Here is a 274,722-nt window from a genome sequence, read left to right as displayed (position 1 = left end):
GGTACCCGATGGTCAATGTGGGCAGGTAAGCCAAGAGGCCTGTTCTAAGACTGCAAGATAGTGGATGTGTTGGTTGTTATTGACCAAGATTCCTTTGACTCTGGAGAGATCCCAGAGGTTTGGAAAACCATTTTGGAAGTAAGAATGAAAAATCAGACTTAAGTGGAATGATACTGCAAAGTGTTGCAGTGCAAAGGGATCTGGGGGCCCTAGCACGTGAAATACAATGATAGCACATAGGCCTTTATTGCAAGAAGTATGGAGTAGGGAAACTTCAGTGCAACCTTACATGACACTGGTGAGTCTGCAGCTGCTGTAACTGTACTGGAACAGCTTGACCCAAGGCATCACTAGTTCTGGGACACAGGTCTTCAGTGCTGGAGATGGGATGTTGTCTAGTCCCGTTGACTTTGCTGCAGGATTACGCAGTAATGCAGCAGTTAGTGCTGCTGCCACACAGCTTGAGAGACCTGGGTTCAATCCTGACCCGTGTGTGTGTGTGTGTAGTTTGCACACAGAGACTTTCTTCGCGAACATGATCAGGAATGTGATCACTTACACCAAGATGCTGAACACAGGATCTCTGCCTTGCATGTGGTGTTAGGGCTGAATCACCAGCATCTCATTCAGGGTTTGGCAACTGAGCTATTAGAAACAAGAACAGAAAATGCCAGTAAAACTCCACATTGGTGCTCTACCAGAGCAACTCACTTGTTCAACCCCAAACCCCTCCCCTGGTTCCTCCTCTGTAGCCCGGCAAATTTCATCCCCCCCATTGTTTGATCCAATTCCCTCTAGAGGCCACAAAGGAATCTGCCTCTTCCACATCTTCAGGCAGTACCCTCTAGATTCCAACCACACATTATTTTCCTCACATCACTTATAATCCTCTTCCCTTTTTATTTTAAATATACCTGTGACTTACCAATCCTCGACCCCTGCACTGACAGGAACAGCTCCCCACTATTCTTGTCCTGACCCCTCATCATTTTATATACTTCTTTCAAATCTCCCCTTATCCTTCTCTTAACAGTCCCAGCCTGATTTATCCTTGTAACTGTGGTCCCTCGTCCCAGGAACCAGTGTTGTAATTTTTTTCTGGACCCTCACCAATGCCTTCACATCCTTCCTATAATGCAGTGACTAAAACTGAACACAATATTCCAGTTGAGCCAGGCCAGTGTTTCTTAAAGGTTCAGCAGGACTTCCCTGCTCTTATTCTCTATGCCTCTACTGATAAAGTCCAGAATGGTGAATGCCTCACTAATCGCTTACTTAACCTGCCCTGCCAAACTCTGAGACTTGTGCACCCAGGTTCTTCAGCTCCTGCACCCCTTTTAGAATGGTGTCCTTTCTTCTATATTGCTTACCAAATATTTCCTACCAAATTACATTACTTCACGTTTCTCTGCATTAAACTTCATCTGCCAGGCATCATGCCCACACACTGACCCGTTTATATTTTGCTGCAATCTATCGCCTTCCTCTTCAGAGTTTACAATGCTGCCAGGTCTTGTGGCATCTACAAACTTAGAAATTGTGGCTTGCGCCAAGCAGAGGTCATTAATATAGATTTAAAAAAAACAATGGCTCTAACTTCAGTCCCTGGGGAACACCATTATTCACCTTCCTCCAGTCTGAAAACATCCATTCACTATGACCCTGTTATCTATTAGCCAAATTTGTATCCCTAACCCTTTCAAATCACATGCTTTTGATAAGTCAAAAGCCTTCTGCAAGTCCAAATACACTCCATCATTTGCATTTCATTTATCAATTCTACGCATTAGTGTCATAGAGTTATACAGCATGGAAACAGGCCCTTTGGCCCAACACTGCATGCTGACCAAGTTGCATATCTGAGTTAATCTCATTTGCCTACATTTGGCCCATATCCCTCTAAACCTTTTCTATCCATGTACCTGTCCACATGTACCACTTCCTCTGGCAGCTTGTTCCACAATCCCCTCTGTGAAAAAGTTACCCCTCAGGCCCCCTTTAAATTTTTTCCCTTTCACCTTAAATCTATGCCCTCTAGTTTTAGACTCCCCTACCCTCGGAAAAAGACTGTGATCATTCACCTTATCTACATCTCTCATGATTTAGATGCCTCAATAAGGTCATCATCTCAGTCTCCTACGCTGCAAGGAAAAAAAGCCTATCCAGCCTCTCATAATTGAAACGCTCCAGTCCCAGTAACATCCTTGTGAATCTTTTCTGCACCCTTTTCAGCTTAATGACATCCTTCCTATGGCTAGGTGACCTGAACTACCCATAACACTTCAAGGGTGGTCTCATCAATGTCCTGTACATTTGTAACATGATGTCCCAACTGTTGTACTCAATGCCTTGACCAACGAAGGCAAGTGTGCCAAAGGCCTTCTCCATCACCTGTCTACTGTGTCACCACTTTCAGAAACTATATACTTATCAAGTCTCTCATGTCTCAACTATGTACTTGTACTCCTTGGTCTCTGTTCCACAACACTCTCCAGGGCCCTGCCATTTACTGTGCAAGTCCTGCCCTGGTTTAACTTACCAAAATGCAAAACATTGCAATTGTCCACATTACCTCATCAAAATACTCTATTAATTTGATTAAACATAATTTGCCCTTTACAAAACCATGCTGGCTTCACCAATTAATCAACTTTCCTCCGGGTGACTCTTAATCCTATCCCAGATCAATGTTTCCAAAAGCTTTTCCACCACTGAGGTTAAACTGACTGACGTATAGTTGCTGGGCTTACCCTTACTCCCTCTTGTTGAACAAAGAGTAACATTCACCGCTCTCCAGTCTTCAGGCATCACTTCAGCATCCAAAGAACATTGGAAGGTTATGGTCAGTGCCCCATAACATCCTGGCATAATTCTCTCTGAATCCTGGGATGCATTCCATCTAGTCCTGCAAGACTAAGTGCAGCCAACCTCTTTAATACTTCCATGCCACCAATTTTTAAAACATATTTAGTGTCTCAACTACCTTCTTCACTATTATTTAGGAAGCCCCAACTTTCCTGGTAAAAACAAATGCAAAGTACTCATTGAGTTCCTTAACAGTGCCCTCAACATCCATATGCAAGTTCTTATTTTTGTTCTTAATACGCCCTGCTACCCCTTTACGATTTATATGTTAATGGAAATCCAGAGGTGTTCTGTTTACCTTGGCAGTGAATCTTTTCACAGGCACTCTCTTTGCTTCTCTTATTTCAGGTTTTCATTTCCCCTCTGATTCATTTTGGAATCAGCCTGGTTCTCTGTGGTATTTACAACCCAACATTTGTCATAATCAGGCTTTTATTGCCTTCTCTCCTTTTGAGATCACGGGAGTTCTGCATTTACTTGTTCTTCCTTTGTCCCTCAAGGGAATGTGCCTCAACTGTTCCCTAAACCATCTCTTCCTTAAAGGCAGTCCATTGTTATGCTAGTTTTGCCTGTCAGTTTTTCATTCTGGTTTACTTGGGCCATTTCCACTCTCATCCCATTGAATGTCATTGAGTTACATCTTGTAAATGCCTCACCTGTTTTTTATTATTCATAGTAATCTTTTTGTGTCAGTCATAGCAGTCAGAAATGAATGGCATTTGAAGGGCAAGTGCTTCTATACTAGAGGAAAGAAGGGAAAACAAAATTGGCAGGAAAAAAATTCTCCTGCTGTATTAAACTAAATTAGAAAGAGTTTTGTAAATTGATGAACGATTTCTGCCATGAAATTTTAACGCTATTTCTCTCTCCACAAGGTGAGGAGTTTGCTCCATGCTTTGATCACTATAGCGGTAGTATGGGGAGGGGCAAGGGGTGTTTAAGACATAAGGCAGATATGGCCCATGGGCAAAATGGTAGTGCATATATTTAAAGCTGTGTTGTCCAACTTTTTATTAAATAAACCTCTAATGTGAGATTTATAAATTAAAAGAATGATGTGTCACATTGCATCACGTTCAAGGTGATTAATTGACAACCTTAAAAAATTATCACTTTCTATATCAATATTTGAAATCAAAATTAATATATAAAACAAGACTATCCACTTTGCATTGTGTCGCAATTGAAATCAATTTTGCAAATACAGACAAACGATCAACAGTATTGGTACTCTATTATTGCTTAAGTGTGATCAACTTGATTACAGTACATATTAATAGTGCAATAAATTATGATTTCTTTTGATGTTGCTTGTTAATTTCTACTTATTGGAAAATGTTTCCAACTTTGTCCAAGCTCAGCCAAACAACCCTGCATTTGTTAGTCTAGCCTCTATCCAAGGTATTGGGGCAATGTAAGGGAGGATGGAGATCTTTTATTTTAGTAAGTCAAAACGACAAGCACAGATTTCCTGTGTAGCAAGATACCGGAATGCCTTCCCATGCAAATACATTTTAGGTTGGAGGCATTAGCAGTCACAAAGATTCAGTGAAGAACATATCTCAGCCTTGCTCAGATAACTGACATAGCACAATATGAAATTGTTAATGTGAATCAGGAGGACTGAGAAAACCATTAATCAAAACAAAACTAACTTTATGAAACAACTATATTAGATTTCTACTTCAATCTCTCTGATAGCTGCCAGAGGGTTATGGAAATTGGATTTTCAAAATTTAGTGCTGGATTCCTTTGAGTAAACGAAGAAAGTGGTACTTATGGGGGTAGGGGAATTGATTGGATTATCCACAAGATGGATACAACTAATGGGAGAGCCTATTATTTTTTTAATATTTTGTTCACCAACTTTCTGTCCACAAACAGACAAATGCTCTCCTTCTGTGCCAATTTATGGCAGTATTTTCCTGGTACCATTGGACAAATGACCCACCTCCTGACTCTCAGAAATCTTCCCATTTACAAGGCTCAAGTTTTGAATGCGACAGGCTGCCTGGATGAGTGCAGCTCCAGCAACAGTCAAAGTTCAACACCAGCAGCTCGATTGGCACTGCACTGAACACCACTCACTCCTGTCGACATAGCCCATCATGGCTGCAGTGTACACCATCTGCAAGACAGACTGCAGTAACTCATCAAGGCTTGTTCGACAGCTCTGATCAAACTCATGATGATCTCTACCACAACCAACAAAATCAGAACCACAGAAAATTTATGACAGAGAAGGTCATTCCACCCATTATGTCTGTGCTAGTTGAAAAAGAGCTACCTAACCTAATTCTGTCTCCAGCAGTAGGTTCTCAGCCCCGCAGATTTCTGCTCTTTCCAGTACACAACCAAATATTTTTGAAATGCAGTGAGCTTTTCTGGCACGACTAACCTTTCTGGCAGCGAGCTCCCGACCCCTGCTATCCTCTGGATGAAAAGATAGTTTCCTCTTCTCCCCTCTCACCCTTGCACCAATTACTTTAAATCTATGCCATGTGGTTTTTGACCTCACTGCCGAGGGAAATAGGTTTGTTCTATTTTATAAGATTATGAGAGGCATAGACAGACAGCTGGTGTTTTATTCCCAGGGTCAAAATGTCTAATACTAGAGGCATGCATTTAAGGTGAGAGGGGGCAAGTTCAAAGGAGATGTGCAGGGCAAGTTTTTCCCCTGCTTCCTCCTCCACCTCCCCCCCCAACACACACACGCACTGCCAGGGGTGGTAGTGGAGGCTAATATGATAGAGGCCTTTAAGATAGGCACATAAATGTGCAGAGAACACAGGGTTTTGGACATAATTTAGTTAGGCATTTAATTACTGGTTTAATTAGTTCAGCACAACATTATGGGCCAAAGGGATTGTTCCTATGCTCTACTGTTCTAGGTTCCATTTTCTCTAGGCCCCTTAGAATTTTATCTCCCTCAATTGAGTCTCCACTCAGTGAACTCTGTTCCACAGAAACAAACTAGCTTATTTAATCTTTCTTTATTAAATTTCTTCCTCCCTGTTCTGATATCCTACATCCCAGCTAATAAAGGAAATCATCCCTTCTACCTTTTGAACTACCTTACTGGCACTTACTGACCTGGTTTGCTAACTTTTAAGGATCTGTGTGCATACCAAGATCTTTCTGTTCCTTCAAACATTCCAATATCCTCTTGAATATTGTGTATTCCTTTCCCTTGTTACAATTCCCAAAATCAATATCTCACAATACTCTGGATTAAAACTCCTTTTGTCACTTTTCTGTCCAAGTGACCAAAAACACTTTTCTTCCTGATTGCCTTATCTTGACAAAAAATTAGCCATGTGGTTGACAAGTTAATGGCAGGATTCTTGGTAGTGTGGGAGGAGCAGAGGGATCTGGGGGTCTATATCCACAGATCCCTGAAAGTTGCCTCACAGGTGGATAGGGTAGTTAAGAAAGCTTATGGGGTGTTAGCTTTCATAAATTGAGGGATCGAGTTAGGTAATGGTGCAGTTCTATAAAACTCTGGTTAGACCACACTTAGAGTACTGTGTCCAGTTCTGGTCACTTCATTATAGGAAGGATGTGGAAGCATTGGAAAGGGTGCAGAGGAGATTTACTAGGATGCTGCCTGGTTTAGAGAGTATGCATTATGAGGAGAGACTAAGGGATCTAGGGCTTTACTCTTTGGAGAGGAGGATGAGAGGAGACATGATAGAGGTGTACAAAATATTAAGAGGAATAGATAGAGTGGACAGCCAGCGCCTCTTTCCCAGGGCACCAATGCTTAATACAAGGGGGCATGGCTTTAAAGTAATGGCCGGGAAGTTCAAGGCAGATATCAAAGGAAGGTTTTTTACCCAGAGAGTGGTTGGGGCATGGAATGCACTGCCTGGGGCAGTGGTGGAGACAGGTACATTGGTAAAATTCAAGAGATTACTAGATAGGCCTATGGAGAATTTTAAAATAGAGGGATATGTGGGACGAAAGGGTCAGATAGTCTTAGGTGAGGTTTAAAGGTCGGCACAACATTGTGGGCCGAAGGGCCTGTATTGTGCTGTCCTATTCTATGTAGGTGCAAATGAAAAAAAAATCACAAAAATCACCCAATACCAAATGAATTGTCATCAATAAATTTTCAATCCATAAACCTGAAAGAACAGCAATGTCAATGCAGTCACTGTTAGTGATCCCTCAGGATTGAAGTTAATCTCTTTCACGGGTCTTATTTTTAAATTGAGTTCTTGGTTGACTGACAAGTCTAACCCTCTGTGCACTTTTGGCATTGCTACTATGGTAGCATTAAATAGTTTCATATAATTTACTCTTTATCAGAATGAAAGATAATCCCAACATAAATTAAACATCACGCCAAAAGTTGATAGTTTCAATCTTCAAAATTTACACTGAAAGTTTAATTTACAGTTGAATAATACAGTATCCATCCCAATAGTAAGTTGAAACACTAATTAAATATCACAAAGCTCCCTATACGTAGAATGGAAGATACAGTATAGATCCCTATAGTGTACAAAGATATAAAATTCATGTTTCATATCAGCTGAATGATACAATATAACAATCTCCATAATGTACATTGTGGTACCACTCAAATATTGACACAACCTGCACACTTTGAGGTGGAAGTATATCCCATGATCTCCATAATATGCACTGAAATTCAATTAAACAATCCAAATCTTACATTCCACATCAGTTTAAGAGATTATAGTATTAACTGCAATAATGATTATAGCAAGACAAAATTGACAGAGTTCAATTTTAAAGCTTTAATACATCTTAGTGTTCCTAATGATGGAAATTAATTACAGTCTTATAGGGCACATACACTAAACCATTAATCCAAAACCTTTGAACAGTGACATTAAAAAGTCAATCTCATTTTGTGCCTATAGATTGTGGAAAATATAGACAGGTTAACAAATTCAAAAATACTAGTTCAAATTGCATACACAGAGTATCAAGTTGAGAGGGTTAATAATTGAAAACAGCATGAGAACATATACCAGTATTATTCTCAGCTGCAGTTTCAGATACACAAACCAAATGGAAGTCATATATACTACACTGAAATCTATAGCCCAATTGGGTCTACTGCAGGGTTTACGCTCCACAACCTCCTCACATTATATTTCCTCACATCCATCTAAAACATGCACACATTATTAGTTGAAAGATACAATCTAACTTCACAGCACTGGCATGGCTTTGAGAAGATGCTGGGGTTCGGGCTGAACCTGCTTCACCACACTCTGCAGATGATTTTTCAAGTCATTGCCCATTCTAACAAGCAACACAGCTAGGAGATCCACACTGCTGCGTACGCACTGATACCTGGGGGATTGGCCCAGCATACTGCATCGCAAGGGAGAAAGGCAGTAACCAAATACAACGGCTTCAGATAAAATTCCACAAAGTATTGGTAGAACATCCAAAATACCATGATATATACTTTTTTTTAAAAAAAACACACATCCTTAACCACATTGAATGCTGCACGGACACCTATTTCACTGAATATGTCTTGCTGCCTTATTATATGGGAAGAACAATCTTCACTAAGTCATGTTTAGTGCTAGCACTGAAATAATAATAACTTCATTTGTCACCTTTGGGAAGTCGTGAAACAATGTTTTCGGGGGAATCTGTTGTGAATAAATTGCAATAGTTTGACATTACATGAATTAGTGTGCTTAAATATCTTTAAAATGCATTGTTGATAATTTCCTACTCTCTAATAATTATCCTGTTGTGCTCACTTACCGTGCAAGCTACAGAATCCAACCTAGAGACAGGAAATATCATTTCCCACTCTCTTTGAAGTAATGCTACCCTGAAACTTCAGTGCTATCTTATAGGAGAAAGCCGTCTCTTGACATGGACGTGGTTCTTACTGCTCGAGTCTTCAAAACCTTCAGGACCGTTCTAAGTGCTGTTCTGAAGAAAGTGGAGTGAGCGTGGTCAATCCATTCCATTTAGAGAAAGAGGGGCAGCAGGGTAGACAGGGAGTCAAAGTAGGAGAAATTGACAGGGTTGTCGGATCCGGTTATTTTCGAATCCGCAGGTTCTTTCAGGAGTCCAAGAATGAGTTGAGAACAACTTGGTGCTTCACAAAGTTTTATTGGAAAAGTTTAAAACAAGAAACAGTCAGAGAGCACATGGCATTAGCTTTACTACTAGGAGATGAGCTGAGACAAAGGAACTAAAAATGAGCTAGGGCCGGTGGCGGGGCGGGGGGGGGGGGGGGCGCGTTGGGGGAAGAGAGCAAAAGCTGATTAACAAAAAATGACACCTTTTATACCTGTGATAAGAGGTACGCCTTAGCTAACAATAGTCCAATCAGAAAACCTATTAGATACTTGTGGCAAAAACCAACCAATGAGAAAACACATATTCACCTGATGGACGAACCAATAACCTAGTTAGCCACCATTCCTTGTACAGCCACTTGAGGTGTATTAAACACTATACAAGTTAAAAAAAACTATTTAAGACAGTTCAATGCAACAGGGTCATCTAGTCATCTCACCTCTAGCTCCTGCATGACAGTGGTTTAAGGTTGTGGGGGGGCAGGTGGAGAGAGAGATTCATACCTTGTCAACAAGGTCTGTAAACCCAGAGTCAGTGACTTTCAGCTTATTATGGAACATATCGTTAGGTTTAGTGGTGTTTCTGAAATTGTCAGAGTTCTGTAACACCCTTCAGTAGTCCCACAGCACACTCAAGCACTTAGGCATTCATTGCCTCCACCATTGAGTAACACAGCCCTCATTTTATACATTATCTGCGCTTTCTAAACTACTACATTAACAGTATTGTTCCGTGTGCCTAATGTGTCTGGTAAGATTTGATATAATTATTTCTCTTGGAGTGGGGTGACAGAATGCACCCAGGGCATCTGAACAGGAAGCATTTCTCACTCTGCTCATCAGAACCATTACCTCAAGAGTGTCTTGGAAAATTTACTGTAAACTATATTGATATACCAGTCTTCCATCCAAGGTCCCTTCCCTCATCAAGTCTTCAGTGAATAGTAAGAGAGAGACTGGATATTTCAGAATCAGGTCTATTTTCTTACCTCCTGAACCCACGTTTTTTCTAGCAAGAGAAAAAACGGTCATCAGCTGAATGTGCTTCCAATCAGAGGCAAAGTGAATATCAATTCTATTCAGAAATAAATGTTTTTAGGACAAAAGATCTGACCGTAGTTTATCAAAGATATCAAGAATTGTATCAGATCAAATGAAGCATTGTTCAACGTTGACAAACAAGTAACCTTGAAATTTCCGAGAGTTATATAAAAGTAATTAGTAAAGGAGATCTAAAAAGTTAATTTATCTTCTTCCTTTAAAGTATCAGCATGAAATATAGAATGAGACTGTAAAAACACATATGTAAAAAGATTAATCCTAGTGAACCCAGATCCTATTGTAGCAGAGGCAGGGAAAATATAATAATTAGGACTTCCTGATATATTAATCTAGTGTTTTTTTTACAATCCTACAAAGGACTCAGATTCACCAAAATTTGAAAGAATGAAAGGGCGATTTCATGGAACTTAATATTTTGAGAGGGATTGACAGCATAGGTGCTGAGAAGCTGAGGTTTCAATGAGTCGAAAATTAGGTGGGACATTAGCCCGAGGAGAGAAGCTTGAGACCAGAGAGTGAGATCGAGGTCAGAGATGCAAGGCAATTTTTTTTTACTCTGAAGATTGCGAATCATTGAGTACACTCAGGGTAATTTGATCGGGCAGGGAAGTGGATAAGATACAGAATCATCGATGATCTTACCAAACAAGCTTGAGGGACCATGTAGCCTACTTCTGCTTCTATTTCTTAAATTCTTACAATTAAGACTACTGGAATGCTGAGGTAATGTTTCAGAGCAGGAGGGGAGAGGGAGAGGAGAGGGGGGGGGGGTGGGTGACAGAGGGAGGGGAGGAGCAAGAGCAAGGCCGATATAGCACTCCTACAGTGTGGTGCTCAGAACTACTCAAAATACTTCAGGGGTAGTACAATCAATACTTTATAGCATAATTTCCAAATATCTAATGCAATGATCCTCTTTATTTTTTACTTTAAACCTGTCCATGACATTAAAGTAAGCCACCTACACTGCCTGCTAAGTCTCTTTGTGGGTACCCACACTCAATGACTCAGAAATAGCTTCTTCCCCTCCGCCATCTGATTTCTGAATGGTCTATGAATCCATGAATACTACCTCATTATTCTTTTTTTTGCAGTATTGCACTATTTATTTATTTTTGTAATTTATAATAATGTCTTGCACTGTACTGCTGCTTCAAAACAACAAATTTACATCATATTTCAGTGATAATAAATTTGATTCTGATTCTTTGAATTATCATGGATCTTCTACCTGTATAGTGAATGACCTACATTAAACAAATGGGCAGAACTGTGAAAAGGTATTTAAATCATTAAAATATTTATAATTTTGTACACTTCTACTGCTTGTAAAACCACCCATCTTCCATCACCTAATGAAGGAGACACCAATGAATTGAAAAAAAAGTAGAGATGGAACAGCAACCAAACTATCCTCAGTGTCAGATACTCCTGAAAAACTAATAAAACAGCTCTTCACCCAAAGTGTTTCATCTTCCCCACAGCCCTGCCAAATTCCTAGCAAAGGATTTAAACCTTTTGATATAGAATGCTTAATGCCTGATCTTAGGAAGGCGAAGAAAAACTCCCGTTTAGGACCACATTAACCCAGGAATCACAGAGTCATATAGGACGGAGACATTCTGTTCGGGACACTAAGTCCACACTGACCATCGAGCACATCCATTCCTGTATCATAACATGGATAAAAGGAATGGAACTGAAACCCTACATTAACCAGGTTTGGAAAGAATGGAAAGTTGGTTTAAGGATTGAAATGCAAGTGTAGAATAACTTATATACATACAATGCAATCAAAGCAAAATTACAAATTGGCTATTGAGAAGTAGATTTAGACTTGACCAAAATCAGAGAACATATTGGTAAAGGATAATGTGATGAAGGTCAAAAAGTGAATATACTCCTCGAAGCCTGTGAAAGACCATGTCATTTCAAAGAGATGCTAACAACTAGAGATAAATGTCAAAGTTAAGGTGGCTATGTGTGGGACCATGGGAACTGAGAGTAGAAGTGGATCATTTACGTTCAACTACCCAACAGTAAAGTTCAGAAAGAAGTTCCTAGAAATTTCTCGGAATCACAATGCTCACCTGTACAAAGAGACAGAGGAGCCTGATTTTCAAAAACAAAGGGACCTGATTGCCCTTTTGTTCTCTAGTTGTCCTTGCCAGGTTAGGGTGTTACATAAATGGTGACAGATTGGGAAATTGTTGATGTACAAAGACATCAAAGCAAACATGCAATTAAGGCAGCAAATGGTACATTAACTTTCATTGTAAGAGTTTTGAATACAAAAGTTAGGATGAATTACTACAATTAACCAGGGCATTAGTGATGCCAACCTGGAGCACTGGGTGGAGTTGTGGTTTCCTTACCCAAAGGAAATACTCGTCATAGAATGAGTGCAACAAAGTCTCACTAGACTGATTCATAGGGTGGCAGTACTGTCTTAAAGAGGATGGGTCAACCACTCCACTACTAATAGATTTCAGAAAAATGAGAGAAGATTTCATTGAAACTTACAAAATTCTGACAGGGCTCAACAGACCAGATGCAGGATGGTGGGTGGGGGTGGGTGGGGGATGTTGGTGGTTGGTGCGGTGGTCTAGAACCAGAGGTCACAGTTCAGGACATGGGCCAAACCATTCAGGACTGAGATGAGGAGAAAGTTTTCACTATGGAACCCGCTAACACTGGAGACTGTGGAAGCCAAGTCATTGAAGATACTTAAAGTGCGATCTACAGATTTCTAGACACTAAAGCATCAAGGAGGCGTGGGACAGAGCAAGAATATGATGTTGAATGGTGGAACAGGCTCAAAGGACAAAATGACCTATCCCTTCACCTATTTTTCTTTGCGACAACTTCTGATAAAACTGTTACCTGAATGTCAAACAGATTATTAGAGGAAAACAAACTACAGTGTACCATGTTTCCTGGCCTTTCATACCTGAATTATGAACTACTACACTCCTGCGCATTACAGCATGTTCAATCATCCAATAATACTTCCAACCGCTCGCCAACACAGATGTCCCTGACACCTGAGATTGTAGTCACCTTGGTTACAAACCAGCCGACCAAGAACGTTAGACCTGCGAACACGGTAATATTTTATTGCTTATGCAATAGCAGCAGTCACCCAGATGCCACCTCCTATTACCTTTATCAAGTCATCTTTTGCTATTCTAGTTGCTCCATTGAGACTCCCTTGTGGCTTCACTCCAGAGAACTGACAGTTACTGCAGCTCAGTCAGGGCATGAAAGAAGCTCAAGGGCGCCGGTCCCCGAAGAGCTCGAGCTCGAGGGGATCTGACCGCTGACTGCAGATTCAGTGGTGCTGCTGGAGCAGATGGGGCTTCAGAAGATGGCAAGGGATCAGACGTGCTGTTACCCTGAGAGAGACCAGCAAGAGCCACCCAGCAGGTCCTCTCTCATGGGGCTGTGACTCAATACCCCCATTGACCTGTGGCAGAGCAGACTGTAGGAGGTCTGAGACGTGACCGAAACCCCCGATCGATACGTCCACCCAGCCTTTCCAAACTAGTGGAAATGGTGCAAGCCAGAGCCTGAATAGCACCAGTTTGAGCCTCAATCAATGATGCCAATGTAGGTGCCACAGGCTCCTGGACAGAGGGCTTCACTGCTGCATCCATAGAGTTGGCAACACGGTCCATGGTGGACTGGAGAGTGGTGATACCTTGTGCCACAACCCCACAAAATATGGAAGCAGACTCTTCTACACTCTCAGACAGGGTGAGGCAGCTCTTAGGCAGATTGTCCAAAGCTTGGAGCAACTGATGATGCTCATGGAAAATCTTTCTTTTAAAGGCAGGGCCTGTGAGATCTGCGTCTTTGTCCTCTTCGATGTAGCTGGGACCAGAGGATGCCCTTGGGTCATCTGTCTCCTGGACAGTCCTTTCCACTATGGCCAGCTCCTGTTCATTACTGCCAAATAATTCATTGTGTGCAGATCCATTTAGCTGACCATCCATCCCGCTGGAGATGTTCATGTCAGTGCTGATGTACTGGAAAGATGGCGCTGGTGACTGTGCATCTTCTGTAAAGTGCCCCCCCCTCCATCTCCTGCCCAATAAAGCCTAGGTAATGAGTCAGATCTGAAAAAAGAGAGAAGGACAAGAGTTGGTGAGTCCTGAGATGGTTAAGTAATAACAGCACATGAACATCTCTAGGGTGATTATTCTGCCTGTGTGATGACTTAAAAGAGCAGATAAGAGAAATAGGAAAGCACCCTGTGGTACTTGGCCTCCAGCCTTGCCATTCTCGAGGTGTCTCCTGCTGTTTGGCCCAATGATGTCCAGGGCTTCCTGCTCCATCTGGGTGAGATCTAGAATGGAGGTTGGCCGTTCCCCGCAACTGGTTCTTTTCCGTGTTTTGTGTGCCAACTTCTCCTGCAGAAATAGTGGGAGTGAGTTAGTGTTTCATTGTTGTAATGCATTATCGAGATGTGCGAACCAGCTGCATGCAGGGGGTTGTAGCCAGTTTACAGCCACGTCCATTGGGTTTCACATCAGATAAAGGGCCTCCATTTATTTGCTGTGGACAGGACAAACTTTGCAGCCAATTAACTATTTCTGAAGTGGAGTCACTGCTGTAATGTAGGAAATGTGGTGGCCAATTTGCAAACAACATACTCTGTAACAACAATAGATAATGACTAGATTTCTTTTGTTCTAAGTGACATTGACCATAACAGTAAAGTGAAAAAGCTTTCCAGGTTTTACTCACTGCTCATGTCTGTTCAGAGGGCTTCACCCAGGCCTCATCACCTTTAGGCTCAACTGTATAAACAGATACCTAGCCAACAGCCATTTTTTTTAAACTTCATAAATTTGAGATCATCCAAACTCCCTTGGTTTCTCTCTTTCCCAGTTCTCATGATGGATCTTGATCTGAAACATTAAATCGGTTTCTCGTTCCACAAATGCTCCCTGACTTGCTGAGTGTTTCTGGCATTTTCCATATTTTCCTTACAACACTGAAGCCATTTGGTCCATTGAGCCTCTGCTAGCTCTCAGTGCAATCCCATTCCCCCAAATTCCCTTGTAACCTATACTCTCTCACATGACCATCAACTCCCACCCCCGATTTTCACACCTCCTATCTACATCAGGGTACTTTACAGTGGCCAATTCAACTACCGATCCACAGGCTTGGGATGTGGGAGGAAACCAGAGCACCCAGGAGAAACTGATCACAAGGAGAACATGAAAGCTCAACACAGAGAGCACTGGAGATCACGACTGAACCCATTTTGCAGCAGGTAATCAGTCAACAGCATTACCTGTACACTCTTGTGCCACCCTTTCCGCACACACTGCTTCTTAACCCATGCTGCATCAAATCCAGTTCACACATTTTGATCAGTGATTCACAGTGACTGCTGGCTTTGCAAAATCTCAATTTTAAAATTCTCATCTTTATTTCATACCTTTCCTTGGCCTCACCCCACCTCCCGTCCTACAACCCCTAAAATAACTTGCATTCACCTAATTCCGTCCTCTTAGAGTCATACAGCCTGGAAACAGGTCCTTCGGCCCTATTCATCCATACTAACCAAGATTCCCATCACTTCAGAATTATTTAATTTAATCATTCCACCTATTTCAGATACCATTGTGACTTCTGTTCCAAACATCTCCAGCTTTTTACTTCTCTTTCCTCCTTTAAGAAGCTCTTTAAACCCTACCTATTGGTCAACTGATGTAATTGAAAAACGCAATGATGCTGGAGGAACTCAGCAGGCCAGACAGCATCCGTGGAGAAAAGCAGGCGGTCAACATTTTGGGTCAGGACCCTTCTTCAGGACTGAAGAAAGGAAAGGACCCTTCTAGTTGCTCTGTCAGTGGCTCAAAGTCACATTTTGTTTGATATCGTTCCTGTGAGTCACTCTGAGATGTTTTACTACATCAAAGCTGTTCAAGGATAGATTTGAGAAGCTGGAACATTTTTCTTTAGAGAAGGAAGACCTGACAGAGGTGTATAAAACGATGAGGAGTTTGGACAGAGTGGATAGTGAGTGACTGCTAATACTGGGGAGTGATGAGGACTAGAGGTAAAGCATTAAGGGAAAGAGAATTAAGAGTGACACAAAGACACTTCTTCTACTCAGCACATGGTTGCAATTTGGAATGCACTGTCTGCAGATGTGGTGGAGATGGGTTCTATCGTGACCTTCAAGAGGGACTTAGATAAATATGGTGATGAAAAATTTGCAAGGCTACAGAGAAAGGAAGGGAATGGGGTAGGTTGGAATTAGTGAGCTGCTCTGGTGGAAAACTAGTGCGGAGATGCTCACCTGAATCACCTCCTAAGGTGCTGTAATTGTTCTGATTCCATACAAATGCAGGCTACTATATAGCATTTCAAAAGGCATTTAATGTGGTGCCCCAGAACAGACTTATGAGCAAAGCAAAGCCAATGCAACAGTGATGGTGTGAATGCAAAAAATTAGCCAAAGAATCAGAAGTGTTGATTAACATGAATAGTTCCTTTCCATATTGGAGAGAAGTACTTTTCCCCAGATGAAAGACACAAGAAACTGCAGATGCTGGAATCTGGAGCAACAAACAATCTGCTGGAGGAACTCAGCAGGACTGGATGCAGGGTTTCAACCAAAAACATCAACAATTCCTTTCCTCCCACAGATTCTGCTCGACCCGCTGAGTTTGTCCTGCAGGTTGGAGGCACATGAAGCCACAGATGCCAAAATCAGAACTGGCCCCGAAGCAGGGTTTCAACCCGAAATGTGGACAATTCTTCCCCCACCGCCCCCCCAACAGATGCTGCTCGACCCACTGAGTTACTCCGGCAGATTATTTGTTGGTCCTCCAGCAGGTCGTTTGTCCTCCCCCAGACGAGAACGGCAGGAAGAAATAAGTTCGATAGGGCGAGAGAAGGCTGAAACGATGGGTCTTTTGATGGGGGGACATGTGGCCCGCAGCCGTTTCTGATGTGGGTGTGTGACTCTGTTAGGGATATGGGGGGGGGGGGGGGGGAGGGGGGGGAAGTGGAAATCAGTTTTGAAACCTGCCAACACAAGGACTTGTGAGGAGCAGAGTGGCGACTCATTGCAAGCTGCTCTCTGCAGATCCACTCATTACTTTTATTATACTTGTTCTACCTCAATGCAACTTGTAATGAATTGATACTGTATGATTGGTATGCAAGACAAATTTTTCACTGCACCTTGGTACAAGTGACAATAATAAACCAATTCCAACACAATCATAGATACGTCCATGGTAGTGCAAGAGATAAAAGTCAAAGTCAAATTTATTATTACATAACAACACACCACACAAAATGCTTGGAGGGAACTCAGCAGGTCAGGGCAGCATCTATGGAGGGAATAAAACAGTCGACGTTCAGGTCAGACCCCTTCATCAGGACTGGAAAGGAGGAGGGCAGAAGCCAGAATAGAAGGAAATTGTCATAAAATTCTTCTACCTTGTACTACCCTCTGTATGATCTGCCTGAACCAGTTGTTCACTGTAGATTTTTTTGGAAATTTTTCCAGATTTCCAGCATCTGAAGTCACAAGATCGCAAAACAAAGGAGCAGAAGTAGGCCATTCGGCCCATCGAGTCTGCTCCGCTACCATGAGGTGAACTATTCCCATCTAGCCCCAATTCCCGGCCTTTCCCCCATATCCCTTGACTTATTAGATACTTAATCAATCTCCTCCTTAAACACCCCCAATGATCAGGTCTTCCACAGCTGTATGTGGCAACGAATTCCATAAAATCCACGGACCCTCTGGCTAAAGAAATTTCTTGCACCCACCAAGGGAAACAGCTTGGCCACATCTACCCTGTCCAGTCCTTTCAACATCGAAATGTTTCTATGAGGTCCCCTCTCATTCTTCTGAACTCCAGTGTGTACAGTCCAAGAGCCGACAGTCACTCATCGTATGTAAGCCCATTTCGTTCCGGGGATCATCCTCGTAAATCTTCTCCGAACCCTCTCCAACAAAATCTTCTCTGAGTCCCTCTTGGGTCTCAAAGTTCTTCCACTGTACCTCGGTGCATATGACAATAATAAACCACAGAACACTACAGCACAGAAAACAGGCCATTCGCCCTTCTAGTCTGTGCTGAAACGTTATTCCACTGGTCCCATTGACCTGCACCCAGTCCACCACCCTCCAAGACTGCTCCCAATTCCAATTCCAGGGTGGCTGGGGTGGGCAGCTGCTGTCACCACGCTTACCTTGGCAGTCCAGGTCAGCCCATTGAACTTCTTGCGGCACTGCAGCCAAGTCTTGGGCACCTCACTCTTGGCATTGACATTGTGTGCCACCTCCATCCAGGCCTGGTGCCACCTTCTCCCTGGGCACACTCCTGCCCTCCGAGGGGAAAAAGATCTCCCTCCGAGCCCTCACCTGCTCCAGCAGGACCTGCACTGCTCTGTCACTGAAGCGCGGCGTCCGAGGCTCGGACATCGCCGGGCGGAAAGCTGAAGCCGAAGCCCGGGCGCCGGTTGAAGGGGTGGGGGGGGGGGGGGGGGGAGGGCGGCCGCCGGAAACTCCCTTCTCCCTCCCTCCGGCCCGGCCAGTCCGTCACCGGGCCCCGCCGGCCAATGGCTATCCAGAGCGGCCGGTCTGTCAGGGCGACCGCAGCCAATGGGAGAGGAGAGGGCGACCGTCGCCCCGCCCACGCCGGCCCGATGTGCGCCCGCAGTAAAATTGGCCTCGCAAGATGGCGGAGCGTCTGACAGGCGGGACTGAGGGCTTTCCTCTCGGGGGGGAGGGGGGGAAAGGCAGGTGGGAGGTCCGCCTGGCTGTGGCCGTCCTCGAAGGAAACAGGGAGAGGAGGAAGAGAAGGGGGGAGAGGGGGTAGGAGGGGAAGGGGAGAGGGCCGAAGGAGGGACAGTGGGTAGGGGAGGGACTGTTGTGAGGAGGGACAGTGGGGGGAGGGAGGAGGGGGAGTGGGGGGAGGGAAGGGAGGGAGTGTGAGTGAGGGGAGGGGAGAGTAAGGGGGGTGAGGGAGAATGGGGCAGTGGGAGGGGAAGGTGGAGCGGGGGAGGGTGGAGGGGGGAGGGAGCGGGGCTTGGGAGAGGAGGTGTGGGACAGCAGAGGGTGTAGGGGAGGGTAAGAGAGTTGCAGGGTAGAGGAAGGTAGGAGGTTGGAGAGGGGGTTGGAAGGGTGGGGAGGAGGGCAGGTTAGGGTGGAGGGGAAGGTGGGCTGGAAAGGGTAGGCAGGTGGGGATAGGGTGGTGAGGGGAAGAATGGATAAGGGGAGGGTGAAGTTGAGTAGGGGAGGAAGGGGGAGGGGTGTGGAGTAGGGGAGGGATGGAGAGTACGAGGTGGGGAGTAAAGGAGGAAGGGGGAATTGGATAGAATAACAGGGTAAAGAAAGGTCCTGCTGGTCGTATAAAACATTATATGAAGTGTTGAATAAAGACTGGAACAAACACAAATAATTAAGGTAGAAGCTGAAATATTTTAACAAGTACTTTTAACAACTATCTTCATCACTAACAGCAACTTTTAAATTTCATTTTTAAACTGCATGCAAAAAAAATCACTAAATGTACAATGTGTAATATCAGTGAACTGTTGTTACTCCCTGAAAATCTGGGTGCATAATTTGCATTTATTTGTCAACTTTTAATATGATTGCCTATTCCAAAGCAATTAACTGACCATTATAGGAATAAGTCCCCCTAGAAATAATTCTGTGGGATCTGGAAGGATAGACTGGCCCTAGGTTTAACATTGCATCTTGAAGATGATAACTTGAAGCAGTTGCTCAGCAGAGCAATGCAGTGTCAACTGATAATTTTGTTTTAAGGTTTCTGGAGTAGAATATAGCATCACTACCTTCTCAGCTACAGTTCATACACAGATAATCTGTGGCTGTTTACTGTTGGATACATGACCCACTCTCAGACCACTCATTGACCAGCTGCCCCAGTTCCTCAGCTTAATGTACACTCCATGCGCTATAAATATAAACGGCTAATTATCATTAGCTCTTCTTCCACAACATTATTCATTAGACCTGAGGTTGGGTGATATTGATGTGTTTATTATGTTCCAGTCAAAATGCCCAGATAAGTATAAGCCCCCTACTAGCTGCACGTACAGAACTATTTCATTGCCTATGGTCTTTCAAACAGGCAAGGATTGTAGAAAAGCCTTGGCTCCAACAATATGTAAAGCCCTGAAGGAGTTAGTCTTAGGCCCACATAACACCAGCAACAACCAGCCCCTCCACTGTCCTCGCAAGATGGCGGAGTGTCTCACGGGGGGAACTGAGGGCTTTCCTCTCAGGTTAGAAACGCAGGTTGGCCGCCGATGGAATATCCGCCTGGCTGTGGCCGTCCTCGAAGGAAACAGAGGAGAGGAGAGCGGAGGGAGGGAAGAGAGAATGGAGGGGAGGGAAGAAGGGAGGTGAAGGGGGATTAGTGGCTCAGCATTGGTGGATCCTGGTCAGTGGTATCAGGCCAACTAAGGACATGGATTGCCAGGTCTCCAGTATGCTAAACCCCACCAGCACAAGTGCCACTTCAGCAGGACAATCTGACATCATTGGGTCCTGATCAATGGTATCAGGCACTGCTGACAACCTGGAGTGCTGGCTCAATAACATTCCAAACCACAGAAACACAGATGCAATCTCATTGGGATACTAGAACATTGGAATCATTCTCCATCCAATAAAAGACACATAGAGAAGGTAGAAATTCCCATTAATGCCAACTAACGACTCACCACTGAGTTCTCTGGGTTGGAATGGAATGGAAGTGAGTTATCTCATTTTTATACAGCATTAATACCATAATACAAATAAAGCTCAAGATGTCTCCTGACCAGGGTTTCATCAGGGTGAGGGCCCTTTAACTGGACGTTTGGAACTGACATAGCAGAAAAACCTGACCCTCACAGTGTGTATCAGGGAAAGATCAGATATATTTGTAAACTGGGTCTGTTTAAGGCAGGCAATTGTACAGTGTGAAATAAAAACAGAAAATGCTGGAAATGATCACTGGGTCAGGCTGCATCTGCAGGAAGAGAAATGGGGCTAACATTTCGGGACAAAGATCCTTCATCAGTTCTGACCTGAGTATTTTCAGCATTTTCTGTTTTTATTTCAGATTTACAGCATCTGCAGTTTTTTATCTGGACAGTACAGTGTGCACTGCTTGTGGGAAATGGTTAGTAATGGAAGTCATCAGTGGTGGGAGGAGACTGGTGGTGGGGAATGGATTGCTAGTTGGAGTGGATTGGTGTTAAGGTAGATTGGTGTTGTGAACTGGACCAGAAGTGGGATGTGGAGTGGTCTGGTGATGTGGAGGCAGTCCACTTCAGTGTGCACCATGACTGAGACAACATTCAGAAGTGGGCTGATAAGTGACAAGTAATATTTTTGGCACAAAAATAGCAGACAGTGCCCACCACCAACAGGAGAGACTCTAACCATCTACTCCTTACATTCAATGGCTTACCTTGGCTGAGTCATCCAACATTAATGTTCTGAAGGTCATCATTGACCAGCAACTCCAACTCAACTGGACCAGCCACACAAATCCTGTGGCTGCGAGCGCAGGTCAGCAGCTGGGTATCCTATGTGAAGTGACTCACCTTCTGACACCCTAAAACTTTCCCGTCATCTGCAAGGCACAAGTCGGAAGTATGATGGAATACTCTCTATCTGCCTGGATGAGTGCAGCTTTGACAACTCTCAAGAAACTTGGTATCATCCAGGACAAAGCAAACTGCTTGTCAGCACCACATCCTCCATGTAAACATTCGCTCCCTATGCCACCAAGTGTGCAGTGGCAAAATGCACAACAGTTACTTGCCTTGGCTACTCCAAACTCATGACTTTTATCGCCAAAATTAAGGTCAGCAAGTGCATGGGAACACTACCCAGATGTCTCTCCAAGTCACACACCAACTTTACTTGCAATATATTGCCAGACCTACATTATTGCTGGGTCTCAGTAGAACTACCTGCCCAATAGCAGTACTTTCACCAGAGACTCCAGAAGCAGCTCACCACAACCTTCTCAAGGACATAGGGGATGGGCCTTGCCAGTGACATCCACTGTCCAAAAAAAATGAATAAATTAAAGAGAAACAGTTCACTCTGCATCACCAGTCCACTCCCCACCAGCAATCAATTTCCCACCCCCAATCCATTCCCGATCACCAATACACTCACATCACCAATCCTCTCCCCACCACCAACAATCTAATTTGTACCACCAATCCATTCACAGCTGCTCTGCCCAGGACCACAAGAAATTGCAGAGAGTTGTGGACACAGCTTAGTCCATCACGTAAACCAGTCTCCACTCCATGGACTCTGTCTACACTTCTCACTGCCTTGGAAAAGCAGCCAGCATAATCAAAGACACTTCCCACCTGGACATTCTCTCTTCTCCCCCCTTCCACTGGGCAGAAGATACAGAAGCTTGAAAACACACACCACCAGGCTCAAGGACAGCTTCTATCCCATTGTTATAAGACTCTTGAACGGACCCCTGGTACGATAAAGATGAACTCATGACCTCACAATCTACTTCATTATAGCCCTTCCACCTTATTGTCCACCCGCGCTGCACATTCTCTGTAATTGTAGCCATAACACTATATGCTGCATTCTGTTATTGCTTTTCCCTTTTATTACCTCAAAGTACTTAGGTTTTGAAATGATCTATACAGATGTCTTGCAAGTTTTTCACAGTATCTTAGTACATGTGCCAATAATAAATCTATGCCAATACCAAAAACCACCAATCCACTCTTCGCCAAGCTGCATCCTCTCTCCCTGCCCATCGTCAGTCCCACTCCCCATCTGCAATCCACTTGCCAGCACCAATTCACCCTGCCCCCAATTCACTCCTCACCACCAATCTTCTCCCCTCCACCAGTCCACTGCCTTCACCACCTCTCGATCATCTACTGATACACTAGTTCTTCCCAGTGAAACAAATAAGACAATGAAGTCCTATCATCTCCTAACTTCTGTCCATTCTCCGCCAACTGCCTATCACCCCTCCTCATCTGGATCCACCTATCGCCTGCCAGCTTTTGCCCTACCCATTCCTTCCATTTTTTTATACCGGCTATCTCCCCTCTGTCTCAGTCCAGGTGAAGGGTCTTGATCTGAAACATTGACTGTCCATTTCCCTCCGTAGATGCTGCCTGACCTGTTGAGTTCCTCCAATGTTTTGTGTGTTGCTTCAGATTCCAACATCTGCACTCTCTTGTGTCTCCAAAACAATTAGGTTGTACATTGGGGTGATATCGAGTCCATCTCTCAACATTCAAGTTTTCTAGTTTCTATTTTAGCCTGTATCAGGAATGTCACGTTCCTGAAAAAGATATAGAAATGGCCGGTGGTTCATTATTATAATGCTTCATTAAACAAACCAAGATTTCAATGAACCAAATTTCAGTTTGTTCTGGTGATTTCTAGTGGTTTCTCTTTCTATCACAATTGCCCAATTTTTAAAGTGGAACAAACATTTCATTCTATAAAATAACTTGAAAAATATATAAATTTGTTCCTTTTATCTTCAATTCCTTTGAAAACGCAGTTTAAAAAACTGAATGAATGTTTTTGGATTGTGGTTGAAGAGCTTGGAAATGAGATGCGGCATTACGGTGAGAAAAATGTTGGGGTTGATGACATGGCCTTTGCTTGACACCAGTCTGCATTGTGATTGGCTGTGCTGGAGATCCATTAGTTAGGGTCATGGCTTATGCGCCTTCATGAAACAAGAGTAAGATGAAGATAAATTTCTACAGCCAAATTTAAGGAGGAAGCTCCACAGTCTCTCTTGATCTAATGAAGTCTAATGTTGATGTTTTGTGGTTGATGCTACTTCCCATTTTTCTCTTGGAGTTGTCAAGCAGAGAAGATCGTGTCCCTCGTACCCCGAGATGGATGGAATCCTTCATGTGACGTCACCCCAGCTTCATGGCCACTGGAAGGAAGCCCTTGAGGAGGAAGCAAAATATGTTTTTGTGAGACAATTAGTGTGAAGGCCCTCTCTGCAAAAATATTTCAGTGAAGTACAGATGTATGCTATCTTTTCTGCACTTCCTGTCAGCTCACTAAAGCAGGAAATTGTGCAGGTTATCAGAGGCCCCCAGCTGCACGGGGATTGAAAATACACTGATCTCAGCACAAATCCATGATATTATAAATGCATTGGTTAGATAAATTGCAGCTAATTAACTTCAAAGTTTGGTAATGTTAAAAAGAAAAAGACTATTTCTATGGCACACCTTCAAGCACTTTCAGAATATTCCATTGCCCTTTTTACTAATGAAGTGTGGCTGTTAGGCTATAGGAAACACAGTAGGCAAGTTGTGCTCAAGCTCCAACAGACAGCAATGTCATAATGACTAGATGTTCTGCCTTGGTGATGTTCATTGAAGGATAGTGACCAGGCAGGGATAACTCCCTGGCACTTCCTTGAAATAGTGTCCACAGAGTCATCTATGTCCATCTGAAAGATCAGATGTTGCCTCAAATTTAATTCCTCCTATTAAGAAAAATGTACTTTTGACATCACTGAAAAGCCAATTGTCAAATTTCTGGCATGGCGGTTAAACCCGGATCCTAATGTTGCTCATATGGAGCAGGAGAAAAGGATCAACTAAAGTTACTCCTGATTGCAACACACAAAGTGCTGAAGGAACTCAGCGGGTCAGGCAGCATCCATGGAGGGAAATGGACAGTAGACATTTCGGGTAGAGACCATCAGCATCTGCAACTCTTGTGTCTTCACTTTACTCCTGATTGCTGCAATTTTGACTTTCCAACATAGAAAAGAACTCTATAGCGTTTGTCTCCTCTGTGTGTTCTGGCTTCACTGGAATCAAGTTCCAGATTTCCCTCCAGTAAATGCTGATCCTCATTGTCACTCTCAGTTAATCCACTGGTAGGAGAAGCTGATGCAGATCACATCACAGGAAGGTTAATATGTTAACAAATGATGAAGATCATTCAAAAAGGGAGTGGTCTATCTGATGAAAAACTAACAAGTTCAGTACTTTGTATATTTCTATTTTGATTTAGGATTTAAAAGTTACTGATGTGTGATAGCACGTGATTAGACTGGAAACTGAAGGAATGTTTCTGCTGGGGTCATAAAAGAAACAAATACAAGTTTATGAACCCAACATTTGATGGTGATTGTTCAAGAATCCAATATTTTTTCTCCCTTTTATGACGTCTATTGGATTTTCATAAATATAGTCTTTGATCCAATTACAGAATGATTCTCTGTAGATGATCAAACTAATCACAATTTGGTTTTTTTGTTTCCCTCTCTGAGACAATTATAAACAAATCCAGGACTGCCATTTTGGAGACTCATGTACAAAGCTCAATGTACGGTTGAAACTGGATAAAGAGGGAAATTGTTTGGAACATCTTCATCACTTTCATTACAAATATTAGGCTTTGGAAATAGAAGAATATATTAGAAAAGCAGCGGAGGCTGCATTCCTAAGATGCTCAGTACCTTATGCAGATATGCAATGACGTTTGGGAGAGTGTGAGAGGATGGGCTCACATGACAAAGGTCTTTCACCAATCTGCCCTCCAGCAATTAAGATTCAAGACTCTGGAAGATGTGAACTACTTCCCATATCTTGGGACCTGCCTCTGTTCTAATCAGCTGTTCCTGAGTCGTTGAGTTTGGGTCTTCAGGCTCCTGTACCTTCTCCCTGATGGTAGTACCGAGAAGAGGGCATGTCCCAGACGGTGAGGGTCGTTAACGATAGATGCCACCTTCTTGAAGCACCACGTCTTGAAGATGGGGAGGGTTGTGCCCATGATGGAGCTGGCTGAGTCTACAACCCTCTGCAGCCTCTTGTGATCTTGTGCATTGCAGGGTCCATACCAGGCGGAGATGCAACCAGTCAGGATGCTCTCCACTGTACCTCTATAGAAATTTGTAAGAGCCTTTGGTGACACACCATATCACCTCAAACTCCTAACAAAGTAGAGTCGCTGCATTGCCTCCTTCGTAATTGCACAATCCTGAGCGCTCTCGTGGGAAGAAATTACCAGGCAGATGGAGGAGAAGATTCAAGGATGTACTCAAAGCCTCCTTGAAAAAATGCAACATATCCTGGGAATCTCTGGCCAGAGAACCACTTGAAGTGGAGAAGGAGTATTTGGATTAGAATTGAGAACCTCAAGGCCATGTATTGGGAACACACAGAACCCCTCATAAGCAAGCAGACCCCCTCACAATCTAAACCCCCCCCCCCACCTTCCCCCAGTCCCCCCATCAGGTTCCTCCTCCCCATCTGTGGAAGAGTCTTCAGGCCCCATATTGGCCTCAGCAGCCACCTCAGAACCCACAGAACCAGAGAGCAAGTAAGTTACCCTCGATTCCCAGGGGACTTCAGAAAAAGGTGCCTGAGAGCAGGAAAATCCTTATAGAAAGCGGCACCAAAGATTAATTAATTAATTCTTTGGTGTATCATTCACTGTTATTACACTCCAGATAGAGCGATCATGTGAGGTGTCCAACGTATGAGAGACAAAGAGCAGGAAGTGGTAATAGAGTGTGGACACAAACAGAAGGATACGGGGAGGAGATCAAAGGAAGATAAGCAGACAGCTGTAAGCACAAAACACTGAGAAAGAGAGGGGACACGGCAGACACATGGGAACCGACACCCGAGAGAGAGACGGATAGAGGATTACAGAGAGGGAAAAGCAGAGAAATCAGGGTAGTGAAACAGTAAAACAGAGACTGAGGCCGAGACAGTTAAACAGGCAGGAGACAAAGGGTTTGGGAAATGTGATTAAGGGATACAGAGGGAAAAGGGAATGGCAGATGCAGAGAGACTGGGGGACAGACGGAAATAAAAGCAGTGTGTTCCAGAGAGACAGAAAAGAGAGACTGTGGTAGAAAATAAGATTAATCTTACAAGGTTAATCTTCTCCCACAGCAGAGAGCGATCTTTAATTGAGATGCCCCTCAATGAGAAAAGTTCGTTTACTGATAGTTATTAGGCGTATTCTATATTTCTTCTTTGTATGTTTTTGTGTATAAATTATTAATGTTCTGGAACGGATGTGATACTAAAACACAGTACTTGTTTCATTGAAGGTTAGCTGCACGTTATGGTTCAGAGGAAAACGCACTTTTATATACAATGTGCTGATCGAAATCAAATTACAGACAACAGGGACATTTCATTAAAGTGTGTCATTAAAGGAGTCGGAAAAAGCGAACGACAAAGTGCTTTATTGAGTCACATTTCCAGTTTGGGAGTTTCGCCTGTTTTAATTCTCATGAAATAAGGAAAGGCTTTTTTGTGTGTGTTCCATACTAATTTTCGGGTGATGTTTGAGGCAAACATATATTTAAACCGGACTCAAATATCACGGCAGTTTTAGTTTGTTCCCCCACCCGCCGGTTATTGAACGGAGCAATCTCGATCTGAAATTCTAAAATAAAAATAGAAGGTGCTGGAGATATTCAGCGGGTCGGGCGGCATCTGCGGAGAGAGAAACACAGTTAACCTTTTAGATCGATTACCCTTCATCAGATTCTGACTGTCTGGAGCTCGGTCATTGTCAGAACAGATTGTAAATGTGCGGATTAAGTCGTGTGGGACCGGTCAAAGTTACACCCGCTGTCTTTTGATCCCACAAATATTGCCATTCGTGACATTTTCTAGTGTTAACTGACCGCGTGTGATGGAACTCTGAACTAACAAGGTTTTAAATAGTTTGCCCACTTTTAGATTGTTGGACTGGGAGTAAGAACAGCGTATAGCTCCGTTTCAAGTATATTTACTTCACTGTTTATGATGATTAATTAATCCTTGGTCTGCCCTGTATCTGCAGTTATGATGAAAAGTCTTCAATATGAAATATTAACTCTGTTTCTCTCACCGCAGAAGCTGCCTGACCTGCTAAAAATTTCCAATATTTTCTGTTTTTTCATCTTCTTGGTATAATGATTATGAAGCACGCGTTTCAAAATCTGATGCCACCGAATCTTCCGCTTCTCCAAGGGAATTTAATGTGTATGCAACTGTTAGCGTAAACTGTTTCTCTTTCCACAAATGCTGCTTGACTTGCTGCGTTTTTCCCCCAGCATTTTGAGTTTTTATTTCAGATTTCCAGCTTCTGTGGTTTTTATTCGATTTTCAGAATTTGCATTTTTATATGATGTGACGATCTTCAAAACGTTATACTAAATTAAACTCTCAGTTTCCAGATTTATCCCCTTTCACAGGCTACAGACCTTTGTTTCTTCACGCTACATATTTTCAGCCGGTGCCCTGTTCAGTGCGATATCGGATGCTCGCTGGTCGCTTTATCTGACAAATCCTAAATTATTTATCAAATATACTACACTATTCTCGGAATTGTGGTAGAGAGAGACCAGTGTAGGGTCGCGACAAATAACGACCAGGTGATTCTTTTCCCAAGTCTTCAAGATATTTGTCTCCCGTTTAGTCAGTTTCCAACTGTAGTTACATCTATTAAAGCTGAGGTTCGGGAGACATTTCATAAAAATCATAGAAATATTATGACACAGAAAGGAGCCATTCGCCTTATCGTTTTCTTGCCGGCTGTGAAAGTGATACCGGCCTAATCCCACTTCAGGCTTTGGATCCTCAGGTCACCGCATCGGAACACTGCTCGACTGCAAAGCGGCTTTCTACCTCTCCCGCTCTTCAGGCTGTAGTTCCAGAACCCCGTCATCCTCTGACTGAGCCCCTCATCCCCCATCTCACCACCCCCCCCCCCCCCACAATCCTTCCACCAGTTACTTTAAATTAATGCCCCTGGACTTTGACTCTCTGCTAAGGGAATTGGGTCGTTCTTATTTACTCTTATGTGCCTCATAGTTTTACAGACCCCGAGGTCGCCTTTGTTCCAAATTAAACAAGCCCAGCCCATACGTTATTTCCTTACAGCTAGAATGTCCCTACCCTGGCAATCTCCTCCCCTGCACCTTGCAATGCAATCCCATTTTCCTGTAATGGTTGACCAGAATGGTACTGAGTACTCAAAACTGTGGCCTAACTTTGTCTTTTGAAACACCTGCCCTGTTACTGTTCCGGAGCTGCGGGCATTCACTCCAAAACACCTCCCTCTTGTTTATTGTGTATTTCCAAACCTTGCTGCGCTGCCCCAGATGCAGACCTCACACTTCTCTGGATTAAATTCCATTTGTCCGTTTTCTACACCATCCGCATCATCTGCAGTCCTCGCTATCATCGGAATTTCACTGGAAATTATATTTCGCTCAATTTAAATTGTCGGATGCGATTTCCTTTGCTTCGTGTTTTTGAGTCTTATTCAGGCCTAACCCGAACAAGGGCTATAGCGTGTGATATAGAAAGAGATATCGGGACCTGTGGACCACTACATTAACAGGGGATTGGGAACAGATAAATACTCTGCCTTCATTTTAAAAGCAACAACGCTTAACCAGAAAGATTTACCAGGATGTTGGGTGGACCTTGGGGGTCTAAATTACAAGGAGAGGTCGCTTAGACTAGGACTTTATTCCCTGGATCGGAGGAGATCATGAGGGGCAGAGACAGGGTGAAAGCACATAGTCCTTTTTTTTTGCCAGGGAGTGGGTGCTAAAAACAAGGCATAGGTTTAAGATCAGAGGCGAGGGATTTAAAAGGGACATCAGGGGCAGCTTCTTCACACAAAGGGTTGTGCGTATTTGGAATGAGCTGCCAGAAATAGTGGTTGAGACTGGCACATCAGCAACATTTAAAAGCCATCTAGGTAAGTACATGGACAGGAGAGGTTTAGAGGGCTATGGGCCAAACACGGGCAGGTGGGACTAGCTCGCTGGGCAACACAGCCGGCGTGGACGAGTTGGGCCGAAGGGCCTGTTTCCCTGCTGTATGACTCTATGATTATGACTAGTCATTAAGACGACTATTCACCGAGTAGCACTGACCTGAACAATGGTGGGATAACTGGCAGAGAGCAGCTGGTGAGAGTCCGGAGTGGGAAATCAGTTCGAGGTTGGGACGTGTTATCCAGTCTTACAAACGGGCTCATTTTGGCGGGAAGATTTTTGAATATAATTAGTGTAAATAACTGTTAGAATTTTGTCGAACCTTTTGCTATTCCACGGGGAAGACAAGTTTAAACTAAAAACTATCAAAACTTCCGACACGATAAGAAAAGTTTTTAATTTCACTTTCCGTTCCAAGTACATTGAATGGGTCTTGCTGTGCTCTCACTGTGAGACGGACACTGACACTACAGCGGTTGAAGGATTAGGCTCACCTCTGCCTCTATCAGGGTACCAACGCACGGACAGTAAGTGGTCTGAAGGTCATTATTACAAGGGACTGCGCCCACTCTCGACCCCTTCTCAGAACCCCTACACAGGCGCGATAAATGGCCCGAAGATTATTATCCCAAAGAGCAAACCCGTCTCCAAAATGTTTGTTCCCAGGGAATCTAGGCATGGGTCTGAGTGGGGTCGCCACAGGTGACGATACCTTTGGGGAAATGGCAAGGGAATGGAACTGTTTTCTTCAGGGGCTGACGCCGGCCAGATGGGGGTGATTGGGTCATTGCTTGTGCAGTATCTTTCTGTGATTCTACAAGGAACAGATTCATCCCCACAGCCTTCTCACAGCGCCAGCACACCGGTAATAATAGGACCAACGTCACCAAAATCGGGTGTCCGGCAATGGTCAGTGCATCGGAGTGATTCTTGCTACCCTTTAAAGTACATTGTAAATGTTAGCTAGCTGTAGAGACAGTGAAGACCATGAGAAATGAGAACAGAAGAGATTATAGTCACCAGAAATGTTGTTCCAAGTAGGTGACAATCCCTATTTAAGTCTGCTGCCTTTGTGACTTCCTCGTATTATGTTTCTGCCCCAAGTTAACTCTAATTGGGCGGCACGGTAGTGTAGCGGTTAGTTTGATGCTATTGCAGTGCCTGAGACCCGGGTTCAATTCAATAAGGAGTTTGTACGTTCTCCCCATGTCTGCGTGGGTTTCCTCCGGATGCTCCGGTTGCCTCCCACATTCCAAAGACGTACGGGTTAGGAGTTGTAGACATGCTATGTTGGCGCCGGAAAAGTGGCAACACTTGCAGGCTGCCCCCAGCACATTCTCAGTAACGCAAAAAAAACGCATTTCACTGCGTGTTTCGATGCACATGTGACTAATAAATAAACATCTTAATTCCATGTCATTCATTGTAGGCAGACCTGGGAACTGTCAGGCTGATAAATCAGGTAATCACCACATTATATTTACATTCTCTGCTGTAAACTACCCTCTTCAATATTAATGCAAAAACCAAAACAAAAATAGCTTGCACATGTGGAAATCTGAAATGAAAACTCAAACTGCTGGAGATACTCAACAGGACAGGCAGAACCAGTGGAATGAAACACAGAGCTGTTGCAGGAATACCACCATCCTTTGTTTCAAAATGCAATTCCAAATCCTCTATGTTACTTGCTTCTATTGTGTTTGTTTAAATCTGCCCTAAAAGTGCTGGTTAATCTGTGAGCAGCAACAAACGATCTGCTGGATGAATCACACACAAAAAAAAGACACACAAAAACATTTGCATATGCTGGAATCTGGAGCAACACACAAGAAGTGCTGCCTGTCCTGCTGAGTTCTTCCAGGACAGCGGACGAACAGCATCTGTGGGGTTGGGGGGAGGAATTGTCGATACTTTGGGTCCAAACCCTGCGCCAGGAACTCCCATCTGCTGAGTTCCTCCAGCAGATTGCGCATTACTGCAGGTTCCAGCATCTGCCGTCTCCTGTGAGGAGTTTCACCTTAAATGCATGCCCTCTGGTATTGGATCACTCAATAATGGGAAAAAGATATTGCTTGTCCATCCTATCTATGCCCCTCATTATTTTATACACTTCCAACAGATCACCCCTCAGCCTCCACCGCTCCAGAGAAAAGAGCCCGAGTTTGTCCAGCCTCTCCCGATAGCACATGCCCTCTAATCCAGGCAGCATCCTCGTAAATCCTCCTCTGCACCCTCGCTAAAGCCTTGATATCCTTCCTGTAGTGAGGTGACCAGAATTGCATGCAATACTCTAAATGCAGCCTAACCAATGTTCTATAGAATGCATCATAACTTCTTGACTCCTATACTCAATACCTCGATTAATGAAAGCAAGCATTCCATAAGCCTTCTTAACCACCCTAACTACTTGTGCAGCAACTTTCAAAGAGCCATGGACCTGCACCCCAAGGTCCTTCTGCTCTTCAACACTGATAAGGGTCTTGCCTTTAAGAGTGTGCTGCCTCTTGACATTGGTCCCACCAAGGTGCAACACCTCACATTTATCAGGGTTAAACCCCATCTGCCATTTCTCTGCCCACATCTGCAACTGATCTACATCACGCTGTATCCGTCACCAGTCTTTTACACTATTCACAGCTCCACCAATCTTGGTATCATCTGCAAACTTACTAACCCACCCATCAACATACTCATCCAGGTCATTTATGTACATCACAAACAACAGAGGTCCCAGTACATTCCTTTCATCCATCATGTCCTGATGTAGGCGACAAGTCGTCCCTCTGGGAATGTCGCTCGGCACCGTGGGGAGAACACGACTGCGGGTATAAGGAAGATGTGGGCGTGACATGCTCAGGTGAGGCAGCTCTCAGTCTGTTTCCTACCCACTGACTTGGTAACAGAGGTCCAATACGTTCACACAGACACACAGCTTTTCTTTAGTGTTTTATTACAACTGAATGATTTGCTAGGTCATTTCAGAGTGCAGGTAAGTGCATGGCTGTGGATCTAGAGAGACGTGGACCAGGTGTAGGTAATTTATCACCTCCCAGCCCCTGTCACTGCTTCCACCCTCCCCACCCCCCTCCCCCCTCCCCTTCTCCTCCTCCTCCTCCTCCCTCCCCCGGATCCACCTATGGCTTGCTACTTCTTGCTTCTCCCATTCTCTCACCGTTTTGTTACACTGGCTTTTCACCTCTGCCTTTCTACCCGAGACACTCTATTAACGCACAAAGCACTGGAGGAACTCAGTGGGTCAGGCAGCATCTATGAAGGGAGATGAACGTCCAACGGGACATGTCAGGTCGAGACCCTTCTTCAACTGGGCTTTTCATTCCCAAAACGTCCACTGTCCATTTCCCTCCACAGACGCTGCCTGACCCACTGAGTTCCTCCAGCAGTTTGTTTCTTCCTCCAGATTCCAGCATCTGCAGTCTCCTGTGTCTCCATTGTACTCAGCATGTTCCTCTTTTGAACAGAAGCCAACATGACGGAGAGATCCCACCGTCTGAAGGACTGTGTTCCAGAAATCTATTTGGGACATGAACAGAACAGGTACTTTTTTTCTGCATTACTTTGATGAACACGGTAGGCCTGTTTCTGTGCTGTACGAGTCTATGGGTATTCAAGGCGGACTAAACAAGTGATTCTCTCTTTCCTAGAAGCAGGACCATCGTTGCGGCTGGTTGGCGGTGGCACCAACTGCTCAGGGAGGGTGGAGATACTGCCCAACAACAGCTGGGGCACAGTGTGCGATGACTCCCGGGACCTGGCCGATACTAACGTTGTCTGCAGGCAACTGGGCTGTGGCTCCGCTTTATTGGCTGCGGGAGCGGCGGCCTTTGCTCAGCGCGCCGGTGTGATCTGGCTGGACGAGGTGAGATGCACGGGAAGTGAATCCTTTCTCTCTGACTGTGGTCCCTCGCCACCAGTCATCACGACTGTGATCATAAGGAAGATGCGGCTGTGATTTGTTCTGCTAAATGATGCAGGGGGAGCTCTGTCCTACTAACTCACTGAAGTCACTAACTCATCAAGATTTATATCTTTATAATATTCATGAAATGTTTTTACCATAATTTCCATGGATATTGCTTTGCCTTTTTTGGTTTCTCTGAACACACCAGACAGTAAGTATTAATATTGGGGTTCTTGTTTGTGTAATTTCTCTTGTTAATTTCCGAAGGCCGATTTCAAACTAACCAGCCCAAGTAGATTCACCACCTATTACAAAGCCAATTCGACCAAAGCAGTCCCCGGGGATAGAGGATGAGTTAAGTTTTGTGGGTTCGCAGGTGACCGGTGGGATCCATTGGCTCTGCCACAGATGGGAAATGGGTGCCCGATGGGGTGGGTAGGTTGTGAGGGGCACAGGGCTGCCATGTTATTCCTGCCCCGTGACTTCCACATTTTCAATCCCAGCCCGAATGCTCCTCCCCAGTTATGGGGCAGAGTTTCCCAGGAGCTGGTGAATTTCTACAAGGAAGCTTCCAGTGCATTGTAGAATCTTTTTTCTCTGCCCACCTAGTCATCCTATAACAGAGCTTGGAATAGAGTGTCTGTTTTGGGTGTCTGGTATTGGGCATGTGAATGAAGTGGCCTGCCCAATGTAGTGTAACTATGGCCTCAGTGCTGGGGATGTTGGCCTGGGAAAGCTTGATGTTGTTTTGCTCATCCTTCCAAGATCTTAACAGCGACAGGACTGGTGGGATTCTTCCAGTGTCTTCAGATGCCTGCTGTAGGTAGTGCAAGTAGCAGAGACATACAGGAGAGACTGCAGATGTTGGAATCTGGAGCAATACACAAAGTGCTGGAGGAACTCAGCAGGTCAGGCAGCATCTATGGAGGGAAATGGACAGTCAACGGTTCGGGTCAAGACCCTTCATCTGGACTGCAGAGGCATATAGGTGGGCAGGGATCACTGCTGCTCAGTAGATCAGAATTTTTGTGCTTGGTTTGAAGTCTTGATCTTCAAACACTCCTTTTCTCAATCGGCTAAAGGCTGTGCTGGGACACTGAAGGTGATAGTGAATTTCTTCACTGATGTCTGCTTTCGGCAAGAGGTGGCTCCCAGCTACAGGAAATGGTCTGCATTTTCCCAAGGTTTTGCCGTGAACCTTTGTCATTGGAGGGCAGTGTGGTACAGCAGGGGCAGGTTGGTGGAGGACCTGCTGTTGAGTATATGCCCGTCCCTTCGTATGCTTCAGTGAAAGGGTCGACAGTGGCTTGGAGCTCCACCTCTGAACACGTGCAAACGCGAGCAGTCTGCATACTACAACTCAGCCATGGAGGTTTGAGTGACGGATCCAGACTGTAATCACCATAGGTTGAACATCTTCACAACAGTTCTGAAGATTAGCTCCACTTCTGCAGGGAGTTTGTTGGGGGTAAGAATCAGATTTATCATCACTGACTTGGATGACATGAAAGTTGTTGCTTTGTGGCAACAGTACAGTGCAAAGACAAAATTACCATAAATTACAAAAATAGTGCAAAAAATAACAAGGTAGTGTTCATGGGTTCATAGGAAGGTTTAGAGGTAAATGGGCCAAATGCAGGCAAATGGCACTAGCTTGTATGGACATCTTGGTCAGCATGGACAAGTTGGGCTGAAGGGCCTGTTTCCGTGTTCTATGACTATGGGGAGGTGGCTGGTGCCTGTGTTAAATCTTTGTAATTCTTGATTAAGAATAGTTGGATGAATCTACCTCTCCCTTTGTTTACATCAACATCATCCTTGGGGTCCTTCTGACTGGTCTTTTCACAATGCTGATGGTAATACAGAAAATCAACAAGAGGTGGGGCACAAATCTTTAAACTGAACTAATGTTGGGTCTCGGATGTAGTCTCACTAGCTACACTCCTGTTCGTTCCTCTTTCCTATTGAGTGTCATGTAATCTTGTAGGAAATAGATGTTTATTTGGCATTTCCCATTCAGTTGTGCTTTCAAATTGATCATCTAAAGTGTCCCGGTTAATGGTCCAATATGTCAGCCAGTACATACAATTGTAGCAGTTTAATTTTAGCAATAATGAAGCAGAATTTGATTGAACCACATGCAGCATGTGTCTCTGACATTCTGCCCTTACCTGTTGGGGATCTCTTCCTTCAGTTTCAGAATCCAGGTCACCGGTGTTTCATTCGCAAAGCTGACATTTTTCTCACTTCAGTATTTATTATTCCACATTCCAACATGCAAATAGCATCTATTTTTCAGCCTTCTAACGGGCCACACCAAAGAACTATAGCCCTTCACTGGTACTTCCAAACTGACAGTGTGTAGGTATCACTGGAGCTGCAGCTCTGTAACTGAACAGTCACAATTAGTTTCTCGTGAAATCCCCAATATCAATGTTTCCCTAGCCTTTGAGAGGTGAACATGTGTCTGTGCGCACAAGGAAAGGTGTAACAAACCACCTCCACATTTCACTCTCTGTTCTTGGCTGTCACCATCTCCATGACCTGATTCGTATGATTCACTGTTCTCTCCCCACCCTCCCTCCAACAGCCATTTTTCATTGGTCACAAGTATTGACATGCTGATTTCGACACAGCAATATATGAAGAGATTCAAACTACTTCACCTGACAAAGATCCCCCTCCAGCCTAGGGCTCAGGTCTGTATTTTCCATTTGAAATCATAATTGGGTAAGCACCAACTTTACCCAAATACAACTATTAGTTACAGACTGAACACAATCAGCCAGGACAGTGGAACTGTGAGAATATCACAATATTGGTGTCTAGCACAGTGAGCAGAAGATTCCCACTGATCAGACCTGCCAACAAGAACGGGTTTACTACAGATTGTTTAACAGTATCTGTGTCAGTACTCCCAAAATCAAAGGATTCATTGTACTATCTGCATGTATGATTGAGGGGAAAGTTTCCCATTTTATTCCAGAACTAATGAGAAAAAAAAATGCCTATTTTAAAATAAAGATCCTCCAGATCAATCCTATTTCAGATGAGCCATAATCTTGCGGAATGGCAGAACAGTTTCAGGGGGCTAAATGGTCCCTTCCCCCTGTATTCCCATTCCATTGTGAGAGTGTTTAGTGCAGTTAGTCAGGAGGATTGAGACAAAATAGCCGGTGTATTTATTCTGTAGTGGGGAAATGTTTAATTTAATTCTAAATTGATTTTAATCAGCTTTTAGAAAAGGATGGACTAATAAATGAAATTCAACACCCTTAAAGGGAAAATATAGTTGACTAATTTGATTGAGCTCTTTAATAAAATAGTAAGGGTTGGTGCATTGTGGTGTACAAGACTTTCAACAGGCACTTACCACATAATAGATTAGTTAGCTAAATTAAGGCCTGTATCATTAACTTTGGAGTAAGGAAACAAAGGTTGAATAAGGGATCAAACCAGTGGGGGAAGAAAATGATAGCATCTTCAAGATTCAGTTCTGAGATTTAAAACTTCAAAAAAAAATCTTTTTTTCTCAATTCTGAAAGGGTCAATACCCTGCAAAGTTAACTCTGTTTCTCTCTCTCCACAGATGCTATCTGATCCCAAGAATTTCTGGCATTTTCTGTTAATGTAATACCATCAAGTCTTTACCTTTCCCACATGTTGAAGCCCAACTGTTAATACAGGTTTTTTCTGCTTAATTTGATTGTGAAATCTGATTTAAAAGATTGAAGAGGGAAGTAGTTGCTTAAGTGATGCAATTCCAAGTTACAGTCATCATTCTTTGCATTTCTATGTCCATATTATGAACAGAAATAACAATAGTTCAACGTTATGTGCGTTAGAAGCCCTACGCAGATAATGAGTATAAAAAATTCAATCCTCTTACTCCGGTTCCCTTGTCACTTTAATTCAAAAATGGCACAACAGAAGAAAATGACAATCTCTCTAACAACTGAATTTTTAAATCATCATTATCCACTTTGTGCCAAGCGTACTTCACGTTGTTAATATCTGGAGGGAACTGGCCGAATGTAGTTTCCATCTGGGCGACAGTAACTAGCACATTGAAACAAACACCATCTGTCTTCCCAGTGATTCCACTGCTGTGCTGCAACCCCAAGATACCATGAGTTTTCACCTTGACCTGCGAATCCCTCAAGCACTCCTTGATCAGTCTGTAGATGGCCACTTCTACGCTGCAAGATAGGTCAGCCGAGGAGGAGCCACAAACTGTCACGGGGAAATGAGGGTAGCCCTGATTGTTGCTCAGCAGCCACAGTTCATTGTTCTTGTTGAGAAAGGCTGATACTACTCGGTGACACACAACTGAGCAGGGCAACTCAACAGGCATAGTCACTGGATGAGAAGCTTTCTCTTTGTGTTTGACAGCAAATGAGATCAAATTTAAGATGTCTCTGGCTCTCAGTGGAAGTGGCGACACTCTGTCCCACCATCTCGCCTGCAAGGATTCTGCATCGCTCTCTGATGTAGTCTTCAAGTTCCCTCCTAGAAATAAACATCATCATTTAATGTCAGCATTGGACACGCCAACTAAACAACCATCCGATACACAGTTTTTAAGTCACTAGAAGAGTAAATTGACAATCTGTGATTATGAAAACTCTGTAAATAATAAAATTCCAGGTAAAAATTACCTCTGTGAAGCTTAATGTTAATGCTTCTTTAGCTCCATGAACACAACACTTACAAAAATGGTGCATAAAATTATTTCCATGAGTTACAGGAAACATTTACAGAAGTTGTCCACTCAATTTACCATTTGCCATTAATTCATCATTTTTACTTACGGAAATCCATTGCACAAAGATCTCAAAAGCTAAGTCCATCATACTTAGGTTTTTGAAAGAATAATTCAGCTTCCTATATCAGACAGCCCATCAACACTAGGCATGATGTAAAGAAAAAAAGATAGTCATGCAACAACACGTGCCTTAAGGTTCAGTAGTCTTACGACAGCAGGATAGAAGCTGTCCTTGAGCCTGGTGGTGTGCGCTTTCAAGCTTTTGTATCTTCTGCCCAATGGAAGGGGGGAGATAAGACAATGTACGGGGTGGGAAGGGGTCATTGATTACATTGGCTGCTTCCCTGAGGCAGCCTGAAATGTAGACAGTATTGAGTCCAGAAGGGAAGAAACTGCCCAACCGGTTTAAGGAGAGAGGGAGGAGGTTTAAAGGGGATCTGAAGGGTAAATTCCTCACACAGAAGGTAGTTGGTATCTGGAAAGAGCTGCCAGAGGTGATGGTGGAGGCAGGAACAGTTACAACATTTAAGGGGCATTTGGACAGGTACTTGAATGACCAGGGCATAGAGGGATATGTAGGCATGTAGGATTAGTAATAGATAGCATGATGGTCAGCATAGATGCAGTGGGCCAAAGGGCCTGTTTTCATGCTGTACAAGTCTAATGACTTCAAGACTCTATTTGTGTCCTAAAATGTCACTAAATACCAATCTCATCTCCCTAAAAATTTTCACATCAAAGCATCATACCCAATGTATACATTCCAAAAGAAACAATTTAGGACTGTAGTCACTACTTTTCCTACAGTGTAGCAACCACTTTAATTACCACCACTCCCACCGCAAAGGGAAATGCAAACCTGTAACTCTTGCCAGGAAAACGAAACGGATCCACCGTGGACCTCTTTCCTCCACGCTCAGCAGGGTGTAGGGCTCGCACTCCAAACCGGTTTCTTCTTGAACTTCTCTCTTCACAGCCTCGACAATGGTTTCATTTTGTTCCATCCTCCCGGCTGGCAGGTACCACTTGCCGTAACATTCCTGCTTTGCCTCCTGCATCATCACCACTTCTTTCTGCACGTTTAGATAAAGTAAAAGTTGCGAGGATTGTAAACTTAGCCTTTGGGAGAAAAAGTGGTCCATGTCATCTTCAACAAAAACTACAACTTTGCCGTCATTAGCGTACAAGTGGACTTTCCCAAATCCAACATACAACCCGGCAGGGCAGAGTCGTCATTAGAATAACCACCATCAAATCTGGGTCTTGAATCCCAGCAACAACACCAGTCAGCAAGCTAACCATGAAAATGGAACAAATGCATGCATGCCCATACACTTAACAGCACTGTTAAATACCAGTACACCAACTGTATTAAGGAGACAAGATTTCTGCAACTGAAACCCCATTAAGGTTCAAACAGACCACCATCATTGCTATCCAAAGTGCAGATATGTTCACGTCAGTGGAGTAGCAGCGCCCTTATAACTGCATCATATCATTAATTAAGCACCCTGGTAATGTTCTTCGAATTAAAAATTAGCAAAACTACAACCAAGCCAGTTTGTCACATTCCTTGGATTCTCAGTACTTTGGGCTGGCCCCTCTATCCAAACGTTTGCCTCACTTTACTCTTTTAAACTGATTGTTTACGATGTCTTTTTGCCTCTGTCATAGCACTTATTTTAAATCGTGTGGTATTGTACGTGACTAACCAAAGGTCAAGGTTATTGATCTGAAACATTAACTATTTCTCTCTCTGCACACTCTGCTTGACCTGCTGAGTTTTCCCCTAGCATTTATTTTTTCAGATTTCCAGCATCTGCAATTTTTAGTTGTTTCTTAACCAGCTTTAGGAAAGCTGTTGGCATACAGGGTACAGGTAAGAGGCAAAAACACTATTTCCCACTTACAGTTCCCAATTTATAATTGTAAAATTTTCCCAAAGCTGACAGGAATTGCATTGTTTTGTTTTTAAAATGCCTTTTTATAATATTGCAAAATCACTTTCAGTCTTGCTACATTTTTATTTCTTGTTTCTTAAATTTCTCTGGGATATGGGGAGAGAACAGGAAAGTAATTTTGAGGTCAAGAGGTTGAGATCAGTTATGATCTCATCGAATGGCAGAATAGGGTTGAAATCCAATTGGCTTACTCCTGCTCACATTACTTATGTACCTTTTTAAAAGACCGTCTCTTTCTGACACAAGTCCAAACACCTGTTCTTATCTCATCTACATTTATGTTATGACATTTAGTTGACGCACATCAGCAAAACATTGTCTAATATTACAATGTACAATCCAAATCCTTTATTGTGACAACATAATGAATGTGAAGGTGACAGTGTGAACACATGAGGAGCCAACTCCAGGACCAATGCACTGAAAACTAAAGTAAATGAGCGCCAGTTGCACACTTAATGCAGAAAGAATGTCCAAACCTTTAACTCTGCTTCTCTGTGGGCAGTGTCTCTGATATATGGGTCACAATACTGGCATCAAGAATTGTTTACAAATTGATCAGTGAACCTTCACCCCTATTCTTTCTTGCTGTTGTAGTCATTTCTAGTCTCTTTATCTTAAAAATATCAGTGTCAGTGATTCCCTTCAGTCTTCACTTTTCTTACAACTGCGAAACTTACCAAATGTTCTTCCAACTTTGGAAATCGAGCTTCTGGATAGTTTTCTAGTCCAAGATTTGGTCAGGACTTCAGATAAGAAACACCTTGCCTTCTGCTGTCTTTCTTTTGCCAACAAGCAGTTCTGGGAAATCAAGAGTTCTATCACCTATTCACTAATTCATAATACACCTCATCTATAACCTGTTCTCAAAATATAACAAAAGGCAGTCAGAGAAACAAATATTCCTGTACAAAACGGTCAGGACCATGCACTGGACAATTTCACAGAAAAAACAAAATAGCAACAATGCCACCTGCGCTCTTCTCTATACAGTTATGCTAGACTTCACAAATGTGAAAATCTGAAAGGAGATCCCAGCCTACTTACTGAGCTACAGGTCAGGTCACGGGTCCAACAAGGTTGGATGGAAGGAAGCGCAAAACCAATGTTTTTAAAATCATCTTTGTGGTTCTTCCATTGCCCACCCCTTTACACAATTTGTATCTTGAATTCAAAAACAAAATCTCTCAATAAGCTAAAGGAAGACTGAAGCAGAGTTAAGAAGGAAGTTAACTGAAAGGATGAGCTAAGTATAGGCCTAACGATTAGGTTTGAGGAAGTTTTTAGAAAGATAATAGTGGCAGAAGATCTGCTAGCAGGAAAAGCAAAGCGGCACAAAGCTCCTTACATCTTCTAACTGCACAGCAACAGTACATAGTTCTGGACCTAGCCAAATTCCAACACATTTGGCTCCCAGGGAGTAGATGAGACAACAGCCTTACCTGCTCATTTAGTATTATCGCAGCCACGATGTAACAAACGGTCTTCCGCACAATTACTGGTACCACTTCATCCAGGGGGGAGTCGTAGTTCTGTACCTCCATGCCTCCTCCTTTCAAAAGGAGCTCCAGTTGATTTTCAATCAAATCCATATCTCTTAATAAAAAAAATTACCTATGTCAAAGTAAAAATACTAACTTGAAAGAACCAAAAAGTAGGGAAATTAAATATATACAGTATAGCATTTATGCACTAAGAAACAACCCTGGTTCTTGAAATCAATTGGTAATTGAAGGAACTTTCTTGCATTATACAAAATCCTACAGAACGAGGTTAGGTAACAGTTGTCAGTCATATAGCACAGAAACGGGCCGATTGTCCCGACTTGTCCATGCCAACCAAGATTCCCATCTAAGCAAGTCCTATTTGCCCGTGTTTAGCCCATATCACTCTAAACCTTTCCTATCCATGTACCTGTTCAAGTATCTTTTAAATATTGTTAATGTACCTGCCTCAACCATTTCCTCTGGCAGCTCATTGCATATACTGACCACCCTCTGGGTGAAAAAGTTGCCCCTCAGTTTCCTATTAAATCTCTCCCCTCTCACTTTAAACCTATTCCCTCTAGTTTTTGATTCCCCAACCCTGGGAAAAAAAACTGTGTGCATTCACCCTATCTGGTTTTCCCCGCCCCCCCCCCAATGATATTATACACCTCTAAATTCACCCCTCATTCTCCTACGCGCCAATGAAAAAAGTCCCAACCAGCTCAACCTCTCTCCATAACTCAGTCCCTCGAGTCCTGGCAACATCCTCCAATCTCCTCTGCACTCTTTCCAGCTTAATGGCATCTTTCCTATAGCAGGGTGACCAAAATTGAACACAACATTCCAAATGCAACCTCACCAACATCTTGTACAACTTCAACATTACATCCCAACTTCTGTACTTAATGCCCTGACTGATGAAGGCCAGCATGCCAAAAGCCTTCTTCACCACCCTGTCTACCTGCAACACCACTTTCAGGGAACCATGTACTTGTACTCCTAGGTTCCTTTTCTCTACCACTCTCCCCAGGGACCTACCCTTCACTGTGAAAGTCCTACCCTCATTTGTTTTCCCAAAATGCAACATCTCACACTTATCCAAATTAAACTCCATTTGCCACCCCTCGGCCCACTTACCCAGCTGATCATGATCCCTCTGTAAATCCTGATAACCATCTTCACTATCAATGACACCACCTTTTTATTTTAGTGTCATTTGCAAACTTACTAACCATGCCTTGTACATTCTCATCCATATCATTGATATAGACGACAAATAGCAATGGGCCCAGCACCGAGCCCTGGGGATCACCACTAGTCACAGGCCTCCAGTCTGAAAAACAACCTTCCCCCATCACCCTCTGCTTCCTGCCATCAAGCCAATTCTGTATCCAATCAGCCAGCTCTCCCTGGATCCCATGAAATCCAACTTTCCATAGTAGCCTACTATGCAGAACTTCATCAAAGGCCTTATTGAAGTCCATATAGACCATGTCTACTGCCCCGTCCCCATCGACCTTCTTGGTTGCTTCTTCAAAAAACTCACTCAAATTTGAGAGAGAGACGATCTCCCATGCACAAAACCGTACTGATCGTAATCAACCCCTGACTTTCCAAATGCTTGTACATCTTATCCCTCAGAATCCCCTCTAATAACTTACCTACCATAGATGTTAGGGTTACTAGTCTAAAATTTCCAGGATTTTCTTTGTAGCCCTTCTTAAATAAAGGCACAGCATTAGCCACCTTCCAGTACTTCACCTGTCAGCTAGGACTCCTGCAATTTCTTCTCTAGCTTCCCACAGTGTTCTTGCTTATACTTAATCAGGCCCTGGAGATTTATCTACTTTCATACGTTTTAAGACATCTAATACCTCCTCTGCTGTAATGCAGACGATCCCAGGACCTTCCCATTAACTATCCCAAGGTCCGAAGTCTTCATGTCTTTCTCCATGGTAAAGACAGAGGAGAAATACTCATTGAGGACCTCACCCATCTCCTGTGGCTCCTCACAAAGATGTCCCCTTTGGTCTTTGGGGGGTCCTATTTTCTCCCTAGTTACTCTTTTTCCCTTAACATACTTACAAAATCTCTTTGGATTCTCCTTAATCTTCTCTGCCAGAGGTATCTCATGTCCCCCTTTTGCCCTTCTGATTTCCTTCTTGAGAATACTCCTGCAACCCCCATACTCCTCCCGGATTCACAAGATCCCAGCTGCCTGTACCTGACCCATGCCTCCTCTTCCTCCTTCCTGAAAAGAGCCTCAATATCCTTTGTTATCCAGGGTTCCCTGCTCCTGCCAGTCTTGCCCTTCACGCTAACAGGAACATGCGGATCTTGAACTCTCAATATCTCACTTTTAAAAGCCTCTCACTTGTCAGATGTCTCTTTGCCCGCAAACAAGATCCTGTCTAATACCGTCAAAATTTGCCTTCCCCTAATTTAGAACTTTAACTTGCAGACCAGATCTGTCTCTTTCCATAACTATGAACTATGGTCGCTGGTCCCAAAGTGCTCCCCCATTGACAACCTCAGTCACTTGTCCTGCCTCACTTCCTAAGAGTAGGTCAAACTTTGCCCTCTCCCTGGTAGGGCCTTCAATATATTGCATGAGGAAATTTTCCAGAACACACTTAACAAATTCCACCCCATCTAAGCCCTTAACACCACATCCCAGTTTATATTAGGTCTGTTAAAATCCCCTATGACAACCCTATTATTCTTGCAACTTTCTGCAATCTCCTCTAATTCCCGTTGACTATTGGGAGGCCTGCAGTACAATCCCAACAAGGTAATCATCCTCTTATTTCTCAGCTCCACCCATAAAGCCTGATGATCCCTCAGTAATTTCATCTCAGACTACTGCCATGATGTTCCCCTTAATTAGAAATGCAACTCTCCCTCCTCCATTTCCTCCACCGTGCAACAGACAGCTGCCAGTCCTGTCCCTCCCTTAGCCATGATACTGTAATGGCTATAAATATCCCAGTCCAACGTAGCTATCCATGCCCCGAGTTCATCCGCCTTGCCTGTCAGGCCTCTTGCATTGAAATAAATGCAATTTAATCCAACAGCCTTTCCTTGCTCCCTGCCCGTCTTGTCTACTGACTTTACTGTCTTTGAATTCTCTCTCAAAATCCAGCCTTCCATCTGCATCACTTTTGCCTTGGATCCCACCCCCCCACCAATCTAGTTTAAACCCTCCCTAGTAGTACTAGCAAATCTGCCCACTAGGATATTGGTTCCCCCTCCAGTTCAGCTGCAACCTGTCCTTCTTGTACAGGTCACCCCTGTCCCAGAAGAGATTCCAATGGTCCACAAATCTGAATCCCTGCCCCCTGCATCAACTCTTCAGTCATGCATCCATCTGCAATATCCTCCTATTCTTACCCTCACTAAGCTCATGGTGCAGGGAGTAATCCACAGATTACTACCCTTCAGGTCTTGCTTTTTAACTGCTTTCCTAACTCCCTGTATTCATCTCTTTTCCTACCCATGTCATGTTGTCCACATTGGTACAAGTCTTCTGGCTGTTCACCCTCACCTGTGAGAATGTTCTGCAACCGCTCAAAGACATCTTTGACCCTGGCACCAGGGAAGCTACACACCATCTTGGAGTCCCTTTTGCAGTCACAGAATCTCCTGACTGCCTCCCTAACTATCAAGTTTCTTATCATTACAGTACTTTCTGCCTTCTCTGCTGAGCCTCAGAGCCAGTCCTGATGTCACATACCTGCCTGCTGCTTTTTCCTGAAGGGTCGTCCTCTCCAACAGTATCCAAAATAGTATACTTGTTTTCAAGGGGAATCCTGCACTCTGTCTACCCCTTCCACCTTTCCAACTACCTGCAGCCTGCACCCTAGGTGTGACCACCTCACTGAAACTCTTACTTATGATGCTCTTAGCATTCCTAGATGATCTCAAGTGTGTCCAGCTCCTTAACACGGTCAGCTAGGAGCTGCAGCTGGACACTTCCCACTGGTGTAGTCCTCAGGGATGCTGGAAGTCTCCCTGTTCTCCCACATCCACATTATACCGCTGCTCTAACCGCCATTCTGACTCACCAAGTGTGAACATTAAAGTTGAGACACCTTGCCTGTGCTTACCTTGAATTTTTCCTCTGCTCAGCATCCTCGCCGAAGCCTCACAGCCAAAACCTTAGCAATCCGACCTCAAACACTGCACTTAGAACTCAAACATGGCCACTCTGCTAGAGCCTGACTTCCTTTTATACCTGCAAAACAAGTTTTAAACTCTGCAGCCTCCTCTCTTCTGCTGCTAAGGCTGCTGGGTCTCAAATCACAGCAAGCCGTTACCTGCAAAACAAGTTTTAAGCAAGTTGTGAATTACCTGATCTCAGTTGGCATCAGTTTGGCCCTATAACTGGACTCGGTGCCTTTACTGCTAGGAGGGAAATTTCCACAGGATTCCAGCTCCAGACCATTAGCCAGCATGAATCAGCGTCTTTAGGAGAGAAAAAAAAACTGGATTAAAATAAAAGCAATCTCACTACTGCCAATACAAAGAGACTCACAACAGCATAGAAAGCATCCTATCCAGATGCATCATGGCTTGGTACGGCAACTGCTCTGCCCAAGACCGCATGAAACTGCAGAGTTGTGGACATAGTTCAGCACATCATGGAAACCAGCCTTCCCTCCATGGACTCGGTCTACATTTCTCCCTGCCTTGGTAAAGTAGACAACGTAATCAAAGACCCCACCCATCCTGGACATTCTCTCTTCTTCCCCTCCTCCCATTGGGCAGGAGATACAACAGCCTGAAAGCACATATCATCAGGTTCAAGGACAACTTCTATCCCACTGTTATTAGACAATTCAACAATCCCCTAGTATAAGAAGGTTGGCTCTTGACCCACAATCTACCTCATTATTGCTGTCTGCCTGCACTCTCTGTAACTGTATCACTTTATTCTGGATTCAATTATTGTTTTTCCTTGTACTACCTCAATGCACTTTTGGAATGAAGTGATCTCTACGGATGGCATGCAAAACAAAGTTTTTCACTATACCTCAGTACATTTAACAATAATAAACCAATTTAGACCAGCCCTTTGAGGTATTGTAATCCCAATGCAGTGTGACGGCTCTTTCACAGATGGTTCACCTTCTGACTCCTCAAAAACTCCCACTTATTCACCAAGACAGGTGTGTGATGGAAGAGAACAATCAACAGATTCAACACCATTCAGAACCGTTTGATTGGTGACCCATCATTGTACTCAAATACAGAGGTGATAGGGAAGGATGTCTAAGAACCAGAAAGAGGTTACATTGCAGGAACTAGCTGAGTTTACCACTACCTACCTACAGCGGAAGCCTCAAAGCATGGTTGAGATACCACCAATGATGTCTCTGCAAAATCCACCAAATTCTCCCAAAGGATAAGCAAACCAAGTGTTATCTCTCAGGCCAACATGCCCATTCTATTCCAAGCTCTATCAGGGCAAGTGATTAACAGGAGGGCAGAGGAAAAGATTCAAGAACTGAAGAAATGGAACATTCTCACTGATCCATAGAAATCTCTAGCCCATGATTACTCAAGGTGGTGAAGGAGCATTCAGGATGGTATGGAGAACCACAGCTAGAAGTACACTGAAGTCCTCCAGATATGTTGGAAGGTGCAGACTACCTCACTAACCTTACACCTGGCAGCCAGCCCCCTCCACTCCCCTCAGGCACCACCTGCCACAACTGGGAAAAGAATCTGTGAATCCTGCACTGACCTCATCAGCCAGCTCAGACCTGGGGTGGGAGGAAGTCGCACTCCATCCTGACTCCAAATTCAACAGTGACCACTCTTCAGAGGCACTTCTTCAATTGTGAAGTGTTTTGAAGAGATTGGAGCAGAATTATATACAGAACATTTTATTTAATTTACCTCAATAGTCTGAGACTTCTCCTCTCCCACCCCCATCCTCCAACCTTAAAAACCCTCCTCTTCCACCCACACCTCTTCTCCTCCTCCACCCCTCCCTCCTCCTCCTCCACCCCTCCCCCCCAGCCCTCCCCTCTTCCTCCACCCCTCCCTCCTCCTGTTCCTCCATTTCTCCCCTCCCTCCTCCACCGTCATCCCTCCCCCTCCACTGTCATCCCTCCCCCTCCTCCTCCATCCCATCCCTCCCTCCTCCTCTTCCTCCATCATTTCTCCCCTTCACCACCACCATCCCTCCCTCCTCTCTCCTCCTCCTCCCCCCCCCCACCACCACCACCTCCTCCATCCTATCCCCTCCTCCTCCACCATCCCTCCCTCCTCTCTCCTCCTCCCCACCACCGCCTCCTCCACCATCCCTCCCTCCTCTCTCCTCCTCCCCACCACTGCCTCCTCCTCCTCCTCCATCCTATCCCCTCCTCCACCACCATCCCTCCCTCCTCTCTCCTCCTCCATCCTATCCCCTCCTCCCTCCCCCACCACCTCCTCCTCCTCCATCCTATCCCCTCCTTCACCACCATCCCTCCCTCCTCTCTCCTCCTCCTCCCCCCCACCACCACCTCCTCCTCCTCCATCCTATCCCCTCCTCCCTCCCCCACCACCTCCTCCTCCTCCTCCTCCTCCTCCATCCTATCCCCTCCTTCACCACCACCACCCCTCCCTCCCTCCCTCCTCTCTCCTCTCTCCTCCTCCTCCTCCCCCCCACCACCACCACCACCTCCTCCTCCTCCTCCTCCATCCTATCCCGTCCTCCACCACCACCAGCAGCATCCCTCCCCCTCCTCTCCCCTACCACCCTCACCCTATCCCCTTCTCCCCCACCCTACCTCCCCTCCCTCTGCCCCCTCACCATTTCCCAGCAAGGCTCCGGCGCAGCCCAGGCCGTGTTGTCAAGGGACACAGGGAAAGAAAAAGCCGCCCTCCGCTTCCCGGCGCCGTCATAGCGTTTTCCGCGTCTGTGACCTAGACTGAGCGCAGGTTGTCATTGGCTAATTCAAATGTCAATCAAAACCTGGTTACCGCCTCATTTCAAACCCTTCTCAGCAGGTGAGTGGGCTGTGTGCTGGAATTATTTTTGTGTTTGTCTTGTCCAGAAGCAGATGTTGCAAACATGTGGCTGTGGAGTCGGCCAGTTAGGAACCGAGAAGCATTTCTGAGGAAATAACAACGGAAAATGTTGCAAATGCTCTGCAGGTCAGGCAGCATCTGTGGAGAAGGAAACAGAGTTAGTGTCTCTGGAAAAGCTGCTGTTGCAAATTGTGCAGAGCAGCCGTTCCCAGTGCTGGGTAATGATCCAGTTTGGGAGCTGGAGTGGAGAGTCAGGAAGGAGGGAGACAAAGCTGCAAGTGGCAAGGAGAGTTATATAGTCTGCAAAACAGGGGCAGCAAAGGCAAGTAGCAGAATATGAAAACAAAATGTTTAAAAGACAAATTTAAAAACATGGTATCAAAATGTATGCTGAAGTCACAACAAGGTGAGCAAATTAAAGCACAAATTGTCATAAATGTGTTTGATCTCATTGTCCTTATAGAAATATGATCAAAGTTGAGGACTTTATAAGATTTCTTTATTAGTCACATGTACATCGAAACACACAGTGAAATGCATCTTTTGCGTAGGGTGTTCTGGGGTCAGCCCGCAAGTGTTGCCATGTTTCCAGTGCCAACATAGCACGCTCACAACTTCCTAACCCATACATCTTTGGAATGTGGGAGGAAACTGGAGCACCCGGAGGAAGCCCACACAGACAAGGGGAGAACGTACAGTTAACAAAAGCCAAAAAGGGAAAAGAAGTCTGGTAGTGCACTTAATTGGGCATTGTGAGGAGCCAAGAAGCAGCAGGGGACAGAAAAAATGTTGGTAGTTGGAGATACAAGAGACTGCAGGTGCTGGAATCTGGAGTGACAAACAAAATGCAGGTGGAACTCGGCAGGTCAGGCAGCATCCGTGGAGGGAAATGGACAAACAGAGTTTTGGGTTGAGATGCTGGAAGTTGTTTATAGGCCTCTGAAAAGTAGAAGTGATGTAGGGAAAGGTGTAAATAGGAAATTAGAGCTGCATTTCATGGATAATAAAGTAATCATGGGGGACTTTAAATGACCTGTCGACACAGCAGATCAAAGTAGTACCAGCAAAGTAGTACATGCCAGGATAAATTCCGGGAATGTATGTGAGATCATTTCTAGACCAGTGTGTCAAAAAACTGACTATAGAACAGGCTGTTGTTGATCTAGTACTCGGCAAAGAAAAAGGATTAATTAATAATCTTGTTGTAAAGAGGCAATTTGGAAGGAGTAGCTACAATATAGGCTGTCCCTGGGTTACAAAGGTCCAACTTATGGACACCCATACATATGATTTCAAATAGTCTGATGTATGTACATATGTTTGTTCCTATGAATGGCGGAATTAGTTTCCTCTCTCTCCACATTTAGTAATTGTTCTTATCAGTCTTGTGTGTTTTTGATGCCATTCATTAGAATATTGTGGAGGTATGGTTACCATATTGAGTAATTTTGTGTGCTTTCTAATTTGTGGACAAAATCATCTTATGTCTGTTTTTAAAAAAAAAGAACCCGCTCTTAACCTGCAGATAGTATGTAGAATGGAATTTTTCATTGTTCAAAATGATGTAGTTCAAAAGGAAAGGACAAATTGGCAATGGTACTTTGGGAAACAGCATGAAAGGAGGTGTCAGCGTATAGGCAGTGATGAACATTTAAATGAACACACGATTTGCAACAAATATTCATTCCTTTAGACACAAAACAAAAAGAAAAAGTGGTCTAATAATGGATTACTGGAGAAATTAGAAACTATTAAATCTAAGGAGAAGAGAAGGTTTTCTTTAAATACTCACCATTAGCTGTCTAAGGCTTATAATGTTGCTAGTAAAAGCAGTAAGCCTTAAGATTGGGAATGTTTTAGAAATCAGCAAATGATGATAAAGAGGTTGATAAAGGGACACAGAATGTGAGAATTACAGGAAACATGAAAAACAGACTAAGAACTGCTTTGGGTATGTAAAAGGAAAATCTTTATGGAGAAGGGAGAATTTATAATGGGGAATAAAGAAACAGAAAAGCAATTAAACAAATATTTTGCCTCTGTTTCAAAAAATGAGATGTGACCTCATTGAAATGTACAACATTCTTAGGGGGCTGGAAAGGGTAGATGTTTCCCCTAGCTGTGGGGGCTAGAACCAAGGATCAAAGTCTTGGAATAAGGGGTGGGGCATTTTGGGCTGAAAATGAGGAGAGAATTCTTCATTCAGAGGATAGTGAACCTTTGAAATTCCCTATGCTGGGTTATAGTGGAGGCTCAGACACTGGTTGAATTAAAACAGAGATTGTTGGATTTCTGGATATTAAAAGATAAGAGGATAGTGCAGGAAAATGGTATTGAAATATAAGATCAGCTATAATCATGTTGAATGGTGGAGTGGCTCAAGAGGATAATTGGGTGACTCCTGCTTTTATTTCTTACTTTCCCATGTTGAAGTTAAAAACAAAAAAATGGTGTTGGAGAAAAGCAGGTGGTCAACGTTTCGGGTCAGGACCCTTCCTCAGGACTGAAGATAGGAAAAGGGGAGGCCCAATGTATCAGAGGGAAAAGCAGAGCAGTGATAGGTGGACAAAAGAGGAGATACCTCTATCAGATCTCCTCACAACCCCTGTTCCCAGTTTCTCCAGTCTATCTACAGAGCTAAAGTTCTCACCCTGGAATAATTTTAGCAGGTTTCTTTGCCCCCTTTCCAAAGATTTTAAATCTTCCCTAAAATGTGGTACCCAGAACTGCATGTAATAGTTGTGACTGAACCATTGTTTTTTAAAAAATTTCATCATGACTTCCTTGCTTTGGAACTCTGACTCCATTTATAAAACACAGGATCCTATACACTTTCAAACTAGTTTTTTTTCAATCCGGCCTGCAACTTTCAATGAATTAGGGTGCATATAAACTTCCAGATCTCCCTGTTCTACCTCTTTCAGAATCGTGATCTCTAGTTTATATTGCAGCCCATGTTTCCACGTCCTCTGGCGATCAGCCACTGGGTTTTCCTGAAGTGAATAGATGCTGGGTGCAAGATCAATTTATAGCTGGGTGGATAAGGAAAATGATCAGAATAAGGATCCATCAGAGGTTTACAAACATTGATTTCCAGCATAATTGAATTATAGAGTAATACGGCATGGAAACAGGCCCTTTGGCCCAACTTGTCCATGCTGACCAAGGTAACTTCCTGAGCTAGTCCCATTTGCCTGCTTTTGGGCCATAACCTTTACTATCCATGAACCTGTCCAAATGTCTTTTAAATGTTTTTGTTACAATATTAGTGTATCAACATCAATTACATATCAATAAAAATGAATCTGTGTAACTAGTAAGACCAAACAGGACTTGTATGCCTCAAATTTTACTGCTTTTCTTGATAGAGTTGAATATTTTACAAAAAATACAGATGCTGGAAATATTTAAAAAAACACAAGATGCTGCAAATACTCAGAACAGGGAGGATCCGCGGAAGGAAATGAAGGGTCTTCGACCTGAAACGTTGACTGTACTTCTCTTTCTGGTGTTGCGTGTTCCCAGCATTTTAGAAACATAGAACCATACAGCACAGGAACAGGCTCTTTGGCCCACCATGTATGTGCCAATGATGGTGTTAAATTAAACATATCCCTCCATTCCCTGCATGTCCATGTATTGGTCTAAATGCCTCTCAAACACCACTGCATCCACCACCCCTGGCAGTGTGTTCCAGGGACCTACTACCCTCTGTGTTCTTTTTTTTAAAAAAACTTACCCTGCACATCTCCTTTAAGCTTTCCCCCTTTCACCATAAGGCTATATCTTCCAGTATTTGACTTTTCTACCCTAGGGAAAAAGATCTATTTTCTGTTTTTAACTTAACAAACAAGGCTCAATTTCCCGTCGTACCGAGCAGCAATGAATCGATTAATTGTGAGCAATCTCCGCCAATCATTCTACAGACAGACGCAGACATGACAAGGAACACCGCAATGATGGAGGGGATTGGGAACTGATTCACCATGTCTCCAGTTATTCCTAATATTTTCTGAAATAAATACATTTAATTTGCATTTTAGGCAACCCCTACTACCGCCATTGAATCCAATGTCTATCACAATGGGAGTAGTTTTCAAATACAATACATACTCCACTTTAAGAAACCAGCCCCTCCTGATCTCTGACGCCACTAGGCTTCGCTGTGCGCACACAGCTACACTGAAGTGTTGATTTCTCTTGGGTACCAGCTGAGAATTAGTTTCTGCAATAGGGTTTTTTTTAAAGAGGAGAAATAATTCAGAAACGGATGGTACGAAGGTCAAAAGCTCAGTAATGTTCTTGTTTTCAACCCTGCTGAATCGCAGACATTGAGCCTTGAGATCCCGGTTTAAATGTTAGCGTTAATTCTGAACGGTGCAGTTCCGCACATAGCGTTAAGTAACCGTGCTCATTATCTATTCTGTGCGCTGCTGCGGCGAGAGACGGAAATTTCGGGCCCTCTCATTTAATGAGGTAAGGATGTGTAGTGTTTGGATATCAACATATGCAACTCTCTGTATTAACACAGGAGCTCAGCGAGCCAGGCAGCATCTGTGGAGGGAAATGGGCAGTCGACGTTTGGACGTTTCATCCCGAAGCATCGACTGTCCATTTCCCTCTGCAGATGCTGCCTGACTCTCTGAGTCCCTCCTGCGTTTCGTGTTTTGCTCCAGATTTCCAACATCTGCAGTATCTCTTGTGTCTCCGACTGTCTGCATTATGATTTCCTATGGGCATAATTTTTGAACTAACGGGTCTAATTTATCAGCCAAACAGCTTTCCATTGTTGCAATATTATAGGTCCCAGCAGAGACTTCATCATTAGTACATAGTATCAGGTTATTGGTACTGTTTGAACTTGAACCCCCCAATCCAACATTCTCAATTCTGAATCATCAAGACCACGTAAGTCCCCATTCCCCACGCACTGAGGCCACCCACGTCATGATCATCCAGAGATACAGCATGGAAACAGGACCTCCTGCCCAGAGTCCGCGCTGACCATAAACCAATGATTACATCAATCCCACGCTAATGCCATTTATTCTCCTGCCCACATTCCCATCAACTCCCCCTAGATTCTACCACTCACCTGATACACTAGGGGCAATTTACAGCGACCAATTAACCTACCAACCCACACATCTTTGGGATGTGGGAGGAAACTAGAACACCCAGAGGAAACCCATGTGGTCACACGGAGATTGTGGAAACTCCACACAGGCTGCACCTGTGTGAAGGCATGGTAGTGTAGCGGTTAGCGTAATGCTATTACAGTGCCAGCAACCCGGGTTCATTTCCGGCCGCTGTCTGTAAGGAGTTTGTATGTTCTCCCCGTGTCTATGTGGGTTTCCTCCGGGTGCTCGGGTTTCCTCCCACATTCCAAAGACGTACGGGTTAGGAAGTTGTGGGCATGCTATGTTGGCGCCGGAAGCGTGGCGACACTTGCGGGCTGCCCCCAGAACACTCTACACAAAATATGCACAAAATATGAGGTCAGGATTGAATCCGAGTCACTGGAGCTGTGAGGCAGCAGCTCTCCTTGTTGCACCACTGTGCCACTCATCCTCTGTCATCGAGACCCCCCCCACCTTCCGTCCCACGTCACCGAGACCCTCCCCCCTACCTTCCGTCCCACGTCACCGAGACTCCCGTACCTTCCGTCCCACGTCACTGAAACCCCTCACCTTCCATCCCGCGTCACTGAAACCCCTCACCTTCTATCCTCTCACCAAGACCCCCCATCCTCCCTTCTCTCACTGAGACCCCTGGGCCTTCCATTCTCCATCGCCAGTATTTGTGAGAGTGCTGTGTTCAAATGGCCTGCTGGATTTTCTACGGAACAACTGACCACACTTCAGAAATACATCACCTGACCTGTACAATCGGTCTGCAAGACAAGTTTTTCACTGTATCTCGGTACAAGTGACAATAATAAACCAATACCAATACTGGCTGCAAAATGATTTGGAGCTTCCTGAGTTTGTAAAAATCATGATATAAATTACCACTTTCCTTTTATTCCCTTTCCCAGCCTATATCCAATTTTAGTGAAGGAGGATTTGCAGATATTAGAACAATTGAGGCTGCAGTGTTGTCCTGAATAAGGACGGATGACCCCCAGAGAGTCTTACTGCCTGATAATAATAAATTGGAAACTTGTGAAATAAACAAAAACCTGCAGATGCTGGAAGTCTGAAATAAAAGCAAAAGATGTTGGAAGCGCTGAGTAGGTCAGGTAGCATCTATGGAAAAAAATATTTCAGGTCTGAGCCTCTTCAAAGGGTTTCTGACCTGAAATGTTAACTTTGTTCCTCTTTCTGCAGATGCTGCACGACCTGCTGAGTGTTTCCAGCATCTTTTGTTTTGATTGGGAATGGTATCCTCAATTATACCATTGTTAACCAGATATCCTTAAGTAGTCGTTAAGTGGTAAAACATGATCCTTGCATTTTACAGATCCTATGAGCAGAAGCCAAAGGACGCACTGGAAGAATGTTGGCAGCCAGCACTCAATCTCTGAAAATCTAAATGTACCAGGAGATTAAAGTCATCACAGATCAATTAAAGCATCAAATGGATGGTGTGGAGGTTCATCCCAGTCAGCTGTATTCTTCAGAGCTGTACCATCAACAATATGGTAGTAGTGCTTCTTCCCTTCAGCAATATTTGGTTGAACCTTGCATAGTTTTCAAAGCAGGTCATGGTATTATACAAGGTCCTGTTAAACATTGCCTCTTAATCACAGGAATTTATCTCTTTAATCCTTATACAAGTCCTCTTGTGTAACTCAACAAAAAAAAAGGAATGTTTTTGAGGGGAGGTAATTGGTCAATCCTCAATATGTATGTTGTAAAAACAAACAGCTGCTGGAGGAACTCAGCGGGTCAGGCAACATCTGTGGAGGCAAAGGGATAGTCAGCGTTTCAGGTCGAGACCCTGCATTAGGGCCGAGTGTAAAAGGGAGATAGCTAGTATAAAGGGGTGAGGGGAAGGGGTGAGGCAGGAGCTGGCAAGTGATAGGTGGATACAGGGGAGGAGGGATTGATGGGTGGGTGGGGGAGGGTCTCCATATATGTTCACAGACCCAAGAAAGTGAACACTATCAGAACAAAAGGAGACAGGAGAGGTTTTATAAAAATTTTGATGTACTCAACTAACTCCATAGCTCATGATTTATGTTCCACATTTTTAAAGTGCTAGACATTTTGAAATGAAACAGAAGAAGTCAAGCCTGCTAATTTTACATAGTCACTTTAGACAGTTTCTCCTGTAGAATACTGTTGCACCGGGAACAGATTGGCTCTCCCGTTGCTGAACAGAGGGAACAGCAGAGACTTCGTCAACTTAGGGAAGATGGTGGCAGTTGTTGGAGGTCAATTATCTCAGCCCAGGACTTCTCAGCCGGATTTCGTCAGGGCAATGTCATCAGCCTCACCGTCTTCAGCAGCTGCATCAATGAGGAGACGGCAGAAAGTTTGTTAAAAATTCTGATAATCTCAAACAAGTCCATAGCACATGATTGTGTTCAATGTTTCTGAATTGCATGACATTTCCTGTGTTCAGATATCGTAACTGCAGAAACTTTCTATTTCAATGTGTGTTATCTTGAGTGTAATTCAATGGAAGATGTCTAAGAGAAAATTACAGCATATGGTCAATATATGCAGCATCACAAAATCAGAGTCCTGGCATTGTGGATTACACTGGAACGCCAAATAAAAAAAAAGGCAAATTAATTACTTTGAAAGGGATAGAGTTGAAAAGCAGGAGTTTTTAAAAAATATTTATTCATTGTTGAGATCTGGGTGTCACCAGCAAGGCCAGCAGTAATTGAGGGTTCCTAATTGCCCTTGAGAAAGTGGCGGAGAACTGTCTTGAATTGCTGCAGTTCTTCTGGTGAAGGTACTCTGCGGTTCAGCTAGACAAGGAGTTCCAGGAGCAAAAATGGGCTCAGCGGGTCAGGCAGCACCTGTGGAGGGAAATGGACAGTCGATGTTTCAGGTTAAGACCCTTCATCTGGACTCTATATTGCTCTAGCTAACTTGACTGCCAGTTGAGATCTTGTCTTTGCATGACATCGAGTATAGCAGTAGGATTTTTAGAAATGATAATTGTGGGAAATTGAATCAAACACAAATACAATGAACAACGTTTCTCAGCATCTAAAAACGACAGATAAATATCACTCTCCACAGTATTATTTGAAGTGTCACCATGTACTGCATTCTGCTTAGCAATCTAAGGACCCACACTACATGCCCTCTTCTTGTTACTACCATTGGATCCTGAAGACCCACACTAAATGGTTCAGAAACAGCTTCTTTCGCTCCGCTGTCAGACCTCTGAATGGTCCATGAACACCACCATGTTATTCCTTTTTTTTGCACTATTTATTTATTATAATTTATAGTAATTTTATGTCTTTACACTGTACTGCTGCTGCAACATTTCATGTCACATGTCAGTGATAATAAATCTGATTCTGATTACAGACTGCTGCCTCTGCTACCCTGCTCCTGTTCATTAACAATCTGCTTCAGCAACATGTTCACAGGATGAATCTACTCCTGGTTCTTTGTATCAGTTTTAGCCAAGGCTTAAAGCCCATCTGAAAGAGAAAGAAAATGTCCTGGTACACAGTGGATGTATAACAGAGGTCACATGAAGTTGGTGGAAGCATTTCCAGCATAACTGGCTTAAGAGAGCTAGACTTTGTTGTGGTGGGACATCCAATAGGATCTGGCATTGGATAGATTCACCTTTGCAGACTTGTGTTTGAAAAATTTTCATGTGGCTACTTGAGTGTGTGAAGTGATACTGACACAGCGAGAGAAACAACAGGACATTGGGTCCTGAGTGAGAAGGGCAAGTGTGCTGAATAACTCCATAACTGATCAAAACAAAGGATGGTGAAATTTAGGAATGTGAGGGGTAAGTTAGAGTGGGTGAATTCAATATATTCAATCAGATGCTGGATGAAATATAAAGGAAAGAAAGATCAGAATAAGAAAGAGAAGAAAGGTGCAGAAAGGAAAATGTTTAAAAAAACATTTAATATTTTAAAAATATCCAACAATTGATACCTACTGGAAAGATAGACTACAGTAGAGTAACTAAGTTTCAGTATGAGAATGGTTGTTTAGCAATAAGACTTCATAAGGATAACTAGACTGGAACAAACATAATTTTCTGAGGCAAGCTTTGTTTGTATCCACCACACAAATAGGACAACTTTACTCCATCAATTATATTTAATCGATGAGCTAGAAGACAAGATGTTTTCACAAAGATAGTGAAAGAGCCAGGCAATTCAGACAGCAGTTTTAATTACCTGAGGTTAATTGCACATCTGTTGCTTGCCTGGTGTCACTGTGCATCAAGCACCAATAGCCGTACTATTATTTCTATCCAGATATACGGACTGTTCTATTCAGTTCATGAGGTGGATAGGGAGTTTGGGAGCAAGCAATCAAAGGGTCAGTCACCAACATTCGATGATTTGAGCAGCTTCGACTTTAAGACAGAAAGGAAAATTCATGATCACAATTAAGAAAACCAAGAAACCTGCAGCATTTACTGGGTGTGTATGTACATATTCAGAACGTCCATTATCATTGGAGGTGTAAGACTGATCATCTGGACTTAGATATACCTCATGATGATCATGCTTTGAAGTCCAGTTGTTGCTACATTTAGAAGTCAAACCCAGTATTTCACTGGTTGTGCTCTTCCATTTCAGGGGCAGAATTTTCACCATGATAAAATTCACTTGATATCAACTTTGCAGGGGGGAAAAAAGCTCCACGCTGTCTTTGAAATCATTTTGGTTTTATTTTTCAGAGGATCAGCCACCAAATTTTCCAAATGAATTCAACTGGTCAATTCCCACACCTCCGAGCTTTGATGTCAATACTACTTACCTTGATGGCAACTGGGCAACAAGTACCTCTGCACTTTACTATCCCAAAGCTCTTCCAAATCCAGTCTGCCTATGGAACGGTACAATGCCTCCTTTGAATTCAAGACCATCTACGATCTCTCACCAAGGACAGCATCAGAACTGTAGTTTTCGGCCAATTCACCAGATCTACTTACCACAGCCAGACAGTAAGTGTTTGATCATCTTAAATTTTAGGTGATGTTTATTAGCGCAATCGAAAGCTTAGTCTTTGAGGGATCTGCAGAACAAGATGAAGGCAACTTTAAATTAGGCCATTTAAGTAAATGTTTATGAAGATCTGCAGGCGTAATGCAGGCATCAAGACCCTTTAAGCCTATTGTATGTGCAAAAATAACAATTTAGTTTTTTAAGTTACAGATTGTGTTATCTTCAATCTAGCTCTCAACATTACCATCAGAATTTTCCTCAATGTTTTTAGAGGTTTGTGTAAAGTAAGAGTAGGGAATCCTGGGTCAATTCTTTCAGCGTTTAAACATACAATAAATTGCCAAACTTGAGCAGAAATGGCCATCGATTTTGTATCTTTGATTAGACACTGTAGAAAGATGTTCAAGCCAAGCATTTCAGGATCACAGGACATGACTTTCAAAATGTGGAGGTCACAGTTGCTGGGAAACTGGTGCTAATTGCAGAGCCCTTACTGAAATGCCACCAGAACAAGACTAGGAAGATCACATCAAGTTTCTGCAATCCTTTCTACATGGGGGTTACTTGTCCATCAATCTAACCAGTCAATCACTTCAATGTGGAAAGCAGATAGTTTACCTGTAGTCACCCTTGTTCAAGCTTACACTGAAAAGATTCACGAGGATATTACCAGGACAGGAGGGCTTGAGTTAGAAGGAGAAACTAGATGGGCTGGACCTTTTTACCCAGGAGCATAGGAGGCTGAGGGGTGACCTTACAGCAATGCTGCATGAGCTGGTATCATCAAAGCTGGCTAAACAACTTCATGTGGCAGTATTTAAATTCTTTCTGAAGATGGTGAATAAATAGACTTTGCTTTGTTTTTCTTTTGTTCTAATTGTGTTCTTTCTTGTAAAAAAAATGTGCATAATTTCTATTTATGTTTTTCTTGTGAATGCTGCTTATATGTTGCTATGTGCCTGTGATGCTGCTGCAAGTAAGTTTTTCCTTGCACTTGTGTATCCATGTACCTGTACATATGACAATAAACTCGACTTCAAAATAAAGCCCCAACACAGGTTGTTGCAGGACACCACTGTTACATCCTGCCAATTTGTGTACCTGCACATTATTCCTATGCTCGAGTCCACTATCCAGCCAATTTCCTACTCGAGACAATCATTTGGCTGCAATTCCTTAAACTTCAACATTAGCTGACAGAGTTATGAGGGAATTGTTAAATGCCTTCAGGAAGTCTACATAAATAATATGCATTGTGCTGTTCACTAGGTCAGTCATTAGTTCAAAATATTAGATCAGTTTTGTCAGGCATGAGCTATCTTTTACAAATCATCTTGACTTTCTGATCAGTTGCTAGTGTTCAAGGTGTTCAGTTGCTCCATCCTTAATAAATAGCTCTTGTAGTTTCCCAACAACAGATGTTGAGCTAACTGATCTATAGTTCCCTGCTTTCTGCCTCATCTTTCTTCACTAGTAATATGTGAAGTTTTCAAGTGTAAAGGAATGGTTGCAAATATGGAGAAATTTGTAAGATTATAGTTATGACAACGGCAATATTTTTGCCTGTTCGATTTAAAACTCTGGGATGGAAACTGTCCAGTCCTGAGAATGTATTACTCTTTAGCATCTCACTGTTACTTTACTTGCTTACATTAATTTTGGTGATTCTCATGCCCAACTCATTTGGGATGTTGACATAACCCTCTTTCCTTACTGTAAACACTGATGCAAAGTAATTATTCAATTTGTCTACTAATATCTTATCAATAATATCACCATTATCAGTTTTCAAAGGTCACTATTGTCTTCTAATATAACGGTAAAATAAATTATGCGGATTTTGATACCTCTCAAGTATTTTTTAATGCTCCCTTTCTCTAACTAACAGTTTTGTTAGTATTTGCTGCCTTTAGTACCTCTACCAGTTGCCCATATCTGCGCTGCTTTACATGTCTGTATACTTTCGGTAGCGGCACGGTAGCGTAGCGGTTAGCATGATGCTATTACAGTGCCAGTGATCGGGGTTCGATTCCTGTCACTGTCTGTAAGGGGTTTGTACGTTCTCCCATGTCTGTGTGAGTTTCCTCCGGGTGCTCCGGTTTCCTCCCACATTGCAAAGAAGTACGGGTAGGTTAATTGGGTTCAAAATGGGCGGTGTGGGCTCGTTGGGCCGGAAGGGCCTGTTACCATGCTGTAGATAAAAAAAATTAAAAAAAACTTTCTCTGTTGGTTTTCATGGAGAAGGTAAATTATAGCAGGTTACATGAAATATTAGAGTAAGACAGCATGGAAATAGGCCCTTCAGCCCAACTAGTCCATGCTGACCATGGTGCCCACCAAGCTAGTCCCATTTGCCTGTGTTTGGCCCATAAACCCTTCCTATCCATGTACTTGGATGAGTGGATGGCACTTCAGGCCAAAAACCACTTCCTACCAAAAGCTTGTCCTAAATGAATCTTTACTCCCTACTATCTTTTTCCAGGTGACTGCCAGGACAATGGAGATTCAGTTTAGGGAAATATTACATGGGCGATATTGGTTACATTCCTGTCACGAGTCACCTAAAATGTATGTAAACTTAGCGATAATAGTGAACAGTCCTGAAATTACAGAGATTCTGACAGGTTTCAACTGGTAAGATCACCTGAAACCTGAAATACAAACTCTGTCATCCACTGCCTCAGAAAATGGAATTGGGTTAGTTCCAGGGGAACGACATCTAGAACAGTAACACCAGTCTTGGTCTGCAGGGGGTGAGATGTTCTGAGACTACCAGCATCTTTGAGCACCTTCGATCCGTCTGCCATAACAGCCAGGATCTCCCGGTGGCCAGCCATTTTAATTCCATTTCCCATTCCCACACTGACATGTCTGTCCACGGCCTCCTCTACTGCCAAATTGAGGCTAGACGCAGATTAGAGGAACAAGACCTCATATTTCCACTTTGGTAGTCTCCAAACTGACAGCATGCACATTGATTTCTCTAACTTCTGGTAACCACTCCCCTCTGTCTTGCCTTTTGTCCCCATTATCCCATTGGCCCCATCACCCCTTTTCTTTCCCCTCCCCCACCCTCTCGATCTGCCCGTCGCCCACACGTTCCTCCCTCCAGTTCCCCTCCTCATCTACCCTTTATTCCATTGTCCACTGTCCTGTTTTATCAGATTCCATCTTCTTCAGCGTTTTGTCACTTCCACCTATCACCTCCCAGCTTCTTATTATCATTCCCACTCACCGCCCCCCCCCCCCGGATTCACCTATTAACCACCAGCTCTTGCTCCATGCCCCCCCCTCCCCATATTGGTTATCTCCCCTTTTTCTTTCCAGTCCTGATGAAGGGTCTCGACCTGAAACATTCACTGTCCATTTCCCTTCGTAGATGCTGCCTGACCCGTTGAGTTCCTCCAGCGTTTTGTGTGTTGCTCAGACTATCAGTTGAGTTGGGGACAAGCATAGAAGCCAATGCAATATATAAGGAGATTTGTCAATGTGTATTGAAGAATACACCTCGTCATTTAATCTGAGATTAGGAATGTGAAAGTAACATAAACTCCCAAGTCTCCAAGGGACAGTTAACATACAGTCTACAAAAAGTTCTGAACTAATTTCAAACAGATTGGTGATTTAACCACTTTTTTTGTTTTCTTTTATGTAAGAAGTTTGACTGGTTTGAGATGCTTCCCTGGGTATTTTTTTCTGTGATGTGTTGTGGGGATGTTGTGTTAATCTATGGAGCTTTACTAACATGGAGTGAGAAGGTTTATAGACTGAGGGGAAATGTGCTTTAAGGTGAGATCAGGTCCTCATTTGTTGTGATGTTTTATGGAACTTTACAAATATGAAATCATATATTACTTTGAGGAGTTTCATGCCACTGAGGTATTTTGAGAAACTTTATATGTCAGATGCATTGTCTTGTAGGGGCGGCATAGTGGTGCAGCTAGTAGAGCTGCTGCCTGGTGGCTTCAGAGACCCAGGCTCGATCCTGACCTCTAGTGTTGTCTGTGTAGTGTTTGCACATTCTCTCTGTGAGTTTCCCCTGGGTGCTTTGGTTTCCTCCCACATTCCAATGCTGTGCGGGGTGGTAGATGAGTAGGTGAGTGGTAGAATCTAGGATCAGTTGATGGGAATGTGGGGAAAATAAAATGGTATGAATGTAAATGGGTGGTGATGGTCACCGCAGACCCTGTTTCTTTGCTGTATGAATCTAATACCTTGGAACATCATTAAAGCCAGGTGCCGGGTTGTTCAATAGGATATTCTGTGGAAGTTTTGATCTGCCAAGTGGGATGAAGCAGTTTGTGGATTCACTACTGTTATACTATTCTGATTTTCAATGTCTTCCTTTTCTCAGGTTCTCAAACCCCATGTCAGAAACCATATGGCGCCTTCCACCCTGGAGTAGGACAGGATGCTGGTCATTCTGAACCTGGAGCTGTAGCTGTACCAGTAAGTAAACCCATTGTGTCCTGATGGAGATGAACCATTGGGTCTACTCTACTTAGCTGCTCACCCTGACCATGTTACTTCTATGCTATCAGTTATGTTAAGAGTAACTTCTAAAACCATTTGGGCTGAGGATGAAGTAGTTGGCAGCTCTTGGTGTGAAAATTAACCTAATGGCAAAAATTGGTAAATTGGTTTATTACTGGGTTACAGTAAAAAGCTTTGTTTTACATGCCATCCATACGGGTCATTTAGTTTAAACAGTGCATTCAGGTAGTACAAGGGAAAACAATAACAGAACGCAGAATAAAGTGTTGTAGTTACATAAGAGAAGGTGCAGTGCAGGCAGACAATAAGGTGCAAGGCCATAATGAGGTAGATCGTGAGGTCAAGAGTCCATCTTATTGTACAAGGGGACCGTTCAATAGTCTTACAACAGCGGGATAGAACCTGTTCTTGAGCCTGTGCTTTCAGGCTCAAGAACCTGTTCTTGAGCCTGTGCTTTCAGGCTCTTGTGTATTCTGCCCAACGGGAGGGGGGAAGAAGACAGAATGTCCAGGATGGGTGGGGGTCTTTGATTCCGTTGTCTGCTTTACCAAGGCCATAGCCTGAAGTGTAGACAGAAAGGGTATTTTGAATTAGGATGCAGGGGACAGAGGATCTCATTGAATGGCAGAACATCCTCAAAGGCAGAAGCCTGCTCTTGTTCTTATATTTCAGTGTTCCTATAATCTGATTGCAGAATAGAAACTGTGAAAATCTGGTATCTCTAATGCAAAACAACATACATCATGGCAATAGGGTCCGACAACCCATATATCTTGACTATTCTTCAGAAATATGCAAAGCTGTTTTAAAACCTCACATGAAAGGTCATTGACCTGAAACATTAACTCTGTTTCTCTCTCCATTGGTGCTAACTGATCTGATGAATGTTCCCTGTACTTACTGTTTTTGCTTTAAAGCTTATCCTCCACATAGGTTTGTAATACTTTGCCCAGCTGAGAATGCACACAGTCACTGTTTAACTGCACAATGTTTCTGTGAATTGCGGGAGGAAGCCTCTGTGAGTGTTTCCATTTCCCCTCGAATTGCCCTGTCTGTGCTTGCCTTTCCTCGCCAAATTTGGTCAATATTACAAATCACCAGAAAGGAGCAGAAATGGGAGGTGAGATGCCCTGCATCTGATGGTCAAATGTTCCTTGTGCTTAAATTGGACACAAACTAATGAAAACTATAGGTATTGAAATAATTAACAAAGCTTTGGATCAACCCCTCCTCACCTGCACCCACCAATCACTTGTCACCTCCTGCCTCCCCCTCCCTTCTCCTCTTTATACCAGCTATCTCCCCTCTACACTCTCAGTCCTGATGCAGGGTCTCAACCCGAAGTGTTGACCATCCCTTTGCCTCCACAGATGCTGCTTGAGCCACTTACGTTCCTCCAGCAGTTTGTTTTTGCTCCAGAACCCAGCATCTGCAGTCTCATGTCTTCATAAAATCATAGAGTTATAGAGAGGCGGGACTGAGACAGGCTCTTCAGCCCACCCAGTCTGTGAACATCTACCACCCACTTTTGTGTTAATCCTAGGCTAACCCATTTTATTCTCTCCACATTCCCATCAACCCAGATTCTACCTCTTACCTTCAACCTAGGGCTAATTAACCTGCCCACCTGCACATCTTTGGGATGTGGGAGGAAACCAGAGTCCATGGAGGAAACCCACACTGTCACAGGGAGGACATGAAAACTCCATCACCATAGGTCAGGATTGAGCCCTGGTCGCTAAAGGTATGAGGCAGCAGCTGTATTAGCCACACCACAGTGTTGTGACGTTTAAATCTTTAGAAAATTGTTGCTGGGAGATGCTGTGCAGATATGAAATATGAAATAGCATTGGTAAGGTACTCGAAAGCAGTTGAAAAGCTGCCCAAAATGCAGCACAGATTGAGCATCATCCCCCTCTGATAATGAATTTTTCCAGCAGCCCACTTAAAGGAACTTCTAATGTGGCAGCTCGCGCATCTTGTGGAAAACCACCTCATGGTTCTGTTGGATAACCACAGCGTCCTATATCGTTGGACATAGAAACATGGAAAACCTACAGCAAAATACAGACTCTTCGGCCCACAAAGTTGTGCTGAACATGTCCCTACCTTAGATATTACTAGGCTTACCCATAACCCTCTATTTTTCTAAGCTTCATGTACCTATCCAAAAGTCTCTTAAAAGACCCTATCGTATCCGCCTCCACCACTGTTGCCGGCAGCCCGTTCCATGCACTCACCACTCTCTGAGTAAAAAACTTACCACTGACATCTCCTCTGTACCTATTCCCCAGCATCTTAAACCTGTGTCCTCTTGTGGAAACCATTTCAGCCCTGGGAAAAAGCCTCTGGCTATCCACATGATCAATGCTTCTCATCATCTTCTATACCTCTGTCAGGTCACTTCTCGTCCTCCGTCGCTCCAAGGAGAAAAGGCCGAGTTCACTCAACCTGTTTGCATAAGGCATGCTCCCCAATCCAGCTAACATCCTTGTAAATCTCTTCTGCAACTATTTCTGCTCTTTTCATAAAACATCAGGCAGGTTACAATAAAACCAATCTAAAGACACAACTGGGTAGTATTCTAGTTTTAAAAGTATCAGTATTGTTTCTGGTTTTGTAATATATCAGCCACAACTGTCTGAGTAAATTACCACATGAGAGGTTGAAGAAGTTGATTTCAGAATTTTCCCAGTATAAGTTTTGACAGAATTCCTCAAAGAGGGTGATGTTTTAACTTAGTGTTGGCTCAGTGCTATCAGATCTCATGGTCAGAAAGTCATAGCGCAATGATTGTAATTGAATGTTTTGTGCTTAATTGCAAAGGGCTGTAAACCTGGATCACTTGAGGAGCCAGGAAATGGGATCAATCTGGATCTAATTCCCAATCCAGTAAGTAGTCCTTCGTCAACCAGTAGAATGGAAATATTATTGCTGTTATAAATGCTTCTGTGTCAAAAGTACGTAGAGCCGCTTCCAGCTTCAACAGTTCCCCTCATTGCTAGGTTGAAGAGATAAAGTTTACAATCAGGCACTGGGTGGCAAGAAATGACCTCGGGCAGTGAAGAAGGAATCTTAGGAATTATTACAAACTTTCCCATTTTCCTATATGGTCAACTTAAGTGTCATATAATTTAGAAAAGGATGATGGGAAAATAGGCCAGTAGTGGAGATGGCTTAAAGGTCATTTAAAAGATACAGGCTACTACTAAGAGCAGGGAAATGTTTAGATTACAGGACATAACTGGTTGGAGTAGATATAAACAAATGGAGACACAAGGAATTGTGCAGATGCTGGAATCTGGAGCAATACACAGAAAGTGCTGGAGGAACTCAGCAGGACAGGCATCATCCATGGAGGGAAATGAGGTTGGAATACAGTTTAAATGCAGGACGACTGATCCTGACAGAAGGACTAGTCCATGAATCAGAGCACCCAACTGCAGTGGGAATGGAGTAAAAAAAGCGAAGTCCCATTTGTCAGGCAGTTAGAGGCAACCCCTCCAGAGATAAAACAAAGATCAAATACTACAAAGAGGTGGGTTATTGATGAAATTGTGAAATCTGCATGTAACCATTGTAATGTGAATACCATAAATTGCTGGGTCTTTTGGATCAGTGGAGTATCTTTGAGCTCTCACTTGAAGTGCATCGAAGTACGCTGAATAAACCGACTTGTTTGAGAAACTCACCACTGTCGTACAAAAGATTTTCTTAGTGTGCTGTCCTGTTCTGAGCTGTAATTAAGAGGGCAACTGGGCCCCACGTAAAAGCCAGATTCAGGGTGTAGGTTAAATGCATAAATTCCTCCAACAAGCAGAAATATTTAGAAGTGATCTTCAAGAGCCTAGAATGGCTGTTGATGCCATTTTGTGTCTTACAGATCAAAAGATACCAGAAACTGTGCTACTTGGTTTCCTCATGTATGAATGTGGCATTGAAAATGCTTGTGTCCAATTCCTATGCGTTGGGTTTATGTTGCAGTTGTAAGAGTCATTGGTGAGGCCGCACTTGGAGTACTGTGTACAGTTTTGGTCACCCTGTTATAGGAAAGACGTGATTAAATTGGAAAGAGCGCAGAAAAGATTTACGAGGATGTTGCCAGGACTAGAGGGCCTGAGTTCTAGGGAGAGGTTGGCCAAGCTAGGTCTTCATTCCTTGGAGTGTATGAGAATGAGGGGTGATCTTATAGAAGTTTATAAAATTATGAGGGGCATCGATAAGATGTATGTTTTCCCCAGGGGAGGGGAGTCCGAAATGAGGGAACTTAACACAGTCCAGGATAAAGCAGCCTGCTTGATTAACACTACATCCACCATCCTAAGCATCCACTTCCTCCCACCATACGAGTACTAGCATTGATGGTAGGTAGCTGTTGGGATAGAGTCGTAGAGTCATACAGCATGGACGCGGGTCTTTCGGTACAACCAGTCCATGCAGACCAAGATTCCCATCTAAGCTTGTCCCATTTGCTTGCTTTTGGCCCCTGTCCCTCTAAGCCTTTCCTATCCTTGTACCCGTCCAAGTACCTTTTAAATGTTGTTAATGTACCCGCCTCAACCATTTCCTCTGGCAGCTCATTCCATATACTGACTACTCTCTGGATGAAAAAGTTGCCCCTCCGATTCCTATCAAATCTTTGCCCTCTCACCTTAAACCTTTGCCCTCTAGTTCTTGATTCCCCAACTCTGGGGAAAAAGACTGTGTACATTCACCCTAGCTATGCCCCTCATAATTTTATACACCTCTATAAGATCACCCCTTATTCTGCTACGCTCCAGTGAAAAAAGTCCCAACCTGCTCAACCACTCTCCATAACTCAGTCCCTCGAGTCCCAGCAACATCCTCGTAAATCTCCTCCACACTCTTTCCAGCTTAATGGCATCTTTCTGACAGCAGGGTGACCAAAACCGAACACAATATTCCAAATGCGGCCTCACCAACTTCTTGTACAACTGCAACATAACATGCCAACTTCTGTACTCTATGCCCTGACTGCTGAAGGCCAGTGTGCCAAAAGCCACCTTCACTACCCTGTACGGGTACGGTGAACTGAGCATCGGATTAAACTGTAGATGCAGCTTGTAGAATTTGCCACCTGAAGATGATCTCATAACACGTGAGATCATTAAACTACTTCCATCGCATCCATGTTCAGGCTTAATGCCCCGGAACTAATCTCCATCACTGCCTCCAAAGCATGTATCTGGAGGGCTTCTTCCACTGAAGATACAGGATAACTTTCCTCTTTTAACTTTCTCCATCAAGACCAGTGCAGTGTCTGCAACCTTGGAGCACACCTCCTGTGATTAGCCTTCCCTCACAGTATCAGAGGGCAGAATGAGCATTGAGATGAATCACCACATTTTGCAATCACGATGTTCCCCTCCCTTAAGGGGTGAAGTGTTCTTTGGGAGCATTAGCCACTCAGGATATCAGATCTCCTGCAAAAGGAGTTGCCTTGGCTGGATGATGCAGTCATGTAAAGCAGTGGAGCTTGAAGCCTGCAGCACAGTGAGTGGGTGGGAGTTAATCACCCAGCAACATCTCCACCTCCCTCTTTGGTCTAATCCAATCGTAACCTGCTTTTTATTTCAGAAATGAATCAAAATACAAGTATATATTTCTGCAGAGAAATGAAACTACTTTGCAGTTAAACAGTTTTTCATGCGTAGTAGTTTTATTTCCGAAATATTAGTCAAAATGGAAAATTCATCCGTTACTTATTAGCAATCCGAAAACACGCCATTAGATTTGTGTAGGAGGTAGTGGTTTCCCCTCCAGTACATTTGACTGGTTGTAAGTTGCTGGAATCCAACCTTCCTAAATGAAGGGTCTGGATCCAAAACATCGACTATCCATTTCCACAGATGACTACTTTGCACTACAATGGACTTCTTTTTGTTCTAATTGTGTTCTTTCTTGTATAATTTTTATATAATTTATGTTTAAGTTATGTTTTTCTTGTGAATGTTGTGTATCTGATGCTATGTGCCTGTGATGCTGCAAGTAAGTTTTTCATTGCACCTGTGCACACATGTACTTGTGCATATGACAATAAACTCGACTTTGACTTTGAGGTGCTGCCTGGACTGCTGCCTCCAGCATCTTGTCTGTTGTTCCCAATTCTCTCTCTCTTAATTTCCATTATCTTCATCTAGCAGTAGTTTTATCCCTGCGCGTGTGATCAAGATTTGACAGTGAAGATTACCGCCTAGGAACCACAGGGAACTGACCGTAGTATTTTCACAGACATCTGGCTAATGTTATCTGTGCAGCTGTTAACTGTCTGCATTAGGTGCTAATGGCATTCTTATCACCAGGATGTTATTTTCATTTGCCCAGGTTTCCGTGAGCTTGTCTAGGTGGAAAATTAACTTATCAACACAGCCTGTCTGCGGTTAAACTCCAGTCCACTGACTCGGAGGACACTATTGTGGATGTATTATCCATTGTGTCACCCAAACACCTTTCGAGGGTGCAACCTCCAATTGCCATGTCTGCACACTCAGATATCGGGTGCAGCCTGTGTCCCACAGCCTGAAGGGCCTGAGTTTACGTAGAAGCAGCTTTTCAGACAGGCCAGTTGGAGGTTGGACCCTCAAAGGTGCCATGGTGGTACGTTGAATAACACATTCACACCAGTGTCCTCTGAATCAGCAGGTGACTCAGACTTTGCTACAAGGTGCCTATGGACCTGGTGGTGTTCATAACTTACCTGAGGTACTACGTTCAGGCCACGAGTTCCCCGTCAAAATAGATTTAGCAGTTAGATAAACTTCATGGGAACATCAGGAGAATAAAATGGAATTAATATACAATTGGCGTGAATGGGTGCTTGATAGTCAGTACAGACTCAGTGGGCCGAAGGGCCTGTTTCCCTGCTGTACAACTGAGAATGGGGTTGAGGGTGGAACAAGTGTTGATCAGTCCATATTTAGTTTTCCCTATGGGAGAAAGATAGAATTCCTTAAAGGATTAATAGGGTAAGAGAGGAATTCCACCACAGGAAGGATTCGGCTTGATGGGCTATTCTGTTACATCTTGTTCTCTCTGTGTACAATGGACCATCTTACTAAACAGGATGGAAACGCAATTCTTGTGCACAAGAACTGAATATTATTGTTGCTTTATAGGTTCAGGTGTCAGAGAATGATAAAGAGTTATGGGAATCCCAAGTATTTTGTACTGACACAAGAGGGCAAATACCTCCACTGAGCACAACACACTTCAGAGTGGAAGACCAAGGTAAGTAATACACCAGCCAGTCGACTTCCACTGCAGAATGTTCAGTGAAGATTAAGAGTGACGTAACCAAGTAAATGGAAAGCAAGCTGCAAATGTTTTAAAGGGAGAACATTGGAGGTGCCCATGCATAAATCTTTGAAGTTGGAAGGACAGTTTAACAAAGCAATTAATAAAGTAAATGAGATCCTAGATATTATAAACAGAGCCATGGAATTATGGCTGAACCAATGGAGAAGCCTAATTTAGCCTCAGCTAAAGTATTGGAGTCTTGTCTTTTGTCACTGGTGACGAGCTTATGGCAAATATTAGCCCTTGGTTCAACCGACCTTTGAACGTTCAGCTCGACTGAGGAACCGTTCTGAATATATTGGCTGCTGTGTTTCCCTGCAGACTACCAGTGAGCGCAGGTCTAAAGTACATTGTTATTTTAAGCCTCATGTCTTGAGGCTGTGAAAGGTGCCTTATAATGTTTATTCTCTGATCTAATGCTGAGTTTTCAGAGCTCAACCACCAACGGCATCAACTAGAATGGGGAAGGGTATTGAGCAATTTTCCAGCCGGTCAGCATCATTGTCTGAGCTGTGGGCAGGCTCTCTGGGGGTACTTGCTCTTTGGGCTTGTACATACGTGAAGTACAACGTGACTTGATTACTGCTGAGTGGCTGCTACACGTAGAGGTCTACAGTAACGTGGAGCAGTGCTTGAAGTAGAATACAGGGGAGGGAGCAGGAATTCAGGAAGAAACTACAGCAGCTGGTTAATGAAGTAACACACTTGAACTACTTGAACAAACTTCATGCCCAAACTGTACCCTCATGTGCAGAACATCACCATACCCCTGGGGCTAGGGTGCCAGTGAGAACTTCTGTGTCCATACACTGCGGTAATTTTGTAAACTATGTTTTCTCCATTTTCTAGGTTTTGCAAGCCCCAGGTTTGTCCGATGTACGACTTATACTTTCCCTTGCACTCCAGAGATGGCCAAACTCTCCCACCTTCCTCTTGCTGCAGTTGTTAAACCACTCGCTAGGCTGCCAGAAGGAGAGGTGAGGATTCTTTGTCTTCATGCTCCCTGGGACAGGCCATGCAACATCACTTCTCATGCATTTCAATATCACCATTGGCACGCTAATCATTTAAAGGGTGGATAGGTTATTCTGATTGGTCAACAGATGTTTTGTTGGGAGGATCTATCGTTTGGTCACTGACCAATATGGGCAATAGGACTTGATGAAAGCTTGAAGAAATTTGATCTGGGGATGTGGATGTCATTGGTGATTCTGAAGTTCAATAGAACCAAGTTACACCAGCACCAATAAAGGTCAATCATATTGATGTGGGACATCCAAGCCATGTTGGGTAGACAGAGCAGGTCTCCTTTCTTAAAGGGCCAGTTTGATTTCTGTACTGATCCAATATCTTCTACTTGCGTTAGGTTTTAGCTAAAAAAAAATCTTAATAGAAGTTTGTAAAATTGCCGTGGTGAAATTTGCCAGTGTTCACTGAAAAAATAGCTCCAGCCTCTTCATTAATATTATGGTAAAATAATATGACTCTCTCATGCTTGGATAAGTGTTAGTGAGAAAGATGATATTCACTGGCCAGGAGGAATGATCTCTGGAGCAGGGTACAGGAGAGTATCTGGCACATAAGGATTCATTTCATGGGATGGAGCCAGTATCCTCAGGAGAGGAGGGGGAGAAATTTCCTGGGAAGAGACTATAAGTAGGAAGGGGAGTACAACTTTTTTAACTTTCAATGTGCTGAGTAGTCATGTGTCCCAACAGGAAGGGTGTGGACGGATGCTACTTGGAGTACTTGGGACACACACACACACACACACACACACACACACACACACACAGTCACTGAGTCAGGCAGACTGGATGCAGGTACAGGTGGTAGCTTCAGAGCACCATCAATGCAAATAGTAACAGCTACGATGTACTTCACCAGTAAATATTCCTAAGGAACAGACTGTCCATTCTTTGATAAATGCTGAAAGAAGGGGTGAACTTCTGCTGTTTCTCTGGGGTTTCAGGTATGCTACCTCCCAAGCTGCAGTGAGTGAGTGGGAGATTCCCACAGATCCTGATGTTTTCAGTGCTGGGAAAATACTCCACCCATCCAAACCCTTGCAACCTTCCAACTCAAACGAAACTGTCTCCTTCCTCATTTCTCACACCTGCATCTTTGGATTGTCCTCTCTGATCACGGGCTCTTTCACATACTGACTACCTCTGATTTCCAAAAGCCCGATTATCTCTCCTTTACTTTGGAGATGGGATATTAAATATCCTTGCCGTAATTTTACAGTCATGCTTGGTACTTGGTTATTTTAGGCTCCTGTGCCTTTGGTGGACTGCAGTGAAACTCTCCCTGTCCAGTGTGAGAAATGTGCAGCCTACATATGCCCAATGATGGAATTCCTGGATAACGGACATAGTTTCCGGTGCCTATTCTGTGACAGCATCTCACGGGGTGAGTACAGGCACTATTCATCTTAATTTAAGAAAAAGGATACTGTTGAGAGGAAAGATAGTATCTGTAAAAGAACTGTGAATTAGCAACTGCAGCTGATGGTTGAGATTACATCACAAACTGTCTTCCATATTGGACGTTTCGTCACTGCTACTGTACAAATTAATTTCGATGCCAATTTGGTGGTGAGTTGAACAGGTGCCTTTGTCCCTTTTTAAACTGATATCAATAGAGAAAACACTGCTTGGTGCTTAGAAGCAGACTTAAAGAAGGAGGCATGTGCACACTTCCTCAGCTTGCTCCCGCTCTGCTCCTGTCGTCAGCTGAGGGAGTAGTGTCTTGACCCCCCTTGCCTCATTCATTCCTTCCAGCGTCCATGCACAGTGGCTGCAGTGTGCACCATCCTCAGATGCATTGCTTCTACCCACCCAAGAAACTGCAGAGAGTTGTGGACACAGCTCAGCACATCACGGAAACCAGCCTCCCCTCCACGGACTCTGTCTACACTTCTCACTGCCTCGGTAAAGCCGCCAAAGTAATCAAAGACCCCACCCACCCCAGACGTTCTTTCTTCTCCCCTCTCCTATTGGGTAGGAGATACAACAGCCTGAAAGCATGTACCACCAGGCTCAAGGACAGCTTCTATCCTGTTGTTATAAGACTATTGAACGGTTTCCCAGTACGATAAGATGGACTCTTGACCTCACAATCTACCTCGTTATGACCTTGCACCTTATTGTCTACCTGCACTGCACTTTCTCTGTAGCTGTGACACTTTATTCTCCAAATTCTGTGACCTCAAGAAGAGCAAGGGGAAGCAGGTCTCCCTTCCAAGTCTCATGCCGTCCTGTATATCGCCATTCCTTTGTTGTTGCTGGGTCTAAATCCTGGAGCGTCTTCCCCAACAGAACTTGAGGAGCACCTTCACCACCCAGACTGCTGCAGTTCAAAAAGGTGGCTCACGCCTACCATTTCCAGCGCATTGGGGATGGGTAATGCATGTTATACTCACATCCTGTAAATGAATAATGGGGGGAAAAATATATCTATACAGCTTCTAACCAAGGATTTTGGAGGGAATATGAAAGGTAGTTTGCCATACATCAGAAGCGTTGCTGTATCAGTTCCATGCTTGCACTGGATGTTTTCTGGTGCTCTGGGTTATAAATAGCTGCTTGATGCTGCTGGCTCTCTTTTGTTTTAACTAGTGCCAGACCACTACTTTCACCCCATTGACTACACTGGGAAGCGGGCCGATCGCCTTAGTAGGCCAGAGCTATCTCTGGGATCCTATGAGTTTCTGTTGCCAGAACAGCAAAACAAGGTAAGATATAGCAGGGCAGCAGCAATGTGGGGTCCACGGCAATCCACTGCATTCCTGATCAGTTCATGGGGCTGTTGTTACAGTCAAACCTGCCTGGCCCACAAAGGCTGCAGTTTGTTCACTGTAAACTTCCCAATCTAAAACTGCACAGGGTAGGTTTAGGATGACGAGTAAGGTATTTAAGATAAGATTTCTTTATTAGTCACATGTACATCGAAACACACACAATGAAGTGCATCTTTTGCGTACGGTGTTCTGAGGGCAGCGCGCAAGTGTCACCACGCTTCCGGTGCCAACATAGCATGCCCACAACTTCCTAACCCGCACGTCTTTGGAACGTGGGAGGAAACCGGAGCACCCGGAGGAAACCCACGCAGACACGGGGAGAACATACAAACTCCTTACAGACAGCGGCTGGAATTGAACCTGGATCGCTAGCGCAGTAATAGCATTATGCTAACCACTACACTACTGTGCCTGCCCCTACACTACCGTGCCTGTGGGGATTTGAGGGAGAACTTTTTATCTGAGGGAGAACTTTTCCTTCCTGAGGGTGGTTGGAATCTGGAATTCACTGCCTGAGGGGGTGGTGGAGGCAGATACTCATGCAACAATTAAAGAAGTGTCTAGATGAGCACTTGAATTGCCAAGGCCTAGAGGGCTATGGATCAAGTGCTGGTAAATGGGATTAGTATGGATGGTTAATGTGGACATGGAATCAGAATCAGATTTATTATCACTGACATATGAAATTTGTTGTTTTGCGGCAGCAGTACAGTGCAAAGACAAAAACCTATAAATTACAAAAAATAAATAGTGCAAAAAAAAGAATGATGAGGTAGTGTTCATGGGTTCATGGACCATTCAGAAATCTGATGGCAGAGAGGAAAAGCTGTTTCTGAATTGTTGAGTGTGGGTCTTCAGGCTCCTGTACCTCCTCCCTGTTGGTAGTAACGAGAAGGGGGCATGTCCCGGATAATGAGGGTCCTTAGTGCTAGATGCGGCCGCCTTGAGGTGCTGCCTCTTGAGGATGTCCTCAATGGTGGGGAGATTTGTGTCCATGATGGAGCTGGCTGAGTCTATAACCCTCTGTAGCCCCTTGCGATTCTGCGCATTGGGGGCTCCATATGTGATGCAACCAGTCAAAATCTGAAGAGCCTGCTTCTGCACTGTATGACTTGATAAATATTTCAGCACAGCAAAGCTATTCCCTGTAGATTAGTGAAACTATGTCACATACAGGGAAGGTCCAAAAGATAGTTCAGTCTCAAAACAGCTGGAAGAGAGAATCCAGCAATTAACCAGTACAGGAACATGGGAACCAGAGTAGAACACCAGACCCCTCAGGCCTGCCCCACCATTCAATATGATCATGGTTAATCCATCCTGGTGTCAATCCTCTTGTGTGTTAGTTCTGTATAACCCTCGATTCCATGATCTTTCAAACATTAAACAGGTAGTCAGGTGTCTGAGATTGGTATAGATGGGTAAGGCTGATGTTTGGAGTCCAATTCTCTGCCAATAGCCAGCAGCTCTAATGACAGACACACAACACACACCGTTTTAAATATGTACGCGTGCCATCGAGAACCCATTTAAGAGGCCAAAAAGCTTTTCTGGGAAACGTAAGAATTCAGACCTGATTAAACCTTTTCAATAAGAAAGTTAGGAAATTTCTACCAGCACATTTTTATTCAGTGAGGTCCTCTCCATGATCTTCTCTGGAAGCTGTATTGAAGGTATGGTCTGAAAACTGAAAATCTGTGCAGTCAAGGTTAGTTGTCAGCTAGTGAAAGGAGAGACTTTGTTACTTCTACATAATGTGACATGATGTGACACAGCAAGAGATGAGGTATAGAGGACAACAGCTGGTAAACCAGGGAGAGTCTTCCGACGAGAGTTGTGAGATTTAGAAATAATATTATGATCAAGCCATAAAGTTTAATTAGATCCAGCAGATTGTAGTTTAGATGTGATATTTTCAGGAGTTTGAATGCTGCATTGTTGGACCCAATGTTCCACTGACAATTCTATGTCTAGGCAGCACTGCCACGGAGGTAGCCAACAAAACCTGCGGGGGAAATGATTGATGTCTCAGTGCTGCCTAGTTGTTTGTATTTCTAACCACAGTTGACTGGGTTTGCTATTGACTTTTTTTTCATTAAAGCGTGGATACCCGTGGACAGAAGCTTGAGTAACTCTGGTTGTGTTTGACTGGGAGACATTGTTTAGAAAATAACCAATGCAGTATATCCGCTTTATTTTCCTACCCAGAGCGATCGAGGACCGAGTTCAGTGGGATTCATTTTCATGATTGATGTATCGTACAATGCGGTGAGGAGTGGCTTGCTCCACTTAATCTGTGGCGAGTTGAAGAAGGTGGTGCAGTGTTTGCCAAGGTAGGGAGCTGTTGGTGCCTAACCTTGTCCATCTGTACTGACTGAACACAGCTTGAGGTGCAGACTCCACCTGGGCTTCCAGACGCATGGACTGAACAGTGCACAAGGAATGTGTCAAAAGAATCTCATCATCAGCAGAAACCTTAGAAATTAATATCTGTTACTCGTATCAAAATAAATTGAGATTTAAAAAAAAACTTAAAATTCAATTGCATAATTTTATTCCAGTTTTATGCAGTTCAAAGAGAAATAAAGGACTGCAGATTCTGAAATCTAGACGAAAAACACAGTGATGCTGGAGGAACTCAGTGGGCCAGGCAGCATCCGTGGAGGAAAAGCAGGTGGTCAGTGTTTCTGGTCAGGACTGAAGATAGGAAAAGGTGAAGCCCAATATATAGGAGGGAAAAGCAGAGCAGTGATGGGTGGACAACCCCCCCCCTTTCCTAGCCTCTTTTTTTCTTTCTCTCTTCTTAACTTTGACCCATCCCCCAGTGGATCTGCTCTCCCCCGCACCTGCCTGTCACTATCTCTTACCTGCATCTACCTATCACCACCTTGTGCCCACCCCACCTCCCCTCTTTTGTCCACCTATCACTGCTCTGCTCTTCCCCCCTATATATTGGGCTTCCCTTTTTCCTATCTTCAGTCCTGAAGAAGGGTCCTGACCCAAAATGTTGACCGCCTGCTTTTCTCCACAGATGCTGCCTGGCCTGCTGAGTTCCTCCAGCATCATTGTGTTTTTTATGCAGTTGAAAAGCTGATTTTTATTTGTTCCTGAGTGAAACATGGTGACACCCCGTTCCATGTTGTTCTGCATCAGGAAATTCATCTGGGTTGCAGATGAAGGGTCTCGACCCGAAGCATTGACTGTCCATTTCCCTTCACAGATGCTGCTCGACCCGCTGAGTTCCTCCAGCAGATTGTTTGTTGCTCCAGATTACAGCACCTGCAGTCTTTTGTGTCTCTCATCTGGGGAGCTTCTGGTTATGAGTTATTCTCCCCATGGGAGAGTGTCATCCCATGCTCTGGTCCTTTAGGAGCCTTACATTGGGACTTGGATCATGTTACCCTGGGGATGCCCCTTGTTGGGCACTCTTGTGACAACCTGTGGTTTCTAGCCAAGTGGTGGTCTTGGATATCTGTCAAGTATACCAATTACTTGCCTTTGATTATCCTTCTCCCAATGCATTGTACCAGACCCCTCCATCAACCCCCTGTATTTATGCCACTGCCACAATCCCTCAATCCCCAGAGACCCAGAGCCCCCAATCCTTAATCTATCCACAATCATCCATCACTTCTGGACTTCATTGTCCTCACCAACACCATCTATCTCACTGAGACAATTGCACGTAAAGTCTTGAATGCAACTGAAGTTGGGTTGCACAAAGATTTCTACCCCAGAGTTTACAACGTATGTCTGAGCCTTGAACTATATATGTTGTTACCCTTTGCACTCCTAAATCCTTCAAACAGGTTTTTGTAATACCGCACAATTAACCTATTGTCTTCAGAGCCACAGTCAACATGGTAGAAACAAATTATCTCCCTCCTCCTGTTTGACTGTACTTTTCAGACCCCCCATTCTTGGTTTAATTTTGTTCCCTAGCCCTGTGCAAACTCTTACCTTTATTTGAATTAGAACTGCACAGTTTGCAAGCTTGGTTGTCCTCTCTGAATTCCTGGTGTCAGCTAAATTGTGGAGAAATGCTCCTCACCGAGGGGAGGATCAACTTTTATTGAGAAGAGCCATTCCCTTCACTGTGCCATCGTTCAACTTCAGAATGATAGGATGCAAGCACATTCAGCCTAGGCCACTGGAGATGGACAACCTTTGCAAAGACGTGCCAAACTCTCCTTGTAGAGATGTAATGCTGACAACCGAGACTTAAAGATGTGTTCCAGATCTGTTATGTTTAAGAGTACATTGGGTCTAGCTTTTAGGGATTTGATGTGGATGTCTTAAGGTTTAGCACATGGTATTCCTCTAGCACCTTGTCCAGTTGAAGCTCGGGGCTCTTGATACTTGGTGTAGTTCTGCTGGACAATACTTCCCATTGCTTCCCATCTGGGATATAATTGGTTCCATGGCTTTTGCTTGGCTTCGTAGGGAGCCTGGGACTATGGAGTCAGCTGTGAGAGTGGGATTCCTAACGTACAATAAGTTTCTACATTTCTACAACGTGAAAGGCTCGCTGGCTCAGCCGCAGATGGTGGTAGTGACTGATGTCTCTGATGTGACAACGCCAATGTTTGACGGGTTCCTGGTCAATGTGAAGGAATCCACTGCACTTATCAACAGGTAAGAACTGGGAATTTACACACTGCATCCATGAAATAGCTGAACATAGCAAAAGAACACTGTTAAAGCATTGCCTTGAATCTCCCCTATTCTGTGGGATGAGGAGAACTGTTTTACAAAGCAAGTTGTTAGGATCTAGAATTTATTGCCTGAAAGAGTGGCGGAAGCAAATTTAATGATAACTTTTGAAACAGAATAGGATAAATACTTAATATTTGTAGGGCAGAAAGGCTAAAAGATTGAGACTTATTGAGATGCTGTTTAGAAGTGTTGTCCATTATCATTGTAACAGGAATAGCTACCTTCTGTTACAACCAGCAACCTCTTGGCTTAATATTCATCACTGCCACTGTGTTGGAAGTTGAGTAGAACCTGGACAGGTCATAGAATGATTGCAAGGTAATGCATGGAAACAGGCCCTTTGGCCCAGAGTCCATACTGACCATCAAGCACCCACCTTCATACTGATCCTACCCTAACCCATTTTATTCTCCCCGTAATCGTCTCGACATGCCCCAGATTTGACCCTTCACCTACACACTAGGGGCAATTTACAGTGGCCAGTTAACCTGCCAACCAGCACATTTTTGGGTTGTGGGATGAAACCGGAGCACCCAGGGAAACCCATCTCGTCAAGTTGTATAGTACAGAAACAAGCCCTTCAGCCCATCATGTCCATGCTGACCTTTTTGCCCATCCTCATTAATCCCATTTACCTGCATTAGGACCGTATCCTTCTATACCTTGCCTGGTTAAGGGTCTATCTAAATGCTTCTTAAACGTAGCAATTGTATTTGATTTCACTACCTTCTCTGGAAGCACCTTCCAGATATCAACCACTCTCTATGTAAAAAATAAAAATAAAACTCAATTCCCCTTTGAATCTCCTACCTCTCACCTTGAGTCTATTCTCTCTTGTTGGGCATTTAGAGGATTTCTTCACCTGGCGTGACATTACACAGAAAAATGATCTTCTTCACCTTTAAACTGTGTGATTGAACTGGTTTTAATCTTCTGAGTGGTTAACAGGTGCTTTCTTTTATCCCCCTGTTCCAGTTTGCTGGATAGGATCCCACTGCTGTTTGCGGACAGTCCTGAAGTGGATGTTCTCTTTGGCCCAGTCGTCCAGGCAGGCCTAGAAGCTCTGAAGGTAACAAGGTGGCAGGTTTGAATATGAACTTTGAACTTTCAGGCAAGTCTGCATGCTAATTAGTTTTCACCTATCTGTTTCATGACAACCTGGTATGTTGCGGACAACGGTCCGCTCCACAAACTTCCCGCCGTTCCGAACGTCATGGATCCCAGTCAGACCTTGCACAAGTGGCATTTACGCTTGGGTCCTCTTACATCATTTGACATTATAGGCCTCCCAGTGACCTGGCCAACTTTCCTTTCTTTCTCCACTCCCCCAAACCAAACTTTTTTTCTTAACCAACAACATCAAAAACTGTCAATTCCTTTGCTCTCTGTGGAAATCTTAGTTGTATGTAAGTTGTCTAGAATGATTTTCTTCAAAAGAACAGTAGCTCTACTTTGGCTCACTATGAGGTGGTTTCAGTCAACCTGTCACTAAATGTCACTGAGGAAAGTTTTCTTCTTCTCATTAAGTACAGTTAAAGTGCCCCATCTCAACATGCCCACTGCAGAGCCTCTGTAACATGCTAATTTAAATCTGAATTGAACTGTTTGGATCTTGTAATCAAATCAGAAAACGCTAGAAACATTCAGAACAAATGATGGGTCTTTGACCTGAAACATTAGCTGCTTCTCTCTCCACAGACGCTGCCTGACCTGCTGAGTGTTTCCAGCATTTTCTGTTTTTATTTCAAATTTCCAGCATCTGCATTTTTTTTGCATTTTGAGTTACCTTTTGGATTCAGTGTTGGAATCCAACCAAGAACAATTCAGTGACAGTGTCACAAGAAATTCTGCAGATGCTGGAATCTGGAGCAATACGCAAAAAGTGCTGGAGGAACTCAGCAGGTCAGGCAGCATCTATGGAGGGAAATAAACAGTCGATGTTTCAAGCTGAGACCCTTCATCAGATGATTTCCCTCCATAGATGCTGCCTGACCTGCTGAGTTCCTCCAGCACTTTTTGTGTCAGTGACAGTGTCTCTGTGAGGTCGTTAACAGGGATGTGGCAGCTTGAACGCACTGCCTAATATTATAAATGAGTGCCACGGCCCTCGATGAAACTCTGTAGAAACAATCTTGTGAGGCAACTCCTTGTGTATCCAGTGCAGTAGGCTGTCGAACTCCTTCAGGAATGACCCAAAACACCCTAACCTGGGCATCATTTGAATCATTTAGCTCATTCACTGTGCTAACAAAATGGATGTGGGTAGGCTGTGGAAACTTCCTCAGCCAGGGGAAGACTTTCTCCAGCCATGATCACTAAGGGTTGGCCATCAACAGAACAGAAGCTGTCTTCTGCTTTGGGGCTGGAATGCTTCCAGGCATGACCCAGGTGTGATGCAGGGCACCAACTTGACCCTCTACTAGAGTTCACAGTGGTTTAAGTGGAGCAAGGTTCAGGAGATGGAAGTAGTAGAACCCAAGCAAAGGAACCCCCACTCAAGTTCAGAGACTCTCTCTCATTGAGAAGCCAAAGTGGGGGACAAAACTGTGCAGTGTGCCCTACCAAGAAGACTTAAAAGGATGTCAGGAGGTAGATAACAAGTAGAATTTTAAGGCTTGTAAGAAGATTGAAAGACCGTAGGGAGTCTGTGGGAAGAATGGAGTCAGGGAGATGATGGCTGGACTCACACTGAGAGTGCCGACACACTGGATGCTGCGGGGTCTGGTTTTGTAAGAATGCACTAACTATTTATGCTGTCTCTCTTTTCATTCCACCAGGCTGCTCAATGCTTTGGCAAACTCTTCATTTTCCACACATCGCTGCCCACGGTGGCTGCCCAGGGTACTCTGAGAAACCACAACACCAAGAAGCAGCAGGTATTGGGGTGGAGCAGCTCCTCTGCACCCGCACTCGTGGCTCAGCACCTCGACTGTCACTAACTGTAAGCCAAGGTTAAAGATCGGGCCAATCCTGGCTCCATGCTCGGAGTCTGGGGGAGTATTGCCCTGTGGACTTCAGAGGGTAGAATTTTCTCCCAACCTAATTCTTATTAAATGTGTTACTGCTTTTCAACATGGAGGGCTGTAAATCTTACTTAGCGGCACAGCAAACGTTAAAGTTGTCACCGTCCTCATCTGTGTAATCTTCTCCAGCCCTACAGCCTTCAAGGCTTTAAATTCTAGGATTATCCCCTTCCTCATTCTCAAACCCCTCTAACCTCCTCTGCTCCTGATGAGCCTTTGGAGTCACTTTGGCTACCCGTCCATTTTCTCCGAGGTGACCCGGAGTCAGTTAGATTTGATGATACTCCTGTGAAGTGTCTTGGGATACGTTGCTTGGCTGAAGATGCAATGTTACTGCAAGTTATTGTTGAAAACCTTCCTTTGATCAGTCAAGTCGAATTTATTGTCATGTGCACAAGTACGGTGAGGTACAGGTACAGTGAAAACGTTGCTTGCAGCAGCATCACAGGCACATAGGTGCAGACAACACACAGAACCTAAATATACATAAATTATACCAGTGAAGGAAAGAAAGACTGTGCAAGACAAAACATCAGTGCAAAAAACAGAGGATGGGAGACATTTCTGAATGCTGCTTATACGATGCTATGTGCCTGTGATGCTGCAGCAAGGAAGTTTTTCATTGCACCTGTGCACACATGTAGTCGTGCACATGACAATAAATTTGACTTTGACAAGTCCATGGTAGTGCAAGATGTGGTCTGTCATGTTCTGTTGCTGAGGTGGATTAGGGTCGTGCAGGTCAATTCAAGAACCTGATGGCTATAGGAAAGTAGCTGTTCCTGAACCTGGTGGTGTGGGACTTCAGGCTTCTGTGCCTCCTGGTAGTAATGAGAAGAGGGCATGACCTGGATGGTGGGGATCCTTGATGATAGGTGTCGCCTGTAGATGCTGTCAATTGTGGGGATGGCTGTGACTGTGATGAACTGGGCTGTGTCTACTACTTTCTGCAGCCTCTTGCATTCCTGTGCATTGGAATTGCTGTACAAGGCTACAATGCAACCAGTCAGGATACTTTCAATGGTGCATCTGTAGAAGTTTGGTGACATGCCAAATCTCTCTAAGCTTCTAAGAAAGTCGAGGTGCTGACGTGCCTTCTCTGTGATTAGGTCATCTGAGATGTTAACACTGTTGGGCTTTGAAGCTGCTAACGCTCTCCACCTCTGATTAACCAATGAGCACATGGTCTCATGACAGTCTGTGCTGCATCCATTACCCCACAAGGAATCACAGAGTGCTTATCCTTATAAAGCTTGGAAGACAGTTTATCGTGACATAGTGAGATAGATTTTAAGGTTTAGACATTCCTATGTGACATACATTAATAGAGTCATTGACCTGGTTAAACATGCTTACAATATCACGCACAATACTGTATCCCTTAGCCCTTAAATGCCAGTGGAATGTCAGTATTTGTGGGAGTGGTGTGGGGTGGGGGTAAGTGCCAAGAAACTTGCCCCAAACTTTGTTTTATTTTGAACACTAGAATTTTTTTCATCTTCTGCATTTTGCAAAGGAAAACATAGCGTAACGGGGAATCCATTGCATATTAACCTTTCTTAAGCAGTTTCTAACTAAGCAGCAGATAATGCGCATTTAATTTATTTCCTTGCACAGTCTCCCAACGTCCTCCATCCCCTCGAGCCACAAGCGAGCAATGCAGGCTGTCGTTTCAGAAGTGCCACTTCACAACAGGAGAACAGAGGCTGTGCTGAACTGGTGGGACAGTGTTGGGCAGGGCAAGGGCAGCAATTCACACCGCAGTTTCTACCTGCTGGCTTGGCTGGGACGGGACAGAAGTGTTTTGTTGTGCAGTAAAGTGTTTAAAAAGAATTGGTGCAGGGACTAAACATATCTGTTGTGTCAGTTGTTGTTCCAGCCTCGGAGCAGCTACTACCAGACACTGGCCAAGCAGTGTGTGCAGCAGGGCTGCTGTGTGGACCTCTTCCTCTTCTCCGACCAGTACGTGGACATGGCCTCCCTGGTTCTGGTGACCTTCAAGACTGGAGGAAACCTCTACAACTACAGCAACTTCAAGGTTACTTCATTCTTAATCAGACAACTTTAGCTCAGTGTAGGTGTATTCTCAGTTTGCTCAATAGTTAGGACTCTGTCGACTGACTGGGGAGCTCATGGACTCGAGTCCAACTCCAGAAAGGTGTAAAACCGTAGACCCCACTGCTGTCTCGGGTGAATATAAAGGATGCAACAGCACTGTTTATTAAGAAGCATAGTGATAATTTCCAGTGTTCTTGGCAGTTTTTCTATTTCAACATGATTCCAAAACAGATTATTTGTTCTTTATTTCACTGCATAGTAATTGGTTGACATTATTTCCCATGTTAAGTCGGTAATCACAATTCAAGAGACGTGGAAGCAACTTCAAAGGGGTTTAGAAAGAAAGGATTTCCATTTCTATAATATTTTACATGACTTCAAGATGTCATAAAGTAGAAGTATCATTCTGGTGTATTGCTGTTGACATGTGTCACTGCTGACTTGAAGTGTTATCATTTTATACTTTATTGTAATCAGGGAGGTGCAGTCGTTGCTGAAGTGTAGTCAGGCATAAAAAGCAGGAAGAGAATCTGATCCCTGGTGCCTGTTCTGACATTCTTTAATGTCTTTTACCCCAGCACCAATAACTGTAAAGATAAAAATATAAATATTAAGTGAAAATCCCAAACAGTGTTGAAGTGGAGGCAATGTTGACGTGAAGTCACTATTAATGTGCAGTTATCATTCAAGAGTGGTCACATATGAGGTATAATTACTGTTGAGATGAATTCACAGTGGTGCAATCACCACTGTAGAAGGTGCAGTCACATTTAAAGTGTAGCCACTGTTAAACTGGAGCCACTACTGAAGCATGAAATTGAGGTGGAGACTTTGAAAAGAAATTATTGAATTGTTGTCTTTGTTAAAATATTGTCACTGTGAAATATACTCCCTCCAGCAGCAAAGTTATGTTTGAATAGTGGTGTCTGTGGTGGGGCAGTGCCTGTGATGCTGCAGTGACTGTTGACTTGTCATTGTTAAGTGGGCTTATGTTAAGGTGTGTCCATTCCTGCAGTATAGTCACTGTGAGCTGTAGTCACTGCTGAATGATAGTCACCCAAATTAATCGCGTAAAGAGGTTTGGAATTGTGAGAATGTGATTCCAGATTGAATCAAAATAACCTGGTGGGTCTGACGTTCCCTGACAGTCTCTCCGACATCTCTCTATCCCATCCGTTTTATCTGATTGGCAGGCTGAGAGAGACGCAGAGCAGTTCCAGGGGGACCTTCAAAGGAATGTGGAGAAGGTGCTGGGATTCAATGCTGTGATGAATGTTCACGCTAGGAAAGGTACCTTTCCCAATCTTGTGAGTATTTATTTTGCAGAGTATTTAAATGCATTCCAATCTACCAGAATATCTTAACTCCTTGCATAAAACTCAAGGCAGTGGAACCCATTTTCTTGAGCAAGACTGAGCTGCTGGAGGAACTCAGTGGGTCAGGCAGCACCTGTTGAAGGAAATGGATGGTTGGCATTTTGGGTTGAGACCCTTCATCCAGATGTCCAAATGAAGGGTCTCGACCTGAAACGTCAACTGTCCATTTCCCTCAGCAGATGCTTCCTGACCCACAGAGTTTCTCCATTATCTTGTTTTTTTGCTCCAGATTCCAGCATCTACAGTCTCTTGTGTCTCCTGTGAACCCAATTTCTTCTTTGCTATTCATTCTTTAACCAGTTATCAGGCATGGCCAGAAACTGCCATAGCTTGCTCACCCTGTACTTATAACCACTGTTAATGACTCTCTCTGATGAGTAACCATTCCTCTTCTTTAAACAGATGAGTGTCCATTATTCCGCTGACTGCTCTCCTTATCCCTCCCCTTCAGTGCAGAGACCCTCCCCACTCTATGCCAGGCCCTGGCAAGTAACACCTTGTTCTAATCTCCATCCTATCACAGGACCACAGCTCCTCTGCATCACTGCAGCCACAGTACGTTACCCACCCGTCAGTAGTTCAGGATCTTCCCTCAGATACAACATTCTGAGAATTTTACATTTGCCACACTAGCGAAACAAGGGCGTAACGCTGCTGAACTGATGTTTTAGTCATATTATTCACCTCAATCTGCAAGTTGGCAGAAGCAGGCCACTCTTATCATTTGGTCAACTGCTATTCAGCTGTTTTACTTCAAAGCACCAGCAGTGATTATAATCAGTCGGCCTTATTTAATTAAATGCAGTTTGGTTTCAGATAATAATACGAGTGGCACAGTTGTGCAGCTGGAGCCACTGCCTCATAGTGCCGAAGGCCCTGGTTCGATCCTGGCCTTGGGTGATGTCTGTGTGGAGTTTGCGTGTTCTCCCCGTGTGTGGATTTCCTCCAGGTGCTTTGGTTTCTTCCCACATCCCAAAGGTGTGCAGATTGGTCGGTTAATTGGCCGCTGTAAATTGCCCCTAGTGTGTAGGTGAGTGGTAGAATCTGGAGGAAGAGGGGATATTTGATGAGAATATGGGGAGAATAAAATAATGGGATTAAGGAAGGATAATGGGATACAGGCAAATGGGATCAGTATAACTGGGCCTCATGATCGGCATGGACAGTGTGGACTGAGAGGCTCATCTCTCTGCTGTACGATACTATGTTTCCCTTTTGAAGGGAGCTTTGCATGAGCTGCAAAGATGTTTCCCAGCCCAAGGTGCTGCAGATATTTGCTGAGCGTCCCTATGATGAGACAGCAGCAGTGGGTAAAAGCATCAGTGATTGGCTTTCCTGCTTAATGTGGTTTCCAAGATTCTGTCCAAGGGCAATGGCATTCAAGTCTAGTCAGCTCTGGGGCTGGTGATTTGCTCTGATCATTCTCGCACTGGGCCCAGCCGGAAGACCTCCCTCAGCCTTGCGTGGCTGAGGGATACAATTGCTTGTGTGCTAGACTGGGGTGGACACTTGTCAAGTCACCAGTGACAGAATATTTTACTCAAGGTCTCAGTCCCGAGAGACAGTTAAACTCAAGGGAGTCAAGGGGTCTGGTGAGAGAGTTGGAAGTTGTGTTGAGATTGGATGAGCCTTGATCGTACTGAATGGTGGGGCAGGTTCAGGGGGTACTTCTGCTTCTGTCTTTCCATTTCTTGTACGCCTGATGGACATTCTCTGCAAAATATGGACTGGGGAGGGAATCCAATCTGCAATGGGATATGACTGCTCTACACGGACATCATTTGCACAGTCCAAATTAAGGGGTCAGAACCAGAAAGCTTCCTGAAGTGGGGTCCTCCCAGCACCATGCCCAGCTCCAGACCTCTGTCCACCTTCCAGTCTTGGCCTGAAACTTGTCCTTCCTAGTTTCCCCATCTCCACCCACTAACCACCCAATTGCAGGAAGGGGCTGACCGTGCACCTGGGATCCCATTCCCCGATCAATCAGGATGGAGGGTTAAAAAAAACCAGACAAACTGCTGGAGGAACTTGGCGGGTCAACAAAGGGATGGTCAATGGTTCGGGTCGAGACCCTGCCAAGGCAGGTAATCCTACTTTAGATGAGAGAGCATTACAAGGGACAGAGATGATTTGAACATTGCTTTGTTCTGGGCTCAGGTATCAGAGCGACCAACTACTATGGTTCCTTCCATGTGAACACAACTGAGGTGCAACTGGCCGCAATTGACAGTGACAAAGCACTGCTGGTGGAGTTCAAACACAGTGGGAAGCTGCAGGAGAAGGATGGTGTGCTCATCCAGGTAAATCCTTGTCATACTTCCTCAGTATAAACATAAACCTCCACTCTAACCATCCATTTCTTATGTTCTTCTGAGTTAAAAGACGTGCATTTTTGAAGTGCCTATCACACTCTCAGGAGAGCTTAATACCAAATGAGGTGATTTTTAAATTTTCTGTAGGAAACTCGACCACCACTTTACTCTCAGCAAGCTCCCATGGATAGCAGTTACTAATGACTGCAAAATATTATTTTGTGATGTTGACTGAGAGTTGTATATTGGCCAGCTCACTGGAATAACTCACCTGCTCTTCCAAATCAGCTCTGAAATCTTTTGCAAGCACCTCTAAAGGAAGATGGGGCAGTGGTTTGACTTCTCATCTAATGACCCAAAACGTAAGCACAGGTGGATCAGTCAACCTCTGTGCTCAAGCCTCTGAACCCACGGCCTTTTAACAGTAGCCAAGTGGGCAATTTACTAAACCATGGGTGACAATAGCTGACCCAGGACATCTTTATGCTGCAGTTACCATGCTGATCAGGTTCATGAAAACAGAGCGAGAAATGGGCAATTTGGTGAGAGGGAGGGAGCTCCTCATTTTAGTTAATTCATTTAAAGTAAACCATGCAAATTAATTACATAACATCTTTAATTAAGTTTATAAAACAAGGTCAGAAAGAGATGGTAGCATCTGGGTGATTGTGAAAAGCAGCTTGATCTCAGGTAGCCACCTCTGCAATGAGTGACAACCACTTGAACTTCAGATGTGAGCCGGACTGTAAGATGCTAAACAGGAGTGGATTGGAGGGGAGAGTCACCTGGGTATCTGGCCCAGAAAGCAGCCGCATCACTTGCATGGAGTAGTGGGTTTAGTTAGTGGTTGGGCACAATAACAGTACAAAGTAAAGCGTCACAGCTACAGAGAAAGTGCAGTGCAATAAGGTGCAAGGATCACAACCAGGTAGATCGTGAGGACAGAGTCCATCTCATCGTATAAGGGAACCGTTCAATAGTCTTATCACAGTGGGGTAGAAGCTGTCCTTAAGCCTGGTAGTACGTGCCCTCAGGTTCCTGTATCTTCTACCTGATGGAAGAGGAGAGAAGGGAGATTGACCTGGGTGGGTGGGGTCTTTGATTGTGCTGGCTGCTTCACCAAGGTAGCAAGAGGTAAAGACAGAGTCCAAGGAGGGGAGGCTGGTTTCCGTGACGCGCTGGGCTGTGTCCACAACTCTCTGCAGTTTCTTGCGGTCCTGGGCAGAGCAGTTGCCGTACCAAGCATCGATAAAAGTTGGTGAGTGTCAAAGGGGACAGACCGAATTTCTTTAGCCTCCTGAGGAAGTAGAGGCTTTCTTGGCTGTGGCATCTAAGTAATTTGACCAGGACAGGCTATTGGTGATGTTCACTCCCAGGAACTTGAAGCTGTCAACCCTCTCGACCTCAGCACTTTGATGTAGACAGGTGCATGTACACCACCCCCTTTCCTGAAGTCAATGACCAGCTCTTTTGTTGACATTGAGGGACAGGTTGTTGTCATGACACCACACCACTAAGTTCTCTATCTCCTTTCTATACCCCGACTCATCGCTGTTTGAGATATGGCCTACAACAGTGGTATCATCTGCAGACTTGTAGATGGAGTTAGAGCAGAATCTGGCCATACAGTCACGCGTATATAGGGAGTAGAGTAGAGGGCTGAGGATACAGCCTGTGGGGCATAACATACCAATACCAAAAGATGCAGGGGCATTTCTTCCGAGGGTCTTGGATTCAACCTGAGAGCACAGACTGGAGGATAACAAGGCTGTAAGTCACGGGAACAAGAGTGGGCCTTTCAGCAAGAACATGGCTGATCCAACCTTCCTCTTTGGCACACGCTGTACACTCAGCTGTTAGATGGGCAAGTATACCCTCAGCATGGTCAGGCCTTGGTCAGAGTCAGGCTATGTTGCAATTTTGGTGTACCACCAGCTGTGTGTTTTGCTGCTGATTCACTGAGTTGCAGTCTTTACAATCTAATGGTAGATGTGGCTCTGTGAATGGCATGGTTGCCTCTGGGTCAGAGGGTTGTAGATTCACCTCCTCTTGAGGCTCACTCACAGGTATCAAACTTGAAGATCCAATGGCCACTGAGGGACCACTGCACTGTGGGAGGAGCAGTTCCAAGGAAGGGGCAAGTTGTAGGAAGGGCAGTGCTGAGGGAGAGTTTCTTGGCAGAGGGAGGAGATATTAAACCGATTCCTTGTTTGTGCTCTTGCTGCATTGTAAAAGATCTTGCAGTTACATTTTAAAGAAAACGTTGGGGAGTTGTGTCCTGTGTCCTGAATAATATTTATCCTTCAGCCAGCTTCTCAAAAAACCAGATTGTCTGACTGTCTTCGTGTTGTTGTTTGTGGGAAGTCACTGAGCACAGAGTGGCCGCTATGTTCTCTGTATCACACGAGTGAATCTGTCTGAAGGTAGTTGATTGGCTGTAAAGCACGGAGTGATCCAAAAGTCAGTAAATCTTCTTTTTGATCCCTTCCCTGTGTGATGAAAATTAATGATCTGGTATTTTAGAACCAACCCTTTTGGATCCCAGTTTAGTTCTTTACCCATTTCTGTTTAAAAGGTGAACCCAGCACAAAGGATGAACTGGAGGTGTGGACATGGATAAGAAAGGTTTGGACGGATAAGGGCCCACCTTGCCCACTTACCCCTTTGTGAGTCATGGAGAAATACAATATGGAAACAGGCCCTTCAGCCCAACTCATTAATGCTGACCATAGTGCCCATCCAAGCTAGTCCCATTTGCCCATGTTTGGCATTGGTTTATTATTGTCACCTCTACCAAGGTACAGTGAAAAATTTGTCTTGTATACCATTCGTACAGGTCAATTCATTACACAGTGCATTGAGGTAGTACAGGGTAAAAACAATACCAGAATATGAAGTGCTGTGACACTTTACTCTGTATTCTGTTTTTTTTTGCCCTGTCTACCTCAATCACTGTGCAATGAATTGATCTGTACAAACGGTATGCTGGACAAGTTTTTCACTGTACAAGTGACAATAATAAACCAATACCAATACCAAACATGGGCAAATGGGACTAGCTTAGATGGGCATTATGGTCAGCATGAATGAGTTGGCCTGAAGGGCCTGTTTCCATGTATTTCTCCATGACTCACAAAGGGGTAAGTGGGCAAAATGATGAACAGACCTTCAACAGTCTCAGAGCAAAGACTACTCATTAGTCACAGCATGAATCGATTCTTAAACGGACCTCTTGTACAATAATGATGATTGACCTCACAATATAATTCGTCATGGCCCTTGCACCTTATTGTCTACCTGCACTGCACTTTCTCTGTAACTGTAACACTATATTCTGCATTCTGTTATTGCTTTTCCCTTGTACTACCTCAATGTGCTTGTTTTGAAATGATCTCTGTGGATGACGCGCAAAACAGTTTTTCACTGTACCTTTCTACATGTGACAATAATAAACCAATTATCAATTGATTTTATAAATTGATGCTTTGTTATTAAATCTACCCATATCAGTTACCCAAAGGTGTGTTTTGTGCATGATTGTGTTCCCAGGCTAGTCGTCTTGCTCCACACTCTGAGCTGACCGTTCTTGTTCCTTGCACCCCCAGTTTGTGCTCCTCTACACAACCCTCAGTGGGCAGCGCAGAATCCGAATCCATAATGTTGGTCTCAACTGCTCCACCCAGCTGACTGACACCTTCAGGACATCCCAGGCTGAAACCCTGTTGAACTACTTTGCTAAGACCGGTGAGTACAGCATCTGACTGAGGTGAGCAGGACGGGGAACGTTGCCCAGGGTTCCTGAGGCCAAACGTGATTTAGGGCACGGTACTAGACTTCATGTCCAACTGTCATATTGCAGAACGTCCCAAGAAGGATGAGGTAGCGCTGGAGAGGGTGCAGAGGAGACTCACCAGGATGTTGCCTGGGATGCGTTTCAGTTATGAGGGGAGACTGGAGAGGTTATATAGATAACCAGTCATATAGCAGAGAAACAGGCCCTTCAGCCCATTGGGTCCATGCAGACCATCAAGCATGCACTCACACTAATCCTATGTTAATCCCATGTTAGATGGGCTGAAAGTCATAACTTTGCTACTGAGTAGTCTCTATGCTGCCCGACTCAAGGACAGCTTCTATTATCAGACTCTTGAACGGACCTCACTTACGGTAAAGATGAACTCTTGATCTCCCAGTCTTCCTCATCGTAGCCCTTTGTCTACCTGTACTGCACTTTCTCTAACTGTGACATTCTGCATTCTGTTTTCCTCTATACCACCTTGACGTATGGCATGACCTGTCTGGATGGCACACAGACAAAAGTTAATTGTGTCTTTGTACATGTGACGATCATAGACCAAGACCAATACCAAAAGTTCACAGAAGGCAAGAGATTAAGGGCAAACTGAAAGACAAAACTATTTTTCTACAAATGTCTCCAACAAAATACATGAGACACATGGAGATCCAGTCAAGAAGAGTTAGTCTGTTTTCCCTGGAGCAGAGGAGGTTACGACAGGACTTGCTTGAGGTGTATCAGATTGAAAGGTATAGATAGGGTAAACTGCAAGAAACTAGCAGACATAGATCTAGGGTAAGGGGTAAGAGATTTAGAAGGGGATCTGAGGGGGTTATTTTCACCCAGAGAGTGGTGAGCACCTGGAGTACACTGCCTGAGAGAGTGGTGGAAGCAGAGTCACTGACAGCATTTAAGAAGTGCCTCGACGAGCACTTGAATCGACAAAGCATAAGAGGGCTGCAGGCCAAGTGCTGGGAGATGGGATTAATACAGATAGGTGCCCCCTGGTCGGTATGGACGTTGTGGGCCAAATGGCCTGTTTCCATGCTGTTGTGACTCTGTCTCACTGTGAAGGCTGGTGGCCTGCTGTTGGCCTGAGCCGCAGTCATCAGGACAGATCCAAGAACCAGCCTTGCGCTGATTGCATTGCAGAGTGGGATTGATCAGGTAGCCTGCAGCTGGATGTCAGCCAGTGACCCCTGCGGGACAGGAAGACGCGAGGTGAAAGAATTCTGTGAGGGGAGGGCGGGCCAGTGACTGGTTGTATCGTGGAGGGTGAATGGAGAGTCAACATCGTGGGAGGGGTGGGAGAAATGGGTGCAGGTGAAGGGGAGGGGGGTGGTAGATGGTGGACCGGCAATAAAATTCGGGGGGATATGCCAGTCACTCTTTATGGATCTAACGAGGGGTAAATGAAATTAGTGTGGGAAGGTACAAGGACGTGGTGGGCTGAAGGGCCTATTTCTTTGCTGCATGGCTCTGAATCTGTGACACCCCACGCTCGTTTCCCTCTCAACATGTTTGGGTGTCTGACATCCACCAGGACCTTCTGCCTGGTTAGTCTAGGGAGCGTCCAACTTGCCCAGGCTGGGAGCTCAGCCCACCAGCCTCTCCACAGTGTCAGCAGTCATGGCAGTAAACAGGTCAAAACATCTGGCCTCCAGCTACTTCAGGGCAGACGAACTAACCCTAGTGGGATTTCACCTCCCCACCCTTAACCCAGGGAAATCCGGCACAAGCAGGCAGTTCTCCAAACTCTACCACAACCCTGGGACGGTCATGTCTTTGCACACCCTTCCAATAAAGTTCAAGTTTATTGTTGTTGTAGGCTTACATACTCAGGGTATAAAAGCCACGAGAATTAGCTCTCGATTCCAGCATTAGTGCCAGCTAATTCCCAGAGATGGGTGGCTTCTTTCTCGGAGTGAAAGCTATTTAAGATGTATATTTGTTTATTAGTCACATGTACATAGAAACACACAGTGAAATGCATCTTTTTGCGTTACTGAGAATGTGCTGGAGGCAGCCCGCAAGTGTCACCACTCTTCCGGCGCCAGCATAGCATGCCCACATCTCCTAACCTGTATGTCTTTGTTAATGTGGGAGGAAACCGGAGCACCTGGAGGAAACCCACATAGACACGGGGATAACGTACAAACTCGTTACAGACAGCGGCAGGAATTGAACCTGGGTCACTGGCGCTGTAATGGCGTTACGCTAACCGCTACACTACTGTGCGGTGGGAGAATTCAGGAGAACTCCCAACACTGCACTCAGTCCCTTCTGGCTGTTGGAACGCAGGGAAATGGAGACCATGGGCTAACAGATGGAACATAAGAAATGGGAGAGAGCTACCCACCCCTTGAGCCTGCTCCACCATTTGGTTAGATTAGGGCTGATCATATTCTCCTGCCTAGTCCTGAAGGCCTTTGAATCTCCTCAGAAATTTATGAGTCACTGAATATTGATAACAAGGGAGTCAATGGGACAGAGGATTCCAGAGCTTCACAACGCACCGAGTGAAGAAATGGCTCTTCATCTCATTCTTAACTGTGTTCCAAAACTTCCAGCAGTGTCCTGGAGTGTCTGGAACTGAAGGTTAATCAATCTAAGAGAGATCAGTGAGTTACAAACAAAACTGTGTGCATTTTCTTTATTACTTATCAAAGATGTGGTATAAGGAACTGCTTGACTGCTAACCCAAGAGGAATACTTCCCCCACATGGCTGGCAGTTCCACCATTAGCTGTGATGCTTATTCAGTGTGTTATCTCTTTATTGGCAGCGTACCACAGTGTGCTTGGTCGTTCCACGAAGGCGGTGCGAGATGAGCTGGTGAGACACGTTACTCGGATGTTGGCCTGTTACCGAAAGCACTGTGCCCAAACTTCAGCCCATGGAGGTCAGGTGAGACCCAGAGCCCCAACATTTGATACTTGCACTTGGCGTGGCTGTATTGCAGATTATCTGGGTTTCCTTCCTCTGCCATTGGTGCTGGACGGCGCAGTGGTTGGGGTCTGAGTGTACTGCTCATTGAGGCTGAACTGGAGTTACTGGCTTGGGTTCGTCACATCATGACTCCATAATCTCCTGTGTACATGGCATGGCACAGCACTGCAGCTACTAGAGCTGCTGCCTCACGGGTTCCATCCTGACCCCTGATTGCAATCTGGGTTGAGTTTGCGTGGTCGCTCTGTGACCACACGGGTTTCCTCCTGCATCCCAGAGACACGAGGGTTGGCAAGTTAATTGGCTACTGTAAATTGTCCCTGGTGTGTAGGTGAAGAGTTGACTCTGGGGGGAATTGAGAGGATTATGGGGAGAATAAAATGAGCAAGGGTGGGATTAGTGTAAAAATGGGTGGTTGATGTTTGGATGGACTCAGTGGGTTGAAGGACCCTGTTTCTATGTTGTATCTCTCTCTGATTCTATTAGTGGTCTACCATGTTGGGGAATTGCCTGCTAGTTCGCAGAGCTGGAATGTGAAATGCTGCATAAGGCTGTTGCCTGTCTGTTGTTCGGAGATTATACCAGAGTTTGGAAATCGAGGTGTGAATGCTGAGCAGTCCAGTCAGTTAAACGATCACCTCGCCCCTACCATGAATGAAGCCTGTCTGGGTAATTGCTTCTCTGCTGAGAGTCTGATGGGATTGACTACGTCTGAAAGGATGATTGTTGGGGGGGGGAAGAATACAAGTTGTAGACAGGAGACGGAGAGTCTGAAGCAGCCAGTCTCAGCCCAGGTCTACCTGGGATTTAACCCTGTGATGCCTGGCGTGAGTGCCTGATATTGACTCCGACTCTCTGAAGTGGAAAAGTTTAACCATCTAAGAGTTGAAAAAGCAACATGGGTATCTCAGCCTTGAGGCCAGGGTAACTGACATCACCTTGCATTGGAACTAATTCTAATACCTTACTCCCAATAGATGGTCATGCCACAATTTCTAAAAGTCTTTCCTCTGTACTTGAACTGTCTGCGGAAGAGTAAAGTGCTCCTCACAGGGCCAGATTCCTCCATCGAGGAGAGGGTCTACCTCAGGCACCTGGTCATGTCAATGGATATTGCGGAAACCAATGTCTTCTTCTACCCTCGCCTTTTGCCAATAGTAAGTATTCTAGTTGTGCTGCTGTCAACCCTGGCTGCTTTGAACAGAGTCAGTCGGCGTGAGGCTAGTAGTGTTAGTTGGTCTTTCTTTCAGCAGAGAATGAGGTTTGTAATGAGATAGATGCAAGCTTACAGACAAGCCATGTTGCACCCTGTCACTGAAGGTGATGCAAGTTTCAAGGTTCTGTGTTACGCCCAACACCACCTTTTATCTTTATCCCAGCCCCCATTTATTAGGAACATTAGAACTGGTGGGAGAACTCCACTCAGCCCGTTAAACCCGGTCTGCCTTTCAAAAGGATCATGGCCTCATCTTCCCTCTCCTGCCTGATCCCCATAATGCACGGCTCCCCTACAGACCAAGGAAGAGGGAATCAAAAGGTAGAGGGCATAGGTTTAAAGTGAGGGGAAAGCTTTAAAAAGGACCTGAGGGGCAAATTCTTCACGCAGAAGGTGGTGCGTATATGAAAGCTGCCAGAGGAAGTGGAAGATCTAAAAGACACTTGGACAGGTACATGGATAGGATCCCAGTTTAGCTCCCTACACATTTCCGGTTAAAAACTGAACCCAGCACAAGGGCTGAGCTGGAGGTGTGGATGTGGATAGGAAAGATTTGGATGGATAAGGGCCAAATGCAGGCAAATGGAACTAGATTAGATAGGCACCTTGGTTGGCATTGGGACAAAGGGCCTGTTTCTGTGCTGTATTACTCTATAATATATTCAATAATTCTGCCTCTACAGTTCTGAGGTAGAGAACTTCTACCCTTATCTGTCTTAAATGGCCCACAGCTTATTCTGAGCCTCCCCACCTGCTCCTTCCTCCAGTTCTGTGCATCTCCACTGAAGAATCCTTCTCTTAGCATCAACTCTGGCAAGCCCCAGCCTGCTTCAGTGATAGCTCGTGCAAAGGCTGTGGTTAACCTGGTCATAACTGTTGTGCCCACTGACTCAAAGCCTTCCGCACAATAGAGCCGTGAAGGTTAATTGCGTCCGTGAATGTTGGTGATACTGTGAGGGAGACTCTCTAGCCGGTTTGCAGTTTGATAGTGAGGGGAGGGGGGGAAACGGTGGGAGAGGAGATTGATCTTTACAGCAGGGGCTTGTACTAAGTTGGTGGGTGGTCCCTGACTCACTCACTCACTCACTCTCTCTATCTCTCTCTCTATCTCTCACTCTCTCTCTCTCTCGCTCTCGCTCTCTCTGCTTGAACTGCAGCATGAGCTGAACGGGAGCTAGGCAATCTTGCCACGGGCTGTGCGATGCTCCAACAGGTGGCTGTCAGCCAAGGGCTTCTACCTGCTGGAGGACGGGCTGAGCCTGCTCCTGTGGATTGGGATGTACGTGCCCACAGCGTGGATCCAGAACGTCTTCGGGGTGCCCTCCTTCAACACAGTGGACTGCGGAGTGGTCAGTACTGCCTCTTAGACCAAGTCAGCACAGAGCTTTCCCCTCCTCACTGGCCCTTGTCCCTGTGGCTGCCCCACACTGTACATAAAAATACGGGAGTTAGCCGATCAGCCCTTCATGCCCACTCTGCTGTTTAATAAGATTATGACTGATCCAATTCTGCCCTCAACCTCCCCTTCCTTCTCTCTCCCCATACCCCTTGACTGTGTCTGTATGCTGTCGGTCTCCACCTTGAATGTATTCAATGACTCCACCTCCATAGTTCCCTGGGTAGAGAATTCCAGAGGCACAATCCTCAAGGAAAAAATTCCTCTTCTTAAATGGACAATCCTTTATTCTGAAAACGTGTCTCCTTGCTTTAGACACTCCCACTCGGGAATTCACTCTGTCGTTTCCCCCCTCAATATCTGTCTCAATAAAATCACCTCTTGTTCTTCTATACTTCATACCACTCTTCATTGGTTAACCCCTTGATCACAATAATCAACATGATATATTCTTCTTAAATACTGAGACCAAAACTGTACACTGCACTCTGGTGCAGTCTCACCAATTCCCTGTAAAGTTACAGCAGAACTTCCCCACATTTATACTCCATACACCTTGCAATAAAGGCCAACATTCCACTAACGTTCCTAATTACTTGCTGTACCTGCAATGCCAACCCTTTGAGCTTCATCCCTCTGTACCCCAATATCATGTGGTCAACTCAGTGAGCTGATCTATCTCCCTTTGCAGGCTCCTTGTGCCCTCCACACAAGTCAATAACCCAGGTAAAACAAACAGAACTGCAGGTACTGGAAGAACTCAGCCAGTCAAGCAACATCTGTGGAAAGAGGAACCTGTCGATGTATTGGGTCAGTGACTCTTCAGGAGTGGAGGGTTTAGGGTTTTCGAAGTAGAGCTGGGAGGAGGAGTGACCATTAGTGAGGCATTTCAAAGAAACAGGGTTTCAGAGAGAATATTTAACTTTCCAACTTCAGATAGACTGCTCATTCATCATTTCTTGTTATCATGTTTATGTCCCTCTCTTGTTCTTTAAAATGACTTGCAAATGGTCAATACTCGTGCACCTTATCACCTGATCTGTCTTAACCTATTTCCATAGAGTCTTCTGTCTTGCACCTCACTCCTTGCCACCGCTCTGCTTTGAAAGCTGTAAACCCAACACTCTTCCCCCAGTTCAGAGGAAGGGCCCACAACCCAAAATGTTAACTAGTTTCTCTTCTCACAGATGTTGCTTGACTGGCTGAGTTCTTCCAGCATTTCTGTTAATAATAACCCACGTAACTTGGCATCATCCACAAATTTGGCCACAGTACACTTGGTACCTCATTAGTATCAATTACGAAGAGTCGACGACTCAGAACTGATCCCTGTGGCACCCCACTTACTACAGTACATTCATTCCCATCACTCAAGTCATCAATATAAATAGTTGAAGCAGCAGTGATATCTGTGACACCCACATTAGTAACTATCTGAAAATGACCCATTTATCCTACCATCGTTTTCTGTTAGTTAGCCACTCCTCTACCCTCTCAGCCTATGCACTCTCATCCTGTGCATCTGTCCTTTTGTGTGGCACCTTATCAAATGCCTGAAATTCCAAATACACTCCATCTACTGGTTCCCCTTTATCCACCCTGCTTGTTACATCCACAAAGTCCAGCAAATGTGTCAAACGGGAATTCCTGTATTGACACTGCTTAACAGTCTTATGATTTTCTAAATGTCCTATTACCACCTTCACCCTGGATTCCAGCATTATCCCAATGACAGATGCCGGTGTTCCTCTCCCTCCCTGAATAGTGGCATTACATTTTCAGCTTTCCACTCCTCTGGGAACTTTCGTCAATCCAGAACAGTTTGGTAGATTCCAGCCAAGGCATCCATTATCTCTGTGACCTGTCCCATTAAGGCCGAGGATGCGGGCCATGAGGTTTGATTCATTTATCAGGTGATGCCCTCAGGCATCAAGAGATGCATCACCTGCACTTTTACCTCCTGTCTTCCCAAGACAGTGCTTTCTAGTGCAACAGCAAATCATATTTACTTCTTTACATTTATCCACTGTATCTGGAGGATACAGTGTATTGCTTCAGATTCTAGCATCTGCAGAATTTTTTTTGTGTATCTGCTGCTCAATAACATGGTCTCCACTGTACTGGGGAGAAAAACACAGGTGAACGCATTGAGGAAACTCCATTTAAATTTGTGCCAGAGAACATTAACCACGGAAGGGGACTCTTCAGTCCACTGAGGTCATCAAGTACCCACTTACACTAACCCTACACTAATCCTAATTCATTCTTCCCACAAGTTGGGTGCAAGCTCAAGCCTTCAGTCACTTTTAACTTCGGTCCGCAGAATCACTCCCTCTCTGACCTCCCCAATTTGGCATTGAGATCCCTGGCCCTTTTGAATTTAAACAAACTGCCCAATCGAACATGATCTGCCTCCTAATGTTTTTGCCTCTTCAAGATGCAGAGTCCTGAGCCCTTTGTGGACATGTGTTGGGGTTTCAATGCAGGCATTGTCCCGCAGGAGGGGTGGGGAGGGGTTGGGCGGAGAAGAATGGAAGGCACTGCATCTCCAGGGAAACGTTTGGTTCAATGATGCCCCTCGGTCTGTTTCAGGGCTCCCTCCCTGCACTGGATAACCCCGTCTCCCGGCAGATCCGAAGTGTCATCGACAGGATCCGCAAAGAGAGGTCGAGATTCCTGAAGGCAAGTTTTGCATCCTGCTCTTGGAAATGGGACCGTCAGCACGGAGGGGTTACTGGGGCTGTAGTTGGCACACCAGAGGTAGGGGGTGGGATAGGAGATGGGTTGGACAGAGCAGGGCAAGTCACAGGTTGGGCTTATTTGTGGGCCCTCCGAGCATGAGGATATAGGAGTAGAATGAGGCCATTTAGCCCATCGGGTCTGCTCCACCATTCAATAACAGCTGATTTTTTTCCCCCATGATGGTCTAACCATTCAGGAACCTATCGATCTCTACCCCTACCCCTCCCCCTCTCCCCTCTCCCTCCCTTCCCTTTCCCTCCTCTCCCTCACTTCCCTCTCCCTCCCCCCTCTCCCAACTCCCCCTTCCCCTCCCCCCTTTTCCTTCCCTCTCCCTCCCTCCCCTTTTCCTTCACTCTCCCCCCCTCCATGTCCCCTCTCCCTCCCCCACCACCCTTCCCCCACCCCCTTCCCCCTCCTCCACTCCATCCCCTTCCACTCCTTCCTCCCCCCTCTCTCCCTTCCCCCCTCCCCTCTCCTACCCTTCCCCTCCCCCCTCCACTCCCTCCCCCTCCACTCCTTCCCCCTTCCTCCCCCCTCGCCTCCCCTACCCTCCCTCCCCTTCCCTCTCCCCCTTTCCCCCCTTCCCCACCCTCCCTCCCCCTCCCTCCTCCCCTCCCCTCCCCCTCCCCTTCTCCCTTCCCTCCATACATACCCCAAGGCTCAAAGTCTGACACACAATGTAACTTGCCTTTCCAGTTCCTCATCGTGAAACAAGCAGATGATTCAGAGAGCCAATTCCAGCATTTCCTGGTTGAAGACAAGAATCCCAGCGGGGGAGCCTCCTACGCAGACTTCCTTTATCATATCCATGTCACAATCCAGCACTCACTGCAGTAGCCTCTGTCGCCTCAGCTCAATTCACAACAAGTCTTGCTCATCCTTTCTTGCTTCCTCTTTATTCTCGACTAGCAACCACATAAATATTGAGGCAATATCCACCACTTGCTTAGCTGAGTACATCCTCAGTAACACACACAAGCTCAGCAACTTCCACTCTGTACTTCATTCCCTTCACCACCCGTACACCACTGCTCTTTGCCTAGGCTATTCCAACAGCACCTCCCAAACCAATGAACCGTACCACCGAGGAGGGCAGCTAGAATATGGGAACACAAACCTCGCAGGGATCCGGCCCAGTTGCACATCATCCTCACTCGGAAATACATCGCTGTTCCGTCACTATCGCTGGGCCCCGTGGCACTGTGGATATTGTCCTTCCCAGTGCCACCTATGTCCTGGGAGGACATATATGTATGTTGGAGGATTTGGGTAAAAATCCTCAAATATCGTGTCAAATTTCTTACCAAGACACTGCTTTCTTCCTCCTCCCAGCAACTTCTCATCCTTGACGTTCACCTTCATCTCTGATCACCTTGCCCTCCTTCCCCGCCAAGTTTTCTGGCCTGTTCCTTCCTTAATCCTCCACTTGATACACACCCAACAAAGTCACTCCGTGGCCTCCCTGGCTCTGAATAGAAGTTGGGAAGATCAACTGGAGAACAGCAACAAGAAGAAACATTTAGAACAGTGTTCAGAGTGAAAAAGATAAATATTCCACTTAAAGACCAAACAGTCATGGGCCTCCATGCATCAATAAAGACAGATGGGAAGAATTAAGGTTAAGGAAAGGGGCAGACCTCAGCCATGCAGACAGCGGAGAAGTCTGTGATAAGAGAGAACATGACAGCAAAAAAAAAAGTAAAACAGGCAGCAACGATGAACATAAAAAGGAACATAAAATAGCAGTCTTGCAATCACATCCTTTGGAAGAAGAGTTGGGATGGGAAAAGGTCCAAAGGACAGTGAGAACAATACCATAGTTGTCATGGAGATGGCAAAAATATCAAATCATTATTTTGCTTTGCTATTTTTCAGGGAGATGGAACACATCAACACGATGTTGGATGATTAGATAGATAAGTGCATTTAAAATAGAAAAGGGGAAAATATTAAATAAGCAAATCAAACTCACGAGGACAGGTTGAGCAAGCTAGGGCTTTTCTCTTTGGAGAGGAGGAGGATGAGATGTGACTTGATAGAGGTGTACAAGATGATAAGAGGCATAGATCGAGTGGACCATCAGAGACTTTTTCCCAGGGTGACAATGGCTAACATGAGGGGACATAAGGTATAGGTGGGTGTGTGGAACGCACTGCCTGCATAAGTTGTGGGGGCAGGTACATTAGGGACATTTCAGAGACTCTTAGACACGTGAATGATAGAAAAATAGGGGGCTATGTGGGAGGGAAGGGTTAGAGAGATCTTAGAGCAGGATATAATGTCGGCACAACATTGTGGGCCGAAAGGCCTGTACTGTGCTGTAGTGTTCTGTGTTCTAAACTCCCAAGAGGACGAAAAGTCCAGATGGATTGCATCCATATTTGTAATGGAATCCAGGAGATAAAATAACCATTGTCATGCATTTAATAATTCACTAGAAAACTAGAAGCTAGTTAATGTGATACCTATATTTAAGAAGAGTGTTAGAACATGTCTGGAAAATTATTGGCTAATTAGCTTCATGTCAGTTGTAGGATAGTAATGGAATTCCTACAAAAGGAGAGAATAGAAGAACATCCAGAAACAAGAAGGGTAGAAGTGAATTGTCGGCATGGAGTTGAAAAGGAAAAATTCTGTTCGAACAAACTTAAGTGAACTTTTTGAAGCAGATACAGGGTAGGCAATAGTACAGCACTGATGTAATTTATCTAGGTTTTGTTTAGAAGGCTTTTGATCACATACACCATAACATCTAATGAATGTGGTCAGTGGACAGGTAACAGAATGGATTGCTTGGAGACGCAAGAGACTGCGGATGCTGGAATCTGGAGAAACACACAATCTGCTGGAGGAACTCAGCGGTCGAGCAGCATCTGTGCGGGTGGGGTGGAGGAGGGGGAGGAGGGGGAGGTGGTGGGTGGAAGGAATCGTTGACCTTTTGGGTCGAAACGCTGCACCGGGACTCATGGAGAATGGATTACTTGCTGGCTTCAGGACAGAGTGTAGAGATTGGGAGTAAAGGGAAGCTATTCATAGTGGAAGGTGTGGTGATGTTCCACAAGGATCCACACTGGGACTGCAAGCTCTTTACAATTTGCAATAATGGTTTAGCCTTTGGAATCAAAATCACTATTTCTAAATTTGAGTATGACAACAAATTGAGAGGGGGATGGGTTTAGGGTGGGGGGGGGGGTGTTGTAGGGAAATGACTAATATTGAGGAAGACGTTAGTGAACTTCCAAAATAGATAAAATAGTCAGCAGATGAGGTTCCACACGGATAAAGGCAAGATGATACATTTTGGTGAGAAGAATTTGGAGAGGTAAACAGACTGACTCACTTTTGAGAAAAGGCAGCCAAGATCTTTAAAATGATGAAAGGTTTTGATATAATGGATGCAGAGAGAATGTTCCCAGGGACAGGGAAGAACATAACCTAAGGCTGTCAATGTAAGAGAGTCACTGAAGAATCCAAGAGGGAATCCAGCAGAAATTCCTTACCCAGTGAGCGGTGAGGACGTGGAACTTGTGACCATAGGGAGTGTTGAGTGGCATAGTATTGATGCATTTAAGGGGAGGTTGTCAATCATGAGGGAGAAGGGAATGCTGATAGATCTAGATGAGAGGTGGGCTAAATGGCCATTTCTGTGGTGTCTACGCATATCCCAATAGTTGAAAGGAGTAGGCCACTTGGCCCCTCAAGCATGTTCTACCACTCAATATGTTCATGGCAGATGTGCCTGTAAGCAGCTCTTTGCAATCCTCTTTGGTAACCTTTCACCACCCCACCCCCCCCCACCCCCAGCTCATCAACAATATACCTAGCTCTGCCTTAATGGTATTCAAAGACATTGCTCCTGCAGCCTGCGGTGTGAGTGAGTTCCAATGATTCACAACCCCCACAGAAAAAAATTCTTCTCTTTTGACCCCCTAAAGTAGTGGTTAGCATAATGTTATTACGGCGCCAGTGACCTGGATTCAATTCCGGCCGCTGTCTGTAAGGAGTTTGTACGTTCTCCCCGCGTCTGCGTGGGTTTCCTCCGGGTGCTCCGGTTTCCTCCCACATTCCAAAGACGTACAGGTTAGGAAGTTGTGGGCATGCTATGTTGGCTCTGGAAGCGTGGCGACACTTGTGGGCTGCCCCACACACTCTATGCAAAAGATGCATTTCACTGCGTGTTTCGATGTACATGTGACTAATAAAGATACCTTAAATTTTAAACACTGAATCCCAAACTCTAGATTATCCCACAGGAGGAAACATTGTTTCCTCAATCTATGGGATCCTTCAGGTATGTTTCAATCAAGTCCCCTCTCACTCCACGATACTTCAGCAGATCCAAGCCTAACCCTTCCAATCGTTCCTTATTAGGAAACTCATGCATTCCAGTCATTAGTTCAGCAAACCCCCTCTGAACTGCTTCCAATGCATTAGATCTTGCCTTAAAATAAGGACATTAGTATTGTACACAATATTCCAGATGTGGTCTCACCAATGCCATATATAACCGAAGCATAATTTCCCTACATTTGTACTCAATTCTAGCAATAAAGTAAAGCATTCTGCTCAACGGTCATGCACCTGGACACCCAGATCCCCAGCATCTCAGAGCTCTGTAATCTGTCACCATTTAGCCAATAAGCTTTCATTTCTGCCAAAATGGGACACTCTCATTATTCTCCATTTGTCAGATCTTTGGCCACTGATTTAGTCTTTCTACATCCCTTTGTAGCCTCATGTCCTGTCATCTGCAAATTTATTGACCATACCTCTTCATCCCAGTGATTTATCTAAATTGTAAAAGTTGAGGCCCCAGCACTGATCCTTATAGCACTCTCTCATTACACCTCGCCCACTGGGGAACGAACCATTTATACCCAGTGTGTGTTTCTCGCTAACCAGCCAATCTTTTATCCACATCAATATTTTACCTGCACCGTGAGCTTTTCAAAGCCATGTAATCTCCTTATTTCAGTTAGAGCCGAGGGTATTTCTTGCCCCTACCTTGCACTCCCTACCACTCACATCCCTGCCCCTGCCTCCAGCGATCTCTCTTTTCTAACCATTTCTGAAACAAACCTCTCCAAAGCATTTAGTATAGCACTTTCAAACTGCCTTCCTGTTGCTCTTGTGGCACTAACCTGCTTCAGAACAGATTCAGCTCCATCTTTGATGCCTTTGAACCTCCAGCAGTGACTTTTCTTCTTGCTTCTGCACCATCACCTCTGGAGTTCCTTGGAGGAGGTCCTTCTTTCACCACCTCTGGTTTTATACAGATGTGGGTTAGCTCCCACATGCAAGGCAGATGTGTGAAGACAAATAGTTTCAGCTCTCCACCACTTCTTGATGAGTGACAATTTCCCCAGCAGACCATTGAAAAAAAATCAGAGATATGACCACTACCTTGTGCCTCGAGCTCCGTCCTTCAGGCTGAAACAGTGGCACAGCTGTGAGGTGCTGCCTCACGGCTCCAGAGACCCAGGTTCGATCCTGACCTCGGGTGCTGTCTGTGTGGAGTTTGCATGTTCTCTTCGTGACCATGGAGATTTCCCCCGGATACTCTGGTTTCCTCTTCCGTCGGGTAGAAGATACAGGAGCCTGAGGGCACGTACCACCAGACTTAAAGACAGCTTCTACCCCACTGTGATAAGACTATTGAGATGGAATGTATATGCAATGAGATGGACTATGACCTCACGATCTACCTTGTGACCTTGCACCTTACTGCACTGCACTTTCTCTGTAGCTGTGACACCTTACTCTGTACTGTTATTGTTTTTACCTGTACGACATCAATGCACTCTGTACTAACTCAATGTAACTGCACTGTGTAATGAATTGACCTGTACGATCGGTTTGTAAGACGAGCTTTTCACTGTACCTCGGTACAAGTGACAATAATAAACCAATACTGACGTGTTTGTTGATAGGTTAATTACTCCTAGTGTGGGTGGGTGGCAGGAAAATCTGGGTGTTGATTGTGCACGAGAGGGAATAGTTTTCAGGGAAATAAGTGGGGGAATGGGAAAGGTAGTGTTGCTCTGAGAGTCAGCATAGACTCAATGAGCTGAATGGCCTCCAATGTTTTAAGAAACTATGAAGTAACAAATTTTCCACTTGTACATCTGCTACATCACAATGGAGAAACAAAGGACCGCAGATGCTGGAATCTAGATGAAAATACACGATGATGCTGGAGGAACTCAGCAGGCCAGGCAGCATCCGTGGAGAAGAGCAGGCGGTCAACGTTTCAGGTCAGGACCCTTCTTCGGGACTGACGATAGGAAAAGGGGAAGCCCGATATATAGGAGGGAAAAGCAGAGCAGTGATAGGTGGACAAAAGAGGGGAGGTGGGGTGGGCACAAGGTGGTGATAGGTAGATGCAGGTAAGAGATAGTGATGGGCAGGTGCGGGGGAGGAGGGGAGAGCAGATCCACTGGCGGATGGGTCAAAGGTTAGGAAAGTAATCTCCACCCCCTTCCCCACCATGCTTCTCTTCCCTTTCCTAACCATTTCCTTTCCTTCCCTTTGACCCATCCCCCGGTGGATCTGCTTTCCCCTCCTCCCCCACACCTGCCCATCACCATCTCTTACCTGCATCTACCTATCACCACCCTGTGCCCACCCCACCTCCCCTCTTTTGTCCACCTATCACTGCTCTGCTTTTCCCTCTTATATATCGGGCTTCCCCTTTTCCTATCTTCAGTCCTGAAGAAGGGTCCTGACCCGAAACGTTGACCGCCTGCTTTTCTCCACGGATGCTGCCTGGCCTGCTGAGTTCCTCCAGCATCGTAATGCTACATCACAATGACTGTTCCTCCCCACACCCACCCTCACCCCTTACGCTTCAACCTCAGCCTTCACCTAATCTCAGCTGCAGTAGGTGAATACAGCCCTGCCTGTGGCAAGGGTTCGCTCCCGTCACCTGCCTGATACCAATGCCACACCTCGACCCACTCCTCTGCTCATCCTTTCTGACCTGCACTGGCTCTTAATCTACCAATCCCTCAAGTTTTAAATTCTAATCAGAGGGCATCAACCCAAAACAGTATGTTTACTAATCAACTTCCCAACAAGACGATGTTTTTTGCGTTAATATTCTCATTCTCAACTCCCTCCACAGCCACCCCCGTCTACCTCTGTAATCTCCTCCAGCCCAACCAATCCCCCTTGTTCAAACTAAAATCCTCCCACTCTGACCCTTCTACCTTTGGTGGCCACCAGCCACTCCCCCCCACCCCCACCATCTCAGAATCCAGAATCCATAGAACAGTACAGCACAGGAACAGGCCCTTCCGCCCACGATGTAGTGCCGAACTAATTAAACACCTTACTAATCCCCTTCACCTACACAATGTCCATATCCTTCCATTCTCTGCACATTCATGCCCCTTTAAGAGTCTCTTAAGCACCTCTATCATAATTGCCTCCCCTGGCAGTGCACTCCAAGCACCCACCACTCTCTGTGTAAAAAAACTTGCCCCGCACATTTCCCTTGAATTTTCCCCCTCTCACCTTAAATGCATTCCCTCTAGTATTAGGCATTTCAACCCTGGGGAAAAGAAACCAGTGTCTATCCATGCCTCTCAGAATCTTACAGACTTCAGTCAGGTCTCCCCTCAGCCTCTGCTGCTCCAGGAAAACAACTCAAGTTTGTCCAACCTCTCCTCACAGCACATGCCCTCTAATCCAGGCAGCATCCTGGTAAACCTCTTCTGCAGCCTCTCCGAAGCCTCCACATCCTTCCTATAAATGGGCGACCAGAACTGAATGCAATATTCCAGATGCAGCCTAACCGCAGTTTTATAAGGCTGCAACATAACTTCCTGACTCTTGAACTCAGTGCCTCGACTAATAAAGGCAAGCATGCCGTACACCTTCTTTGCCGCCCTATCAACCGGTGCAGCCACTTTCAGGGAGCTCTGACCAGGACCCCAAGATCCCTCTGTACATCAATGCTGTTAAGGGTCCTGCCATTAACTATGTACTTCCCCATTACATTTGACCTCCCAAAGTGCAGCACCTCACACTCGGTTAGATTAAACATCCACTTAAAACCTCTCTTCTTCAACCAAGCTTTAAATTTACCTCTCCACCTTTTGACAGAGTCTACCCATCACCCACGTGCATCTCTCTCAGCACCCGGAGACAGTTCTCCTTCTCCCTTATTAAATGCACACGTCTAGCCAAACCAAAGACAATACTTAACAAGCCAGCCATCCCGGGACTAGCAGCAGGATGACTGGGTGAGCGATGTATTGCTGTCTCCAGAGACTTGTGAGAGAGGAAGTCTAGATCCGTATAAACCATGTGTTCATCCACAAGAGTTCCCTGCTGTGCAATGCACTGTCTGGTGGGTTGGTGAGTACACTGGCCCAACTTGACTTTTGAGGCTTTTAATAGTTGCAACATTATAGGATCCCAATGAAATGGGCACCTGTGAATATTCCACAAAGAGAACGGCATTCATCGATACAACGTATGTACAGTCACTATATTGTACAAGATCAAACTTGCACTGAATGCAATATTAAAAAGAACACATTCCTCTGATACATTCTCTAGACACTTTAAAAGAGGCCATATTATAGCCTTTACAGTGAGACTGTAATACCCCATCACAACTCAGTTTTATTCAATTCTTTTAGATAACATGGTTTCAGTACCATTGCTCTTACTGGTGGACTTGATGTTACGTGATATAGATCGGGAACGGAGGCGAGACTGTGTGGTTAGCAACTGGACACATTTTGGCCATTCCAATGACATTGGTCTTGCAAATCTCATAGGAAGGATTGGAAAGTGGGAAGGGTGCAGGTACACTGAGTAAGAAAACTGGACTTCGCCATTTTACAATACACAGGTCAGCAAATAAAATAAAAACTCCAAATCATTGCACCATGAACCAAAGAGTCTTTGAACATGGAACACTAGATATCAGGCAAGAACCTCCAGCAGACTCTCGAGGTGAAGCGTAACCATTTTGTTTTGTGTTCCCTCTGATTCTGGTCAATTGACAACTTGGAACCAACTGAAGGCACAGCTCGCCTTGCTGGTGGGAAACTGCAGAGGTCAGGTGTGCAAACTAGTCACGGGCCTGGTGTTAACGGCATCGAAGTGTCCCCAAGCTTTTGTGGAGGAGATCGACTCATCTTTGAGCTGGTTCATTGTCCCACCTGTGCTTTGAGCTTTTGGGATCGACCTCCAATACCTCCTCCCCAAACTGCAACAAAAAGGAACCACCACCAGGGGCCAGAATCAAACAAGTATTTTTACTTTGTTAATTAAGCAAAGGAAGATTCCTCAAAGTCTCAAAAACAGCCACAGTGTCCTTATTCCCAAAATCAACAAACTGATTAAATTAAATCATCTAGATAACTGACAAGATGCTGGAGGAACTCAGCAGGTCAGGCAGCATCTATGGAGGGAAATGGACAGTCGACGCTTCAGGTCAAGACTGAGTCCAGGCCAAGAAGGGTCTCGACCCGAAACGTCGACTGTCCATTCCCCCCACAGATGCTGCCTGACCCCCAGGTTCCTCCAGCATCTTGTGTGTTGCTCCAGATTTCCAGCATCTGCAGTCCCTTATGTCCAGATAACTGGCAGCCAATTACTGTTGGGTTGATTATTCGAAGAACTTTTACTAAAATTTTGGCTAGAGGATTGATGGACATTATTTATATTAATGATCTTCAGAAACATTTTATTATTGTAAGCCCTGATTGCAATTAAAATATAGGATTTCTTATTAATTTGTTATTGGGAGCCAAAAGAAATATTAAGGACATCGTGGTTGTTTCTGTAGATTTGTCTAACATGTTTGATTCTGTCGGACATGTTGTCACTGGCCGGGTCCTGGATCGACTCTGTGTGTGTAGAGATTTCATTGAATGTGTTTTAGACTTTTACACTGTATGGTTATTGAGGGAAGGAGAGGAGAACAACAGCTGTCAGCACTCACCTTTGTTACTCGCAGAACTGACAGCAACATCAGGCCGTTCAACAGCAGCACGAATACCCTCATCTTCCATGCCTGCTATCGGGGTCTTTCCCGTCGAGATCAACACAGAATCATTGAATTGGTCTGAACTTTTAACTATTTATCTATTATTCTCAGTCAGCACTAATCAGGAGCAACTAATTGTTCCAACAACATGCACAGTTATTTACTGCTGAAGCACTTTTCTGGCCCTGAGTAATGATTCTCAGTCCTAAAGAAAAACTAGAATGTTGCAAATTTAAGAAAAAAAAATAAAGATTTTATTTTGTGTTTTGCAATGTAAGTCGCTCTTTTAATCCCATATGTATGTTCTAATCTTTATTTCACCTTTTTGCACAATTAAACGTAATTTATATCTGCTGGATTGACGACTGTGGGATTTTCAAATCTCGGATTCTTTGCATGCTCCCAGCAGCTTGCCCAGGAAGTGCTGACTGGAAGCTGGAAAATGATCTTGAATCTTTTCAACACTGCAGGGAATTTTTGCCAAAGGATTTGCAGAATGCTGTTCTTTCACAGCTAAATTGCCATCTCTGGCCAAAATGTCTTTATTTGGTGCAATTTTAAAAAAGTAGCTTAGTGAGTCATGCCAGCACAGAGTCCTTTCGCCCATTTGCCCCTACAGATGCTGCCTGACCCCCTGAGTTCCTCCAGCATCGTTTTGCAGGATGAGGATCAGATACACCCTGGTGGTGTTGCTGTCTTGTACGAAAGATTGAGAGCTTCTGCATGGGCTGTGTACAGGTCAATGCTAAAGAACAGACCTAAGCTAACCTTAATTACACCAATTATAAATTGTGAGGTGCTTACTGAAGAGCCCTGCACAGAGATCAGTCCCATATCCAACAGCCCTCTATCTTATTTCTGACTTCTTGTTTGCACGGTATAGTTAATATTTCCAAGTCTCATTTTTCTATGACTAATAATTGGGAACTGGTCAGTGCTAGAATTGTGCTGAACTGCTCTAGATTATATAAATTAGCACCAGTTTTCCCTCAGTAAAATCATGTTCTAGATACGAAGGATGTCAAGGGATGAAATGCGGATAATCTGAAATGCCTCAGTTCATTCTTAAAACAAACCCTTTCTCATGTGGACATCCCAGTCTTGCCTTGGGCAGCTGCAGACAACTGCTTGACCACCATCCCTCAGGGCACATCTGCCTCTGAATGATGACTGTCCAGCCCTGCACGTGAAACCACTGCTTCACAATGTTCACCAAGCCAACTTGGAAGCCAAAGTCAAAAATTCCCCCAGCATTATTAATTTTAAATAACATAATAAAGGGAACTATAAACATCTAACGTGGGTATATCGAATTGCTTTGGCTCCTCAAGCAATTTGTTCCAATGTTGAGGAAGATGCAACTTTTTTCACTGCTTCAATCCTGAATGAGTCCCTGACATTTAAAAACTGCTAACACATGGCTTAAGCTCTTTCACAGACGAACATATACATCCTGATATACGCTCGATACAAATGTACAAACATGTAAACTGGTGCAACAGATTGAGCAATTTACACATATTACTTTGGCAGAACAAAAAAATTATTTACTAAATTCAGAATACAAGACAACTAGTCTTTGTATTCCAAGCCCATTCTCCAACCGAGAGGAGGCACAGCAGTGGGTTGAGAGTCCCTGAGTCGCCAGCAGGGGGTGCAGTAACTCCATAATGACCTGCTCTGGTGTCTGGCTGTCACAGTAGCCACTGGGAAATGGGAAGGATCAATTCATCTGTCAGACACCAGGAAAAGTCCTCCCTTTCTCCCCTCTCTGTTCCTGAACCTTGCTGCTCTCCATTGGCCACAGGACAGCAGGGCACTGCCAATCCCTCAACTCCATTGGCCTTCCTTTGTGGTCAGCCCCACTGGTGTGACTCGGACAGCGATGGTTTCCTTCCAGCCAAGGAGGTTCATTCACCCTATCCCCACGAGTGGTCCAAAGACCTAGTCTCTATTCCAGACGCAGATGCGTGCCTGTCCATTGACCCCAAGAACCCAGGTAGTTCAGAAACATAAGCGTCCGCACCGTACCTGGGTATGTTAGCGTCTCGCTGACCCTTAGCCCTTCAAGGCTCTGGTTTCCAACCAGGGTACACGCGCAGAGCCAGCGTGGACTCTCCGTGCACGGCCCTGGAGGAGGGGAACTGCGGGTACGCAGAATCTGTTCACGGTCTCCCGGTGGTCAAAGGCAGGGAATGCCCAGAGCACTGACCTTCTGACATCCCAAAGTGCCAGGGGAATGACAACGTCCTGTTGAAGAGCAGTCACCAATGCAACGGCAGTCAAGTTGCACAAAATAAGATGTCATAGAAAGCACTAGGACACAGGACACACCAGAGACCGCAGACGCTGGAATCTGGAGCAACAAGCAATCTGCTGGAGGAACTCAGCAGGTCAAGCAGCATCTGTGGGGGAGGGGGTGGGTGGTGGAGGAATTGTCGGCACTTGATGCAGGATTTTGACCCCAAACGTTGACAATTCCTTTCCTCCCACCGACGCTGCTCGACCCGCTGAGTTCCTCCAGCGGATTGCTCGTTGCACTAGCACAGAGACCCAAGATGGCGGAGAGACAAGGAGCCAGTTGGAGTGGCCATGACAATGAGCCGGTAAAAGGGCTCAACAAGAAGATCCTTCCCGTTTTAATGAGAAGGACCTGTCTTTGAACAGCTCAGGATGGGCTGAAGATCTTACTCCCAACCAGCCATGACTCACCTCAGCTCCACAACTGAAAACGGTGGGGCCTGCCTTCTTCTGCTACAGGCTCTGTGCAGTGGAGCTCAAACCCACACACTCAGGAGGGGAAACCCTTACACTACCTTCTGTCAGAACCATCTCCACCTTCCATGGACAACAATGACACAGTGACCTGCCTTGATTTTTAAAGCCAGTGGCGGCAGCCGTTTTGGGCACAGCAAGATCCCACCTGCATGGTTAAGGGTGGAATGTTGGAAGAAGGGCTTCCCTTTACCCTAAAGTAAAGGATCGTTGAACTCCAGTGAGAGGGGTTCAAATGGTCCGAATGTGGACAGCACCATTAATGTTTAACATGCTGAGTCTCCTACGAATCCACGGCTTTTGACATGTTGCCTTACTCTTTGACCTTGACTGGGCCGCACCCTTTGCTCTCGCTGGCTGTGGGAGCACCCTAAAGGACAATATTGCTTCTAAGCCACATAAAGACAGCCACCTCCTGACAAGTGAACCATCGGACTATCAGCTCAGAGGCAACTTCCCAGGCTAATGCCAGGTCTTGTGGATTTACCTTTAAGGTTCAACATCATTCAAGACAGGACACTGCGACTCTTTCACTGTTGAGCCCAATGGAGAAGGAAGCAATATTGATTCATTAACGTTCACACCATCCACGATACGTGTGAGGTCCCAACTCAATGGGAAGACTGCAATTCAGACTTCCTGCCACTGGATGTCACTGGATTCAAGGGCATGTGACAAACCTCCACACAACACCAATTCTTTTTCCACTCTTAGGGTTCAAATCCTGCCTTGGGAGTCCTGTAGTTCTGGACATATTACAAATGAATTTCCAGCCTGACAATCCAAACAGAAATGGACAAACAATCCAGGGCGAGTAAGGGACCGTACAAGTAGATGCTGAAGGAATCACATTCACACCCCTTATCATCAAGTGTGCGCTCATCAAGTTGACATAACATGGCTGGACCTTGTGTGAAACACGTCTTCTTTGTCCTGCCCTCAGACTACACTTTCTATTTACACACAGCAGCACTGTTTCAATTCTCACTGCGCTACCAACGTAAAAATGCCATTATTTTCTTTACATCCAAGTTAAACCTGAGATGACAACGAGGAGGCAACTGTCCCAAACTGGGCCTAATTTCCGGATGACGTCAGGCGACTGTAGGGGTCTGGGCGGTGTTGGACGCGGTGTTGTTCGAGGTTGCGTGAGGCGTGAGGCCGGAATTTGCGTTGGTTGTACTGAAGGTGTAATCGTGCGCCTGAAACAAAGACAAGAAACTCAGTGATAATCCAAGAGCAAAACACCACAGATAATGTGTCAGTGAATGTAGAATTGGTAAATTGGTTTATTATTGTCACATGTACCAAGTTACAGTGGAAAACTTTTGCAATGCCATCCATGCAGATCATTTCATCACATCAGCGCATTGAGGTAGTGCAAGAGAAAAACAACAACAGAATGCAGAATAAAGTGTTATAGTTACAGAGAAAGTGCAGTGCAGACAGGCAATAAGGTGCAAGATCACGACGAGGTAGCCTGTGAGGCCAAGAGTCCATCTTATCATACGTCTGGGGAGAGCTGATGAGAACATGGGGAGAATAAAAAGTGGGATTAATATAGGATTAATGTAAATGGGTGGATGATGGTCAGCATTAACTTGGTGGGCTGAAGGGCCAGTTTCTGTGCTGCATTTCTCTCTCCCCCTCTCTTTATGATGGAAATTTGAAATGAAACACTCATCAGCATCTGTGGGGAGAGAGAAGGGGAGAGAGAGAGAGAGAGAGGCAGAGAGAGACACAGAGGTAGAGAGAGAGAGAGAATGATCTAACGTCTCAAGTCAAAGACCTTTCATCAGTTCAAATTTCAATGGCAGGTGGGAGGTGATGAACTTTGGGAGGACTAATAAGGGTAGGACAAGTGCAATGGATGGTCAAGCTCTCGGAAGTCATCAGGAACAGAGGGACTTGGTGTAGATATTCAATGACTCCTAAAGATGGCATCACAGGTAGATAAAATGATGTACAGGACACACAAGAGACTGCAGATGCTGGAATCTGGAGCAACCTTCGGCATGGAATAGAAATAATGAACAAGGAGGTTATGGGAAACTTTATAAAACATTGGTTAAGCTACAGATTGGATCCTATGTACAGTTCTGGTCTCCACACTGTAAGGAGGATGTGATTGCACTGGAGAAGGTGTGAAGGAGATTCACCAGGATGTTGCCTGCGATGGAACCTTTCAGTTATGCGGAGAGACTGGAGAGGTTGGGCTTGTTTTCCTTGGAGCAGAGGAGGCTGAGGGGGAACCTGATAAATGTATGAGAGGCTTAGATAAGGCAGATAGTAGGAAACTTTCCACCATAGAATTGGTATCTAAAACAAGAGGGCATAGGTTTAGGGTGAGGGGTAAGAGGTTTAGAGGGGATCTGAGGAAGAATTTTATCCCCCACAGAGTGGTTGGAATCTGGAACAAACTGTGTGAGGGGGTGGTGGAGGCAGAGACTCTCACAGTACTGATGTATCTGGATAAACACTTGAATTGTCCAGACAGAGAAGGCTATAAAAAAAGTACAGGTAAATAGGATTAGTATAGATAGGTACTTAGTCAGCATGGAGATGGTGGGCTGAAGGGCCTCTTTCTGTTCTGTATGACTCTACGAGTAGAAGTAGGCCCTAGTGTCACAGAGAAGGCCCTTTGGCCCATCGAGCTTCCAATGACTATCGGCTATCTGTTTACACTACATTGCATTCTCCTCACATTTCCACCAACTCCCCCTAGATTCTACCACTCACTCACACTCTGGAGTGGGGGCGGGGTGGGGGGGGTGTGGAGTTTACAGTGGCCAATTAAAGTACTAACCCACACATCTTTGGGATGTGGGACGAAACCAGAGCAGCCAGAGGAAATGCACATCATTAGGAGAGCGTGCAAACTCCACACAGGCAGCACCGGGTTGCTGTCACTGTGTGGCTGTAGCTCTACCATTTGCACCATTGTGTCACCCTGACCACTGTCCCAACCCCTCCTGAAACCCTGGTTCCAATTCTTGAGACAAACTGCTGGAGGAACTCAACAGGTCAGGCAACATCTGTGGAAGGAATGGTGTCCAGATGAAGGGTCTCGACCTGAAACGTCGACTGTCCATTTCTCTCCACAGATGCTGCCTGACCCGCTGAGTTCCTCCAGCAGTTTGCTTTTGGCTCCAGATTCCAGCATCCGCAGTCTCGTGTCTTCAATTCTTAAGACCCTGTCTCCCAGACTGAGTCCCTGACTAGCAGAAATTGTTTCTCCCTGTCCACAGGAGCTTCTGCCTCGAAATCATCCTGGTCCAACCACGTAGACACCATGGCTAAGAAAGTGCACTGGCACCTCTACTTCTTCAGGAGGCTAAAGAAATTTGGCATGTCCCTGTTGAACCTCACCAATTTTTGTAGATACACCATAGAAAGCATCCTACCCTGATGCATCACAGCTTGGTACGGCAACTGCTCTGCCCGAGACCGCAAGAAACTGCGGAGAGTTGTGGACACAGCTCAGCACATCACGGAAACCAGCCTCCCCTTCACGGACTCTGTCTACACTTCTTGCTGACTCGGTAAAGCAGCCAACATAATCGAAGGCCCCACCCACCCTGGACATCCTCTCTCCTCCCCTCTCCCATCGGGCTACAAAAGCCTGAACGCACGTACCACCAGACTCAAGGACAGCTTCTATCCCACTGTTATAAAATTACTGAATGGACCTCTTGTATGATAAGATGGACTCTTGACTTCACAAGTTACCTCCCTGTGGCCTTGCACCTTACTGCCTGCCTGCCCTTTCTCTGTAACTGTAACACTTCACTCTGCATTCTGTTATTGATTTCCCTTGTACTGCCTCAATACACTGTTGTAATGAAATGACCTGCATTGATGGCATGCAAAATAGTCTTACCCTCAACCTCAATACGTGACAACAATAAACTGATTTATCAACTTAAGATTTCTTTATTAGTCACATGTACATTGAAACACACAGTGAAATGTATCTTTTGCGTAGAGTGTTCTGGGGGCAGCCCGCAAGTGTCGCCACGCTTCCGGCGCCAACATAGCATGCCCACAACTTCCTAACCCGTACGTCTTTGGACTGTGGGAGGAAACCCACGCAGACACAGGGAGAATGTACACAACCGCGAACCGCTACACTACCATGCCTGCCTTCAACAAGACTGACTTCAACAAGAGATAGGGCAAGGACTGCGATTGGAATGGAGCTGAACAGCAATACGTCAAAGATTCACCGCTTCACAACCAGGTTCTAGTGAGAGTTAAACCATTCAGTGTCACTTCACACACTGAGTTCTCAGAACTGATGATTTAGAGGAAACCGCAGTTCACTTTGCAAGTCACAACACTGAGACAATATGACAATGCCCTGCTGGAAAGGGGAACTTCCCCGCACTGATGTAATTCAATCCTTTAGAATTGGTTTTGTTTAGTTTCAGTGAGTGCCAAGGTATCAGTATTTGGCATGGATCTGGAAACTCTACATCACGGGGCTTTCTTTTTTTGGACTCGAGATACACTACTACTTCAATTCAAACCTGGGTCTACCCTGGCCAGGAATGTCAGTACTGAATGGGACTCTGGGCTGATGGAGAGGGGATGAGTGTGCCTGTGGCTCTCCCTGTATACATCATAGAACATAGAACAGTACAGCACAGAACAGGCCTTTCGGCCCACAATGTTCTACTGACGTATCTATTCCCTCCTACCTACAGAATGCCCCTATCCCTCTATTTTCCTCTTATTCATATGCTCATCCAAGCCCCTCTTAAAAGCCCCCATTGTATTTGCCTCCACCACCCTATCAGGCAAAGCATTCCAGGCATCCACCACTCTCTCAGTAAAAAAACGTTCCCCTCACGTCTGTTCTGTACCCCCTCTCACCTTAAATGCATGCCCTCTGGTATTGGATTTCTCAATAATGGGAAAAAGATATTGCTTGTCCATCCTATATATGCCCCTGATAATTTTATACAGTTCCAACAGATCACCCCTCAGCCTCCGCCGCTCCAGAGAGAAGAGCCCAAGTTTGTCCAGCCTCTCCTGATAGCACATGCCCTCTAATCCAGGCAGCATCCTGGTAAACCTCTTCTGCACCCTCTCCAAAGCCTCCACATCCTTCCTATAATGGGGCGACCAGAACTGAATGCAATACTCCAGATGCGGCCTAACCAGAGTTCTATAGAGATGCATCATAACTTCTTGACTCCTGCACTCAAATACCCCGATTAATAAATGCAAGCGTTCCATAAGCCTTCTCAACCACCCTGTCTACCTGTGTAGCCACCTTCAATGAGCCAGAGAGAAATACAGCAGAGAAAAAGATCCTTCATCCCACCAAGTCAACAATGACTATCAACCATCCACTGACACTAATCCTACATTAATCCAATTTTTTTTATTCTCTCCACATTCCTATCAACTACCCCCCAGATCTGACCACTCACCTGCCCACTAGGGAAAATTTACAGCGGCCAATTAACCCGCCAACCCACACGTCTTTGGGATGCAGGAGGAAACCGACGTTGTCACAGGGAGAACGTGCAAACTCCACACAGACAGCACCCGAGGTCAGGATTGAACCCGGGTCCCTGGCGCTGTGAGGCAGCGGCTCTACCGGCTGTGCCACTGTGCCCTCCAGTACTGTGGGGTGGTGGGAGACTGCTATCTGCTCCTTAATGACCAGGCATAGCCACAAGACCAGTTTCAACACTACTGCAGATGCACAAGTCCAAACTGGTACATTTCAAAAGGTTTAGGTGAGCAAGAATTTATCTTGCTCTGAAGTTTCGGGAGCAGATTCTTACATGTCGTCGGAAAAGCCGGTCAAGCAGACTCCGTTTGGGCGGCTCTGGAAGCAGGTTCCAATCCAGGTCTGGAGATCTGGTTCCATTTGGTCCAAATACATTCAGCTCCTTGAAGCATTCAGTCTCGATCATCTGCACGAAGAGCGGGGGGAAACAGAAAGATTACTTTGCTGTGCTGTGTCTCCACCTCCGCTCCAGCTACCTCTCCAGGGGGGAAGGGAATGGCAAGGGTGCGGTGAAGGAGGCTATCTCTGTCCAAGACGGCTGGAAGCAGCTGGGGGGAGGGTGGGAGCTGGTTGCCTTGAACATTTGGCAGATTAAAGCAGATTGTAGTGGGGAGGGGGGGGGGGGAGGTGGGTGGGTGGACTCTGAGTCCTCTTTGTGATAACCAACTATTCATACATGGGGCAGCACGATAGCGTAGCGGTTAGCGCGATGCTATTACAGCACCAGCGATCGGGGTTCGGTTCCCGTCGCTGTCTGTAAGGAGTTTGTACGTTCTCCCGTGTCTGCGTGGGTTTCCTCCGGGTACTCCAGTTTCCTCCCACATTGCAAAGACGTACGGGTAGGTTAATTTGGGTTTAAAATGGGTGGCGTGGACTCGTTGGGCCGGAAGGGTCTGTTACCACGCTGTAAATAAAATTTAAAAAAAAATTTTTTAAAAACTCCAGCCCTGGGGAGAATTTGGTTTTTGCTGCATTAGTTCTGCAATTCTGGTAAAACAAGAAATAGTTTCACATTAAACACAGATTTAATGAACGAGGAAAGGAAAACAGGGTTACTGTTGCAGGGCGGTAATGTCCTAGTGAACTTCAGCCACATCCTAGGAGTGAAAGGTGAAAGAACACTCGCTTGACACTCGCAGGCACGGCAGTGTAGCAGTAGTGTAATGCTATTACAGCACCAGTGACCCGGGTTCAATTCCGGCCGCTGTCTGTAAGGAGTTTGTACGTTCTCCCCGTGTCTGCGTGGGTTTCCTCCGGGTGCTCCGGTTTCCTCCCACATTCCAAGGACGTACAGGTTAGGAAGTTGTAGGCATGCTATGTTGGCGCTGGAAGCGTGGCGACATTTTGCGGGCTGCCCCCAGAACACTCTACGCAAAAGATGTATTTCACTGCGTGTTTCGATGTACATCTGACTAATAAAGAGCTTGTCTTGTCTGAACACAGACCAGCTGGGCCCAAGGTACAGAGGTGCTGCATTTATCCATGTCCCAAACACCTTTCAGTAAAGTGACCTGGACCAGGTGCCCGAGAAATGGAATTTATTTTACTATCTTAAGCATACAATTCTCTAACTGAGTAATTTCAGGAGTGATAAGGATAAGCCAATATTATTGAGATAAATCCCTGGAACCAATGCAGTGTGTCAGATGAACTCGTTCCCTTGAGGCAATGACTGGGTTACTGTCCACTCCCCACAACAGGACACAGCAGATCAGTGTTGACAACAGGTGCAGAGTTGGCCTTGCTCCCTTATCATTGTGAAGTGACCAGTTTGAAACCTCCATTAAACAAGGCACGATACAACATTGTGCATTCATCTTCTAAGTTCTCATTTACCTGTACTGCTCTTCAGATCTCACTGAAAAGACTTCTCTCATACAAAGAATGAAGGGCAACACATTCTATAGGGAGGGTGGAGCAGTGGATGATTGGGGCAGATGTAGGAGTGGTTTTCAGCCTCAGGAAATAGACCTTGGACAGTCTATGACTGACTCTTTTATAGGATCACGGTCAGGTGCCTCCTCTCCCTCTGAGCTCTGCACCACGTACTCTCTCTCTGTCCAGCGCTCAGGGAGAACGGGAGCTCGAGCAGTAGGGTGTGAACCGCAGGCAGTGACAGGCAGGCAGCAGGGCCGGGATGAGGAAGGAGCTGGGAGAAACAATGCAAGCTTATTGTTCATTTCAGTGGCGCAGTGGGTGGAGCTGCTGCCTCACAGCTCCAGCGACCAAGGTTCGATCCTGGCCTTGGGTGCTGAGTGTGTGGAGTCTGCACGTTCTCCCCGTGACTGTGTGGGTTCCCCCCTGGGTGTTCCGGTTTCCTCCCACATCCCAAAGGCATATAGGTTGACTGGTCAATTGGCCGCTGCAAGTTGTCCCGAGTGTGTCAGTGTGTGGATGGGAATGAGGGGAGAATAAAAATGGGAAGAGTGTAAATGGGTTCTTGACCAGCATGGACCCAGTGGGCTGAAGGGCCTGCTTCTGTGCTGTACGACTCTTAAGACCACCAGTCACTGGACTGAATCCCTGAGGGAAGGAGAGGACTGACTTTGTGCATGCTTGAGATGTAGTTCAAGAAAGCACACCAGCACCTCTACTTCCTCAGAATGCTAAGGAAATTTGGCATGTTGACCCTCACTAATTTTTATCGATGCACCATAGAAAGCATCCTATCCGGGTACATCGCAGCTTGGTATGGCAACTGCTCTGCCCAAGACTGCAAAAACTGCAGAGAGTTGTGGACACAGCTCAGCACATCATGGAAACCAGCCTCCCCGCCATGGACTCTGTCTACACTTCCTGCTGCCTCAGGAAAACAGCCAGCATAATCAAAGACCTCTCTCACTCTGATCATTCTCGCTTCTCTCCCCTTCCATCGGGCAGAAGATACAATAGCTTGAAAAGCTTGCACCACCAGGCTGAAGAACAGCTTCTATCCCACTGTATAAGACTCTTGAAGGGACCACTTGTACAATAAAGATGAACTCTTGACCTCACAATCTAACTTGTCATGGCCCTTAGTGTCTACCTGCACTGCACTTTCTCTGTAACTGTAACACTATATTCTGCATTCTGTTATTGGTTTTCCCTTGTACTACCTCAATGTACTGACGTTTTAAAATGACCTCTATGGATGGCATGCACAACTAAGTTTTTCACTGTCTCTCGGTACATGTGACAATAATAAACCAATTACTCTAAACAAAAAAGGCTGGCTCAATGGTAAGATTGATGCCAAACTCTGGGATTACTTTATTAGAGCTCTCCCTCACCCAACACCTTTGATATCTCTTTAATTCCCACCATTGCAACTGAACTGTGATACATGCGAGAGATGGTTTGCACCTGACCTCGTTTTGCCAAGGGATCGGAACGCTGCCTGTGGCAAATTTCACATAGAAGTCATTGTCGGTTTGGTCCAGGTACACCCCCTTCACCGTAGAAAACTGTTCAATGTCCAGCACATCCTTGCAGTAGACAGCTCGAGGCTATTGGTTAAAGATAAACACACGACACGCCATTAAAGGAACAACTCTGTCATTGAAAGGGCAGCCACACTTGGAAATGGATTGGGCCAAGAGTTGTATTGCATCACAGTCACAACACAATCCTGCCCACAGAATACATGAACTAACACAAGTTTCCAGCTGATAAATGCAGCTAAGGTTCACCGGAATGATCCCTGGGATAGGAGGAGAGTTGCCCACTGAAGAGATAGTAAGTAGACTGGGCCTGTACTCTCTTGAGTTTAAAAGAACGAGAGGTGAACTCACAGAAAACTCTGGCAAGGCTTTACAGTGCAGATGCAGAGACTGTTTTTCCTCTGATGGGGTTGTTTAGAACTAGGGGCTTGAAATAAGGGGTTGGCCATTCAGGTGTGACAGAAGGAATTTCTTCATCCAGAGGGTGGTGAATCTTTGGAATTCTTTTCCCAAAAGGGCAAAGGAGGCTCAATCATTCAGTATAGTCAAGACAGATTTTTAGATACTAAGGGAGTTTAGGGATATGGGGTTAATGTACACGAGAGGCACTGAGGTAAAAGATTGAATGGCAGAGCAGGGGCTCAACAGAGTACTCTTGTTTCTATTTATAATAGTGTTTAAACACTTCTATCACGGAGGATGGTAGAAGTTTGAAGAACTTTTCTGCCAATAGCAACTTGTTCTGGGTCAATTGTTAATTTTAGATCTCAGACCAATAGCTGTCAGTCAAAGGTATTAAGCAACATGGAACTAAGTGGCTACATGATGTTAAGTTATCAAGTGAATGGCCAAACAAATGTGAGGACCCAAATGAACTAGACATTTTCTCATGTTTCTTGCCACCTTCAAGGATGTATGAGAATGTACCCTCGGGTTCCTGTTGTTGACTTACCCACAAAATAACACTGTGCAGTTTAGCAACAAACAATCTGCTGGAAGAACTCTGTGGGTCGAGCAACATTTATGGGAGGAAAGGAATTGTCGACGTTTCGGGTCGAAACCCTGCAACAGAACCGATTCCTTTCCCCCCACAGATGCTGCTCGACCCGCTGAGTTCCTCCAGCAAACTGTTCGTTGCTCCAGATTCCAGCATCTGCAGTCTCTTGCGTCTCCACTATGTAAGTCAGACTGCCGTCACATGCTGGGTGTTGTAAGTGCTTCAGGCCCATTGCATCAAACTGCACTTGCCTGTGCCTGCCCCTTCCAGCAGATGGTCAGCTTCTAAATTGCTTGTTATTTATTATAATACGAAGTTTTGTTTCATTTACCCTGCTCAAAACATTACTCCTCGTCTGCATGCCCTGGTGATTTGTATAGTATATGAAAAGCAACAGGCTTACTATTGAGCCAAAAGGGACCCCAATACATTTCTCTCTACAGAAACCTGTCCATTCCCACATAACCACTGTCCCTTTATTCCTTTGTGCTTCCCTTTGTCTGGATGATGACAGACATCATCTACTGCAGTACCATCAATAAACATCCCTGTTACTTCTTCTGCATTTATTTAGTGCTTTTCACCTCCTCAGGAAGTCACAAAGTGCTTCATTGAATTACCAGTGGTGGTTATTGCTGTTTTTATGCAAGAGAACGTGACACCCAATCCCATTCTGTCTCCCCCCCCCCCCCCCCCCCCCCCCCCCCCCCCCCCCCCCCCCCCACACACACTTACATCTGGAATAAAAGAAGGCTCCAACATGCCAGCCTCCAGCCGCTTGAAGTTTATGCCTTTGAAGAATGGATGTTCCTTCACTTCATTGGCTCCCTCAGCTTTGCAACCGAGTCGCTGCTTTGGATCTTTGGTCAATAACTGCGGAGAGGAAGGATTTGGTCAACATTGAAATAAACTCCAGAAGGGACTACCTTGGTCAGGAAAAAAGCCTGGAATCTTCTCAAATGCTCAGTAAGTCAAGGCTGAATTCTTCCTTCCAGGATTGAAAGCAAGTCTAAATGTCCCTACCTCCGCTCTGACACACTTTTCTAAATCTGAAACCCCTTCCATTCTTTTCCACAGTTTTTAAACCTTGTTTACATCACAAGTTGCCTGCATGTAAAAGGTCACCTTCTGGCTTGGTGAGCAGATGCCAGAGTGACAGGAGAAAACGTTCTTTGCCGAATCAGACCATTGCTGGTGGAGTAGCCCGTGTCTAAACCAACAAAGCAGAGCCACTCACAGGGGGTTTTTCCCAGCCCCACAGTAGAGGGAGAGGTCCTCTCATTCCAAGAGTTCGCCATGGAAAGGTTGGCCACCTCTCCCCTTATTCTTTTCAACCCATGCAGCACCTGCAGGGTAATGCTGGAGTCAGAGTTATAAACCATGGAAACAGGCTCTCTGGCCCAACTCGTCCATGTGACCAAGTCATCTACTTGAGCTAGTCCCATTTGCCAGCATTTAGCCCATATCCCTCTAAACCTTTCCTGCCCATGTACCTGTTCAAATGCCTTTTAAACATTGTAACTGCACCTGCCTCTACCACTTCCTCTGGCAGCTCATCCCATATATCCACCACACTCTGCATGAAGAAGTTGCCCCTCAGGTCCCCTTCAAATCTTTCCCCTCTCACCTTAAACTTGTGCCCTCTAGTTTTAGACACCCCTATCCTAGGAAAAAGATTGTGACCATACAGCTTACCTATGCCCCTCGTGATTTTATAACCCCCTAAAGTCAAAGTAAAACAAAATTTCCCTTTGCCCTTCCCTTGTACTGGTCTACGTGAATTCCAACACAGTCCAGGTGAGGTCAGGAATGCAGCCCCTCCGCCAGTCTGTGCGTTCTACACCCACTGCACCTCCTATCCACACTCAGGACTTCTGAACGTTCCCGTGCAGGTACACATAAGGTAACAGAGATGAAAACCTCACCTACTTACAGCCCTCAATGAGGAACCGAAATATCTCTGCAGTAGAGAAGTTGGGGAAGGGCAATTCTCTGATGGCATGGAATATATAGCCATTAAGGAGCAGTTAAAGCTCCTTTGTGCCATGTGTTGCTGATGTTGTGAAGTCTGTGCAATGTTCCACAGTTTGGCCTATTGGGACATACCCAACAAGGCAGATGTACAAATGAAAGGAATAAAAGCATGGCGGGCAAAAACAACCAGTCCTGAATCAAACAGAAAGAAAAAGCGAGTTATCTAGACTAGATTAACTTGCTTCTCTCTTTCTCAGTTCTGATGAAGGATCCCAGCCCTGAAACTTTGGGAGATCAAATGTAAAGGGACAGTACACTGTTAATGGCAGGACCCTTAACAGTGCTGATGTACTGAGGGATCTTGGGGTCCGTCCATAGCTCCCTGACAGTGATGCACAGGTTGATAGGGCGGTAAAGAAGGCGTATGGCGTGCTTGCCTTTATTAGCTGAGACATTGAGTTCAAGGGTCAGGAAGTTATATTACAGCTTTATAAAACTCTGGCTAGGCCGCATCTGGAGCATTGCATCCAATTCTGGTCGCCCCCATTATAGGAAGGATAAGGAGGCTTTGGAGAGGGTGTAGAAGAGGTTTACTGGGATGCCGGATTAGAGGGCAGGTGTTATAAGGAGAGGTTGGACAAACTTGGGTTGTTTTCTCTGGAGCGGCGGAGGCTGAGGGGAGACCTGATAGAAGATGATGAGAGGCAGATAGACAGCCAGCATCCTTTTCCCAGGGTCAAAATGTCTAATACTAGAGGACATGCATTTAAGGTGAGAGAGGATATGTTCAAAGGAGATGTTGAGGGCAAGTTTTCTTTCCCCCATACAGAGAGTGGTGGGTGCCTGGAATGCGCTGCTGGGGGTGGTGCTGGAGGCAGATACAACAGAGGCATTTAAGAGGCTCTTAGATAGGCACGTGAATGTGCAGAGTGTGGAGGGATATGGACCTTGTGGAGGCAGAAGGGATTAATTTAATTAGGCATTAGATTACTAGTTTAATTAGTTTGGCACAATATCGTCAGACAAAGGGCCTGTTTCTGTGCTGTACTGTTCTATGTTCTAATAGATTCTCTCTCCATAGATGCTGCCTGACCTGCTGGGTTTTTCCAGGGTTTCCTGTTTTTATTTCAGATTTTCAGCATCTGTAGGCTTTGTTTTATTGATTTTCACTTAAATATTCCCACCCTTCTACACAAAAGACTTGATATTTCAGAATGCATTCAACTTTTGATATTAGTCCAGGAACGTCACTGTGGTATTCTCGAGAAAAATAACCAAACATTTATATTTTGTGGCATTTAGTGGCTTTCATTTGACACTTTAATCCCTGCACAGCTTTTGCAAGATGCTAGGCCGTGGGATTAAACAGCTCTGTGTTTAGTCTGATGCAAACAGCTGGAGCCTCTTTAGCTGTTGCCTTTTTTTCTGGTGGAGATTTGCAAATATTTGCCTGAACAGTAATCAGTTTGAGTTGATCAAAGAACAACATTTCCTGCTTCTTCAACTTTCAAAGGCATAAACAAAAGGTATAAAACAAAGGTTAATTCATTGGTGTAACCTCTAACATAAAACTTTGTGTCTGCATTTTCTCTTCAATAAAATATTTACTTCTATATTACTTTCTGTGTTATTATCAGTTGCGAATTGGTGGACAAGACATCTGTGTCGGAAGGTCCCATGTTCAAGTCCCACCCTTGAGACTTGAGCACAAAATCTTTTGACTGAGACTTCAGTGCAGTACTGAAGGGGTGCAGCAATGCCAGAAGTGCTGTCGTACACATGAGATGTTAAACAGCCTCTTCTCTCTCAGGTAGCTGATACTCTGCTCTCTATATATCCTAGCTAGTACTCTTCCTTCACTCAACATTGAAAAACAGTTCTAAATGTTCTTGGATTGGGAGCTTACTGAACACAAACCGACTCCCACATTTCTGACATGGCAACTCCAAGCTTTCTGCTGCACCAATTTCAGATCAATAATTTGCCATCAGTTCCATGAGCTACAACTTTAATTAACAATCATTTGTGAAGGAGTATATCAACCCCTTTTTTTGGAAGTCCATGCAAGTAATGTCCACAGACATTCCCCTCTCCATTACCACAATCACAATTTCAAATATTTTATCAGTGTTGTCAGACACAAACCATTCTTCACAAACCTTTGCTGACTCTCCCTGATCAATGGAGAGTTTCAAGGTATTGAATTTTTGTGTTGAATTCGCTATCTCTTACAAACTACTTTAATGTTCCTTTCCTCCTTCCAAACTTGCTTGAGATACTCTTCACTCTGACATCAGGGAGATGACATAACTGGAACTCTCTATCTTGCTTACAAAGAATCTGACTCTGATCTGTCAGCCTAATTAAAGAATCCTCTACAACTACCACATTATTTTTCATTCACCTTCCCCACCTCTGTGCATTGGAGTGGGTGCCATGGTCAAATTTCTCGCTGATTTTTTTTTGATTATCTTTATTCATTATTTTAAGTTTTTACTCTTCTGTCTGTGTCCTTCCAGGCACCAAATACACTTTACCTATTTCATAGGACCAGTTTCTGCAGATCCTTAATTGCTGCTGTACATTGATTCCCTTTATTCTGCCTTGTATTGGTCACACTAACCCCCATTCTGATTTTGCTTCTTGCTTACGAGAAGTGACCAACGGGATCAAAGTGCCCATTTATTGCCTCTTTCCCACTTTTGTGTCGGAGTGTTTACAGTTCAAAGCCCTGAGCTAGAGAGAGTCAAGAGAGAGGCATCTATTGCATACATGTTCACTCACAAACAGATGTGTTGTCAGCAAGCTCCCAAGTACCGCAACCTAAATATACAAACTGCACAGCCATGATTCAGTTTATATTTTACTTTTGAGTTTGCTACAAAAGATTAAAAAAAAATATTAACACATTAATCTGCAAAAGGCACTGAAACTCCGGACAAACTTTTAAATACCTATTACCTCATGTTGATATGGTGTTGATGTTGAGGGATAAAGTTATGGGAGATGTTTAGGCAGCTGGGCCTTTACTCCTTGGAGCGTAGGAGACCAAGGGGTGATCTCATAGAGGTATATAAAATCATGAGGGGCAAAGATAGAGTGAACAGTCTTTTTTCAGGGTTGGGGAATTTAAAACTAGAGGACATAGTTTTAAGGTTAGAGGTGAAAGGTTTAAAATGAACCTGGGGGCAATTTTTTTTAAACATAGCCAGTGGTAGATATATAGAACCAGCTGCCAGAGGAAGTGGTTGAGGCAGGAACATTAGAAACATTTAAGAAGTATGTGGACAGGTATATGGATGACAAGAGTTTAGAGGGATATGGGCCAAGTGTTGGGAAATGGGATGAGCTTGAATATACATGTTGGTCGGCACGGACACATATGGGCCAAAGGGTCTTTTTCCATGATATGGACCACCACAAGTATAGGACACCAGTGGTACACCTGCTCCCTCTCTGAGCACGATCTCAACTTCACATCCTCTGTTTCAGAGTGCACTGTGCAGCCACTCAGAAGGCACTAAATCTGAAGCCAACCACTACCTGACAGCTGTGATTATACAGAGCATGCAAGCAAGACATGAAGAACAGGGGAAAGGAAACCTGCCCGATTTAAAAAAAAAGAAGAAAATGCTGGAAATACTCAGCAAATCAGTCAGCATCTGCGTAGAGAGAAACAGAGAAAGTTTCACATTGATGACCTTTCATCAACTCTCCACCTATTTTTTCCCATTTTTATTTCAGATTTCCAGCATCTGCAGTGTGTTCCTTCTGGATTACCGACTAACTTTAACCCCTAACGTCGGTTTGAGAAAGCCGAGGCAGGTGCATCACCCACAAATATGGGTTCCGACTAAACCAGCGTCACCCAAAATAAAATCTATTTTAATCATTTTTTTTTGTAACCAGCGATGTTAAGATGTTACCATTTTGTTGGCAAATAGCCTGGGAAGACTTTGGAACTCACCATCCTACAAATGTGCTTGGCGTCCTCGGTGAATTTATCGCAGTATTCCTCCTCCTGTTGTTGAACCCGCTTCTCCACCTCTTCTCGCTTCACCCTCTCCTTCCGAGCGCGGAACGGTGAATGTCCGGCTGTCATCTCGTAGATCAGACATCCCAGCCCCCACCAGTCGGGGCTCATTGTGTACTGCTCGTTGTTTATCACCTCGGGAGCTGAAAATGGGAAGGTGGGAACTTCAAGCGCACCCTTTCCGACTGGGACATTCTCCACTGGGCACAGCTTAATTTACACTAATACTGCCCGCTTTGTTTGCTGAATTACATCGACTCCTAGTTCATTAACAATTCAAAGGAAAAAAAACTGCTTTATGCAGCTTGTTGTTGGAATCTGGAATGCACAGCAGCTATGAAGGAGGGAGGTTCTATCATGGCCTTCGAGAGGAAATGGGATGCAAATTTGTAAGGTTTGGAGAAAGGACCAGTGTGGAACAAGGGAGATACTTTGACAGAGAGCTAGTAGGACATGATGGGCTGAATGGTCTCTGTGCTGCAACTATTGTATGAAGCTTATTATAGTCATCCTTGTCCTTTTCCCCTCCCTTGTTCACCCAGTTCTCTAAGGTACCTCCTCTTCACCCCAGTGCCCAAGGGTAGTGTAGCGGTTAGTGTAACACTATTACAGCGCCAGCGACCCGGGTTCAATTCCCGCCGCTGTCTGTAAGGAGTTTGTACGTTCTCCCTGTGTCTACGCTGGTTTCCTCCGGGTGTTCTGGTTTCCTCCCACATTCCGAAGACGTACGGGTTAGGAGCTGTGGGCATGGCGCCGGAAGAGTGACGACACTTGCGGGCTGCCCCCAGCTCATTCTCAGTAATGCAAGAAAATGCATTTCACTGTGTGGTTTGATGTACATGTGACTAATAAATAATATCTACCTAAATCTAATCTAACCCTCTGAAGCCTGCCCTCTTGCACCATTTCTCTTGCACCAATGATCCCAGCGTTATCGCTTTTCAAATTCTTTTTTTTTTAATCTTTTACCTAGCTGTTGATAGTCTGCCTCAAGTACTTCCCTTGTGCACCCATTCCCTCAGGGGCCACACCTCCTGTGTCCTGGTCTCCAGGGCAACCCTGATTCTCTTCCCTCTGCCTTCAACACCCATGGCATCAGCTGCCTCTGCACTCCGTGCCGGGGTTTCCTCAGCTTCTCCCACATTAAGATGCTGCTTAACGTCCACCAGTCGGTGAGGCCCACGGAAGCTCCCTGAATGGGTGATGCCGAGCCGCAGCTGCTGACTTTAGCCACTTGGGGAGGCATCCAACAAAGACAGCAGAAGGGTACTTGTGGGTGGTACGCTCACATACTTCGTCTCTTAGCAACTAATAAAACATCATATTCCCCTTCCCAGAGGCTTGGGATTTAGAAACAGAGCTAGGAGCAAAATTAATTTCCATTAAAGCAAGGCCATTGTCTATATTTTTAACATAAGACCATAAGACATAGGAGCAGAATTAGGCCATTCAGCCATTGAGCCTCTCCATCATTCAATCATGGCTGATGTTGTTTCAACCCCATTCTCCCCATAACCCTTACCAATCAAGAACCCATCAATCTCTGCCTTAAATACACCCAATGACTTGACCTCCACAGCTCTCCGTGGCAACGAACTCTACAGATTTGCCACGCTCTGGCTGAAGAAATTCCTCCTCATCTCAGTTCTAAAGGGACGTCCCTTCATTCTGAGGCTGTGCCCACACAGTACCCTGACCCATCTCTTCATCAGTGATTTGTTGTCCAGGCATATTCTCTGCTCTTCCTAATGCACCTTCCCCCTTGTTTGTGCTTTTGTTCACTGAGCCAGTCTCAAATACAACCACATCTATCTTTCTCCAGACTTTCCACAGAGTCACTGGGGGCCTGAGTCCAATGGCTCTCTCAGGTACTGCCTTACCATTGCAAGTGTGTGAAGCAATTAGATGCAGGGCTTTTACACCAGAAAGGCCTTGAATGATGAAATGTCTCCATACCCAGCTGGCAGACAAATCCACGGCTGAGTTTGATTCCAAGTCTCCAAAGGATATCTCACATTACGGGCTAGAAATTCAGCCACGTTGGCCTTTACGGCGACCGTCAAAGTCTGGTTACTCCTTGCATTCCATTCTGTGGTTGACGCCAGATAGGAAGACAGCAACCCAGCTGAAAACACCTTCCTTCTGACCAGCCTCCACACTTCCCCTCAATAAGCACAGAGGTGGCACTGGCCCCTATAACAGTGTAGCCCCAACCACACTGATTGTCTCCTCTTGGAGTGAGGAACAGTACGAGGATACAAGGTCCCAGCAGGCAAGGTTCCATTTTGTGGGACAATTAAATTCCGCATCACATCAGAAGCCGCACAAATTATTTGAAACCTGCCTTGGAGCTGGGTCATCTGTTTTACGGACATAACTGCTGAATTTAATCTAAATATTTAAACCATCTGGCTCTTGCTTGGGAAAGGAAAGGTTTTGGAAAGCCAAAGCTGCTTACAAACAAATCTCTTCAAGGCTTCAGAACAATGAATAAACACTGTAATAGAACGTTTTACAGGGAAATACATAAATTAGCAAGTGATGCCAACTGCTGTCTGCAAAAAGCCTCTTGCACTGAAGCACAATTCATGATTGGAGGGACAGCGCACTCACCCATATACCCGACGGTGCCCACTCGCCCACGGATCTTCTCTCCTTCTGGTATTGTCACTGCCAGTCCCAAGTCTGATAATCGAATGTGTCCTGTCCCAAGAGAAAAGAAAGAAATCCAACATTAGTCTGACACATTGGGCTACAGCAAATCAATCAAAAGTTCCATATGACTTTCTCATTGCCTCACCTTCAACCCGAAATAAATACAATGGTGCAGAAGAGGTTTACCAGGATGCTGCCTGGATTGGAGGGCAGGTGCTTTGAGGAGAGGGTGGACAAACCTGGGTTGTTTTTTTCTGGAGCAGCAGAAGCAGAGAGGAGATCTGATAGATTTATAAGATTATGAGAGGTATAAGTAGACTGTGGCCATCTTTTTCCCAGGTTTGAAATGCCTAACACCAGAGGGCATGCATTTAAGGTGAGAAGGGGTAAGTTTAAAGGATATGTGCAGGGCAAAAGTTTTTTTTTTACACAGAGAGTGGTGGGTGCCTGGAATGCGCTGCCAGAGGTGGTGGGGGAGGCAAATATGATAAAGGCATTCAAGGGGCTCTTAGACAGGCACATGAATGTGCAGGAAATAGAGGGATTGTGTAGGCAGATGGGATTAGTTTAGTTGAGCATTTGATTACTAATTTAATTAGTTCGACACAACATCATGGGCAGAGGGGCCTGTTCCTGTGCTGCACTGTTCTATACTCTGTGAAATGGAGTCATAGAATCACAAGGCATGGAAACTGGCCCTTCGGCCCATTGAATCCACACTGACCATCAAGCACCCACTTGTACCAGCAACACACAAGATGCTGGAGGAACTCAGCAGGTCAGGCAGCATCTATGGAGGAAAATGGACAGTTGACATCTCGGGTCAAAACCCTTCACCTGGACTGCCCCTTTACATGAATCCGACATTAATCCCATTTTATTCCATTGTTCACCCACGCACTAGAAGCAAGTTACAATGGCCAATTGACACGTCTTTGGGACGGGGGAGGAAACTGAAGCACCTGGGGAAGAAACCCATGGTGAGACCGGGGAAACTCCACACAGACAGCACCGGAGGTCGGCATCGAACCCGGGTCTCTGGAGCTGTGAGGCAGCGGCTCTATGAGCTGTGTTGCTGTACTGCTCCAGTATTAATTCGTACAACGTTGCAAACGCATTCGTGAAGATGTAATCAAACTCACTGCAAGTGTGTTTAAGCAGCGCCAGGAACACAGATGGAGGAGTTTGGAATACTCTTCTACAAGTAGTTGTCAATGCCGAATGGATCTAATTTTAATTGATGGGTTTTTGCAAACTGAGAATAAAAAGGAACATGCAGCAAAGGCGGGGAAATGGAATGAAGTCACAGGTGAACAGGATCTCATTAAGTGGGATATCTTGGCTGCTCCCATTCTGAGAACCTCTGGTGAAGTGTTTCCTCTTGTGGAAGAACCTGGAATTTTGGTCACTGTTTAAAATTAACAGATTACCCACTTAAGAGCCAAGACATTTTATCTCAGACAATTGAGAGTCTTTATAACCCATCTGAAAGGATGGTGTAAGCAGACTCTTTGAATATCAGATAGATACTTGACAGAGCAAGGGGAGGAGGAAGGTTATTGGTGATGGGGGAAGAGTGTGCAATTACAAGGGGATCAGCCATGAAAAATATGATGATGCTGGAGGAACTCAGCAGGCCAGGCAGCATCCGTGGAGAAAAGCAGGCGGTCAACGTTTCGGGTCAGGACCTTTCAGGACTGAAGATAGGAAAAGGGGAAGCCCGATATATAGGAGGGAAAAGCAGAGAAGCGATAGGTGGACAAGTCTGAGTGAGCACATGGTTGAGGAGGCGGAGAGCAGAAATCACAGAGGGGGACAGATAAGCCATGATCTTATTAAACGGCAGACCTGAAGGTCAGGTGACCTACTCCTGCTCCTAATTCCTATATTCATATGTGCCTGAGCCAATATTTATCCCTTGGTCAACATCATTAAAACATTTTATTTGGTCATTATCTCATTTCTATTTGGGGAAGCTTACTGTTTGTAAAACTGCTACCAGATTTGACAAATTACTTTGATAACTACACCTCAAAAGAAAACAAGGACTTCATTGACTGGAAAACACTTTAGGATGAAATGGAAGGCACTACATTAATGCAATTCTTTCCTTTCTTTTCATAGCAACAGACAGGAGGAGCAAAGGTTCTATTGTTTGCTTCAATTCTCCTCATTCTGGAGGGAAGAGTAGTGAGTAAGGGATCAGATTGAAGCTCCTAGTATCTTGCCACATTTAGTTGTGAATGGTGATGGACAGGTGATGGCAGGAGGCGGCTCCAAGGGCGTTTCCACCTTCAGTGACGAATGGTCCCAGCATGTGAGTGCTGAAACATTCACAACCATCTTCAGCTCAAGGTACTGAGTGGATGACCCATCTGGGCTCCCTCCTGAGACCCCAACCGGCAGGGAAGCCAGTCGTTACCCAATTCCATTCACCCCGTGTGATATTGAGAGCCACGCAAATGCCATGTGGGTAATGAATGCGATCCAAGGCCTTGCCACCACTGGATACTGGGTCCTGTGTAACAGTCCTTCAAACCCTTGATGGGTGTATGCTCATGAGTGACATTGGTGCTTTGTAAATAGAACATATTGACCCAATGGTCCCATGAATTGACCCAATGACACCGTGAATTGACCCAATGACATTGTGAACGTATTGAGTCAATGGTCCCATGAATTGACCCAATGACACCGAATTGACCCAATGACACCATGAATGTATTAAGCTAATGACATCATGAATGCACTGACCCCACGTCACCATGAATTCACCCAATTGACACTATGAATGTATTGATGTGAGGACACTGAATTAAACTAATGTTCTGATTATTTCATACTTCCTGTATATATTTTATATGAATAAAGTTTAATTTTACAAAAACAAAACAGTGATATTAAGAAACGGCTGACAGGTCTGGATAAAGCACAACTGGACAACATCCCCGTTGTAGTGCTGACGTCCTGCACTCCAGATGCAGCCGTGCCTCTAGCCAAGCTTTTCTAGTTCAGTTACAACAATGGAATCGACCTGGCAACGTCCAGCTGTGTCACGTCCAGATGAAGCAGGACAAATCCAATCTGGCTAATTACCACCCAGTTAGAATCAGGTTTATTATCACTGACATATGTTGTGAAATGTGTTTCTTTGTGGCACTCTCAATCATCACAAAGTGATGCACAGTCTCACTAACAGTGCTTTCAAATGGTACTCACTCACCAACACCTCGTACAGTTTTAGTTTTGCCAAGACCACTCAGCTCCAGACCCCATCACAGCCAAGTCCAAACAGACCTAAGAGCTGAATCCAGAGGTGAGCTGGGAGAGACTGCCTTTGGCATCAAGGCTGCATTTCACCAGGGGTGGCATCAAGGAGCCAAGGTAAAATTTAAGTTGTTGGGCACCAAGAGTCACACCTCGCACAAAGGAAGATGGTTCTGTCGGAGGCCAATCATTCCTGCTGCAGAACATCTCTCAGGGTTCCTCAGAACATGTATCTTCCTTCCATCACAAGGTAACAACCCCTCAGCAACAGATGCAGTCCATGCCTGCATGCAGCAAGAGCTAAGCAACATTCAAAGTCAAAGTCGAGTTTATTGTCACGTGCACAAGTACACGTGTACACAGGTGCAATGAAAAACTTACTTGCAGCAGTGTCACGGGCACACAGCATCAGATAAGCAGCATTCGTAAAACATAATTTAAACAATCAGGAATGGACTGATAAATTGCAAGCAAGATTCACGTTATAAAGTGCCAGGCAACAACAATCTACGAAAGAAAGACAGTCTAACTACCTACCCTAGAAATTCAATGGTATTACCATTGCTAAATCCCACAGCATCAACATCCAGTGACTAGAAGACTATAAATCTTGCAGCAAACGACTCAGCACCTGAGTCTCCAGGTACAAGGCACAAGTGTGATGGATGTGAAGGATGTGTCCAACCACCTCAACACTCGGGACACCTGACTCCGTCCAGGACAAAGTAGATTGCACCCATCTAAACATTCACTCCCTCCACCATGGGTGCACAGTACCTACAGCATTTGCCATCCAGAAAATTAACTTAAGTGAATCACCAAGGATACTTAGACAGTATCTCCCAAACCTTCAAACTCTGCCACCAAGGAGGAGGAGGAGAAGGCACATGGGAACACCACCACCTTAAGGTTCCCCTCCAAGTCGCTCACATTCCTAACTTGGAAATATCCTTCATCATCCTGGAAAGCCATCTATAAACCTATTGTGGAAATATGTTCACCAGAAGCTCGTCACTACTTCTTCAAAGTCAGGGCAATAAGCAAAAATTAAAACAAAACTGCAGATGCTTGAAATATAAATAAAACCCCCAGAAAATACAGGAAACACTCAGCAGGTCAGGCAGCATCTGTGGAAAGAGAAACAGTCTGGGACACTTTGTCAGACTGTGTTGCTACTTCCACAGATGCTACCTTACCTGCTGAGTATTTCCAGCATTTTTGTTTTTTGTTTATTTAAGGGCAAATTCATTGGCCTCGGCAGTCACACCCATATTGAATGAATTATAAAAGAAAAACCTTTATTCATAAGATGGTGGAAATGAGTCTACGTATTCCAAAGAGTAGAGGAACAGCTAGGTTGACACAGAAACAGCACTGATGGGGCTGCTATCTGAACAGAAGTTAACACTTCCAAGAGCAGAGAGGAGAACTTGACACTGAAAGGAATACAATTACAGCGATCACACAAAATGCTGGAGGAACTCAGTGGGTCAGGCAGCATCTCTATGGAGGGAAATCAACAGTCGATGTTTCGGGACTGATGAAAGGTCTCGACACGAAACATCGACTGTTTATTTCTCTCCGTAGATGCTGCCAGACCCGCTGAGTTCCTCCAGCATTTTGTGTGTGTTGCTCCAGATTCCAGCATCTGCAGAATCTCGTGTCACAATTACAATGATGTTCTTGTTCAGAGCTGACCTCTAACAATGTCCATCTGAGGCTGACGTTGGAGCAGGGTTGGTTCTGCTCCTGAATGTGTTAGGGTCAGGTACATCCTAACACCTAGAAGGAGGTTGACCTGAAGACCCACACCTTGAGGCTAAACAACAGTTTCTACCCCACTGCCATCAGGCTCTTGAACCGACCTGTAAAACCTTAACACGACCTCGGACCATGATTTTTTTTTTCTCTCAATCTTGCACAAGTGTCATTATATTTATTTTGTTGTTTATTTTGCACATGGACAAGTTGTATACAAGTTACGTTAATTGAAGTTCATGTTAACTTATGTTTGTCCTCACCTTGTAACGTGCTGTTGCTGCAAAAAAGCTAATTTTTTGGCATTTATACCCTGCGTATGTATGCCCATGACAACAATAAACTTGAACTTCACATATTTCAAGGGGAGTGTGGTCAACTACAAAGCCCAGTTTGATTTTATTGGTAGTAGCAAAGGCCACCACAAGAATCGTCTCAGGCGAGATCCCTGATGCTCACTTCCAATACCTAATGCCTTAAGGATCTAATTGCATTCATGGTTCACACTCAGTATGTGTGTGACCTCTTTTCAAGTCACCTGGCAATTCAATGAGGTGCAATGGAGAAGGGATCTGAAGACCAGGGAAAGAGGGAGAGAATAAGTCCAAACATTCGTGCCTTTGAGGGTGAAGAGAAGAAAGAAAAAAAATGCCACTTCTCACACCCAAACTTTTACAGATAAAGAAATCCCCACCAAAAAAAATCCAGGTCATGCCATTTTCTCGCAGCCACCATTGGGCAGGAGGTACAGAAGCCTGAAGTCCCACACCACCAGGTTCAGAAACAGCTACTTCCCTTCAACCATTCAGTTCTCGAACCAACCTACACAACCCTAATCACTACCTCGGTATAGCAGCACCATGACCACTTTGCACTACAATGGACTTTGCTTTTTTTTTGTTGTAATTTTTGTAAAAATTGCATATAAATTATGTTTAATTTATATTTTTCTTGTGAATGTTGAGCATCTGATGCTATGTGCCTTTGATGCTGCTGCAACTAAGTTTTTCATTGCACCTGTGCATACATGCATATAACAACAAACTCGACTGGCTTTGAAAAGCCAATTTCAGCAATATCACAGCAATAGCCATTGTTCTTAGATTAGGTGAGCAATCTGACTTAGAGAAATGGTATTGTTCATGTTGCTGGAGAGCATATTTTGGGCTGACACACTGTGTGGCAGTAAGAAGCCAATGGTAGCTATGGTTATTGAACAGTCACCTAACCAGCAGAGCTCACACTTGGTCCTGGAGACCTTGCGCAACACCCACCATTGTCGTCGAGCAGGATGTTCTCTGGCTTCAGATCCCTGCGGAGGAACAGGAAAGAGAAACGTGAGGTGGAGTCACACACATCACCTCACTGTCACGCAAACCAACCTCCCCTCCACTGACTCTGTTCACATTTCCCACCGCCTTGGGAAAGCAGCCAATATAATCAAGGACCCCTCCCACCCAAGTCATTCTCTCTTCTTCCCTCCCTACTGGGCAGAAGATACAAAAGCTTGAGAGCACGTACCACCAGACTCAAGGACAGCTTCTCTCCCACTGTTATCAGACTGGTAAATGGACCTCTCATACACTAAACATAAGCTCTTGATCTCCCAATCTACCTCGTCGTGGCCCTTGAACTTTACTTGTTTACTTGCACTGCACTTTCCCTGTAACTGTAACACTATATTCTATATTCTGTTTTTATTTTTTACTAACTCCATGCACTTACGTATGGCACAATCTGAATGGATGGTACGTAAACAAAAACTTTCTACTATATCTCAGTACATGTGGCAATAATAAACCAATACCAAAGTTCGGTATCTCGCTACATGTGACAATAATGCACCAATAACAAAGTTCTGTCCAGCTCTAGTTGACATTGGGACAGTTTAATGCTAATCATCAAATCTCTCTGTGACTGACTGGTATAGTTTGGGGCAAAAGAAAAACAGAATGTTGGAAGAACTCAGCACGTCAAGCAGCATCTGTGAAGGCAAAAGGTGTATGTCGACGTTTCAGGTCGAGACTCTGCATGCTGCTTGACCTGCTGACTTTTCAAGCGCTCTGTTTTTTGTTTCAGATTCCAGCATCTGCAATCTCTTTTGTCTGTTGGCATCGTTTGGGGCCTTGATCTCCTTTGCTCATGTTGGAATGTTTTCTTAAAAAGCATTAATTAAAACACACTTTTGGTCACAGGAGCGCTGCTGACTGGAGTTTCTTTTTTCCATTTGAATTACCTTGACATGATTTATAGTTTTCAAGTGCTACTTAAACGGAATTCTGTTCAAATACTCTGTTAAAATACAAGTGCTCTTCTTATTCTGACAAGTAATTGTTTTCAGCTCCTCTCATCAGATCTGCTGACTTCTAGGCAACAACGTCCAGTTGAAAGGGCTTTGAGGAACAATAATAATGTTGTTCCTTTAACAGTGGTTTACGTCTAAGAAATTTAAAGATTTTTCCTTTGTGCAATTGGAGTCGATAACAGAACCAAAAGCACTAAGAGGAAAGGAATGAGAAATCACTGATTGTCAGTGATACCCCAGATTTTCAGTTAATTCAACATGTACAGCAATTTTATTAATGTCTCTATCAGCCTGTGCTCTTGCCTGAATTTGGCCAGTTTCTCCCATCACTCCTCACATCCAATTAAACAGTAGTGAAATTATTATGGAAGTCACTGAGACATTAACGGTTGCTGAATATTGTGTACGCTGATACAGAAACTCTGATATTCTCATCAAATTTTATTGTTTAAAAATAACCCTGCCTTTCAATAGGTGCCTCTGCCCTTCCGAGCTTTGTTCTGACATCAGTTGCAAACTCACCTCCTCTCTCCAACTTGATGAAACTAGATGAAGACAGATAACCTCAGTTGGGAGGTCACTTTATACAGGGGGCCAATGTAGGAACACATTGATATTTGTCCCCTGAAATTTGTTAACTTTTGACCTACAATAAACCAAGTACTTTAAAGCAGACTTGATGTCAGAGGGAAAAAAACAAGCTGCTGGAGGAACTTAGCGGGTCGAGCAGCATCTGTGGGGTGGGGAAGTAATTGCTGATGTTTTGGGTCAAGACCCTGCATCAGGACAGGCATCAGGATGTCAGAGAAAGTTTTGAAGATGATGGTCCAGTTTCATTAATGATTTCAAGGAGTGAAATCAAAACCAAAATGCTTGAGAGCATTGGAAATCTAAAATAATAACAGAATTTACTGAGAATAATCAGCTTGTCAGGCAGTGTCTGTGACGAGGAAGTCAACATTTCAGGTAGTTGATCTTTCACCAGTGAATTTGTTCTGTTAGGCAGTATTTCTACTGTTGAACAAATGCCAAAGGCCACTGGCCCCTTTTCAGGAATCTTGGTGTAATGGTGCTCAGTAATAAATTGCACCAATGTTAAACCAGAAGGAAATCACCCCCCAAAACTACATACATGTTACAGGGAACTATCTGGAAGATGCTGAACGTCAGTTAACCCAGTGACAATGATATGTCTTGTGCTATTGTGGCCTTTTCAGGTGAAGCAACACTTGGACAAACCAAGTGGTGGGGTCCACATTCCCATGCCAAAGGAACCACCAAATGGCCTGATAAGTACAAAGCACCAAACACCAGATGGATACAGCTTAAAACCTCTTTAAAAAGAATGAGCAGCTAATCAGCCAGAGCTTTTTTGACCAACAGACCATCAAGTTTTGAAGTTGTTATCACAGGAAGCCATTAAAGGTACAGTTGTGGGAGGGGAGGGGTTTCTTAGTTATGTTTGGCTACGAACCATCTTGTTCAGTCAAACCCGTAGATTAGGACCTGTTTCATGAGTCAGAACCATTTAGCCTTTTACTACAACAATTGTATTCCTTGCATGCCATCAGATTAAAGTCAGACGACAATTAGCCAAATTTTCTTCACATTATTTTCATGGAAATGAGCCAGATATCTTATCTGATTGTCAGAGGAGGAAAATGGTGATTTATTTCCCCTTATTTAATGTTCCGTTGGAAAGGCAGGCCAATGATCACAAAACAGCACTCAAATTGGCTCAAAGTAATTTACTCCAGTTAATGAGTCAATTTTTGTTTGAACCTTAGAACTCCAAGCCTCCTGACCAGACAACCAGCAGTCACCTCTATTGATTAGCAAGCACGGATGATTATTAATATTGGTTTATTATTGTCCCATGTACCAAGATACAGTGAAAAGCTTTTGTTGTGCATGCGATTCAGACAGATCATTCCATACATGGTTATATTGAGGTAGTAAAAACAATGCAGACTATCGTGTTGCGGTTACAGAGAAGGTGCAGTGCAGGTAGACAAATAAAGTGCGAGGGTCACGACGAGGTAGATGGGGAGATCAAGAGTTTAACTTTTAGTGTATGAGAGGTCAGTTCAAGAGTCTGATAACAGTGGGATAGAAGCTGTCCTCGAGTCTGGTGGTTCATGCTCAGGCTTTTGTACCTTCTGTCTGAAGGGAGAGGGGAGAAGAGAGTATGACCAAGATGAGATCAGGGTAATTATGTACAAATTACAAGATAGAAACAGACCATTTGGGCTATCCATAGAGAGAATAGTCTGAATCTCATGTGTCTGTCTTGTCCCCCTAAGCTTTGAAACCCCTGTCTAAACAGTGGCATTGAAAGCTCTCCATGAGTGATGTCCAGTAACAAACAAATCACTTCCTACATTGAGGTGCCTTAAAGATCAGAGTGTTCCAAAGGCAATGGTTCAAAGCTGGCCTGCAAACAGCCCCCTAGACTGAGGCTATAAGTGAATTACAAGAAATTATTCTTTGGGTCTGGAGAGACCAAGGCAATGATGAAGAGATGTCTTAAGTGGGAGCAATCTGTTAAAACTTCAGGACTAATAGTTTGTTGTTCTTAGAAGTTGCTCTAGTCAGTAAACTCAATCTTGTAATCACACATGGCTTTGTAGTTTTGGAATGAGTTCAAGGATTGCAGGCTCACTTACCGATACGCAATACCTTCCCGGTGGAGATGATCCAGGCCACAGCAGATTTCAGCAGCGTAAAATATAACCCTTTCTTCTTCAAAGCCCGGGTTACCCATGCTGTAAATGTGGAACTTCAAATCCCCTCCATTCATAATGGTTAGAACTAAACACAGTGCATCTTTAGTTTCATATGCATATGCTAGGCTGACCTGGGAAACAACACACAAAGATTGAAACCTTTTGAGTTGTCCTGAACAAGACAAGAATGGCAGTTTAGCATGTGCAAAATGTTTATCCAAACAAATAAAAAGACCAATATTTTCCTCCCCTTGTGAACTACCACAGAGTAAGACTCCCTCACCCCAGAATAGTTAAGATTAAAATAACTTGTGCAGAACTCATGATCAATATACTTCAAACAGTACTACATCAACTTAGCAGATCCTCTAAGCTATCTCAAGAGTTTTTTTATTTTCAATTATTTATTGATTATAATCCAATGAGCAATGGATACTTACTACAAATTTGCTATTTACTTTTTCTAATATTTGCTTTTCATTCAGTGCCATTGTCTCTCCTTTCCTCTTTTTGATTCTTTTCTTCTCCAGTTTCTTACAAGCATACATTTTTCCAGTAGCTCTCACTTGACAGGCACAGACCTGAATGTACAAGGAGTCAAACTAAGTCAATCATGGACATTTCATGTAGACATATGAACACAGGACACCAACAAATAGGGCCCGATTTTACCTCTCACCAGGTGGATGGCTGTGGACAAAGCTCAGTTGAATTCTTGAGTTGAGACCATGATTCAACATGCACAATTTCAGCTGCATTTTCCCAACACTTCATGCAGAGAATGTTCTGTTATACAAAGCACTCACAGGATCTGTAGTGAGGGTGTGACATTACACACTAAGGGCATGTCCTTATTCTGTCAAAGGGATTAAATGCATGGGACACAAGATGAAAATTACTGAATTTAGGACTGGGTGACATCATCACCCATTGAGTGCAACAGAGCAAATTATCGGTGATTGGCCCCAAGGCAGATAGCCGTCATATGGAGATGCACCAGGACATCAGGGTAGAAGCTGATGCTTGTCTAGGGCTGGGCTTTATGCATGCAATAGGAAGAAGGTCAGTTAAGTTTTTTCTATTAAATTTTATTTACAGCGTGGTAACAGGCCCGTCCGGCCCAACGAGTCCGTGCCACCCATTTCAAACCCAAATTAACCTACCCATACATCTTTGGAATGTGGGAGGAAACCGGAGCACCCGGAGGAAACCCACGCAGACACGGGAGAACATACAAACTCCTTACAGACAGCGATGGGAATCGAACCCCGATCGCTGGTGCTGTAATAGGGTTGCACTAACCGCTACGCTACCGTGTTGTGATGCTCTTTCCCCCAGCAGAATAGGCTCACAGGAAACTTCTTCACAAACTCCCTGCAGCTGGACTTTCCAAACTAACATTTAAGAGACTCTTAGATAGACACATGAATGATAGAAAAATAGGGGGCTATGTGGGAGGAAAGGGTTAGATAGATCTTAGAGCAGGATAAAATGTCGGAACAACATTGTGGGCTGAAGGTGCTGTAGTGTTCTATGACCCACCTAGAACTTCTGTAAGAATTTACATTTAAACTGCTTTTGCATTTGCAAGAACCCAGGCCCTTAATGTGCTACATTAGTATTCTGGGAGGTGGGGGGGGGATGGAAAAGGACATTCAAGAACTTGTTCTTGGTGGTCCCCATCCCTGCTTACCTGCTCATGCCCAGCTGAAGCATCGTGGATTTGGAAGGCATTCTGCCGTCCCCAGCCCTTGGTACCAATGAGTTGGTGTGAGAATTAACTTTGTCCCTTTATTACAGCCAGTAAACATAATGTTTTTCTGGAAAGGAAATTTGTCACCCTTCCCCAGTCTGCCCTACATGTGACACTAGACCGCAGCAATGTGGTTGACTGTTAAGTGCCCTCTAATGTGACTCAAGGAGCCTCTCTGTTCAGGGGGAGATTAGAGATGGGCAGCAAATGTTGGCCTTGGCAACAACGATTCCCATCCCACAAAGGAACAACAAAGAACAAATTGCACTGCTTCACTTTGCCATGGTCATATATCAGCTTTCTTTGTATTAATGTATTATTGAGAATCCACAGTGTGTGTTGTCCCAGCCTCACTGTATGGCAACGATACTCACCTCTCCAAAGCCTCCTTTGCCCAGAACCCTGTATTGTCTGAAAGTGTCTTTGGTGATGGGTTGTCTGAAGAACAAGAAGGAAGAACTGGGTCATTGTTGCAACCTCTACACAGATTTCACTTCCCCGTTGACTGTACCCCGAATGAAGGTCAGTGGTAGACAACTACTTCAATGGGACAAAGAATGAAAATCCCAATGAAATTGTATCCAACACCACACCCACAGAAGCTCTGACTTACTTCCCCTGCAATTTTACAGCTGAATTTACATTTTTGATGATGGCCAGAGAGACCAAGGCTGAATGAGAATCATTTTAGATTCAGAATAAAGCCACCACCAACTCAGAGGCAACATGGTTAAATTCAACCATCCCAAGGCTGCACTTACAGAGTACAATGCTGGAAATTCAACCATTTTACCCTGAGACGTTGCATCCCAAGACTTGTTATCAGCCATTCGTTCATCAACTGTCTGAGCTGTTTCAAGACCTTTGACCCCACCCTACTCTCGACATTTCCACCCACACCCTCAGGTTTGCTTAGCTCATTAGACAGAGTTACTCTGAACAAAGTGTTTCAGGAAACTAGTAAATTAAGCCCCTTTTTCTTTCAACACTAGATTCACAGTCCCAAAATGAACAATTAGTAATCCATTCCTGGCCTCCTTTAAACCACATCTCAGTCTCTGTAAGGTCATAATTCCATGCACAAACTGTGGCTGCATCAAGTGTGAACAAATGGGTTTATTCTGAACCTAAAATAATTTTCCAGATCCCTACTCTTTCAAAAATGTATTTATCTCCACTTTAAGTCCATCTAATGCAGGTTGCAACACTTCAGTTGGGAGAGTTCATTAATTCTTTCCAGAACAAACTACCAACCATTCACAAAGGGTGAGCTGGTCAAGGCCAGACAATGTAGCAAAGCTACACCTGGAGGTGTACATAAGATATAAGATATACGAGCAGAATTAGGCCATTTGGTCCATCGAGTCATGGCTGATTTTTTTTCTCAATCCCATTCTCCCGCCTTCTCCCTGTAACCCATTACCCCCATACCAGTTAAGAACCTATCAATCTCTTCCTTAAATCCACCTAATGACTTGGCCTCCACAGCCCTCCGTGGCAATGAATTCCACAAATTCACCACTCTCAGGCTGAAGAAATTCCTCCTCACCTCATTTTACAGGGATATGGGCCAAATGTAGGAAATTGAGACTATTTGGGTCAGCACTGTGGTTGGCATGGACTCGCTGGGCTGAAGGGCCTGTATCTGTGCTGTATTGCTCAATTACTCGCTTCTGAAGGGATGTCCCTTTATTCTGAGGCTGTGCCCTTGGATCCTAGACCCTCATACTAAAGGAAACATCCTCTCCACGTCCACTCTATCCAGGCCTTTCAGTATTCAGTAGGTTTCAATGAGATCCTCTCTCATCCTTCTGAACTCCATCGAGTACAGGTCCGGAGACATCAAACTCTCCTCATACATTAAACCTTTCATTTCCGGGATCATTCTTGTGAACCTTCTCTGGACCCTCTCCAGGGTCAGCACATCTTTCCTTAGATACGGGGTGCAAAATTGCTCACAATAGTCCAAATGTGGTCTGACTAAAGCCTTATAAAGCTTCAGCAGTACATCCTTGCCTTTGTGTTCTGGTCCTCTCGAATTGAATGCTAACATTGCATTTGCCTTCCTTACTACCAACTCAACCTGCAAGTTGAGCCCTCAAGACACGACTCAGATCAGTGACTATGAGTCTACTTCACACTGCTTTCCAAAGGCCCAGGCACACAGTGCAAAAGTAATGCAAAAGCCTTGGTCTGATCCCTGAGTCCCAGTGGGGGAGACAGATGGCAGTAACCCAAGGCAAATCACCGTTCTTACCTCTCCAACCATTTCCACTGCAGAAATCGATCAAAGTACATACTTTCTTGGTAATTCGTGAACGGATCTCCACTGAGGTATTGATGAGGGCCCCTATTCCAAACAAACAAGTTAACATTTAGTTTGCTCAAAAACCTGAGCTGCAAAATAACTGGAGATGGGTTGTTCGATATGAAAGGGCCAATGTGTCTTCCTAATCTGTGCACACCTATAATCTTCCACTGAGACAGGTATTGACAAATGAGGGCTGACGTACAGGGTCTGTCACTGCTCGGTGAGCAGCAAAGCCAAGATCTCATGCTCAAAGCAAATTAAGTTCTATTCTTGTGTTTTTCACTGAACAATCTCCTGCAGTATAACTACTGGATCCAATTTTGCCCACTTTCCTTGATCTGGCTGTGATTCAAGCAATTGAACGTGCCAAGGCCGACAACCAGAAAACAACGACAAAAGAGATTGGAAAACCATAAGATACAGGAACGGATGAGGCCATTCGGCCCATTGAGTCTGCTCCACCATTTGATCATGGCTGATTTATTTTTCCCTCTCAACCCCATTTTCCTGCCTTCTCCCCGTAACCTTTGACACCCTCACTAATCAAGAACCTATCAACCTCCACTTTAAATATACCCAATGACTTGGCCTCCACAGCCATCTGTGGCAATGAATTCCACAGATTCGCCACCCTCTGGCTAAAGAAATTCCTCCTCATCTCTGTTCTAAAGGGACGCCCTTCTATTCTGAGGCTGTGCCCTCTGGTCCTAGACTCTCCCACCACTGGGAACATTCTCTTCATGTCCAGTCTATCCAGATCCCTCAAGTCTCGATTAGAAAGGTAAATCACCAAATATTTTTCATACAATTGGAGTCTTTTTTCTCTCATGGGATTGGGTGCTGTTGGCAAGACTGGCATTTAATGTTCATCATCTCACTGTCCTTGCAAGTATGGTGTAACATTTTCCTCTCACCGCAGCCAGATCACTCATCCAACCCCACTGCATGTCACATCAGTGTATACTCTCAGCTGAGACATCAGTAAGGTGGCAATTGTCACCAGTGCTATTTTTCAGATGAGATGTTAAACAGTGGTTCTCGACCATCTGCCCAGATGGCCATAACATTACAACTCTTTTTTTTAAAAGAAGGGAGTGGGTTGTGCTGGAATCTTGTCCAAAGTCCATCCCTGACTGAGATTTTCAGTCACCTTGTGAGGCTTTATGCACACGAACCAGTTAACAAGTTCAAAACAAAGATCAGTGAATGCACTTCACAAGTAGTTCACCAAGTGTGAGGTCTTGGGATATGGAGAGACAGTTTCAGGCTCCATATAAAAGCAGGACCACTGATGCTGTCTGTTAAAACTATAAGTGCACAAAAAATGGAAATCTTTCAGAACTCAGTGGAATTGGGGCACTCACTTGGCTGAGGATCTCTGATTCTGGTTTCTGTGAACACCACAAAGCAAAATCGGGCTGCATTGAATAGGTGTTATAATATTTGTGCTTATGCCCTGTCCAATGTCCCTCGGCAAAAACAAAACAACACGCGCGCACACACAAACACAAACACGCACATACGTATGCAAATACATCCACTCACGCAGACCTACACTCGCATACATGTTTGTGTGTAGACACACACAGAGGCACACACACAGCACCAGTCTGGTGTGAGAAATAAGTAATTAGACAAAGTGCTTCATAGGAGATCTCCCTTAAGAAAGTCTGGCGATAAATTAGGACTATAAGGAAATTGTGTTCCTGAGCAATGAAACAGACAGTTCACAGTGCATCTTTCCCATATACAGTGCAGAATGAGCTCACAATGCACATTAGAATGAGTTCCTTCACCTCACTGGTATGCCTTTTGAATCCAGCTCAAACCTGGAGGAGAAAAGTCCTTTTACTCCAATGGCCAAAGACCTCTGGGTGTGGGAGTTGCCATCAGGTTCTCCAACCGACCTGAAAAACCCTAACACTACCTTGGACCATACATCTCTCTCTCTCTCTCTCAACTTGTACTAGTGTCGTTATGTTTATTTTGGCATGTAAGTTATGTGTAATTTATATTAATTTAAGCCTATGTTAACTTAAGTTTGTAACGTACTGTGCTGCTGCTGCAAAAAGCTAATTTTCATGGCATTTATACTGTTATGTATGCCCATGACAATAAACTTGAACTTGAATCCAAATCTGTTTGGTACTAAACCATGTGTTGCATTTAGACACTTCAGGGATCGTGGCAGAGAACGTTTCTTAACAATGGAATTGGAAATTCTCCAGCTCTCCTTTAAAGTTTTGTCATGAAATCTTAAATACACACTGGAAAAGGCAGCCAGGGGCTTGATTTATTATCTTGTTCAAAAGATCGCATCTTGAACAGCACAGAGGTCTCTCTGGGCTGCAGTGGAGCATCAGCCTGGATTATATGCTCAAGAGCCTGGAGTGAGCCTTGAATCCATAATCTGAATAACTGTGTTACGGCGGACAGATTTCTTATCTTGGCCTGACACACAAGGGTTGCACAGGGCTGCTGGCTCACAACTCCACTGACCCAGGTTCAGTCCCAACTTCCGGCACTGTCTATGTGGAGTTTGCCTGTTCTCCCTGTTACCGCATGGATTTCCTCTGCCAGGGTTGGTGGGTTAAATGGCCGCCGTAAATTGCCCCTCGTGTGGAGGTGGGTGGCAGAACCTGGGGAGAGCTGTTGTGAACATGGGGAGAATGAAACGGGATTAATGTAAGTGGGTCCTTGATGGTCAGTCCAGACTCAGTGGGCTGAAGGGCCTGGTTTCATACTATATGATTCTCTCTCAATGAATTAACGTTCCAGACTGACCAGTGCTCTGTGTTTTAGTGGTAATTTGAGCATGTACTTATGATACAAAAATACAGTATTGCGAAGTGTGAAATAAATAGATGTCAACTAAGAATGAATACTCAAAATGCTAAGGTCCAGGGGAACAATGTTTTGAGGCATTTAAACACTGGTAGATGATCTATTATAAATTACTGCCTTTCTGTGAAGCCTACTCCATTACAGATGTTGATAAGAGTATATGCTCTAGAAAGTACTTACTTTAAGCATTCGCTGAAGATCTCTTTGCACGGGCCCTTTTCGAAGTTTTTGATGCACTGCTTGATGTGGGACTTGCTAATTTCAGGCATGTATTCCGGAGACTGGGAAAAGTGAAAAAGGAAAGTGGTTTAAGAGTAGAATCAACTGAATCAACACAAACCAAGATAGCCAAAAACACACAGGTCAGCTAGACCAAGTAAAACTCCCCAACATTATTCCTTTGTAAATCCGCCAGCCACAGTCACTGGAGGTGGGCAATGCGGGTTTGGATTCAGGGACAGAATTCTCCACCTCCTGCACTTCAGCAACTGGCAAACAAGAGGAGAGAAACTCCCCAGCACGTTAAACAATTACCCAGTTTAATTTTTCCTATCCAGTGATATCAATGTTTGTACAACACCGCTCATGACCTTAGGATATACCAAAGTGCTTCAAGTTAATGGTCTTTATATACCACCACAAGCAGCCAACACACAGCAAGTTCCCAGAAGCAGCAACAAGATAAATATCTGGAAAATCTGTTGTGGTGATGTTGATTTTGGAAAGAATAGACTATGATAAGGAAAGATCATCCAGAGAATGAAATGGGATATCTTACATCCATCTGAGTGGGTAGAAACGGCCTTGGTTTATCTAAAGTCATTAAGGGGCCTGGCATCTGCACCACCATACTGTCGCACAAAATTCATGCGAGGTATAGATAGGGTAGATGGTGAGAAACTTTTCCCTATGGCAGAGGTGTCTAAGACCAGAGGGCATAGATTTGAGTTGAGGAGTAAGAGGTATAAAGGGGATCCGAGGAAGAATATTTTCACCCAGAGGGTAATTCAAATCTGGGGTGCACTGCGTGAAGTGGTGGTGGAGGCAGGTACTCTCAGAACAGATAAGAAGCATCTGGATGAGCACTTGAATTGCCAATGCTAGTAGGCTGGTAAATGGAATTTGTAATAAATAGTTACTTGATGGTTAGTATTGACATAATGGGTCAAGAGGCCTGTTTCTATGCTGTATGGTTCTATGGCTCTATCACAGTTGACAAGGTCCTCGTTTTGGGAAGTGTCTGAACTTTGCAGGCGGGCAGGGAGTACAGGTGGGAGATGATCCAGCTGGAAACAATCTCCGAGGTAGGTAAGTTCTGAATATCTATCCCATTCACCACCGACTGCCAAAGGGTGGCAATGCCAGCCACAGAGAGACCCATAGCTTACAATCTAAAAATCAAGACCGGGGCTCTTCGAGAAGTAATCTAAAACAAGCAAGTTTCTCCTCCCCAAGTTAAACGTAAAAAAAATGGAAAAACACTCAACACAGGAACAGGAGTGGGCTTCTCCAGCCACTGATCTGAGATCTCACTCCATTCAGGAGCCTTTGATTAATACAAATCCATCAAACTTGATTTTAAGATTAGCAAGTGCCCAGTATGAATTGTCATTTTATTGGTTTATTATTGTCACATCTACTGAAATACAGTGAAAAGCTTTTGATTGCTGGCTATCCAGACAGATCATTCCATACTTAAGCACATCAAGAAGGTACAAAGGAAAAGAGAATGCAGAATAAAGTGTTACAGTGACAGAAAAAGTGTAGTGCAGGTAGGCAAATAAAGTGCAAGGGCCACAATGAGGTAGATTGGTAGATCAAGAATTCAGAAGTGAGTTCTAAACTCCTTAAGTTTAGAGATATATCTAAACCTCTCCTGAAAGCTTGACTTCAGTTACTTTTGTATTCATTCACTTTTTGGATTTTTGCCCATCCCTAAATGCCCTTTGGTACTGGTGAGCAGCGGTCTTGAACTGTTGCAGCCTTTTTGTTGAGGGTATTTTTACAGTGGTGTTGGGCAGGGAGCTCCAGGATTTAGACCCAGTGACGAGGAAGCTCCAGTGATATAGTTCCAAACCGGATGGTGTGCAGCTGGGAGTGGTGTTTCTGGTAGCGGTTTGAGAAGTGCTATCGGTATATCCTGGGCAAGTAACTCCAGTGAAATTGCAGGTGGCACATACTGCAGCCACAATGCACTGGTGGTGGGGTGAATGAATTGGGGTGGTTGATGGGATGCCAATCAAATGAGTTGAGCTGAGTTGTTGAAAGTGAGGTCATCCAGGCAAGTGGAGAATATTCCATTACACATGACATGCCTAGTAGATGATGGAAAAGTTGAAGTGTAAGGGGGTGATCACTCACCGTGGGATACCAAGCCTCTGACCTGCTCCAGTAGCTGGTTCAGACGTGTTTCTGAAGAATAGTCACACTGGGGGACTTGGCAATGCTAATGCCATGGAATGTCAAGGGTGGGTGGTTCGATCCGTCTTACTGGAGATGGTCATTGCCTTAGCAGCTTGTGCCTGAATGTTGTCAAGGTCTAGTGTTTGGTCTCTGCCTCTCTAGACTCCCCAACCAGTGAAAGTAGTTTCTCTCAAGAAGTCAGCCAGCAGATAGACAAAGTATTCCTTATACATTCTGATGAAATGTCAGGCAACTAAGAAGTTCACTCTTTCTATAGATGCTGCCTGCTCTTCTCTTCCTGTTTTTACTTTGGATTTCTAGAATCCAATTTTGCTTTTCTCTTAAATTAAGTATGGAGGGGCGGGGCTTGGAGGTATATGGGCCAAACGCAGGAAATTGGACTAGCTGGGTGGACAACGTGGTAGGTATGGACTGGTTAGGCCGAAGGGCCTGTATCTGTGCTGTATTGTTCTAGGACTTTATAAATAGCCACACCCATAGCACTCAGTGAGAGGTGGTAGGAACAAATCAATATTTACAGCCAGCAACACACACAAGATGCTGGAGGAACTCAGCAGGTCAGGCTAAGACACAAGTTCAGTGGGGCAGCAGCAGCCAGAAACAATGGGCCTACTGGGGCAGTTGGGTTTGTGGATCTTTGGTAGGAGGTAGAAACGGGCAGTGCGGGGTAGTGGAGCTATGAGGTTGGAGGCTGTAGAGAGGAGATCTCCGGAGGTGATCGGACACGAGTTCAGTGGGGCAGGAGCAGGCAGACAGCAGAGCAGGCAGCTAGACTGTGCTGTTGATTGAATAAACTCTACAATGTGGTGGAATGCCACTCATTAACCTTGTTGGGTGGGTCGAGGTCTGACTCCAACTCAGCCCTGTCCTTCTCTGAGAACGATGTCACTTTAACGACCAGGAGGAAATCAGTTAATACGAGCCAACAGTATTTAATATCTCAGGATGAGAAATTCACCACCACTCAGGAAGGAAAATGTCACTGGTTCTCATTTCCTTCAGCATTACTATTTGTTGACCCAGCCTTTGAACGTAAGTCAACACATCAGGGAGTTTCGGATGGTTTGGAGGGAGGAAGAAAAGAAACTTCAAGGACAGGGAGTAGGACATATACAGCACTAAGGAACATTGATTAACTTTGGGATCCAATTCCATAGTAGCCTGAAAGTGGCAACACAAGTTGATGGGGTGGTGAAGAAGGTATATGGTATGCTTGCCTTCATAGTTCAGGGCATAGAATACAAGAGCTAGGACATTATGTTGCAACTTTATAAAGCACTGTTTAGGCTGCACCTGAAGTATCGTGTGCAGTGTGGTCACCAGAAGGAAAGATGTGGTTGCACTAGAGAGAGTGCAGAGGAGATTCACCAGGATGTTGCCTGGATTGGAGGATGTTGGGTATGGGGAGAGATTGGATAAGGTGGGTTTGTTTTCCTTGGAGGAAAGGAGGCTGAACAGTGACATGATTGAGGTAAATAAGATTATGAGAGGCATTGACAGGGTAGATCATCAAAACCTTTTCTTCCCCATGGCAGCAGTATCAAAGACAAGGGAGTATAGTTTTAAGGTGAGATGTAGGAGTTTTAAAGGGGACCTGAGGGAAAAGTTTTTCTTACACAGAGAGTGGCTGATGTCTGGAACATGTTGCCAGAAGAGGTGGTGGAATCACATAAAATCACCACATTTAAGAGGCATTTAGAGTCACATTTCTAAGTCACACATAACCTGCAAGCTCTGAGATGATACCATGTCTTCCCAAGCCCCCATCATTAACATGCAGCAAGCAGCCATGGCCCCAATACTCTCCTATTCGGACACCATTTTAATCCCATGGTTTTTAATTTACCCGTTATGTGGTACTTGTGCAAGTTCACATTTCAATCACATTGTCATCATTAACCATTGATCAGGATCCCTCCTTGAAAGCAAACAGCCCATGAAATAAACCCCTGGCTTTCAGTGCACAACACCTATATGTTGAAGAAGGTTTAAAATCGTCTGCTCCAAATGCAAGACTGAGAAGAGAAACAGTTTGGTATGGATTTAATAGCCAGTCCTTTCACTGGCCCAGAACCATAACCCACTTTTTTTGATGGCTACTCAATGTGGTGATTCATATCCAGCAACCTGCCAGATTTAAGTCTAATTATGGCCAAGGAAAGATGGTCCATTGTTTCAACCCCCTCCACGGCAGTCCCTCGATACAGCAGCCCAACAAAACAGCAGCAAACACTTTGACAGCATTTCACTTATCACTGGTAAAAACCTTTGGCAAATAGGGGTGGGGTAGTTCTAGACAGCACCATAAAGAAATGGCAACCTTCAATTATCCCAATATACAATAACAGCACAGACCTTATTGCTTCTTAGCTACTTAGATGGCAGTGAGGGAGGGGCATTTCCTACTGAAAAATCATTTGCATTATTTTGTTTTACAATCAAATTCAACCAGGCCCAGATATCAGGAGACTTGAGGAGGAGAGAAACAAAGAGTTATATTGGGAAACTCAAACTCGTTGAGATTTCTGTGTGGAACACGTGAATGAATCAGGCTCTGGTGGAAATACCTTCCATACAGTGCATACCTCCTCAGTAAGAAATCTCCGAATGACCTCTTCAGCCTTTTCCTTCCTCTTCTCATCTGGTGTCACTTCATAATCTGCCTGGAGGAGAACAAACAGAAACTGGTGTTGAGCAGTTATATTTTGAGCTTTGACAGTTCTCATGTCATCCCCATTCAACCCTTCAATCATGGCTGATTATTTTTTTCAACCCCGTTCTCCTGCCTTCTCCCTGTAACCCTTAACCCCCTTACCAATCAAGAACCTATCAATCTCTGCCTTAAATACAATGATTTGGCCTCCACAGCCCTCTGTGGAAGTGAATTCCACAGATTCACCACCCTCTGGATGAAGAAATTCTTCTTCATCTCAGTTTTAAAGGGATGTCCCTTTATTCTGAGGCTGTGCCCTAGATCCTAGTCTCTCCTCCCAATGCAGACATCCTCCCCATGTCCACTCTATCCAGGCCTTTCAGTATCTGGAAGGTTTAATTAGATTCCAACCCTCACATCCTTCTGAACTCCATCAAGTACAGGCCCAGAGACGTCAAACACTCCTCATACGTGAATCTTTTCATTCCCAGGATCATTCTTGTGAACCTCCTCTGGACCCTCTCCAACACCAGTACATCTTTCCTTAGATACGGGGCCCAAAATTACTCACAATATTCCAAATGTGGTCTGACCAATGCCTTATAAAGCCTCAGCAGTAGATCTTTGCTTTTATATTCTAGTCCTCTCAAAATAAATGCTAACATTGTATTTGCCTTCTTTACTACCGACTCAACCTGCAAGGTAATCTTGAGGGAATCCTGAACTAGGCCTCCCAAGTCCCTTTGCACCTCCAATTTCTGAATTCTCTCCCCATTTAGAAAATATTCTACACCTTTATTCTTCCTATAAACGTGCATAACCCGACACTTCCCTGCGCTGTATTCCATCTGCCACTTCTTTGCCCACTCTCCCAATCCGTCCAAGTCCTGGTGCAGACTCCCTGCCTCCGCAACACTACCTGCCCCTCCACCTATCTCTGCATCGTCTGCAAACTTGGCCACAATGCCATCAGTTCCTTCTTCCAGATCATTAATATATAAAGTGAAAAGTTGTGGTCCCAACACTGACCCCTGTGGAACTCCACTAGTCACCGGCAGCCATCCTGAAAAGGACCCCTTTATCTCCACTCTCTGACTTCTGCCAGTCAGCCAATCTTCTATCCTTGCTAGTACCTTGCCTCTTACATCATGGGCTCTAGTCTTGTTTAGCAGCATTGCGTGTGGTACCTTGTCAAAGTCCTTCCGAAAATCCAAGTAAATAACGTCCAACGACTCTCATTTGTCTAACCTGCTTGTTATGTCCTCAAAGAATTCTAAAAGATTAGTCTGGCAAGATCTCCCCTTGATGAAACCATGCTGACTTCGCCCTATGTTATCAGGTGCTTCCAAGTACTCTGAAATTTCATCCATAATATTGGACTCTAAAATCTTACCAACCACTGAGGTCAGGCTAACCTGTCTTTTGCTTCTCTCCCTTCTTAAACGGGGTGTCACATGGGGTGTCCTCTTAGGATGTCTTCACAACTTACTTTCCAACATATCTTTGTATCGTCCGCAAATTTAGCAACCACACCGTCATCCAAGTCACTTATGTGATGTTATAATACGTTGAGGCCCCAGCACTGACACCTGCGGTACACCACTCGTTACATCTTAGCAACCAGCACAAAAAAGACCTGCTCTGTTTCCTGTTAGCCAGTTGAGCTTTTATCGACACCAGTCTGTTACCTACGACACTGCCAACTTTTATTTTCTGCAATAATCTTTGATGTGGTACCTTATCGAATTGAGAGGGTGCTGTCTTAAGGTGTCATCTTTTACAGTCTTGGGGTCAGTAGTGTATTTTCTGCTGCTTACTTGGGAAGTCCAAGCCTGACCAGTGCCACATTACACTGGAGTGAGTCAATGTTGCTTCTCCTCAGGAAGGGCAGGCTCGGCACCTCCAATTGGCTCCCCTGGCCAACTACATCTCAACCATTCGGCAAACCCACACTTCAAGCTTTGCTTTCGGTAACAGCCGTGCAAGTATTTAGTGCCACCGCCACACAGCTCCAGTGACCCAGATTCCAGCCTGACCTTGGTGTGGAGTTTGCATATTCTCCCGGGTGCTCCAGTCTCCTCCCACATCCCAGACATGTGCTCATTAGTTTAATGGGCTGCTGTAAATTACCCCGACTGGAGGCAAGTAGCAGTTGATTTGGGGAGGGGGAGTTGGGGGGGAAATAGTTGATGGACCTGTGAGAGAAAATGGGTTGCAGGGAAGTAAGGAGCAATGGATTTCTCCAGCAATGACTCAATGGGCCAAATGGTGTAGCGGTTAGTTGTAACACTATTACAGCGCCAGCGACCCGGGTTCAATTCCTGCCGCTGTCTGTAAGGAGTTTGGATGCTCTCCCCATGTGTCTGCGTGGGTTTCCTCTGAGTACTCTGGTTTCCTCCCACATTCCAAAGACCTACAAAGTAGGAGCTGTTGGCATGCAATATTGGTGCTGGAAGACTGGCGACACTTGCGGGCTGCCCCCAGAACATTCTCAGTAACGCAAAATAAAAAAAGACGCATTTCACTGTGTGTTTCGACGTACATGTGACTAATAAATAAATATATCTTATCTATATCATCAGATAAAGTCAGAATATGAAGGAAATATAGAAATCTCTACTGCAGCAGCCAGCACCAACCATTGAAAAGGGAAGAGGTTCCTGGAGGAACTTCAAGGTTAGCACTTCAATGACAGCAAAACAGGAAACACCGGAACAAAAATTTGGCTCAGCAGAGGTGTGTCACACAAGTCGGTCTGTATCGTATTACAGTACAGCCCGAGGCAAACTGAGGAGCCAACTGCTGAGCAACAAATGGCTCCTACACCGGGAAGCAGTGACAGGATCTCGCAGAGGGAAGCCCCTCTCCATATCCCAGCTTTGGTGGTGGACACTGTATCTCCTGACATCTGACTCTTCATGGGAAGGCATGGAGGAGATTGCCAGCCTTGCTTTTGTTCCAAGTGTGGTGATTAATCAGTGTGTATACAAGTGTTCTTGGAGAGATTCACCGGAACCCCTCTCACCAAGTCAAGGCCAGTAGGTTGTGCGCCAGTGTGAGATGCTGCTTCCAGCAATAACCAGGGGACACATTGAATGTTATCAACAACTTCAGATAATCATCCATTCTGGTCTTGAGCCTCACATTTCCCGCAGTCAGGGCTCCTCTCTCCTCTTCTGCAAAACGTCAGATTTCACACCTCTCCCTACACGCACTTTTCACCAGTCTTCCCCATCCGGCGCCACCACCCCTTGTGTCACTACATTCCCCCCTCGGTCTCCATCCTGGCACAGACCTTCCTTTTAGTCCTCTCCACTGCTCCCCTTGTTGTCTGCAACTTTACACTTAATTCGTTTCTGATTCTTCCCAATTCAGAAGTTGTCAACCTGAAACAACGGCCCCATCTCTCCCTCCACAGACGCTGCCTGACTTGCTGAGTATTTCCAACATTTTGTACTTTAGTTACAGACCTCCAGCATCTGCAGGTTTTTGACTCACACTGACTGCCTGCCAGATACGAACTCAGCAGGGAGGTATGTCCATTTCATTGAGTGACACACATCTCCCAGCCAGCGGCTGGTAGTGCAGGTTCCACAGAACCCGTAGTGTGCATGGTCTGAGGAAACCTTCAGCTGTTGCATGTAATAATGCAGAAGCTGCAGCACAGGTGCATCAGTGAGGAGGCATCACCCCTCCCCTTCCAGTGCTGTTCCTGCCTCTGCTTTACTCTGCGATCTTACATAGAACATAAAACACTACAGCACAGCACAGGCCCTTTCGCCCACAATGTTGTGCCGACATTTTATCCTGCTCTAAGATCTATCTAACCCTTCCCTCCCACATAGCCTCCTATTTCTCTATCATTCACGTGTCTATCTAAGAGTCTCTTAAATGTCCCTAATGTATCTGCCCCCACAACCTCTGCCGGCAGTGCGTTCCACGGACCCACCACTCTCTGTGTAAAAAACTTACCCCTGACATCCCTCTTATACCTTCCTCCAAACACCTTAAAATTATGTCCCCTCGTGTTAGCCATTGTTGCACTGGGAAAAAGTCTCTGACAGTCCACTCGATCTATGCCTCTTATCATCTTGTGCACCTCTATCAAGTCACCTCTCATCCTCCTTCTCTCCAAAGAGAAAAGCCCTAGCTCACTCATCCTATCCTCATAAGACATGCTCTCCAATCCAGGCACATTCTGGTAAATCTCCTCTGCATCCTCTCTAATGCTTCCACATCCTCCCTATAATGAGGTGACCAGAACTGAACACAATACTCCAAGTGCGGTCTAACCAGAGTTCTATAGAGTTGCAATATCACCTCACTGCCCTTGAACTCAATACTCTGACTAATGAAGGCCAACACTCCATACGCCTTCTTAACAACCCTATCGACCTGCGTGGCAACCTTTAGGGATCTATGGATGTGGACACCAAGATCCCTCTGTTCAGCATCTTCTGATCAGCATCAGGATTTTCCTCTTAGAAGCCTACCTTGGAGTAGAGTAATACAGCAATACGGCACAGAAACAGGCCCTTTGGCCCAACTGGTCCATGCCGACCATGATGCCCATTCTAAGCTAGTCTCATTTGCCAGCATTTAGAATCAAAGAGTCACAGAGTCGTACGGCACGCAAACAGGCCCTTCAGCCCAACTAGTCCATGCCGACCAAGATTCCCATCTAAGCTAGTTCCATTGGTGTGCATTTGGCCCATATCCCTCTAAACTTTTCCTATCCGTGTATCTGTCCAAGTGTCCTTCAGATGTTGTTATTGTACCCGCCTCAACCACTTCCTCTGGCACCTTGTTCCATATACCCACCACCCTCTGCATGAAGAAGTTGCCCCTCACGTCCTTTTTAAATCTTTCCCCTCTCACCTTATATCTACGGGCTGCTCAGAGGTAGTGCTGTTGTGGAGGAGGTGCAGACAGATCCTAATTACACAGGATCCACAAGTCAACATCCTCTTCAGCAGGTTCCAGGCTGCAGGATTACGTGCTGAGGGACACACTGAAGTTCGGTGCAACCAATGCAAAGGGTCTGTGGGGAAGGACCACAGTCCAGGCTCCTTCCGCTACAGGACATGGAGGGGCAGAATCGGGTGGGGAATGGTGTATTACCCCTGTAACACAAGTGGCAATGGTGCTATGGTTTTAAATGCATAAGTTAACATGACTGAATGTGATAACTATGAATGAGAGCGTTTTTGCACTGTTTCTTTTTTTTGTATATATTTTATCATGAATGAAGTTTATTTATGAAACACATAAAAGAAACTCCCGAATTCAGGAGACAACTTGGGGCGAAGATGACTCAGTATCTCAGGTGCCTGCCCTGTGTGAGAATCTCTCCCACAGTACTGAGCACCATGGCCCCTTTAAAATGGATTTTCAGGTTGACAGAGAATGCAAAACTTGAGCCTCTTAGTGGGGACTGAGCCAACTCTAAAAGCCACAAAGTAAATCAGCTGTTTTCTAGAAATAGATAATGGACTTTGGCACAGACTAGGAACGACAGGGAGTACTGATCTGCGGTAGAGAACACGGAACGCAGTAGTGAACTACTCAATGTATAAATAATGGGAAATAGCAGTTAAGACGAGACTTCTCAAAGTGCTTTGCAGCTCATTAATTACCTTGACTGGAATCAAGGTGAAGTCCCACGAGCATCAGGATGGTAACAAGTAGCAAATGTGTGCTGGGGGTGGTGGATGTGGGGTAAAAAGCAGTAACCAAGGGACCTCCTCTGCTTCTTCCAACAGTACCAATGCTTTTAAGAGAGATAGAGCCTTGATTAAGTGTCTCATCCTCTGACAGTGCAGCACCCCCTCAGCATTCCACAGTCTGGTGAGCTGGCGGTGGATCAAACCCAAGCATTCTGAATCAGCCGAGTGGGCTTCCTCTGTCCAAGATTAACATCCAACACAGGACTAGTGACTTGCACTGAGTTACTATACATTGCTTTACTTCTAACATCAGTTCTAGTATCCAAGTGACAGGTGGAGTTTCTCAAACCATTCCAACTACAAGGAGTTTCAAGGGGAAGGGGTTTTCAATTGAATTCCTACAGGACAGATCACCTCACAATTTACATTGACTATGTAAATTGGCCTCTCCTTTAGTTTTTAGATACCTCTCCTTTGGGGAAAAAAGTTGCTTAATCTGTAGCCTTCATTACTTTGTTCCCCTCAGCCTCCCCTACTCCAAGGAAAACAACCCCCATCTATCCAATCTCTCCTTTTAACTGAAGTACGCCATTCTGGTGAATCTCCTCTGTACCTTCTCCAGTGCAATCACATCCTTCCTATAGTGGCAAGCAGAACCATTGACGGTTCTCCAGCTGTGACCTAACCAATGTTTTATAAAGTTGCACTATAGCCACTCTGTTCTTCTGTTCTATGCCCTCGGATAATGAAGACAACTATCCTGTGTGCCTGTTTCACCACATTATCTACCTGTACTGCCACCTTCAGGGATCCTCAGACTGGTACACCAAGGTCGCTCTATTCCTCAGTACACACTAGGACACTACTTTTCATTAGTTGTCCCAAAGTACACCACCTCACACTTATCAGCGTTAAATTCCATCTGCCATTGCTCTGCCCATCTTACCAACTGATCATAACCATCCTGTAGGGGAAAACAAATAAATCTGCAGATGCTGGAATCTGAAACAAACAGAATATGAACCTGAAGCCCCAGTTCTGAGGAAAGGTCCCTGACGAGAAATGTTGACTGGTTTCTCTTTTCACAAATACTGCTCAAATTGTTTCAGCGTATTCTGTTTTGTTTAATATCATCCTCTCCACTGTCAACAATACTACCAATTCTTTTGTGCAAACTTAATTATCATGCCTCCTGCATTCATATCCCAGAGACTGGTCAAAGCTGAGCTTCGCAACAGTGGCCTTGGGCTTGAGCAGAAGATGATTTGCAGGGTGTTCTTCCTTTGATGCTTCCTTGCCCCACAACACGGCTGTGAGGAGACCCCTCAAACCAGCTCACGGCACACTAAGATTCCCTCTCACACCCTTGTACTGAACCACACCTCCCCCTCTCCACCCAGACTCCTGCACCAGGATGAAGCAGTTGTATCACTGGATTCTGGCTTCAACTTACAACCAGCACCGTCAGCTATTTACTCATTCACAGGATGTGCACGTCACTGGCATTGTTGGCATTTATTGCCGTCGTACTTTGCCCTACTGCTTGACCTCACTCAACAGGAGACTGAAAACCAGCCTTCATTGTCAAAGGTTTGAAATTGATGAATCCACGTCTAGATTGGAAACTCCCCAACAGCAGAGATCACTGTACAGCTCTCAAGGGCCCCTCCTCTGAACTATATACTGGTGGTGGAAAGCACGAACCTCCGAGCATCTCCACTCCAAGGCCCAGCAGTGGTTCCATCTCTGCACTGGGTGACCACAGTCTAAGTTCTTTCATCAAATATTTAATCCTCTTACTGCACCTGTGGACATACTGTGTCAAGGCTGGAACATTCAATTAGCCGGCTCTTCCCACCGGATCAACCACAGCCCCATCCAAATGGATCAATGCAGAGAAACGACCGAGGGCCAAGTGCCGGATGTAGCAGAGGTTTTTCCTTCATTCTGTTCTCTGCTCTATTCCAACCATTTTTAGAATGGTTGGAATAGAGCAGAGGACTCAACAGGAACAGGCCCTTCGGCCCATAACGTTTTTCCTGGATTCTTTGTGTTGCTTTTCCTGATGCGAGGGGGAACAGGGTAGCTTGCAAGCAGTTGAGCTGGGACCTACATCCTTCTCCACAGCAGCAAGATCAGACTGCCCTTCAGGGCTAGAGGGTGCAAGGGGGAGCATGCCAGTGGTTCCATGATATCTGTCAAAAAGCCAACCCTCCCAGCCTGGACTGGTCCTGGTATTTGTCCCCACCACTAAGGGGTGCTCACTGAAGCCATAGAGTCATAGAGCAGTACAGCATGGATACAGGCCCTTCGGCCCAACCAGTCCATGCTGACAATGGTGCCCAACCAGCTAGTCCCCAATTTCCTGCATTTGGCCCATATCCCTCTAAGCCCCACCCCTCCATGTGCTTCTTAAATGATACTGTTGTACCTGCCTCAACTACTTCCTCTGGCAGCTCGTTCCATATACTCACCACCCTCTGTGTGAAAAGTTGCCCCTCAGATTCCTTTGAAATCTTTCCCCTCTCACCCCAAATCTATCCCCCCCCCAGTTTTGGACTCCCCTACCCTGGGGAAAAGACTTACCGTCCACCTTATCAATGCCTCTCATAATTTAAAACATTTCTAAAAGGTCATCACTCATTCTCCTACGTTCCAAGGAATAAAGACCTAGCCTGGCCAACCTCTCCCTATAACTCAGGCCCTCTAGTCCTGGCAACATCCTCGTAAATCTTTTTTGCACTCTTTCCAGTTTAACCATGTCTTTCTTATAATAGAGCGACCAAAACTGTACACAGTACTCCAAGTGCGGCCTCACCAATGACTTACACAGCTGCAACATAATGTCCCAACTCCTATACTCAATGCCCTGGCTGATGAAGGCGAGTCTTGAGAGCCAGTCACATCCCTTTAGTTTCAGGGCTCAACCTTCCTTCATTAATCCACAGACTGCATCACCGTGCCAGGAACAATGGAATTCCTTGAGGTGCAATGCTTCCCAGGGTCACGGAATCATATACAGAGTGACAGCAAGGAAAGAGGCCCTTGGCCCACCATCAAACACCCACTTTTACACTAATTCTACCCTGACCCCATGTTATTCTCCCCACATTCTCATCAACTCTCTATTAGATTTTACTACTCACCTACGCACCAGGGGCAATTTACAATGTTCAATTAACCTACCAACCCACACGCTTTTGGGGTGTGGAAGGGAACTGAACACCAGGAGAAAACCTATGCAGTCACAGAAAGAACATGCGAACTCCACAAAGGCAGCACCAGGGGTTGGGATTGAACCTGGGTCAGTGGAGCTGGGAGGCAGCAGCCCTACTGGTAGCAGAGTGGGCAAGTTTCTGGACTTTCTCCGCCCCTAGAGGCCTGGACTATCAATCTGGAGACACGAAATTCAAATCCCATTCTGGCAAGATAGGGATTTTAAGTTCAAGTAAATTAACTCTGCAACGAAAAGCTGGTATCAGTAATGGGTATCACCAAATTAACATGAAAGTTCATGTCCTCCAGGGAAGAAGATCTGCTGCCCTTACCCTGTGTGGTCTCCAAGTGTCTGCAGAGCAACCAATGTCTGGGACAAAAAAAAAACAAGCTGCTGGAGGAACTCAGCGGGTCAGGCAGCATCTATGGAGGGAAATGGACAATCGACTTTTCGGGACAAGACCCTTCATCTAGACTTCCTTTGAGTCCAGCTGTAGGGTCTCGACCTGAAACGTTGACTGTCCATTTCCCTTCCTAGATGCTGCCTGACCAGCTGAATACCTCCAGCATTTTGTGTGTTGCTCTACATTCCAGCATTTGAAGTCTCTCATGTCTCCTGGTACTTTTGCAAGCCTTACTTCAAGGAGCAATACCAATGGGAAATAAACTACGGCCTTGTCATTGCTGCCTGAAAATGAATGAATAAAAAATAGCAGCACGATGTAAGAGTTGCAACATCGCACATCCAAGCAGCCACTTTGGAATGCTGAGGGACAATGTCCCATCTGGAGACCAGCTGAGTGGACTCTGAGCACATAGGTTGAGAGGCTGTTATCCTTCCTGCAGTCTGGAACAGGGAACAGGATAAGTGGATTGGACACTGAGAGTTATGAAGATTTGGAGTATTGTGGAAGTAAACAGGTTTTGGACATTGAGGGTGCAATGAGATACAAAATTTGGGCAGGAAGTGGGTGAGGTGATGGTCAGCTACGATCTTACTCAGTGAGGTTTGAGAAGTTCCACAGCTTCCTCCAGCAAATATCGCTTGCATTCCAATGAATCCAAGGACATCACCACCTCACTTTGGGAGTGCTGCTTCCAGAACGCACCTCCAATCCCATTGCAGGACAAATGCCTGCTCAATCCCACATGGTTTCTTCTGGCAGTGTGACCCTGACCTGCTGAACTCCTGGTGCTGTCTGTATGGAGTTTGCACGTTCTCCCTGTGACTGCATGGGTTACGTCCGGGTTTTGGGTTTCCTCCCACATCCCAAAAGCGTGCTGGTTGCTAGATTAATTGACTGCTGTAAATTACACCAACTCCCAGTGTAAATGTCAGATGTAGAGGGACTGTGGGAGTTGTGTTAGCGAACAGCACTGTCAAACCATTTGGGATGAATGGCCTCTTTCTGAACCATAACAAACTACAGAATTCCTCAGAAATCAGGCCTCTGGCTCACTCCCACATAAATGCTCAGTCTGGAGCACAGAGCTGCTCCTCAACTCTCCGCTGCCTAAAGGTCCAGACCAGTTAAACACAAGAGGTCATTCAAAAGGAGAACCTTTGGACAAAAACCCACCAAATTACCATCTGGCTGAGTGGACAGGGGTTAATAGCCAAAAGTTAAAGAACTTGAGGGGGAGGAGGCCATTTGGCGGCAGTTAGTCCCACTCAGCATTTCCCCCAAAGCCTAATTCCTTTACCTCTACTATTCCCTTTCTGAATGTTGCCTCTCAGCCTGTTTTCAGGCACCACATTCCAGGTCACAGTAACTTGTGCTCAGATGGAGAAAGTTTGCTTCTGCTGCCTCAGGTGCTTCAGTTTATGCCTTCTGATTCCCAACGCTGTTGCTACTGGAAACAGTTTTTCTAGATCCACTTTAAAATAAAGAAACACTCGTGATTTGGAAAGTTTTTATGAATCTCCCTTAAACCACGCCTGCTCGACAGGAACATTTCTGCTCTATCTACAAAACCATCCCTGAGACCATTCCAGTAAAGCTTGCCTACATTGTCTCAGGGCCTTGATATCTTTCCTAAAGTGCCAGGCTAAAAGTTAGGCACATTACTTCAGATGAAGTCCAACTACTGTTCTATAAAAGTTCAGCATTACTTCCTTGTCCTTGTATTCTACATTTCCAAGTCCAACAATTGCATATGATTTATTTTTGCTATCTTCAAATATCTGTGCACACACACGCTTGGGTCTCTGTTCCTGCATCCACTTTAAAAATCCAAAAGCAAACATTTTAGATTTTCAGCACCTGCATAATTCAGGTCAAAGAATTTGCATCAAAACAATTCTGATAAAAGATCACTGACCAAAAATTATACCTCTGTTTCTTTCTCCATAGATGCTGCCTGGACTGCTAAGTATTTCCAGCATTTTTTTCTCCTACTTTTAACTGTACCATTTAGGTTATCTTCCTTCAACTTTTATTCTTATCAAAATGTATATAATTGCACCTCACTGGATTAAAATTCATCTACCATCAATCTGCCTGTGAAAATCAAAAAAAACCTGCAGATGTTGGAAATCTAAAACAAAGACAGAAAAAGCCAGAAATACTTAACAGATCAGGAGTACATCTGTGGAAAGAGAAATAGTTTGCCTCATGAATGCTGTTAGTACCCAGAACAACTTCTGCTACACTTTTGGCTTTAATGACTTCTGCAAACTTTGAAAGTATTGATTATGTACCCAAGTACAAGCCACTAATATATAAAAAAGATCAGCGATCCTGATACCAACTCCGGAAGGGGCACTGAATCAGTGTGAAAAACGTTTGTTCACGCACCCTCTGCTTTCTGCCTCTCAGCTAGTTTTATACCCACACTGCCACTGTCCCTTTAATACTACAGGCTTTATTTCTAACCTAAATTGGGAGGGTAACAGTCTCTCAGGCAGCAGTGCTCAGTCTGTTGCTGAACCAGAGTACTGAACATTGCAAAATGCCCTTGAGATTATGACAAAGAGAAACATTCAACTGGCAAAATATCAGTGTACACAAATACTGATTGAATACAGCTCAGGCAAAAAAAATGTATAATTCACAGGAGGGAGGCTGCTGCAGAAATTGTTGGTTCTTTGGAAATTTTTCTGGATGGATAAGCTTTTCTGAAAGAGTACAAAATATTCAGCAAGTGAATGATTTCATAACTTCTGATACCACTGAGCATTAGGCTGGTTAGATGTTTTGCGTTAGGTCAAGTGAGCAAAAAATGCTGCAACATCTACTTGGGGCCAAGAGCTAAGATTTCATTACACAAGCAGACTGGAGGAAAGGGGTCTCACGATGTTGTCCTGATACAGTGAGACTCAATCATCAGATGCGGCCTCTGTTAAACAAGCTTGCAAAACTCCAAGTGGGTCCACTGGACAATCATGCCAGACCTGTGGACGACAGGATTTACAGAAGCCACACGACTTTCGCAAGGACAATACGGAGTGGCTAATAAACACAGGCTTTGTTAACTATATTCCACAAGTAAAACAGGAGGTACAGTGTGACGACCTCCTGTGCCACGGCCAAGAAAGCTCACCAGCCCCTCTACTTCCTCAGGAGGCTAAAGAAATTTGGCATGTCCCCTTTGACACTCACTAATTTTTATTGATGTACCATATAAAGCATCCCATCTGGATGCATCACGACTTGGTATGGGATCTGCTTGCCCGTGACTGCAAGAAACTTCAGAGAGTCATGGACACAGTTCTGCACATCAGGGAAACCAGCCTCCCCTCCAATGGACTCTGTCTGTACTTCTTGCTGCCTTGTTAAAGTAGCCAGCATAATCAAAGACCCCACTCACCCCCGACATTCTCTCTTCTCCCCTCTCCCATCAAGCAGAAGATACAAAAGCCTGAAAGCACGTACCAAGCTCAAGGACAGCTTCTGTCCTTCTGTTATAAGACTATTGAACGGTTCCCTAGTACGATAAGATGGACTCTTGACCTCACAATCTACCTTGTTATGACCTTGCACCCTATTGTCTACCTGTACTACACTTTCTCTGTAGCTGTTACACTTTATTCTGCATTCTGTATTGTTTTACCTTGTACTACCTCAAAACACTGTGTAATGAATGGTATGCAAGATAAACTTTTCACTGTATCTCGGTACAAGCGACAATAATAAACTAATTCCACAATCTTCAGCAACAAACAACCTGCTACATATTTGTTGCTCCAGATTCCAGCAACTGCAGTCTCTTTGTGTCTCGTACAGTCTGGAGCCTCAGCAACTTTACAAAAAGCACCACATCGCTGTGGAGGTCACCGTGCACTTGGGCCTTCTGGTTACACCATGAATCAGTGTCTTTTGGACAAACAGATTCCAACTTGAGCACTCTCATCTGCTGTTCCTTCCTCCACATTTCGGGTTGAGACCCTTCATCGGGTCACAGACCCTTCACTGGATCGAGAGAAAGCAAGTCAGTCAAGATAGGAGAGAAGGTGGCTGAGCCAATGAATGTCTGTAATAGTGTGAGTTAACATAACCATTAAGTGGTCAGTTAAGCTCCTTTGTCTGTGTCATTTCACCCATTGCCCACCCTGCCCTCTCCACCACCAAGACAAACTTGCTTTCTCTCTTTCTTAGTTGTAATGACCTGAAACGTTAACTATTTCTCTTCCACTGTTTCTGCTGCCTGACCTGCTGAGTCTTTCTAGCATTTTGTTTTTATTTCAGATTTCCAGCACCTGCAGCTTTTTAGATGTTCATTTAGGTTGGACGCCTGTTGGTTCACTGCTGTAGAACGCACCAGCTTCGGTAACCCCATGTCAGTCTCCTTCCTACACTGCAGCCAAGTTAACATAGAACATCATACAGCACAGGAACAGGACCTTCAGCCCATGAAGCAGGGCTGGTAGTGTAGCGGTTAGCATAACGCTTTACAGCACCAGAGACCCAGGTTCAATTCTGGCCGCTGTCTGTAAGGGGTTTGTAGTTAGGTGCTCCGGTGTCCTCCCACATTCTAAAGATGTACAGGTTAGAAAGTTGTGGGCACGTTATGTTGGCGTCGGAAGCGTGGCGACACTTGCGGGCTGCCCCCGGAACACTCTACGCCAAAGATGCATTTCACTGTGTGTTTCGATGTACATGTGACTAATTAAGATATTTTATCATGATGTTGTACCAAACTAACTAAGCTAATTAAGCTAGTAATTAAACCAGTATTCTGGCTTTGCCCTCTTTCTTTCCAGTCCTGATAGAAGGGTCTCGGCCCAAAACGTCGACTGTTCGTTTCCCTCCATAAATGCTGCCTGACCCACTGAGTTCCTCCAGCATTTTGTGTGTGTTAAACTAGTAATTAAATTCCTAACTAAACTAATCCCTTCTGCCTACAGAACGCCCACATCCCTCCACCCTCTGCACATTTATGTGGCTATCTAAGAGACTCATAAACGCCGCTACTGTATTTGCCTTCATTACTACTCCCTGCAGTGCGTTCAGTTGTTGCTGTCGCTCGGATAGATTACAGCCCAGCCCTTCTAAAGTCCCATAACCTGTCCTACAAGGTGATTTGGCTCATTTCTTCATCAAACTAAATCTTAATAGCATGCAAATTGTTTCATAGGGGCTTTGTGTTGCAATTGCCTTCGGTGCTTTTAGCAGAGTTGTCTCTGCGGACTGTGTTTCGTCTGATCAATGTGGAGTATGCCACAGCTGGGTTGTATACAAACAAAAATAAAAGAGAAGCATTCACCCAGATTTGCTGAAGCTCCTCTTAACCAGAAGCCACAAAGACAGAGAAAGCAGTACGTGGTCTATCAACGGCAGGGCTCACTCTTCTAAAGGAGTTATCCAATAGCAGGCAAACATGAGTGACACTGATGCATTACGCGAGCATCAAAGTCAAAGTCGAGTTTATTATCATATGCATAAATGCATGTGTGCACAGGTGCCATGAAAAACTTGCAGCAGCATCACAGGCGCATAGCATCAAATACGCAGCATTCACAAGAGTCAATTAGTTTGATATCACAATGAATGTAAAGAAGGATGTGTACTGATTGTATTGTATATATTAAAAATACACACAGGAAATAAAGTATATTTTGAAATAAAAGATGAGTTATCAAGTAGTTCCATCTCTTGCTCTTTTCCCTTCACACAAACAATTCTTGAACTTGCTTCCTCTGCTCGTTCAGTGAGTGCGTTGTTGATCACAGCTAGTTGTGTCCTCTTTTTTTTCTTGTCATGATAGGTTTGGTTCTGTGTCCTCTAGTTACTGAGCTTTCATGTTTTTGCATACTTGGCTCAAGCCTCTGATTCACCTTCTCAGCTCAAAGGGAACGACTTCAACTTATCCCGTCTCTGCACTCCCAAATTTCCACTGTGCCACTATGATTTCAGAACATCACTTCTGTTTGATCTCCAAAACCTTAATATCTGGCCTACGAGGTAGTCCCGATCAAGAACGATGCCCCAGCTCATAGAGTCGTACAACAAACAAACAAAGAAACTTTGGGTGCAAGTCAATAGCTCCCTGGAAATGGAGATAGAGGTGGCTAGGGTAATGAAGAAGGTACTTGGTATGCTTGTCCTCACAGGCTGACGCATTGACTATAAGAGTTGGTATCTCATTTTACAGCCATATAAAACATTGGTTAGACAGCATCGTGCACAGTTCTGGACGCTCACAGGCTGACGCATTGACTATAAGAGTTGGTATCTCATTTTACAGCCATATAAAACGTTGGTTAGACAGCATCGTGTACAGTTCTGGACGCCACACTACAGGAAGGATGTGGTAGCAATGGAGAGAGTGCAGAAGAGATTCACCAAGATGTTTCCTGCAATGGACGGCTGTACTTATAAGGAGAGATCAAATAGGGTGAGTTTATTCTCACTGGAAGGTAGGACTCTGAGGGGTGACCTTATAGAGGTTTACAAAACTGTTAGGGGTATAGATAGGATAGTATCTTTCTCTCAGGGTAAGGTACTCTAAAACTAGAGGGCACAGGTTTACGGTGAGAGGGGAGAAATGTAAAGAAGATCTGAGGGGTAAGCTATTCACACAGAAGGTGGTGAATATTTGGAACGAGCTACCAGAGGAGGTTCAACAGAGGCAGATATTATTACAACGTTTAAAAGGCATTTGGATGGGTACTTGGATAGGAAAGGAATAGAAGGATGCAGGCAAATGAGAGTAGCAGAGACAGGCATCACGGTCAGTATGGATGAAGTGGGTCATGAGGGCCTGTTTCTATGATGCTATGAAACAGGCCATTTGGCCCACTGAGTCTGCACTGACCATCAAGCATCCATTTACGTTAATTTTATTCCCTCTGCATTCTCATCAACTCTCCCCTGGTTCTACCACATGCCCACACACTAGATGGGCCGAAGGGCCTGTTTCTCTGCAACTCCTTTCACCTGGAGGAACCAAAGAAAAGCTGCTCAGTGCCAAGTACATGCACCACACAGAGGAGAAAACGATGCTGGTTAGACCACCACCCAAGGACGAAGCAGAGGATCCTCTGACTGCCCTCATGGGAAGCAGTGGATGCCATGGTGAAAGTGAGATGGTCGGGGCTACTATCAGAGTAACGGGAGGGTCGGAGGAGTCAAGAGGCGCAGGCAGCAAAAGACATGGGGAGAAAATAAGTCAGGATAGAAAGAAATCAGTATCATGGGCAAGAATAGACTGGGATGACAGAGGGTGAAGTGGAGACTGCAGTCCTGATGCAGGGCTTCGAACAGAAACGTTGACAATTCCTTTATTCCCACTGAGGTTGAGGCCTGGGGTTCAGGCAGGTACAATAGTATCATTGAAGAAGCACTTGAAGAGGTACATGGAGGGCCAGGGCTTGGAGGGATAGGGGCCGAATGCAGGAAACTGGGACTGGCTGGGTTGGCACGTGGTCAGTATGGACTTGTTGGGCCGAAGGGCCTGTATCCATGATGTATTGCCCTATGACTCTAGGAGATGCTGCTCAACCCACTGAGGTCATCCAGCAGATTGTTTGTTGCTGAGGGCTTGAGGAATACCAGCTTGCAGGCTGCAGGTGGAAGATCTCCATAGGAGGCAAGTTCACTGATGGTCTGGGACATGATGGCGTGATGATGGGTGGGGAGATTATAGCATTGGGCTGATAGAAGGGGAAGGTTCACAATGAAAACATTGCCCTCATCAGTAGCTGGAACCACTTATTCCAGGATGAAAGAACTAGGTGTGGAACGAGCTGTCATCTGACATGGTAAATGTGGGCTCACTCTTAAGTTTTAAGAATAAATTGGATAGGTAGATGGATGGGAGAGGTCTGGAGGGTTATGGACTGGGTGCAGGTCAATGGGACTAGCGGAATAAAATTTCGGCACAGACTAGAAGGGCCGAATGGCCAGCTTTCTGTGCTGTAGTGTTCAAAGGTTCTCGGTTTAGGGGGAGGTAGTTGACAGCCAGCCAGGGCTATTCTTGGTCACAGTATTGACATTTACATCTTCCCGCTACAATAGATCATTGTCTACAAGTGACTCTCCAATTACAAACCCGATCTGACTGCTGAGAAAGTCCAGCATTTCCTCATTGGATTTCACATCTCCCACACTGCTTGTTACTGTGTGTTGTCAGCCCACAGCCAGCTCAAGGCTCAGGAAATTCCTCCCCTGTACTGCAGCAGGGCGTCTGCCTGAATCCAAACGCCATATTGGGAGGACAGGTTGGGAGAGTGGGCAAAGGAGTGGCAGATGAAATACAGTGTACAGAAGTGTATGGTAATGCACTTTGGTAGGAAGAATAAAGGCGCAGACTATTTTCTAAACGGAGAGAAAATTCAGAAATCAGAGGTGCAAAGGGACTTGGGAGTCCTAGTTCACGATTCCCTCTAGGTACAAGTTAACCAGGTTGAGTCGGTAGTAAAGAAAGCAAATACAATGTTAGCATTCATTTCAAGAGGACTAGAATGTAAAAGCAAGGACGTACTGCTGAGGATTTATAAGACATTGGTCAGACTGCAATTGGAATATTGAGAGCAATTTTGGGCCTCATATCCAAGGAAAGATGTGCTGGTGTTGGAGAGAGTCCAGAATGATCCTGGGAATGAAAGGCTTAACGTATGAGGAGGGTTTGATGTCTCTGGGCCTGTACTCGATGAAGTTCAGAAGGAAGAGGGGGGAATCTCATTGAAACCTACTGGATACTAAAGGGCCTGGATAGAGTCGACACAAAGAGGATGTTTCGGTTAGTAGGAGAGTCTAGGATCTGAGGGCATAGCCTCAGAATAAAGGCACGTCCCTTTAAAACTGAGGTGAGGAGGGATTTCTTCAGCCAGAGGGTGGTGAATCTGTGGAATACGTTGCCACAGAGGGCTGTGGAGGCCAAGTCATTGGGTGTATTTAAGGCAGTGATTAATAGGCCCTTGATTGGTAAGGGGGGTTAAGGGTTACAGGGAGAAGGCAGGAGAATGGGATTAAAAAAATCAGCCATGATTGAATGGCAGATAGACTCGATGGGCCGAATGGCCTAATTCTGCTCCTTCTCTTATGGCCATCTGACGTGAAAACAGACGTGGATTTCTCAGAGTGGGACGCTTTAAACTGGGTTGACTCCACACACACTGCTCAGGGCCTTTGACACACAACTGGTCCCACTCTGACAATGAATTTCAAACCTCTGCGTCTTACCACTGTGTCAAGGAACTTGATGCACCTCTTCAGCTCCGGCTTCGTCTCACAGAACTGTCGGAAAAGCTCTCTCCCGATCGGCTGCTTGTTACACAAGCTATAGTAGTCTCGCTCTGGAATATAATGGAAAGAGAAAGCTTTTATTTGTTGCTTCTTGCTCAGGAGTTAATGTTACACAATGTGCTCTAGCCTGCAGTCTGGTGGAACTAAGGATTTGTGTAGTCTGAGCAACCAGCTAGTTACTGCTCCACACACTCCGCTGCTTCCAAGCTTCAGTGCTCCTCTGTGGCAGGGAATCTATTCCTCTATGAGTCCAACAACCCTCATGTATAGATCGTTACTCAATACTGACCAGCACCCTGCTGGTGGCAAGAACCTCTCAGCTTGCTGGTGGGTATCTAAGCTGCACAGACTGTCTCACCCCTTCCCTGCCTGTCCCACCTCAGGTGGAATGAAAACTTAAAATAAGACAAATACTGTAAAGGACAAAATTAGTAAGTTGGTTTGTTACTGTCACGTGTACCGAGGCACAGTGAAAAACTTTGCTTTGCACGCCATCCATACAGATCGATTCATCACATCAGGACATTGAGGTAGTACAGCTTACCAACAAACCCAATGTCGTGGTATTTTCACAATTGGACTCTTTCATTGGTAATCAGTTATTGGTAATTGGTTTACTTTTGTCACGTGTATCGAGATACAGTGAACAGCTTTGGTTGCATGCTATCCAGACAGATCATTCCAAACACAAGTACACTGAGGTTCTACAAAGGGAAGTGCAACAACGGAATGGAGAATCTAGTGTTACAGTTATCGGGAAGGTGCAGTGCAGTCAGATAATAAGGTGCAAGGGTCATGATGAGGTAGATTGAGAGATCAAGAGTTCATCTTTATCAAACTAGAGATCTGTTCAAGAGTCTGATAACACTGGGATAGAAACTGTCCTTGAGCCTGGTGGTACATGTTCGCAAGCTTTTGTATCTTCTTTGATTACGTCGGCTGCTTTCCCGAGGCAGCAGGAAGTGTAGACAGAGTCAATGGAGGGGAGACTGGTTTTCTTGATGGACTGGGCTGTGTTCACAACTCTCTGCAATTTCTTGTGGTCTTGGGCAGAGCAGTTGCCAAACCAGGCTGTGGATAGGATGCTTTCTGTGGTGCATCTGTAAAAATTGCCGCGTGTCATCGGGGACATGCTGAATTTCCTTAGCCTCCTCAGGAAATAGAGACACCCGTGCTCCCTTGGTCATGGCATCTACAAGTCTTAGAACAAAACTTGCACACCAGTATGTGTGGTTCATTGTTATAAGCGTTGAATGACCAGGTCTGGCAAGCTGTTACCCGAATTTTCCTGTAATTCCAGGCACCTCACTCCATCGTGTATAGAAGAGGCCAAAACAGTATTGACGAAGTCTACTAACTGCATAAAATGAAGTGTGGTGGATGCCATGGACCACAGGGTTTGGAGGCATGACCTGCTGGTGAAATGATTCAACATCGGGCTCAGTGTGTAACTGGTACATGGAGCGTCAGGAGAGCGAGGTGAGGAGGTGACACACCTCAGCACATTCTCTGAGTCTAATGCCACAAGCCACACACAAACTTTCCCCACTCACCACGTACACACACTCACTCCTCCCTGCTCAAGACACACACTCACAGTCCTCCCCTGTCAAGACACACACCTACACCGCTCCTCAAACTCCACACTTTTCCATCTTCTCACAGCTACCATCGGGCAGGAGGTACAGAAGCCTGAAGTCCCACACCACCAGGTTCAAGAACAGCAACTTCCTTTCAACCATTCAGTTCTTGAACCAACCGGCAGAACTCTCATCACCAATTCAGTTTTGCAACACTATGACCACTCTGCACTAAAATGGACAATTTCTTTTGTTTTAATTGCATTTTTTTCTTGTAAAAATTGTGTATAATTTATGTTTATGCTTTTCCTGTGAATGCTGCTGATCTGATGCAATGTGCCTGTGATACTGCTGCAAGTAAATTTTTCATTGCACCTGAGCATACATGCAGATGACAATGAACTTGACTGACTCAACACACACACTTCCACAGACTCCGCACACTGGCACCCGGAATCCCCCCAACATTCAGAATCTGCATTCTGCATTCCCCCAGAAATGCCACAGGCTGATGCACACTGGTTAAACCAGTATCGAGAGATTTGATTATTCTTCCAAAACGGGAAACGTTTTCTCTTTGTGGCTAATTTGCTTTGGTTGCACTTTCTGTTTAGATTGCAAGCCATGCCTGATGTGAAACATGGCAAAACAGGCAGTTAATGGTTAGATTGTGGGCGTTGCATATCTTTACAAGTGGCCTAGACAAGCAAAATTACCTTGTGCAGGCAAGGTCCCCAGTACAATGCGCTCACTTGCCCCAACAACCGTCTGGAGATTCCACAACAAAGTGCCGATACGATGGACAATCTTTTCATGTTGCTGAGTGGGGAGCTAGTCTCCGCAGACTGAACTGCAGGCATCAGTGCAGCTGAACAAAAGCTGGTGCCACAGACAGAGTGAATGACAGAGCAACTTCTGCAGGGCACCAGCATATTCCTTGGGTCGAACCCAAGACCCTGACAGGCTGCATGAACTCAGTGTTATTCATGCCAGAGACTGGCATGACATCAACTCACTTCACGGTCCCAACCGTCAGAGGGGACAAAAGCTAAAACACAACTGTGTGTAGTTGGTGTGGCTAATTTGTCACCAGAATTAATGTGATTTTTTTTGCCCTTGTGGAGAAGCGTGGGATCTCAAGCGCACCCTGCGATCGTGCTGGTTTAATTACCTCTTTGGTGCTCACATCTACGCCGTTGCCCAGGTTAAGTCCCACAGCAACATGTTCCATGTCCCAGTGTGACACCACGTTAATTGGGCTCAATCTCTACTGCCAAACTGCTACACAGAGGGAGCACTTGCCACATCCCACTGTGCCTGTGTTAGTGCTCGGGGCAAAATGATCACCATTTTAGGTCAACTGGATTCTCAGAGGCCCTTGCATTTGGATCAGTGGCTGCCTGAAGAAGAGGGTTTGCAATAAGCCTGCAGAAATCATTGCAACTCCAACTCCTTGTGATCTTACCCGAGAAACACTGTGTGCACCTGAAAGAGTTCCTACCATTTACTTCACCAGATGCACTGTCCCCTACAGCCATCCCTGCTCCAAACTCACCAACACTGCTCTGATAGGTAGCTTAACATTGAAGGTAAGCAAGAGAACCACTCTCTTTTCCACAAGGATGGTTGTCCTCATGGGCTGGCTCTGTCCAGCTCTGAAATATTTATCCAAAACCAAACTGCAAATGACAGAAAACCAACATAAAGAGCACATAACAGGAGCTGGGAAGATGCTGCTCAAACAACGACATTTGATTCCCTTCAGGAGATCTGAATAGTGAACAAGTATGCAGCCAATCCGGATCCCACTGTTTCAGGGTACAGAGAGAGAGCGAGAGAGAGAGAGAGAGAGAGAGAGAGCGAGAGACTCCTGCACCAACAGCTGGGAGGGAAGGGTTAGATAAATGTTAGAGCAGGATAAAATGTCGGCACAACATTGTGGGCCGAAGGGCCTGTACTGTGCTGTAGTGTTCTTTGTTCAGGGTTGCAGATACCAGCTTTGTACCCAGCTGAAGTGCATGATGTCATTAGAAGGGAGCCCTCCTGTCATTGGTGAACACGGCTGAAGCTGTCTTTCCCCAAAAGAGAACATTGCGTCTCATTAAGAGAGTTAATTGTCAGCAATTAGATTCAGTGCAAGAATCAACTGGCGCCATGTGTTCAAAACAGAGCACCAAACAAGGGACTGAGGGAGCAACACAGGTCTCACTGAGGGAGTCCTGCACTGGTTCTGTGTGAAGCCAAGTCACTTGGAGGATCCCAATGGGAACACAACAAGGTGCAAATGCAGCCAAGCAGAGGTAAAGATACGAGCAGAAAATCCCTGGATGCTTGGAACTTCAATTAAAAGATTATTAAACCACATAACTTGACACATTTGCTTTTCCCTTGTACTACCACAATGTACTTATGACCTGTGTGGATGGCACACAGAACAAAGTTTTTCACTGTGTCTCGGTACATATGACAATAATAAACCAACTACTTGCTCGGCGTCTTCCAAGGGTTCAAAACTAACATGGTGCAGATGCTGGAAATCAGAAATTAAATAGAGAGTGCTCGATTTTTTCAGCAGTTCAGGCAGCATCTGGGGTGGGAGAAACAGTTAATTTTTCAGGCTGATGACTTTTCATGACCTGAAATGTTGTCAAAGCACTGAGTCACGCAGTGAGAGGGCAATGACGATTCATCAAACTAGTTCTTGGGTGAGCAGCAAGAGGAGGGACTGAGTGGACTAGGGTTCTGCTCACTGGAGTTTAGAAGACTGGGAGGAGTCATCGAGTTGTGCAGTGCAGAAACAGGCTCTTCGGCCCATCACATCAATGCTGACCATTTTGCCCATCTATACGAATCCCATTTGTCCACGTTAGATCCATATCCTTCCATGCTTTGCCTTTTGAGGTGCCTGTCTGAATGTCTCTTAAACAAAGCGATTGTATCCGACTCCACCAACTCCCCTGGCAACATTCCAAATAGCAAACATTCTTTGAGTAAACAAACTTTCCTCTCAAATCCACCTTAAAACTCTTTCCTCTCACCTTAAACCTATCTTGTCTTGCTTTTGATACCCTTACTATGGGAAAAAGGTTCAGACTCTCTACCCTATTATATTATATATCTCTATCAGGTCACCCCTCATCCTCCTTTGCTCCAGAGAAAACAAGCCCAGCCTATCTAATCTCTCCCCATAACTAAAGCTCTCAGATCCAGGCAACATCCTGGTGAATCTCCTCTGCACTCTCTCCAGTGCAACCACATCCTTCCTATAGTGTGGTGACCAGAACTCCACACAGTACTCCAAGTGCAGTCTAACTAGTGCTTTGTAAAACTGCAACATAATGTCCCAACCTTTATATTCAATGCCCCAACCTATGAAGGCAAGCGTGCCAAATGAAATATCATTGAAACTTATAAAATTCCTACATGGTTGATGCAGAGAGGATGTTTCCTCTGTCTGAGGACTCGAGAACCAGGCATCACCATCCCAGAAGGGGCTGGCTATTTAGAACTGAGATAATGATAAATTTCTTCATTCAGAGGGCGGTGAATCTTTGGAATTCTCTGCCCCGGTCACTGAATTCATTTAAAGCGGAGATCTATGCAGTTCTGGATGTTAAGAAATTCAAGGGCGAGAGTCACAGAAAGGAAGCAGGCCCTTCGGCCCAACTGGTCCACGCCGACCAAGATTCCAATCTGAGCTAGTCCTATTTGCCTGCATTTGGCCCATATCCCTCTAAGCCTTTCCTATCCATGTACCTGCCACAACCACTTCCTCTGGCAGCTCTTTCCATATACTCACCACTCTCTGGCTGAAAATGTTGCCCCTCAGATCTCGTCCCTCTCACCTTAAACCTATGTCCTCCAGTTCTTTTTTCCCCAACCCTGGGAAAAAGAGAGTGCATTCACCATTCACCCTACCTACGCTTCTCATGATTTTATACACTACTGTAAGATCACCCCTCATTCTCCTGCGCTGCAACGAAAATGTAGGTTTCGGTCAGGGAAATGGGACTGAGGTGAAAGATCAGATATGATCTTGACGAGTGGCAAAGCTGGCCTGGGTGGTCCACTCCTGCTCTGAATTCTTATATTCTTGGGCACCTTTGCACACTTCAACTCACCTCCAACACTAGGAAGCTCTCACTTTATGCTGTGTAGCAGAAAACAGAATTGAAACTTCATATCTAGACCCCACCCTTAACGTAAACTCATCCATCATAAGTGTCTCGCCATGATAAGACAAACTTTGGCTCAATGTTTTGCTGTCTTGCAGGGCGGTCACTTCATTAATCCTTCCTGCAGCTTTCATAACACACTGCACTTGCAATGACAGACTCAGCACAAGACAAGGCCAATGAAAATCTTCATTGATTCACTTTGCAACTTGTGGATTGTAATTACGTAACTAAATACATGGTAATGGGTTTTCCAGCACCAAGCGGTGAAATAAAACTCCTTGTTATGTGTCTGAGTCATGCACAGTGAATGTAATTTCTTTCCCTACACTTGTTATCTGTAGAACAAAAAGGAAGGCCATTCGGCTGCCTGAGTTTGTCCTGCTATCCTAGAAGTTAACAGCTGATTCCCTGCCTTGATTACACTTCACTCCTCTGTCCCTCATTTTCCTTGGAAACTCAAGCCCTACACGTCCCTAATGACTGAGCGAGCAGGCGCTGGGGTGTGATCAAGACAGCAGTGAGCAGGGAACTGCTTCACCTTCCCCTGCAGGTTTAGTGAAGGAATCTGAACCTTCTGTTCGGCAAACAGCTCCAACATGGGTCGAGATAGTTAGAATGTTATCTTTAAGACCATAAGACATAGGAGCAGAATTAGGCCATTTGGCCCATCGTGTCTGCTCCGCATTCAATCATGGCTGATTTTTTTAAATCCCATTCTCCTGCCTTCTCCCCGTCACCTTTAACCCCCTTACCAATCAAGAATCTATCAATCTCTGCCTTAGATACACCCAATGACTTGACCTCCACAGTCCTCTGTGGCAGTGAATTCTACAGATTCACCACCCTCTGGCTAAAGAAATTCCTCCTCATCTCTGTTCTAAAGGGACATCCTTCTATTCTGAGTCTGTGCCCTCTGGTCCTAGACTCTCCCACTACTGGAAACATCCTCTCCACATCCACTCTATCCAGGCCTTTCAATATTTGGAAGGTTTCAATGAGATCCCCCCTTATCCTTCTAAACTCCAGCGAAAACAGGCCCAGAGCCATCAAACGCACCTCATACGTTAACCCTTTCACTCCCGGGATCGTTCTCGTAAACTTCCTCTGGACTCTCTCCAATGCCAGTACATCCTTCCTTAGATATGGGGCTCAAAACTACTCACCATACTCCAAATGTGGTCTGACCAACGCCTTATAGAGCCTCAGCATTACATCCGTGGTTTTATATTCTAGTCCCATCAAAATGAATGCTAACGTTGCATTTGCTTTCCTTACTATCGACTCAACCTGCAAGTTAACCTTTAGGGAATCCTGCACAAGGACTCCCAAGTCTCTTTGCACCTCCAATTTCTAAACTTGCTCCCCATTTAGAAAATAGTCTACACCTTTACTCCTTCTACCAAAGTGCATGACCATGTTCTTCCCTACGCTGTATTCCATCTGCCACTTCTTTGCCCATTCTCACAACCTGTCCAAGTCCTTCTGCAGACTTGTTGCTTCCTCAACACAACCTGCCCCCTCCACCTATACCAAATCACGAGTCAAGTTCTTGTATTAAATTGGAATTCTAGTGGGAAAAGCCCTCTCATTTCTTTTCAATGCTGATCATGCTGAGACTTCAGGAAGAGGCTTCAGCTGAGCGTGGGGATTGCCCCTAGGTAAATTAAATTGGTAATTGGTTTATCATTGCCACATGTACTGAAGTACAGGGCAAAACTTCGTTTTGCATGCCATCCATACAGATCATTTCATCACATCAGTACATCAAGATTGTACAAGGGTAAAGCATGAACAGAATACAAAATATAGTGTTACAGTTACAGCGAGAGTGTAGTGCAGGCAGACAGTAAGGTGTAAGGGCTACGACAAGGTTGATTGGGAGGTCAATAGTCCACCTTATCATACAAGAGATCCGTTCAATGGTCTTATAACAGTGGGATAGAAGCTGTCTTTGAGCCTGGTGGTGCGTGTTTTCAGGCTTTTGTATCTTCTGCCCAATGGGAGGGGGGAGAAGGGAGAATGTCCAGGGTGGGAGGGGTCTTTGATTATGTTGGCTGCTTTACCAAGGCAGCAAGAAGTATAGACAGAATCCACGGAGGGGAGCCTGGTTTTTGCGATGCGCTGAGCTGTGTCCACAACTCTCTGCAGCTTCTTGCAGTCTCAGGCAGACCAGTTGCCATACCAAGCCGTGACGCATTTGGGTAGGATGCTTTCTATGGTGCATCTATAAAAATTGGTGAGGGTCAATGGGGACATGCCAAATTTCTTTAGCCCCCTGAGTAAGTAGAGGCACTGGTGCACTTTCTTCGCCATGGAACCCTTGCAGATTCCCCTCCAAGTCTCACGTTATTGTGACTTGGAAACAATATTGTTGCTGTGCCTAAATCCTGGAACTCGCTCCACCACAGCACTGTGGGCACATCTTCACCAGAAGGACTGCAACGATTAAAGAAAGCAGCTCACCACCGCCTTCTCAAGTGCAATTAGGAATGGGAAGTAAATGCCGGTGACACCCAACTCCTGCAAACGAGAGAAATGAAGACCCTGTTTGTGAGTCTGGTATTTGAGTGTGTGACCTAGGACATTTGGTCAGCACAAAAGTTTTGCATTGTTAGTGAGAGAGGGATGACTTCTCCCCCCTCCCATTGGGCAGAAGATACAAAAGCCTGAAAGCACGCACCACCAGGCTCAAAGACAGCTTCTATCCCGCTGCTAAGACCATTGAACGGATCTCTTGTACGACAAGGTGGACTATTGACCTCACAATCAACCTTGTCGTGGCCCTTACACCTTACTGTCTGCCTGCACTGCATTTTCTTTGTGTGATAGCATTGCACTGTTTGAGAATTCATTCACCGTCTCTTCCTCTTTGTTCTTCTTTCTCAAGCAGCTAAAAGAAAAACCAGAAGATGCTGGAAACATCGATGGAATGAGAACCTGGCGAAATGGTCACTGTTTTTCTTTCCATAGATGCTGCCTGACTTGCTGCATGTTTCCAGCATCTTATTTGTCATTTTCAGCATCACCCGTTCTTTGATTTTCATTTACAGAAAAATAAAACCTCTCAGGCCCTTTGAAACCCTGCAATGCAGCATGTGAAGAAGTGTTTTGATGTTACTTAATTTGGGGAAAATAATACTTGACTTTTCTTATCCACAAAGCTGTGCTCTAAATAAGTTTCCTGGAAAAGATGCCAGGACAGTCCAACTCCAGAAATCAATGGAGCCAACTGCAAGCTTGTCCTTGCAACGGTCCAGCACATAAAAACACTGTGGCCATTGCCACTCTTTCCCTGTTAAGGCCCAGAGACTACGGTGCTTTGGGAAATATAAGCAAGTTTCTTAGAATTCTACTTCAAGGAAAAGTCGAGCCTGGCCGTGGCACTTCTGCAGCCTGATTTAGAACAGAATTGGGAAAATAAACAGCTGTCAGAGAGTGGCTTAGCTGATGCTAGGGGTAAGAGATCAGAGGCAAGGTGCAAGTAAAATTGCTGGACTAAAGATTGTTTAAAATACAGACTTTTGCTAAAGTACAGATTTTTTAAAGTAAGCTGCCTGGATATCTCAGTTTCTTTTATTTCAAAAATGAACATTATTCATAATGCATGCAGTAAAGATAATCAGTACACAACTTACTCTACATTCACAGTACCAACAGTTCAATACATTCCCTTACAATGAATCAACACCACTCATGTTTCTCTCTTAAACAAAGCAACAGTCAAGTGTTTGAGAGGCTGTTACACAGGGCCTAGCCCCTCGATGGTGACAGGACCCTAGACTGTGGTCCTTCCCTACGGAGACTCCGTAGTAGCTGTACCGAGTGTCAGTGCATCTCTCAGCACGTCCTGCACCTTGTGGACATCTCCTGACACCGGGAGACCAACACGTTTTGGGCAGACCACAGAGCAGCTTTCACTAGGTTGATGAGTACTTCCATTTTCTACAGTGTGGTGTTTTAATTGGGGATATTACAGCTCACGACCCTTAATTCAGATTGTCCATGGGTAGCTCTCTTGCCATTCAGTCAGGGAGGCCAAGTTCAGAAACCACCCTTCCTTGCACCGTCCAAGTAGTGCAGGTCAGTTCACTCAACAGTCGTTGAACTCGACAGCTCATGATTTTACTAAACAATACTAAAGAAACAAAAATGGATTGGGAGAGTAATGTACCCTGAGACAAATCAGTCTTCAAGGACAAATTACATGAGGGATGAACTTAACCGGCTAAATCTTGTTTTTAAAAATTCCTTTGGACAATTCACTCCAATTGGGACATACCTACTTAGAATTAACCACGAATCCACTCTGAAACAGTCAGCAAAATAACAAAGTAAAACATCTCGGCTCAATTCGTCATGCCAACTGGAACAATTACGCTATTACAGCGCCGGCGACCCAGGTTCAATTCCAACCACTGTCTGAAAGGAGTTTGTATGTTCTCCCCATGTCTGCGTGGGTTTCCTCTGGGTGCTCCGGTTTCCTCCCACATTCCAAAGACGTATGGGTTAGGAAGTTGTGGGCATGCTATGTTGGCGCCAGAAGTATGGCGACACTTGCGGGCTGCCCCCAGAACACTTTATGCAGAAGATGTATTTCACTCTGTGTTTCGATGTACATGTGACTAATAAAGATATCTTATCTTATCTTAAGTATCCATATCCATGACTGGCAAGAGGCAGCTGACTGGAACTTTTTGCGCTGGGAGCCCACAGAGACTGTCGTCACTCCATAACTTGAATTGCCATTGCTGCTAATAATAGGGATAGGTGAATTTGCCTTCAGCTCCCAGTACATCAGTGCACACTGTGCCATCAAGAGGAACATTCCAGCCCCTTGTTCAAGTTGAGAGACTCTCTTCCTGCTTTCTGTCCGACACTTACAGAGATCTCCCCTACATATTCAGTGTCTGAAGCAGAAGTCGACAATCCTTTTCTTTCAATTCAGTCCTTTCCAAGAAACGAATGCCACTAGTATGCCTGCCATTTATCATCCACCTTCAAGACACAAGAAAGTAGCAGCCAGAGTAGGCCACTCGGCCCCTCAAGCCTGTCTTGCCGTTCAATGTGATCATGGTTGACCTGCCCCAGGCTTCAACTCCTCCTCTGTACCAGTTCCCTATTGTCCCAAATATCCTGAGCTTTCAAAAATTTAATTCCTCTAAGTACCCCCAGAGGTCCAGCCTCCACAATCATCTAGGGTGGAGAACTCCAAGGATTCACCGCCTTCTGCGAGATGAAGTTCCTACGCACCTTAGTTTTAAATGGCTGTTTCTGATTGAGAAGGTGGTGGTGAGCTGCCTCTGTGAATAGCTACATTCTGTGTGGAGAAGGTGCTCCCAGAGGGCTATTGTGGAGGGAGTTAGATCCAGCAATGATGACTGGAAATACTTCTCCAAGTCAGGAGTGTTACGGTGGGCATTCAAAGCCCAGAGAGTGCAATATAAGGAATAGAAGCAGGAGTTGGTTATTTGGCCCCTACACCTGTTCTGCCATTCAATAAAATCATGGCCAATCTTCTACCTCAGTACCAATTTCCTGCACTAAAAATCCCCACCATCCGGCCCATGTCATCTTCTCACAGCTACCATCGGGTAGGAAGCACAGAAGCCTGAAGTCCCACACCACCAGGTTCAACAACAGCTACTTCCCTTCAACCATTCGCTTCTTGAACCAACCTGCACGACCCTGATCATACCTAAGTATAGCAACACCCTGACCACTTTGACTATTTTGCACCACAATAGACTTTGTTTTTTTTTGTTCTAATTGTGTTCTTGTAGATATTATGTGTAATTTGTTTAATTTATGTTTTTCTTGTGAATGCTGCTGCAATTAAGTTTTTCATTGCATCTGTGCATACATGTACTTGTGCACATGACAATAAACTCAACTTTGACTTAACTCTATTCTCTTGATTCCCTTAATAAGCAAAAACCAATCGATTTCTGTCTTAAATATATTCAGCAACTGAACCTCCATAGCTCTCTTGGGTAGAGAATTCCAAAGATTCGCCACTCTCTGGATGAAGACATTTCCCCTTATCACTGTACGGAATGGCCAACTCCTTATGTTGAGATTCTGACCCGGTTTCCAGACAACCCAAGGAAAACATCATTCACTCTGTCAAGCCCCATAGAAATGTTGGATGTTTCAATGAGATCACCTCTCATTCATATAAAGGCAAGAGAAATTAGCCTCAGTGTGCTTAATCTATTCTTCAAGGACATCCCCCTCCCTCCCAATACCACGGATCAATCTGGTAAACCTTTGTTGCTCTTTCTCTGTTGTAAGGGAGATCAGACCTGTGAACAATATTCCAGATGTGGTCTCACAAGGGCCCTATATATTTGCTGTAGGATGATTTATGGGGTATTAATATCATTTTGTAATAAAAGCCAACTTACTTCCCAATTGGTTGCTGTATCTACATGTTAACCATCAGTGATAGGTGTACAAGGATACCCAGATACCTATGAAAACCAACACAGTGCAATCTCTTTCCATCTACAAAATACTACTTTTCTATTTTAGAAAGTGTATGACCTCAAATTTTATCTATTCTATCTACTGTGTCTTCACCCATTCACTTGGCCTATTTCTGCCCAGTGTCTGTGCATCCTTCACACAACCCACACTGCTACCCAGCTTTGTAACATGAGAAAAATTGGATATATTACACTTGATCCCCACATCCAAATCACTGATATTGTTTGTGATTCGTGACAGCTTCCTGACTCCAAAAATGACTGAACTTTTATTAATTGTTTTCTACCCATTAACTAGTCTTCAGTTCACACTGTTATATTAACTTAAATCTCACATTCTCCAATTTTATTTAACAACTATTGTGCGCCACCATACAAACGATCTCCTGAAAGTTCAAATACATCACACCACCACCTTCTGTGTTAGTTACAACCTCAAAAACTAAAAGATTATTTCTCTTTCATAAAACCATGTCAACTCAGTGCAATTCCATTTATTTTCTTAGCCTCCTGTTACCACATGCTTAATAATAAATGTCAGTATTCTCTGGAACTGGTGGATAGTTCCCCACTCTCTCTCTCTTTCTTAAATAGGAACTATTCAGAGTTAGTTTTAAATCTGCTTGCAAGTAGTACTGAAAGTTTGTTCACTGGGGAATTCAAAGGAGGTGGTGAGACTGTTTTACACTCTCACTTTACTCCACTGTAATGGAGCAAGGGGAATGGGGGGTGGGGGAGGAATTTGGCTCTTAAGTTATTTTAAAGAACTTCATGAATGGAAACCCAAACCCTCCTTGTAATCGAAGGCAGAGAAACCAAGTTAGGTGGCACCTGGCACATGCCTGTACCTCGGCATGAGGAGGATTGGAGACCATTGTGGGAGAGAGGGAGAGAGAGGGGGGGGGGCAGAGCGAGAGCATGAGAGATCTTGGAGGGACAGCAGCCCTTAAGCCTTGGGGAACACTGACTGCATTCTCCCATTATGTTTAACTTCAAGTTCTAATTATAAAGCTGACGAACTATTTGCCCGTATTGTTGGTCAAAAGGCTTTGAGAAGTCCTCTGGAGAAATGATTCTCAGCCTAGGTGCCAGAAATTACATGTAGCAGTGAGGTTTTAATGATACATTTACTTAGATAGTTCACAAAAAAAAGGAAGTTAACATATGCTCTTAATTGACCCTGGGGTTGCTCAGAGTCCTTGGGAATTCCTGGTTCACCCCCAACTCCTTAAAAGGTTCATGACATGCTGGGTGGGGGGGGGGGGGTTTGGTGGGGGTGGTGGGAGAGTGGTAGAGGAGTGGGACATGTATTTGACCCAAGTGCAAATGTGTGAGGCTTTCAATGAAAGAGGCTGAGAAGCCCAGCCCTGATGTTAATCTCACTGGGGTGGTTTAGGAGGAACGAGTGGTCTCTCATGCAGTCTGCCATCAATGCAACCCCGTGCACTGCAACCTGCCAAGAAGCAAGGCTGCATTGCTCAGACCATGCTGTCTGCCAGTTTTTTGCTGGACGCTGTCAAGCATGCAATGCAGAAGGCTGCAGCCACCTTCTGAAGTGGCAAGTACGAGGTAAGAGTCAAGAACTTCTCATTAGAAAAATGCTTACTCTGGAAATTCTCCCTGGAGTCCGCCAGGGCTGACATTATGGAAAGAATGTGAGGCTGTGTTTTGTACATTACTGAGCTAATGTGTGTGTGCAAAAGAAACCCCAAGAGGCCACTGGACAAACATGAAAGAAATGCTGTCGTCATTCTTACCCTAATTAATGAGGCTTATTCCAAGACTACTCCCCCGTGACTGCCGTTTCCTTTTTCAGTAGACAGCTCTGCAATGTGCAGTTTGTGTGGGTCACAATGGTTCTTGGAACTCGCAAAGCAGACCAGATGTGCGAATCAGACTGGTCTGTTGAACAATTGTGAAGTCACCGTGTCGTTACTGTGTGCAGCAGCACTAAGGGTGCACGCTGGAATAGGTGAACATGTATGCATCATCTGGTCGGAAAGAGACCTTCCCCCCGGCCCTTCAGGCCGATGGTGCTAACGTGAGTGGCATTGACTCATAGAGTCATAGAACAGTACAGCACAATACAGGCCCTTCGGCCCACAATGTTGTGCCGACCTTTAAACCTCTCCTAAGACTATCTAACCCCCTTCCTCCCACATATCCCTCTATTTTAAACTCCTCCATATGCTTATCTAGTAATCTCTTGAATTTGACCAAAGTACCTGCCTCCACCACCGCACCAGGCAGTGCATTCCATGCCCCAACCACTCTCTGGGTAAAAAGCCTTCCTCTGATATCTCCCTTGAACTTCCCACCCATTACTTTAAAGCCATGCCCTCTTGTATTGAGCATTGGTGCCCTGGGAAAGAGGTGTTGGCTGTCCACTCTATCTATTCCTCTTAATATTTTGTACATCTCTGTCATGTCTCCTCTCATCCTCCTCCTCTCCAAAGAGTAAAGCCCTAGCTCCCTTAGTCTCTGCAAGACTCATTGCAAGATAATGCATTGGATTGATGATACCTCAAATGCAGTGAAAAACATGTACTGATTGTACTTGTGAGAAGCTTGTACTTACTGAGTATAGAGTCATAGAGTAATACAGCACAGAACCAGGCCCTTCGGCCCAACTCGGCAATGCTGACCACAATGAATAAAGTATCTTTCCAAAATAAAACAAATTGTACTGGCAACTGATATCAGGAGAAAGTAAAGTCAGACTGTAGGGGCATGGAATTCACTGGGATGTCTTGATGGAGACCCTCAGGGGATTTGCAGATTTTCTGAACGGGGAACTGATTTACAGACAGCAACCTTGGCCTTTCAAGCTCTGCTCCCTCTACTCCAAATATGCAGTGAGAGCCAGCATCTGATGGAGAGAAGGCGGCCACCATTTCATCAAAATATTCACCTTTCTATGTTGTTGGCTTGGAATTAAGAAACTCTCCAACAACTTCCTTCAAATCAAAAAGATTTTCTTTTAAGTTTGTTCACAGGTTGATGTCATCACTGGCAAGACCATCCTCAATTACCTCCAAACTATCAAACTATACCAGGCTGTTTCAGAGGCAGTTAAGAAATGTAGGAGTAGTTCACTGGACCCTTCAAACCTGCTCTATCATGAAATAATATTCATTGAAACATGATATTCCAGTGATCTTCTCACACCCTTTGATGCCTTTTATAACTAGAAATCCATTTCCTTAAATATATACAAGTGGTTGAGGCGCATAATTAACAACATTTAAAAGGCAGTTGGACAGGTACATGGTTTAGAGGGATATGGGCCAAACATGGGCAAATGGGACTAGCTTAGACGGCTGTCTTGGTCGTCATGGGAGAGTTGGGCCAAAGGCCCTAATTCCGTGCTGAATGACTCTATGACCCTATGTTCAGCGACTTTACAGCCTTCTGGAGAATTCCACAGATCACCATCCTCTGAGTGAACAAACTTTTCTTCTCAGTCCTAAATGTCTCATCTTGTATCCTGAGGGAGTGCCCCCCGTTCGAGGCACCACCACCCTCCAACCAGGGCAAACGTCCTCTCTGCCTCCAGCCTGTTGAGCCATTGCAGGTTTTAATGGGATCGTCTCTCATTCTTATAAACACCTATCCAATCTCTCTTCGTACAACAGTGGCCTGCCTCCCCCACTCCCCCCACCTTGGAACCAGTAAACCTTCATTGCACTCCCTCTATAGCAAGGATATCCCCTCTCAGGTAAGGAAGAGTCAACCATGTCAGTGGGTCTGGAGTCACCTGGTAAGATTTCTTTCCCTGAAGAACATTAATGAACCAGATGAGCTTTCCAACAATCTGGTGGTTCCATGGTCAACATTACCTTCACTTATTTTAAAGATGCAGATTTATTTAATTATTTCAAATTAAATGCCTCATCTGGCTCAATCAGTATCATGCTTGTCTCTGGGTCAGAAGGTCCTGGGTTCAATAGTTCATTTCAGAGGCTTGACACAAAAATCCAGGCTGACACACAAGCACTGTACTGAGGAGGTGTCACTCACTGTCCAATGAGCTATTAAAGCCCTGTCTGCATTCAGGTTCAGGAGAACTCTTGGTCCCCTTTCAGCCTGCATCTCTCATATATGTAAACCACCGAAACTTTCCTTTAGATTTCAGCCTGGAAGACGTGCCCAAGTTAGCATTATTCCACATACAAACCACCCCAATCCTGCAATTACATCCCAACCTATAATTCAGGCCTGGGTATCATTCTGCCTCACCTCATCAAGTCCGTCATCCGAAACTTCTGAAGACCCCCCCCCCCCCCCCACCCTCATTGAGCCCATTTTATTCGCTCTCTCTCTCTCCTGTCTCCCATTCTTCTTTCGTTGAGTTCCCCCGGTCACTGAAGCCCACCTCTTGCTCCACTACCTACTTCACACAAAACTTACCATCCAGCTTCACTTCCTGACCCCAGACAGCTGATGTGGCTTAAAACCGTTCTAATTCCCAACTCCCTTCAGTGCTGATAGCTTATGTTCCTTTCACTGCTACCCGAGCACCGCTCGTGTTTTCTGTTTTAATTTTAACTTTCCATCCTTGCTTTCAACTCCTTCTACAGCCTCTCTGTTCCTCACTCCTGCAACTTTCTCCAGCCCATCACAGTGTCCATGGAAACAGGCCCTTCGGCCCACCAGTCCATGCCAACCCCCAAGCACCCACTTACACATCCCATTTTACTCTCCTCATTACCTCACCCTCTAAAAATCTGCAGGTCTCCAACTCTGGGCCCTTGCACATCCCCAACTTCAATCGCCTCACTACTGCCAGTTCCACCTTTAGCTGTTAGGACCCTAAACTCTGGAGTCCCCTCCCCGTCTCTCCTTTACAAAGCCTTGGGTCCTTTGTCCTACTTATGTGCCTTGGTGTCAAATTTTTAATATATAAAGCTCCTTTGAAGAAGCCGGGGAATTTAAGAAACAGAGAAACTGGTCTGCAAGGCCCTGAGGCCAATATTTTACCAGGATCTTAACTGATCTCCCACATTAATTCCACTTTCTTGTCATATCCCTCAATTGCCTTAAAAGTTAATAATAGATTTCAGTCTGAATTACATTCAGTAACTGAGCTGTCACAGGATTCGGGGGGAAGGAAAAACAAAGATTCACAACCCTCAATGAGGAAAATTTCTAATCTCAGTCCTAAAGGATTAACCTGTCAGCCTTCATCCTTGAACCCCACTTCTCAACTCTCTGGACTACTGAACTTTAGAGACCACCTGCCAATTGCCCTGCAGAATTAGTGTCTTAAAGTCCTACAGCATAGATACAGGCCCCTTGGACCACCGAGTCCACATTGACCATCAAACACCTATTTCCACCAATCCTACATTAATCCCTATTTTATTCTCACATTTTCCTCAACTCTCCCCAGATTCTACCACTCACCAAGGGTAACTTACAGTGGTCAATTTACATGGTCACAAGGAGAACATGCAATCTCTACACAGACCGCACCCGAGGTCAGGATTGAACCCAGGTCTCAGCTCTACTAGCTGTGCCACTGTGCTCCTCAGACATTACAAGTGACATTGCTTCTCATCCTCAAAACTCCAGACACCAGAGCCCCCTTCAACTCACTTTCTCCCCATAGCACAACCCTGTCATCTCACGACTCAACCTACCAAACTAACATTGCATCCTTTTTAAAAATATTCTTCTTCCCAGGCTAAAATTCCAAAATTGCAGATAGTAATCTAGCTGTGGTCCCACCAAAGATCTACACGATCACAGTAAAATGTCCCGATTCTCCTAGTCCCACCGCTTGCGATGAGGTTCCAAGTTACTCGTTGTGCCTGCATGTATTGTATGCATTGCTTTTATTACTATTAAAGATGCTGACAAAACTAATGTTTTTTGCAATAAAAACCTAATAGTTTTTAAATTTCCATTTGATGTGCCTGTACCTTTTGTTGGGGATGGGGTATGTCTTCCTGATTCTCCCAACCTTGCATGCAAAGAAGTTCTTGCTGACCTCACGTTGTGCAGCCCTCATTTTGCCACACCACTCTTGCTCTGGACACTCAGACCAAACAGGCAATTCCTCAATCAGCTTAACAACTTGAATAGTGCCCTTGAAAGTCAAATAAAAAACTGTAGATGCTGGAAATCTGAAATTAAAGCAGCAAGTGCTGGAAACACTCAACAAGTCAGAGCATCTGTGGGAAGAGAAATAGTTAATGCTTCAGAGAAAAGTGAACAGTTTCTCTTCCCACAGATGCTGCCTGATCGACTGAGTGCTTTCGGCATTTTCTGTTGTGATTAGAGTATCGTTATTTGGGACAATACATCCAAGTCTCTGGACCCAGCAGCATAGTCTGCATCCCAACATCCTGAGAGTGAATCTCCACTGCCTCCTCAAAGTCAAGTCAAGTGTACTGTAATCTGCACACATACGGTGAGGTACAGGCACAATGAAAAACTTGCTTGCAGCAGTGTCACAGACACGTAGGTACAGACAACTCATAGATATAAAGTACATGCAAAATTATACCATACTGAACAAGACACTGTGTAAAAGCAGGATATCGTGCAAATAAAAACCAAGACTACTGAAACAGGAGTGTGGCAGATGCCATCTCCCTGACCCGACACTCATCTCTGGAGCATCTGGACAGTAAAAGACACCCACGTTAGACTATTGTTTATTGACTACAGTTCCACCTTCAATATTATAATTTCAAGCAAACTCATCACCAAACTCCGAGACCTGGGACTCAACACCTCCCTTTGCAAGTGGATCTTTGACTTCCTAACCAATAGACCGTAATCAGTGAGGATAGGCAGCGACACCTCCGCAATGATTATTCTCAACACTGGTGCCCCACAAGGCTGCATCTTCAACCCCCTACTCTACTCCCCATACACATGACTGCGTGGCCAGATTCTGCTCTAACTCCATCTACAAGTTTGCAGATGACACCACCACAGCGGGCCGAATCTCAGATAACAATGATTTGGAGTACAGGAAGGAGACAGAGTAACATGGTGTCATGACAACAACCTTTCTCTCAATTATCAGAAAAAAAGCTGGTCATTGACTTCAGGAAAGGGGACAGTGCACATGCTCCTGTCTACATCAACGGTGCTGAGGTCGAGATGGTTGAGTGTTTCAAGTTCCGAGGAGTGAACTTCACCAATAGCCTGTCCTGGTCCAACCACATAGATGCTTTGGCCAAGAAAGCTCACCAGTGCCTCTACTTCCTCAAGAGGCTAAAGAAATTTGGCTTGTCCCCTTAGACTCACATGAATTTTTATCGATGCACCATAGAAAGCATCCGATCTGGATGCATCACGGCTTGATATGCCCAGGACTGCAAGAAACTGCAGAGAGTTGTAGACACAGCTCAGCACACCACGGAACCCAGCCTCCCCTCCATGGACTCTGTCGATACTTCTCGCTGCCTCGGTAAAGCAGCCAACATAATCAAAGACCCCTCCCACCCCGGACATTCTCTCTTCCCCCCTTTCCCATCGGGCAGAAGATATAAAAGCCTGAGAGCACGTACCACCAGGCTCAAGGACAGCTTCTGTCCCCACTGTTATAAGACTATTGAACGGTTCCCTAGTATGATAAGATGGACTCTTGACCTCACAATCTACCTTGTTAAGACCTTGCACCCTATTGTCTGCCTGCACTGCACTTTCTCTGTAACTGTAACACTTTATTCTGTATTCTGTTATTTTTTCCCTCGTACTACTTCAATGCACTGTGTAATGAATTGATCTGTATGAACTATATGCAAGACAAGTTTTTCACTGTGCCTTGGTACAAATGACAAGAATAAACCAATTCCAATACAATCGAAGACAAGTCCATGGTAGTGCAAGAGGTAAAAGTTAAAGTCGAGTTTATTGTCATATGCACAATTACACGTATGCACAGGTCAATGAAAAACTTACTTGCAGCAGCATCACAGGCACATAGCATCAGATACACAGCATTCACATGAACATAAATTATACACAATTTTTACAAGAAAACACGATTAGAATAAAAATCAAAGTGCAAAGTGGTCATAGTGTTGTTGTACTGAGGCAGTGATTAGGGTCGCGCCATTTGGTTCAAGAACCAAATAGTTGAAGGGAAATAGCTGTTCTTGAACCTGGTGATGTGGGACTTCAGGCTTCTGTACATCCTGCCTGACAGGAGCAGCGAGAACAGGGCATGACCCAGATGGTGGTGGATCCTTGAGGCAGTGCCTCCTGTAGATGCAGTCAATGGTTGGGAGGGCTGTGCCTGTGATGGACTGGGCAGTGTCCAAGGCCCACGTCTTGGAGGCAAGGACAGGCAGCCCCACGCTCTGGGGTCAGTAAAAGCAACCTGGCACGTCCCCAGTGAATGTTATTGAGGCAGCGCTGATAGAGTTCATTGCACCAAGTTATCAGTACTTGCAATCACATCATGCCCTGCGTCAGACAGAGCAGATCACGCCCCACAGCTGCACTGCTCCACTGGCAGGAAATAAATGATGTCAATTAAAAAGATTCAAGAATGTTTTTCTGGCAGCTGTTGCCTGGAGAACCTTACGCTGCTGGGAGCCTTTCAACTGCAGTTTATGTGCAAAGCAATCTGAAAATTAATGAGACAGCGCCTCACAAGCCCTCCTGTTCTCTGCATATGCAAAATATGCAAAGGATGAACATAAAGGAATATTAACAAAACTTACCCTGTGGCCACAGTTGCTTTCCCGTTCTATTACAAGGGCATTAAGCAACAACAACTCTGCTCTACCGCCTCTTTCACCCAGTGAAGCTTCACAGGAGGGTGTCAACAGAACCTGACCCGGAGCCACAGAGGGCGAACTGAAAACTTGGTCAAAGGCTGTCTATCTCCCCTTTTCTCTTTCAGTCCAGTTGAACGTCTTGAAATGAAACGTCAACTGTCCATTTCCCTCTACTGCCTGACCCACTGAGTTCCTTCAGCAGTTTGTTTTTTTAACTCTCTTGGTCAAAAGGAGGTTTGAAAAGGAGGTTCAGTAAAGATGAGAGATGTTGGGAGTGGCAAATTAGGGAGTCTGCTGTTCCTGTTTGAACTTGCACTGTTTCCCATTCACCCGTCACCTTGTGAGCCTATAAACCATCGCCTTATTTTTTTCCTCAAATCCCTCCATGCTCTTGCCCCTACTGCTCTCTGCAACCCCCTCCAACCCTACTCCCCTCCGAGACGGAGCAGCGAGCAGAGCCACTGCCCCCAGCTCCAGAAACCCGGGTCATTCCTGATCTCCGATGCTGTCTGTGTGGAGTTTCCATGTTCTCCCTGTGACCGCGTGCGTTTCCTCCCACAGCCCAAAGACGTGCAAGTTAGTAGGTTAATTACCCACTGTAAATTGCCCTCTAGTGTGTAGGTGAGTGGTAGAATCTGGGAAGGGGTTGACAGGAATGTGGGGAGAAGAAAAAAGTGGGATTAATGTAGAGGGGTGGTTGATGATCTGTGGATGGACCTGTTTCCATGCTGTATAACTCCATGAGATCACTGTTCTCTTCTCTACCCAACCTCTCTCCCAATTCCAGATTTTATCACTTCACTATTGATGGTCGTGCCCTTGGCAGAAACACTTGGCATCGAACATCGTTTTCTGGCCCTCCCGTGAGGCGCCCTGGGATGTTTGGCTACTTTCAAGATACCAACCAAAGGAATGGCTGGCTGCCTCCAGAGCTCTGTATCAATCTGGCCATTACTAGTGGAGCAAAAGCTACGTAGGCTGTGCAGGAGGCCAGAATTGGAGGAAATGCAGAGCACCCAGCAGGAATGGAGAATTACAGAGAGACAGGGTGAGGGGCAAAGCTAAGGAGGGATCCAGACTCCAGCAGGTATCTCAAGGCATTGAGAAATACCACAATACTATCTCGGTAGATTCCTTCAAATTCACGTTAGTGATTTAGGAGTTCTGGAATTATGTGATATACCAGGCATTGATTCAAACAAGAACCAGTCCTCACTTCTTAATGTAAATTGAAGCAGTTCTGAAAATATAAGGGCAGCTTTGTAAACAAACAGTACTGTCAACAGAGCACAGGCTACTGACCACAGCAGGGAGCTGGCTGCTCAAGAGATATAGTTTGTAAAGTGATGTGACCATGAGACATTCTTGCATGCATCAGCCAAACGTAAGGCAATGGAGGTATGTTAATTGACCTACACCAAACCAGGACGACTATGGCCAAGTTAATTTTGCACAGACATTCATTGCGACTCACTGAGGCTCATCTCTCTCATTGTGACTGAGTTCAAGAAAACTTGCAGACCAGACTGATATTGTTACTTAGCACATCCAAACTGGTCACAGACATTTTTGCTCTAACAATAGCTGGGATATGTGTACTCAGAGACTCAGCCCTCACAACATTAATTTTGGGTGCCTGGGTTCTCTGTCTTCAGAAGCTTTTAGACCATCCCTATGAATTACTTTGTCCCAACAAAGGTGTTTGAACATTCAGCAGTGTCTCCCATTGTAGGTATGTAACTCAAAGGAAGCATTGTCAGACCCAAAATATTGAAATAAACAATGTCATTGCAGCTATTGAAATTGTATTGAATCACCTGCTGTTACTTTTGTTTTTAAGAGCATAAAAACTTGATGTACTTTGAGTTTGAGAGACTCTATAGGGAACATCTCCAGGATAATGTCTACTTGTGATGAATAAAGACCTTTATATCCACCAGCTTCAGTGTCTCTCCAGTGACTCAGTTCACAGTCACAACACTTCAATGGAAGGATACTTGAACCATTGCCAATGTCCTCTTCCAGACGAACAAACATCAAAGCCCTTCTGGCACCCAGTCAGCTATGTTGGGCAAGCCACATTGTTTGCATGCCTGATATCTGAATCCTTCATTCTCAGCACTGTTGTGGGAAGAGATTACCAGGTGGACAGGGAAGAAGATTCTGTGATGGGCTCAATGCTTCCTTGAAGAAATGCAACATCCCCACTGACTCTTGGGAACCTCTGGCCCATGTCTGCTCAAAGTTGAGAAGTGGCATTTGGGACGGTTTTGAGAAGCTCGAGGCCAGGCATCGGGAACACACAGATGCCCTGCGTAAATGGTGGAAGAAATGCATCACCTCTCAAACTATCAACTCACCTAACCCACAGGAGTCTGCAATTCCCACATTAGCCCCGTCAGTCACTTCAGAACCCACGAAACCAGAGAGGAAGCAAGTTATCTACGATCCAGAGGGATTGCTTATGAAGGGGGAATGTGAGAATGAGAAGTTGTAAACAGAGGTGTTGTGGAAATTGGTAAATTGGTTTATTTTTGTCACATGTATCGATGAACAGTGAAAAACTTGGTTTTGCATGCCATCCATACAGATCATTACATCAGTACATTGAGGCAGTACAAGGCAAAAGCAATGCAGAACATGGTGTTACAGTTCCAGAGAAAGTGCAGTGCAGGCAGACAATAAGGTGCAAGGCCATGAAGAAGTAGATTGTGAGGTCAAGAGTCCATCTCATTGTACAAGAGGTCTATTCAATAGTCTTATAACAACGGGATAGAAGCTGTCCTTGAGCCTGGTGGTATGAGATTACAGGCTTTTGTATCTTCTGCCTGATTTTGGGGGGGGGGGGGGTGGTGGGGGAGAGAAGAGAGAATGTCCGGGGTGAGAGGGGTCTTTGATCACATTGGGCTGCTTTACTGAGGCAGAAAGATGTGAACGGGGAGGGGAGGCCGGTTTTTTGCGATGTGTTGAGCTGTGTCCACAACTCTCTGCAGAAATGGCAGTCAACCTGGATTAGCAAGCACAGGGATAATGGGGCAATGGGTTATTTTGCCAACAAGGAAGGTCTGGTATTGTTCATGTTCAGAGAGGAGAACACCAGAATCATTGTCCAGATGTACCAGAAGCAGGGATGAGGATCTCACGGCACAAAACTAAATGCAAATCTGAATATTGATGAGGATGCACAGAGGCTTTAAAATAAATACAGACAAGCTAAAGTAAATGAGTAATAGCATGGCAGATTGAGAACAATGCAGAAAAATGTCAGGTTATCCATTTTAAAACAGAGACACTGAGTTTTTATCTTGAAATGGCGAGAGATTGGGAATTATCAATGAGAAGCTGGATGTCCCTCTGTACAAATCACTGGAATCTAACATGTGGGATCAGCAGTCAGTGAGCAGGGGAAATGGTTTGTTGGTCTTTATTGCAAGAGGATTTGAGTGCTAGAGTAAATATGTCTCACTATAATTATATATGGTGTGACCACACCAGGACTATTGTGTATGCTTTTGCTCTCCTTATCAAAGGAAGCTTGCACTGGCTATAGAGAAACCGCAGCAAAGGTTCATCGGACTGATTCCTCGGATGGAGAGTCTGTCATACAAGGAGAGGCTGAGTAGTTTGGGTCTCCATTCTTTACTGTTTCAGAGAATAAGACGTGATCTCATTGAAACACACCAACTCCATAGCAGGCTCACTCAGGCAGACACTTCCCCTGGCTGAGAAGCCTAGAATCAGGGAATCACAGTCTCAAACAAGGGGTTGGCCACTTAGGACTAAAATTCTTCAACGTGCCACGAATCTTTGGAATTCTCTGCCCTGGAGGATTAATTTTACTCAAAACTGAGATTAGTAAATTCTCTGACATTGGAGGAATCAATAGCAATGGGGTTAGTACAGGAAAGCGGCATGGGGATAGAAGACAGCCATAACCTTGTTGAATAGTGAAGCAGGCTCAAGAGGCTAAATGATCTACCCCTGCTCCTGATGACCTTAACAGATGACTGATGAGAGGACAAGCGAGACATGGGGGAGGGGGGGAGGTTGAAATTTCACTTCTAGGTTAAAAGAAGTACACCGCAAATTCATATCACATTTTCATATTTTCTTATAATACAGAGAGGCCATTTGACCCATTGGGTCTATGCCAACTCTCGGGCCAATCCCATTCCCCCTACCTCTCTCCCTGTAACTCATTATGTCGCATGTGCTTATTAATTCCCCCCACCAATTCTCCTACAACATGCTTATAGTCAGGGCAATTTGCAGGAGCCAATTTACCTAACAACTAGTATAACCTTTGCGATGGGAGACGAGCCCCGAACATGCAGTAACTGGAAGAACGTGCAAATGCCACAATGACAGCACCAGGGGTCAGATTCGAACCCAGGTCTACTGAAGCAGTGAGATGGCTGCTCTACCTTCATTGCCATTGTGCCAATGTGTTATACAGCCCACAAAGTCTTTTGTAGTCAGTGTTGTAGGAAAGCTAGATGGGTAATGGTATATTGACATTCAAACTTGATAGTTTGGATGTTGTTAAAGTTCCATATTACAACAAGGATATTTTCCATTGATATTGCCAGAATTGAGACAATACAAACGTCAGGAAACACTGTGCAGACAGAGGTTTTTTTTTGAAGCAAACTGCAAGACCAAAAGAAGTCTAGAAAATTATTCAGCCGGATGAGGAGAAATCGATTGAGAAATGGAACAAATGTGTGGCTGCAATTCTAGATCCAGTAAAATACACTGCCAGTGAACCAACATTTTTCACAATAGTCCATGGAAAAATATGCTTTCTAGCTTCTCACTGCCAAGTAATGGAGACCTGAACCCAAACAGTGGGTTTCTTGGATGGTTCCTAAATAAATATTCCCCTCCTCCAAAAAAACATTGATCTTTGCAAAATCAGGAACCAGAACAAAGGAAATTATTCCAAAGTCACCAAAAACCTTTAAATTCTGAGTGTCTCATGCACATGTAGTGCAGGGCCAGATCAAATGCTCAATGCTCAAATTCATTCACAATCTTCACTGGTTGTAGCAGAGTGTCCCACATACAAAATCCTATAGATTGTGGACTATGTGTTAAACTGTGTGAATACACATCACATACACTGATTGCATGCTCGGAGGATCCAAACCTGCGTTGCAAAGCAAGTTCTCAATTGCTTAAATCCCAACTGCAGTCTCGGACACACCCTTGTGGGCTGTGTTTGTATGATATCTATCCAGTTCATATGATTAATTTTGTTATAGCTTCATTTTGATGACGTCTTCCAATTGCCGATACAAATCAGAGAATGGAGGGATATGGACCATGTGCGGGCAGAAGGGATAAGGTGCCATTACCTTAATTAGCTCGGCACAACATCGTGAGCCGAAAGGCCCATTCCTGTGCTATATTGTTCTACGTTCTACATGATTCACTCTGTGATTGAAGGCGATGATTCTGGTCGGTACAGACATTGTGGGCTGAAGGGCCTGTTCCTGTGCTATATCAGCCACTTCAACTCCCCCTCCCACACTATTACTGACATGACAGTGCTCAGCCTCCTCCACTGCCAGGAGAATTCCAAGTGTAAACTGGAGAAACAGCACCTCATTTTCTGTCTTGGAACCTTGCAGCCTAACGGCATGAACATTGAATTCTTCCACTTTAGGTAATCCCCACTGCCCTTCCCCACAAAGCTTCTCCTCTTCCCTTTCCTAGCCTCCTTTTTTTTTCCCTTCTCTCTTCTTACCTTTGCCCCATCCCCCAGTAGATCTGCTCTCCCCTCCTCCCCCACACCTGCCTATCACTATCTCTTACCTGTATCTACCTATCACCACCCTGTGCGCACCCCGCCTCCCCTCCTTTGTCCACCTATCACTGCTCTGTTTTTCCCTCCTATATATTGGGCTTCCCCTTTTCCTATCTTCGGTCCTGAAGAAGGGTCCTGACCCGAAAAGCTGACTGCCTGTTTTTCTCCATGGATGCTGCCTGGCCTGCTGAGTTCCTCCAGCACCATCGTGTTTTTCATCCAGTGCTATACTGTTCTATATTCTATGACATACAAGGTAATCTGAACTGAACTAACATCAGGATTAACACTCAGTCACTATCACATCATGTTCACTTTACACGACACCAGTGAATTAAAGATGTTCTAAACTCGATCTCAGCTCTGCTTTTTGCTGGATCACGATGAAGGACTGCGTGGCATAATTCATACATAGCAAAAAAAACAAATTGTAAGGAATCAGCAGGACAATCAGCATCTGTGTAGGCAAAGGGATGGTTGACGTCTCTGATTGAGACCCTGCATTTCGCTGGGTCTGCAGTCTCGTGTCTCTACAATTTATACAAAGTTCCCCTTTATCTCATATTAACCCCACTGAACAGCAACAGCTGGTGATTGAATCACACATTTGGTTGAAAGAGGCATGTATTTCTCAGTTGAATCTTGTCACATTATTGCCCATTTAAATTGGAGATGAAGAGGGAATTTTTTCCTCAGAGGATTGTGAACCTTTGGAACTGTAGCTGTACCATTGATTTTTGGTCTACAGTGTTGTTGGGAAGAGATGGGATAATGGTGCTGAGGCTGAGGTCAGATCAGCCACAATCTTGTGGAATGGTGAAGCAGGACTGAGGTGCTGAATAGCCAGCTCCTACTCCTATTTTTTTTAAATTATGTGCAATAAACAAGAAGCTGGAGGAACTCATCGGGTCAGGCAGCATCTGTAGAAGGAAATAGACAGTTGAAGTTTCAGGTCAAGACCCTTCATCTGGGCATCCTACATCCAGATGAAGGGTCTTAACCTGATATGTCGACTGTCCATTTCCCTCCACAGATGCTGCCTGAACCGCTGAGTTCCTCCAGCTTCTTGTTTGTTGCTCCAGATTCCAATATCTGCAGTCTCTTGTATCTCCTTTTTAATTATGCCTGTTCTTATGAAAGTATCTCACAGGTCCTCACACAGGCTTTTTGGAACATCACAATACCCACTCATAATCTCACAAACAGAAGAAGATTTCTTTCATTCATTTTGTGTGTGTTCGCCAGCATAATCAAAGACCCCACCTGCCCGGGTCATTCTCTCTTCTCTCCTCTCCCATCAAGCAAAGATACAGGAGCCTGAGGGCACGTACCACCAGGCTCAAGGACAGCTTTGATCCCACAGTGATAAGACTATTGAACAATTCCCTTATACAATGAGATGGACTCTTGCCCTCACAATCTACCTTGTTTGACCTTGCATCTTACTGTCTACCTGCACTGCACTTCCCCGTAGCTGTGACACTTTATTCTGTTATTGTTTTCACCTGTATGACCTCAATGCACTCTGTACTAACTCAATGTATCTGCACTGTGTAATGAATTGACCTGTACGATCGGTATGCAAGACAAGTTTTTCCACTGTACCTCAGTACAAGTGACAATAATAAACCAATATCAATAACAGGCCTAGCATTTTTGGCCATCTGAAAATGTCCCAGAAAAGGTGTCAGTGAGCTTGTTCACTCCTTTATTAAGGTGCAAACGTCACTTCCACCTGAACAGGCCTCCTTGTGCGCCTCATCCAAACAGCAGCTTTGTGACACCGAGGCCTTCCCTCCAGAGTACAGGGCAAAATTCACTCCGACATAATGTTTTGCTGAAGGGCTTAAATCCATCGACTTGGGAAAGAGTGCAAAACTAAATGAGTTAAAGTTGCCCAGGATCACAGGAGTGGGGCTCACATCCACTCCCTTTGCAGCTCGGAAACACATTGATGCAATCGTGAAGGCAGCGCGCCAGCTCTACTTCATTAGGAGTTTGAGGAGATTTGGTACGTTACCAAAGACTCTTGCAAATTTCTACAGATGTACAGTGGAGAGCATTCTAACTGGTTACATCACTGCCCGGTAAGGCGGCTCCAATGCACAGGATCGAAAGAGGCTGCAGAGGGTTGTAGACATCATGGGGCTGCCACCCTCCCTGCCATTGAGGACGTCTTCAAGAGGCAGTGCCTCAAGAAGGCGGCATCCATCATTAAGGACCTTCATCATCTGGGACATGCCCACTTCTCGTTACTGCCTTCGGGGAGGTGGTACAGGAGCCTGAAGACCCACACTCAATGATTCAGGAACAGCGTCTTCCCCTCCACCATCAGATTTCTGAATGGTCCATGAACACAACCTCATTATTCCTTTTCTTTTGCACTATTTATTTACTTCGTAATTAATAGTAATTTTATATCTTGCGCTGTACTGCTGCCACAAAACAACAAATTTCACGACATGTGAGTCAGTGATAATAAATCTGATTCTTCAAAGAACTGACTAAATTCTGGTGAATGGAATCCATTTCCCACCGGATTTCTGTGACAAGCTTACCCAGTTCAGGATGAGAAGGCAGGGTTAGGTAAGGTGAGAGATGGCTTTCATCACACGCAACTATAAAGCACATCAGTGAACATCCTCGCTGCTGGCTGGACACACAGCCTTAATACTAACCCGATTTGTTCCTCTTTAAATTCCTAAAAAAATACAATGTTTCTTCCCTCTCAGAAGCAAACACAGGATTGTGTTAAATGTCATTTCTCTTAGTTAAACAGCAACACACCTTAAACAAACAGTTTGCAGTCAGCCTGATTTGAAATGGGCCTTGCACAGACTTAAGCAAACTGACTGCAGTATCACAGCCACTGATCAGCTGCAAAACTAGACGCAAAGACACCTGGAGGGGAGATGGAGTCATGGAGTTGTACAGCACAGAAACTCGCCTTTCGGCCTATCATGTCCATTCCGATCCTTTTGCCCAGCTACTCTGATCCCATTTGCCCGCATTAGATCCATATCCTGTGACTTGGAGATGTGCTCTACGCAATTCCATTTGGTAAAGCACTTCCGTGGAAATTTAAATTTGACTGCATTTGCAGGGACACCTACTGATATGGCAATTCGAATGCACAGGAAAGTAAGAAGCTTCAAAGAGTAGTGGACTCAGCTCCACCAGACGAAGCAATGTCTCAAGAAGGCAACATCCATCAAAGATCCCCATAATCTGGGCCATGCCATCTTCTCCCAGCTACCATTGAGCAGGAGGTACAGAAGCCTGAAGTCCCACACCACCAGGTTCAAGAACAGCTACTTCCTTTCAACCATTCGGTTCTTGAACCAACCGGCACAACCCTAGTCACCACAGTATAGCAACACTATGACCACTTTGCATTAAAATGGACTTTATTTTATTCTAATTGTGTTCTTTCTTGTAAAAATTTACGTATAATTTATATTTATGTTTTTCTTGTGAATGCTGCATATCTGATGCTATGTGCCTGTGATGCTGCTGCAAGTAAGTTTTTCATTGCACCTGTGCATCCATGTGCAGATGACGATAAACTTGACTGAACTTTGCAGATATGAACCCTTCCTGTGTGTAACCCTTCCATTGGGGAACAGGAAGGAGTGAGAGGTTGCTAAGTTCCTACTTTTCACATGCCCTCATTGGGCAGGGAGAGATAAAATCCCACTAATAAGACCGAGGCAGGTGGATACTGTCTTCAAATCCCAATCAAGGGGTGACCGAATAGATGACATTCAATCAGAATGAGGGAAGCTAAAAGAAAAAAAGAGTCAGGGAGCATGCAAGGAAAAACTGCTTCCGATGCCAACTGTTAACTGGGGATAGAATGAAGGAAGTTGGTTAAGAAGCCAGATGGAGAATGAGAAGCAACAAGATGAAGGAGGAACTTGGCGTGAAACTGGCGGGCGTTTTCCACCACTATTGGGGTACTTGCATCCCTCTCAGCATCAGTGATCGGCTGCAGTGCTTGACTGCTGTCGTCAGAGAAGAATAAGGTAGCAAATTGGAGACACTGCAGATGCTGGAATCTGGAGCAACACACAAGATGCTGGAGGAACTCAGGTCAGGCGGCATCTGTGGAGGGAGAAACAAAGGACTGCAGATGCTGGAATACCTAACATGAAAAACACTATGACACTATGAAACCAGCAGACCCATCGTGAAGAAGAGACTTGACCTGAAACGTTGACCGCCTGCTTTTCTCCACGGATGCTGCCTGGCCTGCTGAGTTCCTCTAGCATCATCGTGTTTTTCATCTGTGGAAGGAAATGGACAGTCGACGTTTCTGGTTGAGACCCTTCATCTGGACTGAAAGATAGAGGGGGAGATGGCCAGTATAAGGAGGTGAAGGGAGGAGGTGGAGCGCAAGATGGCAAGCAGCAGGTGAGGAGGGGTGATAACAAGATGGAGGAGGAGAGAGTGGAAAGAGCAGTGGAGGGTGGAGGTGACAAAGGGCTGCAGGTAATAGAATCAGGAGGCAGGTGAAGTATGGATTCAAATAAGGGAAGTGGGGAGGGCAGGTGGGAACAGCGAGGGAAGGGAACCAGCAGGATTGTGTAGATGGAGTGGGAGTAGGAGAGAGAAACAGGGTGATGGTGGGGGGCGGGGGGCGGAGTGAGAGTGGGAGGAACAGGGTAGGTCAGGAAGAGAGAAAAGGGACACAGGGGGAGCAGTTCACCTGAAATTGTAGACTCCCCAGGTGGAATACGAGCTGCATAAGCAGCACTACCTTTGCACAGCAAATTATGATAATCTGGAATGCAGCACCCTTAAACAGCAGAGTAATTATTTTAAGGGAAGTGGATCCAGTCTTGAAGGACACAAATTGCAGGACTACGTGGAAAGAGCAGAAGAGTGGGACTAATTGAAAAGGTCCGTCAAACGGCCAGCACTAACATGACAGCCTCCTGTGTTATATCATTCTATGAATCATTTTGACCCAGAGAGACGTATAAATGTCATTTATACAACATGTGCCGAAAAGAAAATTCATTCAACCACCTCCCCACCCCCCCCCCCTCCCAATAGGTGGGAGTAATAGTTCTGCTGACACCAATTTTGTGATTATAGCTCTATTTATTTTTCTTCAAGTCACAGTTGTCAGTGCTGGACTAGTATCAATTGAATTCATTTAACTGAACTGCCAGATGTTGTGTTTACACTGTTTCATACAAAGCTAGGGACAGAATGCAAAGCTGAGGAATACTCTTGGGCTGGCTCAGACCAACCCAGCACAAGCTACATGTTGAAGAACAGTCGACAGAAAAAGCCAGTTGCTTTCACTTGATGCAAGGATTTAAGGGGAGAGTGCTGAGCTCAACCACAGCTAAACAGAAACACTAAAAATATGCCAAATTAAGACCAAATTATCCTGGTGTGCTCCTATCCAACTTCTGGACCACATAAGAACAGACGGTAGAGAGAAGATCCATCAGAATAGCTTCAATTACTCCGCCCATGAGCATTCCTTTAATATGTTACACTGAGAATGCAAGATATTCTTTTCTATAACCCCTTATCCAATCTTGGAACCTTTACAGACTTACAGTCCGCGAAGCATTTTTTTTGTGAAGTCACTATTGTAATATGGGAGGTGCAGAGGCCAAGTCGCACACTAACCGTCTGTGCTGATGGCTGGATGTTCTGTTCAAGCGATGCTGTCTGAAGGGCAAGTACTGGGCAGCACGTGGGGAGAACTCTGATTCAGTATAGGGGCATGGGAACTTCTGCATTCACCTGATGGGGCAGATGGGGGCCCCCAGTGCTGAGGTGGTGTTCAAGCCGAGATGTAATGCCCAGGTCTGGGGCAGAAGCCCACAACTAAAGAAAGTTACATTGAGCACAGCCGTGTTACTGAAGTGAGTGAAGAAATAATATGGTATTATGTCTTAAACCCACACAAAGCCCAGTGCATGGAGATGGATCTAACGTAACACCAGAGCTTGTTCAGCCTAAAAGAAATTAATGAGTGGCTGTACAAAATCAGCTTCATCAACTTTGAGTACACGTAGACCCAAGAAACACCAAATTGCATGCCGAGGACCACAGGTACCGGTAAAATGCAATGGGGAAATTACCCAGTCTACTAAATTTACTTATGACAAGAAGTTGTGGGAGCAAATTATTTTTAAAAAGTTCAGATGCCAACTTCCCTGTTTTTCTTCAATACTTGAGGCTCGGTGGCTTTTAGCACAATGTTTGAGGAAACTCCCGCATTAAATGCACACCACCAGGGCTTGGTTTTAAAGAGACAGGCTTCAAGAGCATTGCTGGGTCACAGGAAGAGGACAGGCCACAGACAGTCAGACAAATGGACAATCCTTTTAATGGGCAAGTTGGACCAATGGGCACAGTCAGTGCTGGAAGATACCATAATTCTGAGCAACGAATGAATCTGTGGCAGGATTGAATGGCTTGGGTGAAACCACAATTGGGCAGGCAAGTTAGAGGAGCTCTTCAATGGTCCAGTGCTGGGATTAGCCACCCAGATCAGAGCTGTGTGTGGCCTTTAGTCATTTGGGGGTACCTCCTGATCCTCCATGTTACAGCAGTGCCCTAATGGAGCTGGAAAGGGAGCAGACATTTCCCACTGGCTCACTCAAGGTCTCTTGCAGAGTATTAGTCAATGATGTGTTATCAGTCATTGGGGCTCGGGGATAAACCTTGTTATTTACAGTGCCAGCTGTGGGCAGTGCGAAGGTTCAAGTCCTATTCTAGTGATTCAGTACAAACTAGGTCACAAGCAGTATCTTTCTTTCCAGTCTTGATGAAGGGTCTCGACCCAAAACATTGACTGCCCATTTCCCTCCATAGATGCTGCCTGACTCACTGTTCCTCCAGCACCTTTGTACAATGAAAAACACGACGATGCCGGAGGAACTCAGCAGGCCGGGCAGCATCTGTGGAGAAAAGCAAGTGGTCAACGTTTCGGGTCAGGACCCTTCTTCAGGACTGAAGGTAAGAAAAGGGGAAGCTGGATATATAGGAGGGAAAAGCAGAGCAGCGATAGGTGGACAAAAGAGGGGAGGCGGGTTGGGTACAAGGTGGTGATAGGTAGATGCAGGTAAGACATAGTTATAGGCAGGTGTGGGGGCAGAGGGGAGAGCAGATCCACCTGGGGATGGGTCAAAGGAGAGAAAGGAGAAAAAGGGTAGAAAAAAGAGAGCTAGGCTAGGAGAGAAAAGAAGACAAGCATGGTGGGGGGGGGGGGATTACTTAAAGTGGGAGAATTCACTGTTCATGCCGTTAGGCTGCAAGGTTCCAAGACGGAAAATGAGGTGCTGTTCCTCCAGTTTGCGCTTGGAATTCTCCTGGCAGCGGAGGAGGCCGAGGACTGACATATCAGTGATGGAGTGGGAGGGGGAGTTGAAGTGACCAGCAACAGGGAGATGCAGGTCGAGATTACGGACGGAGCGCAGGTGTTCTGCGAAACAGTCACCTAGTCTGTGTTTGGTCTCCCTAATGTAGAGGAGGACACACTTGGAGCACCGAATGCAGTCGATGATATTAAGGGAGGTGCAGGTGAATCCGTCTCACCTGAAAGGACCGCCTGCTTTTCTCCACGGATGCTGCCTGGCCTGCTGAGTTCTTTGTGTTTTTCATCTAGACTCCAGCATCTGCAATCCTTCGTACAATGCTTGGGGATGCTTTACAAATGCAAATACTTTATAAATGAAGTTTTAGATTCATAATTCCCAAAAAAGTTCATAATTCCCATTCCTTGTTTTATAGTTAAGCTCTGTATTAATTCTTCAAAAAGCCAAGTCCAGGTTTGCTTCTGGTTGATGGCATAGGGATAACCTAATGGAACAAGCAAGCCAAGACTGGATAGAGAGCAATATATTTATTGTTGTGCGAATGTACCGTGAGATGGTCAGCCTCCCGCCTGCGATGCAATGTCAGTGTGTGACAGTATTCACAACAAAGCCCTCACGCCCATGTTAAAACCTATGAAAACAAAGTGATAATCTGCAGTTGATCACTAGGGAGTTCAGGTCAGCATGTGTTCCAAATATTAAAAAGATAACCATGAAGTTACTGGGTTGCATCTTTCATTTGAAGTGACTCCCTACTGGATGTCAATTCCCCTCTGCCTTTCCTAGCTCGGTCTCGGCGATCTGCCTTGTTAAACTGACTGGAGATTCTCCAAAACAACAGCTCCATCCCATCAGTGACACCATGGGAGTGACCTCGAGAAATAGCAGCTGGCCAAAAATAGCATCTCCCTGCTGAGTTGAGAAGTTCAAAGTGTTTTTTTTCCAAAACTGGTGCTGCCTCTTCCCTTGGTTCAGCTTGTAAAACCACTGGCCAGCTGGGCTGAGCAGCCCACAGCATCAGGATAAACACAAAGTACCTCCATTAAAACATCAAACTCTTTCTTAAAGGGTTCCAGGCTCTGTGTCTATTCACACCCATTACTGATTACTCTTTATAGCTCCCTGATGGGCCTAGATTTATCTTTAATTATTCTGCTTCCACTACTCAGTTGGAGATACAACAGACTTCAGATGCTGGAACCCAAAACGTCGACAATTCCTTTCCCCCATGGCTGCTGCTTGACCCGCTGAGTTCCTCCGGTACTTTGTTTGTTGCTCCACTATTCAATTCATGATAATTTTCCAGATATTTTCTATATCATTAACTATTCCATAATTATGGAATTACAGAGATCAACGGAAATATGAGGTAATGTTCTACTGGGATAGCAGAATTGTGGTTAAATTACACAATTAGCTGCTGTGGGTCTAGTCCTTATCCTACCACAGCATCTGCCGAGCTTAAATTCATCATTAAATAAAATTGTAATTTAAAAATGAGATCGCCTCAGTTACATTAAATGTGAAACTACTGAATAGCTGGAAAAACATCTGATTTACTAATGTGCTGCCATCCTTACCTAGTTTGACCTACCAATGCAGTTGACTCTTAACTATGTTGACTTAACAGCATTGATGTACAGGGATTTTGGAATCCAAGTCCATAGCTCTCTAAAAGTGGCTGCACAAATTGATAGGGTGGTAAAGAAAGTGTATGGCATGCATGCCTTTATTAGTTGAAACATTAAGTTCAATAGTCAGGAAATTACATTGCAGCTTTATAAAACTCTGGTTAGGCCGCATCTGGAGTATTGCATTCAATTCTGGTCACCCCCCATTATAGGAAGAATGGGGAGGCTTTGGAGAGGGTGCAGAAGAGGTTTACCAGGATGCTGCATGGATTAGGGAGCATGTGCCATAAGGAGAGGTTGGACAAACTTGCATTGTTTTCTCTGGAGCGGCGGAGGGTGAGGGGAGACGTGACGGATTATGAGGGGCATAGATAGACAGCTGGTACCTTTTTCCCAGCGTTGAAATGTCTAATACTAGAGGGCATCCATTTACAAATGGGGGGGTGGGTGGGTGGGGAGTTCAAAGGAGATGTGCAGGGCAAGCTTCATTTATCCATCTATTGATTTATTTATTTTACACAGAGCGGTGGGTGCCTGGGACGCGTTGCCAGGGGTGGTGGTGGTGGTGGAGGCAGATACGATAGAAGCGCTTAAGAGGCTTTTCAATAGGCATATGAATGTGCAGAGAATGGAGGGATATGGACATAGAGCAGGCAGAAGGGATTAGTTTAGTTAGGCATTTAATTACTCATTTAATTAGTATGGCACAACATTGTGGGCCAAAGGGCCTGTTCCTATGCTGTATTGTGCGATGTTCTATGTTCTACGTCCGGAGTACAGGGACAATTGGAATTGTCTCCTTGGACTCTGTCTTTACCTCTCACTGTCTTGGTGTAGCAGCCAGCATAATCAAAGACCCCACCCACCCGGGTCACTCTCTCTTCTCCCCTCTTCCATTGGGTAGAAGATACAGGAGCCTGAGGGCACGTACCACCAGACTTAAGGACAGCTTCTACCCCACTCTGATAAGACTATTGAACTGTTCCCTTATACAATGAGATGGACTATGACCTCATGATCTACCTTGTTGTGACCTTGCACCTTATTGCACTGCACTTGCTCTGTAGCTGTGACACTTTACTCCGTACTGTTATTGTTTTTACCTGTACTACATCAATGCACTCTGTAATAACCCAATGTAACTGCACTGTGTAATGAATTGACCTGTACGATCAGTGTGCAAGACAAGTTTTTCACTGTACCTCGGTACAAGTGATAATAATAAACCAATACCAATAGACATGATGTTAAAAAGAAGGGGGGGGGGAGCGAGGGGAAATTACGTTGAGTCAGAAGATCAGCCACGATCTTGTTGAATAGTGGGCCTGGCTCAAAGTAACAAACTGCCTACTCCTGTTCTTATTTCTCAAGTGTTTATCGTAGTTCTCTAGGGAAGGTGGACACCCCCCCCCCCCCCCACCAACTCAATCAATTTTACTCAGACCCTGTCATTATCACATTGAATTTGTGGGAGCTTGCTGAGCGTATCTGGGCTGCTGTGTTCTTCAGATTGCAACAGTGACTACATTGTGAAAGCATGCCATTGGCCGCAAGATCCTTTGGGACAACCGAAGACTCGAAATGCTGGCGTCTGAATGAAGTTCAACAAGGTCTCCACCTTCCCAGAAGAACTACAGATAAGAACATGAGAAATAAGAGTGGGAGTAGCCCATGCAGCCCCTTGGGGTCCGTCCCACAATTCAACAAGATCGTGCCTCAACTTCTACCTCTGCAATTTTCCTGTCCGTTCTCTGTAACCTTTGATTCCTCTCACCCAGAAATATCTATCAATCTGTGTTTTGGATGGAGCCACTGACTGAGCCCTCGGGGGTAGAAAATTCCAAAGATTTACTGCCCTCTGAGCAAAGAAATTTCTCCTCATCTCAGCCCTTGATCGCTGACTCCTCATTCTGAGCCTGTGAACCCTGGTTTCATACTTCCCAGACAGGGGAACTCAGCTCCCCGTTGCTACTATAGTAACTGTAGTTTGATTTAAATCTCCACATTTAATATATTCTTCCTCTTAGACTAGCTATGGGGGGCATAGGCCTCATTAAGTGCTGTCCCAATGTGCAATGTTTTCCAGCACTGCAGGTTCCCATCCAAGACTGTGGCAGGAATTATTTCAAGATTGGATTTAATCCTGACAGTGAACTGCAATTCACCAAACTGGTATTAAGCAGCACGATCCAGTTCTCTCATGTTAGGATTCCGAAAGGAGGGAAGTTTCAGGTGTAGGGGGAAGGGGTAGGGGAATGGGATAAACTGGATTGCTCTAACATTGAGCCAGTATGGATGTGATGGGCCAAATGGCCATCTTCCACGCTGTAAACACTGAGTTCTTGCTGGGATTCACCAGGAACCTGAGCCACCAGCGCTGGGTTCACACACATTAGAAGCCGACACCAAGTTACACCACCTGATTCACCATTACCAGTGCTGCTAACTAGTCAAGTTGCTGTCTCACATTTCCAGTGACCTGGGGTTCAGCCCTGATCTCTGGTGCTGTCGGTGGGCAGTTTGCATGTTCTCCCAGTGACCCGCTCCCCACTGCCTTCGGGTTCTTGAACCAAGTTGAAAAGCTCTAACACTACCTCAGACTATACATTTTTTCTCTCTCTTAATCTTGCACTAGTGTCATTATGTGTGTTTTGCTCAGGTGCAAGTTATGTACAATATATGTTACCTTATGTTTGTCCTCATCTCATAATGTACTGCTGCAAAAAGCTAATTTTAATGGCATTTATACACTGTGTATACATGTCTATCACAACAATAACTTAGACTTGACTACATGGGTTTCCCTGGGGTGCTCTGGCTTCCTCCCACATCCCAAGGAGGCAAGGGTTGGTAGGTTAACTGCCTCCTGTCAATTGCCCCTGGTGCAGATGAGGGGCAGAATCTGGGGGAGGTGGGGGTAGAGTTGATGACAATGTGAGGAGAAGAGGTTTCAGGGAAAAAGAGTGGGGGGGGGGGGGCGATGAGATTGCTCTGATTGATTCAATGGGCCGAATTGCCCTTCATCTATGCCGTAAGGAACCATTGCAAATTCCCAAGTTTCCAGTTTCCAGGGAATGCAGATGTAAATGCAAATTTGCAAATTGAAGTCTTTCACAACTGCAGAAACTTGGCTAGGAATTCACTGTAACTAAGAGGTGAAAAGAGTTGGCACCTCAAACACAATGCCTCCTCGGATTGATGCAGAAACATGGAGCATCAAGCAATGAGCACAGATCGCTGCCACATGGTTCATTTTTGTAATGTATGTATTTTCGGTCTGCAGATTGTAACCGCTGCTTTAAGGCTATCACACCTACACAGACAGAATCAGATTAACCGCTCTCTGTGCAATAACAGTATTTTATGGTGAAAAGTTCCAGAGGCAGTCAGCTTGGAAGAACACCACAGTAACAAAGCTGCTTGGCATTCTAATCTCTTAATAAAACATCTTGTTATTAGTTTAAAGTTCTTGACGTTACTTCAAATATCTTACAGAAGTGAACAAAGGAGATACTGAGACACTTCCTAAACTTGCTGGAATCAGACAGTGAGGAGCAATTAGCACATTAAGAACACAATTTGGAGCGGAAGTTGGAGACTTGGCCCCTCAAGCCTGCCCCACCATTCAATATAATCATGGCCAATCTGCCTCAGTCAACAATTCCTCTCCTGTGCCAGTTCCCCACAGCTCTCTATTTCCCACACACAATACTCCAATGGCAGCCTAACCAATGTTTCATACAACTGTGACATGACGTCCCAACTCTTATACTCAGTGCCCCTCAGCCAATGAAGGAAAGCATGCTATACGCCTTTTTCGCTGCCATCTCCCCATGTGGCCACTTTCAGGAAACTATCTACTTGTTCCCCAAGGTCTCTGTTTAACAACACACCCCAGGGCCCTGCCATTCACTTTGTATGTCCTGCTTGTTTAACTTCCTGAAATGAGTCACTCTACACCTGTCCGAGTTAAATTCCACCTGCCATTCCCTTGTCCACTTGCTCAGTTTATCCAAATCTTGTTGTAACCTTAGACAACAGGTGACCACTATACCAACAATTTTGGTGTCATCTGCGATCTATATTCTCATCCAAATCGTTAATATAACAACAGAGGACCCAGCACCGATCCCTGCGGCATACCACTGGTCACATGCCTCCAATCTGAAAAAACCCTCCACTACCATATTGTCGATTTTGTATCCAATTGGCCACCTCACCCTGGATCCTATATGTTCTAACCTTCTGGATCAGCCTACCTTGTTGTTTGCAATCCTAACACCAGACTCCAACAATCTTTCCCTCAATGTCAACAAAAGAGCTGGTCATTGACTTCAGGAAAGGGGGTGGTGTACATGCACCTGTCTACATCAATGGTGCTGAGGTCGAGAGGGTTGACAGCTTCAAGTTCCTGGGAGTGAACATCACCAACAGCCTGTCCTGGTCAAATCACGCAGATGCCACAGCCAAGAAAGCTCACCAGCGCCTCCACTTCCTCAGGAAGCTAAAGAAATTTGGTTTGTCCCCTTTGACCCTCACCAGCTTTTACCGATGCACCATAGAAAGCATCCTATCTGGATGTATCACGGCTTGATACGGCAACTGCTCCACCCAGGACAGCAAGAAGCTGCAGAGAGTTGTGGACGCAGCCCAGTGCATCACGGACACCAGCCTCCCCTCCTTGGACTCTGTCTTTACCTCTCGTTGTCTTGGTGTAGCAGCCAGCATAATCAAAGACACCACACACCCGGGACATTCTCTCTTCTCTCCTCTTCCATCGGGTAGAAGATACAGGAGCCTGAGGGCATGTACCACCAGACTTAAGGACAGCTTCTAACCCACTGTGATACGACTATTGAACAGTTCCCTTATACAATGAGATGGACTATAACCTCACAATCTATCTTGTTGTAACCTTGCACCTTATTGCACTGCACTTTCTCTGTAGCTGTGACACTTTACTCTGTACTGTTACTGTTTTTACCTGTACTACATCAATGCACTCTATACTAACTCAATGTAACTGCACTGTGTAATGAATTGACCTGTACGATCGGTTTGTAAGACAAGCTTTTCACTGTACCTCGGTACAAGTGACAATAATAAACCAATACCAATACCAAACACTCTGCTCTGAGCTCTGTCAAAGCCAGGGTTACTGGGAGGACAGAGAAAATGTTTCATGGATGTCCTCGAAGCTCCTTGGAAAATTGCAATGTCCTTATCAACTCATGGGAATCCCTGGCCCATGAATTGGGCAAGGCACTGAGAGCCTAGAGTCTCTTCATTGGAAACCTAAAATAAATGGTAGAAGCAACACACCCCTTCAGAGGCACAAGAGAATGCAGATGCTGGAATCTGGAGCAACAGAATGTCCAGATGAAGGGTCTCAACTCGAAACATTGACCGCCATTTCACTCTGTAGATGCTGCCAGACCTGCCAAGATCCTCCAGCATCTTGTGTTACACCTCTCCAGTACTACCAACAGTCCTCATCAAGCATCTCCTACACCAGCTGTGTCAGGGTCTGCCAATCCCCTTCAGGCACCTTAGATCCCATTGAAGTGGAGTGGAAGAAAGTATCCTGGATCTCATGGAAGTTTTTTCAATCAATGGTAATTGACTGAAAAGGCACTTCCTTGGTTGAAGGTGCCTTGGGTCATCTGGAGGTTGTTAAAGATTCCACACCAATACAAATCTCTCATTGTGAAGGTATATATGTTTCACAACTGCAGGTAGTGCAGTTGGTTAAGACAGCAGAAATTACCGGAAGATCATTACCCATCACCATCCTGACTGCATATAGAAATACAGGCACTGCTCATCACTGCCAACTAAAATTGTAACCATCCCCCATGTGAAATGTTGGCTGCTTCCTCTAGTTCTTGTCTTGTCTTCCCAGATTATCATCTGGAAGTTTCACCACTTTGCAATATTCAAATCCAAGTAATTGATAAATTTGGTACATTGTTCATGGGTTTTTCTTTAAAAAGAATTATTTTAGATTTCTGAGAACATAACAATGTTCAGAAAATTCTAGAAATGGGTTATAGGCAGTGTCGAGATACTGCAAAGATAAAGGAACAGCAAAAATGCTCAAAAAGCCAATGTGTCAGATCTCAAAAGTTAGATTACGTAAGTGGCACATCAGCCAACATGCAAATTTCAAAGCATTCAGAAAGTCTGGCACCAGTGCTACGCCAGGCACCACATAGGACACCAACCTGGACAGGGTGTCCAGCATGCAAGGTGTGCTTGTGTTTTCATTTGCCAGGATGTGGATGCTACTGGTAACTTCATCTACATCTGGTTATTCTGAAGATAATGTTGCCCACTCACATTGAGTAGGAAATAGCAGGATACTGAGCCAGCCACTATGAAGGGTGGGCGGCTTGTATCCAAGATGGGATGGGGCTACCACTTGGAAGGACACTGTGAGCTGATCCCCAATAACACTGGAGCTTTGAGCCACGGTGTTTAGTGCTGCGGCCTCATGGCTCCAGAGACCATGGCTCAAAAGTTAAAGTCAAGCTTATTATCATATGTACAAGTACATGTATGCACAAGTGCAATTTAAAAACTTACCTGCAGCAGCATCACAGGCATATAGCATCAGATAAGCAGCATTCACAATAAAAAACAAATTATTATACACAATTTTTACAAGAAAGAACACAATTAGACCAAAAAAAGGGCCATTTTAGTGCAAAGTGATCATAGTGTTGCTAAACTGTAGTGATTAGGGTTGTGCCGGTTGGTTCAAGAACCAAACGGTTGAAGGGAAGTAACTGTTCTTGAAACAGGCTTCTGTACCTCCTGCCCAATGGTAGCTGTGGGAAGATGACATGGCCCGGATGGTGGGGATCTTTGATGATGGATGTTGCCTTCTTGATGCAGCGCCTCAATCCAGTTCTGACATTTGGTGCTGTGTGGTGTTTGCATATTCTCTGTGACCACATAGATTTCTGGGTGCTCGGCTTCCTCCCACATCCCAACAATATGTGGATTGGTAAATTAATTGGCTGCTGTAAATTGCCCCCCTAGGGTAGATGAGTGGCAGGAAAATTGTGGGTTGGGAAGAGGGAATTAAATGGGATGCAAGGGGAAGAATGGGATTAGTGTGGTGGGTCGACAACAAGATGCTGGAGGAACTCAGCGGGTCGGGCAACATCTGTGGAAGGAAATAGACAGATGAAGGGCTCGACCCAAAACGTCGACTGTCCATTTCCCTCCACAGATGCTGCCTGACCCGCTGAGTTCCTCCAGCAGAGACGCAAGAGACTGCAGATGCTGGAATCTGGAGCAACATACAATCAGGACTGATGTAGGGTTTCAACCCCAAATGTCAACAAGTCCTTTCCCTCCTCAGACGCTGCCTGACCTGCTGAGTTCCTCCAGCAGATTGATTGTTGCCCTAGATTCCAGCATCTGCAGTCTGTATCCATTAGTGTTGTGGGGTATTTGATGGTTGGCACGGATGCATTGGGCTGAAGAGCCTGTCTCTATGATTCTGTGGCTCTAATATCACAGCTCTTGCCTTTCTTGGTGGAAGGGATGGCTTAGGGAGGAGCTATTAACCAGTGCATTTCTAACACTGTAGAAGGGTCAAGAAGTGAGCCACTCACCACCCAACATCCACCCTCAGCCCTGCTCTTGTGGCTTGATGTCAGCAAGGGTTGCTTCATTGTGGGAGGATATGCAGATCGAGCTGGACACCAGAACCAATGACCAGCCATACTTCTGACCACACAGAGCATGAAGGATCATCCAAAGGCAGCCAAAATGGTGGGGCCCCGAGGATCATTTATTAAACGTTCTCCGGGAAACATTCAAACCCCAAACAATCCGCAAGGATCCTTAACCCCTGGGAGATGCACAAGGCTTCCAAATAGACAGCACAAGAGAGGCGAGACTCAAATCACTGGCACATAGAATCTTACAGCATGGAAAAGGGCCTTCCCCACCATCTACACTGACCATCGTACCCGTTACAGGCCCTCCCCAGGACACTAACGCCCAACTTGTGGACAGCTTGTACATACAAATGAACATTTGGGAGACTGGTGGGACGGATGGGGTTGGATTTACCAGTTGCTGCGGGGCTGCAGATATCTCCTGCCGGGTGGGAACGGGGCATTTCCACTGCCCTCTCTCCTCACCCCCCCCCATCCCTGAGCTACAACAATCGGGCGCTGGGAGCGTTGAGCAGACTCACTCACTGAATCAGTGAAACCGGCTGGCGGCCACTCTTCCCGTGCCTGCTCACTCCCCCATCACAGCTGTTTCTATTTATTTCCTGCACATGGGTGATGAACAGTTCTCAAGTGTGGAACTCTGTCGTAACCTACTAATTCTACACTAATCCCATTTTACTCCCCCTGCATTCCCATCAACTCCTCACCTACACACTTGGGACAATTTACAGTGGTCAATCATCCTACCAATCTGCATGTAGGAGGAAACCCATAGTCACAGGGAGAATGTGCAAACTCCACACAGACACACCGAAGGTCAGCATTGAACCTGGGTTGCTGAATCTAAGGCAGCAGCTCTACCAGCTGCACCATTGCCGCAGGCCATTTGCACACTCCACTGCCTCACAGTTAAAGCAGAATGTGGAAAAAAAACCTTTGCAAGTACACTTGTGTGAAAATGAAAAGTGATTGATTGAAGCCACCAAAGAAATCGCAGATTAGATGCCAAAACCTCTTATCATTATTGTAACTGCATATATCCAGACACCTGAGAAAACAACCTTAGTACCTTGCTGAACTTGAAGGATGTCAGACATAAACGTGGGGACAATTTCAGTTTCAACATTTTCAGATTTTATCGAGATGTCTGCACCACGTCATCGGTTCCGTTTCCACCTCATAAACGAGTAGATAGCTGTCCAGGTAAAAGTCAAATTTTGGACCCTCTTGGTTCTTCCCAAAGCAGCTTAATTTCACCTCTACAGAACAGCCAGTGCCTGCTTTAACTAGCTAACGGCCAAAATCCTAATATTATGCATCTGTGTACCTCTGAGTTCAACATTTCACCACCCTCTGCTCTTCAGTTTCTGAGCTGCTCAAAACTCCAACACCTCCATCTCACCTTACACTAGGCCACCAGCCTTGCACTTCTCAACATCAACACTATCTCCTCATCCACTAACCAATCAAAATGCATATCCTTACCCTTGTCTACAACTCATCCCAAAGTAACACACTTGCAATCTTCCCTCTCACTCCCTCTTTTTTTTTCTCTGAGCAAGAACATGACTCCTGGCCCCTTAAAGCCTACCCTGCCATTCAATATGATCTTGGCTGATTTCCTCCAGACCTCAATTCCTCCTCTGTCTCAGATCCCCAAAGCCATCACGTTCAAAAATTTACCCACCTCCATTTTAAATACTTCCTCCACAACTCCAAGGCAGAGAATTCCAGAGATTCGCCACTCTCTGCAAGAAGAAATTTCTACCCACTTCAATCTTTAAATGACTGATGCCTTATCTGAAAACTACGTCCCCTCGTTTGAGACTCTCCCAACAAGAGAAGACATCTCAGCAGCTTACTCCCTCTCACTTGGGTAACAGGGCCTTCAGCTACTCTGCCAGAAATCTGTGGCTCAGAACTTCAATTTCTATCTTCTAAGACCTTGTTAAAACCTATTTATCCACTGATGGTCTGGTCCCCATGTGAGGCACCACTGGGCTTTATTAACTCTGCCAATTGCATGATATAGGAGCTAGTCTGTGGTGGTCCTTCTGCAATTCACTTGCCTCTTCTCTTGAAGACAAGTGCCATGGACCTCGGTCCTTAGTCTAAACCCTCTCCAATTAAAACCAAAACTAACAGCATCTAAAAAGACACCAGTCCCTCTGATCATGACTCCTTGCAACAGTGCCAGTTGGTTACACTCACCTAAAGTTTTTCGGAGATCTTCACATTGACTGATTTGAGGAAACCGAAGGATTTCTTTCCACTTCTTGCTCCTGCCTTTCCGTTTCCCTCCCCCACCTGTAGAAGGAAAATGAGTTAAGACTGAGAAGCAATCTTAAGATCAACCACATCATTTTGCATAAGCAAGCACAACTTGGGTCACCCAGTGCAGGAGACAGCTCTGTGGTGCTGGAGGAAGGAGCAAAATGGAAGGAGCCACATCGCCTTCAGCTTGACCTCCTGGTTGTAAGTGCACGGGCACAGTTTCACCTGGTGGTGTCACAAGTCTTTCGTCTTTCTCAATACCAAAGACACACCGTGGACTTCACACCGAAGATGGGAAGAGGACAAAAAAATGTTGCAGAAACAGAAGTGGGAGGCAGACAGTTCAACAATGAGGTGAGCAAACTTTAAGACTGTGTGCCAGAAACCCTTTTTGTTTAACTTTGGCTGCTTATAGAAGTTATAGCAATGGCTGAGTTACAAGCAATGCTTATAGAAGTTATCTGAAAATGCATTGCAAACACCATTGTTTCTTCAATAACATTCCTGATCAGAGTTTAATATGCACAAAAGCACTTACGATGGGACACACTAACTTCCACTTTGCCATAAGCATTCCTGCCCTTTCAAAGTCTACAGGCTCCAAATGGACCACAGTCTTCTCAATTCCTATTGGTCAGGGGGAACATTCAGATCAGTAAATACTCGCACATTGGTTTTTTAAAAATCCTTTCAAAATGTGTAGGTGTGATGGCCGTGTTCAAGTCACAGGAAAACATGATGAATTTTTTCCAACTTTTTTTTTATTAATTATACCAAAATGAACCAAGTACCTTATTGGTAACCAGTGACCCTAGTTTATGAGTTCACTCTGCCCCACCTAGAACTGCATCATCATCGCTTAAAGCTTTCCCCCCAAGCAATGACCTAGTTCATTATTGTACGCGCCAATCTAGTCACTGGGAACCAGTGTAAACAATATGCACCATGTACGTCAGAAATGCTCAGCTATCAATAGCTGGGATTACCACCTTGAATCAGAGCTGTAAACACCATGGGAGTGATTCATTTTCCTACAACTTGCAACAAGACTGTAACACACTTGCTTGAAGAAAGAAACTAAGAATGCTCACTTTTTGCTGCCTCAGTGAAACATAATCAAAGACCCCTCCCACCCCTCTCTCTCTTCTCCCCGTCCCTTTCGAGCAGAAGGTACAAAAGCCTGAAAGCATGTACCACCAGGCTCAAGGACAGCTTCTATTGAGCCATCATAGGACTATTGAACAGTCTCCTAGTACGATAAAATGGACTCTTGTCCTCACAATCTACCTCGTTATGGCCTTGCACCTTGTTGTCTACCTGCACTGCACTTACTCTGTAACCGTAACACTTTATTCTGTTATTGTTTTACCTTGGACCACCTCAATGCACTGATGTAATGAAATGATCTGTATGGATGGTATGCAAAACACAATTTTTCTCTGTATATGTGACAATAATAAACCAATTTACCAAGTACCTCAACATTGTTGCTCTGAGGACAAATCAACCAGTTTGTAAGTAAGTTGGAGATATGGGAGACTGCAGATGCTGAAATCCAGAGCAAAACACAATCTGCTGAAGTGACCCAGGAGGTCAAGCAGCATCTGTGGGGGGAGGGAGCGGGGGAAAGAGAGGGGAATTGTCGACATTTCGAGTCTATTCTGTGCATCAGGACTGAGAGCAGAGAGGGAAGAAAGCCGGCATCCCAGCACCAGCCCATCTCACTGCTCCCCCTCTCTTCTTTATACCAGCCGTCTTCTCTCTCCACTCTCAGTCCCGATGCAAGGTCTCGACCCGAAGTGTCAACAATTCCTCTCCCCCTACAGACGCTGCTCGACCCGCTGAGTTCCTCCAGTGGATGGTTTTTTAGTCCAGTTCCTGAGTAAGATGGAATGGATGACACAGCCCAAGGGATAGCTGTGTGCCAGTCCAGTCTCTGGAGCTCCTCATGTTTGAGTCAAACATTCTGACAATCTGATACAAAACCCAATACTGTTTGTCAGGTTGAATTTTTGCCCATATTTAATTTCTGCCAATTTTCACCAACAACCTACTCCGACCCACCTTCTCCAGAAGGTAGGGATGCATCTGGACCTTAAGATAATATAAGATCAGTTTTCTTTATTAGTCACAGGTACATCGAAACACACAGTGAAATGCATTTTTTGCGTAGCGTGTTCTGGGGGCAAGCGTCACCACGTTTCCGGTGTCAACATAGCATGCCCACAACTTCCTAACCCGTACATCTTTGGAATGTGGGAGGAAACCGGAGCACCCGGAGGAAACCCACGCAGACAGGGGAAGAACATACAAACTCCTTACAGACAGCGGCTGGAATTGAACCCAGGTCGCTGGTGATGTAATAGCGTTACGCTAACCGCTACACTACCATGCCACCCGGTAACCAATATTCATCGTTTGTGGGAGCACCTAGACAATGCTGGCCAGCTGACCTATTCAAGTGCAGGAGAGTACTGCTGAGTGGAATTCTGCCTGGATAATTATCCCATGAGTGTACTTCCAGTCAGATGAGCAAATGGCAACCAGAAATCAATGTTGGGACCAGCTTCCTCATTCCAAACCTACAGGCTGATTGTGTGGTGCTGGCCAACATCAGATGATTCAGGATAGTTGGGGGATTAGATGAAAGACACGACGATGCTGGAGGAACACAGGAGACCAGGCAGCATCCGTGGAGAAAAGCAGGCGGTCAACGTTTCAGGTCTGGACCCTTCTTCAGGACTGAAGATAGGAAAAGGGGAAGCCCGATATATAGGAGGGAAAAGCAGAGCAGTGATAGATGGACAAAAGAGGGGAGGTAGGTTGGGCACAAGGTGGTGATAGGTAGATGCGGGGGAGGAGGGGAGAGCAGATTCACTGGGGAATGGGTCAAAGATAAGGAGAGAAAGAAAAAGGTAGAAAAAGAAAGAGAGATAGGCTAGGAAAGGGAAGAAGAGAAGAAGCGTGGTAGTGGTGGTGAGGGGTTGGGTTGTTTGGGGGGGGGGGGGCGGGAGGGGATTACTTAAAGTGGGAGAATTCAATATTCATGCCATTAGGCTGCAAGGTTCCAGGACGGAAAATGAGGTGCTGTTCCTCCAGTTTGCGCTTGGAATTCTCCTGGCGGTGGAGGAGGCCGAGGACTGACATGTGCGAAAGTGTGGGAGTTGAAGTGACTGGCAACGGGGAGATGCAGATTGTGGACTGAGTGCAGGTGTTCTGCGAAACGGTCACCTCGTCTGCGTTTGATTTCACCAATGTAGAGGAGACCACACTTGGGAGCACTGTCTCACCAGTGGAGGCCAGTTCTCCACTTGGGTGATTAAATGGAATTCTACCCTGGAGGGGTGCAGATGCTGCCTCTTATCTTTGAGAGGTATGATGCAGGTGGCAGCTCACCAACCTCTGTACCAAAAAGCTGTGGGTTCAAATTCCACTCAAGCACAACTATCTCGACTGACACACTGAGTGCACTGCACTGTTGGAGAGGACATCTTTTACGTGAGACAAGCCAAGGCCTTGTCTGACCTCCAAAGTGGATGCAAGAAATCCCAGGCTCCCATTTCAAATTCTTCCATGTATCCCAGACAACAATTACCCCTTGGTGAACATTAACTAGGGAGATTATCCAGTCATTATCACAAACAAATCTGCTGGAGGCACTCAACAGGTCAAGCAGCATCTGTGGGAGGAAAGGAATTGTCGATTCTCTCACTCTCTCTCTCAAAGGATCGTCCGCTCTTGTCCCAAGACTCAAATCAGTGAATCTACACTGCACTAATTGCAAAGGAAGTATATCCTTTGGTACGTCATGAGGGGCACATAGAATTGCAAGTCTGTCTTTATTTCTTCATGAAGGTTTCAGAGACTCCTAAACACATCCGTCCACTTCACAGAGTCAATGAAAATCATCACTAGGTGAGGGACTACTAATCAACAGATGTATAGTCCAACTCCTCATTCAAACCAGGAAACCACACTACTCAGCAGTTAATAACAGGCAGACACTTACTTTACAACCCTCTTCCTTTTGTTACATCATCTCAATCACTTCCTGCAGGTTTCGACATGAAAGCTGTTACTGTCGTTATGATATAACCAGTCAAGACAATGGGCTGTTGCAAAAACATTTCACTGTAAAATGCTCTGCGGGTGACAGGCAGGTTTACACTCAAGTCCAAGGCAAAACGTGTTTTCATGCAAATCACCCGTCAAAGAAATTGGATTTGTATTCTTTGCAGTTTAGAAGAATAAGGGGGTGACCTCATTGAAGCATACAAGATTCTAAGAGAGCTTGATGGGATAGATAAGAAGTTTTCACAACTGGAAGAATCTCAAATGAGGAGGCATATTTACCAGTTTAGGGGGTGTAGGAACAAGCTGGTGAACCTCTGGAGTTCTCTACCCCAGATGGTTGTGGAGGCTAGGTCATCAGGGGTATCTAAAGTAGTAGATAAATCGGGGACTTAAAGCTATGGGGTTTCAGCAAGGAGAGGAGATGAAGCCTGGGGCATACAAGCCATGATTGAATTGAATGGTAGGGCAGGATCGTGGGGGCCGAATGGCCTACTCCTGCTCCTATTTGCTTACGTTCTAGCACAGTGTCTGCTTATTCACAACATTAGCACTCCCATCTAGAGGACCAAGGGAACCAATGTGGCACAGGCCTCAGTTTAATGCTCCAGAGAAATGTTCAGCAAATAGGTACATGACCACGGTAACATGTGATCGATTTCCACCTTATTCTCCAAAATCAGACGGCTTCTTTCTTAGCTTTGCCCAGGTGTAGTGACGATACAATAGCAAACAAGGTCACCTCCCCATCAGCCATCTTTTGGATACTATCACAGAGTCCTGTGCATCCCTAATTACTAAATCGACTTGGTGCTGATTCAAGCTGGCTATCAGATATAGATATTTATTTATTAGTCACATGTACATCGAAACACACAGTGAAATTCATCTTGTTGCGTTACTGAGAATGTGCTGGGGACAGCCCACAAGTGTTGCCTCTCTTCCGGCGCCAGCATAGCATGTCCACAGCTCCTAACCTGTACGTCTTTGGAATGTGGGAGGAAACCGGAGCACCGGGAGGAAACCCACGCAGACACACAGGGAGAACGTACAAACTCCTTACTGACAGCAGCGGGAATTGAACCCGGGTCACTGGCGCTGTAATAGCGTTACGCTAACCGCTACACTACCGTGCCGCCCATCAGAGTCGTAGACTAATACAGCATAGAAACAGGCCCTTCGTTCCAACTTGTCCATAATGACCATGGTGCCCACCAAGCTAGTCCCATTTGCCCAGTTTTGCACACATCCCTCTAAACCAGTCCCTATCCACGTGCTTATCCAAATATCCTTTATTCTTGCCATCTGGCAAATATAACAAAATCAGTTGCTGTGCCATACGGGCAAGTGCAGTCACAGTTCGTCCTCAGTCAGGGAGGCTGTGGGCCAAAATCCCACTCCAGGAATTTCAGCACAAAATGCTATGCTAACCTTCCCAGTGTGGTACTGAGGAAGTGCTGCACTCCCTCTTGTTTGTGGAAGTGGTTTTAAACTGTGGACTGCCTACTCTTCACAGCTGACCTAATAATTTCCAGGCACCAATTCAAAGAAGAGTGCAAAAGTTATCCTCTATATTGTGTCTACCATTAATGTTGGATCTATAAGTCAGAACTTTTTCCATTAGTTATCCTCTATATTGTCTCTACCATTAATCCCCAATATCAGATCTCTAGGTCGGAACCTTTTTATTGGATATTCAATGCTTTGGGAGGTCCTGCATTGGTGATAAGTGCGATTCAAATGCAATATTTTTGAACATGACGATACTGCACACTGATGCAAAGGCTTTGGCCAGTGGAATATTGCACAGCCTCACATAAAGTTCAACGTTAGCTTTCCAATGCAGTCAAAGCAGCAACAGATGGTGCAACTTGGCGGTTGATAAACTAATCTAAGCTTTGAAACCCAGTACTGTTCAGTGTCACAAATAACGAGACCACAGGCATGCTCAGTTTCCACATTACAGATCATTTCACACACTGCAAATGAAGGAAAAATGGTCTATAACTTGATCCAGATTGTGCAAGAATATTGCCAGAAAATCTCTACAAGTAAGAAATCAACGGGAGGAAAATAAATGTTTTATTTTTTTTTAAATTCACTGATAAACATTTGTGTGGTCATTGTTGGTAGCTAAGAATATTAAGGTTCTGTAACCCAGATCTGAGAACTTTCTATTTCCAAGAAACCCAAGTTAATCTTCAGTAGAAAGGCAACAAATTAATATTGGCAGGAAATCCTCCTCCCACAGCAGCAGTTACAGAGTATCTCTATGAGCACTTGAATTGCCAAGGTATAGAAGGCTGCAGGGTCAAACGCTGCTGAGATCAGTAGAGATGGGTCGGCATAGATATGGTGGGCCAAAGGGCCTGTTTCTGTGCTGTACAATTCTATGACTAAAATTGAGTTCAAGAGCCGTGAGGTGATGTTGCAGCTCTATAGAACTTTGGTCAGACCATACTTGGAGTATTGTGTTCAGTTCTGGTAGCCTCATTATAGGAAGGATGTGGAAGCTTTAGAGAGGGTGCAGAGGAGATTTACCAGGATGCTGCCTGGATTGGAGAGCATGTCTTATGAGGATAGGCTGAGCGAGCTAGGACTTTTCTCTTTGGAAAGGAAGAGGATGAGAGGTGACTTGATAAGAAAAGATCGAGTGGACAGTTAGGGACTTTTTCCCCAGTGTGACAATGGCTAACACGAGGAGACATAATTTTGAGGTGATTGGAGGAAGGTAGAAGGGGGAATGTTAGGGGTAAGTTTTTTTTTTACACAGAGAATGGTGGGTGCGTGGAATGCACTGCCTGTAGAGGTTGTGGGGGCAGATACATTAGGGACATTTAAGAGACTCTTAGATAGACACATGAATGATAGAGAAATGGGGGGCTATGTGGGAGGGAAGGGTTAGATAGATCTTAGAGCAGGATAAAATGTTGGCACAACATCGTGGGCCAAAGGGCCTGTGCTGTGCTGTTCTAAAATTATATTGCCTTATTCCAAAGCTTCCAAACTTCCAGTTATACAGCAAATTAGTTTCCACATGAGACCACAGAGGCTGGAATCTGGAGCAATCTGCTGGAGAAACTCAGTGGGTCAAGCAGCATCTGGGGAAGGAAAGGAATTGTCGACGTTTTGGGTCGAAACCCTGCCATCAGGACACAAGGTGAATATCCCAATGCAGGGCTTCGACCTGAAACGTCGACAATCCCTATCCTCTCACAGATGCTGCTCAACCCGTTGAATTTCTCCAGCAGATTGGTTGATTTATACAGAGCCTGACACAACCGAACATGCTTCTCACTTGAAGCAGCAATTAGTACGAGCTGCTCTGTTGTAGGAAACATGGCAATGTGCAAACAAAGTCAAAGTTGAGTTTATTGTCACATGCACAAGTACATGTATGCACAAATGCAATGAAAAACTTGCAGCAGCATCACAGGCACATAGATAAGCAGTATTCACAAGAAAAGCAAATTAAACCTAAATTATACACAATTTTTACAAGAACAAAAAAGAACGTCCATTTAGTGCAAAGTGATCAAAGTGGTCATGGTGTTGCTAAACTCTAGTGGTTAGGGTTGTGCCGGTTGGTTCAAGAACCAAATGGTTGAAGGGAAGTAGCTGTTCTTGAACCTGGTGGTGTGGGACTTTGGGATCCTGTACGTCCTGCTCAATGGTAGCTGCATGAAGATGGCATGGCCCGGATGGTGGGGATCTTCGATGACATCATTGGACAATGCAATATCAGAAGAACTACTATAGAGATGGTAGTCAAGAAAAAGTGGACAGATACCAGGGAGAACTCAAATAAAAACAAAAACTGCTGGAACACTCAGCAGGTCAAGCAGCACCTGCAGAAAGAGATAAAAAGGTCATGGACCTAAAATAGTTGGTTTGTTTCTCTCTGCATTTCCACCATTTTCTGTTTCTATTTCAGATTTCTAGTATTTGCAGTTTATTTTTGTTTTCCAGCCAGGGAGAACACTTTGGATTTGTCTTGTGGGATCTTTTGCATCAACGTAAAAGGGCAGAGGGAGCCTTGGTCTTAACTCACATCCCAAAGACATCACAGTTCTCCTTCAATACCTTATCAGGCTGATATACTCAAATCTTTGGATTGGGGCTTAAACCTTTGAAGTTAAGAGTGCATCAGAAATACACGATGCCTCCTGCACGTCCCAAGAAAACTGGCACATTGTGGATTTAGTTCCAGGTAGTCTGGGAACTTTCTGGGCACAAATTGGCTGCCAGACTTTGAAGATTACAAGTCTCTACACATCAAGACCAGTAAATCTTGCAGATGGGGGCAGTGCAAGCCTCAATCGGCTTACCCGTCAATATCTTATTGAAAGTGAGCTGGAACAAGAAAGGAGAGAGTTAAAGCCTTATCCATCTGAACAGTGTTTGGCACATGAGTGTGGGTGGAGAAGGGATCTTAAGTTCACCCACCGTTCCCTCTCTTGACATTGAAAGTTGGTGTGGGTTCTCTTGTTTTGCTTCTTTTTTTTCTGGCATTCAATCCCGAGGTTTTTGATGTTGTTCAAAGAATCTTGAGAACAGTTGGAGGAAGGGTCAGGCCCGAATCAGCCTGCACACTTGTGTTCAGCGTTCTTAAATGGACAAATTTCAAGTAGTCTCTGATTAACTGAACAATGCACAACTTCTGTTCTCCTAATATGGATTTGCTTTTTTTTAAAAAAGAAATTTGTATCTTGCAGAATTAGTCATAGAATCGTACAGAACAACAGGCCCTTCAGCCCACTATGTCCATGCCTACCATAAAGTACCCATCAACACTAATTCAATTTACCAGTCTGTAGCCTTCTGTGCCTTGCTGATTCAAGTGCTCGTCCGGGTGCTTCTCAGATGTTGTGCATATACCTGCCTCCATCACCTTCTCAAGCAATGTACAGGCCATCCCCGGGTTAAGAACGCTCAACTTATAGACACCCCTCCATATGAACAAACTCCCAAAATATTATCAAACTCAGAAGTCGAACGTACATACACGTTCGTTCCTATGAACAGCAGAACTAGTTATCTCTCTCCACTTTTAGTTATTGGCCTTTCTTACAAGTCTTCTGTGCTTTTGAAGCCATTCATTACAATACTGTGGGAGTACAGTTCCCATATTGAGTGATTTTTGTGTATTTGCCAACTTATGGACAAAAGCAGAACCCGTTCATTACCCGGGGACAGCCTGTATTCAAAATTTCAACCACCCTCTGGGCGAAAAAAATTCTTCCTCCGATATCCTTTAAACCTCAAACTCCTCACCTTAAACCTATGCCCCCTGGCCTTACACACCATTGCCAAAAGCAGAGGTTTCTTACCATGTACCCTATCGATGTCTCCCATAAATTTGTACACAACTATCAGGTCCCTCCACAAATGAAATCCACAATGGAGTCCAATTTCCTGCAAAATGGAAAACAGTGTTCCAGGTCAATAAAATGAATGGAAAGGCAGCCAGTATGAGGTTGATAGGGCAGGAACCCAGGACCCAGGTGGAGCCTTCATCCTAAGAACCCGTCCCATCTTTTAATCTGAACTATACCTTATTTCCACCTCCCCACCTACCATCCTTAGTTTAGAAAGAAGCTGGACTCCATAATAGTGACCAGGGAATCATCAGATTGTTGTAAAAGCCCAAATGATTCATGAAGGGTATTCAGAAACAGAAGGCCACCTTCCTGATCAGATCTGGTCTGTATGCGACTCCACACCCAGTGATGTGGTTGACTCTTAACCGTCGTCTGAAATAGCTCAGCAAGCTAAAAAAAAGAAATGCATGGTTGAAACAGAACCAGAGGTTCCAGCATCTGCAGCCTCTTGTATCTCCATTGTTCTACTCCACTGCAGTCTCTTCAAGGTATGCTGACTTTGAAGAAGTTTTTCCTCCTCTCTCCGATGGGAGTTCTGTGAGACCATTGCTCCCCCTTTGTGGCTTCTTGGGGTCCAGAGGCAGGGTTTTGACCCAAAACTTCGACAGTTCCTTTCCTCCCACTGATGCTGTTCAACACCCTGAGTTCCTCCAGCAGATGGTTTGTTGCTCCAGATTCCAGCATCTGCAGACTCTGTATCTCCAGAGAGGGCAACACAATGGATTGCTGTACTAGGACAGAGTCCTCAACATAGAGTCCAAGACCCCCTGGTGTCTCATGGTAGGGGAAGAAATCACCACTTACCGTCCTCCCTCAGTGCATGAATCTGTGCTCCTCCATGTTGATCAACACTTGAATGAAGCATTAAGTGCAGCAAGTGCATGGAATGAACTCACCTGCCATTGGCAAGAGTGGTTTGATAGCACTATTACTGACCGAGATGACCAAGGTCTGACTGGGTCTGTGGAAGTTGACAAGCAAGCTAACAAGGGGTAAACCTATTTGACCATGTCTTCACCAATCTACTCATTGCAGGTGCATCCAGTCACAAAAGCACCAGAAGTGCTGAGACGAAAATGACTGCCCTTGACATCGAGACAGCATTTGACCGAGTTTAGCATCAAGAAACTCTGTTAAAAGTGAAGTCAACAGGGAGAGAACATTACAATATTTGGAGTCGCACATGTGGGGAGATGTTTCTGGTCCCAATCCCAGACTAAGAGATTGAGCATTTAGAATCAAGGTGAAGAGAAATGTCTTCACATAAGTAACAGTGAATGTTTAAAATGCTCTAGTGATATCTGAATGCTTAGTCATTGGGAATATCCAGACACAGATGACTAGATTTTAACACAAAGGGTTACGAGGACAGGGCAGAAGGTGTTGGACAAATAGTGAATGGTGGGCAGGTTCAAAGAGCAGAATAGGCTGTTCCTCCTTTTCCTTATATTTTGGGGCTCTAGGCTGTTCCACTTGAAGAAACAATTTCTCTCCATGTCTCCAATTGACTTTAACTATCCTAAAACACCTCAGCTGGATCATCCGTTAATTTTATGTAGTCAAAGGAAGACATGATTAGTCTACACAAACTGCCCTCATAATTCAATCCTTTTAGCTTTTATTAAAATATGATGTTTGGGTGTAATTTTTTAGGATCATATTTAGCTATTGAAACTGTCATATGAAACCAGAAGTCTTGTTAAAAGCAATTTTCCAACAGACTGTTGCACACAACAGCATCTGATGTGTTCAAAGAAATTCCTTTGACATCCTGAGACATCGTTTGAGGTTATTTAACCGAGGAAGCATCATTTTCTAGGCTCCAAATGTCACGTGTTTGGACACCACGTGTTAATGTTGTAGGAGCAACCACAAAACATGCAGACTGATGCAAAGATAGTGGGGCAGGGGATTCAACTCGCCAAGTAGCCTATTCCATTCTTGATGCATCTTACATAGCACACGGGTCTTTGGGAATGCCATCTTAACAAGAGCAGAATGAACCAGTTTGGCGACTGATAAACAAGTTAAAAATGTAGTGAGAGAAAGGAAAATTTGTCATACTTTTGGCTACAGGTTCCATGCCAAATGTCGTTTTGTCAAAGAGAATGCCGGCCAAAATACTGACAGGATTATTAATCTCGTTTTGAACTACATCCAGGTTGGTGAATGGAAATATCTTTTTAAGTATACGTTGAAAGGTTTGCAGAGACACAAGGTTTTGCCCAAGTTTTTTTCCTCTGCATTACCTTCCCTGCTGTTCCAATGCCCCAGAAAACACTAGAACTAAAACCCACAAGTGACTATATCTGACTGGCAGTGAGCTGTCTGGCAGCACACACACGTCAATGGTCCTTTTCCCTCTTTCAATCACACGTCAGTGCACCTCATCAGCTCATCTAGTGAAAATTCCACTGCGTCTCATTAACGAGCAACAAAAGCCTTGCTGGGCATTGAAGTAAAGCATCAAAACAAGTTAAACTTTGCCAAACAAGTCGTGACAGTCAAAGAACCTTTAAGCACCACGCTTGTTGAGTGGTCTGCAGGGAATTTCAATTAGTTGCATTATGTACAGAGTACAATCCCTTCAGCACTGTTGAGCAGCGTTAGCCTGCCAGCTCCAGACTGACTTAAGTAATAGCGTTATACAGCACGGAAACAGGCCCTTCGGCCCATCTCGTCCATGTTGACCAAGATGTCTGCTCGAGCTGGTTCCATTTCCCCTGTGTTTGGCCCATATCCCTCTGAACCTTTCCTATCCACGTACCTGTCCAAATGTTTTTTAAACGTTGTAATTGTCTCCACCGTGACCACTTCCTCTGGCAGCTCATTCCATTTACCCACCACCCTCTGTGTGGAAAAAGTTGCCCCTTAGATCCCCCTTAAATCTTTCCCCTCTCACCTTAAATACATGCCCTCTAGTTTTAGACTCCCCTACCTTGGGACAAAGACTGACCATTCACCTTGTCTATGCCCCTCATGATTTTATACAGCTTCGATAAAGTTACCTCCTCAGCCTACTACACCCCAGGGGAAAAAAAATCATTTAAAGTCATCTCTGTGATGTGCAGGGACTCTGTAAATTTCTGTAGTATGTTTAAGACAAAAAAGGGTCCAAAGTACTTTGAAAACAAGTGGAGGAAGGGGATGGAATGCTTGGTAAAACGTTCTAAGCTGCTTCTTCGGGTTTAGTGGGGAGAAGCCATGCACGAGACTCGAATCAGGAATGGAGCAATATAATGAGTAAAAAAAAAATCAGGAAAACTGCAGATGCTGCAAATCAGAAATAAAAACAGCAAATGCTGGAAACACTCAGCAAATCAGGCCGCATCTGTGGAAAGAGAAACAGTTAACGTCTCAGTCCAGGACGCAGGGTCTTTGACCTGACACGTTAAGTCTGTTATTCTTTCCACAGATGTGGCAGTGTAAGGAGATGGTCCAGATGTGCTGGGGTGTGGTCCAGGAGATAATTGCTTCATTGCTGATGAGACTTACCAGGCTGGGTATACCACATTGCCTGCAAATTAGCCACGGAACACAGTAGTGGCAGTGTGGGTGAGTGGTCCCTTCTCCCCAATCTCTGTTGAAACTCTTCAGCAGATTACCACATTGTCGATTCAGCTGATTCTTGCAATTTACAGCATGATATTAAATGAATTTTGCATACAAAAATTATTCTTCACTGTAATTAAAAGTGCAGTTGGATTAACCCAGCTGAAGGGATATGCGGGGTTAGAAATGACAAACACTAGAGGACATGCATTTAAGGTGAGGGGGGAAAGTTTAAAGGAGATGTGCGGGGCAAGTATTTTAATACAGAGAGTAGTGGGTGCCTGGAACGGGCTGCCAGGGGTAGTGGTGGAGCAGATACGATAATGGCATTCAAGAGGCTCTTAGAGAGGCATATGAATATGCAGGAGATGGAGGGATATGGATCATATGCAGGCAGAAATGATTAATTTGGCATCGTGCTCGGCACAGACATTGTGGACTGAAGGGCCTGTTCCTGTGCTGTACTGTTCTATGAATATGGGAATTTCCAATGAAACTGGGCATTTTAATGAATGTTTATTTCATCATCTGAGGAAGATCATTTTAAATAACTGAAAAAGATTTCAAATAAACTCAGAAATATTTGAGAGTTATATTGTGGTACAAGATTTTTTGATTACCTATATTCAAAAGCTCTCAAAAACATATCCATTAGTGAATTTACACCGCAAAGCCTAATTACTGGAGCCTCACAAACAATTAACAAATGGACTCCCAATGGTGATTAATTTACCTTCAGTGCAGGGCCTGGTTAAGGGCAGGGTTTATTTCTGGTACAATTTTAAACCAGTACAAGTTATCAAGGGAAGTCATTTGGCACCAAATGTACAGAAAATTCCACCATCTCGTGCTTTTGCAGATCCTCAGTGGACTGCACATAAACAAAGATCATTTGTAAGTGTTTGACAACTTTAAAACAAATCCTGGTGTATCGGAGACACAGGGCAGGGTAAATCTGCTACAATGACCTTTGGAATGATGAAGGGTTTTGGGTGTTATGGTTGAATTGCACGTCTTCACTTTGGGGATGGGAGGGCAGGGAAAGAGCGCAGCTGGAAGATGCCCAGCAGATGATGGGTGAAATCACTGAAGAGGGGAAGGCGTCCGCAACCTCTGGATCTCTAACTGCAGAGCAACGGAGAGCGAACAAGGGAGCTCAGTCTTCAGTTAGATGCTGCCATCTCCCTGCCACGCTGGTCTCCTATTGGACCACAGATCTGCTGCAAGGGCGGGTGCTTGGCAAAGAACACGTAAAACAGGAGCAAGAGTTGGCCACTTGTCCCGTTCATGTCAGGAATCAACAGGTCAACCTTCTCTACACCGTCTCCTATGCAAGCACATCCTTCCTTAAATATGGAGACCAAAATTGTACGCAGTCTCTATGCCAAGAGTTGTGCTCCAAATGAATGCTCAACACCAGCTCTAATGAAGAGTCACTGAGCTGAAGCCTTTATTTCTCACTGCACTTTCATTCTGCAATGCAGGCTCTTGACCCTACCACCAATGGGAACAGTTTCTCTCCATCTATTATCCATACCTACCATTATTTTAAATGGGGGCCATTATGTTAAATACCCCTATCAAATCCCTTTGCAACCTCATCTGTTCCAAGGACAGCAACCCTGCCTTCTCCAGTCTATACACATAACTGAAGTCTTTCACCCCTGGAGACACCCCCAGCTTTGCCACAGTGAACCAGGGACTAGATATATACTCATTCACTTGAACTGCTGCTGGGCTGTTAGAACAATAGGATGTGGTGCAGACGGTTAGAGCACCACATCCTATTGCTCTAACAACACAGCAGCAGTTCAATTGAACAAGCGGGGATCTAGTCCCAGTCTCGTGGTGAGCGAGGATGTGCAGAAACTACCATAACCTTAGTGGTCAAACTCAAAGTCAAGTTTATTGTCATCTGCACAAGTATATGTATGTATTGGTGCAATGAAAATACTTACTTGCAGCAGCATCACAGGCACATAGCATCAGATAAGCAGCATTCACAAGAAAAATATAAAATTATACACAATTTTTACAAGTTGTAAAAATAACAAATTGATAGAAGGGATTTGATAGTGCCAATTGACACAGTAAACTTCCAGCTTTGCAGACACGTTAGACTGCTGACTTTTGTAGGGTGTCCCTGTTATCTTGGTGCACAGTCTTGAGTTCACCATTCTCATTTTAAGTATCAGCCACGTCTCAAGGGAAAACACCCTTTGCTTTGCTGTCAAGAGACTGGGTTCAACTCCCAATTTTTAGAGACGAGCACAAAAATCTAGGCGGACATTTCAGTGGAGGACTTGCAGCTGGGTTTTCTGACTGACTCCAAGCAGCAAGAAGGGTGGTCACATTAGGGAAAAGCTGTGCAAGCACTTTGCTTTCCATAGTGCTAGCTGACTGGCTCATTAATGATTCAACGCCACATAAACAATCTACCAGAAACAGGGGAGTGATCAAAGGAAATGGAAAACCACAGGAATTGCAATCGAAAATCTCCAGAAGGCCAGGACACTGGGACAAAGGACGTCCAATTGTAAATTACAACCAACATGCAAAGAAGTTAAGAATATTAATTTTGAAGATAAGAGTATTTATACAATAACAGCAAATACACTGTTTCAAAAGCTGTTCCTTGAGCTCCTGCAAATTTGTACAGCAAAACATGGCTTGTTTCCTACAAGCCTTTTGTTGACAAGAGCTAAAACTGATTGGCCAGCCACCAGTGTTGGGCTGAAGCACACATCCTAACGGGGTTTACAGAGTGACTGATACAATGCAGAAGTGTGTGAGCAGCCAGAGCGTGTTACAGGAGAGAGTGGCCAATCCGACCGCCAGTTTCCCTGGTAAAATTTTACTCTCACGGCTTCTTGACCTTGGATTTGTATTCGTCATTGGCAGACAAGGAGTCTTAAAGAGGTTTCAATTTACAGCTCTTCAAATCCAGTGAACCCTATGCTGGGTAGAAATAGTTTATAAACAACTCTCAGTGTCATGGAGCAGTTCTGTTTGCATGCTGCAATTATAGAAAGGCCTTGTTAAAATGCCAGTCAGGGAAGTTAACAACTTTACAGCGCAAGATTTGGATTTCTTTCTTTAATTTAATAATCTGAAGGCTTGCCTATCGCGGCTTTATGATGATAACACTCGAACTGGAGCAAGTGAGCTTCATCTCCTTCGTCCAGGAGGAAGATTTAATAGAGGTGGAGGTCTGAAAGATGGGGGAGAACAGTTTAGACTCATAGTGTGATAGAGAGATACAACACAGAATCAGACCCTCAGCCCACTGAGTCTGCACCGACCATCAACAACCCACTTACACTAATCCCGCATTCATTCTATATTTTTTTTTAACATTCTCGCCACATTCTCATCTACTCCCTCTAGATTCTACCACTCACCTACACACCAGGGGCAATTTTCAGTGACCAATTAATTTACCAAAGCACATATCTCGGAGACGTGGAGGAAACCAGAGCACCTGGAGGAAACCCAAGTGGGAGAACATGCAAACTCCACACAGAAAGCACCCAAGGTCAGGATCGAACCTGGGTCTCTGGCGCTGCGAGGCAGCAGCTCTACCAGCCTGCACCGCTGTGCTGCCCATAGTTCCTGATGGCAGAAGGATACAGGATAAAACAAGGGAACTACAGGCATGAGGGGAAGAGGAGAATTATAGTGGTTCCAGAGGCAGTACACCACCTTCTCAACAGCAATCAGCGATGGACAATAAATGCTGGTCTGGCCAGCAATGCTTGGAAAAAATGAATTGAAAATGTATCCTGTGATTTTTAAACTCAGTGGCTGAAAAGTCAGGGCAAGAAAATTCAATGCTATCTTTCAAAAGGTGATTGTATACAAACATGGAAAGAGCTGTTACGAAAGAGCAGAGGGCCATCAGATTAATTGAATAACACGGGCACAATGATCTTGTTCTGCACTATACACTTGTTTGACTCCAGATTTGACAGCTTGGGCACTTGCCAAGACTTGGGCAAATGGGAGTATAAATCTCTGAGTTGGCTGGCCTGTATGTTTAAAGATAGCAGTTTCTTGCAATGTGGTAGTGTACACACTAAATTAGCAGCTACTTGTGCTGTTATCAAAGTGATAACCCATGGTTATTTACACTATCAATACTGTAGGAATCAACTGCTTGATTGGTGGAGGTTGAATTGCAAAGGTCAATCTCGGGTCAAAGCTCCCTGTTGAAAGGCACTGGCATTTTAGGCCTTTTACATTACAACCAAAGGTTTCTGCATGTTTCACAGGGGAGGGATTGCTAAACCTTGGAGAAGAACTTTCAAGGCAAACAACTGCCTCACGCTGATAATAAAACATTAACTCTGTCGCCAACCAGTCTCTTGTCATCCATAATACATGGGAGGAAGTTAAACGTCTCGATTTCTTCCAGGAATGACAAGTCTTTCACCAATATAATTTGCAGATTATGTATGTGGTAGAGCACTCTGTACTCAACGTGTGCACTTAAATCCAAACTCCGTGTCTAATCAATCATCAAACAATTACTGGGAGAGCTTACGGGCTTGGACTTTGTAGGGGGAGATCGGAGAGTCCATCACGATTTCCATGCACCATCCGGGCCATGCCTTCTTTTTGCAGCTACCATCAGGCAGGAGGTACAGAAGTCTGAAGTCCCACACCACCAGGTTCAAGAACAGCTATTTCCCTTCAATTCGGCTCTTGAACCTACAGGCACAACCCTAATCACTGCAGTTTAGCAACACTCTGACCACTTTATACTAAAATGTTTTGTTCTAATTGTGTTCTTTCTTGTAAAAATAGTGTATAATTTATGTTTTTCTTGTGAATGCTGCTTATCTGATGCAATGTGCCTGTGATGCTGCTGCAAGTAAGTTTTTCACTGCACCTGTGTATACATGTACTTGTGCATATGACCCTAAACATGACTTTGCATCTGGCTCCTGAACCAATACCCAACCTTCCTCCTGTGACACAGAAGGGGAGTGAAGACTCCCCTTTCAGCAGGCAGGCTCTGATTGGACAAAGGAGAAGGCTGGCAGAAGAGGTTTCATACTGGCACCTGGATCCACACAAGCTCAGCAAAGACTAAGGCAGCGATTGCTTACAAAGAAATTAAGGCCATGATAGAAAATAGTAGATGGTACAGGAACAGGCCATTTGGCCCAGAATGTCTGTGCTAAATACGATGCCGAATTAAACTAATTCTTTCCTGCCTAAGTGATCCATATCCCTCCATTCCCTACACATTCATGTGTCTAACAGCCTCCTGAATGCCACAATCACATCTGCTTCCCCCCGGCAGCCTGTTCCAGGCAATCACCACTCTCTGTGTAAGAAAACTTGCCCACACATCCCCTTCAAACTTTCCCCCTCTCACCTTAAATGCATGTACTCTAGCACTTGGCATTTTTACCCTGGGAAAAAGATTATGACTGTCTATTTCAAAAACCTCTAGTTCCTGATAGTTCCAAATAACCTTAGCTGGACAGTTTGGGCATTTAATAACAGCGACTTACATTTATATAGCACCGTTAACATGAAAAAGACATTCCAAAGCCCTTCACAGAGATAGAGTAAAGAAAATCAGACAAAATACTACGCTATACCAAACCAAACTGATCAAGGGCCTGAGTTTACAGGGAGAAGTTGGGCAGGCTGGGATTTTATTCCTTGGAGTGTAGGAGACTGAGGGGTGACCTTATAGAGGTGTATAAAATCATGAGGGGCATAGATAGGGCGAATGCAGTCTTTTTCCCAGGGAAAGGGAATCAAAAACTAGAGGGCATAGGTTTAAGGTGAGAGGGGACAGATGTAAAAGGGACCGGAGGGGCTACTTCTTCTCACAGAGGGTGATGCATATATGGAACAAGCTGCCAGAGGAAGTGGCTGAGGCAGGTACAGCAACATTTAAAAGATACTTGGACAGGTACATGGATAGGAAAGGTTTAGAGGGATATGGGCCAAACACAGGCAAATGGGACTAGCTTAGATGGGCATCTTCATTGGCATGGATGATCGGGCCATGCTGTTTTACTCTACGACTCTCCATGACTCTATTAGAAAGGGGGACTAGAAGCTTGCACACAGGAATAAAATGGAGAAATTTACACATCAAGATCAAATTTTTATACTTAGCAGGGACAATGGACTGAGAACGACTTGTTAGATGTTTACATTGTAGATGGTGGACAGAAGAGCTTTGAAAAAGCTCTGTCTGTAGATGATAAAAATATGGGTGAGGAGATTCAGCTAACTATCTGTGTACACTAATAGGGCACCATTTTGTGGAAGTATCTACAAAGACTAAAATACGCTGGGGCTATTGTTGACTAAGTGCTTCCATTGCAAGGCCCTTCTGCCCAAATATGGCCCACAATATCACTGGGAAATGCAACAAAACAAAAATCTTCCACCCAAATAACTGACTGCACTCTTGTGAATTCTCTTCCCAGTACCAAGACCCTCACTCTCCCACCCACGGTCCACAGGTCTGCTTGTGATCTCGTCGCTGTGGAGTGTACGATATGCCAAATTCCTTGCACGAGGAATCTGTGCAAAGCCCAGCTGTGGTTGAAACAGGGCCATTTACAAGTGTCCTGAGCTGAGAGTGGGTGCATGAAGCAGTAAACTGTGGGAAGAACCCAGAGAACAGTCAGAAAAAATACAAAATAAACACTGACCAAATTAAATTTTTAAAAATTGCTGGAAATACTCAGCAAACCTGGCAACAGATTTAAGTGTTGAGGTCAATGTCCTTTCTTTAGGGCATTCAGGAAAAGCCGTGAATTTACTGCATTTGTTCACTACTTGTGGACATTATGGGAAATGCCAGCATTTATTGTCCATCCATAACCATCCTGAACTGAGGTGGCAATTAAAGCTTATCCACATTGGTGGGTCTGGAGTCATATACAAGCCAGACCAGATAAGCACAGCAGATTTCCTTCCCTAAAGGACTTTGGTAAACTAGTCGGTGCTGAAATGTTGAAGTTACCTCTACATAGATGCTGAACAGCGATCAGTCAATGCCAAATGGTACCGCAGGCTTGGATGCCAGAGGACAGGACTCGAAGGAAGCTGCTCAGTCCCTCAAGTTCATTTCATATTCAATTATACTGGGGCGGATTGGAAAGTTAGCACTGTGTAGTGGAGACACAAGAGACTGCAGATGCTGGAATCTGGAGCAAAGGACACTTCCTTTCCACCACAGATGCTGCTCGACCCGCTGAGATCCTTCAGCTGGTTGCTTGTAACTCTAATTTATCTGCACTTATTCCCCAACGCTTTGAAATAGATCTACTCTTTGGGTTACTGAAACTCTCAGCTGATCACCAACCTCTGCGGCTTTTTGGGAGACAGTTAAGGGTAGGAGGGCTCATTCCAAATTTCTACCTCACTCTCGTGAAGTGCTCCCTAACATACCATCATGTACCTCAAATCTGCAAGGTGAAGCCTCTTGTTCTAGCTCCAACATCAGAGTTTCGAATCTCTTTATCAATTTCTTCAATCACCTTAAACACTTGCATTCGCTCTCTCAATGAGGTTCCACATTGAAGACAATACTATCCTCAGTTTTGTGACCTGCCTCACGAGTTTTAGTTCCTGTGCATGGGATCTAGTCACGGACCCTTGATGAAAGGTAACCACTCTGATGGAGGTCTAAATTAACATGGGAGCTGCATTTCAAGCAGTCAGTGCCAATAACTGACTAGGGGGTGGCAGTGATATGGTAACACAATGGTCAAGATACTGGAGTAGCAGCTACAGTTCTAGACCACTGAATCAGAGAGTTTGAATCCCACCATGGTAGCTGATAAGTTCAATAATTAAATCTGCAATTTAGGGTAAAAGCTAGTCTCATTAACAGTATCCATGAAGCTAAAGGATTGTAATTAAAAAAAAACATCCAGCTCACTAATACCTTTAGGGAAGATCTGCCATCTTTACCCAGACTGATCTATCTGACACCAGGCCCACCAAGGTGGTCTCAATTACCACCTTCAATAATTGTTGGCTTCATCAATTGTGTGCAGTTCTGGTCGCCCCATTACAGGAAGGATGTGGAGGCTTTGGAGAGGGCGCAGAAGAGGTTCACCAGGATGCTGCCTGGATTAGAGGGCATAAGCTACAAGGAGAGGTTGGACAAACTAGAGTTGTTTTCTCTAGAACAGCGGAGGCTGAGGGGAGACCTGATAGAAGTTTATAAGATTATGAAGCATCGATGAGATAGACAGTAGGAATTCTTTTTCCAAGGGTAAAAATGTCAAGTACTAGAGGGCATAGATTTAAGGGGAAAGGGGGAAAGTTTAAAGGAGACGTGTGGGACAAGTTTTTTTCTTTTACACAGAGAAGTGATGGATGTCTGGAACAGGCTGCCAGGGGTAATGGTGGAAGCAAACATGATAATGGAATTTAAGAGGCTTTTAGATAGGCACATGAGAATGCAGGGAATGGAGGGATATGGCTCATGTGCAGGCAGTAGGGATTTAGTTCAATTTGGCATCATGTTCAGCAACACATCGTGAGCTGAAGGGTCTGTTCCTGTGCTGTATTGTTCTATGATCTATGACATGCATATCTTGTGACACAAAAAATTCTGCAGATGCTGGAATCTGGAGCAATACACAAAAAGTGCTGGAGGAATTCAGCAGGTCAGACAGCATCCACGAAGGGAAATAAACAGTCTACGTTTCGGGCTGAGACCCTTCATCAGGACTGGAAAGGAAGAGGGCAGAAGCTGGAAGAAGGTGGTGGGGGGGTGGGTGGGAGGGGGATGATGTTTTGGAGAATCATTGTGTTCTCATTGCATCCTAGTGTATTCAACAGGAATCCCTTCTGCCTGGGATTAATGCTGACAGAGTCACTGAGATGTTTTGCAAGGATCTTAGTAAAGAGTCTCAGTAACATGGGACCGATGGTTATTGGTCTCCAGTTGTCTAGATTCTTCAGTTGTTCTCTGTCATTGGTCTTTGGTATTAAAATGGTATGGCTACTCTTCAAACATTCGGGAATGGTACCGGACTTGAGCCAAAGAGAAAAGAGCAGGGGCAGTCTGTTCTCATTGGCCCCTGTCATTCCATCCAGATTGACTCTTAATGCCGTCTGGTCCGGGTGCACTTTCCTCTTTGATTCTCTTAATGCCATCTTTAATCTCTTCAATTCCGATTAGGCAGGCAGGCGATAGGTGAGTTCAGGTGAGAAGGGGAAGGTAGTTGGGTGGGGGAGGAGGAGAAGATGTAATAAGCTGAGAGGTGATAGGTAGAAGAGGCAAAGGTCTGAAGGAGGAGGAATCTGGTAGGAGAGGGCAGTGGACCGTGGAATAAAGGATGGACGAGGGGAGGAGATGAGAGGAGATGGGCAGGTCATCAAGGCATATCCAGTAACTGCATGAAAGTACTGTTGAGCCACTAGTTTTAGCTGAACTATAAAGCAGATGAAGTACTTGTGCTGTAGAATGGGGAAGTAAGTAAAGTCAAGGCGCTTTGACTGCAGATGCCTGCAGCTGACCCAGTGAATCAATGGCAAGTGTCACAAATGTTGCCTGTCAGGGAAAAAGTCCATGAACCTAATACATAACCAACACTTACAAGTCCCAGTCCAGATGAAAGGTCTCGATCGAAACGTCGACTGCCTATTTTCCTCCATCGATACTCCCTGACCCGCTGAGTTCCTCCAGTGCTTTCGGTGTTGCTCCAGATTCCAGCATCTGCAGTCTCTTGTGTCACCAACACTTACAAACCCAGATGTTCCACAGATCAATACAGGTCTTCTAGACATGAGGCAAACTCAACTTCTGCATTACTCTACGAAAACCACATCACTCTGGGATCAGCTATCTAACAGGTGGACTCTAAGTAACAGATGAATGGGAACAGAGCCCAGTACCCATTGTTGGCCGGGTACAGCCTCGGGCTCAGTCAACAGCACTTCAACCTTACGGTTAGAAGGTTCTGTGTTCAAATTCCTGCCTGAGACATGAACAGTGACGAGGGAGATCTCAGTAGTGCCACCTTAACTGGAGACACAAGAGACTGCAGATGCCGGAATCAGAAGCAACAAAAAAAAACTGCTGGAGGAACTCAGAGGTTCAGACAGCATCTGTGGAGGGAAATGGACAGTCGACATTGAGTCAAGACCCTTCATCTGGGTAACAGCTCGGTTTTTGTGCCACCTTAACCGTTTGCTCTTTTGTGTGGAAGCAAAATATCCCAAACCAGAACTGAAGAATTAGTCCCAGTGGGCCAGATAATATTTGATCCTTAACCAGCATCACTAAATAGGACAAAATTAAAAGAAACTGCAGATGTTGGAAATTTGAAATAAAAACATAAAATGCCAGAAATATTCAGCAAGTCAGGCAGCATCTGTGGAAACAGTGATAACATTTCAGGTTGAAAGCTCTTCGTTGGTTCTGACAAAGGGTTTTTGATGTGAAACATTAACTCTGTTTCTCTCTCCACAGATGCCACCTGAGTATTTATGGCATTTTCTGTTTTTATTACAGGATATAGGAGCAGAATGAGGCCATTCGGTCCATTGAGTTGCTCCGCCATTCAGTCATGGCTGATTTGTTTTCTCTCAATCCAATTCTCCTGCCTTCTCCCCATAACCCTTAACCCCCCCCTTACCAACCAAGAACCTATCAATCTCTGCCCTAAATGCACCCAATGACTTGGCCTCCACAGCCCTCCATGGCAATGAATTCCACAGATTCACCCCCCACTGGCCGAAGAAATTCCTCCTCATCTCAGTTCTAAAGGGACGTCCCTTAATTCTGGGGCTATGCCCTCAGATCCTGGACTCTCCTGCTATTGTAGTAAATAAAGGAATGTCTAATTATCATGGTGCTGTTTCTGGGACCTTGCTGTATTCAAAATATCTACTGTTTCCCACATCAGTTCCTGCACATCATTGGATGGAAAGTGCTTTAGGGCATTTAAAAAGGGAGGGGAAAGGCACTATCTAAATGCCAACCTTGCGTATTTCCTCCCTTATTTTTGTTTCCTCCCAATGGAATGCTGACACGGTGGGGCTCAACAGTTTTTATTCTGCTTTCTGTCTCCTTCTTGCTCGCTGGGGAAAACAAAAGCCAGCATTCCAAAACAAACTAAAGCTACAAGCCTGGATTCTTTGCAAGAAGCAGCATGTTAGAACTTTATTAAAGTCACTCAAGAACAAAGTTTACAGAAAAATGTTGCGGATCCAGCAAGAGTTGCTGTTTGCACAAGGAATTCGACAGGGTTTACAGAACACATTTACATCATGGAAATAAGTCACTCAGCCCAATTGAACCGTACTGGCGTTAACACTGCACACATACTCCTTCCAGCCTTCATCCAACCCAAACTGTGGTATGCATTCTCTCTATAACATAGTCTGGCCCACTGGGCATGTCCCACAGTCCTGCTTGTAACAAAACACAACATAAACAGGGCACAATTGATTCTAACTGCAATATTAATTCATTTGGTCCCGCCCTATCAGAGATATTCCTTTTGTTCTACACATCCCTGCTCCTATCTTCTCGGCAACTGAAAACTAACTTGTTTTCACTCTTTCCTAATTCTGACGAAGGATCCTGGACCTGAAACGTCAACTCTGTTTCTCCTTCCACAATTGTTGCCTGACCTACTGAGGGAACATAAGGAAATAGGAGTGGCTACAGGCCATTCAGCCCCCCAAACCCACCCTGCCATTCATTATGACCATGGTTAATCTTCCCCAGGCCTCCTCATCTTTTCTCTGCCAATTCTCCACGGTCCTCAATTCCCTAATCTTTCAAAAACATATTTCTTCTCCAATGACTGCAGCGATCAGCGTAACGCTATTACAGCACCAGAGACCCAGGTTCAATTCCTGCCGCTGTCTGTGAGGAGTTTGTATGTTCTCCCCGTGACTGCATGGATTTCCTCCGGGTGCTCCGGTTTCCTCCCACATTTCAAAGACGTAAGGGTTAGGAAGTTGTGGGCATGCTACGTTGGCACCGGAAGCGTGGCGACACTTGTGGGCTGCCCCCAGAACACTCGACACAAAAGATGCATTTCACTGTGTGTTTCTATGTACATGTGACTAATAAAGATATCTCATCTTATCTTATGATTTAGTCTCCACAACCCTCCGGGACAGAGAATTCCAGAGATCGTCCACCTTCTGAGTGTTTACAGCATTGCCTGTTTTTATTTCAGATTTCCAGCATCTGTAGTGTTTTATTTTCACTTACTTTGGCATGCATACCCCAGGAGAGGGGGATCGAGGGAGATGATCACCCAGATGATTGGCATTTAGGGGTTAAACTACAAAGCTCAGGCAGGGCAGAGAATTTCGTGAGGAGCAGCTAATGCTGGACTGGCTACAAGATAAAGAAAAAAGTTGGGTACCTTTGATCTAACCCAATCTGGTTGCAGTCAATTGTAATGATAAACTAATTACTGGGCAGGCTGTGCCATTTTAGAAAATTCAGAGAAAATTATGTACAAAATGCTCCAGGATCGCCAGAGGAGACTGAAGCCTAGAATTGAAGCAGCTCTCACTCCTGACTTATGTCCCAAGTGCCGATTTAAGGGTATTTGCACGCATTAGTTAACTATTGGATTAATTTGACAGCCTCAGCTCCCGAAACCCTTTGAATGAAATTGAATCATAAATTTCACACAGAATCTATAGCACTGGAACAGGCCATTTGGTCCAAAGCATTCCATGCTGGCATTAAAACTGCAGCCAAACCTCTTCACATCTTTCCTCATTAGCAAGGGTGGCACAGCTAGCACAGCTGCTGCCTCACAGCTCCTGGGTTCAATCTTGACCTCCGCTGCTGTCTGCATGGGTTTCCCCTGGGTGCTCTGGTTTCCAAGGCGCATGGGTTGGTAGATTAATCAGCTGTTGCAAATTGCCCCTAGTGTGTAGGACCTGGGGGGAATGGATGGGAAGGCGGGGAGAATAAAATGGAATTAGTCTAGGGTCAGAGTAAGTGTGTGCTTGATAGTCAGCACGGACTCATTGGGCCAAAGGGCTGATTTCCACGATGCTTGACTCCACGAATCTCCTTTCCCTATTCCCTCACATGCTGGCCCAGCTTCCTTCCAAGTACATCTACACTATTCCCTGCAACCACTCCAAGTAGTCTAGAGTTCAACATCCTTCCACTGCCTCGAGTTACGCTCTTCCCCACAGGTCAGAACAGTCTTCTTACATCCACTATCAAAAACCTTTCATCATTGGGTCACAGCCTCAGCTGCCTTTTCTAACGAGAAGCCACCCAGTCTGTTCACCCTTTCCTCATGTACACCCTCTGGCATTTCTGCTGTTTTGTGCAGTTAAGTGTTAAGGGTACTTGCAGACCAGGAGAAGTGAGGGAAAGAAAATAAACTTCCCTCAATTAGATCAAGAGGTGAACCATCACAGCACAGACCTCAGATGGTTGGACCAAGAGCAGAAGACTCAGGTCTGACAGAGGGCTACTAGAGTCCACAAGCAAATCCCAACTTCCATCAAGAGGCCCTGGGAAACAGAATGATTTGGTAAACTTTGAGTGCTAGAGCTCAGCTGTTATTGGAGACTGGACAAAAATACAAAGACAATGAATAGCATTGAGCGACTGCCACAGAAACCCAAAATTTGTTCTGTTCCTACAATCTTTACAGCACCAGTGAAGACTGGTACCTCTGAGAGGAAGGATCATTTGTACATATGGTGACAGCACCCAACAACCTGCATCAACGGTCTGTGGCTTCCTGTACCATTACAATGAGGTCCGATGCAAGCTTGAGGAACAGCACCTCATCTTCTGTCTGGGCGTGTTGCAGCCTCTGGGCTCAACATTGAATTCAACAGCTTAAGGTAACTTGATTTCTCAGTCTGTATCAATCGTCCATCTGTAATATTAGCTCAGCTTGTTTTCTCCTCTCCTAATTTTTTTCTTCCTGGGAGTGGAGGACATGCCCAGTCTGACCTGCCAGGTATGTCTTCCTCCCCTGCATTTTGCACCTCTAAATTCTTTTCTCTATGGAAACACAAGAGAGACTGCAGATGCTGGAATCTGGAGCAACACACAAAACGCTGGGGGAACTCGGCGGGTCAGGCAGCATCCATGGAGGGAAATGAACAGTCGACGTTTCGGGCCGAAACTCTTCATCAGGACTGGAAAGGAAGAGGGCAGAAGCCGGAATAAAAGGGTGGGGGGAGGGGGAGGAGCACGAACTGGCGGGTGATAGACGAGTCCAGGTGTGGGGGAAGATAGGTAGGTGGGGGAGAGGGGAAGTGGGGATGATGTGAGAAGCTGGGAAGTGATAGGTGGAATAAGCAAAGGGCTGAAGAAGATGGAATCTGATAGGAGAGGATAGTCCACCATGGAATAAAGGGAAGGAGGTGGGGAACCAGAGGGAGGAAGGCGAGAGTGATGGGCAGGTCATGGGAGGGGGGGGGGTGGTGAGGGGAAAGAGAAGGGGTAAAGGGGCCAGAGGGGAGTGGTGACTGGAAGTTAGAGAAATTGATGTTGATGCCATCAGGTTGGAGACTACCAATGTTTTTTTTGACCACTTTCTCACTCTATAACTGCCCCCATTCATTCAGTGAACAAACAACCTTGTTTACAGCTTATTCCCACAGTTTTACCCAAACAAGCCTCTTTTGCCTACTTCCCAGTTCTGACAGAGGGTCTTTGACCCAAAACATTAACTCTGTATTCCCATAGATGTGGCCTGCCCTGCTGAGTGTTGCCACTACTTTCAGCTCTTATTACATTAAAACTTTTGTTCTGCATGATCGGGGAGCTCTTCAAACTCACTCCACATCTCACAGGGACTGAAGGGTACCTTCCAGCAGGGGTTAGCAGAGGGCCCCCAAGAACAGACTCTGGACACTGACCTGCCTGAACGACTACTGTCCGGTCGTGCTTACATTCATTGTAATGAACTGCTCCGAAAGGTTAGTTATGACTCAAATTGACTCCTGCCTCAGCAAGGACCTGGACCCGCTTCAATTCGCCTACTGCCACAATAACTCTACAGCAGACACTATCTCGCGGGCTCTCCACTCTACTCTGGACCAGCTGAACAAACGGAACAAGTATGTTTGGCTGTTGTTCATTGACTGCAGCTCGGCGTTCAACACCATCATCCGCTCAAAACGTATCGTCCAGCTTCAAAACCTGGGCCTCTGTACCTCCCTCTGCAAATGGACCCTCTACTTCCTCACTGGGACACCACAATCAATACTCATCGACCATCAACACAGGCGCACCTCAGGGCTGCGTGCTTAGCCCCCTGCTCTGCTCTACTCTATATCTACGACTGTGTGACTAAGCATAGCTCCAACACCATCTGTAAATTTGCCGACGACACCGCTGTTGTCGGCAGAATCACGGATGGAGACGAGGCAGTGTACAGGAATGAGATAGGTCAGCTGGTTGAGTGGTGTCGTAACAACAACCTTGCGTTTAACATCAGCAAAACCAAGGAAATGATTGCAGACTTCAGAAAGGAGAAGTCAGGCAAACACACACCAGTCCTCATTGAAGGGTCTGCAATGGAAAGAATGAGCAGCTTCAAGTTCCTGGGTGCCAACATCTCGGAGGATCTAGCACAGCACATAGATACAACCACGAAGAAGGCACGCCAGTGTCTCTACTTTCTTAGTTGATGCATCCCACCAATGCCGACTGTTCTTCAACAGTGGATGAGCAGCCTCTGGATAAAGCTGGCTAGGAATGGTGCCGGCTGTAAGTAACTCCAGCCCAGGGGATCATGACCAGGGTAGAGGGGGAGCTCCTGAACCTGGAGGTGGTGCAGGGGAGGAGGAGACAGTCCTAGGAGCCAAAAAAGTTCATTAACCCTTCAGGAGAACTCAAGGTCAGCAAGTTCATCGCCAAACTCCCCATGGCCCCAGGAAAGGACAGTGTTGGGACCTGTCTCACCAACTCGTCTCTCCACCATCTCTGCCCAGACCATTTCCGCTTCAGCCAGACAGAAGGCGAGTGGAACATTTCAGACTGTACACTTTGATAGTCAAACCTTGAGGTTAAGTAACCATGAAGAGTAGATTACAGCCCTTCAATTGGACAGGTTACTCCAGTGATGTGAGATTGGGAGACTGGAGGTCACTCCCTCCTGCAGCCTTGTTCTCCAGAGCCCAAATATAAACTTACTTGGCAGCACCCGAGGCTGGAAGGTTAACAATTACTTCAGTGCACAATGAATGCAAATATGATGAATGCAAATGATGAGAGGCATTGATCGTGTGGATAGTCAGAGGCTTTTTCCTAGGACTGAAATGGTTGCCACAAGAAGACACAGGTTTAAGGTGCTGGGGAGTAGGTACAGAGGAGATGTTAGGGATAAGAGTTTTTTACTCAGAGAGTGGTGAGTGAAATAGAGGGCTATGGGTAAGGCTAGTAATTTCTAGGGTAGGGACATGTTCAGCACAACTTTGTGGGCCGAAGGGCCTGAATTGTGCTGTAGGTTTTCTATATTCTAAATCTCAGGAGGAATGTAATACAACAAAGCAGGGGACGATATCTCACCCCATCACCTGTGGTGATGGGAGCAGGAGGCCACTCTGCCCTTTTACCCTGTTCTGTTCCATCAGAGCCGAGCCAATCTGCATCTTAAGCCTACCTGCCGGGGTTCCATAGCACTAACCCCTTCACATAACGAAATATCACCACTGATATTTTCAACTGACCCCATTCTCAGCAACTTTTCAGGAATTCCAGACCCTAATGCCCTTCGTGTGGGGAAGTGCTTCCTGATATTATATTATCTCATCAGAGGAAATTACTTCTTCCAACTTGTCAAATCCTTTAATTATCTTTAACACCTCAATTCCACCCTCCACCCCCACTTTACTCATCCACATTCAAGGAAGTAAAGCCTTGCCCGTGAAATTTCTTTTGCCGCAGGGGGACAGGTTGAGCCAACTCGGCCTGGAGTTCAAAAGGTGGTGACTGGGGATTTCTGCAAGCACAGCGGGCACTATTCACTGAAAGCCTTCATCAAATCCTTAGCTGGAAAACTTGTGCTTCTGTGGGAACACCTCAATACCTGCAGCTGAGAGAGTAATTTAAATGATAAATATTGTAGGTATTAACAGTAGTCAGAGTGGGAAAACGCCATCTACAAGGCACAAATCAGGAGTGCGTGTTGAATAAGGCTCCTGTGAAACTCCTTGCTCAATTTTGCTGGCTATAAAGAGCAGATACAAGTCATGGTTTGGGAGGTGCCGATGAATAAACTTGCAGTACCTTCTGTGGACTGTACACACTTCAGCCACAGAGCACTGGGAAAAGAGAATGAATGTTTAGGTCGTGGACTGGGTGCTGATTAAGTGGACTACTTTGTCCTGGATGGTATCAAGCTATTGGAGGTGCACTCATCAAAATGGATTCCTGATTTTCTTTTGCCTTGTAGATGGTAGATTTGGGACTATCAACTCCAATCTCTGTTAGTGGCCACGATCCTTACTAGCTAAATTACTTCCTCTCAATTATAGGTGTTTAGCCAATGCAAGACAGCACAGCTACATAGTCCGGCTCCCACAGGACAGAAACACAAGCTTCCCAACAAAGTCATGAGAGTTACTGTAAATGAATGAATTAAGGCCCTCCTCAATTGTTAATTTAAAATGAAGTGCATCATCGCTGCAAATCTATCCCCACATGCATAAAAAAATCATTACAGGAACCTACATTAGAATGAAACCACTAGTTCAACTTTAATAAAATATAATGGATATCAATAAAGGCAGAGCAGGAACAGGCTAAGTGAGTGATCTCTTGATCAAGGATGCATTTGGCAGCCAGGATGCAACCATACAAAGCACTAATCTCCGACCAACAAGTCACTGGCGGCCTTGTCACCTTAAGGACTTTTATCTCATGTCTCTAGAAGCTCCAAAATAAAACACTGCATTTGTTTTAATCAATGGGCAATTTCATGGCTTTGCAATGGGGATCTGAGTGGCAAAATGGCCCAACAGGCAGAGTTTCAGATGCTCGTTCCCAATGAGGGAAGCATAATTCCTTCAAGGAGCGAGAGCAAAGATCAACCCCAATCCTTAGAACTGCAATAGAAGCAACATTCAGCAGCCAGCACAGGGGGAAGCTCAGGTAACTAGCATCATCAAACGGCATAAGATATCTTTATTAGTCACATGTACATCGAAACACACAGTGAAATGCACCTTTTGCGTAGAGTGTTCTAGGGGCAGCCCACAATTGTCGCCACGCTTCCGGCACCAGCAATAGCATGCCCACAACTTCCTAACCCGTACGTCTTTGGAATGTGGGAGGAAACCAGAGCACCCAGAGGAAACCCACGCAGACACGGGGAGAACATACAAACTCCTTACAGACAGCGGCTGGAATTGAACCCGGGTCGCTGGCGCTGTAATAGCGTTACGCTAACCGCTACACTACCGTGCCTGCCGTGTTCTTAATTGGGTAAAGCTTCCATCTGGGGTCAAACCGCACTACAGCACTGCCCGGTCACATCACACAAAACCTGATGCCATTCCATTCAATGAAACATTGCAGCTCGTGTCAGGAACATTATGACCTGCTCCCCTCCATTCTCTACCTGTTCATCAGCCAAGGTTAGGCACAACATGTGTCAGCAGTTCCCCGCTCGTTGTGCTTTCCCCTCTCTGACCAGTTCTCAGCAGAGACCTCAGCTTCGTCCCCACCTCAATGAACAGAGGTGTTGAACTCTTTGGCCAGGAGCTTTCACCCCAAACTGTGGGCCCTTTCACCCATCTTCAGGACCCCCTGATCCACGTGGACACCTCCCTCTGGCCAGTTACCCTCTCCAGATCTATTCATTGCCAACTGCCGACATGACGTTGACCTCCTTGACTTTTCCACTCCCCTCTCGCGTTCTAACCTACCCCCTTCTGAACTTGCAGCACTCCAGTCACTAAGAGTCAACCAGATGTGTCAGCAAACCTGGTCACCAGAGTAACTGCACAGTTCTGTCACTTCACTCAGACATTTCCCACCCCTCACCTTAACATCCCACCTGCTGCCATAATGGAGACAGTGTTGTGGCTCACTGATCTACCCAACAAACTCTTCCCTTACTGGCGAGCCCATCTATCTGACTTTGACTTCAACTGAGTACTTCCAGACTACTCCGGAGAGCACTTGCCAATTGGTTCAGTGGGTAAGAGATGATCCCTGTGCAGGTGAGACAGCTCAGTGTCTCATATCTTCATCCCACTGTTCAAGAGTGGGCTAACAGGATGAAACACAATGTCTGCTGATGCTTGGAATGGGCTGGATGAGTTAGAAGATAAGAGCAGGAACAGTTTATCCAGTCCCTTGAGGATCTTCCACTACTCAACAAGATCATGACTGATCTTCGACCTCAACACCATTTTCTTGACGATTCCCATATCCTTTAGTTCCTCTAATATTCTCTAAACCTCTGTTCTGAAATGCAATGACTAAGCCTTCACCGCCCTCTGAATTAGTGAATTCAAAGAGACACTGCCCTCTCGGAGAACTTTCTTCTCATTTCTGTCTAATCAGCCTACCCCCTACTTTGAGCGCATCACCCCCAGATCTTGACTCCTGAGTCGGGGGAAATATCCTCTCCACATCTTTCCTGTCAAACCTTTAAGTATTTTGTATATCTCGATGAGGTGATCTCTCATTCTTCTAAATTCCAAGAGAATAGGGACCCAGTCTGCTCAATTTCTGCTCACATGACAAACCCACCATCCCTAGAACCGGTAATGTTGAACATTTGCTGCACTCCTCTTTTAGCAAGGACACCATTAAGGTTAAGGAGACCAACATTTTGCACTATACTCCAGGCGTGGTCTCATAAGGGCCCACGTAATTGCAGTACGAGACATTCCTGCACTCAGATCCTCTTGCAACAAAGACCAACATACCATCTGCCTTCCTAATCACCTGCTGCACCATGTTACATTTGAACAGGTCCCTTTGAACATTAACTTTTCCCATCAAATAAAAATTTTCCAGCATTTGTTTTTTTCTCGACTGAAGAGGATAACCTCACATTTTTCCACACTGTTCTCTATCTGCCATACTGTTGCCCACTCACTCAGCTTGTCCATATCTTCTTGAAGCCTCTCTACCACCTCATCACTGCTCACGTTCCCACGAAGTTTTATATCATGAGCAAACTCTGAAATGTCACATTGGGTTCCATCATCCAATAAATCGTGACTACAAGTCCTCTCCAGCTTACGAACGCCTGACTTCTGTATAGCCCGTACATGTGCGTAAGCGTTTGGGAGACTGGCGGGATGGATTAGCCAGCTGCTGTGGGGCTGCAGGAAATCATTCTCGACACCTACTGGAATTTTGCCACGTCAAACCCAAGAAGAATACATATTAGTTAAAAAGTTGATGCCCATTTTGTGAACCCCATCTAGAGACACACTATCCAAACCAGCAGCAGTATCCATTTTAAAACCGTCAATAGCATTTAAAACCTCATTTGCAATAAAATCTTTTGAAAGAATACTAGTAGCCAGAGATTGGCTCAGGCTAGATTTGTCAATATCAGCTTTATTATTAATGACAAAACAAGATTTAAATTGCTTCTCCAGATTATCTGTTCCGATGGGACAACTCACCGTGCAGGCATCTTCTGACATGTGGGATTGGAATTGGTTTATTGTCACATGTACAGCGCTACAGTGAAAAACTTGTCTTGAGTACTGTAAATACAAATCTATTCATTACACAGTGCATCGAGGTAGTACAAGGTAAAACAATAACAGAATGCAGAATAAAGTGTAACAGCTATAAAGGAAGGGCAGTGCAGGTGGACAATAAGGTCCAAGGTCAGAACGAGGTAGACTGAGAGGTCAAGAATCCATCTTTTCGTACTAGGGAACCGTTCAATGGTCTTATGACAGTGGGATAGAAGCTGTCCTTGAGCCTGGTGGTACGTGCTTTCGGGCACCCATCGCCCGATGGGAGTGGGGAGAAGAGAGAACGTACGGGATGGGTGGGGTCTTGGATCATGCTGGCTGCTTTACCGAGGCAGCGAGAAGTATAGACAGAGTCCATGGAGGGGAGGCTGGTTTCCGAGATGTGCTGAGCTGTGTCCACAAGTCTCTGCTGTCTGTTGCGGTCATGGGCAGGGCAGTTGCCATACCAACTCATACTCAAGGGAATGCAGCTCCTGGCTACATTTCCAACTTGTTAGCTGTTCGGGTTACGGAACCTTGCCATACCTGGGGAGGGCCTGTAGCTGGGCTCAAGCACTGATCCCTACAACATCCTATTGGTTACAGGCTGCCAAATGAGAACGACCTGTTTATTCCAACCTCGTTTTCTATCTGTTAACCAACCACCTCAGCATATCACTTCCACTTCCTTGTACTCTAACCTCATTCATCAACCTCCCGTGTGACCATAAAAGGTAGGAACAGGAATATCCCACTCCGCCCCTCAAGCCTGCCCCACCATCCAATGGGATCATAGCTCCTCAACTTTCCTTAAGTCCGCACTTCCCTGCGATTTCCCCATAATTCTCAATTCCCTTATTAATCAGAAATCCATCTATCACAGCCTTAAATGTGCTCAAGGTCTCTGTCCCCATAACTCTCTCTGGCAAGGAGTTCCAAAGACTCAACCCTCTGAGAGATCAAAACCAGGAATCTTATGGAAAGGCTTCTGAAGTACAAATACACACCGACTAGTTCTTCATTATCTCATCTACTAGATACATAGAACAATACAGCACAGAACAGGCCCTTCGGACCACAATGTTGTGCCAACATAGCTATTCCTTCCTACTTACAGAACGCCCATATCCCTCCATTTTCCTCTCATTCATGTGCCCGTCCAAGCCCCTCTTAAAAGCCCCCAATGAATTTGCCTCCACCACCCTATCAGGCAACACATTCCAGGCATCCACCACTCTCAGTAAAAAAAACATACCCCTCACGTCTGTTCTGAACCTACCCCTTCTCACCTTAAATGCATGCCCTCTGGTATTGGATCACTCAATAATGGGAAAAAGATATTGCTTGTCCATCCTATCTATGCCCCTCATTATTTTATACACTTCCAACAGATCACCCCTCAGCCTCCACCGCTCCAGAGAGAAGAGCCCAAGTTTGTCCAGCCTCTCCTGATAGCACATGCCCTCTAATCCAGGCACCATCCTAGTAAACCTCCTCGGCATCCTCTCTAAAGCCTCAACATCCTTCCCATAGTGAGGTGACCAGAAATGAACACAATACTCTAAATGCGGCCTAACCAGAATTCTGTAGAGATGCATCATAACTTCTTGACTCCTATACTCAATACCTCAATTAATAAATGCAAGCATTCCATAAGCCTTCTTAACCACCCTGTCTACCTGTGTAGCCACTTTCAATGAGTCGTGGAATTGCACCCCCAAGGTCCCTCTGCTCTTCAACACTTAAGGGTCTTGCCTTTAAGAGTGTACTGCCTCTTGACATTAGTCCTAACCAAGGTGCAACACCTCACATTTATCCGGGTTGAACTCCATCTGCCATTTCTCTGCCCACATCTGCAGCTGATCTACATCACGCTGTATCCATCGCCAGTCTTCTACACTATTCACAACTCCACCAATCTTGGTATCATCTGCAAACTTACTAACCCATCCTTCAACATACTGATCCAGGTCACTTATGTACATCACAAACAGCAGAGGTCTCTGCGGACCACTACTCACAGGCCTCCAGCCCGAATAAGTCCCTTCAAACACCACCCTTTGTCTTCTACAGGCCAGTTCTGGATCCACACAGCCAATTCTCCACTGACCCCATGCATCCGAACTTTCTCGATTAACCGATTATGTGGGACCTTACATAAGTCCATATAGATGACATCCACAGCTCTACCTTCATCAGTCTCTCTCGTCACCCTGTCAAAAAACTCAACCAGGTTAGTAAGACACAACTTTCCCCACACAAAGCCATGCTGGGTTTCCCTAATCAAGCCATTGGATTCCAGATGCTCGTATATCCTATCTCTAAGAATTTTCTCCAGCAATTTTCCTGTAACTGACGTGAGACTCACCGGTCTATAGTTCCCTGGATTTTCCCTTGTTCCTTTCTTAAATAGAGGAACAACATTAGCCATTCACCAGACATCCGGGACCTCACCAGTAGTCAAAGAGGACACAAAGATACTGGTCAAGGCCCCAGCATTTTCCTCTCTCGCCTCGCTCAGTAACCTGGGGTATATCCCATCGGGCCCCGGGGACTTATCCACCTTAATACTGTTTAGGAGACCTAACACTACCTCCTCCTTGACCTCTAAATGCCCTAACATGTTTCCGCCCTCAGTTCCAATTTCTGCGTCCTGCATGTCCCTTTCCTGGGTAAATACTGAAGAGAAATACTCATTCAGAACCTTAGCCACATCCTCTGCATCCAAACATAGATTCCCTTCTTTATCCTTAAGTGGTCCTACCCTTTCCCTCATTATCCTCTTATTCCTGACGTAGGTATAGAATGCCTTTGGAATCTCCTTAATCCTACTTGCTAAGGACTTTTCATGGCCCCTCCTGGCTTTCCTAATTCCTTTCTTGAGTTCATTTCTAGCTTCTCTATAGTCCTCACGTGCTCTGTCTGATCCTAACTTACAAAGCTCTACATACTTGTCTTTTTTCTTCTTGATTAAGTTCATTACTTCTCTGGATATCCAAGGTTCCCTTATTTTCCCATTCACGTCCTTCCTTCTAATCGGGACCTACCTGCCTTGTACCCTGTGTATTAGATCCTTAAACACTTTCCACATGTTCGACGTGGACTTGCCAGCAAAAAGGTGTTCCCAGCTTACTCTACCTAGTCCCTGCCTTATGCCTTCATAATTAGCCCTGCTCCAATTTAAAACCGTCCCTCTAGCCCCATACCTATCCTTATCTATCGCTGTCCTGAAAGTTAATAAGCTGTGGTCACTGTTCCCCAATTGCTCACCCACTGATAGGTGAGTCACCTGGCCAGGCTCATTACCCAGCACCACGTCCAGAATAGCCTCTCCCTTTGTTGGACTGTCAACATATTTATTTAGGAACCCCTCCTGGATATACCTAACAAATTCTGCCCCATCTAACCCCCTTGTACTAAGAAGGTCCCAATCTATATTTGGGAAGTTGAAGTCTCCCATGACCACAACCCTGTAATTGTTACTTATTTCCCTAATCTGTTTGCACATCCGTTCCTCAATGTCCTGGTGGCTATTGGGAGGTCTATAGTACACCCCCAAAAGAGTGGTTGCACCCTTCCTATTCCTGAGTTCTACTCACATAGACTCTGTATCTGAGCCCTCCATTATGTCTCCCCGAAGTGCAGCTGATATATTATCTCTAGTATTGCAACTCCTCTCCCTCTCTATTCTTCCTAAAACTTTGAAACCCTGGTACATCGATCACCCATTCCTGTCCCTCCCTCGATCAAGTCTCTGTAATGGCCACAACATCATAGTTCCATGTACTGATCCATGCTCCAAGTTCATCACTCTTGCCCATAATACTCCGAGCATTATAAGTACAAACACTTCAAACCATTTGTCCCATCACATCTGTTATCAGGAATCTGCCTAATACTACATTCCCTGACATCGGCCCTCCTGCCAGTTCCCTCACTTACCAACCTGTTTTTCCAGTTCCCATCCCCCTGTGAAGCTGGTTTAAATCTTCCCCAGCAGCATTGACAAACCTCCCTGAAGGATATCGGTTCCCCTCCAGTTCAGGTGTAACTCGTCCCTCTTCTACAGGTCACACCTTCCCCAGAAAAAGTTCCAATGATCCAAGAACTTGAAACCCTGCCCCCTGCACCATCTCCCTAGCCACTCATTTGTCCATGCTATCATCTTGTTCTTTCCTTCACCAGCTCGTGGCACCGGCAGTAATCTGGAGATTACTACCTTAGAGGTCCTGCTCTTCAGCCTCCTTCCTAACTCCCTATACTCATTTCACAGGACCTCTACCCCTCTCTTGCCTATATGCACCATGACCTCTGGCTGCTCACCCTCCCCGTTAAGAATATTCTGCAACTGCTCCAAGACGTCCAGGACCCAAGCACCCAGGAGGCAACACACCATCCTGGCGTCTCTTCGGTGGCTGCAGAATCTCCTGTCTGTCCCCCTGACTATCAAGTCCCTTATGACTATTGCTCTGCCTGACTTCTTCGGAGAAGGCAGATAGATTTTTTAAACATGATTTCCCTTTGCAAAATCCATGATGTCTCTGCTCAATCATATTCTTATTTCCTAAGTATCCTGATATCAAGTCCTACATAACAGTTTCCACCATTTTCCCAAATACTGGTCTCAGGCTACAGCCATGGCTTCAAGGTGACCAAATTTGGGAACGAAATATTCCAGGGTATTCAACATTTAGGAAGGACAGGCAACAAGGAAAAGGATTGGAGTATTGCTGTTAACTAGGGATGACGTCTGCACAGTGGTGAGAAAGGATCTTGGCTCAGCAGATCATGGTGTAGAATTTGAATCAGCTTGGGTAGAGCTAAGCAGTGGCACTAAGAGTTGTTTATCAGCCTTTGACATTACAAAAGGCTCCATATTTTCCCTTAACTGCTCACAAGAGGTTGGGTCTCATTTATTAATAAAAGTTAATGGCAAACAAGTCACAATAACATTTCAACTGAGAGCCGTTGAACAAATTCTGGTACCAAGTGCCCTGAAATTCATGGAAATATTAAGACAGAGGTCCAGAAGTTTGGCCAAAGAGTTAGGACTGGAAAAAAAATGTCTTGGAAGAAGAAAGAGGTGGAAAGGTCCAGGGCATGGGTAGCTGTAAAGTCAAGGTCCTTCGACTGCAGATGACCGCAGCTGACCCAGTGAATCAGTGGCCGAACTGGATGTCTATTGTCCACAGATGTTGCAAGACTTCAACTGGCGGAGTAATTAGTTCCAGGAGTATTCAAGTGCCAGAACTGTTGGAGGCAGATGTCAGAGGATTACAGGACTGAGGAAACTGTAGAGTTGGGAGGGGCGAGTCCACACAGGGATTTAAAAACAAGGATGAGAATCTGACAAACCAAATGCCTTTGTGTCTTTCAACATCTGGCATGGAACTGAGTGTATAATTAACAGGTGCGATTACAGTTGCTTCCAGCAAACAGGGTGTTACCTTAAAGGTAACATAGAACATCGAACAGTGCAGCACAATACAGGCCCTTCGGCCCATGATGTTGTGCCAAACTTTTAACCTCCCCTAAGACTATCTAACCCCTTCCTCCCACATATCCCTCTATTTTAAATTCCTCCAAATGCTTATCTGGTAATTTCTTGAATTTGACCAATGTACCTGCCTCCACCAGCGCCCCAGGCAGCACATTCCATGCCCCAGCCACTCCCTGGGTAAAAAAAAACCTTCCTCTGATGTCTTCCTTGAACTTCCCACCCATTACTTTAAAGCCATGCCCTCTTGTATTGACCATTGGTGCCCTGGGAAAGAGGCGCTGGCTGTCTACTCTATCTATTCCTCTTAATATTTTGTACACCTCTATCATGTCTCCCCTCATCATCTTTCTCTCCAAAGAGTAAAGCCCTAGCTCCCTTAGTCTCTCCTCTAAACCAGGCAGCATCCTAGTAAATCTCCTCTGCACCCTTTCAAATGCTTCCACATCCTTCCTATAATGAGGTGACCAGAACCGGACACAGTACTCTAAGTGTGGTCTAACCAGAGCTTTATAGAGTTGTATCATTACCTCACGGCTCTTAAACTCAATGCCTCGACTTATGAGAGCTAACACCCCATAAGCTTTCTTAACTACCCTATCCACCTGTGAGGCAACTTTCAGGGATCTGTGGATATGGACCCCCAGATCCCTCTGCTCCTCCACACTACCCAGAATCCTGCCATTAACTCTGTACTCTGCCTTGGAGTTTGTCCTTCCAAAGTGTACCACCTCACACTTCTCCGGATTGAACTCCATCTGCCACTTCTCAGCCCAGCTCTGCATCCTATCAATGCCCCTCTGCAATGCTACACTATCCACAACACCAACCTTTGCGTTGTCTGCAAACTTGCCAAGCCATCCTTCTACCCCCTCATCCAAGTCAATAATAAAAATCACAAAAAGTAGAGGTCCCAGAACTGATCCTTGTGGGACACCAGTCGTCACAGCCCTCCAATCTGAATGCACTCCCTCCACTACAACCCTCTGCTTTCTACAGGCAAGCCAATTCAGAATCCACATGGCCAAGTAAGACCTCTCAGCCACCATGGTACTGCAGTCAGGAAGGACAACGCGGTCAGTCACCAGTTGTGGGCATAGAGGTGGGGACTACACTGGGGAAGGGTGGTTTAGTCAGTCACCAGACGTTGTGCCTCATTGCAGTTTCAGGGTGGTTGGGAGTGTGCATGGAGTTTGTCTCATAGCACGAAAAGGCGGTGGGTGGGTGGAATGGCAAACCAGAAAATGCTGGGGTCACTCAGCAGGTCAGGCAGCATCCACGGAGAGAGAAACAGTTAATGTTTGACGTCAATGACCCTCTATCCGGAATAGAATAATGAGAAAATAAATGTGTTTTAAGTTGCGGTGTGGTGGGGGGGGGGGGGGGAGAGAACAAACAGAACGTTTGAGATGGGATGGAGATAATAGAAATATCCGGTTACATTAATGTAATCAGTCAAATCCTAAGTAAAGATATTTAGTCACAGAACAAGGAAGTCTGTGTTTCTTATTTTACATTTACCGCAAACCCACTGTACAGCCGGCCCAATTGTAAGAGTATGAAGGTCCCAGTCTTACAAAGTAGGGGAAGGGGAGTTCCTTCATCTGCAAAGTGATGAAGCAGGTTCATCCCGACACTGGCATCTCCTCCAAGGCCACGAGCATCATGAATTCCCTTGTGAATGATATCATGGATGAGGCTTCCCACTTGGCCCATTACAACAACTGGGAGACCGTGAGCTCCTGAGGAATCCAGGCCACTGCGCCTGGGGAGCTGGCCAAGCATGCCGTGTCGGAAGGAACGAAGGTGGTGACCAAGTACACCAGCTCCAAGTAAAGCTCCACAACGTACTGAGAAACCATACACTGTTTCACACTGTGACAAACCATCCACAGGCAGTGTAATGCCTTGGGCCAAGTACAGCAGAAGATGGCCCTGAATTATCAAACTCCAATTCCTTCTTTGGTTCCAATTAACCAACAAACAGGAGACAAACCCTGGGTGTCTGACAGGTCTCTCATCGAGTCTCAGTTTCCAGTTGTTTAATTCACTCCACTTTTAATGAAAAGAGAAAATGACTGTGGGAATCTAAATAATAACAGTGGATCAGCAAGACATGTGGGCAATGGGCACTGTTGACGGAGGATTGCAGGGTGACCTTGCTCCCAGCCAGACACAGTGAAGGAACTGACCTGTAATTATGGTCACTGCAAGCACCGAGCCGACCATTCAGAATTAAAACCATCAATAGATCCTGGTTCGAAACCATTAGTCGCAACAAGCCACTAGATGTTGGTGCAGTGACACTCCCTGCAGTCACATGGTGGAAATTATTCACAATGGGAATCAATGGATCATCTGAAGCAAAGCAAGCCAATGCCCTGAGCTTAAGTGCCTGGTGTTGAGCCATAATGTAAGACAACCTGCCATTTGCATTCTATTTGCTGATGTCCAGGATTACTACACGTCACACGTCAGAGTGTAATTATACACATAGAAGCAGGCCCTTCACCACAACGAGCCCATGCTAACTATCATTCGCCCATTTGTACTAAACCTGCACTGAACCTACTTTATTTTACCCACATCCCCATCAACACTGCCCAAATTCTACCATTCACCTACACACCAGGGGCCACTTACAGCAGCCAGTTAACCTAACAACCCGCATGCCCACGGGACATGGAAGGAGACCAGGGCACCTGGAGGAAACTCGCGCGGCTGCAGTGAGAACATGCGAACTCCACACTGACAGCATCCGAGATCAGGATCGTGAACCCAGGATGCCGGCGCCGTGAGGCAGCAGCTCAACGAGCTGCACCACTTCAGAGGTTACGCCCATGCTTGGGTGTCCCTGGAGAGGGAGCACGTGGTGTCCACTGAGACGGTTGGGCGCTGCAGAGGATGGAGTGCATCCTGGACAAGGAATATCGTGTGTTAATTAAAGAACTAGCAGCCAGCATAAGCAAAGACCCCACCTACCTGGGTCATTCTCTCTTCTCTCCCCTTCCATCAGGTAGAAGATACAGGAGCCTGAGGGCACATACCACCAGGCTTGGACAGCTTCTACCCCACTATGATAAGACTATTGAATGGTTCCCTTATACAATGAGATGGACTCTGACCTCACGCTCTACCTTGTTGTGACCTCGCACCTTATTGCACTGCACTTTCTCTGTAGCTGTGACACTTTACTCTGTACTGTTATTGTTTTTACCTGTACTACATCAAGGCATTCTGTACTAACTCAATGTAACTGCACTGTGTAATGAGTTGACCTGTACGATCGGTATGCAAGACAAGTTTTTCTCTGTACCTCAAGTGACAATAATAAACCAATACCAATAAATACCTCCCCTTTTCGTAAAGGAAATTGTCCCTTTGTCTATTTTGACAAAATGCATTTTGGGAAGGGTGACCAATTGGAATCATTAACCCACACAGCACAATATTAGAGAGTGGTGTCGGCAAGGCCGGCAGATTCAGGGGCACATTCTTCCACATGTATTTTGTTCCGACATCTGCGCACGAGCTGAACATTCGCTGCAAAGGTGCGAGGCGACAAACGCTGGTCAATCAGGGTGCACTGCAGAGCTGACGCCAACCAGACTCCCTACGGTTTCCAGATGCCCTCTTCCAACCTCCCATCTTCTCCATCTAAACATGGAACGTCTACTGTGGAGCCAGCACTTGGTGCCATTCCAAGTCAACTTCACGTAGATGCAGCAGGCGTTCAACAATGGCCACGCTGCGCATCCTCTTTAGGGAGTGCAAGCCAACTGTAACTGGAGCTGGAGAAACAAAGGACTGCAGCTGCTGGAATCTAGATGAAAAACACGATGATGCTGGAGGAACTCAGCAGGCCAGGCAGCATCCGTGGAGAAAAGCAGATGGTCAACGTTTTGGGTCAGGACGAAGAAGGGTCCTGACCTGAAACGTTGACCACCTGATTTTCTCCACGGATGCTGCCTGGTCTGCCAAGTTCCTCCAGCATCATGTTTTTCATCTGTAACTGAAGCTGTCTTTCAATACTGACCATCCACTAACATAGAATGGTTCACACCGGTTGTTTGCAATTCAACAATTCGACCAGCAGCAGTTTGTCCTCTTGTATAATTTGGTAACAGATTAACAATTTTTTGCATTCGTTAATCTCTCAGATCACTTTATCAACAACTTATCCCCAGGGCACTCCTGGCCTCACCCTATCTGACGTTCCCTTTCTCCCATCCATCCCTCATCCACTCCCCTGACAACTTAAAACTAACTCACTTCGTCTTTCAAGAGTCTTCAGCCTGAAACGTTAAATCTGTTTCATTCCCCACCGATGCTGCCTGACCTGCTGAGTGTTTTCAGCATTTTGTGTTTTTATAACACAAACCACCTCACCAGGGTTTCCGAGAACATGGCTGATAAAGAATTAGAATCTGCACTGTTTCCAAGTGTCAATTCCAGACAGGCAGTGACAAGACACCACACCCGGAGCTACACAAATGCAGCAGCACTGCCCTCATAACCAGGATTAATGACAATGTCCTGGTCGTATCCCAGAGAACCGACCTTTTTTAAATCCACTCACTTCCCACAATTTAAAGGTGTTGCCATGGGAATCCATACCAAGCCTGATTCTGTTTGACTCCTATTTGGGATATGTGCAATATTCTTAGCTCCAGTCCCATTCAGCAACCCTCACTCACCACCCCCTAGTACACTGGTGATTGTATTGGTCCCAATTCCTAGACCTAAACGTATTATCGTCTTTGCTGCCAACTTCTACTTGCCCTCTCCTTCATGTGGCCCTTCAAGGCCCCCCTCCCTTCTGAACTGAACCCTTTGTATTTCAGGGGGTAGGTTTGTGCTCAGTATCTATTACTGGTGCTGCGGCACCTTGACTACATCTTCTCTCACCCCACTTCCTGCAAGGACTCCATTCCATTCCCCCAGTTTCTCAGCTGTTCGGACCATGCCACCTACCACAGCTGTGCACCCAACATGTCTTCCTTTATCCTCAACTGTGGATTTCCTTCCACTGTAAACGGCAGGCCCCTCAAAGAAACCCGTTGCATTTCCCACCCTTTTCTCAGTCCTCCTCCTTCCAGCACTCCAAAGGAACCACACTTTCTACTTCAATCAGTTGGGTTTCCTCATCATCTTCAATCATCCTCATTGACCCTTGCCACTTCAAACCCAGGAACTAGAACCCTCCTTTCCAACCCCTTCCTTCCAATCACCCAAGCCTTCAGTTCTCTTCCTCTGTAAAACTGTAGTTTATACATACTATATTCAATGCAGTAGTGTTTGCTGCTCATGGTACAACCTGCTCTGTACTGGGGAGACCAAACTCAATGGAGGCGTTTCACCTAAAATAAGTTTGCATTACTCCAAACTTCTGGTCACCTGACATTTTAATTCTCCATTCCACTTACATTTTGATCCTTCTTCATGGCCATTTGTTTAAGCGCCAGAAACAACATTTCTTTCAGGTGGGCAGTTTCTAGCCTTCTGGACTCAATACCGAGTTAAAACATTACAGACTGCGATTCCCATTTACACCTCATCTCTTTTGTTATTTAATCTCAACCTGCTCACCTCTGCCCTCCGCTCACTCCTTGCCTACACTGCACCCCCCCCCCCCCCACAGCCTTTCTACTTTATTCCCTTCCTCTCTATTTTTCCTGCCTCTATGGTTGCTCCGCCTTTAACTTTTTCCAGTTCTGATGAAAGGTCCTCAAATCTAAAACATCGCTTCTTCCTCTGAAGCAGCTGCCCGACCTGCTGAGTATTTCCATTATGTTCAGCATCTATGATTAGGCTAAATCATGAACAAAATTCTTAAAGACTTAACAAAGAGTAGACAAGGATAATGTAATAGATGCCATGTATTTGGATTTTAAGCTGGAGAAAGTAGAAAGCAGAAAGCAGTGTCCACCAGGATCGATGCCAGGGCCTCCAAGTTATAACCAGCATTAATGATTTGGACTTGTAGACAATAAGTCAATACGATTGCCCAGTGGTACCAGACTAGGAGGGGGTTGAAAACCGGTGGTGGCATTGCAACAATACACACGGTGGCATGCGAGAATTTGCAGATTTTGCAAAGCAACTCAAACATAAAGCAACCAAGAAGTTACGGACTTGGGAGAAAGAATCACTTCAACCTTAGAAAGGAAATTGGAAAATGTGGAAGAGCAAAGGAACCAGAGGGCACAGGAGAACAAAAGCATGGGCACACACACACTCACTCTCTCTCGGCTGGAAGGCAGTGCCCAAAAGCAACTCAAGGTTAACAAGGCACTAGGTATGACAACCTTTTCACCTTTGGAACTCCTTTTGATTAGGTTTGAGTTGGAGTGCATCGAAAGTTTTCTCTTTCATAGACTGTTTAAAAATTCCCAACTCATTTTATTTTTCTGGCTACTGTTTGTGTTTTATTCCTGCCCAGTTGAAGGATGCAGAGATTTGGGATCAGAGTGCTTTTGGGCTGAAGTGTCTTTGATTCAGGCATCAGCATCAGGGAGATGTGAATTACATTCTGATCAATGGGACGGAGATCTCTTATCTTTGCCCACCAGAGTGAACCAAATACCCAGGCCCTGTGAGAAAGATTCTGCATTATCAATGGTCAAGGCGTGCTCAAGCGAGGCCAAAAGGAGGAGGGCTGCTGAGGGCAATGAGACAGTCACATCATCACACCTTGTGAGATCTGAGGGACACAGTGCACTCCTGAGACACAGCATGCTGTAGACTTTGCATCTGGTACAGAGTCCCTGATACTGACCCCAGGTCAAAATCATTCAAAGTCAAAAGCAATCCGATCCCAAACCATTACATCTTCAACTCGGGCAAGCACAAAACACAAACAGCATTTGGAAAAATAAAGCAAGTTGGGAATTTTTTTTAAACAGTCTATAACTGTCTCTCTTTCAATATAAGAGAGAGCTTTCAAGGCACTCCAACTCAAACCCAATTGAAAGGACTGACACAATGCCCTAACTATCCAGTCCTTGAACCATTGAAAGTGCAGCAGTAAAGACACCAGGAAAAGAACATGCATTGAAACAGCTGCCAAAACAACCAAATGTCCAAGTGCCAAATGGCAAGGGAATTCACAGTAGGGTCCAAAGAAAATAACTGCAGAAAAGTTCAGCAACAAATAAAAACAAAGAAAACTTCCAGTTTAAAAACAATCCAGTTAAAAGCAATCTCGCATATGTCAGACGCATTGCTCAAAGTCTAAACTTAATGATTTTTGAGAGTACGATGACAAATCTAACAACTTTTCAGTTGACCAACAGAAATGATTAACAATGAAGGTCCTATTTACTTCACGTCTTCCTTACAATCGGTAGTACTGCCCGCTGGTTCCCCTTTGAATCACGCACCATTTCAACTTATGGAGAGACGTACAGTGGCGTTTGGCTCTGAGAGTCTGCTACCTTATCCCCTCTCCAGCTCCCTCAATTCCCTTAATATTCAGAAATCCATCACCCTCTGTTTTGAATGAACTCACGGCTGCACAACCTTGCGAAATAGAGAATTCCTAAGATCCTCCACCCTCATGAGCAGAAATTTCTCCTCATCTCAGTCCTAAAAGGCTTAGCCCTGACACCTCTGCAGGTGGTTCCTTTAAGATAACATAATAAATTGCCCAATCTCAGGTGGAAGATTAAGATCATGTGGCACTAATTTGTTGTGGTGACTAGTTATCTCTCAATCAACATCATTAAAACTAATTATCTAGTCACTGTCAGGTCAGCGTTTGTGGCAGCTTGCTGTGTACGACTTGCCTGCTGGTTTTCCCCATTGCACTTCAGTTGGACTGTAGCACTTCTACAGATGTACTGTTGAAAGTACCCTGACTGGTTGCATCATGGTCTGGTACAGCAATTTGAAAACGCAGGAACGCAAGAAGCTGCAGAGAGTAGTGGACACAGCCCAATATCATGGGCACATCCCTCCCCACTGTCGGTAGAATCTACAGGAGGCACTGCCTCAAGAAGACAACATCTATCGTCAAAGATCCCCACCATCCGGGCCATGCCATCTTCTCGCAGCTACCACCAGGCAGGAGATACAGACATCCGAAGTCCCACACCACCAGGTTCAAGAACAGCTCGTTCCCTTCAACCATTCAGTTCTTGAACCAACCGGCACAACCCTAATCTTGTGCATATGACAATAAATTCAACTTTGACTTTGGATTCAATTGATTGCAAAGTGCTTCACAAGTATTCCACACTTGCCTGGATGACTTCAAATCTTACACACAAGAAGTTCACTGCACTCAGGCTGAGGCAGCTCATTTGATTGATAACTCACCCATCACCTCCTGGTTTATTTCTTCCATCATCATAGAAACTCACCTGAGCTTCTTTGATAGATCCACCACCTCTGCCACCTACAAGGACAAGGGCAGCAAGTGTGTGGAAACACCAGCACCTACAGGTTCCCTACCATCCGAAAACTCGGAAATACAATCACTATTCCATCATTGTCGCGGTTTATTATCCTATAACTCCCTACCCAATAATTTTGTGGAAGAAGTCTCATCACATGCGCCACAGCAGTTCAAGACCATTGATCACCACCTTAAGAGCAAATACTGGTGGCAATAAATTTCAGCCTTGCACATCTTATGAGTAAAAAGAATTTGCATAACTTTCAGCAAAAGGCCGATGGTCCACGTCAGTAGTTATGTTCCAGATGAGCCTCAGCACACTTTGTTTCATCTCACCTTTTGAATATAACCTGAAGTGTAGGCACAGGTAGAGAACAAAGCCTGCAGCTAATTAAGTGCCCAGTGCACTCCCACACCCAGCACAATGGGACAACTGAGACATGCATTGAGTGAAGCTATAAATACTGTTAGCAAAATGCAGAGTGCAACTCCCCACCCACGACACAGCAACATTAACAGTTTGTAGCCTACGAATTTTTCAAAACCTCAAAGCCTACATGGTTGCAACGAGGATTAAGGGTGATAACTCAGTCCATCCAGTAATTTTTGCCTTTGAGTGACAGCGTTGCAGAACAAAAGTTCATTTGCTTTATTGTCCTACCACACTGGGTTGGCCAAGTGTGGGTTACAAGCAGGATCTTGCCAATTGCACTCTGATTTGCTACCACACATGGATCTGAAGCTCCCCAACATCAAGGACACCCATCACAATACAGGCTTCTCGAACCAACCTGCACAATCCCGATCACTACCTCAGTATAGCAACACTCTGTCCACTTTGATCACCTTGCACTGCAATGGACTTTTTTTTTTGTTCTAATTGTATTCTTTCTTGTAAAAATTGTGTTTTATTTATGTTTTTTTTCCTTATGAATGCTGCTTATCTGATGCTGCTGCAAGCAAATTTTTCCTTGCACCTCTGCACACATGGACGTGCAGATGACAATAAACTTGACTTTCAACTTGAGGAAAATAAAGTGTTTTCTTACAGGGAATTTGGATTTCATAAAAAAAATACCAAAAGCAAAGTTACAAAAGGATTACAGTATGCTCTCTGCAAGAGTGAAGCAGTTAGTTCCCCTTGACTGCCCTGACCCAAGCACTTATCCAGTTCCCTTTCGAATGCCATGATTAAATCTGCCTTCAGCACCAGTATATACAAGATCCTAGGCTGAGAAAACATTGTTCTTCATGTAGTGGCTGAAGGGAATGCTTTCTGCCACTGAACAAAGTAGCTTGGAAGGTTCCGCCTGCCTTTGAGAACACGGTCAGCCACCTCACTACGGATTCACTGTATTGTCAATTCTAATTGGTAGCTACGTCATTGATGTTAGTCAAGCCAGCGTTCAGTTGACTTTGCATTTGTTGCCCAGGAACCAAGTTCTGCACCATTTTTCAGTATCACTCATGCAAATCGTGCAGCCACTTAGAACAGTACAGCACAGTACAGGCCCTTTGGCTCTCAATGTTGTGCTGACATTTTATGTGACAGTAGGCCTGGTAAATTGGGTTATTATTGTCATACGTACCAAGGTATTGTGAAAAACTTTGTTTTGCATGCCATTCATATTGATCACTTCATTACAACATTGCATTGAGGCAGTACAATAGCAGAAAGCAGCATGAATTGTTACGGTTACAGAGAAAGTGCAGTGCAGGCAAACGATAAGGTGCAAGGCCACAACGAGGTAGATTGTGAGGTCAAGAGTCCATCTTATCATACTAGGGGACCGTTCAATAGTCTTATAACAGCAGGATAACTCTCTCTCCTTCAACTGTACAAACCACACAGTGAAATAACAACTCATTTCCTCCAATCACTTCCTCCCTCCCACAGAGGCTGAACTAATTCCATGGACATAAGCAGTTATTCACCATAGCAAAAACAGGAAATGCTGGAGAAATTCTCCGCAAGTCAGCTAGTACCTGTGGAAAGTTGTCATTCATCATAATGCTTGTTATGAACAATGAGGTGTGCTTCAGGATAAAGGCAACACTTGAAATCAAATCATTTTCAGCAACCCATTTCCAACCATTACTTTTCTATCTTATTTCCACTAACTTTGGGCACACCTCCCTGGTGAGTTTGTGTAATGTGATTGGATGCAATCAACTCCCTTTAGCTTCCTTCTGTTTCCAATTACATCTGGATCAGTTGAAGAAATGGTTAGTGGGTAGTTGAATTTCAGAAGGGTTGTGCGAAGGTGTCAAAGAATCCTACTGCGTCACCGGTGATGTCAGAATCATGCACAAAGCAACCAGCTAAACTCTTGCCAGTGGCAATTGAAACAAATACCCCAAACCCGTGAAAGAAACACAATCCACGATCAAACAGACCAGCCAGCTATGCAGGCTGTGGAACGGCTGAATATAATTACTTTTATTTCCATTAACTCTGAACAAACTATTCTGTCATCACTACCATGTAACATTGAATTAACTTCCAAAGCTAACTGTGCCTTGCTTATGCAGAGAGCTCTGTACTTCGAGGGTATGAACAGCACACGTCGTTGAGTATGACAATGCAAAGGAACATGGCAATTCCAATTTAGAGTTATATAGCACAGAAAGACCCTTCGGCCCATCATGTCTATGCCACCCATTGTACCTATCTACACTCATCCCCTTTACCCACATTAGATCAGTAAACTTGTATGCCTTGGCAATTCAAGTATTTGTCTAGATGCTTCTTAACTGTCATGAGAACATCTACCTCTGCCACCTCTTCAGGCAGGGTCCAACACCTTGTGGGTGAAAAGATGGCACTAAACCTCCTGCCTCTCACCTTAAACCTATGCCCTCTAGTCTTAAACATCCCCACCATGGGAAAAAAGATTACCATCTATCCCATCCATGCTCCCCATAATTTTATATACATCCATCAGGTCATGCCTTTGCCTCTTCTGCTCAAAGAGCAAACAAGCCCATCCAACCACCAATGTAATGATCCACGCCAGCAAACAACTTAGTGAACCTCCTCCGCACCCTCTTCAGCTCCTGCTTGCAAATTCTGATCAATTTTATTCAAATTCTGATCAGATTTTACAAGAGATAAGATATTTCTTTATTAGTCACATGTACATCGAAACACACAGTGAAATACATCTTTTGCATAGAGTGTTCTGGAGGCAGCCCGCAAGTGTCGCCACGCTTCTGGTGCCAACATAGCACGCCCACAACTTCCCAACCCGTATGTCTTGGGAATGTGGGAGGAAACCCACGCAGACACGGGGAGAATGTACAAACTCCTTACAGACAGTGGCGGGAATTGAACCCGGGTTGCTGGCACTGTAATAGCGTCACGCTAACCTCTACACTACCTAGATCAGGTAGCAATGAGGGGAGCTTCATTACACCCACAGGAGGTAGTCTAATTAGTGGTTCCTGACCCCCACTGCAAGCATGCGGAAGGGGTAGAGGGAAGTTTGATCAATCCTGGTACCACTACTGCCATGGATCGTTCAATCCAGCCAGACACTCTGCTAGACTCTCTGCAAGTATTTCTGGAACTGTACCACAGCTAAATCCAATGGCCTCAGGAGTAGAGGGATGAAGATCAGTGACAGTAATATTCACAGGGTATACAGGGCACTCAGAAAGGCAGCAACTTGCATTGGAGAGTTCAACATGACAATAAAACAGGATGGTAGCTCTCTGGTGGTTTCTGATAATTCCATGCAAACTATCGGACTTAAGCTGTAGGTGAAGAGCTTGGGAAGCAGTGAAGAAATGACTCAAGCCGGTAACAACCAAGATCACGACACTATGAACTAAACCACAGAATCGCCAGTTTTTGGTACCATGTGGTGGTGTGATGGGGGGGACGGGATGACCCAGGGCCCTGAAACACAGGTTAGCTAACCTTCCTCCACCTGTGGAGGGCATCAGTAAACTCAGGTGTCAGAGTCACTTGCGAACATGCTCACACCAGCACCGGGTGACCACCTGAGACTCTAAGGGTTGTTGCTCTCTGCAAATACAGAGTGCGGATCGGGGTTGGAACAGGAGTCACATTCAGCACGTAGACAAGATTATGCAGAACTGTTTCCATCAACAGTAAAGACCATCAGATTCAAAGCTCCAAGACATGCAGAAGAAAATAAGCCCACCCAAATTATTTCCTTCTGTCTGCCTTCAGCTGTGACTTAGTCGGTTGCACTTACACCCAAGTCAATAGATTGTGTTCTCATGCCACTCCAGAGAAAATATCTTGCACTACAAAGGGACTCTGCTGGTGGTGTGTCTTTTGAATGAGACACTAAACTGAGGCTACTGGTTGTAAAGTGTCCAACTCTCACTGCCGCCTAACCACAGTCTCATGGCTAGCAAGAGACTGCACACACCGTCAGCTGCTGGTTCCCCTCCCACAGCATTCTTTCTACTGTGGTCTCACCAACCATGCAGACCAGCTGAGGAACTTATAACACAGACTGAATTCCTACATTATTCAACAGTAAATTTCAATTTTATTAAAAATAGCTGATGACCAAATTGGTTCACCCAACTTCCTAAAACAGCCTGCACTACCTCTGTGCCCTGTCACTCACTCACCAAGCTTCCTCCAGTTCCATTGCTGATACCAATGGTCCACCCTCAAGGCAGGGAGGGGGGGGTTCAGGGATCAGCCACACTCTGCCCAATTCATTCCACCTCAACACCCATTCCCCTTCAGCCTCCTGCTTGGAATAGCAAGGAATAGGGGGCTGACAGTCAGGTTGCTTTGGAACGTTAGAACAGTACAGCACAGGCAGAGGTCCTTCAGCCCACCACGTCTGAACCGACCAAGATGCCAAACTAAACTAATCCCATCTGCCTGCATGTGGTCTCTACCCCTCCATTCCTTGCCTGTCTAAATGCATTCTAAATGTTGCTATTGTATCTGCTTCTACCACTTCCCCTGGCAGTATGTTCCAGGTACTTAAAAAAAAACACTCGTCTTGTAAATCTCATTTAAACTTTCCCCCTCTCAACTTAAACCCACGCTCTCTAGATTTGAAACCAGAGGGCATAGGTTTAAGTTGAAAGGGGGGGGGGGGGGGGGGGGGGAAGACTATCTACCCCTCTCAATATCTCACAGCAGGACGCTCCTAAGGTGACAACCTCCTGCCAAATCCCTTCTAATACAAAGCATTCCACGTCATACAGAGATCAGTGTGTAGTGGACAGCACATAGCATTCCATGTTGTACAGAGATCAGCAGACAGCCTAAATGAATAAAAAGTTACATTCATGCTTGTCTTGCATACCGTTCGCAATGAATTGACCTGTACGATCGGTATGCAAGACAAGTTTTTCCACTGTAGCTCAGTGCAAGTGACAATAATAAACCAATACCAACACCAGTGTTTACCACCTTTGGGCAGCACAGTGATGCAGCAAGTAGAGCTGCTGCCTCACTGCTCTAGTGACCCAGGTTCAATCCTAACCTGTGTGGAGTTTGCACGTTCTCCCTGTGACCGCATGCGTTCACTCCCACATTCCAAAACTGTGCAGGTCGGTAGATTAATTGGACAGTGTAAACTGCCCCTAGTGTGTAGGTGAGGGGTAGAATTTTTTGGGGGGGGGGGGGGGAGTTGATGGGAATGTGGGGAGAATAAGATGTGTATGGTGGGATTACTGCAAACAAAAGATGGATACTTGAGGGTCACATGGACTTGGAGAGCCAGAGCCTGTTCCCGTGCTGTATCTATCTATGACTGTTCTTAATACTGTTTCACCTTAGGATAATGGGACACAGGCAGGCTGGTGAAAGGGGAAGACACCTTGCATTTAAAGCAGAACTGTGAAACAATACATTTTGTAAGAAAAAACAAGGATCAGCAAAACGAAAGAAATGGTCCCATTTTATGAGTGCTTACAGGAAGAGAGACACCCAGGATTGCACACACACAAAAATCTTTTTAAGACTGCAAGACAAATTGAAGAGACCAAAAGAAAAGCACACAATATCTGTGAACAGAACACTAATGTAAAGAAGTTAAAACTAAACCTTCATTGATCACAAATTGGGCCTCAGCTGGATTACTCTGTCCAATTCTGAGCACACTTTGGTTACCGAGAACCCAAGAATGCAGACGATATGACTAACAGGTGACCGAGTTTGCAGAAATACACAGGAAAGTAACTCGAATGGTGGCATGAAAAGGAGGTTTCAAAGGTGTCGTGAAAGACAAGAGCCAGCATCATGACTCATACACAGAGACTCAACAGAGGTGATCAAGCACCAAGATTGTCACTGCAGCAGGTGGCAAGAAATCACTTCCAGCAGGAGGAAGATGGGCAAAACAAGAGCCCAGATTTAAGGATCTCAGAGGAGGCAAAAAAATCTACACAGAATTGTGAAGATTTGTAATGTGCTTCCTGAAAGAACAGTGGTAAATAGCTTCAGTAACTTGGATATAAATTTGAAACGGAAATACTTCTAATGTTACGGGGGAAAGAACTGAGGGGTGGAATGAATTGGAAAGCCACAAGCAAGATGGGCCAAACAGCCTCCTTCACTGCTGCATCACTGTGAGAATTACTCAGCAGTAATCACAAATATCCTTTCTAGGTTGCAAGATCCCTTGAACTGCACTTTTATTAAGGTGCAAGGTGGTAAAACTACTCCACTCATGAAACAGTCTGTTTGTGTTGCTGAGGGCAGGATTTTTCTCATACCCAGCTGAAGTCGAAAAGAATGGCTCATTTTCACCGAAGCAAACGACCAGTGTCGCTATATTGAAGGAAATTGACTTGCATTGATATAGCACCTTGCGTGACATTCGGTGCTCCCAAAGCACCTCACAGAAAATTAAGTATTTTTTATAAACTGGGTCATGTTGTAAATGCAGCATGATTCTAAAACACCAGATAATCCGTTGGTTATCAGGGACAACCCTGTAATAAGAAGAAACTTTCCTGCCCTTCCCCGACACCTGCTTAAACGTTTGATGCGAACCTCAGAATCAGACTGATTACAACTGACAAATGTGGCAATGACGAATTGCGTTTCTGCGGTGTTAATAACGAAACAACAAACGTTGAACAAAACCGGTGGCAGAGACACTAGTCAGCAGCAAACAGACTCCAGTGTCACAGAGGAACTCCCATAGAGTGACTTGGAAGTTTGATTAAACTTAATAAGTTATTGAATAGAAACAAGTATGTTTCATCTCCAGAAAGACTGAAATGGATCTACAGCCTTGGGGCAAATGTTTTGTAATAATTTCTAAAATGATCACTAATTAATAACTTTTCACCCTTCAAACACTAATGTTAAGCCCCTAATATCAAACTCCTGTTAGAGTCTACTTATCGCAATGCTTTTATTTTGGGGGGGAGGGGGAAGGTGTGTGTGCACTGCCCGTCCTGGTTGAAACTCACACCTGGCGTTTAATACGGAAGTGTGTTGTCCCACAGTCCAATACCAGTGACCGCTTAGCAGCACCTCCTCTTCCAAGTAGGAAAACAATGCCACAGGTCCTTCGTGTGAACTGTTTGGGATCTCACCGACAACAACAGTGCAGTGGTGCTGTCTCTGTCTCTCTCACACCGGCTCCGGTGGAAGCCCGGGCTGAACGGCAACACTGGAAACACATTCACACTTCCCTCCCCAGAAATACAAAAGCGACATACAAACAGGAAGGAGGCCAAGCTGCACACACAGAGACCTGTCACCTTCCACCAAACCGCAGCAGCTCCTTCCCACACAGACAGCGCTGTATTTCCGGGGTCCACGCATACCACTCTTAACCTGGGGGACTGTTTCCCTCCCTCTGCTCGTTCTCACCCGCACTCCCCGTGGTCCTAGCACACAGGGAGCTCCGGTCTGGGGTCAAACCCCCTGGCTGAAACGCTAGAGAAAGTTTAAAGCGCCCGTTGCAAAGGGGGAACTCCCCGTCCTCGCTTACCTTCCCTCGCTTTTAGCAGCACCGTGTTGGCTACGATGTTCTCCAACTCCATGGAGGTGGGAGCGAAGCGGCGGCTTCCGCTCGGGTCACGGACTTGCGGGGGAGGAGGTGGGGGGGGGCGTGGGGTGTTGCTGGTGGTGAGGGGTGGGGTATCTGAAACCCGTGCCCGAATGCACCCCCGGGTTTCTAGGAGGAGCGGGCTGACTGTGGAGGCAGACGCAGCCTCGTCTCTCGCTGGCTGCCCAGAGCTCCGGGGATTCCCCTCTCCGGATACAATGTATCCGCCGCTGACAGCGCCGCGTTCCAATTGGAATCCCCCCCTTCAGCTCTCGATACACCGCGTTCCAAAGGCGCCAGCGCGCTCCACAGCGGAGGCGGAGCAGCGCCCGCCGGGGGCGGGGCCACCAGCCCATGGCGGGGCGTGGTCTCGTTTTACGTCAATCCGTGCGTCATTCACCCCCCCCCTCCCCGCACCGCCCGCTGCCAGTGCAGCTGGGGCCGCTCGCACAGGCCGCTGGGAGCTGTAGTCCCTCCTTGCTCTGGAATGCGGGGCCTGAAAGACTCAAAGTCAAGTTTATTGTCATCTGCACAAGTATATGTGCGCATAGGTGCAATGAAAAACTTCCTCGAAGCAGCATCACAGGCACGTAGCATCATGTAAGGAGCATTCACAAGAAAAGCATAAATTAAACACAAAAAAAAACACAGAACAAAGAAAAACAAAGTCTATTGTAGTGCAAAGTGGTCATAGTGTTGCTCTACTGAGGGAGTGATTAGGGTTGTGCAGGTTGGTTCAAGAACCGAATGGTTGAAGGGAAGTTGCTGTTCCCAAACCTGGTGGTGTGAGACTTCGGGCTTCTGTACCTCCTGCCCGATGGTAGCTGTGAGAAGATGGAATAAAGTCATAGAGCAATACAGCACGGATACAGGGCCTTTGGTCCAATGAGTCCATGCCAACCACAGTGCCCACCCAGTGAGTCCCAATTTCCTGAATTTGGCCCATATCCCTCTAGACTCCACTCCTGCATATATCTGTCCAAGTACTTCTTAAATGACACCATTGTACCTAATACAGATATTGTTTTGACAGGAAATTATTTGGTTGAAAAAGGATGTAGAATCCAAGGTACAAGACGAAAGTAGCCACCAACTCCGTTCTTCTCCATGGCAACTGTCAGAGTCTGCAGACAGTGTCATAGCATGGTC

The 274,722-nt window shown here is 44.9% G+C and overlaps 3 protein-coding genes across 6 annotated transcripts; 1 reads left to right on the top strand and 2 right to left on the bottom strand.

Moving 5' to 3' along the window:
* Positions 1 to 37,611: 37,611 nt before the first annotated feature.
* nudt18 (nudix (nucleoside diphosphate linked moiety X)-type motif 18) lies at positions 37,612 to 48,839 on the bottom strand. Of its 4 annotated transcripts, none has more exons than XM_052040852.1 (5): positions 48,738 to 48,839; positions 46,286 to 46,399; positions 41,891 to 42,044; positions 39,347 to 39,560; positions 37,612 to 38,231 (listed from the first exon to the last, which is right to left on the bottom strand). In XM_052040852.1, the coding sequence occupies exons 2-5, from the start codon at positions 46,387 to 46,389 to the stop codon at positions 37,630 to 37,632; spliced, it is 1,074 nt and encodes a 357-aa protein (XP_051896812.1). In that variant the 5' UTR covers positions 46,390 to 46,399; positions 48,738 to 48,839; the 3' UTR covers positions 37,612 to 37,629. The 4 variants fall into 4 exon arrangements, with proteins under 4 accessions (XP_051896812.1, XP_051896814.1, XP_051896813.1 ...); XM_052040854.1 differs by having other exon boundaries at positions 41,891 to 42,062; positions 48,738 to 48,768; XM_052040853.1 differs by lacking the exon at positions 48,738 to 48,839 and adding an exon at positions 47,682 to 47,790.
* A 10,021-nt stretch (positions 48,840 to 58,860) lies between these two features.
* On the top strand, positions 58,861 to 102,462 carry LOC127584164 (protein transport protein Sec24C-like). The gene is made up of 20 exons (XM_052040745.1): positions 58,861 to 59,068; positions 63,424 to 63,518; positions 66,390 to 66,455; positions 70,700 to 70,811; positions 71,730 to 71,857; positions 73,154 to 73,292; positions 74,501 to 74,616; positions 76,891 to 77,015; positions 79,126 to 79,317; positions 80,374 to 80,467; positions 82,176 to 82,274; positions 84,289 to 84,459; positions 85,673 to 85,769; positions 88,013 to 88,155; positions 91,773 to 91,911; positions 94,748 to 94,869; positions 95,889 to 96,068; positions 97,306 to 97,476; positions 100,116 to 100,205; positions 100,962 to 102,462. The coding sequence occupies exons 1-20, from the start codon at positions 58,966 to 58,968 to the stop codon at positions 101,100 to 101,102; spliced, it is 2,523 nt and encodes an 840-aa protein (XP_051896705.1). The 5' UTR covers positions 58,861 to 58,965; the 3' UTR covers positions 101,103 to 102,462.
* Positions 102,463 to 108,645: 6,183 nt separating this feature from the next.
* On the bottom strand, positions 108,646 to 273,907 carry LOC127584200 (G protein-coupled receptor kinase 5-like). Its single transcript, XM_052040798.1, has 16 exons — positions 273,517 to 273,907; positions 217,939 to 218,034; positions 172,198 to 172,310; positions 153,622 to 153,699; positions 148,793 to 148,893; positions 145,715 to 145,807; positions 143,832 to 143,895; positions 142,145 to 142,285; positions 141,645 to 141,835; positions 137,948 to 137,985; positions 131,607 to 131,696; positions 128,928 to 129,136; positions 123,722 to 123,859; positions 121,918 to 122,055; positions 118,845 to 118,976; positions 108,646 to 114,248 (listed from the first exon to the last, which is right to left on the bottom strand). The coding sequence occupies exons 1-16, from the start codon at positions 273,566 to 273,568 to the stop codon at positions 114,141 to 114,143; spliced, it is 1,782 nt and encodes a 593-aa protein (XP_051896758.1). The 5' UTR covers positions 273,569 to 273,907; the 3' UTR covers positions 108,646 to 114,140.
* Between the last annotated feature and the right edge of the window lie 815 nt (positions 273,908 to 274,722).

Source organism: Pristis pectinata, chromosome 29 (assembly GCF_009764475.1).
Source record: "Pristis pectinata isolate sPriPec2 chromosome 29, sPriPec2.1.pri, whole genome shotgun sequence".
Classification (NCBI taxonomy): Eukaryota; Metazoa; Chordata; class Chondrichthyes; order Rhinopristiformes; family Pristidae; genus Pristis; species Pristis pectinata.
This window is presented reverse-complemented; position numbering and strand designations above follow the sequence as displayed.

Coding starts and splice junctions, on each gene's coding strand:
- nudt18 (XM_052040852.1), bottom strand. CDS start 46,389: ATGCTGGCTAATGGTCTGGAGCTGGAATCCTGTGGAAATTTCCCTCCT. Junction 42,045..46,285: donor CTGATGCCAACTGAGATCAG/GTAATTCACAAC, acceptor TTTTTTATTAAG/AGATATGGATTTGATTGAAA. Junction 38,232..39,346: donor TTTCCTGGCAAGAGTTACAG/GTTTGCATTTCC, acceptor GTTTATTTCTAG/GAGGGAACTTGAAGACTACA.
- LOC127584200 (XM_052040798.1), bottom strand. CDS start 273,568: ATGGAGTTGGAGAACATCGTAGCCAACACGGTGCTGCTAAAAGCGAGG. Junction 137,986..141,644: donor CGGGAAGGTATTGCGTATCG/GTAAGTGAGCCT, acceptor GTTCCTCCGCAG/GGATCTGAAGCCAGAGAACA. Junction 131,697..137,947: donor CATCCTGCTCGACGACAATG/GTGGGTGTTGCG, acceptor CTCTTGGGACAG/GACACATTCGATTATCAGAC.
- LOC127584164 (XM_052040745.1), top strand. CDS start 58,966: ATGCCTCCTTTGAATTCAAGACCATCTACGATCTCTCACCAAGGACAG. Junction 85,770..88,012: donor GAATGTTCACGCTAGGAAAG/GTACCTTTCCCA, acceptor TTCTGGGCTCAG/GTATCAGAGCGACCAACTAC. Junction 88,156..91,772: donor AGGATGGTGTGCTCATCCAG/GTAAATCCTTGT, acceptor TTGCACCCCCAG/TTTGTGCTCCTCTACACAAC.